This window comes from Phyllostomus discolor, chromosome 8, assembly GCF_004126475.2.
Source record: "Phyllostomus discolor isolate MPI-MPIP mPhyDis1 chromosome 8, mPhyDis1.pri.v3, whole genome shotgun sequence".
Classification (NCBI taxonomy): domain Eukaryota; kingdom Metazoa; phylum Chordata; class Mammalia; order Chiroptera; family Phyllostomidae; genus Phyllostomus; species Phyllostomus discolor.
In genome coordinates, this window is record NC_040910.2 from 47,847,181 (window position 1) to 48,118,407 (window position 271,227).

General features: G+C 53.6%; 19 protein-coding genes and 1 pseudogene across 46 annotated transcripts; 9 read left to right on the forward strand and 11 right to left on the reverse strand.

Annotated features, from left to right (window-relative positions):
• Positions 1–8,111: 8,111 nt before the first annotated feature.
• On the reverse strand, positions 8,112–30,338 carry HAUS8 (HAUS augmin like complex subunit 8). Of its 2 annotated transcripts, none has more exons than XM_036032516.1 (11): positions 30,253–30,338; positions 23,931–23,995; positions 21,864–21,919; positions 17,193–17,274; positions 14,599–14,694; positions 14,414–14,508; positions 13,747–13,812; positions 13,483–13,641; positions 12,057–12,198; positions 9,654–9,795; positions 8,112–8,532 (listed from the first exon to the last, which is right to left on the reverse strand). In XM_036032516.1, the coding sequence occupies exons 1-11, from the start codon at positions 30,321–30,323 to the stop codon at positions 8,355–8,357; spliced, it is 1,152 nt and encodes a 383-aa protein (XP_035888409.1). In that variant the 5' UTR covers positions 30,324–30,338; the 3' UTR covers positions 8,112–8,354. The 2 variants fall into 2 exon arrangements, with proteins under 2 accessions (XP_035888409.1, XP_028376569.1); XM_028520768.2 differs by lacking the exon at positions 30,253–30,338 and adding an exon at positions 28,489–28,670.
• Positions 28,917–111,100, forward strand: MYO9B (myosin IXB). Of its 12 annotated transcripts, none has more exons than XM_036032505.1 (42): positions 28,917–29,067; positions 41,819–42,714; positions 68,073–68,167; positions 72,801–72,863; positions 73,466–73,565; positions 73,825–73,925; positions 75,405–75,534; positions 76,687–76,776; positions 78,163–78,279; positions 78,566–78,700; positions 81,452–81,573; positions 83,303–83,444; positions 83,691–83,895; positions 84,448–84,529; positions 85,608–85,697; positions 87,039–87,152; positions 88,511–88,550; positions 89,500–89,622; positions 90,731–90,811; positions 92,440–92,550; positions 93,843–93,965; positions 95,226–95,375; positions 95,466–95,632; positions 96,532–97,395; positions 98,032–98,104; positions 98,240–98,364; positions 100,639–100,772; positions 101,014–101,207; positions 102,940–103,038; positions 103,157–103,330; positions 103,443–103,484; positions 103,628–103,739; positions 104,611–104,684; positions 105,086–105,278; positions 105,368–105,496; positions 105,968–106,073; positions 106,239–106,370; positions 107,433–107,556; positions 108,031–108,078; positions 108,427–108,566; positions 109,495–109,622; positions 109,742–111,100. In XM_036032505.1, the coding sequence occupies exons 2-42, from the start codon at positions 41,875–41,877 to the stop codon at positions 110,155–110,157; spliced, it is 6,528 nt and encodes a 2,175-aa protein (XP_035888398.1). In that variant the 5' UTR covers positions 28,917–29,067; positions 41,819–41,874; the 3' UTR covers positions 110,158–111,100. The 12 variants fall into 12 exon arrangements, with proteins under 12 accessions (XP_035888398.1, XP_035888400.1, XP_035888399.1 ...); XM_036032507.1 differs by having other exon boundaries at positions 101,017–101,207; XM_036032506.1 differs by having other exon boundaries at positions 84,451–84,529.
• A 1,215-nt stretch (positions 111,101–112,315) lies between these two features.
• On the forward strand, positions 112,316–115,120 carry USE1 (unconventional SNARE in the ER 1). The gene is made up of 8 exons (XM_028519740.2): positions 112,316–112,469; positions 112,758–112,807; positions 112,977–113,055; positions 113,158–113,310; positions 113,830–113,842; positions 114,211–114,238; positions 114,506–114,680; positions 114,921–115,120. Exons 1-8 carry the CDS (start codon positions 112,329–112,331, stop codon positions 115,101–115,103), a joined length of 822 nt encoding a protein of 273 aa, XP_028375541.1. The 5' UTR covers positions 112,316–112,328; the 3' UTR covers positions 115,104–115,120.
• A 2,735-nt stretch (positions 115,121–117,855) lies between these two features.
• On the forward strand, positions 117,856–120,057 carry OCEL1 (occludin/ELL domain containing 1). Of its 3 annotated transcripts, XM_028520577.2 has the most exons (6): positions 117,856–117,943; positions 118,293–118,472; positions 118,589–118,788; positions 119,015–119,180; positions 119,430–119,483; positions 119,660–120,057. In XM_028520577.2, the coding sequence occupies exons 2-6, from the start codon at positions 118,395–118,397 to the stop codon at positions 119,780–119,782; spliced, it is 621 nt and encodes a 206-aa protein (XP_028376378.1). In that variant the 5' UTR covers positions 117,856–117,943; positions 118,293–118,394; the 3' UTR covers positions 119,783–120,057. The 3 variants fall into 3 exon arrangements, with proteins under 3 accessions (XP_028376378.1, XP_035888412.1, XP_035888410.1); XM_036032519.1 differs by lacking the exons at positions 117,856–117,943; positions 118,293–118,472 and adding an exon at positions 117,981–118,270 and having other exon boundaries at positions 119,684–120,057; XM_036032517.1 differs by lacking the exons at positions 117,856–117,943; positions 118,293–118,472 and adding an exon at positions 117,987–118,270.
• A 2,103-nt stretch (positions 120,058–122,160) lies between these two features.
• On the reverse strand, positions 122,161–132,285 carry NR2F6 (nuclear receptor subfamily 2 group F member 6). The gene is made up of 4 exons (XM_028519664.2): positions 131,351–132,285; positions 127,396–127,490; positions 124,150–124,716; positions 122,161–122,913 (listed from the first exon to the last, which is right to left on the reverse strand). Exons 1-4 carry the CDS (start codon positions 131,632–131,634, stop codon positions 122,639–122,641), a joined length of 1,221 nt encoding a protein of 406 aa, XP_028375465.1. The 5' UTR covers positions 131,635–132,285; the 3' UTR covers positions 122,161–122,638.
• Positions 132,286–135,575: 3,290 nt separating this feature from the next.
• On the reverse strand, positions 135,576–143,648 carry USHBP1 (USH1 protein network component harmonin binding protein 1). Of its 4 annotated transcripts, none has more exons than XM_036032520.1 (12): positions 143,081–143,645; positions 142,841–142,989; positions 142,172–142,610; positions 139,967–140,092; positions 139,660–139,796; positions 139,349–139,489; positions 138,920–139,069; positions 138,108–138,357; positions 137,335–137,553; positions 136,517–136,620; positions 136,178–136,300; positions 135,576–135,938 (listed from the first exon to the last, which is right to left on the reverse strand). In XM_036032520.1, exons 1-12 carry the CDS (start codon positions 143,132–143,134, stop codon positions 135,749–135,751), a joined length of 2,082 nt encoding a protein of 693 aa, XP_035888413.1. In that variant the 5' UTR covers positions 143,135–143,645; the 3' UTR covers positions 135,576–135,748. The 4 variants fall into 4 exon arrangements, with proteins under 4 accessions (XP_035888413.1, XP_028376166.1, XP_035888414.1 ...); XM_028520365.2 differs by having other exon boundaries at positions 138,902–139,069; positions 143,081–143,644; XM_036032522.1 differs by having other exon boundaries at positions 135,843–135,938; positions 136,191–136,300; positions 138,902–139,069.
• Positions 143,649–145,432: 1,784 nt separating this feature from the next.
• On the reverse strand, positions 145,433–146,699 carry LOC114504265 (annotated as a pseudogene).
• A 2,084-nt stretch (positions 146,700–148,783) lies between these two features.
• On the forward strand, positions 148,784–155,545 carry BABAM1 (BRISC and BRCA1 A complex member 1). Of its 3 annotated transcripts, none has more exons than XM_028521169.2 (9): positions 148,784–148,892; positions 149,805–150,145; positions 150,891–150,949; positions 151,631–151,751; positions 151,858–151,936; positions 152,826–152,850; positions 153,976–154,105; positions 154,274–154,360; positions 155,074–155,545. In XM_028521169.2, exons 2-9 carry the CDS (start codon positions 149,855–149,857, stop codon positions 155,275–155,277), a joined length of 996 nt encoding a protein of 331 aa, XP_028376970.1. In that variant the 5' UTR covers positions 148,784–148,892; positions 149,805–149,854; the 3' UTR covers positions 155,278–155,545. The 3 variants fall into 3 exon arrangements, with proteins under 3 accessions (XP_028376970.1, XP_028376969.1, XP_035888419.1); XM_028521168.2 differs by having other exon boundaries at positions 148,790–148,892; positions 149,809–150,145; XM_036032526.1 differs by having other exon boundaries at positions 148,790–148,892; positions 149,842–150,145.
• Positions 155,546–155,654: 109 nt separating this feature from the next.
• On the forward strand, positions 155,655–162,021 carry ANKLE1 (ankyrin repeat and LEM domain containing 1). 3 transcript variants are annotated; one of them, XM_036032524.1, is made up of 10 exons: positions 155,655–157,317; positions 157,395–157,547; positions 157,956–158,061; positions 158,161–158,299; positions 158,543–158,980; positions 159,080–159,316; positions 159,461–159,632; positions 159,931–160,090; positions 160,197–160,326; positions 160,576–162,021. In XM_036032524.1, the coding sequence occupies exons 1-10, from the start codon at positions 157,256–157,258 to the stop codon at positions 160,746–160,748; spliced, it is 1,770 nt and encodes a 589-aa protein (XP_035888417.1). In that variant the 5' UTR covers positions 155,655–157,255; the 3' UTR covers positions 160,749–162,021. The 3 variants fall into 3 exon arrangements, with proteins under 3 accessions (XP_035888417.1, XP_035888416.1, XP_035888418.1); XM_036032523.1 differs by having other exon boundaries at positions 158,543–159,316; XM_036032525.1 differs by lacking the exon at positions 159,931–160,090 and having other exon boundaries at positions 158,543–159,316; positions 160,576–160,710.
• A 1,056-nt stretch (positions 162,022–163,077) lies between these two features.
• Positions 163,078–168,946, reverse strand: ABHD8 (abhydrolase domain containing 8). Its single transcript, XM_028521051.2, has 5 exons — positions 168,738–168,946; positions 166,825–167,572; positions 164,963–165,133; positions 164,620–164,836; positions 163,078–163,734 (listed from the first exon to the last, which is right to left on the reverse strand). Exons 2-5 carry the CDS (start codon positions 167,562–167,564, stop codon positions 163,564–163,566), a joined length of 1,299 nt encoding a protein of 432 aa, XP_028376852.1. The 5' UTR covers positions 167,565–167,572; positions 168,738–168,946; the 3' UTR covers positions 163,078–163,563.
• A 1,552-nt stretch (positions 168,947–170,498) lies between these two features.
• On the forward strand, positions 170,499–171,876 carry MRPL34 (mitochondrial ribosomal protein L34). The gene is made up of 2 exons (XM_028520834.2): positions 170,499–170,818; positions 171,036–171,876. The coding sequence occupies exons 1-2, from the start codon at positions 170,745–170,747 to the stop codon at positions 171,247–171,249; spliced, it is 288 nt and encodes a 95-aa protein (XP_028376635.1). The 5' UTR covers positions 170,499–170,744; the 3' UTR covers positions 171,250–171,876.
• Positions 171,877–172,683: 807 nt separating this feature from the next.
• DDA1 (DET1 and DDB1 associated 1) lies at positions 172,684–183,018 on the forward strand. Its single transcript, XM_028519148.2, has 5 exons — positions 172,684–172,832; positions 179,814–179,894; positions 180,113–180,164; positions 181,253–181,314; positions 182,327–183,018. The coding sequence occupies exons 1-5, from the start codon at positions 172,830–172,832 to the stop codon at positions 182,435–182,437; spliced, it is 309 nt and encodes a 102-aa protein (XP_028374949.1). The 5' UTR covers positions 172,684–172,829; the 3' UTR covers positions 182,438–183,018.
• A 1,966-nt stretch (positions 183,019–184,984) lies between these two features.
• ANO8 (anoctamin 8) lies at positions 184,985–194,536 on the reverse strand. 2 transcript variants are annotated; one of them, XM_028519147.2, is made up of 18 exons: positions 194,194–194,535; positions 193,345–193,455; positions 193,101–193,233; positions 192,782–192,920; positions 192,588–192,684; positions 191,816–191,932; positions 191,602–191,729; positions 191,343–191,504; positions 190,886–191,038; positions 190,646–190,772; positions 190,455–190,510; positions 190,300–190,374; positions 188,694–189,500; positions 188,285–188,476; positions 188,033–188,164; positions 187,835–187,945; positions 186,328–187,024; positions 184,985–185,505 (listed from the first exon to the last, which is right to left on the reverse strand). In XM_028519147.2, exons 1-18 carry the CDS (start codon positions 194,297–194,299, stop codon positions 185,168–185,170), a joined length of 3,681 nt encoding a protein of 1,226 aa, XP_028374948.1. In that variant the 5' UTR covers positions 194,300–194,535; the 3' UTR covers positions 184,985–185,167. The 2 variants fall into 2 exon arrangements, with proteins under 2 accessions (XP_028374948.1, XP_035888420.1); XM_036032527.1 differs by lacking the exon at positions 193,345–193,455 and having other exon boundaries at positions 193,101–193,344; positions 194,194–194,536.
• A 2,081-nt stretch (positions 194,537–196,617) lies between these two features.
• Positions 196,618–201,954, forward strand: GTPBP3 (GTP binding protein 3, mitochondrial). Of its 3 annotated transcripts, none has more exons than XM_036032528.1 (9): positions 196,618–196,755; positions 197,093–197,340; positions 197,447–197,533; positions 197,620–197,822; positions 198,004–198,076; positions 198,171–198,287; positions 198,477–198,642; positions 198,910–199,188; positions 199,380–201,954. In XM_036032528.1, exons 1-9 carry the CDS (start codon positions 196,703–196,705, stop codon positions 199,603–199,605), a joined length of 1,452 nt encoding a protein of 483 aa, XP_035888421.1. In that variant the 5' UTR covers positions 196,618–196,702; the 3' UTR covers positions 199,606–201,954. The 3 variants fall into 3 exon arrangements, with proteins under 3 accessions (XP_035888421.1, XP_028377462.1, XP_035888422.1); XM_028521661.2 differs by having other exon boundaries at positions 196,619–196,755; positions 198,171–198,314; XM_036032529.1 differs by lacking the exon at positions 197,620–197,822 and having other exon boundaries at positions 196,619–196,755; positions 197,447–197,508; positions 198,171–198,314.
• A 2,345-nt stretch (positions 201,955–204,299) lies between these two features.
• LOC114502927 (plasmalemma vesicle associated protein) lies at positions 204,300–214,736 on the reverse strand. The gene is made up of 6 exons (XM_028520199.2): positions 214,275–214,736; positions 211,514–211,610; positions 210,710–211,413; positions 208,773–208,830; positions 208,593–208,671; positions 204,300–204,958 (listed from the first exon to the last, which is right to left on the reverse strand). Exons 1-6 carry the CDS (start codon positions 214,641–214,643, stop codon positions 204,952–204,954), a joined length of 1,314 nt encoding a protein of 437 aa, XP_028376000.2. The 5' UTR covers positions 214,644–214,736; the 3' UTR covers positions 204,300–204,951.
• Positions 214,737–223,359: 8,623 nt separating this feature from the next.
• CCDC194 (coiled-coil domain containing 194) lies at positions 223,360–228,467 on the reverse strand. The gene is made up of 4 exons (XM_036032530.1): positions 227,558–228,467; positions 226,321–226,417; positions 225,822–225,954; positions 223,360–225,396 (listed from the first exon to the last, which is right to left on the reverse strand). The coding sequence occupies exons 1-4, from the start codon at positions 227,930–227,932 to the stop codon at positions 225,246–225,248; spliced, it is 756 nt and encodes a 251-aa protein (XP_035888423.1). The 5' UTR covers positions 227,933–228,467; the 3' UTR covers positions 223,360–225,245.
• Positions 228,468–230,786: 2,319 nt separating this feature from the next.
• Positions 230,787–233,357, reverse strand: BST2 (bone marrow stromal cell antigen 2). Of its 3 annotated transcripts, XM_036032531.1 has the most exons (6): positions 232,994–233,356; positions 232,109–232,184; positions 231,828–231,847; positions 231,703–231,785; positions 231,303–231,436; positions 230,787–231,096 (listed from the first exon to the last, which is right to left on the reverse strand). In XM_036032531.1, exons 1-5 carry the CDS (start codon positions 233,300–233,302, stop codon positions 231,322–231,324), a joined length of 603 nt encoding a protein of 200 aa, XP_035888424.1. In that variant the 5' UTR covers positions 233,303–233,356; the 3' UTR covers positions 230,787–231,096; positions 231,303–231,321. The 3 variants fall into 3 exon arrangements, with proteins under 3 accessions (XP_035888424.1, XP_028377160.1, XP_035888425.1); XM_028521359.2 differs by having other exon boundaries at positions 231,703–231,847; XM_036032532.1 differs by lacking the exons at positions 230,787–231,096; positions 231,303–231,436 and adding an exon at positions 231,482–231,536 and having other exon boundaries at positions 231,703–231,847; positions 232,994–233,357.
• Positions 233,358–248,456: 15,099 nt separating this feature from the next.
• Positions 248,457–252,091, forward strand: MVB12A (multivesicular body subunit 12A). The gene is made up of 9 exons (XM_028519935.2): positions 248,457–248,633; positions 248,723–248,821; positions 248,954–249,050; positions 250,059–250,185; positions 250,548–250,667; positions 250,742–250,848; positions 251,100–251,161; positions 251,493–251,549; positions 251,721–252,091. The coding sequence occupies exons 1-9, from the start codon at positions 248,550–248,552 to the stop codon at positions 251,781–251,783; spliced, it is 816 nt and encodes a 271-aa protein (XP_028375736.1). The 5' UTR covers positions 248,457–248,549; the 3' UTR covers positions 251,784–252,091.
• A 2,975-nt stretch (positions 252,092–255,066) lies between these two features.
• TMEM221 (transmembrane protein 221) lies at positions 255,067–261,732 on the reverse strand. 2 transcript variants are annotated; one of them, XM_036032533.1, is made up of 4 exons: positions 261,016–261,729; positions 259,874–259,959; positions 256,920–257,150; positions 255,067–256,264 (listed from the first exon to the last, which is right to left on the reverse strand). In XM_036032533.1, the coding sequence occupies exons 1-4, from the start codon at positions 261,333–261,335 to the stop codon at positions 256,203–256,205; spliced, it is 699 nt and encodes a 232-aa protein (XP_035888426.1). In that variant the 5' UTR covers positions 261,336–261,729; the 3' UTR covers positions 255,067–256,202. The 2 variants fall into 2 exon arrangements, with proteins under 2 accessions (XP_035888426.1, XP_028376748.1); XM_028520947.2 differs by having other exon boundaries at positions 255,067–257,150; positions 261,016–261,732.
• Positions 261,733–265,658: 3,926 nt separating this feature from the next.
• NXNL1 (nucleoredoxin like 1) lies at positions 265,659–269,693 on the reverse strand. The gene is made up of 2 exons (XM_028521363.2): positions 269,271–269,693; positions 265,659–266,865 (listed from the first exon to the last, which is right to left on the reverse strand). The coding sequence occupies exons 1-2, from the start codon at positions 269,594–269,596 to the stop codon at positions 266,535–266,537; spliced, it is 657 nt and encodes a 218-aa protein (XP_028377164.1). The 5' UTR covers positions 269,597–269,693; the 3' UTR covers positions 265,659–266,534.
• Positions 269,694–271,227: the final 1,534 nt, after the last annotated feature.

Genomic DNA, 271,227 nt, shown 5'->3' on the forward strand with positions numbered 1-271,227 from the left:
CGCCCTGATGCCAACCCGTGGGCGGTGTTGCTACCAGCCTCGTGCCCCATGCCCCTCGAGGCAGCTCTGGGAGGCTGGTGCGGACTGACGCAGCCATGTGACTGCACGAATCACTGGCCCCCCACCAGGTCAGCTCGGGGGCCGGGGGCCATAGGCTTCTAACTCTTAGGCGAGGAAAACGTGGTGCCGACAGGAAAATATGTGTTTGGTCTGTAAGTTGAGCTCACCCACTGCGGAAGTGTTTGAGGAGACAGTAAAATGGAAACCCACGTGGTCACGAGAGCTGATGGATGTGACCTGCAACCCTTCTGCCTTCTGAAATCATCAAGCATCTGCTGAGTGAGCTGTTTAGGAAAGGGTCCTGGGCCAAGGTCATGGGGGCAGTGGGGCGTGGAGTTGGGGGTGGATCAGGCCCTTTGCATCAAGAACATGCATGAGTCATTTTTAATCAATCGAGAAGGGGAGAGACCAAATGTGCTTAATGAACGCTCGCACACCACGCTGTGAGGAAACACTGTTAGAAGTTGGGCTGCGCCACAGTGAAGCCTTGTTGACACCAAGAAAATAAGTAACATCTGCACAATCAGATATCCAGCAACCAACAATAAAAGCAAAGGAACCATACATGCCAAAACGGAAAGATATATTAGATTGTGATATGAAAGAAACACACAAAAATAGCCAGTATTAGTTTCCTGTGGCTGCTGTAACAAACGACCACAAACCTGGTAGCTCCAAACAACACAGACTTATTCTCTCTCAGGTCTGGAGGCCAGAAACCTGACATCAGTGCCACAAGGCTAAAGTCGAGGTGTGAGCAGGGCTGGTTCCTCCTAGAGGCCCCAGGGGAAAATCTGTGTCCTTGCCTTTTCCAGCATCTGAGGCCGCCTGAGTTCCTTGGCTGGTGCCCCCTTCTTTCCTGCATCACTTGGGCCTCTTGCTTCCATTGCCGCATCTCCAACTGCTTCTCTCTCATAAGGACACTTGGAACTACATTTAGGACCCACCTGCACATGCAGAATAATCTTCCCATCATTTCAAGATCCTTGATGTAATCATGTCTGCAAAGTCCCTCTTCCCATACGCAGGACATTTGCAGGTTGACCTGATGACTGAGGCAGCTACTTAGTGACTCCAGCCAGGGAGCACATACAGTATGGAGGCGCCACACCAATGGACGATTCGCATCCCAGGCTGGGCGGAGCAGGATGCTGCAAGGTTTCATCATGCTACTCAGAACTGTATGCAATTGAAAACTTATTGTTTACTTTTCCCATTAATATTTTCAGATGACAGTTGATCAGGGAAAACTAAAACATTGGAAAGCAAAACTGTGGCGGGGGTGGGGGCAGGGTGGTGGAGGGAGGACTAGCCCTGGCAGGAAAACTAAAGGACTCTTGCCCAGAGGTTTCCCACCAGAACCCTGCAATTCAGCACTTGGTTGTGGGGCAGTGTAGGTGGGGGGAACCACAAAGGGAGGAAAGATGAAGGTCGGTCTGGGTCCCTTGGGGTGGGAGGACCAGGACACAGGTGTCTGCATGTGCAGGACGGACCCACCCTGCACCCATGGGAGGGGCGCCGGCCCGTGTCCCAGGCCCACAGTGGTCCCACTCACAGCACTGGCAGATGCTCTCAATTGTTCAGGGTCAGAGGGTCACTGAGCTCACCTTCAAACATCAGGGTCTCTGTGGTCACCAAGGAGGGACTTCCAGGAATGCCTGGAACCCAGTCAGTTCCAATTAGCTAAAAGGCAGGGCTGGGGCTGGGGCTGGGGGAGAGTTTTTCTGTGGGAGAGGGGGCCCAGCCTGGGCTGCCCCAGGACACAGGCCACTGGGGGTGGGGGGAACCCTGGCCTCGGGGTCAGTGGGGCCGCCAGGTGATCAGTAACACTCCCCTTCACAGCTAATTCCATCCATCAGAAGCTATGCTGCAGTAGTCCAGACAGAGAAAGGACAAACACTGCCCCATGCCACTTAGCTGGGGTCCTGGGAATAGGCAAATCCATAGAGGCAGAAAGTGGAATAGAGGTCACCATGGGCGGGGGGAGGGGGACTGGTGAGTTAGTGTTTAAAGAGCAGGGAGTTTATGATTAGGAGGATGAAAAATTGGGTACTTAGTGGTGATGGTCACACAGCACCGTGAGTGCACTAGTGCCCCCTGCTGTACGCTCAGCAATGGTGACGATGGCAAACGTGTGGGGTCTCACACTGCATTCTTCAATGGAAAAGAAAACAAAAACAAACTGGGCACTTGGGTATAGAAGCCAAGTGGTTGTCCCTGTCCCTGTTTGTAGGGGATGGATGTACAGTCCAGGCAGAGGGCGCGGTTTACCCCACAGCCCCCTGGAGCACAGCCTCTCGCTCTGCTGTCCCTCACCCCCACCCGCCTTCACAGTCACTCCTCAGGGGACGTGTCTATCCTGGTCCCCTGGTCCTGGCAGGTGCTCCAAAGGTGCCAGCACCTGAGTTTATGGGAGGTGACATGGTCTGGCTCCACATCATTCCTTCTACCTCGTTCCGATGGTGGACCGATCCCGCTTGGACCGTCCACATCAAGGCATTCTCTCGTGTAGGGTCCTTTCTTCCCCAGATCACCCTGGTACCTGCACGTGCTGGCACAGCTCCTGCCTGTAACTGAGGCAGCCTGGGAGGAGTTCGAAAGCCACTTCTCATCCAAACTCACTGAACAACCTTAGGCTTGCTCTGGCTGGTGTTGCTCGGTGGGTTGGGCATCGTGCAAATGGAAAGGTTGCTGGTTTGATTCCCTGTCAAGGGCACATGCTTGGGTTGCGGGACAGGTCCCCGTGTGGGAATGTACAACAGGCGGCCAATCAATGTTTCTCTCACATGTCGATGTTTCTCTCCTTCTTTCTTCCTCCCTTCCCCCTCCCTAAAAATAAATAAATAAATAAATTCTTTAAAATAAAAAAGAAATCTTAGGCCAAATGAACACCCCCGCCCACCATCCGTGCAGTGGGGGGTCAATCTAGCAATCAGGGGTGGTCCCTGGAACCAAAGCCACAGCAGCCTCTTTTTCCCGTGGAAGCCCCTCGTGTCTCTGACTGGGGCCTCTGAGTTTCCCAGGGCCACGGCCCAAAGCTTTTGTTGTTTTCAACAGCAGAAGCCTATTCCCTCCCAGCTCTGGGGGGTGGACGTCTGAAGTCAAGGTCAGGCAGGGCCGCGCTCCCTCTGGAGGCTCTAGGGGAGGGTCCTTCCTGCCTCTTCCAGCTTCTGGGAGCTCCCAGCCTTTCTGGACTTATGGCCACATCACCCCAATAATCCCTGCCGCTATCTTCACGTGGGCTTCTCTTCCCTTTCTCAAAATCTCCCCTTGCCTTTTTCTCACAAGGACATTTGTCATTGGATTTAGGACCCACCTGGACAACTCAGGGTGCACTCATCTCAAGGTCCTTCACTTACGTCTGCAAAGACCCTTTTCCAAATAAGGTCACAGTCACAGGTTCTGGGGGGTCCAAGTTCCATGTGGATGTACCTGGGGGGACCATGCACTTCCCTGCAGCCCTCAAGCACCTTCTCTTCGAAGGCCAGCTGAACCTTACCAGTCTCTAGGAAAACCTGTTTCTCTTTATCACCCATGCCCCAAAGAGACCCAGCCTTCTTATGATGCGGAATTCTCCTGGAGACCAACAGCCTCAGAACTATAGCCCCCACCATGGATAACCAACGCTCAAATGTCCCACACAACACAGCTGGGCAGTCTGGACAAGGCCAGGCGGCACTTGTGAGTGCTGGGCTGAGTGGCCCAGGAGAGAGCTGGGACTCGCCCCCACCCCCGACGATGCTGGTGCAGCACTGAACTACGAAACAGCGAGTGCTGCACCATTGGAAGCGATGGCCTTCTGGGATGCTTGACTCAAAAAGATGCCTACATACAGCAGATGAAAGCGAGTCAGGTCACAAATGTACAATTCCACTCCACTGTGTCTGAAACCCGATTAGAATTATGCCCCCAAATGCAAATCATGCTGCTCTCTCTCTGGGTAACCATTCTGGATGATCTGTAACCCTCCTGTGGTTATCTCAGGTTTCTAAAATGAGCTTGTCAAAAGAAGCGCGCTAAGATAAAATAAATACTAAAACACTCATTTAATCTGTGAGCAATGATACTTTATTTTTTTAAGTATTCAAATACATGAACAATTTCATCTGAACTGACCATGACGGACAGAATTGACCAGAGAGCTGAGACACCGGGACGCTGGTGAGCTGGCAGACTTGCTGCCCCCTACAGGCCTTGGGTGGGATCTCCAGCACCAGGACCAGAAGATGGAAGGAAGATGGACGGACTCCTTCAGGCCAGACAGAAGGGCTGGCTAAGACTCCTCTGTGCAGTGCCCCGATTTCTGCAATCCCCCTTCCTCATCTCCCACTGGAAGACCCGGCGATGGTCCTTCAGCAATGCTTTCCTCTTCCACCTGTGGACACTTTGGGCCCCTTGTTCACCTCTCAACTGACCTGAGTGCCCTCCCCTGGGCTGTCAGGTAGGTAAAGATCGAAAGGCAATGACAGACCCATGACGATGTGCCCACCACCCAGGTTAAGGAATCAGCTTCTCCTTGACCGAAATGTCCTTTCTGAAAGTAACCATAAATTCTCGAGTGACAATTGCCTTATTTCTCACCAGTTCCACCACCTGTATGGGGAGCCCTCACATTTTTATGATTTTGAAACACCTAAGTGGCACCCACATACAGCCTGGCCCCATGGTCCTCCAGCTCCCAACGTTGCTACTGAGAATCCGGACGCCACCGACGTCCGAGCCCGTTACTTTTCTCGGCAAGTCTGAAACTCTCTGATCCCTTGTGCCCTGAAATATACACCGACTCGTCCAGTGGGACAAGCAGCTGCTAGCGTGGAACTGATGGTTCCACTTCCTGTCCTTGCGTCACCCCTCTCCTGGAGGACCTTCCTTCTGAACAGAATGCGGCCACTGAGCAGGGATGTCCCTTTCGTGAACAGGGTCCTAGAGGGTCACTGCACCTTGCTATCTGACTCTGTCTCCTGCTGACTTTCATTAAACACACTTCAGTGTTGGAGACGTTTGCATGGAACTGAAGGTGACCTCCAGCAAGGGACATCATCGGCAGCAGCCAGCAAGAGACAGCGCCCCTTGGTGGAACAGCCAGCGCTCGACGAGGAGCTGGATCCCACCGACAAGAGGTTCGCTGAGCTGGGAAGCAGACGATTCCAGCCCAGCATTTGGGTGAGACCCTGGCTGGCACCTCAACTGCAGCCTCAGGGGACCATGAAGATAAGGACCCGGGCAGCTGCACCCAGATTCCTGACTCGGAGGATCTGCGACAGGTGTACACTGTTGTGATCTGCTGAGTTCGGGGGTAATTTGTTCCCCCATGTGGGCCTTTCCTTGTTCCCTGGGCTGTGCCCTCAGCGGCCCCTCTCACCAGGTGTCATTTTTTTTATATAACACTTCCTTCCTCTCTCGCCCTGTCACAGTTCCCGCCGGTCGGATATGGAACCCCCTGGATGGAATCTTAATTCTAAAAAACTCACTCCTATTTCCCATTTCTGTCCTTTTTATTCTGCTTTCTGGGAGACTTTTCATTTTATCTTCCAACCCTACTATTGGATTTTTTGTTTTGGTTGTTTTTTTCTTTTTCCATTGAAGAATGCAGTATGAGACCCTGCACATGATGTTTGTTGTCGTCACCATTGCTGAGCGTACAGCAGGGGGCGTTAGTGCACTCACGGTGCTGTGTGACCATCACCACTAAGTACCCAATTTTTTAAATGTTTTTCATTGCATTTCTTCCTCTTTTTTTAAGTTTTTTTTTTTATTTTTAGAGAGAGAAGGGGGAGAGAGAGACACAGAGAGAGAGAGAGAGAGACAGAGACAGAGAGAGAAACATCAATGTGTGCTTGCTGGGGGTTATGGCCTGCAACCCAGGAATGTACCCTGGCTGGGAATCGAACTTGCGACACTTTGGTTCGCAGCCTGCGCTCAATCCACTGAGCTACGCCAGCCAGGGCGTAAGTACCTAATTTTTCATCCTCCTAATCATAAACTCCCTGCTCTTTAAACACTAACTCACCAGTCCCCCTCCCCCCGCCCATGGTGACCTCTATTCCACTTTCTGCCTCTATGGGTTTGCCTATTCCCAGGACCCCAGCTAAGTGGCATGGGGCAGTGTTTGTCCTTTCTCTGTCTGGACTACTGCAGCATAGCTTCTGATGGATGGAATTAGCTGTGAAGGGGGGTGTTACTGATCACCTGGTGGCCCCACTGACCCCGAGGCCAGGGTTCCCCCCACCCCCAGTGGCCTGTGTCCTGGGGCAGCCCAGGCTGGGCCCCCTCTCCCACAGAAAAACTCTCCCCCAGCCCTGCCTTTTAGCTAACTGGAACTGACTGGGTTCCAGGCATTTCTGGAAGTCCCTCCTTGGTGACCACAGAGACCCTGATGTTTGAAGGTGAGCTCAGTGACCCTCTGACCCTGAACAATTGAGAGCATCTGCCAGTGCTGTGAGTGGGACCACTGTGGGCCTGGGACATGGGCCGGCACCCCTCCCATGGGTGCAGGGTGGATTTGTGAGCTGCAAAGAAGGGTCTGGCTGCAGAATGGACAGCATGGAGGCTAACACCGTGACTTAAATGTGAGCATGACAACTCAGAGTCCCTGCTTGCTCGGGTTCTGCTGGATGGATTTCTTAACGAAAACCTAACAGACACAGATGAAAGAATGTTTGACCAAAATGTTAAAGGAATGCAAAATGCAACAATAACAAGCAAGCATTCCACCACCTCAGGGTCCTCTGGCCCCCTCCCCCCAGAGTCATTTTTAGCTTTCCAGGTCTTTAGAAATTTTAACACAGATTGTTCCATACCCTGCACATTTTGACCTATTTTCATTTTTAAAAGTCATGGCAATCTTTCCACACGATTCATGTTCACAATGCCGAGTTGTTCCTTAAATAGTTTGCAGTTCCCAGTACAAGTGTATGCGACATACCATCTGCTCCCTCCGCAGCGCTCTGGAGCCCCCACCTCACCGAAGCATGCCAGGCACCGTGCCGGGACGGGGATGTAGCCGGGGTCTGAGTGTAGCCTGCGGCGGGGGGGGGGGGGGGGGGGGGGGGGGTCAGTGGGGCAGGAGCAAGGGGGACCAGTGCTGGTCCCTGAACACTCCAGGACCCCAAACAAGTCCTCCATTTTCACCCGTCTCAGGAAATTTTTAAAGCTAGAAGGCACTGATTACAGAGAACTGGCACTAATCTGGTTAATTAAGATGACTGACAAAAGGACCAAGGTCCCTGGGGTGTTCCCTTCTACAGACCCAAAGCTTTTTGCACACAAATGGGGTGGGGGGAGGAACAGGTCAGGAAGTGAATTTGCTGAGACACTAACCCAAGAGCTCCACAGGGATCCCCCACGAGGGCTTCAGTGGACTTGGAATCACGGATGGAAACTGCAAGGTTTAAGCCCCCTGATGGGAAGAGCCTGTGTCTCCTAGACCTGCATGATTTCTGGGAATGGCTATTGTGTCCGACTGGGGACTGCTTCCGCTACCTGCAACTGTAAATGCCCAACCTGCAGACACAGTGCCCAGGAAGCCCCCATCGGGAGTGTAAGGGTTGGTGGGATTACGGTGAAAGTGAGCCTGTTTGAACAGGCTTCAAAGGGAATATGTCTCTCTTCCCAGAGTGCATGCTGGGGGTGGGTCCTGCATCTCGGGTCGAGCATTCCCCCTCCCTGAGGTGGTGAGGCTGAAGGCCTGTCCATGTCCGTGGGACCAGGAGGGCTGCTGGAGCCCACGCAGCACACACAGGAGCTGAAGAGCAGGCCAGGCAGATGCCCTGCGGCACAGCCCAGCGTGGGGTGCAGACTGCGGCAATGGCGAAAGCCTGCAGGGACCTCCTTGCAACCACTACTGGGACGTTGGCCAAATGGAGAATTTCCATTTGAAGACCAACCCCTAACTTGCTGTCGGGTATTAGGCAAAACAGCCCTGTGGCCGAAGGGCAGGACTCATCCTAAAAGTGCAGTGCTCCTCAGGTCTGAGGTCCCGAGGCTCAGAACCAGCTGTCGGGAAGAACGCGACAACACATGCCTTCTGCTCTCCCCACACACTCCAAGGCTCCATTCCAAACGTTTTATTTTTTAAATATCAGATGAGATTCTCAGACAAAAATAGCTATACAGCTTAAGTGACTAAAGTGCTTAAGTCTCCTGAATGCCGCATTCGTGCCACTCTGGCACAGACGAGCCCTGGACAGGGGGTGCAGAACGTGCTTTCTTCCAGCAGTTTGCAGAAGGGCCCCACCTGGGCTGGGGACACAGCCTGCGAGTGGACCCACGGTGCGCACGGTGCACACGGCGCGTCAGCCCGAGAGGGGCGGGCTGCTGGCCTCTCCCTGAGTTTCCGCCTGGGGGCCCGGCTCAGTGAAATACCACCGGCAGAGGGCCGCGGGGCCCTGGGCCTCTTCCCAGACCTCCTGGTTGACTAAGGCTGCCTCTTTACTCGCTCCAGCGGAGAGTTCCAGCACCTGCGCAAAGCTCCTGTGGGAGGAACAAAAGGGTTGACACATTTCTGCCCTCTGCGTCCGAGGGCCAGACGAAGCCCAAGTGCCTCTGCCTTCTCCACGCTGGCAGGGTGGGGGCAGTGGGCTCAGGCTGGTTCCTCCCAGGTACTCGTGGGAAAGCACAAGTCAATGAGCTCGGTCTGAACAGAACCAAAGGAGGAGGCCCCTAAGAACAGGACCGGGAGGCATGAAAGAAAAGATGCTTTCGTTCAAGAAATGTGTAGGGAGCACCAGTGCGAGTCAGGATGAGGGACAGAGCCGTGAACGGGACAGCACCCCACCTGCCCACGAAGTATACGGCGGTAGGGAAACAGGCACTAACAGAGCATGTCTAACCACTCACACCTGTGACTCTGGCCACCTGGACCGCTGTGGTGTGTCCCGATTTCCTCCTGGGGCACACACAGACGATAACTCCGCAGTGGCAGCAGGTATTTTTCATGAGTGCCTTTCAAATATTCTAGGCATCTCAAGAAGTGTGTTCAGCATTGTAAAGGAGAAAACCAGATTCTTTTTGGAAGATGAGGAAGGAAGCCCCATGGTCAGAACCCCCCAGAGGACAGCGAGAGAAGGAAGCTGGGGTGGCTCTGGGGGGCTGGCCGGGGGCTGCAGTGGGCCTAGGGCTGGTTCCCCGAGGGTGCGAGTTGGTGAAACCCTCCGAGCTGTACCGCGGCAACCTGCGCTTCAGTATGGAGTCCCAAAAACACTGCCCCAAGCCCTTGCCCTGGAACACATTTAAAATACCAACAGACCAGCCCAAGGGCGCGTGAGGTGTTGTGTTGCTCTGAGGGAGTGAACGAGGGGTGATGCTATCACACCCCTTCTGTCTGGGCTGTTGGGGAACTCCCTCGGGGCCTCAGCCAGGCTGAAGGCTTTCTACCACCCCACCCCCGCTCTCCCTGCCTTGCGGACCTTCAAACGGCTGCAAATGCCAGAGCTGCCCGTTCCCTGCCCAGTGCAGCTGCCCACGGCCCGCTGCTGCCTGCCGGGACCTCTCTTTTCCTTTACTTCTTACCTATAAGAAACCCAGTTTATTTTTTTAAATAATGAATAGTCCTTCTCCCCACTATCTTTTTGTTCAAGTATTTTCTGAAATACCTTCGGAGCTCCAGATCCTTCTTTTGGGTCATTTCCTTGAGTTCACCCAGCAGGTCTAGCACCTTCCCGTTTTCTTCTGAACCGCAGACCCCAAGTTCCCCCAGCAGATGGCGTGTGGTCGTCAATTCCTGCTGCAAATCATCTGGGGGTGTGGGGAGGGGTCATCAGCCACTGCTTCAAGGTGCCCTAAGCAACCCATGCCTGAGCTAGTGGCTGACTAGATCTTCCTTATTTGGTGGGCATACTCTCATGTTATGAAGAGTTCAAAGGCACGAAGTCCTGAGGAGGACATCTGTGTGCTGATACCACTTCTGTGCCCCTTTGCTTGAGACCACAGTGGCCTGGGACCTGGGTCAGGCGTGTCCACCGACCAGGCAGTCATCAGAACACACCTGGAATGCCACTCCAGTGTCCCCAACAAAAACAAATGCAAAAGGCAGAGACAGCCTGTGCTGCAAGTAATTTAAAAAGAATCCCCTGGCTGCCCTGACTGGCACGGCTCAGCTTCTTGAATGTCGTCTTTGCAAGGTGCAAGGTCAAGGGTTCAATTCCCAGTCAGGGCACATGCCTGGGTTGTGGGCCCAGCCCCATTTGGGATGCATGTGAGAGACAACAGATTGATGTTTCTCTCCCTCTCTTTCTCCTCCCTTCCCCTCTCTCTAAAAATAAATAAAATCTTTAAAAAATAAAAAGAATCCCGTGGTTCCCTTCCTTCCAGTATCTCTGCACCTCCCATCCCAGTAGAGTGCCACCTACACCTGCGCTGCGTCCCACTCGCTCAAGGAAAACCAGCGTCTCACTCCTGGCTCATGTCCCGGCTGCCTGCTCCGCACGCACACACATCGCAATGACACATTAGAACATTTTGGGGACCTTATAAGGGTTCGTAAAAACACACATTCTCTTTCCCCCTGATGTGGTCTGAATTGTGCCCTCCTAAAAGACACGTTCAGGTCCTAATCACAATCACCCGTGACTATGGCCTTGCTGGAAACGAGGTCTTCACAGATGTAACTGAGTGAGAATGAGGTCACAGGGTGGGGCCCATTCCAGTAACGGGCGCCCTTCCACAGACAGCGAAGTTTAGATCCAGAGGAGCTCAAGGGGGCCAAGGCTGGGCACCCGCACGGGAGGCTGGGGGAGGAGCCTGGGCGGACTCTCCCTCGGGGCCTCCAGAAGGAACCAAACGTGCCCACACCTTAATTTTGGACTTCTGGCTCCTTGAGCTGGGAGGGAAAGAGTTTCTGTTTTTTAAGCTACTTAGTTTGTGGAACTTTGTTACAGCAGCCACAGAAAGCTCATACACTTTCTCCCTAATCCCAACTCCTGGCGACTGTCTAAGGGACTTCTCCGAGACGGGGCCAAGAGTTACAGATGTTCCAGAGGCCGCAGCAGCTACACACTGGAGACCCCGACACAGGTGTTCGTGCAGCAAGGCTTGCTGTCCAAGACTCCGTGACAGACACGCTATTTCTGAAAAGGCTTCATTTTAAGTTAAATCAGCTGTTGCTCAGAGATGAGCCTGAGATGGTGATGGGAAGTGACAGTCAATAGATACTGAGTTTCTTTTTGGGGAAACAAAAATGTCCTAAAACTAGATTGTAGTAATAGCTGCACATCCCTACGAATATACTAAAAACAACGAACTGTATGCTTTAAGTGGGCAAACTGCATAGCATCTGAATTACATCTCAATAAAGCCATTAAAATGTTTTTTTTTCAGTCTCTGTCTGAGACTAACACAGCAACGCCCTCTGTGACTCTGAACTCATCTTGCAAAGCTCTGGAGGTAATGTCCCCCCGATTTTAGGTGGCAAAGTTTTACTACATCAGCCTCAAGCAAAACATATTTAGAGACTCAAAAGAGTTCTGCTTAGAAATTACCAAACTGGGGCAGCTGAAAACTTGCTTTGGTAAGATCACTCTTCTAAAGAGAATTGTAGGATCAAGCACAGAACTTTTCACACGTGCCAATTTCTTCAAGGGAAGGATCAGGTGGGACCCCTGCAGGAAAGAGACCCCTCAGCTCTGTGCAGAAGGCAGCACAGGGTGGAGGTATGCAGCCCCACCACTGCCTAGCCAACAATGCACCATTGTAGAGCCCCCCACCAAGGCTGGGGGACTGCAGGCCACTCCCCAAGAATGCCCTTCAGCAGGGTGGGAAATCAACGGGAAACCAGACCCGGGTTCCAATCCCAGAACAGTCCTTACTTAGGACACCACCCTGGACAAACCGCAGTCTTGCCAGCACACTGCATCCTCTGCCATTTGGAGGGGAACGGGCCATCTACCTACAGGTTTGTGAGGATCACAGGAAGGGATAATGGTGCCAGCACGCAGGAAGTGCCAACACCCACTGGCGGTTCCTCCTGATCCTTGCCCAGCAGACGCCCTGTTTCCTACCTAAGAACTGCTTCTCATCTCCATCCAGGTGAACCGATCTCACAGGCAGTTTGTGCCTCGTGGTGTCCAGGGCCGTCGCGAATGTCTTGTACTGCTCCTTAAAGCGCTCAGCCACAGCCTTGTAGGGGCTGAGCATCTCGATCTGCAGGTGGTGGGGAAAGGGGCCTGTGAGATGAGACCCTCCATTGGCCGCCCGGAGGCCTCACGGTGGCACACGTGAGGTTAGGACACAGGCTGTTCTTTTGGGACCTCCTAGGGAACCCTCCAAGAGGTTCAGCGGGGGCAGTGGCTCTGCCCTTGCTCCTGGCCGCCCTCCTTGCCGTGAACACGCACGCATCCACCCTCCAGCACATTCCAGGGCCGGTCCTCAACTGGAATCAGTGGACCAAGGAGGCTGAGCACTACTGCTTTTGAGCTCTGGGCTGAAATGCCTGCCCCACCTCAAGGCCGTCCCCACCAACCCCCTTTTCCTCATTCACTGTATCTGGATTCTCACGGGGCATTATAAGGATTCGTTACTTGTCATTTTTTCTCCTTCCACACCACAAGGACAAGAGCCCTGTTCACAGCCCACAGCCTGGCCACATGCAAGGACGCAGGCACGCATGGAGCATCAAAGGCTGAACTGTGCCCCGCTAACCTCGTGATTCCTCCAAACCACCAGCAACTCAGAACGTGACCAGATCTGGACACGGGCTCTTTGCAGAGGGAGCTGAGTCAAGGGGAGGCCATTAGAGTGGGCCCCAACTGATACGCCAGGTGTCCCTACAAAAGCAGGGGTCTGGAGACGAGCATGCACTCAGGGAGAACACCAAGTGAAGAGACACAGGGAGAAGACAGCCATCTACAAGCCAAGGAGAAAGACCCAGGACACGTCGTTCCCTCACGGCCCCAGGAAAGAGCAAACTCTGCCAATGCCTTGATCTTGGACTCCTAGCCTCCAGGCTAAGATGAGTGTCAGCTGTGCAAGCCGCCCAGGCTGTGGGCCTTTGTTACAGCAGCCCACACACAGGAGGTGAGAAGGTACACCCCCTGATCAGCCTTTCTAGGTTCCAAGGAGTTGCTCCCTGACCTTCCTTGGCACGGATGACTATGCCCCATCACTGACTATGTGGCTCCAAGACTATGCCTCCACCTGCACCCTGGCCAGGCTGAAGCATGTCTCTATGTCACTGAGCACAAACTGTAGGCGCCTGACAAATGTGTGGGTGTATGCACCGAAGGGACAGGTCCTCTTGCTGGCTGGTACTTAACACCATAGGCTGATCCTCTTATAAACTGTCACCTACCAACACCCAGTGGTGTCGAAGGCTGAGCATGGACTCAGAGCCAGGTGAGGAGCGACAGCCTCTGTCAATGATCCCTCCAACAATTACCACGCAACCCCGCTGCGACACACAGCTCAGAGACTGTGGCCACAGCTGACCTGGGCATCGAGGACATCTGCCAGCTCCCGCTTCCTCTGACAGAGGAGAAGTTTGCGCTTCAGCTCATACGCCTTTTTCTGGAGCCTCTCCTTCTCCTGGCACATCGTTAACAAATCCCTTTCTGCCTTTTCTTCAAATGCGGCAACACTGTTCTCTATCTGTGAAGTTCAAAATGAGAGCTCAGGCTGGAGGGGACTCCATCTCTTGGCTGACAGGGGCGGCCCTTCCACCCATGTCACCCAGGATCACAGTTCCATGCTCACCTGTACACTCAGTAGAGTCAGGAGTAACGTCTGGGATTCCATCCTTTCCATCGACTCGGAGAGATCCTTAAGGGGAAGGGAAAGATACTTTGGGTTCCCCATGAACTGGTATAAATGCAGCTCTCCTGAGAGGGACAGAACCCCAACCCACACACACTTTCTTGATTCAGTTCGGTCATTTGATAATTCACTACTGATAACAACCTGCTGCTTCTAGCACCTTATTTAGTCTTTTGGGCACTCTGTGAGAAGGAAGAAGATGGGCTGGCCCCCTTCCAGGGGCTGGGCGGTCAAGGGCCCGCAGGAGGGCTCCCGCCCACTCAGTGCCATTCTGGAATCAGGACTTGAACCTCCCACCCCAGTAAGACCACAGCCCAGACATCTTCTTGCAGGGGACAGGGCTGGCCTGGCGCTTTCCCTAGCATGGCGCCGCAACAAGGTCCCAATCCCATCTCTCACGTGCTCCTGCACTTGTATCTATCTACTCCTGTACGTGTACTTGTCAGTGCAAGCTCTACAAATGACCTAAGAATGTGTGTTGGTTTTCTTTTACCCTAAAATGCACATTCTTGGAGCCCCAGGCTCCACATGGCAGCGGACACAGGGCAGGAGCTAAATCAGATTCATCCAACCCACGGGCAGCTCCCCTCTCATGTCAGATACTCACTGGGTTCTTTTTCTGCGAGGTGGAAAGTGACGTCGACTCGGTTTTCTTTGACAGTGTTTTTTCTAATTGTAGAGTCTTTCTGATCACACTCTTGTCTAAGATCAAGGAAAGCATTTTTAAGGTGAGCTTGCTGAGAGGCACTACAACCCCCCTGCTGGGAAAATGGGGTGCCATGAGGGATATACCGTTAATGGCGGAGAGATCCAGGTCCGGCGGGGCAGCGCCGTGCCCTTCCAGCAGCGTGGACTGCAGGTCGCCTTTGCCAAGGACGCCACTGCTCTCTGTGGGCCAACAAGAACCCCAGACGTCAACACAGTCCCTGCCACGCTCCGCTCCACCCCTAAGCCAGAAGCAGGCAACCTTTTTGGACAATAACATTTGCTTCTGAAACTAAGCTTCTTGCTAGGTAGTAGAGAAGGCAGAAAAACCTTTAGAAACTCCCAGACATCAACTTGAATATATCTTAAAAATTAGACAAGAGAGGCAGTCTTTATAACCCCAAGATGCAAGTAAGTCTTTCTACTTAGTTCAACAAAAGCTGCCGTGTTCATAATGTGAGTATAATACATGACACATACTCATTATGCCCTCGGCGCTTTTTCCGTCTTTCTCCAGTAGCTTCTGGACCGTTCACCCTCCCTGGTAGTTCCCTCCATCTTTTAGCCTCTACTTTAAAGTGTGAAAGTGTGCCTTACACCACGTAAGACAGGCGCTGCTGTACTGCATGCTCTGACTAAGCCAGGGCTCCAAAGGGCTGCAAACTGAGCAGCCGGTGTGTCAAGTGCACCATCACATTAGGGATGACACAGAAAACGAGCTCATGAGCGACTGCACAGCTGTGAAAACGAATGTATGGAAGTAAAAAGAGCAAAGTCACAATAATGTGTTGGGCATGGTGCCGTTGTGTTAAAACTTTTATATAATTCTAGGTAGACAAAAACCTATCAAGAGCAGCTACCTCCCGGGTGAGGAGCTGGGAACCTGAGGTGGGAGGTGGTCATTTTTTTTATTGCTAAGGCTTTTACACAGGTTAAGTGTAAACAGGTTAAGTTTTGTCATCTGCAAGTAAAGTATTTCCATGAAGAAATGTAATTTCCTGGCCCTAGCCAGGTAGCTCAGCTGGACAGAGCATCAACCCAATATGCCAAAGTTGCAGGTTCAATTCCCAGTCAGGGCACTTACAAGAATCAACCAATAAATGCATAAATAAATGAAACAACAAAGTAACGTTTTTCTCTCTCCCTTCCGCCTCCCCCTCTCTCTAAAATCAATACATTAAAAAAATGTAATTTCCTATAAAGCCACATGATGGAACTCAAAAAGCAGTCCTAAGTCATGGTTATACTTGGATTCTGGCTCCTCAGCCCCGGCACTACTGACGTCTGGGGCGGGATCATTCTTTGTGGTGAGCCGTCCTGTGCGCTCCAGGGTGTCGAACAGCACCCCTGGCTTCCACCCGTCACATGCAAGTAGAATATCTCTGTCCTCATTCAGGACAACCAAAAATGCCCCCAGACACTGCCCAGTGTCCCCTGAGGGTTAGCCTTGCCCCAGGTGAGAACCTGGCTATACAATGTGGCAGGCCCAGTGTCTGATCCCTCGGTCCATGCCAGTTTTCTCAGCTTTGTACACAGTACTCAACTAACTGCGTAGTGTTAGAAACACTAGAAGGTTGTGTCTGCTTCTCAATCATGCCTAGGTCAAGAACATGCAAATTCTGACAAACATCTAAACCAGTATCAGCATAATTACAGCTTGCAGGCCAAACCCAATCTACTTCCCATGTTCATTAATAAAGTTTTATTGGGACATAGACATGTCCATTTGAGTATGCTGTCTGTGGCTGCTTTCATGCTGCAAATGACAGAGTTGAGTCTTCGTGACACAGAGTGTCTGCCTTGCAAAGCTTAGTTAATATATTTACCATCTGGCTCAAAAAAGATTTGCTGACCCTTGATCTGAACAATAAAGTAAGAAATCTATATTGTAGGAGAACATATTTAATTTGTTTCTATGAGACTCAACCCCATCATCATTTTGAACAAAGGGGTGAGGGCCAGGAAACACTTCTGCTCTTTGTGAATTGCTCACATGCAAAAGAAGAGCTGCCCAATCCTGCTGCAGGGGCGGGCATGCGAGGTGCTGGACCAGCTGCTACAGAGCGCGGGGGCGGGGCCTCCCGGACGTGTAGAGGAACACACGGACTAGACCTGAACACCAAACCCGCTGATAGTGATGGTCTGAGTGGCAGATTGTGAGGGAGCTTCCCTTCCTGGTCTGCATTTCTCATTTTTTTATAATGAACACATGCCACATCTATAATCAGGAAAACCAAAAGCTTTTCGCATCACTTTGGTGACAACTTTTAGAAGAAAGATAGAGGCAGACCATTACAAGGAAGACCTGACCCAGACAGTGAGGGGCAGGAGGGTGAGGTCCTGCACCTTTTCTGGTCCTGGACCCGACGCTCTGGTGAGAAACAGTCACACGATCAAGGAACTGGTGCCACAATGAAGAGCCATGATGGCAACCTGGCTCTTCTCTGGGACCACCCCGGAAGGAAGTGACCTCCCCCGGCCCCTACCACCACCTTTCAGCTCCCCACACGCCTCAGATCTGTCTGTACCCTGAAACACTTGGGCCAGCTCTTGCTTCTGATGCTTCCCAGGAAGAAAAAAAGGGCTTTCTACTTCACGTACTTGAAGACGTAACTCACCACCAGGCTCCTCACTTCCTGAGCCCCACAGCTGTCTTACACCCTCCCTCCATCATTACACACCTTTGCTCTTCTGGAGTGGGTTGGGTTTCCTTCCGCCTTCAGGTTTCTTCCCGCTGGGCTTCAGGGCGCCTGCCACTGGAGCCTGTTAGGGAACACACAACACTCAAGGGGTCAGATGCCTCCCCTTTGTAAGATGGGGCTCCCTCGCCACCTAGAAGGTTTGCCCCTGCTCGTACTTTGAGGGAAGGCGCAGACTTAAGGAGTTCTGACATTTAGTGGCACATGTACAGGACAGACTAATTTCATCAGGATACCCTGATTTCAAAAGGATACCCTCATAGACCGTAGGCCACAGGAAACCACCCAAGTGTTTCCCAGTGATTACCTCTGCCATGACCGATGACGGATGACTGATTTCCTGTGTACTTTGTAGCATGTGGCAGTTTTATAGACAGACTGTATATTACTTTGGTCATCAGGAAAAACAAAGTTTCTGTACAGGTATTAATCTTCAAAATGTACAAAAAGGCAATCAACACACAGAGCTAGCAAGCCATTATAATATAATAATGTAAAAAAGGAAAAAGAAAGAAAGAAAGAAAACCCTGTTAAGAATGAGACCATTTCAAGCAAAGACACCACTCTATCGACCTTGTGCTGGGGGTCTAAATAAGCAATAAAAGGCAAACAGGTAGTAAAGAAAGAAATAAAATGCTCTTCTTTGAGACATGATTCTTTATGCAGAAAACTCTAAAACATGTTAAAATACTACTAAATTAATAAGTTTAGCAAGGTTTCAAAATAAGAGGGTCAATGTTTTTCAAAATCAACTATATTTCCAGTAATGAACAACTTTGAAAATTGAAATTAAAAGACAGTACCATGTATGGTAGAACTAAAAAAAAAAATACTTAGCTGTGACCCTGACTAAACACAGGAAGGTCTGTTTACCGGAAACCACAAACACTGTTGAAAGAAATCCAAGAAGACAAAATTAATGGAGGGGTACCTCATGTTCATGGATTCAAAGACCTGGTGTCTTTAAGATGTTGTCCTCCCTAATCTGACACATAGATTCAATACAATCAATCCCAGCTACAGATCTTGTGGAGAATGGCAAGCTAAGCCTAAAATTTACATGGAAAGGCAAAGGAATTTGGAGAGTCCGTTTTGGAAAAGAACAAAGCAGAATTCACACCACCAGCATTTCAAGACTTGCTACAAAGCTAAAGATAACCTCGGCAGCATAGAACTGGCCTCAGGACAGACAGGTAGAACGACGGAAAAGAACAGTCCGGAAGTGATGCACACGTATACGAGCAATCAGTTTCTGATGGAGGTGATGAGACGACACAATAGGAAAGGAAAGGCATTTCGACAAATGGTACTGGAACAAGAGAACATCCATACACTCCAACTCCATCACTGCGCCAGATATAAAAATTGATTAGAGAATGAATCATGGACCTTAACATAAAACCTAAAACTACAAAACTTCTAGAAGAAAATATGGGAGAAAATCTTTTCCATCTTGGGTTACGCAAATATTTCTTAGATAGGACACCAAAGGTACAATCCATAAAAGGAGAAATCGATAAACTGGTCTTCATCAAAATCAAGAATTTCTGTTCCTCCTGAGACACTTAAGAAAATGAAACTACAAAAGACAAGCCACACGGTGGGAGAAAATATTTGCAAATCACTATACAGGGTTGGTATCCAAAATATAGAAAGAGCTCTCAAAACTCCATGAGAAAATAAACAATCCAACTGAAAAATGGGCTGCCCTGACCATTGTGGCTCAGTTGGTTGGGCGTCATCCTGCAAACAGGCCGAAAGGTCACTGGTTCAGTTCCCAGTCAGGGCACATGCCTGGGTAGTAGGCCAGGTTCCCAACTGAAGATGCATGAAAGGCAAATGATCAATGTTTCTCTCCTAATTGAGGTTTTTCTCCCTCTCTTTCTCCTTCTCTTCTTTCTCTCTAAAATAAATAAATAAAATCTTTAAAGAAAACAGAAATTAAAAAATGGGCCAAATTTGAATGGACACATTACCGCAAATGTAAGACTGGACAATAAGAGCATGAAAAGATGCTCAATATCATGTTGTTATGGAAATGCAACTAAAACCACAATGAGATACCACTTCACACCCCCTGGAACGGCTTCACTCCTCAAAGTACTGACTGGGACTCCCTGGGGCTGGTAGGAAAGTAAAAAGGTGCAGTCACTTTGGGTAACAATTGGACCGTTTCTCAGAGCCACACACCTGCTTACATGATCACTCAGTAATCTCCCTCCTGGGAGACCTGGAGAAACGATACCGTGAGCACACGAATCCTGCACAGAGATGTTTAATGTGGCTTTATTCAAAATTGTTAAATACGGGAAACAAACCAAACGCCCTTCACCGACTGAGCACACTGCGTTCCACCACACAGGGGGAAACAACACTGACTGTGACGGCAATGACAGGGAGGGACCTCCAGTGCGCTCTTCACATGAAAGAAGGCAGATATAGAAGGCTGCATCCTGTGTGATACTTTTTAAAGACTGTACTTACTTATTTTTAGAAAGAGGAAGGGAAGGAGAAAGGAAGGGACAGAAACACTGTTGTGTGAGAGATACATCTACCTGTTGCCTCTCTCACACCCCCAAATGGGGACCTGGCCCGCAACCCAGGCATGTGTCCTGACTGGGAATCAAACCAGTGACCCTTTGGTTCACAGGCCGGCACTCAATCCACTGAGCCCCTCCAGCCAAGGCCTATGTGACACTTTTTAAATGACCTTCTGGGAAAGGCAAAGCTATACGGACAGAAAACAGATCAGGGTTGCCTGGAGAGGGGAGGGGCCAGCTCCATCAGGACAGCACCAGGAGATTTTAGAAGGTGACAGATCCTTCTGCATTTTGATTGTGGTGAGTCTGTGATTGGATGCATTTGCGAAAACCTGCGGAACTGGACGCTGCAAAGAGTATTGCTTACTTTATGCACATTATACAGCAGGTCCTCGGATAACACTGTTTCACATACAGTTGATAAGACATCATAGGAACTTTACTCTCGTTTACACCAGTCAGCCTCTGGTAAAACTGGTTTTGTTACCCACGGCTTCACCGCAGTTCCAAGAATCTACTGACAATGTGAAGTGAGGACTTGACCTTAATTTCAAAGATGCAAAAAAAGAAAACTGGGAAGTTCTTAAAGATCTAAAACACTATATACAGCATGTAGACACATGGGGGCGCTGTAACCAAGTTCTCAAGCCAACATTAAAATGATGAAGTATGTGGACTGTGATCCTTTGTTGAAAATCACTTCAATGCTGTAAAACACAGATTCCGGGTGGTGACGTGTCAACGTGGGCTCATCGATTATAAATACGTACCACTTTGGTGCAGGACATTGATAGTTGGGGGGCTATGCATGTGTGGGGGGGAGGAGAACGTGGGGAATTTCTGTACCTTCTGCTCAATGTTGCTGCTGTGAACCTAAAACTGCTCTAAAAAATAAAGTCCATTTAAAAAATTACTCCAGCCCTGGCTAGCGTAGCTCAGTGGATTGAGCACGGGCTGCGAACCGAAGTGTCGCAGGTTCGATTCCCAGCCAGGGTACATGCCTGGGTTGCAGACTATAACCCCCCGCAACCGTACATTGATGTTTCTCTCTCTCTCTCTATCTCCTTCCCTTACCTCTCTAAAAATAAATAAATAAAATCTTTAAAAAAAATTACTCCAAGAGGTATATCAAACAGCTTGTGCAAAGCTATCAAAGCTATTCTTTTTCTTCATGCTGGATCTTAAGTCAAATTTTTAAGAATCCACCATTCACTCTATCCAGAGTAAAAAAGATAGATAGTGGAAACAATTATTTATCTAAATTTTACCATAAACAATGGCTTGGAAAAAAGAGGGATAACACAACCTTCACCTCAACACATTCTCAGTACACACACACAGAATCAAAATATATAATTGGGCAACATAGCGACTGTTTTCATTACACATCACACAAAGTTCATTCTCATATTACTAAGTGTTTCGTGCCGTCATTTTCAATGACTTCATAATTTTCATGGTGTGACTACAGGCAGTTTACGAATCTCTTCATCTACTACTGGGTGATTCAAGTCCATCATTTTCCCCATAGTTGTGCTCTAAAACCCTGAAGGTTTTTTTTTTTTAAGATTTTATTTATTCATTTTGAGAGAGGGGAAGGGAGCAAGAAAGAGAGGGAGAGAAGCATCAGTGTGAGAGAGAAACATTGATTGGTTGCCTCTCGTATGTGCCCTGACTAAGCATGTGCTCTGACCAGGAATGAAACCAGGAATCGAACCAGTGAACTTTTGTTTTGCAGGACAACGCCCAACCCACTGAGCCACACACTGGACAGAGCCCTGCAGGTATTTTTTTAATACCAGACAATGCTAGGGACTGCGTGCTGGACACTCACCAGAACTGCTTCCAGAAAAGGAGTGGTGGGGTTGAGAAGCAGAACAATTTTAGGTTTCAATGAGATCATGGCTTTGCAAAAGCAATCCTCAAAGCAACTGGCTACTCACAGCAGAGACACAGGACTCAGCACGAAGGGTACAATGATCTCTAAGGCAACGAGGCAAAACCCCCAAAATACTGCCCTTGGAATCAGGCTGTGCCTTGCTCAAATGACTTGTCTCAGAATTCTAAGTTCATTGTAATTCCCTTCAGAACTGTTTTAAACATTATGTGTTACCTTTTTGGTGGTTTTCTTCTCATACTGCAGGTATCGTGATTCAACCACTTTTCCACCTGTGGGGACACAGTGTTGGTTTATAACAAAACAACAGCGGTGTGTGAAGACCCACTGTGTGCCGGGGACCCACACCACCTCCCCCAGAGCAGTGGCCCTCCCTTACACCTCTCAGATCCTGTCCTTCAGGACCCTTGAGTATGTATGGGACACCTGCTGTCTGTTAAGAACATTTATGGGATACCTACCATATATAAGTCCCTGGGCTTGGGGAAGAGCCACAGAGGTCACAGGAGCACGGGGGTGGGAGTGGGGGAGTCTCAGGGGTGAGACAGGGAAAGGAGGACAGACCTTCCATAGAGGGCCATCTGTTTGCAGCCTTGTCTCTCCCCAGCTCACTCCCATGGTCATGACCCCAACTGCTCCTTCCCACATGCATGGTACGGCCTTTAACACACCCCCACCCCACCTCTCCTAGCTTAGGAACACTCCTCTGGACATGCTCAGCACCAAGGCCCTTCTCAGACATAGCATTTCCCTTGTGACAGCACAGCTTCAGGTCACCTTCCATGCCTGTGCCTTGAACATGGATGGAGGAGATTCCACCTGTCTTCCTAGCCTCCAGGGGCTCTCGCTGTAGCCCCAGTTGATCATCCACAGCCCTCTGTTCTGTCCCCCAACCCCTCTCCGAAACCCTCCCTCATACTGTCCATCCCTCTGGTCAGCTGGGCACTGTCTCCTACTTTACTGGGAAGACAACAGTGGCCCCAGGACACCCTCCTTCCTTGGCAACCAGCCACCTCCCAACCTTAAGGCAGCGCACTGGCCCCACCATGTGGAAGTACCCACTGCTCCTGGGAGAAGAGAACTCCCACTCTTGTTAAGAGCCCTGGCCACTCCTCTCCTTCCCACCCCCAAACCACTCCTGCTCCTCTGGGGCTCACCCCACCTCCCTGATTCCCTTTATGAGGCTGGCTTCTCCTCTTCTCCTCCCTCTTCCTTTGAACCCACTCCCCACCCTGGCTCTCACACCCACCAGCCATAGAAGAAAACTCATTTCACCAAGACTACCAAGACCTCCCTGTTCCAAAGTCCATTAGTCACACTCGGTCCTCGTCCCAAGCCATCAGCAGCACCGGACACTGTGCTCGCTTGCATGACCCCCTCCCCTTGAAACATCCGGTGCCCTGCAGGCTGGCTGCCACTCTGGTGGCTGACAGTAGGTGATCTTGCAGGTCTACCAGCTGGGGAAGCCTGAGCACCTCCAGAAAACAGGTCCGGCACAACCAGGGCATCCCTCTGACCTAGTCACCTCCTTCACCTCCTCGCCTGCCTCACTCACTCTATTCCAGTGACCATGACCCCACCCCCACTGTTCTCCAACCAGCAGGCTGCTGCCACACCTGCCCCCTTCCCAGCTCTGCTCAGCCCAGCACCTCCCCTGGATTGAGAAGCTACCCCCATCCTGCTGTTCTATCCACAGCATCTGTCATCACCCTCCGCACCTGGGTCTGCTTACTTCTCCACTCGTTGTGCCACTTGCGGTACCACCTGTGTCCCAGACAGCCAGCTCCCTGAGGGCAGCGACTGTGTCTGTCTAGCTTGCTGCTCCATTCCACCACTCTGCAGGGAGTAGGTGCTCAATAATGTATCAAATGCATGATTCTGCACTTTTTCTAGATGTCTCTGGAGCTCAGGGTCTTCCTTTTTACTAAGGAGACTCAGGGGGACTGACATAGTCAACGTCACACAGCTCGACAGTTTGGTTGAGAAAGGCTGATTTCAACCATATCTTCACACCAGCATTTGCACACCCACAGCTAACAGAGAACCTGGTGCAGGGCATGCAGGCAGTGGTCACCATGAGCATGCATCAGGCCAGGAAGAACCATGCATACAGGGGAAGCGGGCTCAGAGAATCAGGGAGGGGCGTACCTAGGGTCAAGGCCAGGACCAGACAGTGTGAAAAAATCAACTGTGCTGGTTTTTTCCTCCCCCAAAGGCATTTACTGGAAAACAGAATCACTTTTCACTTCATGGGGTCATGAGGTAGATTCTAAGTTGACTCACCTTGTGTTCGTCTGCCTTTCGGTTTAGCACCAGCAGGAGTGCTGGGACCTCCCACAGAAGGCTTCCTAAAAGAGAGAGGGGCCTTTGTTAATATAGTTGACAAGAAGCTGAGGGAAGCCCAGGAGACGCCCAGGCTTCTGATCTCTGTGAAGCTGGGCACCTAGGCAGGAAGACAGACATGAAGCCCTGTCACCTGAGGTGACACACAGCAGCCCCACACCTGAACTAAGAAGGGCCCACAGCAAGAAGAGTGAGCATTTTTGCTCAGCCTCAAAGATCTCAATTTAAGCCACAGGTTCATTAACTCGGAGGGTGGTCAGGTGCCTGCCGTTTGCTGGGGATACCAGTAAGAGAGGGACGGGGCTCCTTCCAGAGAGAGAAGAGCAGCGTTTTCCTGTTGGACAAGTGTGAGGGCACCCTGGACAGGTAAAGGGGTGGGGAGAGGTGAGCAATAAAGCACCTTTGGCTCAGGCACACAGGGAAGGACATGCTAAGGCAGGGATCAGCAAGACCAAGGGCATGAGAGAGGGCAGAGGAGCGTGACATGGAAACAGGAACTGATCAGCCCTATGGCTTAGCTAGAGAACATGGGCGGGGTGTGGGATCCGGAGGCACACATGCCATGCCAGGCTGGCAGTCTGAGCGCCCAAGTTACAGGCTTGGACCTGGTCCTATATCCCAGGGGTTGTCAACCTTTCTCTGTAAAGGGCCAGACAGTAAATATTTTCAGCTCTGTGGGCCACGTGCTCACAGTCAAAACTGCTCAACCTTGCCATCAGAGCGTGAAGCAGTCATGGATGATGTAGAAAGAAAAGGATGTGGCTGTGTCCCAATAAAACTTTATACACAGCAACATTTGGATTTCATATAATTTTCATGTGTCCAAAACATACTTCTTCTATTGACGTTTTTTAACAACCATTTAAGAATGCACAAACCATTCTCAGCTCGCCAGCCATACAAAAAAGGGGGTCCACAGGTCCTAGGAAACGAACACAGTCAGAGCCGTGTTTCACGGAGACCACTGGCAGCCGGGCAGAAGACAGGCTCTACAGTCCTAGGCCAGGGGCCAGGCCTGCCCCTCACCGTGCTGCAGTGCCTGGGTATTCATCTGCTCAAGCTTCCATCATAAACTAAGGGACTGGGAGGCTTCAAGAGCAGGCATTTATTTCTCACAGTTCTGGAGGCTAGAGGTCTAAGATCAAGGTGCAGACAAAGTGGCCAATGGGAAAAGCAGAGAGAGAGGGAGGTAAGGAGGGAAAGGGAGAGAGTCAGAACATGAAAGCGAGCTCTCTGGTGTTTCTTCTTATAAGGACACCAGTCCTTGGGAATCAGGGCCCCACCCTTATCTCGCTGAACCTTAATCACTACCATAGAGGATACATCTGCAAATACAACCACATGGGGGCTTAGGGTTTCAACATACGGATTTGGGTGTGTGGGGGCACAGTCAGTCCACAGCAGTGTTAGTCATACCAAAAATTTAGGAATGCTCATTCAAGGGTAATTTCGCCCCCTATGAGACATTTGGCAATATTTGAAGACATCACTGACTGTCACAACAGAGGGGGATGCTATTGGCATAATGGGTCAGAGCTGCTGCTCAACACCCTGTAAGGCATAGTACAGCCGCCATCACAGATCCAGCCCTAGCTGTCTGCACTGTCATAGTTGAGAGTCCCTGGCATGATGATCAGGGGCATGAAACTGAAGACACAGAGAACCTGGAAGGCTGCTGCTGAACTCCTACCATAAACAACATGGCATCGCCCCACACCTGTTAGAATAGCTACTATGAAAAAGACAAGAAGTAATGAGAGCTGGTAGAGGATGTGGAGAAGTTGCAACCCTTGATGGAAAAGTAAATTGGTGCAGCCACTGCAGAAAACAGTATGAAGGTTCCTCAAAAAACTAAAAATAGAACTACCATATGATCCAGCGATCCAACTTTGGTTATTTATCCCAAAACAAATGAAAACACTAACTCTAAAGGATATCTGCACCCCATGTTCATTGCAGCATTATTTACAATAGCCAAGACATGGAAACAACCTAGGTGTCCTTCAATGGATGAAAGAATTAAAAATATAATTTTAGAGTCCTAGTTGGTGTGGCTCAGTGGATGGAGTGCTGGTCTTCGAACCAAAGAGTCCCTGGTTTGATTCCCAGTCAGGGTGCATGCCTGGGTTACGGGCCAGGTCCCCAGTAGGGGATGCTCAAGAGGCAACCACACATTGATGTTTCTCTCCCTCTCTTTCTCCCCTGACCCCTCTCTAAAAATAAAATAAATAAGATTAAATATATGTATATAGTTTTGTACAAGGCACTATGCTAAGGTAAGTCAAAATGAGAAAAACAAATACTGTATGACCTCACTTATATGTGGAATCTACAAAACAAAACATTGAACTCATAGATACAGAGAATAGAAGGGTAACCACCCTAATAGAGTAGATGGGGGGGCACAAAAGGAGTGAAGGGGGTCAAAAGGTACAAACTTCCAGTTATACATAAGTGTCGGAATGTGATGTAAAACATGGTGTCTGTATGTGATAATGTATTGCATATTTGAAAGTTGCCAAGAGAGCAGATTTTAACAGTTCTCATCTTAAGAATGTTATGGTGGCAGATGTTAACTGGACTTATACTGAAATATTAAATCATTGTGTTATACACCTAAAACTGATGCAACATTATATGTCAATTATATCTCAATTTTTTTTAAGATTTTATTTATTTATGTTTAGAGAGGGAAGGGAGGGAGATAGAGAGAGAGAGAGAGAGAGAGAGAGAGGAAGAGAGAGAGAGAAACATCAATGTGCGATTGCTGGGGGTCATGGCCTGCAACCCAGCCATGTACCCTGGCTGGGAATCGAACCTGCGACACTTTGGTTCACAGCCTGCGCTCAATCCACTGGGCTATGCCAGCCAGGTATATCTCAATTTTAAAAAAGGGGGAAAAATAACAAAGCCTGAATATTATTTGGCCCTAAAAAGGAGTGAAGTACTAATGCGGGCTAAAACAAGGAACCTCAAAACATGATACTGAGTGAAAGAAGCCAGACACAAGAGGCCACATGTCTGATTCCATTGATATGAAATGTCCCAAACAGGTAAACCCATAGACAGGAAGATGATTGGTGGTGGCCAGGAGCAGGCTGGGGTGGATGAAGAATGGGCGTGAACGCCAATGGGTACAGGGTTTCCTTCTGGGCTGAAGAAAATGTTCTAGAACAGGGGTGGTGGTTGCACCACACTGCGAATGTCTTCATGCCACGGAGTTGCCTGCTTTACAATGGTCAATTTTATGTCCTGTGCATTTGCACTGAATTTGAACAAAGAACGAACGAACGAAGCCTGATATAACAGGTGAGGGGACAGTGAGGTAGGAGCTCCTGACAAGTCAATCTGCGGGGTGTGGGAGTCTGGAATGCCCACCAGTTTCTAGTCTGGGCGAACGGGATGAGGAAGGGACGCCAGGAAGGGGAAAACAGCCATGCAGGAGGAGCAGGCTGAGGGGCCTGAGCACTTTGACTCCTGCCGGTCACAAGCTCCACTAGTCAACAGTAATGGTGGTCACCTCGCTCAGCTCACTGTAGCCACCTCCTGTGTAGCTGGCACAGAGGACCCCAAAGTGAGACCCAGGCCATGGTGGGTGCCACCTCTGACCTTACAAATACCTGTCTGTTAGCCTGCTTTATCCCTATTTTCCAGACAAGGACCTGAGACTTAAACAGGTCACCCCCAGTGAGTCTCAATGCTGGAAAGGGACAGAGCAAGGATGGAGCAGAACAAAATGAGCTCAGATCTAACCTACAGGGACCTAGGGCTGGAGTTGCGAGTCACTAAACCTGTGCCTCCTCAGGTACCACTTTCTACTGTACCTCTAGAAAAGCTAATATAATCTCACAGGGCGAAGGGCTGTAGAGGAAACACAAGTGACCTCAGGGGCCTATTTAATTTTCATTCTCATTGGTACAATAAACATTGGCCGAATGAACAAATAAGACAAAACACAGCCTTGTAATCACGCCTGGCACCGGGTAAGTGTCCGACGTCTTTCTAGTTCCTGCTGTGTGACTCTGGACCAATAACCTTCCTTTCCTAAGCGTTCAATCACCTTATCTGCAAATGAGGAGCAAATAAGAAGGCGGGTGGGAAAATTATAGGGCGTATTTTAGTAGCTCAGCACCTGTCCACCACAAAATGATTATTCTAACAGCGACAGATCACACTTCAGAGTCAGGCAGGTTTTAAGCGCTTTGAAGGGTGACGTGAGGCCTATAAGCTGAGCGGCGATGTCCTCAGCCTGGTTTCGCAGCAATGGAAGCGAGGCATAAAGTGGATCAAAGCAGCGAACCAGGGACTCGAACTGGCGGACCTCAGAGGTCGCACCCCAGGGCCTCCCAGAGCCAGCCCATCCTTGGTGGTACCTAGAGGGGTCAGGTCAGGACTCACTCCGAGGGCCCCCTGTTTCCCAACGTTGCTGCCCCCAGCCGTTGACCATTGCCTTCCCGCCAGCACCCACAAAATCCAGACCAGCGGAGTTCCAACTCACCCAGAGACGCGTCCCGAAGAATCCGCCATTTTCCCGCCTTCAACTCAAAGGCTGGCTCCTTGGGTTCTCTAGCCCCGGGCAGGGCCATATTGCGGTGCCGCAGGAGGGGTGGCCGCGGGCGGCAGGGAGAGTAGTGCAGACGGAGCGGGCGATCCCAGAGCGCGTGCCTCTCGAGTCTCCCCTCACACTTGGTTTCGCCCACCAGTGCCCGGGGTGGGGGGGTGGGGGGGCGGTGTCTGGGACCCAGTCTGGGGGCGGGGCTTCGTGGCGCTCCGGCCCTGTGGCGATCTGGAGCCACGCCCAGGCCCGCTCCCGGAAACAAGAGCGTGCGGGGGCGCGGCCGGTGGGGGGGCGGGGGTTTCATGGCGCCCCGCCCTGTGGGCGCGCTGGCGTCACGCCCAGGCCCCGCCCCCAGCAACCCGGAAGCGGGAGCGCGCAGGGCAGCGGCGCGAGCGGCGGGAGCGGCGGGAGCGGCGGGGCAGAGAGGCCCCGCGGAGCGGCCTGAGGATTGCTGGGCAGAGGGGTGGGTTGGCCGGGGACCCGGCCCGGGACCGGCGGCGCACAGCAGCCGAGGCCCAGGTGAGTGCTTACGACCGCGGGTGGGGGTTCGATCATCGGCGGATTGCCGTGTAAGGGGATGGAGCTGAGGGGTAATGGAGGTGTATGAAGGCAGGGGTCGAGGGGCGGGAAACGAGCTTGGGGGATCGTGGAGGGGTTGCAGGAGACGGCGTGCAAGAGTGGACGAAGCAAGAGAAAGTTGATGGGATAGGCCTTGTGAGGGAGTTTGCGGGCGGGCGGGGAGTAGGTCTTGTGGCTTTGAGCAGCTTCTCTGAAGAGGACGTGGCTAAGTGGTAGTTGAGGGGTCGCAGGAAACGGGTCTGGGAGGGGCAGAGACAAGGAGGCGATTTTGAGAGGCCCAGGCTAGGGGAGAGGGGCAAGGCCAGTGGGGGCGGGACAGCCTGGGTGCGATCCGGGGAAGGGGTGCAGGGACAGCCTGGGGGCGTTTGCCCACGGTTGAATCGCGGAGGAATGGTGCCTGAGGCAGGGCGGCGCCTGGGACTCAGTGAGTGTTCGTAAATGCGAGAGATTCTGAACCCACTGGTGTGGTGGCCCGCCGGACTGAGAAGGAGAAAATGGGGGATGTAAGGGGGCAAAGAGAGGGTAGAAAGCATGGCTAGAACTGAGGGCCTGCCCGGGGTGGACCTGAGGAGGAAGGGACGGAAGAAAGGTACTGTAGCAGCCCTATTCAGATGTTGGGATGCAGCTCACGGAGATTCGGGAGGTGGGGGTGGGGGCTGCCTTTCTTGATTCATCTTCCCGATTTCACCCCCAGCCACTGGTTGACCGTGGGTGGAATCCCAGCGCCCTCTGGGCCGGGATTCCAGAATTCCGGACTGGAAAACCACTCCACTCTCCTGCTAGGACCTGGGGGTCCCAAGGAGCAAGGAAGCAGGCTCTGGGCCCTCCTTGGGACCGGAACTGGGTTTCAGAGGGGAGGGAGTGTATGTTCAGGCACCGGCGTGTGCTAGGCTGTCACCACCTCCTCAAAGTTGCATCCTTGGACTTAAATGGGTAAAATGACACAGGAAATATGTCCTCCAGCGTCTGTGATCTCAGCCCCAGAGGCAGCCGGTGTGCTCTGCCTTCTCTACTGTGGGCCTGTAAGCCAAGGGTCTTTAAGGAAAAGCCTCTCCTGCACTCTTTGTCTGAGGTGGTAGTTGGTGGGGACATTGTGCCTTCCAGTTGGAGGGTCTGAGCTCCTACCTTGCTGAGTTATGTTCTGATCTAGCAGTCTCTAGGCTCTTAAGGTATCCAGGAGCAGTGGGAGGTGACATGGGCCGTTGGAAAGTTGTTCCACCATCTGATGGGCCAGGTTCTGGTGAGGTCCTTGCATGGAGCAGTTTTGATCAGCATTAATTTCTCTTCTTTTCCAACTGTGGGGAACCTTGTCTGGGATCTGCCAGAGGGCTGGGGAGCCTGGGTTTATAGCTCATACAGGAAATGAATCTGGTTACCTTGACTGTAAAGAGGACCACAGAGAGATAGCCACCCCCTTCACTTCCAGAATTTTCTGGCTCTAATAGAAGGTGGTTCCAGGACATTCAGTCAGATCCACAGTCATGCCTTCTGCAGACATTGAGTGTGGGCTTGCCAATAAGCAGGACCAGAATCTTCTGGCTGCATGGCCTGGCTGTTTTCTCCCCCCTGGCACCTGAAGTATGGCCAGGTAGGCTCTCTTAGAGGGGCCTGTGTTGGGGATTCTGACCTCCTTCAAGTCTCTTTGTCTGTTTTCACCTGCAAAATGAATGGATTGACCTCAATCAGCATTTTTCAACTTTGAAACACAACCCTTCTTGATAATCTCGGTGTCTCTAGCACACAGTCCCCTTGGATTTTATATAGCTCCCCAACTGGTGATCCCCTCCCTGCTGCAGTTTGGATTAGCTTTCCATTCTACAACATACATCCAAAAATGATTTTTTGCTGCACTTTCGTGTTCCAAATGGAAAGTTGTGGTGCATAATGTGCTTTGCACATCACATCTGTTCCCAAAGCTTTAGCTGCATCCTGTGGTTGGAAATTGCTGGGTGAGACCCTCCCTCAGGTTCAGGCCTATGACTCAAAGAAGCATATGGGACGTGGGAATCTCCCCTTTTGGTTTGGCTGTAGGATGCATTCACCGTCCCCAACAGGGGCTTTTTAACTTGATCCTTCCCTCTCATCTCCTTGAAGTTGTGTGTCTTGGGTGCGCCCAGTGTTCAGTTAAGCAAGAGCTGATTGTGCTGGGGGTTGGTTCCAGGGGATAGAGATGAACCCTCGTGGCCTGGAGGAGGGACATTCTAGTAACCCCACCCTCCAACACACACGAATAATGGAGTTGAGTTCGTAGTCAGTTCAGCAACAGAGCTGGTGCAAGAAATGGTGGGAACAGAATGAGGAATGACCAGTGCAAGCTTTAGGGCTCGAGGGTTCCTGCAGGCTTCCTCAGAAGACACAGCTGGGCTCCAGCCAAGCCTTGAAAGATACAGAGGTGTAAAACCAAGCCCTGAAGGGGGGTTTGCACAAGCAGATCCCTCTGTAGCTCTACCCCTTATTGAGCACCTTCTGTGATAGACACTTTTATACCCAACTCTTAATTCTGCCAACAGCAGCACAGAGATCCTGGTCCCTATTTTCCCAATATGGAAACTGAGGCTCAGGGAGATGATGACTTCAGAGATGGCTCCCTGGTTCTCTAGAAATTCGAAAGATAACCTCAGATGGGTGAGGACCAAATTCTAGAGCATAGTTACTCAACTGCAGCACTATTCACATTTGGTACTGGGCCATTCTTTGCTGGGAGGTTGGGGGGCGGGCAGCCCCATGTATTATAGAATGTTGAGTAACATCCCTGACCTCCACCCGCCAGATGCCAATAGCACCCACCCCCCAAACTGTGATAACCAAAAATGTCTCCAGACATGGCTATGTGTCCCTTGGGGGCAGAATCGCCACCAGTAACAACCTCTGCTCTGTAGTAAAATCTGGCTCCTGCCCACGGTTGCCTCAGTGGGTCTTTGGTGTAAGTTGAGCTCCTCATGAGCTGCTGCCAAAAGCAGGAGTTGGGGAAAGAGGCCAGCAACTGAATTCTGCCATCCGGTCAGTTCTTAATCTGGAATCTCGATAAAAAGGAGGCACCACTGGGAACCGACCAAGGGGGAGTTGGACAACGTGCCTCAGGAATGGACAGCAGAGGAGGAACAGGAGATGAGTGGGGGCTGTCTGCGTTTGCACAGACAGCAATGCCATTGTCTCGTTCTTCTTTGTCTTACCACTGACCTGGATTTCTGCAGGATCCGTCCTTGCTTGGCACAAATTGTTGCTTTCCTTCCGAGATTAGAGGTATTCGATTCTCTTCTCAAGAGCAGTTTTGGAGGTGGCCCCGGATCAGTGTGGTTCTTGAAGCCCCATTATCTTCTCCTGTTTGCCCTCTTGGCTAGAGATGCCAGTCCATCTTCAAGACAAAAAAAAAATATTAGACAGATTATCTAACTTTTGTGCCTTGTGCATGCTTCTCTGCTTGTTCCGCGATGGTGACATTGCGGCTGTAACTCCATGGGAGGGAGTGCACATTCTGGGGCCTTCTGATCCTTTGTGGGCACTGTCCCTCCCACCCTAGGTCCCCACCCACCAGCTCTTTGTGCGTCCCCAAGTCCCCAACTAACTGTGCCAGGCAGCCCCTGCTCGGCCTCCCCGCAGAGCAAGACAGGCCCTTCTCTCTGCCCTCCTCCTGGATGGAGGGCGTCACAGAACAAAGGGCTCTGTCCGAGCACTGCCAGGCCCCTGAAGAGCCAGCCTGCTGCCGGCCACTACGCAGAGCCCGTCCCTTCACCTCCCCAAGTTTTCATTTTGGCCCGGAAAGGACCTCAGAGATTGATTAGGCATGTCTCAGAAACCCAGGGATGAGTTTGGGTTCTACTCATTTCCTCATCAACGCTTTCTGAGCCGGATCCCGATGATAAATAAAGTAGTGATTCAGGCATTTGGCCCATGCATTAGTCGGAGTGATGAATAAGCTGACCTGGTCTGACTCATTCATTTATATCCCAGCTCTGCCCTGCTTCACAGCGCTGTGTGTTCAAGAATGGGCATTTCAGGGCTGTCTCCTGGGTGTGCGAGTTTCCTGGGGCTGCCATAAAAAAGCACCCCAGACCAGAGCTTAATCAACAGAAATTGCCTCACAGTTCTGGAAGCCAGAAGTCCACAATCAGGGTGTCAGCCGGGTTGCATTCTCCTGAGGCCTCCTTGGCTTGTATGTAGGTGGCCGTCTTCTTTCTGTGTCTCTCAATCGACCTCCCTCTGTGCGGGTTCGGGTCCAGATTTCCTCTTTTAAGGACACCAAGGGCCTGTTGGATCACGGTCCACCCTGATGACCTTCTTTTAACTGAATCACCTCTTTAAAGGCTCTGTCTCCAAATACGGTTAAATTCTGAGATCTTGGGGGCTAGGACTTCAACAGAATGAATTGGGGAGGGGGGTTGAAGACACACAATTTAGCCCATAAAGGGTAAGAGGCAAATTTTATTTTTATTTAGTAAAGGGATTTTGGACAAATAATGGGACCAATAGAGAGTGAGTTTATCTTGTTTTGCCTTACTCATTTAAGTAAACATTTTAGGGGTGGTGATCACATCAACTTTGAGAGCTCCCTGTTAGGGAATTTTCCAGATTTTGCACATGTCCTCCTTACACTCAGGGTGACTATAAAGAGGCAAGGACCCTGCTCAGGAAGGCGCAGATCTCCTGGGACTCTAAGGGGCACCTTAGCACCAGGCCTGGGTGGCTGTGTGTGTGCACACACACGCGCCTGCCAAGGGGCCCGGCTGAGGTTTACGATCGCAGCATTCTGAGGTCACTGTCTTGAGTATTGACAAACCTGGTGGCCAGCCTGCAGAATCACCTTTACCTCTGCCTCCATGACAGCGCATGGGTAGGCCAGGAAGGGAGCTCATTGATTGGTAGGTGAAATCAAAGATGTTATTGATAGGTCAAAACCCTGGGCCCTCAGCCAGCCAGGTGATGGAAGCTGTCATTGGGCCCGGAAGCAGGACCAGGTCCTTGTGGCAGAAACTGGGCAGGGAGTGTGTTCGTGGCCAGGAGGAGGCCTTGCCCATGTGAACACCATGAGGCCGGGGATCACAGCTGGAATGTAGGGGGCAACTCTGGGCAGAGAGTACCCACGCTGCTGGGGGTGGGCAAAGTCAGGAATGGGAAAAGGGATGGACCTGGGGGTTTTATGAGGCTGATGGGGCTGTGGATGGCTAAAGGGGTCAGGGTCTCGACAATGGTGGAAATGTTCCAAAATTGAGTCCAGCGAGGGCTTATTGAAGAAACTGGGATGGGGGCTCTTGGTAGGAGGCAACCAGTGGCTTTTGCTGATAAGAGCTCATCTGCTCAGAGCTCAAAAACAGCCAGTGTTAATAAGCAGCTGCTTCGTTCCAGGTTCCAGACATGAGATTAATAGCTCAGTGGTCGTTGTTGCCCAAATCCTGCATTGCAGCCAGTGAAGCAGGTGCCGCGCCCCTAGCAGGACGTCCCGCAGACCTGTGATGGGGGTTCCATGGGGACGTGCTGGGTGGCGGGGACTTCCTGTGGACCAGAGCAGCTGGCCCATGTTGAGCCACTGGGCTGGCACAGGAACACTCCCACTCGAGCCCCACCTGAAGCCCTTGCAGACGTGAGCTGCCTTAAAAGCAGAGTGGGGCTTCCTCACTCTCCAGGGGCTGCCCTGCTTGCGAGCCGTGGTTGCAAGCAGGGCTTTTGTGTGCTGTCACCGTAGCTCTGCCCACAGGAGGTTCTCAGGGAGGCCTTCCGCTTGAACACAACGACAGGGACTGTGATTTGGAGAGGGGAGTCCCAAAGGGCCCTCCTTTGCCCATCCAGACCCTCTTCCCCAGCAGCGTTCCATGTCTTCGTGCGTCCACCACTCACCCAGAAAAGACCCAGAGCCCAGCCTCCTGTGGGACCTCGAAGTTTTGTCATCCCCCATCCCCTGTAACCAGGACCCACCTGTGTCCTGTGGGCCTGGCTGAGCCACCAGCAGTTTCCCTGCCCCCGACTCCTGTAGGGGCCACCCAGTGGGGAGCCCCCTCATAGTCCACCTGTCACACACAGCCTGGCCAAGCCCTTCCCAGTGTCATTCATGTCCCGGTGCTCCCTGTGCCCCACTAGCCAGCCCTCCCCATGAGACCTTCGTGAAAAGTTCGACTCCACCCCACATTTGCCAGGCCTAATGGATAGGATCTGACCTCCTCGACCCTGCCCCCGCCCCCTCCCGCCTCATTCTGTTGGCCACACTGGTCCCCTTGTTCTGCAGACGCCCCTGCCCTTGGAGCTCACTACCCTCACTGGGCCGCCATCCCTGAGCACTCGGCCTGTCTGCCCCTTCTCACTGCATGGGCCTCAGCAACTGTTCACTCTAAGCTCTCCCTGCCTCCTGGTCCCGAATAACCACCCTGCCCTGGTCCGTTTTTGTTCTTACCAAAGCACCTCTGCTCTCTGGGGCTGGCTCATTCTCTGCTGTGGCAGGTGGGGGCAGCTCATACTGTGCCCTGTTGGGTGTTGAGCAGTATCCCTGGCCTCTACCCAGCAGATGCCAGTAACACCTCCCTCCCCACTGTGATGAGGACCAAAAATGTCTCCAGCCATCTCCTGGTGTCCACTGGAGTAGCCCCAGGTGTGACACACCGTCGCACCATGATTAGAAGTGCCTCTGCTCGTGGGTTGGTTTGTGGTCTTATTTCTTGAAGGCCAAGACACCTTGACATTCTCACTCCCTCCTGTACCCAACTGGCCTGGCCAAGGGTAGGGACTGGGGAAACATTTGTTGCCAGGACAGGTTAAAGGATGTAGCCACAACCCCTGCCAAAAAGGATGGGTCTTGAGAGCGGGCTGCACGAGCTTGGGGGAGGGGCTTTCTCCAGGGCTCAGACCTGTTGGGCCAGACTGAAAGGCCTCAGGGGCATATCTTAGGGAAGAAAGGGGGCACACTCAGGCAGCAGTGATAAGAGGGTGTGTATGCTTGGAGTATCCAGTACCTTCTGCGCTGGGCACCTGGATTTGTGTCCCAGGGCTGCTGTAAGCTGGTACTGCAAACCAAGTGGCTTAAACAATAGAAATTTATTCTCTCGCTGTGCTGGAGGCCACAAGTCCAAAATCAAAGCATTAGCAGGGCCATGACTCCCTCCATAGCCTCCAGGGGACCCTTCCTCGCCTCTTCCAGCTTTGGGGCTCCAGGCGTTCCCACAGCTGTGGCCGCATCACCCCAATGTAAACCCTGTGTTGTCTTCCAGCTCTGAGCTGCCTTGACTGAGGAACATGCTTGTTTTGTAGCCGTTTCTCAGAGCGTCCATCTTCCCAATAACTTCACGTGATTGTTTCTTCCTGAAAAACCCAGTGGGCTCAAGGGCACATGCATGGGAACGTGGAAACGTGCTGTGTTCTGAGTGGCGCCTCTTCCTTTCAGCTTGAGAATGATTTCATCCGATAAACATGTGGCTGCAAATTATGGCCTTATATAAACGAAGCGGCTACACTACACTTTCTGGAGGCCCCGTCCGCCTTGTTTTCCAGTAAATTCCAAATTGCTCGCCAAACCTATAGGCAGAACCTTGCTTTTTCATGCATAAGGCCTCGGCCAGGCCTTGAGAGGGGCTCATTCACGGTTGTCTGCTCATCCAGCCCTGGGGCTGCATGTGCGGTGGCTCCCCCTCGTCAATGCACCTCCTTTCTCCAAGAGCATGAGGGAGAGGCCCTGAATTCAGGTTCATGTCTTCTCAAAGTTCAGAAAGTATACCAGTGTGGCGTTAGCAAAGTCTTAATTTTTAACACTTCAGGTTTTACAGCGGGGATTTTTTTATTGCGGTAAAATGCACCTAACATAAAATTCACCATTGGTAACATTTAGCACATTCACAATGTTGTGTAATTGTTACCTGTATCCGGTTCCAAGACATTTTCATCACCCCTTAAGGTAACCCATCCCCATCAGCAGTCACTCCCCACCTCCGATCCCCCAGCCCCTGACAACCACTGATCTGCTTTCTGGCTCCGTATTTGCCTGCTCTGGATATTTGATATCAATGGGATCACCCACTCTGTGGCCCTCGGCATCTAGCCTCTTTCACTCAGTGAGTTTTCAAAATTGATCCATACTGCAGCGTGTATCAGCGCTCCATTCCTTCTTGCGGATGAGTAATATTTCCCTGTGTGGATGGGCCACCTTTTGTTTATCTTTCAATCTTTGGCGGGCATTTCATTTCCACCTTTTGGTTCTCTTAGCAAGAATTTTATAGTCTGTCAGCTTGACTTCCATTTGGCAACAAAGGTGTAGTTCTCCCCTGAGTCCTGGGGAGACAGACCCCATCAGTATGGGGATGTGTTGCTTCTGTTCACATTGTGTGCCCTTCTGCGAGCATTAATTGGAGGGTAGGTTGGGCATTTTAACCTCAGGACACTTGGTGAGATGGTTTGGATAAGGGACGGACACATGGGTGTTTAGGACCTGCTGCCCCTGCCACACGCTGCAGCTGAGCTGTGTCTACCCCCCCGCCCCCCTCCACCCTCAGAACTTGTCGCCCTCAGTTCCTCAGCCCCAGACCTGCTTCCTTTCATTCCAGCGCAGCCTGGGGATTCACAAGGCACAGGTTTCACATCCACTTGTGACAGGAACCTTAAGCCACAGCGTGACTGATTTCCAGGTGTCAGACTCCGTTAAGACTCAATGAGGAAGGCCTGCTTGGAAGCCCGAGAAAATGGCCGGGCCGCTCCAAGGGAGGGGCCATTGTTCCGTAACAGTTATTTATCGATAAATTATCATAGCTCTGCAGCTGTGATCGTCAGGACAGCATGGCTCCATGCAGGAATCAGCAGCCCAGAGGCAGACCCTCATGTGTCAGATAATGTAACATGCGATATTTACCAAACAGAGGGGGCTCCCGAGTCAGGGGAAGGATTCTTTAATACAAGGCATTAAAACAGTTACTTTGTTTTTTGGAGAAATCATCTGGGTCCCCATTTAACCTCCTATACTGTACTGGGCTGATTAGTGTCCCCCAGATTTATGTCCACCTAGAACCTCAGAATGTGACTTTGATTGTAAATAAGGTCTTTGCAGATATGATTAAAGATATCAAGATGAACTCATACTGAATCCACTAGTTGGTGTCTTTACAAGAAGCAAAGACACAGACAGAGGCGTGTACTCTGTGATGATGGAATTTCTGTTGTTTTAAGCCACCTGGCTTGTAGCACTTTGTTATATCAGCTCTAGGACACTCATACACCTTCTGAGATAATTTCCAGATGGATAGAGGCTTAAATGTAAAGGATAAATCTGGGAAGGGAAAGTATAGTCCTGTATTATTCAGATCTGGGAGAGGAATGAGCAGTAGACATATAAAAAAAAAAACAAAAACCCACAGATCGGACTGCCTGGAAAAGGTACCATTTGTCTCCAAAAAATGCCATGTGCAAAAGTGAACAGATATAAATTAGTTTCATCAAACATGGCAATGAATTAATAGCCTTCCCATACAAAGAGTTCCTCCAAAGCAGTAGTTGTGCTTCAGTGGGAAAAAAATGGGCAACAGACATAAACAACTTACAGAAACAAAAAGCTGTTCAGTAGACATAATTTTTTAAAAATCCAGCCTGACAGTTGAAGACATGTAAGTAATAAGATGCTCCTTTGCGCCCAGTGAGAATCTGATCCACAGTGTATTACAGATATAACGAGGCCGCCTGTGGAATGAGGGATTGCTGGGCCTGAGGGTCCATCCTGAGATTTTGCACCACAGACATTGTTGCCTGGGATCTGGCAGAGAGGCGTGAGGGACATTCCAGCCTGAGGTCAAGGATGGCACCACAAGGAGGCCACCTGAAATTTGGGTGTGAGAAGAGGCCGGCAGGGTCTGGGGGTAGGTGAGTGGGTGAACCTCATGCCCTCCCATGGGTCATGGGGCTCTGGGCTGCTTCTACATGGTTGAGCTGGAGAAACCTTGCAAGGTCAGACCTATGAGCCTGGCCTTGGGCTGGGTGGGGAGTGGCTGCAGTGCACCAGTCAGCCAGTGTGACGACAGAAGGGTGACCGTGCCGTATGGGGTCTGCCAACCTGGGGCCGATGAAAAGAGGCAGCAGTTCTGGGGACATGGTGACAGCAGACAGGATGTGGTCAGTGGGAGGAGCAGGGAACTAGCCTTTGGGATGTTCTAGGTGGGGCAGAGAGAGGTGACCGTGATGGGCTGGAGGTGGGGCAGATGTCCTTGGGCATGAGCACAGTCCCTGAGGGGCCACAGTGCAGTCGATGCCCTGCCCCAGGACCAGAGCCTGGGGGCCAGGCAGGAGGGGTCCCTCCACAATGCAGAGCAAGTGAGCAGGACCCGGAGAGGCTATTGGCAGCGGGTGTGACTAGTGGGAGTTTGGTGGTATCTTCTGGGGGAAGGGAGCAGGGGTTTCCGTGGCTTGGAGCTGGGAGCAGTGGGCTGAGGGGCAGGTAGGCACGGGAAAGGTTAGCTTCAGGCTGCATGGAAGTGAGGAAGTGACCGGGCTCTACCCTGGGCTAGAGAAGGATTTATTAGGGTCCCTGGCTTTCAGGCACATGAGCTACTAACAGGAGGGTCCTCCCCCCACAAACCCCTGGGAAAGTGGGGAAAGGGGGCAGTTCTGGGGAGGAGAGAGAGTAAGAGTCCCTGGGGAGAAGGTTTGGGTGAGGCCAGGCTAAGTAGGGAAGGGCCACACAGGTCTGGCAGAGGAGCTTTCCAGGATGCAGTCATGGTAGCCCAGGCGGGCTCTGACGATGGCTGGAGGGGCAGCTGCAGCAGGACAATCAGGTGGGCCTCTGGTGGACCAGGGCCACAGCTGGTTTGAGCCCCGCCCGTGGTCTTCTACTTTCCCCTCCCTGCAGGCCTCACTGTCGGCAGCCCTCTTGAGCAAGCCTTATCTACTTCCTCCTGGCCCGGGGTGGGGCGTGCATCAGCTGGTCCTGTAATGGCACCCCCAGTCTCTGAGCACAGGGTCTCCTGCTGTCCCCACCAAGGGACCCAGAGCTACAAATGTCCCCTGCCAACCTCTGTTCACAGTGGGGCCTCGAAAGGGCCTGATGAGGAGCTTTCCCTGGCGGATGTGGGGTGGCACTCAGCTTATCCAGTCTTTGCCCAGACTCTCATCGGGGCATGTGGTGGAGGCTGCAGGAACAGGATCATGTCACTCAGCTCTGATGGCTTCTCGCTTAGGTTGGTGTCTGCTGGGAGGACAAAGCAGGCTCGTTTGTGTGATCTTTTCACTGCCTGCATATAGGGAGCTTGGGCATGAGACAGTCCACAGCCCCCAGCCTGTGGGCCGGATCGGCCTCTGGAAGGTGTGCATGTCAGCCGTGTCTCCGCAGGTACAAGTCACAGAGGGGTTGTCTCTGCCCAAAGCCCTGGATGGTGTTGTGCACACATGTGCCCATGTTTCTGTGCTTGCATGTGTGGCATGTGTGTTCTCTGTTCGTGTGTGTAGGTGTGTCCACGTGAAACCATGCACGTGTGTGTACCTGTTTGTGTGTTTGCATGTGTGCACGAGTGTGAGGGTATTCCCATGCAAGTATGTTCATGCATGTGCATCTTCATGGTTTGTACTCCCTCACATTTGTTTGCGTGTCAGTTTCTCCCGTTGAACCAGACCTTTGAGCCAAGGTCTGGTTCATCTTTGTATCCTCAGCTGCACTTGGGCGGCACGCAGCGAGCTCGCACCCGACCCCCACACATTTATTCTTCTTGCTCCAGGACACGTTATTCACAGTTGCCAACACTGGCCACGTTTTCTCTTTTTTTTTGCAGTGTCTTTGGAAACAAATGTTTTTTGAGAATTAACTTTTTTGTTGGAGTTATAGTAGATTTACAAATCAGTGGTAAAGACAATACAGAGGGTTCCCTGTATCCCTCGCCTACCGTCCCCTGTGGCGACCCTCTCACATTGTGGGGCACATTTGTTTGTACAGCTAAGAAACTGACATTGGTGCACTGCTATGAGCCAGCCTCATGATCTTTTCTGATGTCACCGGTTCTTCCATGCATGTTCTCTCCACGGTCAATGACATTGTCCCGGGAACCCATTGAATTTAGTCATCATATCTCCTTTGTCTTTCCCTGCTGCTCATAACCTTGGCAGTCCTAGGAGGACTACCTGGGTGTCTCTCTGATGTTTTCCACAGGAGGCTGGGGGTGTGGGTTCTAGAAGCAAGTGTATTCTGAGCACTTTTCTCGAGTGATCTTTTGGGGGCGTTCTCCCTGACTTTGTCCCCCTCATTGCAGTTTGGGGTACATTCTTGTTTCGGGGTCCCTGAGTTTCAGGACAGGTTCATTCTTGCTTATCCCCCCATACCTCTGGCTGCCCCTGGTATATTGTGGGGGCATAACCAAGGCCCGCACAAGGCCAAGTCTTCAGGAGCTGGCAGGAGAGCTCGTCCAAGAGGAGAAGCCAGGAAGGACATGGGCTGGGAAAGGCTTAGCTGAGACGTGGCTGTGACCATGAGACTTGCAGGTGGAGAGGCTAACCCTGGGTGGGGAGGGCTGAGATAGAGTAAACTCCAGGGAGAGTTTGATCTTGAGGAGCAGGAGGTCTGGCGCGGTCACTCTGCAAGAGCCACAGAGGTCAGACTATCCCCACCCTTTGGTTTTTCAGGAGACCCCTGTCAGGAGCAGGGTATTGGGGCCTCAGGTCTGGGGCTGAGTGTTCACCTGGGGTGGGTGTCCGTGTTCCCTACCGCAACTCACCCGCCACTTTGACCATGCCACCCCCTCCCTTTCAGCTCCAGGACACGCGCCCCAAGCCCGGGAGGCATGCTGAAGCCAGGCAGCTGGCAGGATGAGTGTGAACGAGGCAGGCAGCTCCAGCTGCCGGAGGGAGGCGGCCTACCACCTGCACATCTACCCCCAGCTGGCCACCAGCGAGAGCCAGGCCTCATGCCGTGTGACAGCCACCAAGGACAGCACCACGTCCGATGTCATTCAGGACGCTATCTCCATCCTGCAGCTGGACGGAACCAAGCCCTACGTGCTGGTGGAGGTCAAGGAGACAGGCGGAGAGGAGTGGGTGCTGGACGCCAACGACTCGCCTGTGCACCGCGTGCTGCTGTGGCCCCGGCGGGCACAGGACGAGCATCCGCAGGAGGACGGTTATTACTTCCTGCTGCAGGAGCGTGACTCAGATGGGGCTATCAAGTACAAGCACATGCAGCTGGTGGCCCAGGCCACGGACACCCGGCGCCTAGTGGAGCGCGGCCTCCTGCCTCGGCAGCAGGCGGACTTTGACGACCTGTGCAACCTCCCCGAGCTGACCGAGGCCAACCTCCTGAAGAACCTCAAGCACCGCTTCTCGCTGCAGAAGATCTACACGTATGCGGGGAGCATCCTCGTGGCTGTCAACCCCTTCAAGTTCCTCCCCATCTACAACCCCAAGTACGTGAAGATGTACGAGAACCACCAGCTGGGCAAGCTAGAGCCGCACGTGTTCGCGCTGGCCGACGTGGCCTACTACGCCATGCTCCGGAAACGCGTCAACCAGTGCATTGTGATCTCGGGCGAGAGCGGCTCGGGCAAGACACAGACCACCAACTTCCTGATCCACTGCCTCACTGCCCTGAGTCAGAAGGGCTATGCCAGTGGCGTGGAGAGAACCATCCTGGGCGCCGGCCCCGTGCTAGAGGTGAGCAGGGCAGTCTTCTGAAGGGGCCCTCTGCCTTCACATCTGGGTTTTATTAGCACGAGAAGATAGTCTGTGATACTCATGGTTCCCTAGAAACAGGAGCTTCGCTAGAAACAGAAGGCTCAGCATGCTGTGCGGGGCCCTGTGAGGAGGCACCAGGGCTGGAGCAGCGACAGCAAGGGGAAACCTTGGGCGAGGGTCCCTGTTGCAGTTTTCATGGGAAGCAATGGGCGAGGCAGGGTACGCATTGGCTGGTTTGAATCATTTCAGGGCCCTTGGGTGTAGGGGCTGCCCGGGTTGTCTGGTACCTGCCCTGGGGTGATCGGGGCAGGTGGATAGTGGCCCCGAGTGTGAAAGCTGGATAAAGGAGGTGTGGGGGTTGGGGCTCTGGCTGGATCTGTCGGCATGCAGAAGGTGTGCTCACGGGAAGTCCTTTGCCCTCTCTAGGAATTGGCTAACCCTGGGAGGGGCAGTCCCTCCAGGGTCAACCAGGCCCCAGATGTCAAAGCATCAGAACATAGAGAACAAAAAGGCCTGATTATTACCCTGACGACGTCTGGGAGGTGGCCGTCTGTAGTCCAGGTCCCCAAAAGAAAAGGATGGCATGTCCTCACTGAGCCATTCGTGATGGAGCAGTCCAGTGGGGCTGTGGCGTGGAAGAAAGCCAGACAGGCGTAGTGCAGGCCCGGGGGCTGGGGGACAGTGAGGCAAGGGGAGGGGCCCCTGGCAGCACCATGCGGTCAGTGGGGGAAGAAGGACCCTCCGCCCTCGTCCAGCATCCCAGGGCCAAACACCAGGGAAGCCAAGGGTGTGTTGCTGTGGGTGAGCCTTCCGGGAGCGGGGCAGCGGACCTGACCACACACTGGTCCTCTCTCTCAGGCTGCTGAGGCAGGAGTCACCCACATTTCAGAACACAGCCCAACCGTCATCACCTTGTGAGGGCTGGGCCGTGTGTGGGCCCTGAGATCTTCACTCCTGGGTTTGGCAGCTAGGACTTTTTTTCTTAAATAAGATTTTGTCGTAGGTAATTATGTATAAATACTTTTAATCATAAGTATTTAATTTTATTCAATATAATATAAATTATTGTATTTCTTAGAGCCATTTCAGGTTCAGAGCAATATTGAGCAGATGGTACAAAGAGTCCCCACACACCCCCTCGCTCCCACACTGTCCCCGTCATTATTGTGCTGCATTTCTTCGGCAAGCCAGCATCAGCACGTTATCACTAACTCAGGTCCACGGTGTACCTCGGGTTCACTCTGCGCTGTACGTTCAGTGGGTTTGGACGAATGTGCAGTGTTACACGTCCACCTGTGGGCATCGTACAGAGTGCTTCCCTGCCCCAAAACCCCCCCGTGCTCCGTCCTTTCCTCCCTCTGTCTCCCAAACCCTGGCAACCACCAATCTTTTCGCTGTCTCCATCGTTTTGCCTCGTCCAGATTAGTTCACTCAGCGGTACGCATCCTCCTTGTCTTCTCGTGGCCCGAGACCTCATTTTCCAATGAACACTTCATTACCTGGATGTGCCATAGCCTGTCTGTCTGCAGGAACCCAGACCACCCTCTGCAGGGGTGCGGGGTCTCGCCTACCTTGAAGCACAGACCTTCAGCCTCTGCCAGTCCTCCAAGCGGAGGGCCTCATGCAGCTGCCTGGGAGGGCTGTTGCGCAAACTCACTGAAGTCACATCTAGGCTGCGCCTGCTCAGTACACTTCAGTTCCTCTTCTTCCCGGATGATCTCTGAGCCCATCAGTAAGAGATCCTCTGGGGCCGCAGCGCCTGGCCACGAGCCTGCATGCTGTCTAGTGTGCCTGTTTCTGTCTTCTCCTGTCCGTGTGATGTAAAGGTTGTCATTTTTTGTGTAAGTGTTTTAAAAACTATTGAGTAGCCCAGCCATAGGACAGACGCTTCCCTGTTGAATACTGTGGGCCCCAAGTGTATGTCCCTTCCATTCTGATCTCCCGTTCACTTTGTAAATATTCCGCCCATGTCTGCCAGGGGCCAGGCACTGTTCTAGGCACTGGGCTATACGGTGGCCACAGTGGACACTAGGGCCTGCCTGAGCAGAATTGCCTCCCAGTGATGAGAAGGCAGGCAGAGAAATAAATAATGGTCCTCGTGTCAGAGCTGGGAGACGATTAAGAAGAGCAGGCAGGCCCCAGGAAGGAGGGTTGAGGGGGCAGGAGGCGAGAAGCTGAGCTGGGCCTGGAAAGAGGGTGAGTCATGTGGAGGAGGCACGGCCTGTGAAAGGCCAGGAGGCTGGGCCAGGCCTGGTGTGGTGGAGGAAAGGAAGGGGTCCCAGGGGGCACAGGAAGGGGCCTGAGTGGAGTGAGTGGGAGGCAGTGGGGACAGAGAAGTGACAGGCAAGTCATTCATTGCCTTGTGGGCTGTGGGAAGGGCCCTGCATGACATGGGAGCCAAGGAGGGTGTCCCAGGTTCAATTTGGCTCCGTCACAGCTCTGAATCTCAGCTGCGGTGAAGCCAGTGGCCCCACTGTCCTCCCAGCAAGGACCAGGAGCCATGGCCGGTGCTCTAGGCCAGCACACTGGTGCCTAGCACCAGAGTTCTGAAGGAAATGGTGCAGGCGGTCTATGACATTAGAGATCGAGAATGAACAGGAGGGCAGACCCAGTGTTCACCAGGGGAGCATTCTGCCAGGTGGACATTTACCCTCATGGAACCGGGCAGGAAGGTGGGTGGGCCCATGCTTGGCGAGAGCACGGGCCCCGAGGTCTCAGCAGACGTGGCAGGGAGGCAGGGTTGGCACCGGGGCGTAGTTTCCTTTCCTCGCTCAGGACCATCCCCAGCACCTGGATGAGGTTCCTGTGGCTGCCACAACCAAGGCCACAGACAGGAGGCCTTCAAATGACAGGAGTTTACAGTTGTGCCTCAGCATCCACAGTGGACTGGTTCCAGGGCCCCTGTGGGTACCAGAATTCCCAGATGCTCAAGTTCCTTGTGAAGAGTGGCATTGCAAGTGGGGACGAGCTGCATTTGCACAGGCTGCGCCCAGAATGCCTGTGTGTCGCTTCACTCACGTGGGTTCAGCACAGTGCTTGGCGCCTGCCAGATTAAGGTTTTACCATTTTGGAACCTTCTGGAATTTTTTTCCCTAATGGTTTTTTTTTAAGATTTTATTTATTTATTTTTAGAGAGGGAAGGGAGGGAGATAGAGAGAGAGAGAGAAACATCAATGTGCGGTTGCTGGGGGTTATGGCCTGCAACCCAGGCATGTACCCTGGCTGGGAATCGAACCTGTGACACTTTGGTTCGAAGCCCGAGCTCAATCCACTGAGCTACACCAGCCAGGGCTTTAATGTTTTTGATCCTTGGTTGGTTGAATCCACAGACACAAACCCCATAGATTCAGGGGGCCAACTGTACTTTCTCAGCACTCTAAAGGCCAGAAGTCTGAAATCTCGGTGTTGGCAGGGCCACACGCCCTCGGAAGGCTCCAGGGAGGGACCCTTCCTTGTCTCCTCCAGCTCCTGGGAGCTCTGGGCGTCCTTGACTGGCGGCCATCACCCCAGTCTCTGCCTCTGCCGTCACATTGCCTTCTCGTCTTATATAGACACCAGTCGTTGGGTTTAGGGCCCACCCTCCCCCAGGATGACCTCATCCTAATTCCATCAGCAATGACCCCATTTCCAAATATGGCCGTGCTCAAGGTCTAAAGGACCAGGACGTGGGCATGTCTCTTCGGGGACTCGAGTCACCTCACAGCAGCCCCCACTAAGTGGCAGCTGTGGTCCCTGAGGGCCACTCTGGCTCAGCAGCCACCCAGGAGGCCCCAGTGTCGCCCTCCAGCCTCCTGGCTCCTCCCTGGCAGTTGCCTTAAGGGATCCTGACACATTCTTGGAGGGCCTTAGTCACCCTCCACAGCAGGCATCTGTGCCCTGTGAGTCAGACGCCTCTGACCTCGCCTGGCTGCCTCCCTGGAGCCTCGGCGAGCCAGCAAGGCCCAGTTTCCCCAGCGGTTAGGATGTGCTGGAGGGTGGTGCCCACACCAGCTTCCAAAACCAGCTTAAGCCAAATCCACACTGAGGCTGTAAACATGCTTCCTGGGGCAACCTTTTGGAACGGAAGAAGGTTGTTTTAACTTGGAGCTGGGCTCCCCAGTCGAGGCACCACTGGTATCTGGAAGCAGGTCACTCTCTGTTGGGACTGTCCTGTGCACTGGCAGGTGCTGAGCAATAATAGCCTTGGCCTCCACCCACCAAGTGCCAATAGCAGCTCCTCCCCCCTAGTTCTGACACCCAAAAATGTACCCAGACATCACCAAATGTCCCCTGGGGGCAGAATCTCCCCTGGGGGCAAACAGCTGTCTTAGAGTCACAGCTTGTGATCCCATGAGACCCAGCCACTGTTCCTTTCAGGTGCCAACAATTTACAAGTTGTCTGTGAGTCCCAGCCATTCGGAGCTAAGCCAAGGGACACTCTTTAATAACGAATAATTTGTTACTGGTCTTCAGACCCACCTGTGTGTCAGGCTTCAAGTACCACAGTGTCCACCTGTCATCTCTCTGAGCCCTCACAACAGCTCTGCTCATTTAAAGGCGAGGAGGCCAAGCCACGGAGAGGCACGCCAGGTGCAAGTGTCCTGGGGCTGCTGGCACTACAGGGATTTATCCTTGCAGTGCGGGGGCCCAGGAGCCCAAAATCAAGGCATGGGTAGGGGTTGGCTCCTTCTGGAGGCTTGGAGGAAGAGTGGGTCCCAGGCCTCTCTCCCGGCTTCTGGGAGTTTCCAGCAACCCTTCGGCATTGCTGGGTACGTGGCCATGTCATTTCAGCCTCTTCCTCCGACTCTGAGTCTCCTTCCCATCTGTCTCGGTGTCCTTTCTCTCTGAGGACACTGTCATTAGACTTAGGGCTCACCCTAAATCCAGAACGATCTCACCTTTAGATCCTTACCTTAATTATATCTGCAAAGACCCTATGTGCAAGTAAGAACCCACTCACAGGTTCCAGGGATGAGGACTTGGATGTGTTTGGTGGTTGGGGTGGAGTGGGGCAGCATGGTGGAGGGGGAGTAGACACAAGTCAACCCACTCCAGTGTGGGCACCCCAGGCCACCCTGCAGGCAGCCACAGCCGCACCAGGGTTGGAAGCTGGCTGGAGCACAAGCCCAAGTGCATGGCATTTCCCTGCATCTTCGTGAAAGCTTTCCTCTTGCCTCAGCTGAAGATCGGCACCACTGGCAGCGTCTGGGACTTTTTACATAGAGCTCCCCAAAAGGAGAAGTTGAGTTGTTTTGAGGTTTAGTGTCACCAGCCTTCACCTCCCCCTCTCCACTCCTGTCATCGTCATTGTCCCCCTCCACCCCCCCCCCCCCCCCCCCCCCCCCCCCCCGCCACCCCACGGGTTGCAGCCTCAGCCTCGTTGTGCAGTTCTGACCAGAAAACAGGAAGGGGGCACTGTGGAAAGCCAGTTGCAATCAGCTGATTCGTCGCCTGCTGCATTTAACTGCTACTGTCAGTTTCACACGATGTCACTTGGCTGTGCTCAGCATGCTGCAGACTCTGAAATGCCCCACCCCAGACACAGCATTATATGTGGAACTTGCCTGAGCTCAGAAACACTGAAGGTACAGATGGCAGGCTCCCCAGGGCAGTGAGTAGTCTGGGTCTTCCTGTGCACTGAGGTCTATTACCCACCCTAGGTTCCCACAGAGAACCTTGCCTCTGCAGATGCAGCAGCCCATGGCATTGGCCCCTGGGCTGGCCGCCAAATGCTCCCAGGACATGTGCCTCTTCCTCAGCCACAGACCTCAGCGTCGAGGCTGAGCATGGAGGCTTAAGGCCCAGCTTCTCTTTGTCTTTCCTGAACTATAACAAATGCCACCGGCATTTGCAAATGCACATGGGGTTTAATTTCGAAAGCAGAAATGAAATGAGGATCCTTGCTGGCTGGGCTGCTTTCCCAAGTGGCTAGAGGCTACCGTGTGCTGGGATTCAGGGTCCTCACATAGCCACCTTGCCCTGGCCCATGCAGAGAATGGAGGCCAAGAGGCAGTGACTCCCTGAGCTGCCCAGCGTACCCACAGGAGCGGGGGGAGCCGGGGCAGCAAGACATAGAACCCAGGGGGTCCTGGAGAGCTTGCCGCTGCCTCCAACCTGCCTCTGGGTGCCCCTAAGGAACCTGTCCTGGGACTGGAATCTGGGCCAACCCCAGTCCTCAGTGCCACACCCCCTTAGGGTCCCATAGACCCAGTCTCACATGACCCCAGACAGTCCCTGTGCTGCCCTTTACTTGCTGGGCTGCTGGGTCTGTTCCCACCACTCTGTCAACACCAGGGCACCAGCCTAGGCAGGTTACCCAGGACCACATGGCATCATCCACCTTGACCTACGCCCTCACAGACAGCTACCCTGTCTGTACCCTTTCCTCCTACAGAGCACTGAGAGGCCAGCCCAGTATTGGTGGCACGCAGGCGGAGCCACTCAGCCAGAATTACAGAGGTAGAAGGTCCTTCAATGAGGGGCATGCTTCTGCAGTTAGGGTTTCTACGTAAGAGCTTTTCTGAAATATAATCCACCCATTTCAAGTGAACAGTTCCGTGTTTGTTTTTTAGCATGTTTACTATGTTGTTCAACCACCAAGCACCTCTGTCTAGTTCCAGAACATTCTCATCTTCCCCAAAGGAAACCCCATTAGCAGCCACTTCCCATTTCCTTTCCCCCCCAACCCCTAGTAACCACCAATCTGCTTTTTAGAGTTATCAGAAGTCTCCCTTCACCCCCTGGCGAGTGGTCAAAGCTCTGGTTGGCCTGGGCCATCTCTAGAGGCTGGGTGGCTGGCTGGAAATTCAATGATATGGACATCGGGGTCACCCATTGACGTGGGAGGGAGAGGGAGAGCCCAGGCTGGGACTCCAGGCAAATAGACAGTATAGGGAGATGTGGCGATGCCGTGACAGCAGGGGCAGGTGCCGTGTGTCCTGAAGGCTGGGCTGTTGAGAGCCCACGAGGGAGATGGGCCCCACCTGGGTGGGTGCAGAGGACAAGGAACAGAATCTGACTGCATCTGGCCCGGCTGTGGCCTCCCCAGGGTGTTTGGGGAAGCAGTTTGGGGGCCTTGGGTTGACAGAGCAGCCCAAAGGAGGAAGGTGCTAAGGCCAGAGCCCCAGGGCAGGAAGAGGACAAGGGCAGGCAAATTGTGCAGAGAACTAGAGGGTGAATAAGGCCTGGAGTCCACTTAAGGCCTCACAGCAAACACAAAGGGACAAAGGCCGTTCTTCCACGCCACCAAAGTCTAGGCACCGATGGATCCTTTCTCTGGGGGGGCAGGGGGGGCTTCCTGTGCACTGTAAGGTACTGAGCAGCAGCCCTGGCCTCTACCTACCAGGTGCCAGTAGCACCTCCCTCTCCGGTTGTGACAACCAAAAGTGCCCCCAGACGTCACTGAGTGTCCCTAGAGGGCAGATCGCTCCACTTGAGAAAAAGTTTCAGGCCAACTGCATGCAAAGGCTGATTTCAGTTTAGCAGATGTTCTGTGTTCTATGCCTAAATAGTTTCAGATTTTTGGGGGGGGGGGTAACATTTTGCTGTTGTTACATATCAACACGTCTGTATGTAGTGCCATCCCCTGCACCCTGTGGCGGCTGGCAGGCCAGGGAGCAGGCCCCGCTAGTGTTCTACTCCACTCCCTGGAAGGGGTGACTGGCGTTGTTCTGTCCCACCCCCACCCCAGGCCAGCCACAGCCAAGAGAATGGTGAGGGCCCGCCCGAGACCAGAAACGCCCAGTGTCTTTGCCATCACCCGCGGAGCATGCCTGAGTGCAAAGGTCAGCTTTTCCATCCAAGTTTCGTCTCCCAAGAGAACTGAGGGACTTCTTAAAATATTTTTTGACACTTTCATTCATCCTTTAATACATAAATCAATACAAACATGTTTTTCCATTTAAAAAAGTGAAATGTGTCCTAACCAGTGTGGCTCAATTGGTTGGGTGTCATCCCATAGAGTGAGGGGTCACCAGTTCGACTCCCGGGCAGGCCACATGCCTGGGTTTCCAGTTCTATCCTAAGTCAGGACAAGTACAAGAGGGTAACTGATCCATGTTTCTCTCTCACATCAATGTTCTCTCCCTCCCCCCCCCCACTAAAAATAAATGAATAAAACTTTTTTAAAAAAATGAAATGTTACATATGTATAAATGGCTCGTTTAAATTTGTCTGATGTTACAACACTAACTTCTTGAGGCCACTGACTGAGCATTTGCTGTGCTCCACTGGGAGAGTTATTGATGTGAAGTGGGCAGGGAATCCTGAGAAAGAAAAGAATGACTTTTCCTTGCAAAAGAAACTTACTAACTCTGTAAATACAATAAGATGTGTGAACCTGACATGCAAGTGAATATTTTATTTAATTATTCATTCACATAAAAAATGTTTAGTCCTCACCTGAGGGTATGTGTATTGATTTGGAAGAGAGGAAAACAGAGAGGGATCAGCCAGTTGCCTCCTGTATGTGCCCTGACTGGGAATGAGCCCACACCCTGTTGGTTCACGGGACTGTGCTCCAACCAGCTGAGCCACCCTGACCAGGGCTGTGGGCAAATTTTTTTTAAGCTTTTATTTATTTATTCTCAAAGAAAGAGAGGGGGAGAAATAATGTGTGGTTGCCTCTCAAGCACCCCCAACTGGGGACCTAGCCTGTAACCCAGGCGCATGCCCTGACTGGGAATTGAACCAGCAACCCTTTGGTTTGCATGCTGATACTCAATCCATGGAACCACAGCAGCCAGGGCTGCAGGTGAATATTTTAAAAGGTCACTATTAAATTTCTTTTTAGTGTTCTCAATTAAATTCTTTAATCCAGCCCGCCCTAGATTTTCTTATTTAATAAGGCTTTGGAAATCAGTTTCAATAATCTAAAAGAAATTTCTAGGTATGAGACTAAGGCTTCAACTATTTTAAGAGCTGCTTATTAATACCCAAAAATACAGTGGCCGGTTTGAGGACCCTCAGAGCTGAAAAGTCACACGCTCCCTGTGGGTTTTCTAGCAGATAAATGTTAGAAAGCACTCTTAGTGGTTTTCTGGTGTAGTTAGCGCTGGAGTTGTCACCCCCCACCCATCCTCCTGGGGTGCCTTTCTGAACCGAGTGCGAACGCCAGGTGCCGTGCCAGGTGCCGCCTGTGTTCAGCTGCTCTCCTGTAGGCATCTCCCCAACAGGAAACGAACCCGGGCCTCTGTGATGGTTTTAGATGCTGTGGAGGAGCACACGTGGTTTTCCACTGCACTTTGGCAAAAGTGTGATGTGTTTTGTCATCACTTGTGGTTTCACCTGAGTGCTTTTTCCCTACTTTTCTCATGTGACGTTGCATTTGTTTTTAATGTCTTTTTGCTTGCTTCAGGTTTAATTTCTTTTTGTACATACCAGGAATTGGCAAATGACAACCCACAGGTTAAAGCTGCCTGTTTCTATCAATAAAGTTTTATTGGTACACAGACATACCCCTCATTTACATATCGTCCGGCCTGTTTCTATAAAGTCTTATTGCCCCACAGCCACACCCAGTCATTTACACTATCTGTGGCTGCTTTCGGGCCACAGCGGCAAAGCAGAGCAGTTGTGACAGACACCACGTGGCTGACAAAGCCGAAAATATTTACCACCTGGCCCTTTGCAGGAGAGATTTGCTGAGTCCTCATACCTGTGAGTACTCAGAACATTCCACAGTTAGTTTCTACAGTCATACTTCTCGCCTTCTGCTGAGCTCTCCCATCCGAAATGTCAGGAAACCAGGCTCCCATCCTCATTCCACATGACTTGTATCACCACCTCAAATCTCTCCGCATTTAGATTCCTGCCACGTGTAGGCACATACATCCCTAAACACCTATCAATGAGGGTCTGTGATACTGTGATTTATAATAGGAAATATCTGGGGGTTGTTCAGAGTCCTATTCCTGGCACAGAGCTTCTAAAACCCTCAACATTTCCTAAGAGCGTGAGAAAGGTGTTATTCGTTATGTTAATAGGTGGCTTTGGAAAGCACCTAAGAATGGGGGCTGGTTCTCAGGAGAACCAACCCTGAGATGAGAAGGTTGGAACCTTCAGCCCCACCCCCCACCTGTGGGGAAATCAGAGAGGCTAGAGATTGACTCAGTAGCCAATAGCCAATGATTTAAACAATCGTGCCTATATTATGAAGTCTCCATAAAATTCCAAAAGGAGGAAGTTCAGAGAGCTTCTGTATTGCTGAACACGTGGAGGGTGGGAAGGTGGCATGCCCCAGAGAGTGCACGGAAGCTCCTTGCCCCTTCCCCATACCTTGTCTTACGCATCTCTTCCATCTGGCTGTTTCTGAGTTGTATCTTTTTACAGTAAATCAGTGATCTATCAATAGTAAGTAAGCTGGTTTCCTGAGCTCTGTGAGCTGCTTCGGTAAATTAATAGAACCCAAGGAGGGGGTCATGGAAACCTCCGATTTATAGCTAGTGGTCAAAATCACAGGTTACAGCTTGGACACATGACTGGCATCTGAAGGGCATGTGGGAGAGAGGCAGTCTTGTGGAACGGAACCCTTAACCTGGGGGATCTGACATTGCCTCCAGGTAGATAGCACCAGAATCGAGTTGAATTGTAGGACACCCAGCTAGCGTCGGAGAACTGCTTGGTGTGGGGAAAATAGCCACCCGTTGGAACTGGCGTCAGGATCATGCGGTTGTACAGTGGTTTTGGACCGACTGGAAAGGAGGGCTGTGGTGTAGACGTCCCGTAAGATCCTCAGAAGGTGGGCACACTAGCCCGGAGTCCACAGGCAGCTAGGAAGGTTTTCTCAGCTTTGGCTGATGGTGGCAGGGGCTGTGAGGGGGCTCCTACCCATCACGCACCCTTGCAGAAGGCTCTCTGAGGGTTTCCGGCTGGGGCCCTGTGCCCTAGGGCCTACATCCTTATTGTGGGGTGACACAGTCTGCCAGGAGCATGGCAGGACGAGGACACCAAACCAGGCCCCAGGGCCTCTTTTATTCTCATCAGCCCTGGAGCCTCCCTGAGCTGCCGGGAGAGGCTAGGGCTGACAGGACCAGGCCAGACGTGCGCACCCAGAGTCATGGCACCCTCCAGGAAGCTGGCATTTGTGGTGTCGCATGTGTGGCCAGGAGGATGTTCTGGAGCTCACAGTTGGAGGGAGGAGGGGGGTAATTCGGCAAGAGGAAGGAGGAGGACAAGCTTCTCATGGCCCCGGTGGAGGTGGCAGCATTCCCAGCCCCAGTGCCTAATACTCACCAGTAACATGGGTATTTCAGTCTTACCGCAGAACAGCACAGGATGAAGGAAACCAAGGGAAGGAGGAGCTTTAGGAGCTCCCTGCATCAGAAGTAGCTGAGAAGTGGGGCCACACCAGAGTGGGGGGGGCGGTGCAGAGGACTGAGAGGGTGTCTGTTGGGGGGTTATGTAGAGGATTGGGGTGTTTAGGGGCCCCTGGGAGAACCAGGGAAGGGGTGGCTGTCCAAAAGGCAGGGCCACTAGCACATCCTGTCCATCCTGTGTCTGCAGAGCTTTGAGGCCACCTTTGTGGCCAGCTGCATGAAAGTGCAGAGCCCTGACTCTTTGCAGTGATCTGGGGCTATTTTAGACAAAGGGGGAAGTTATATTTTGGGGAATGCTGCATCTAAGACACGAATGAAATTATGGGGTATATTTTAGGCACCCAGAAAGACCTCCTTGGAATTTGCAGAAAGAGCTGATTAAAAGGCGAAGCATCGCTCAGCCCCAGGGCACCGCCCTTTCCAAATGTTCTGGGCACTTTGCTACACCAAGGCTGGGCAGTGGGTGGGGGTGTCCGTCCTGTCAACTACATCTGCCTCGCTGTTTGGGGCAGGAGCGTGTCTGGGCATCGAGCCGCCACAGGCTCTGGTGGCCTATCTGTTTTCCAGCTATTATCCAGGATGAGATGACTGCAGAGTCACTGGGGCTGCCTTCTGAAGTTTCCTTCCATGTCAGGTCAGCTGCCTGTCAAGACACTGGTTACCCGAAGCCTCCAGAGGTGGCTCATCTTTGGGAAAGGCTGAGGGGCCGAGTCTGAGGCTCACAGTCACCTGTCCAGCCCTGTGACCCTGACTTGTGGCTGTTGACTGGCTGCTCCCAGGTGGAGTGGAGAGTGGCCCCACCTGTCCATGGTCAGGTCTTTAGACCCAGAGCCCTGCATGGGGTGGGCTTCTGGGGAAAGACTAGATGTTATCATCACTCCTTTATGGCAGAGTGAGTCACAGCAACCTGTGAGAATTTAGAGTCCCATTTAGCACTTCCTGGCCACACGGGGATCTCCAGGGCAGCTGATTTTAACTGAGTCTAAAGCTCAGTTCCCAGCCAGGGGTGGTTCCGCCCCCATCGGTCATTTGGCACTATCTGGAGACTGGCATCTGGTGGGCAGAGGCCAGGGGCACTGCTCAGCGCCCTGAAGTACACAGGGCAGCCCCCTCTGCAAAGAATGATCCAGCCCCAGATGCCGGCAGTGACAAGGCTGAGAAACTAGCTCTGGTTCAGGTGCCTTTAGGATGTAGAGTAAAAACTCTGGCCTGGGACTCTGGACAGAATGCAGGCAGATGTGTAGATCCCGTAACCTGGACAGAACTCTGGGCTTTTCACTGGCAAATATTGGGGAGATTGTGGGGAGGGGAGAAAAGATGACAAGGACGCACAACCCCTAAGGGAAGATCGCCTATTCTGCCAAAGTGCCTGGGCTGGTTCTCAAACCTCAGCATGTGGCGGTGCAGCTCCCATCACAGTTGGCCCCAGCAGAACCTCGGGGCCAAGAGCTGCCCCTTGCCAGGAAGTCGGGAGTGGGACCAGGCAGCCAGACCCGCCGCCTGTGCTCTGTGTGACCTGCAGCAAGCTGACCTCTCCGCTCTGCCTCCAGACCTCTCCTGCTGGGGCCTATGTGTGTGAGCTAATAACCCTCAGTCTGAATACTCTTGCCATTGTCCTGTAGCTTAGTCCTGTCCTGAGGCCTGCTGGGAGAAATCTGGATTGTCTTGTGTCTAGCAGAGCCAGCATACAGTGTGGCTCCTGCCACTCTGTACCCTTAAGATCTGAAGGATCATTTGGCATCCTGGCCTGTTTGTTCCTTTCAGCAAGCCAGCCTAACTCAGCAGCCCTGGTGTCAGCTGCAGAACAGCAGGGTGTTAGTGAGTGCTAAAATGAGGTCACAGTGACACCAAGGGAGGGGGGACACCTGTTGGGAACCCCAGGGAAGTCCACCTGTGCATGGGCAGGCTTCCATGCCCATTCCAAAGCTGCTTCATAAGGAGAATGGTAGACACCAGGAAGGGGCCCTCCAAAGAGACAAAGGCTGTAAGCAGGCTCCTGATGGAAAGTCAGAGAGAGAAAAAAGCAGTGGCCAGAGGCACACAACCCCAACTGTTGGGGTGATCACAGGGCCTTTAGATCCAGGGGTCTTCCTGGGCTCAGGTCGGTACCAGCCTTGGCTCCCTGAACCCGAGGAAGATGGAGTGACCCACTAGGCAAACAGCCCATTGCTCTTACTGCCCCTTTTCAAAGCAGAGTGGATACAATGGAGATTACTCAGCCATAAAAAGGAGTGAAACACTGACACATGCTAAGTGTGGATGAAGCTCGAAAACATTATATTGAGTGATCCCTGGCTGGTGCGGCTCAGTGGATTGAGCACCAGCCTGATAACCAAAGGGTCTCCTGTTCGATTTCCAGTCAGGGCACATGCCTGGGTTGCAGGCCAGGTCCCCAGTAGGGAGCGCGTGAAAGGCACCACACATTGATGTTTCCCTCTCTTCCTTCTCCCTTTCCCCTCTCTAAAAATAAAAAAATAAAATCTTTTTTAAAAGCATACACACATTGAGCGAGAGAAGCCAGACAAAAAGGTCATGTATTCTGTGATCCCATCTGTATGAAATGTCCAGAGCAGGTAAATCTGTAGAGACAGGAAGCGTGTTAGTGGTTGCCAGGGGCTGGGGACAGAAGCACAAGGAGTGACTGGTCATGTGTACAGGATTTCCTTTTGTGGTGATGAAATGTTCTGAATCTAGATAGAGGTGACAGTTGCAAAACATAGTAAATGTACTAAATGTCACCAGCTTGTACATTAAAAAGGCTAAAATAGTGAATTTCATGTCAGGTGAACGTTAGAACAATGAAATCAAATGCAGAGTGGGCTTTGCAAGGCTGGAACACTCTCCATTGGGAACGCTCTCCGTTGGGACTCGCCACATCCAGCCTTCAGATTCCTTCCCAAAGAGCCTGCGCCTTGCTGCTAACAGTAGCCAGAGAAGAGAGGGTTATAAAGCATGCAAGTTTCAGTCAAATTCTGTCAGATGCTCCGTATTAGCACACAGGAGCCGAGCTTCCCTGGACCCTTTCCTGTCTGCCCGCCTCTGCTTCGGTGACCCTGAGGACCATCTCTCAGAGCCCAACCGGAGCTCCTGTTACAGCAGCGGGACACGGGACTAGCTTGGGGTCAGACCTAACCCCTGTCCCTAAGGCATAGACCGTAGATGGAATTTCTCCTGCAAGGGTGGCAAGTGTCTCCAAAATGTTTTATCCAACCATGTGTCTTAAAGATCACCATTTTCTTTCTTTCTTTCTTCCTTTCTTCCTTTCTTCCTTCCTTTCTTTTTTTTAAGGTTTTATTTATTTATTTTTAGAAAGAAGGGAAGGGAAGGAGAGAAACATCAATTGGTTGCCTCTCTCATGCCCTCAACTGAGGACTTAGCCCCCAAGCCAAGTATGTGCTCTGACTGGGAATCAAACCAGCAACTTGTCAGTTCGCAGGCTGACCCTCAATCCACTGAGCCACACCAGCCAGAACACATCACCATTTTCATCCACGGAAGCCCACTTCAGACATTTATTGTGGTCATTGATGAAACGCCTGAGATGGAGTGATAAAATTAGCTAGGGTGGTTTGCAGAGGTCCCTTTTGAGGTATGTATCCTGGATTAAGCAGTTTAAGTTGAATCCCTTATAAAGCAGCGTAGCCCAGGGATCTGCAAACTCTTTCTGTAAAGGGCTATGTAATTAGTATTTCCAGATTTTAGGGCCATGCGGTCTGTCTTACAGCAACTCAGCTGTCCATTCACTCAGCTCTGCTTTGTAAAGCAAAAAGCAGCCACAGACTGTATGCAGCGAACGGTTGAGGCCGCGTGCCAATAAAACTTCATTTGCAAAACAGTCCGTGGGAAGAAACAACAGACAGACCCAAATTGACAGACATCATCTGACCGTCCTCAAAACTGTCAAAGCAAGGACATTAGGGCAAAACTGAGAACATCCAAATAAATAAAATGTAGGCTTAGTCGATAATAACGTATCAGTTGATACTGGTTTATTGGTAGTGACAAATGTTGGGCCGTGGAGGTAATCACATGCGAAACCAAATGTCGAGTGTACAAAAATCACTATAATATTCTTACAATTTTTCTGGACATCTAAAAGTTTATTTTTTTTCAAAGGCATCAGGCCAGATTTGGTCAGCCCGTTTGTGGACCCCCAGCTTGGATAAGCTCCCACCACCCCGCTGTGGTGTGCAGAGTAGATCTCAGGCAGGTGAGGTCGTGGCAAACTGAACTTTGACCTGATGCATCTTCCCTTTCAACTGCTTCCCCAATTTAGGCAGCGGCAGCATTTCCAGTGGTCTTTGGTCTTTCCTTGCTGTCACCATGTCCTGTTGTTTCTTCCTCTGAAATGTTTCTCACCACTGTCTAAGCTCTGGCCACATGGCCCCACTGATATGTACAGGGCATCGTGTCCTGCAGCCGGGGTGGGGTCCCGAGTACCAATGTCCCGGCTGGGTCCTCATTAGGATGCAGTGCCGTCCCTCCTAGGGAAGGTGACTTAGGTCTCCAAGCTCGGTTTCCCTACCTGTCTAATGGGCAGGCAAGCCCTTGCTTCTCAGGGCTGTGAGGACACAAAGCCAGGAGGCAAGCCCTCCTCAGCAACGGTTTCTTCTCCTGTGCCTGTTTCTGCATCATCCCAGGGACCTGGTTTCTCCCCCTGGCAACCCTTCCCCTTAGTGTACTTGGCAGAACAGTGCCATCCCGTGGCAGACGGGGATTAGACCTACCTGGCATTGGGGTGCAGGTGGAGAGCAGCCGATCTTGGTGAGGCCCTGGAGTATGAAAGTTCCCATCTCAGGGCTAAGAATTAGGAAAGCATTCTGATTAAACTAAGTATACCGGGAACAAAGCTCTTAGTTCTGTCCGGCCCTGGACTATCCCAATCCTTGCTTCAGACATTCAAGAAAGAGCGAGTGATGTAAGTAGATATCTTGGTGCTTTATTTCTCCCCAAAGATACTTCTCCCCCTTCCAGGAAAGAGAAGAACCACCTCCATCTCTAATTTAAGACTTTAGGTTTCTTGACATTTCCAGAAATTTTTTGAGTCTGGGAGGGGACCCAGGACTGTGTCTTTAACAAGCCTCCACAACCCCTGCATGGATTTTCAGCCTTTTCTCTCCCTCACCCCAACCACCAGAACCGTACGGTGGTGGTGACTCACCTGGGGGGAAGGGCAAGATGACAGATTTGCCAGCCCCTGGAATAGAGGATAACTCCTCCTGAGGGTACAGAGAGAGACCTGCAGGGAGTGTGGGGGAATGCTCTGGAGACCATGCCCGTCCCTCCAGCCCACCCCAGGGAGCTTCCCTTTTCTCGTGAATGCAAATGCTTGGTTTTGCTGCACGGAATGTACCAGAAGGCCATGTTCTTCTCATTGTCAGTACTGGAGCCCTGCAGCATGAGAGTCATGTAGGGAAGCAGATGGCATCCTCAGAGAAGATTCCATGATGAGTCACCCGCTTACAGAACGAGCCCTTCACTCCCAGTCCTCTCTTGGCGTAGCCCGAACAGGGCTCATTCCGATGCATCCTCCAGAATCAGTGGGTCCTCTCTCCTGAATGCAGATCAGCTGCAAAGTGAGGGTGAAAGCCTTGTAAGAGGTGCTGTACTTTAAGTCATCGAAAATGGCCTAGAAAATTGCTCCAGCCTCCAGCCGCTCAGCCGCACTCACAGGTAGCAGGGACGGCAGAGAGCTAACGATGGAGGGAGCGAGTCCACGTGCTGCTGCGTGTACATGGGCGCAGTCCACCAATCAGAGGACATTCGGCTTGGCTCACAAAGCAAGGTTCGACTCTGCCGTATGAACAAGACACACCTAAGCCAAAATGGTTCCAGAAGCTACAAATAAAGGGATGGCACTGGTGGGACAAGCAGGTAGGAGCAGGAGAAGCAGAGCTATAATTTGAACATGGAGAAGGTAGAAACTGAGCCTCTGAGAAGGCTTGTCATAATGCCAAAGCCTCAATTATTATGCAAGGTGTAATAGTTACATATATATATATACATATATATATGCATCAAACAACATGGCCACTGCCTGTGCAAAATGGAAATTATAAAAGATTCCAGGAGAAATAGATACAAACATACAGGGTGTAGCCAAGGTTGGTTTACAGTTGTTCATATGGAAAATAACACGATAATAATACAAGAATAAGCTGTGTTTTATGTTTTCACAACTGTTAACGTACTTTTGCCCCACCCTGTATAGCACAGGTCAGCAGAGTGCACAGCGGAAGGGGAGGGTATGAGGCGGCCAAACCACGTGCTGAAGGCAGATCATGCAGCCGTAGGGCAAAGCCTCCACTTTGATATGAGAATAAACCTTCAGTGTTCGCGGAGCATTCACAAAATTCATTCCTTTTATAAGGTCACAGGGAAAGCATCTAGAACTCCCAAAAGTAGAACTATTACAAGCAATATTCTTAATAATATGATAAAACTAGAAGTTGATTTTTAAAGGCCCTTTCACATGGAAAATTTACATAAATGTAAACTTCTGTTAAACAATTCTGAAAGGGCATCTGCAAACCAAAATTACAGATTTTTAAAAGTCAGTGACAGACACAGTGTTACTAGAATCATTATTACAGGATATATTTAATACAGTAGTGAGAGAGCATTTCATAGCTATAATATCCATAAATATGAGTGAACGAAAGTGAATGTATTTCACAACTCAAAACCTGAGAAAAAGAACCAATCAAACCTCAAAGGGAATGATTTGGGTGCTAAATGGAGGAGCCCTCAGGGATCTTGATGCATTCCTCAAATATATGTGATGCAGTAAGAAGCAAGCAGGGCCCCCCTCAAAGCTCGATCTGTTTTATTATTCTGTGATATAACATGTGGTTTCATCATAATCTAAACCAAAATTCAGGAAAATATGAGATTGAATAACTTGTTTCATACGTGGTTTCTTTCTCCTCCTTCTGTCCCCTCCTCCCACCTCCTCCTCCTCCCCTCTTCCTCCTGCCACTCTCCTTCTCCTTTTCTTTGCCCCACCTCCCCCCGACCTCCACCTCTGGTATGGTTTGTCTTGAAACTTTGGCCTTTGGTGGGAATCTGTCTGTTTCAGAAGGCTCCATCCCTGACCCAGGAGCCCTTGCTGTGTTTTCAGCGTATCTGTGTGTGTGATCGTCAGCGTCACTCTCGATAAGAGCAACAGGGCCCGTTAGGAGGGGGGGAGGCACTAGGTGGCTGAGCATCATGCCCCACCATCCCTTGGCTTTCTGCACATGCTTGAAGCCCGTCCATCTGTCCATCCATCTGGCTGCTGGGTGCGCTAAACCCCATGGGCGACCAGAAGAGAACAGACCCAGGCCAGAGGCTGGGTGTCCGGCAGGCCCTGAAGAACCTCTGTTTCTCCCTCTGTGAGTCGGGGAGCCATGAGGTTTGGGGGAACTCCTCTACTTCCTGCCCTGTGTCTTTGTCCTCACCCAGCAGCTTCCCTTCCTGGAACAGGCCGCCCCCTCCTAAACCCAGTTCTCCCTCCATGCCAGCTCTGTGGAAAGCGAATTAGCTGTGTGTCTCACTTCCCCACCTTCTGCCCCTCCAGCTCCCAGCGAACAGCTTCTCTGTCTGTCTCTGGCTTCTTGTCGGCGTTCCAGCTGTGCCCCAGGGGAGACCAGTCAGCCTTTGTGACACTCACACCCTCTCACGCTCGCCCGTTGTGTCTGAGTGGCAGCGTCTTCTCCCAGCCCCAGCATGCGCTGGCCCCGTGGGAGAAGGGGGCGTTATTTTTCTGTAAACAGCCTGATTGAGGGTCAGTATCTGCAGCTCTGCCAGACCCATCTCCGATACCACAGCAACTCAGCTCTGCTGTTTAGTCAGATGCGGACGCAGACCACGTGTGAGCAGACGTGGCTGTGCGCCAGCAGAGCCTCACTTGTGGACACTGAAAGTTGAATTTCATATCATTCACACATGTTGAGAAGTATTCTTCTTTTGTTTGTTTGTTTTTCTCCAAGCATTTAAAAACGTCAAAACCATTCTTAGCTCACAGGCCATACAGAAACAATAGCTGGCCGTCGTGTCAACCCCTGTAGGAGACACCGTCCGAGACTGCCTCGCCCGCTGCATCAGGAGGGCGTCCTCCACGCGGCCACGGCCGCTCCGGTGTAGGTCACCTGCGCTGCTTCGCCCTCCCACAGCAGGGCTGAGCTGTTGCAGCAGAGCCCGAATGTTCGTTACTTGGCCCTTCACAGAACGAGCTTGCCAGCCCCTAATTCACACGGTCCTTTCTTCCTTAGCCCGGGGAGGCAGGGGTTTTCTCCCTAATTTTATAGGAAAGGAATCTGAAACCAATTAGCCCCAATTAACACAGCTGGCAGTAGCCGTATACCTCCCACCCTCCCGAGAAGGCCAGGGGTTATTTGTAGGCGATTCCACACAGGAAAGCCCCAGCCCTGACCCAATGTCCCAGGGCTGTTTGCTCACCAAAGGTGGGGCAGAGCCTCCAGGCACCTGGGACCACGGGCCACCTGAGTGGTGGCACTGCCCGTAGAGCCCTTTGCTCCAGGGCTGGCACAGCTGTGGGCCGCCTCTCAGGCCGCCTCCGGCAGTGTCTATTGTCCATGTCCCCAGATGGGCACCACCTATCAGTGGGCTTGGGCCAAGCGCTCTTTGACATGGAAAGGTACCCAGGAACATGGAGAATACTTGGGAGAAGAAGGACTTGGGTTCCAAGCAGTGGGGCCAGTGCGCCAGCACCAGCTCCAGTTCCTGTTGGGGGTCTTGTTCCCTTCCCCACCCGCCTGGAATGGGAGGCCCGAAAGTAGGGGACAGTCCCTCTCTTTGTCAGCCCCATCTTCACCCACCATCGAGGCCTAATGTCTGCCGGTGTTCTCTCACCAACCTCAGCCTCTCCTGGCAGCACCAGGCACTCCTCCAACTTGGCACCTGGCCCTGACCAGACAGGGGAGATCCTGAAGGTCTTTGTGGCTCGTGGTCTGAGGGGGAAACGGAGGCTTCACCCGGAGATGGCATTGCAGGGGTAGGGGTAACATCAAGGCCACGGGAGGTGGCAGACCACCCACCCGGCCCAGGCAGGGTAAGGGGCTCCCAGAGGCAGTGATATTCAATCTTGGCCAAAGTGGACTTGCAAGGCATACCCACCAGAGTCCCTTGGGGAAGGTGGAGTCTCTGAGGCTAGAATGGTGCCAGGCACACAGCAGCTGGTCAGTAGATTGTCATCTGAGTGACCAGATAACAACTGAGTGAATGAATGAGTGAGTGAATGAATGAAGAGACTGCACACAAACCATAAACACTCGGGAAGAGAGGTCACTGTGGCTAGAAGATCGGGAAAACAGAGAAGTTCAACCCCACAACCTATTCCAAGCCATGGGGATGACCTAGAACTGGCCTCTGAGAAAGGATGGACATAGGTAAACCTGGAAGCGATGATGTTATTCCAGGCCTGGCCACCTCGGCCTGGCTGGAGGGGTGATCACCCTGCACGGCGAGGTTGGGGAGCTTCTCTCCAGGGGATCCTGACCAGGGCTCACTGTGAATATGGTAGGTGGGCGAGGGCAGTGGCCTTTGAGCTCATTCCACAGGTCTTTGGGTTCTGACACCTGAAAGCAAAACGTTGTTTGCCTAATGCTCTTAGTCTCAAGGCTTGTTCAGTTTTTGTGCTGGACGTGCAGGAGGCCAGGTGCGAGGACTCAGAGGGTGTGGGCCAGGGCGGGCAGGCACCCGGAAAGTCCCAGGCCAGCGCGCCTGACTCCAGGCCTGGAGCGTGGGTCTGAGGAAGAAACCCAGGCTTCGGGATCCTGAGAGCCCCACAGGCAGGGTGTGGGCTGGGAGCGGAGGTGCTGGGTTCAAGCCCAGGGCCACACCCACCGCCTACTCTCAGACGTAGTAGAGGTCAGCTGACCTCTGTGCGCGCCTTCATTTGCTCAGCTCAGGTGGGGACAGCCCATATGTCCACCTGTCAGAGGAGTGTGAGCAGAAGGAAGAGTGGGAAGCCCACGGCGGGGCCAGCGTGGGGCCGGTACGTGCCACCCTCATCATAGCATGTCATCATCACCCTTCTGCCTAAAATACCTGCTGTGCACGCCAGGCGACAGAAGAATCATCCTGTTAACGTAGAATATGCACCTTCTAGAAATTTCTGGCTAAGTAGAAGCCTCAACCCTGGATATCTCCAATTAAAAACTTTTGGCTCAAAAGAACCCCCAAGACAAGGGCAAACGGCCAGACATCTCTCACCTTGGTCTCAGCATCCCTGGCAGGATGGGAGCCACCTGGTGGGTACACGGCACCCCCTGGGCCCGGGCCTGGCCTGCCCCTGGCAGGGGAAGGTGAATGCCGTGTCTTTGTTAGTTTTACCTAGAAACCGTGACTGGGGGCAGGGTTGGATTACAGGGTCATCCTCGTCATGGTTTTTTTCCTTCTGTTGAGCAAACTTTTAGTGTGGTTCTTTGTATTTTTTTTCCTAGATTGTACACTTATATTGGAAATGTGTATTTTATATTATAAAAGGGGAAAACGAATTTCTGAGAAAATAGATACTTTTCCCGCAAAGCATTTTGCCAGGGCCGTGGGTTCTCTGGCCTGGTGGGCAGATGGCATAAACATGTGGCCTCCCCAGAACCAAGGCCAGATCACATCGTGTCGTTGCTGGCACTCGGTTCCCACTTCCTCCCTGCTGTCCACCCGCCGCCTCACATGAGCCACCCGGCACACCAGCCAGCCGCCCTCGTGCGTGGAGGCCATGCCAGTCCCCGGCCAGCCCCGGGCGCAGCCACATAATACCTCCCCTCGAAGTCAGCGCTAGGCCAGCGTTTCCTCCTCAGATGCGTAACAGCACCAACCGGATATTTTTAGGTCAGCTCTGAAAAGTCACAGTGTGCTGAGACCGCATACCAGACGCGTGAGGTCACCGGGCCCCACACTGGTAATCGCAGAACCAGAGAGCAAGTGGGCCCCACATCCCTGAGATATTCTCTCTTGTCCCCAGGACGCCAGTGCTGGCTGTTTCCTTAGCAGTCACCACGATGACTTGTCAGAAGTTCAAAAAGGACCACTGTGGCTCTTTGGGATGCAAACGTGCACTTCTGGACTGCCTCCGGCAGGCCCTGGGCCTGGGTGCTGCGGGGACCCCCACACAGAGGGAGGCCCATCGCTCCAGGAAGGAGCCCACGCAGGGCTGGGCATCGCTTCACCATCTGCTCGTAGTTAGAACGGGCAGGACGTTGCAGGCTCACCCACAGGCGTTCACTGTAGCACAGAGCAGGCCTGTTCTCAGCTCCGACATCACCCGACGGCCCTGGGAAGCGTGGGATGGAAGGAGATGGATCTGCCTTCTGCGTTTCCAGGAGTGGTACCTCAGGGAACCACAGGCTTTGCCCCAAACAACAATGTTCTCAGACTGAACTTAGGGGAAACTAGAAATCAAACCTAGAAAGACAGTTCCCCAGAGGAGCCCTCAGCACCTATTGCTTATATGGGGGCCCCCATAACGGGAGGAAGAGTCCACTGAGGCTCAGATCGCCTGGCCCTGCAAACTCCTTGTTACCTGCATCTATACGTACCGGTGCTGCTCAGAATGGGTGATTCAGCCGTCTCTGGGGATGTATTTGGTCCTCCCACATGCACCGATACCTGACAGGTAGAGGTCAGGGATGCTGCTTGACATCCTGAAGTGCCCAGGGTGGCCCATCCCAGAGGACGGTCTGGAACTGAGTGTCAGCAGTGTCGAGGCCGGGAGCCCTGCACTGGGTCCCAGAGACTCCGGGAGAGAAGCGCAGGCCCAGCCCCCAGCGGCTGGGGTACAACCGCTGGGCCAGCAGCTTGGTCACGTGTGTCAGGGCCTGGTGACAAGCCCCAGTGTTTAATCAATCCCACCACCAAAGACTGTTTCGAAACCCAGCAGGTGATGAGTCCTGAAGAAGCATTTGTGAAGCAGAGGAGGGTTGGGCTGTGCAGCTGCTGTCTGGCTTGAGAAAGCGTGTTCTCAGGCTGGGTTGCACTTCCACAAGGCCACGTGAGGCCCCCTAAAGCACCTAGCTGACGCCCCCGCCCCGAGCGACCCTCCTTCATAGTATGGGGCTAGGTCTTCTCTCCGGGGGCTTCGCTTTCATTGTCACTCTCCCACTCGATGGCTTGGCAGTTGGCTCCAGTTTTATAGGGAGATCTGTTTCCAGGGGCCTGGAGCCCCTGGAACAGAGGGGCAGGGAGTCATTCGTCCCATGACTCCATCAGCCAGGAGCATGACCTGCTCATGGGCCCAAGTGGGGCCCCCACACCACTCTTGGCTGAATGGAGCCATCCTTTAAGGAAGTGCCCTGGGCATTCCCACAGATGCTTTTTATGGGGCTTCTACCTTCAAGCCGCCCCACCAGGAGCTCTGACCAGGGGTCCGCCTGAGAGCATCCCTTGCAGAGTGAGGCCCTCAAGGAAACCCAGTGTCTTCTCCATGTCAGCAAGTCTCTCCATTCCTGACTTCCCTTCAAGTTCTCTACTGATGTCCACCCTGCCCTTGACCCCCCTGCCCCACCAGCAGGCCTTGGCAGTGACCTTGCCACCTCCTTCCTGCTGCCCTTGCCCACAGGCAGCCTCTTCACACAGCTCAGCCTCCTCAAACGGGAATATTATCAGCCTGACACCCTTCTCACTGCCACCAAGCTTCCCCTTCCTCCTTTGACTCCAGAACATTACCCTCCATGTCACCCCTTCCCCAGACCTACTGCCCCCACCACCGCCAGCTCCTTCTCCCTGAAACAGGGAATCCCACTCCCAGGCACCTTCCCTCCTGCCCTGTGTTTCCCCAAGGCTCCATCATACCTTCTCCTTGTCTGTTCACCCCCAGGCACGGTGGGTGCCATGTGAGAACCTGGGTGATCTGGGAACCTGGACGGGGACCGAGAGTGTTCTCGCTATAATCTGGTGGCGGCCCCAGGGGGACCCAGCAGATGGCAGGCTCCGTGGGCCGTGCAGACTTCCCTCTTCGTATTGGGAATGCAGGTCCGACTCATACGGCAGCACAGGCGAACCCCAGCAACACTGCTGAGTGACAGCAGCCAGGCACAAAGGCCACATAGTATATGCCCCCACTTATGTGAAGTGTCCAGACCAGGCAAGTCCACAGGGACAGAACACAGATGGGTGGTTGCCAGGGACTGGCCAGCGGGATGGGCAGTGCCTGCTAGTGGGGGCGGGGTCTCCTTTTGGAGTGATGGAAATGTTCTGGAACTAGGTATAGGTGATGGTTGTATAACATCCTGTATGTATTAAATGCCACTGAATTTTTCACTTTAAAATGGTTAGTTTTATTAATAGTTTTGTTAGTTTTGTTTTGCCCCAATTTAAAAAAAAAAAAGAATGTGCTGTGAACTGTTTGTCATCTCACAAAATCGCAAGACCCCTCCAGGGTGGGGCCTGTCCCAGCATCTGCTCGCTCACGTCCAGCCTCGTGCCCTCCTGGAACCCAGAGCTCATTTCCTCCCAGGGCCTGGCAAACTCCTTCTGGAGGGAGCCAGATAATAAATATTTTTGGCTTTGCAGACCAGATGGTCTCTATCTCAGCCACTCTGCCTTCGCAGCTCAAAAGCAGCCGTGGACAATCCGTTCATGAACACGCCTGACTGGGTGCCAGGAAACCCTCATATGGACACTGAGACGTGAATAGAATTTTCACATGTCAGGAAATATTACTCTTCTTTGTTTTGGGGGGTATTTTTTTTAGCCATTTACAAATGTGAAAACCACTCCTGGCTTGCAGACAGTACAAAAACATGCAGCAGACTGGATTCAGCCCAGGGGCCAAGTATGCTGTACGAACAATTATGACTAGGAAAGAATTCTGATGATTGGCATTTTTAATGTCTGACTCTTAAAACTTGAGCCCTTCCCACAACCCAAACACAGAGATAAAGAGTGAGTACATTGGAGGGCGCTTGGACTGCACACTTTTGTGTTGTTGCCAGGCCACGGAGTGACTTCCGGCAGGACCAGAGGGAACACTGGGGCTCTGGGCAGAGGCCTGTAGAAATTTCATCCTCACTATCTGAAAACCTGTTTTTCTTTTCATTGCAGGCTTTTGGGAACGCCAAAACGGCCCACAACAACAATTCTAGCCGATTTGGAAAATTCATCCAGGTCAACTACCTGGAGAGTGGCATCGTGAGAGGGTGAGTGGGCAGCCGCCTGCACTGTGCACTCCAGCCTTAGTCTGGGGTCCTGGGCAGCCCTGCGGTGGGGCACCAGCCCAAGAGCAACGTTTGTGAGTTGCACAAGGAAGCTAGTGGGATTTTAAGTCTTTGATGTGAAGGTCTGAGCATTGGGTCAAGGTGGGAAGTGTAGGTGGGCAAGGGTGGCACCGTGGTAACTGACTCTACAGTCCCCAGGGCATTGCGGGTGGGTCTGGGCACCAGTGGAGTAACTACAGTGATCTGGAGATGCTAGTGTGATGGGTTCGCTAAGAACAGGAAGGACGGACCAACCTGCTCCCTGGTGTTGGTGAGGTTTCTAATTCAGTCGGTCTGGGATGTCCCAGGCAGAGTCGATGTGGACTCTGGCACTTGCCAAACATGTGTCTCTTTAGGCAGAAGGATATGTGATCCTGGGCAACAAAATGAGGCAGTTGTCCAGGGAAGTATTGAAGGGTGGGTGGGTGGGTGGAGGTGGGCAGATGGGTAGTTGGATGGAAGAATGGATGAATGGGTGGTTGAATGGACCAGGAATTGGATGGATGGACGGACGGACGGATTGGTGGGTGAGTGGGTAGGTAGTGAACTGGACTGGGAAATTAGTTGCCTGGTGGAAGTTAAAACAGACCAACATTTTGTGCCAGGAATGTCAGTCCCTTAGGTGGAGACGTGGTTACTTCAAATAAATGTAACGTTGAAATCATGTGTATTTGCACTCTAGGCAGTAGTTATGCTTATGAAACTATCTGGCAGATTTGTGCAGTGAACTAATGTTATAGGGAATTACCTATTTTCTTACAGTTTTTAAGCCATAGCATCATTTCTGAGTTCAATTCTATAGGATTTTTTTTCCTCTAAAAACATGTGGGTTCTGTGTAGTTTCAATTGTTAAAAAAAGTTAATTGTGATTTAATGTGTAATGTTTTGGGGTTGTTTTTATATGCAAAGGTCTTATGAGCCAATAAAACTATTTCAAAGTAAAAGAAAAAAGAGGCATTTCAGCACAGTCCATTGCCAGGACCCCACCCCTACCCGCAGCCACACAGTCCAGTGTGAGGGGCTGTGGCGGCAGTGGGGTCTATAAAGGCTTCCAGTGGGTGGTGCTCGGGGTAGCAGGGTGAGAGGCCCTGCATGTTAGATGTGGGGGCGACCTGAGCAGCTGGCCCCTGGAGGCCGAGAGAACGCCCCAGCATTGGAGAAAGAGAAAAGTCCTCAACATGACGGGCACTGGGGGTGATGCCAAACTGTCTAGCTCTCTTGTTCATCTTTCCTGTTTCCTGCTGCTCAAGCTCTGGCAGGCGGCGGTGTGGCTGAGAGGCTCTCAGTAATTGGGCTTCTCCGGCTCCTCCATCCTCAGGGGTGCTCGGAAGCTGGTGACTCTCCCAGGCCAGCCAGGGGTCCCGCCTGTAGCGCTGCTGGGCTCCCGCTTGGCGTCGTCATGGGCATCCCCACGCACACGCAGGGTATGTGCCCTGATTAATCAGAGACACCTGGAGCTGCCCACTTGTCCCACAGGCCTCGCCTGTCCTCCACAAAGACCCTCACTCCTTATTTAAAATGTTTTTCTTCCACAGGCCCAGCAGGATATGCCCAGAGCATCTGACTGGGCAGACAACCCAGAAACATACCAAGTCTGCATTCCAGGGGCTCCTTGGTGGGGAACAGAAATGCTGAGAGGCTGCCTTAGCTTTTCCTGGGTACTGGGCTGGCCCTACAGGCCTCAGGCTAGACACCAGTGCCTTTGCTCCCAGCAGGCACTGCTCTCCTCCCCCCCCCACCCCAGCCGCTCCCGGCTCTTCTCGTCTCCAGTCTCTGGTATAGCAAAGCACCACAAACCCAGTGGCTTAAACCAACGGGATTTTTTTTAAGATTTTTTATTTATTTATTTTAGAGAGAGGGGAAGATAGGGAGAAAGAAAGGGAGAGAAACATCCATGTGTGAGAGAAACATGAATCCGTTGCCTCTTTCACACACCCCAACTGGGGACCAGGCCTGCAACCCAGGCCTGTGCCCCGACTGAGAACATAACTGGCGACCTTTTGCCCAGCAAACTGAGCCGCTCTGGCCAGAGACTAACAGGAATGTCTTACCTCTCAGCTCTGGAGGCCAGAAGTGTGAAGTCAGGTGTTAGCAGGGCCCAGCTTGCTCTGGAGGCTCCAGGGGAGGGTCCTTCCTGCCTCTTCCAGCTTCTGGCGGCCCTAGGCGTCCTTGACGGCACCTGCATCAGTCCAGTCTCTGCTTCCGCCTTCACACAGCCTTCCCCTCCACGTCCCTCTGAGTCTCGTCTTTTATCTTTCAGGGCACTTGTCTTTCGATTTGGTACCTTTGTAGATAGTCCTGGTTAATCTTATCTCAGGATCCCTCACTTAATTACATCTGCAAAGACATCTTCCCAATGAGATTTCAGTCACAGATTGCAAGTGCACACACACACCTTCGGGGGTCACACCAGCAAGGAAAGATCGGCTATCAGTCAAGTGGTCCAGCCTGCCCCACCCACTACAGGCACCCATCAAGCTCAGGGCCAGTGTCACTGAGTAGCCGGATCTCATAGGCCAGCTTTTGAGAATCATATCTGTGGCCCTGAATTCAGGAAAGGAAGTCTCCTGCTCGCCCAGACCACAGCCTGCCCACACACCAAGGCGGGAGGTGCACTTCCCGTCCAGGAGCGGCTGCAGTCAGCTCTCAAGGATTGGGCCCAGGCCCTGTTCTGCTTTTGGGCAGGTGACACTTCTTGATGCCATTTCCTACTGAGGCCAAGGGTCAGGGGCAGTCCTTGCCTTCCCTCGGTTCCCCAATTTTCAAGGCTTAGTCTTCCTGTGGGTTCAAGGGCTCAGGGCTCGAGGACCTCTGGCCCCTACTGGCCCCCACAGGGGCCCGAACCCCCAAGACGTTCAGAAGAGGGAAGAGGCTGCTATCAGTGAAATCACTCTTCACACTGGTGGGGGCTTGCTGTTGCCCATGCTGACACAGTCCAGGGAGTCGGCCACAGGTGGAGTATGCGCCAGGAGTCTGATTCCAGAACCAGATGCAGCCTCCCTCCCCAGGAAGACGGACCACTGCTGACTGCAACAGTTCCCAGCTGGGGCAGAAGTAGAAGAAACATAGGTTTGAAAGTAGGGAGAATGCAGGCCAAGGCCCTGGAAACCCGCGTGTGCGTAGTGTGTGCGTGTGCCCCGTACGAGGCTGCAGACAGAAGACTGCCATCCTGGAGAGTCAGGCAGGCTGCGTCCAGCGAGTTCTGGCCCGGGAGCCCAGCCCTACCACCCCTCAGGCACCAGCTGCCTCTCTTGTAAAATCTGATGGGCTCAGATGGAGTTGCCCCACACACCCACCCCGCTCCCACCCTTGGTGATAGTGGATCCCGTGAGAGACGGGCCCCTCCGGTCGCAGGGGGTGTGGAGAGAGCAGGGCCCATGCCAGGCTCAGCTGCCTGCTGGGCCACCTTCCTCCTCTGTGGCCCCCAGCAGTGTGTGGCCTCTCTAATTTTGGTACCCTCATCCACCAACAAGAGCCACCGTGCCCACCCAGAGGGATGGGAGGGTTCAGGGTGTCACATCCTATGAAACGGCGCCTGGGACGTTTGCCGTCACCACTCTCAGTGTGGATAGGGTGGCTGCAGAGGGGCCCAGGCCCCATGTAGCCTCGTGGAGCCATGTCCAGCAGACGTCCGTCCACTGATGAACAGTTACACAACATGCCCTGTGTCCACATAGATAGAATATTGTTCAGCCATGAGGAGGAATGCGGGTCTGGTGCGTGAACACTGTGGCTCACACTCAGAGTCACTGGGCTGCGTGAAAGAGTCGGGCTCAGTATGCATACTGAAGGGTTATTTTTTTTAAATTCTGGAGAACCCAAACCAATCTGAAGCGGGGGTGAGGGGCGCCGGCCTGCGGGTTGGGGTTGGAGAGGAGTGATACAGGCACCAAGGAAGCTTTGCCAGGCGGGGGACGTATTCACCGTCTCGACTGAGGGGAGCAGTTCGTGGGGGGGGGTGTCTGTGTCGCAGCTCATCAGGCCACACACTTTAAGGTTATTGTACATCAGTTACCCCTAACAAAGCTATTTCTAAAAATGGTGTGGATTATGAAAGAGCCAGTCAAAACTCATCACATATTATTCAATGGAGCTGTAAAAAGAATGGGAAAATGAATTCGTTATCATATTTTCAGTTGGAGAAACATTTAATTGCTGGGGAGATGGTGGGCACAGGGGGAGACCTTCCTATAACATTCAGGACCACGTGGGTGCCATCACCCGAGTGCCCGCCTCCTGGGAGAGAGCCGCCACGTAACGCCCCGGGCTTCTGTGCTTCTGGTCTGGGGAGCAGAAGTGGCCAGTGCAGGTTCCTTATTTTTATAGACGGCAGTCCTAGGGTGAGGCAACGTTTAGGGTAATTGTGTTTACGACATTTAGGTTGATTGTATTTACGACATTTGAAGAGGTATTTATGACATTCAGGGTGATTATATCTATATACCAGTATGTGTTCTATGTTTAAGGAAGTTAATGGGCAGCTGGCCCGTTATCATGGTGACAAATTGCTCCAGTTTTTTAATGAAAAACAATACTAAAATGTGATGTTTTACTCTTTCTCTTCCTTTAATGACAGAGCTGTTGTTGAAAAATACCTGCTTGAAAAGTCTCGCCTGGTCTCTCAGGAGAAGGATGAGAGGTAGGAGGGGCCTCTTCCCTGAGCAGCTGTCTGTGTCCTCCTCCGTCCTCCTTCCTCCCTCCCCCCTCTTCCCTCCCTCTTCCTCCCTCCCCCCTCTTCCTTCCTCCTTCCTCCGTCCTCCATCCTCCCTCCTCCCTCTTCCCTCCTCTGTCCTCCGTCCTCCCTCCCTCCTCTTCCCTCCTTCTTCCTCCTTCCTCGGGCACCTGGAGACCAGGGCACTCTGCCCGGAAGCCGTGGCACAACTGCCTGGGGAGTGGGCCTGCTGTGTGGCCCCAGGCTTCATGTTCATGCATCCTAAGTCACCTTTGTGCTTCCCCAGGGCTGTTGCCCATGCGGTTAGGTTAGAGGCATCTCTGATTGTCCAGGGAATGCGATACACACCCACCCCCCACCCTCTCCTCAAAAAATTTCACTGGAGAAGCTCATGTTTTGGGAATGTTTTAAAGACATACTAAGAATTGACTTATTGTCTTAAACTGGGACACGATCTCAGTGCTCTTTCCTCCCTGGTGTGGTCTCTGAAGCAATGTTAGTAGTAGGTTGAAGAGGAACTGTTGCTTGGCCTCCAAAAATGACTTTTTTCCCCTAATTTTGATCTGCAGAAACTACCACGTGTTTTATTATTTGTTACTTGGCGTCAGCAAGGAAGAACAACAAGAATTTCAGCTCAAACAGCCTGAAGATTATTTCTACCTCAACCAGGTAAACACCGGGCCCTAGCCACAAATGCCACCTCTGTTCCCCACGGGCCGTTTTTGCGCCGCCAGGAGGTCAGAGGCCCTCTGCCTTGGCCCTCTCCGGCCCCCGGCTGGCTCCAAGAGGCCCAGAGGAGGCAGCATAAAGGAGCCCATTCATTCCCCATGTCCTGAGCCCTGCCCCATCTGCTCCAGCCAAAATCATTCCCACACGCCACCCTCGCTGACCCAGAAATACCCAGAGTTTCACTGACTTTGTTTTTTAGCATAACTTGAAGATTGAAGATGGCGAAGACCTAAAGCATGACTTTGAAAGACTCAAGCAGGCCATGGAGATGGTGGGCTTCCTCCCCGCCACCAAGAAACAGTAAGTGGGCTGGCCAGGCATCCTGCCATCTCCCACCTGGGCACCCCCAATCTTACTGGTCACTATCTGAGATCAGCTGACACCCCAGCAGGAGCTGCAGTGAGGAGGGTGGCCCGAGAACGATGAGCACATGAAGGGACTCTCATCGTGAGTCACTGGGAGATGCCAGTGCAAACCACAGGGGCTTTGCCCAGCAGTGTTAGCACACTAACAATGTGCAAGTGCACGCTTAACAATGGTTAAGATGGTAGATTTTATGTGATGTGTATTTTACACCGTTAAAATTTTTTTTAATTTTTGTAAACCACACAGGGTGCTTTCCACACTTGGCAGCATCCCAGCAGGAGCACACTGCTGGGGGCGCTCATCAGGCCAGCCACTCTGGAGAACCACCTGGCTGTTTTCTATGACCGCCATGTGTCTACAACGAAACACTTACATTTGCTCACCCCAAAACATGCACGTGCACACTTATATACACAGTAGCCTCCTCTCTAACAGCCCCAAAGCCTGGAACCCTCCCCCAAAATGCCCACCAACAGGAGATTAAATAAATAACCAAGTGTCTGTCTGTGCAGGGGTCAACAGGCTTTCCAGAGAGGGCCAAATAGTATTTTCATCTTCGTGAGCCACAGGTCCCTGTTACATGTTCTGCACTGCATTTCATTTCACTTTTTAATGACCCTTTAAAAACTGAACCATAAACTCAGCTCAGGGACCATACAAAAATGGGCCCAAGTTTGCCACCTCCTGGACTACTCCGCACACAGTAGCAGCTGTCACTGGAGACACCGATTCTGTCCTCGGGGGGGCCTTCTCTGGAGATATTTTTGGTCGTCACACTGCACATGTGTGGGATGCTGCTCAACATCACACAGTGCCCAGGGCACCCCCTCCCCCCACAGCAAACAGTAACCTGGCCCCAGGTTGTCAACAGCGCCACGACTGAGATACGCTGGTCAACAGAATTGAGTGAAGAAACCAAGACTGCCGTGACACACACCGCACCCCGCATGACAGTGTTTTCAGTGTCAGGCCAGATACAGGACACACAGTGATTTCATGGACACCAAGTTCATGGTTGATGCGAGATGTCAGGACAGCTGTTCCTCCATGAGGCCAGGTGGTTCCAGGGTGCAGAATGTTACATGCCTTGGTCTGAGCGCTAATTTAACGGCGATCTGTGCATTTTGTAACACTTCATCTCTACAGTTGGGAACTGTGTAGTTTTTTGCATGTGCATGTTATGCTTCCATAAAAATATTTTTAGCTCCCATTACAAAAAAAGAAATCAAGATATCTATCTACCAAGTCGCATTGTACAGGGGGTGTCCCCAGCAGAGGGACTTGACATTTTTCAGACTCCATGTGTTCTGACTAGAATTTGATGCTGTTTCACATCCTGCCCGGTTGCCGGGAGGTTTCTCTCATCTTGCAGTTGTCGAAAGTGCCGTAACCGAAGCTCCTTTTCTCTCCCAGGATTTTTTCTATCCTGTCAGCCATCCTGTACCTGGGCAATGTCACGTACAAGAAGAGAGCCACAGGCCGAGATGAAGGCCTGGAGGTCGGGCCCCCCGAGGTGCTGGACACTCTGTCACAGCTCCTAAAGGTACTGCTCCCTGTCCTCGGCCACCGTGGGGTATGTGGGGCCAGCTCCGGCCTGTGGCCTCGGAAGACCCAGAACTTCCTGCATGGGCTGTGCTTCTGTAAACCAGGGCCTGTGCCCGCTTCCTTGTTACCATCTCTGCCAACTCCCTTCCTCATTTCTGAAGGGACTCCCTGCTGGGCAGGGACACCTCAGCTCCTCATGCTTAGCTCACAGGAGGCTATTTATTTGTAAAAAATTTTACTTAGTTTTAGAGAGGGGAAGGGAGGGAGAAAGAAAGGAATAGAAACATCAGTATGTGGTTGCCTCTGATGCACCCCCTACTGGGGGCCTGGCCCACAACCCAGGCATGTGCCCTGGCTGGGAATTGAACTAGTGACTCTTTGGTTCACAGGCCAGTGCTCAATCCACTGAGCCACACCAGCTAGGGCTCACAGGAGGCTATTTAAAACCATAGTTTCATCAGCGAGGTCATTTTCTCATCAGTCCTGCCATCCCCTTATCCACTGGTTTTCAACCCCAGGGGCAGTGTCTGGAGGTGTTTTTGGTTGTCACAACTGGGGCAGGGGGGGATACTGACATCTAATGGGTGGAGACCACGGATGCTGCCAGCATCATATAATGCCCACAACGAAGAATGATACAGCCTCATGTGTCAGTGGTACCGAGGCTGAGAGGCCCCACCCTTAGTCTCTCTGTTTCCTGAGCGTGTGCTCCATCTGCGGCTCTGCCTGAAGGAGGACCCCGGCTTCTGCTGTGGTCATGGGGCTGAGTAAGCACGCCTGCTGAGGGCTCAGGGCTACTTCCCCTGTTCCTACTCTTAACTGCTGCGGGCTTGTGTAGGGGCTTGGCAGTCAGGGAGGGCCAAGCCCCTGGACGGCCTTGCCCACGGGCTGGAACAGCTATAAATGCAGGTCACCAGGCAGCACAGTGACACCCAGGCTATGCCACCATGCACCCAGGGTTGTCAGCCGTGGGTGTGATCATTCTGAACCATGCCGAGCATAGTGCACACCATGGGCTGCTCCCTGGCACAGCCCCTGGGGGTCCTCTGGCCTTCCTCAAGCTTCAGCCCCTGTCTCAATGATGTGAGAACCCACTGGGCAAGTCCTTAGCCACACTCCCTCTTTCTCTCCCTCCTCGACCCTGATACAGGTGAAGCGAGAGATCTTGGTGGAGGTTCTGACCAAAAGAAAAACGGTGACCGCCAATGACAAGCTCATCCTTCCCTACAGTCTCAGTGAGGTAAGTGCTGCTCTGGGCTTTCAAAGGGCACTGGGCCCCAAAACCCAAGTGAAGGGAAGTCCTTTGGAAACAGTCAGCGTGGGTGATGTTTTTCCTGTCGAAGTGACAAAGGAGAGTCCTTGGGGTGCTCTGGTTCTCATGCGAGCTTAGGTTCAGCACAAACAGCAAACTGCAGCCTGAGTATCAGAACTTGGGCCACGAGTGTCCATCTCTGTGTTTCCAGCTGCTTCTTGGGCATGCTGTTTCTTACCAGCAGAAGCACTGAGGCCTGCAGCCAAATCCAGCCTGCTACCTGCCTTTGTAAATAAAGTTTTACTGGCATGCAGCCATGCCCATTTGTTTACATGCTGCTTTCCTACTATAGCACAGAGCTAAGGGGTTGCAACAGAGACCCATGTGGCCTGAAAAGCAGAGAATATTGGTCCTTTGGCCCTTTGCAGAAAACCTTTGTCAAGCCCAGAGCTACAGCGTGACCTTTACAATCATTATGTGGGTCCCTAGATATTGATATGGTGCTTCTCTCTGGCCTTGCCCCAGCCTGGATGTTTATGGTGTGTTTTTCTTGGGTTTTTACATCTCAAGAGCAGTGTGACTGCAGCTGGCAGCTTGGACAGCAGCAGGAAAGTACCTAGCCATGGTGGGTGGGGGCAATTTTTAGCTGGTGGTTGAAGCTGCTTGGGCATCTCAGACTGGCACCACAGTCTGAGCCCCCAGGGACAAAGGCACCCTGCAGTGCGCAAGATCGCTGAGACCCCAGTGGCAGGGCTGCCTCTCAGAGGCACCAGGTGGAAGATGCCAGGCTGTATCTCTTGAGGATCTATTTCCATGGCTTCCCAGGAAAGGTAGAACTAGAGGGGTGTGTTCTAGATCTTGATTGCAACCACCTGTGTCTGTCACCATTTAGGTCTGAGCACACCAAAAGAAGGAATTTTTTGTGTGTAAGTTAGACTTCCATAAGGCCTTAGAAAAACTGTCAAAACCATTACTGCTTTTACGATGTTGTTCCCCATGATGCTCCTAGAACAGCAAGGGGCCTAGCCTGGCTTTGAACCCAGCGGGGCCTCCTGACTAGTTTTCCCATGGTGCAGGCCCAGTGCCCTCTCTGAGCCTGTGCTCCACCCTCATCAGACCCCAGTAGCTCTGAGAAGTGATTCAGCACTTGAGAAAGACTTAGCTGCACCCCAGGCTGCTGGGTCAAGGCTTTTGAGTTCATGGTTCATTGTGCCCGGGTGTTTGAGCTGACAGGGTGGCGTGCAAAGTGGGAAGGGGCGTGTCGGAGGAGTTGGCTATTTAAGTTATTGCCTATACTTCTCCTGTGTGCAAACCTTGGGGTGGTGCATGTGGGCCCCACCTTGCTGAGGTATGACGTCCCCTCTGTGCCCACAGGCCATCACTGCCCGAGATTCCATGGCCAAGTCTCTGTACAGTGCCCTGTTTGACTGGATTGTGCTGCGCATTAACCACGCCCTCCTCAATAAGAAAGACATGGAAGAGTCTGTCTCGGTGAGTCCTCCACCCCGACCCAACCGCCCTGCCAGTCTGGGCTGGGGGGGTGCGTGCCCTCACTGCCACACAGGTGCATGGCCTGTGATGTCAGGAGCTGAGGCAGCTGTAGCTATTGTCAGGCAAGGGGCCAGTTCCTAGCCCAGACAGGGTGCAGTTCTCAGGCCCCAGCGCAAAATGAAAACACAGCTCCTTATTCAAATATTATGGGTCCCAAGCACAGGGTCTTCACAAAACAGCAGAGTACAGAGGACCCAGCAGTAACAACTGTTCTCTCTCCCTTCAGTGCTTGTCCATTGGGGTCCTCGACATCTTTGGGTTTGAGGACTTCGAGAGGAACAGTTTTGAACAGTTCTGCATCAACTATGCCAATGAGCAGCTCCAGTACTACTTCAACCAGCACATTTTCAAACTAGAGCAGGTAAGGGAGTGCCACTGTCACCCCTCCAGCCCAGGGGAAGACAGGATGAGCTACCGCCGGGATCTCCCTAGGGGCCTGGTTGGTCATCAAACCTGCCCCAGAATTTTTCTCTGCAAAAAAGGAAAGTCTGGGGAAAATTCCACCCAGCCCCAGATGAGGCAAACTGTCGGGGATGTTTTCGGCCACAGGTCAATTTTGCACTTTCTCTCTGCTCAAATGTGCTCTGATGGGAGAGAAATGAGGTTGCCTTGTAAGGATTTGCTTTGGTCAGTGATATTGATAACCTATATTATGTGTCTTTTCAATAGTAAATACTCATCCATTTTACCCACATATTACCCTTCATGTTGATGATTCTGACAGCAAAAAAAAAAAAAATGATGGGGCTTTATATTGGTTTGGCCAAAAAGTTTGTTCCATTTTAAATGAAAATAAAAGACACATTTTTCATTTTTACCAATAATTTTATTGAACAACATGTTCACTGTTTTGTTCCACTACCTTTTGCCACCTTGCAGGCAACTTCATAATTTCATCTTCCCAAAATTTTTTAACTTTTTGAGCAGAGAAATGTTCCAGGTAGGTGCCTTTTGCGGTCTTCCAGGGAATTGATTTTTTTTTCCTTTAAGAGAATTTTGTAAAGATCAAAATAAATGGAAATCTGAAGATGCAATGTCTGGTGAATACAGCTGATGCATCGGAACCTCCCAGCCAAGCTCCAACAGTTTTCACCAGGCCATCAAAGAAACATGTGGTCCCTGCGTTATCCTGATGGAAGATTATGCGTTTTCAGTTGACTAATTCCAGACTCTTTCCCTCAAGTGCTGCTTTCAGTTGGTCTAACTGGGAGCAGTACCTGGAGTTAATCGTTTGGTTTTCCAGCAGGGACTCAGAATAGAGGCCTCCCTTCCGATCCCACCGCATACTCACAGCACCGTCTTTGGATGAAAACCGGCCTTTGCTGTGGTTGGTGGTGGTTCGTTTCGCTTGCCCCACGATCACTTCCATTCCACATTATTGTAAAGCATCCACTTTTTATCACCCATCACAATTTATTTTAAATACAGAACATTTTCATCACATTTCAGTGAAGAATCACATGTGAAAAAGGGTCAAGGTTTTTTTCACTTGACTTATTGCGGAACCTGAACATCAAAGTAATTAAAATAACCAAACCAGTGCAAATGATTTTCAGTTCTTGTTTGGATTTTTTTTAAGATTTTATTTATTTTTAGAGGGAGGGGAAGGGAGTGAGAAAGGGAGAGAGCAATCAATGTTTGGTTGCCTCTTACGCACTCCCTACTGGGGACCTGGCCCACAACCCAGGCATGTGCCCTGACTGGGAATCGAACTAGCAACTGTTTGGTTCTCAGGCTGACATTCAGTCCACTGAGCCACACCGGCCAGGGTATGATTTGGATATTTTGAGTATGTCGGCTACCTCCTGCAAGGTATAACATTGACAGTTATCAGTTAATGTCTCAGTTTGATCTCTATCAACTTCAGCCGGTCTGCCTGACCACAGAACATCATCCAGCAAGAAACTCAGGCACAAAACTTCGCAAACCACTTTTAACACATTCGATCAGTCACAGCACCTCCTCCATACACTGCACAAACCTTTTTTTGCATTTCAGTTGTGTTTTTACCTTTTTTGAAATAATAAAGCATAATATGCCATAAATGTTGCTTATTTTCTTCCATCTTTAATATTAAAATGGCTACACAACAATTCACCAATTTTGTTAATTTTTTTAAATGCATGCTGATATCACAGCTGTCATAGTCAGTCTAACAAAATTATTTCAAATGAAGTTAAAGACAGCTAAGTGCTACTGGAGCCATTGTATGGAAAAAAACGAACAAACCTTTTTGGCCAACCCACTATTTATTATGATTTTACTATTAGCTGATTTTAGTATTTTACTTTTTACTATTTTACTATTATGCTTTCTGGCTATTTGTTGGTCCAAATTGAGTTGTGCAGGAAGAGCAAAATACACAGTGAATTGCAAAGCTTTTGATATACAGGGTTAAATTAAGTATATTATTAAAGTTACCTTCACTTGTTTGTTTTTACATTTTAAAATGTGACAGATAAATTTGAAGTTATGTAAGTCACATTACATGACTGTTACAGATACTGCAGCTCTTGAGCAGAGAGGCCTAGGAGTCAAATCCAGCCCCACTGCCTATTTTTATAAGGAAAGCTTTATTGACACATGGACACAGCCATTTATTTACATATCATCCCTGGCTGCTTTCAAGCCATAGCAGCAAAATTGAGTGATCGTGACAGATACCAGCTAACTAGAATTTAGCATATTTACAGCCTGGCTCCCCACAGAGAGCCTCCTGGGAGGTTTTGAGTATGAGGCTGAGCACCTCACTGTGAGAAACGTTTGAGAACGTGCATTGTTTCATGTTGCTGATTATTAACTTATGTAATGGCCTTATATAATGCTTGATGCACTTCCATTGGTATAACATGTATTCTGTTACTTACACACCTATGTGTAGATATGTGCATGCATAAACACAGGTGTGGGCAAAGCATGTTTCCAGTTCTTGGTGTAGAAAAGCACATGCAGGTTATGACTGTTACGGTAGCCTCATTGAATCAGCGGCACAGTACTCTCACAGCTGGAAACCTGCTTTTGCCCACTGTGCATACATGTAATGCTCGCTGCACAAATGTTAACCAAGCTGTGAAGTAGTGAACTCACTGGATGCCCCGCCCAAACCCTGCAGGAAGAGTACCAGAGCGAAGGGATCTCGTGGCACAACATCGACTACACAGACAACGTCGGCTGCATCCATCTGATCAGCAAGAAGCCCACCGGCCTCTTCTATCTGCTGGACGAAGAGAGCAAGTGAGTGTCCATGTCCCAGTGCATCCACAAACCCAGGCACTTAACCCAGTTCTGCAGCCCCCAAAGCCTTACCCCATATCCACACGTCCCAAGAATGCCCACCCGGGAGTTCTTGGAAAGGACTGTGGGGCCTGAACCTAGAAGCTGGGAGCGGGGTTGGTGCGTTTTGCAAAGGGCAGTGTGTGGAATCAGGGCTCAGAAGCCCACTCTCTGCACAGCCTGGCACCTCTTGTCCCCATGATGTGCTGAAAACCAGAAGGGATATTTATAAGGTGTCTCACACTTGGTCACCCAGCTGCAGTCACTGAAATTCACTTACTGCGGCTGCTGTAATGGCCACAATGAGGCAGCTGAAAACAACAGAAATGTATTCCCTCACAGTTCTGGAGGCCAGAAGTCCAAAATCAGTATCAGGGGGCTGAAATCAGTATCAGTGGGGTGTTGGCAGGGCCACGCTCCCTCCAAAGGCTCTAGGGGCGAATCCTTCTTGCCTCTTTCAGCTTCTAGTGGCCCCAGATATCCTTGGCCTTTGGCCACATTGCCCCATTTTTGCCTCGGTGGTCTCATCACCATCCCTTCTGTCTGTCAGTGTCTTGTCTCCTCATCTTACAAAGAGCCCAGTCCTACTGGATTAGTGCCCACCCTCATGACCTCATTTTAACTCGACTACATCTACCAAGGCCCTATTTCCAAATCAGGTCACATTCGCAGCTTCCAGGTATCAGGATGTGTCTTTTTATTAACCCCTCTTTATTGGGCCTCCGAATGCTGCTAAGGTCCCTGTGGGGGTGGGACAATCAGGCTCACGTCCTGCCTCACGCCAGCTCCCCACCTGGGGCGGGGACAGACAGGTTCATTCAACCAGAATCCAAAGGGAAAACCCGCAGACGAGAGAACGGGCAGGGAAGGGCTAACTATACTGTCACTCCTAGGAAACTCCAGACCTGCGTGTGGGGGAGGTATGGTATGGGAGGCAGGCCCAGGCCCAGCAGGGTCAGGTCTGTCTGCGTTTAAAATCTGGTAAGTTTTATGTATTAGGGATTATTTTTTACATTGATTTGGATTTTCTAAAATAGGGCATTATTTATCCAGACAGCCACACGAGCAGGTCTCTCACTTTCCACACCCTTTCCACAGCCTTGGAAGTGGTGGGCTTAGTGGCTATAGGATCTTCCCCTTCGACGCCCGCCCCGTGCCCCCCACTAAACCACGGGTGTTGGGATTCAGAGGCGAGTTGTGTGCTGTGTCTGTGGCAAGGCCGGATGAGCACAAGCAGGACATGCCAAAGCCAGCTGCAGCATAGCCTTCCTGGAAGGCAGAAATAGGCACCATGGGTGCCTTATTCTGTCCCCACTCCCCTCCCTCTAACGGAGCTCAGGCAAGACCCCTTCCAAGACACTGTATCTGGGCATAGATGGATCCAAAGCCAGAGTCACCTTGTCCTGGGATTGCTCCTAGAAGCTGCCTGTGGTGGGTCCAAGTCCCACTCTTACCTCTCTGCCCCACCTTGAGCTCACTCCACAGCCCTGAGTGCGTCCTTTTGCTCTTGGCCCCTTCCTACCAGGTTGCAGGTGTCTAGGCCTCAGCCTTGACACCCAGCGCAGCCCAAGCACCGCCCACACGCCTGCCTGCCTGCCTGTCTGCCTCCGTGGCGGAGGACCCGCAGCCTGCCATGCAGAGTGGGTGATCGGCCACTGTTCTTGCAACTAACAGTTTCAAATCTTTCCAGCTTCCCCCACGCCACAAGCCAGACCCTGCTGGCCAAGTTCAAACAGCAGCATGAGGACAACAGGTACTTCCTCGGCACCCCCATCATGGAGCCAGCGTTCATCATTCAGCACTTCGCCGGGAAGGTGAAATACCAGATTAAGGTACAAGTCAGGCCCAGAAGGAGGGAAAAGGATCAGGTGGGTCATCTGGAGGCCCCCTCGCTCTGGTGCTTCTTAGTCCCCTTCAGATCGGTCGTGCTGGGCACGGTACCAGGGTGCTCCGACCTGACCCCGCATCCCCAGCTCCACAAGCAGAAACCACCTCTGTTGTGATGCTGGGTCTCAGCCCATCCCTAGCCCTTTCCGTCCTAGCACCAGTGAGTGACTGCCTGCCCCCTTCCCCACCAGGACTTCCGGGAGAAGAACATGGACTACATGCGGCCAGACATCGTGGCTCTTCTGCGGGGCAGTGACAGCTCCTATGTGCGGGAGCTCATCGGCATGGACCCGGTGGCAGTGTTCCGCTGGGCCATGCTCCGGGCCGCTATCCGGGCCATGGCCGTGCTCCGGGAGGCCGGACGCCTGCGGGCTGAGAGGGCCGAGAAGGCCGCAGGTATATGGGGGGGCCCAGTCGCCTTCAGGTGTCCAGAGGAAGAGAGAAACATCAACTTTTGTTCCAATTATTTATGCATTCATTGGTTGATCTTGTCTGTGCCCTGACTGGGGATTGAACCCAAAACCTTGGCTTACCAGGACAACATTCTACCCACCTGAGCTCCCCAGCCCGGACACGCGAGTGATTTAACATCATCACCCTCACAAAGCAGGGAGGCATATCCCTGTTTCTTTGTGACAACCTGGGGCCCAGGATTGTTAAGTGGTTACCTGAGGGCCACGGGGCTCCAGGCACCAGCCGTGGGACTCCATTCCGTCCAGGGCGTCGACGAAAAGGAGGACCAAAGGGTTCAGGCCTTTATGAGAAATAGGAATAAATGGTTGCTGTTTGGGGATCAGATACATCACGGTTCCCTGCTCTGCCCACATTGGAGTGTCAGGCTGTTCCTTTAAGACAGGCTCAAGTCAGGACTGCAGCCTCTAGAAAAGACAAAGGCTTCCACGCTCCAGGCGACCCTCAGACCCCAAGTCCATCTCATTGTGTCTCCAGCAGCACTGGGCAGCCCTGGCATCCGAAGTCACCCGGGAGAACTACAGAGAGCAGCCACCACCCCCTCGGAAAAGCTGTACCGGTGAGCAAGTCCTTGATTTGTCCCGGCCAAAACTGGTTGGCAGCAGTGTTGTTAAAAACAGTGCCAGAAACCCCACACCCTGAACCCGGGCTAGGGGTGACCATACCCAGCAGCTACTTGAACCAAAAAGACCCAGAAGCAGACAGCACCCACTTGCTGCCGGGTGCTGCCAGTTTTCTGCAACCAGGCCTTATTGCTTGATACGTCATCTGCTTTAGGAAGATTTGGGTGGCTCAGTTTATGCAGGATCCTTTTCGTAGTCGTGTTGGGGCAGTGGGGGTGGGGCCAAGGAACCAGCAGTCCCCCCCAAACAACAGGCTTGGTTTAGAAGCACTTCTTCCTTCAGCCTGGCCAGGACACCCCAGAAGCAGGTCTGCTAAGGCACTTCATTCACAGTCAGAAACACTGACGCCTTGTTGCACATGAGATACATGGGGTGTTTTGCAGCCACTTAGCAGTGACCGAGGGCCCTTCGCACACCCCAGTTTGTACTGAGTGTAAAAGTGATCAGGCCCGTGCTCCCAGGAAGGTGGGGTGAAAAAGGCCACACCAGACAGGTGACTAAGGTGGTGACAGAGCCAGAGGGGGCACCGTTTGAGCCAGAGGCAGGCAGTGCGGGCAGCACGTGCCAAGGCCCTGGGGCAGCTGAGTCCCTGGCTTTTTTCTCAAGACACAAATCCCCAAGGAGAAAGTCACCACATTTTTGGACATCAAAAAGTTATTTTGTTTCTGTGCCCTTTGCAATGACTTTAAGAGATACATAAGAGTATGGAGGTAGAACTAGCACCTGGGTAAGTGACTGGATGTTGTTTGTCTGAAAGCATAGTGTGCCTTTTCCCTGCTTTTCAAAAGGTGGTGTTTTTAAATTGGCATTTCCATCCAAAAGGGGATAAGGGAAAAACCATGTATTCCCCCTACTTGCGTACGGGTTATTTTGGTTTTTCTTCCTGCAAAGACTGAAAGGTAGCCCCCAACTGGCAGCTGCTGAAGCGGTGTCAGTCTCCCCAGGGCCTGGCCCCCCCGGGCTGTGGGTCCCACCCCTAAAGTGCATTTAGTTTATACAGATTCTCCCTTTCAGCGTCTCAATGCTAGATTTCTCAGTTGACGGCTCTGAGGAGTTCGATATTAACGCTTTTGAGGACATCTTTGCTTTCTATGAAAGCAAGAAGTAAGTAGAGCAAGGGCCTTCGAACCCAAGACCAGGGAGGCACAACAGAGGAGCTGGTCCCCAGGCTGTCAGTGCAGCGTCCAGGGCCAGGAGAGAGGGCTCGGGGAGCACCCGGGTGCCAGGTCCTGCAGAGGGCGCTCTCACTGTGTTTGGTCAAGTTAGGGGGTTACAGGTGGAAGCCACAGGCCTTGTCCAGAGCCCTGGCTGCTGCACTGACTGCCCAGGGCACAGAAGTAAATGTGACCGCTCTGTTGTCTTTGCCCTCTGTGCCTCCCTGGAGGGTGAGGGAGCAAAGGTAAGTGAGGCTGTCCAGCCGGGCATGGTGCATGGAACACACGGGGGCTGCCGGTCGGGGTCTTTCCAGGCCAACTGCCCAGAGCTTAAACATGCACTTGAAATAACTGGAATAAGGAATTTAAAACAAGGCCAGAACCTCCCGTCCTCATTCTGCAGTCATTGCTACTTCACTTCCGAAGGTCTGTCAAAGACATTTGTCAGCTAGACATCCTCCACAAATACCCTTTTTCAGAGCACTCGGTGTTTGCCTCTCAGTTATTCTCATTGTCACACACCGGTGCCAGCGTGCGGGCCTGGAACGTACTCTCAGATCTGCACCCAAGCCCACAGTCACTGAACAAACTGGAACTGGTAAGACTGAGCTCTTCCGGGGTCAAGGTCTCCTGCAGCCAGGGTTTCCCGCCCTGTGCTCTGTGCCAGTCACTCTGGGACAGGGGCCACGTCCTGTGCACTGTGGGGGGTTAAGCAGCATTGTTGGCCTCCATCCACCAGATGCCAGTGGTGTTTCCTGTGTCCCCCCACGTGACAACCAAGTGTCCCCAGACGGGAGGACACAGGGAACAACATCACCCTGGTTGAGAACCCCTGTGTGAATTTCAACTTACTCTTCCCAAGGCATTTTTTTAAGGTAACAAGGAGGCTGACATGTGGCCACAGAATTGAGAGAAACTAATCTTCTTCAGAGAAGTCCCTTCTGTTTTCAGCATCCCCTGATGCTCTTCACAGATTCCAAAGGGCTCTTCTACGAGAGGCCTTTTTCAATGATGTGAGCAACTGTGTTGCAATAGACACTGGGACTGAAGTGGCCCCGGCTCCCCCAGAGGAGCGGGATCCTCTTTCGGGTAGGGCCGCTCCTGCCTGAACTCCCCCCGCACCTGCTTGGTGCAAGAGGGAGAGACAGCAGTGAGCAGGCATCCCCAACTGCATGTTTTGGCTCCAGTGGCCTAGGGATAGTCCCGACCGTGCCAGGGACCCCGAGGTGGAGGGCCCGCTGCTCTAACTTGGTCTCCTTTCTATCACTGTACCCCTCCACCCCCCACTCAGCGATTTGCATGACCAAATCATCAAGACCATCAAAGGACTGCCCTGGCAGGGTGAGGACCCCCGTAGGCTTCTCCAGTCCCTCAGTCGGCTCCAGAAACCCCGCACCTTCATCCTGTGAGTCCTCCCAAGGCTGCGGGTGCTTCACCCCCACAAGTGCAACGACTGCCTCCCCTGCTCCCAGGACCCAAACGCTGAATCAGCCACTGCAAGTGCTACGCTCTGCCTCGTGGTTCTGTTCCCACACCAGCAGTTGCTCAGTTCAGTGGCCCTCGTAACACGCCCGCCCCAGGGTCTGTGTGGCCCAGATGCCCACCAGCTCCCTGGTGTCCCACACAGCTTCACAAGAATGTGCTTCGAACCGAGTGTCTAAGTCTAGATTTTCCCCAGACACGCAGGACAAGGCTTGCCTCTTTCCTCCCCCTTTGCCACTGAGCTCATGCAGAAGCTGTCGGAAGTAGGCCATGTGATTTTGTGGCCCTGCTTTGTGTGGACAGTGGTGTAATGTGGTAGAAAGGACCCAGAAGCCACATAGACTAGGTTTGGACCCAGACTCCCTCCTGCTCACTGCCTGGCCCAAGTGCCGCAAGCTTTCGGCCTCCGCCTGCAAAGCAGGGGTGCCGATGTTCGTGTACACAGCCCCGGGCGGACAACCGAGCGACCGACTGGGGCTGCCTGAGAGCGCAGCTTGTACCCACAAGGGAGCCCGTTTCCAAATGCCTTTTTATGGGGCCTCATCCCACCCCGCAGGGATCACAATGAAACCTGACACATTAGAGCCTCTCAGCCACGCACTGTGCAGACCTGAGGGGCCCGTCTCCCCAGCAGTTGCTAAAAACGAGCCAGGCTGCAATTTTTTTTGAACACTTTTTTTCTTCTGTTTCCATAAAGTGTTGGACAGTGTGGGGCCTTCCCTCCTTTCTCAGCCAAAAGATCGGCTTTCATTTTTCACTCGGATCTAGCGCAAGTCCAAGAGGCGCCCCTGCCCAGGCCCCATTTAGTGTTTTGCAGGATAGGGGGCCCAGCAGGGGTTCTGTGGGCCTACTTCAAGTTTGCCAGCATGTAGCAAATACAGCTGGGGCACCTGGTAGGCAACGAACCCTGCGGGGTCCCTCAAATCTCTACTCGGGGTGTAGAGATCCTCTCGTGAGACCCATCCGCTCCCCTGTAGCCAGCCCTGTGCAGATGCTTGTTCTGCCGTGTAGATTACCAGCCCGCCTCTCTGGCCCCCTGGACATCCGGGGCTCCAGACCAGATGCTCCTGTCGCCCCAGGAAGCCCAGGAGCACGAACCAGCGGAAGCACCGCCTGGTCCTCGGGAGAGGCCGCGCAGGGGCCTCGTTGCACTTGTGCTTCTCGACTCCTTCCTCTCTGCTCTCGCTCCTTCTAACCTGCCAGGCGTGGCTTGCTGAACTAACCCACACCCGGACCCCATGTTCCTTCTGTTCACAAAAGCATTTTTAATGTTTTTGACAGGAAAAGTAAAGGTACCAAACAAAAGCAGATCATTCCAAAGGTAAACGCCTGCGACGCCGTCTAACGCTGCCTTGCTTTCGTCTGTCTAGAGCACCTGGCTCAAGTCCTTTTCCGGAAAATGGGGGCGGGGACGGCTTTTAACTTCTCTGACTTCCTTCCTTCCTTCCTCTTCCCCTCATCTCCTTCTTCACCATCCCCCCAAAATTATCTCCTATTGAGATGATTTGGAGGTGGTATCGTTTGGGTTTCTTTGAAGTAGAATTGGTACAAGTGGTGTACAGAGGGGAACTCGCTGTCTGCCTGAGAGGGGCCAGGGAGGGGCTGAGCAAGGCGAGGGGGGCTCCGCCTTGTCCACGGGGAGCCCAGGGAGCACGAATGGCACCACAGAGTCTATGCTGCTCAGAGGCAACAGACCCTTTGGTCCTGCCCCACACCAGGGGTCTTTAGCTGCCAGCTACCTCCAGGAGACCCCACACCTCCTGGGTGTCCAGGGAGAGGAGGCCATTTGTCCAGGGTGGTCCCACCGGGCAGGGGCAGCCAAGACCCCGGCGCCTAGGTAATGTGCACCCAGGTGCCCTGTCTCATCTCCATGTGCAGCATGCAAATGGATTACGGAGTTGGTAGAAGAGTAAGAACAGCCTCTAGTCTGGTCAGCAGAGGGGACAGTGCGAGTCCTTCTCGTCAGCCAGTAGAAAGGGGTAGCTGGCAACCCTTGAGCTGCACAGAAGGAAGGCTGTGCTCCGTGGCTCTGGCTTTCCAGGCCCTCAGGCCTCAAAAGAGGCTGTAGTCAGCCTCCGACGCCAGTGCCGTTCAACAGACACAGCCCAGGGTCTGCCCGGCCAGGCCCGCCTGCCCCAATCTCTGGTAGCACAGTCATGAGACCAGCACTGAGAGCCGCCCCCAGGGGTGTTTTCCTCTCCAGAATCTATGCCTCCTGGCGCCTGTTGGGGCCTTGGGAGGGCAGGGCAGACCCTGTCTGTCTGTCCTAGAACCTGCTGGACTCCAAGTCCCTGAAGCTCATCATCAGCATGACCCTGCATGACCGTACCACCAAGTCCCTGCTGCACCTGCACAAGAAGAAGAAGCCACCGAGCATCAGTGCCCAGTTCCAGGTGGGTGGCCTATCGCTCACATGGCCCAGCCAAAAGAAACTCAACATGGGCCCTGGCGGGTGTGGCTCAGTGGATTGAGTATTGGGCCTGTGAACCAAAGGATGGCTGGTTCGACCATGCCTGGGTTGCAAGCCAGGTCCCCAGTAGGGAGTGCATGAAAGGCAATGGATCAATGTATCTCCCACACATCCATGTTTCTCTCCCTCTCTCCCTCTCTTCCTCTCTCTAAAAAAGTAAATAAGTAAATAAAATCTTTTTTAAAGAAAGAAAGAAAGAAACTCAACACGGACAGCTGATCATTGTCCCAGGATTCCTGCCCCTGGCAGTGCGAGACGGCCAGGGCCAGATCATTCTCCCCAGCAGGGGCCATCCTGTGCAGGATGCAATGTCGAGCAGTGTCACTGGCCTCCACCCTCCTGCTGCCAGCAGCATCCTCCAGCTGTGGCACAACCAGGAAGTCCCCAGTGCCCCAGGGGAGGCAGAATCGCCCCTGGTGGAGAACACCAAGTTTAAAAAAATCACGAGTCAGCATGTCCGTTAACGTAACCACTGAGCTGTGTGTCCTTCGCTCATGTCTTCCCTTTTGTCCCTGGCTGCCAAGAAACGTGGGGACACTTTTTGAGAGGAGTCTAGTGGCTGCTGACTCTTTCCATTAGGTTTTCTCATTCCTTCTCTCTCTTCTCAGTCCAAGTCTTCTCCTCCCACCATGGATTCCTTTGCAGGCATCTTGTGTTGGAGATCCCACAGCCCCTTTTGGAAACAGCAGGCCAGAGACAGAAATCACTATATACATGGTCCTTCTGAGCCTGACGCATGTTTTAAATCCCCTGAAGGAGTTTATCTGGTCCTCTCCCCACCTGCTACCTGAAGCAAAGAGAAGAACTGGGTGACCCTAGAAAGATGGTGGCCCTTAGTCACAGGGACCCCATAACTTCCTCAAGGGGCTCCCCAGGGTAGCGCAGCCTCCTGTCACAATGTCCAGCTCTAACCCCCATGTCCCTCATCGGCACAGACCCCCTCAGGTGATGCAGGCAGGTGACCAGATCCCCTGTCACCGAGAGGTGAGCACAGGGGCTCTCAGCTCAGCACCCTGTTTTTCTTTCCCCAGACGTCCCTCAACAAGCTCCTGGAGGCGCTGGGAAAGGCAGAGCCCTTCTTTATCCGCTGCGTCCGCTCCAACGCCGAGAAGGTGAGGGGCACCCCTGTCCTGGGGAGGTGAGGGCCAAGGTCTGTGGGCCAAGGGGGCCTGGACAGGAAAGACCTCAAGGAACCAAGTGTTCACATAGGTTCTGGGAACCATACACAGAGCTGGGCCAGCGGTAGGGAGTGGGGGTCGGCAGCAGGCAGCGAGGGCAACCACAGCAGGGCTGTCTTCCAGAGCACGGCGGGGCCCTGGAGAAGGTTTGCTCAAGGAGGAATGGGTCTGGTGCTCTTCAGACACATCTCAGAAGCGGCCAATGCACAGTGCACCCGAAGGGAGGGGCTGAGGCCGTGCTGCAGGGGCACAGAAGTTTCTTCAAAGGCAGAGGCCGTGGGGCTCTGGCGGCAGGCACAGCCCTCGATGCCAGCTCCCCTCACCCCAGGGGCTGTTGGGACTTTGCTGGGGGTGGTTTGGGATCTAGACTCCCTCTCTGGTACAAGTGACCCCTGGGCCAGGGACCCTTGTGTTTGTCTTCTCCCACACCCATGTCTCTACTCTTCCTGGTTCCCTGGCTCCCCCCTGTTCCTGGGGCACTCCACTAACATCAGAGCCCGGCTTCTCCCTGCCGGGTGCCATGGCTTCCGTCCTCTGCTCCTCTCCCTTCCTGCCTTCCAGTTTCCCCAGTGTGTCTCAGGGAAGGTCTTTGCCCTCGTTCTTCTGGCAACAGAATCTGACCCTTCTTCTATCAGGGATTCTAACTTCACCTTTGGGAAACCTGGAAAATGCTCCATCATCACTAGCTCTGAGCAGGGGCCGTGCCAGCAGATGGTTCTTTGGGGTGGGGGCTGTCCTATGCATTATAGGGTATTAAGCAGCATCCCTAGCTTCCAAGAGCCCACCAGGTACTGGGAAAAGCACCCCCCATTCCACCCGTCTGTGACAACACCGTCCCCATGCCATTCCCTCCCCTCTGTCTACTTAAAATAACACCCATGGGCATGGAGGCCATGTCCCTGAGCTCCGGGTCTGAAGCCCCTGAGCCAGCATTGTTCCCGGACCCTGCTTCCCCTTGCCCCTGTAGCAGCAGGCAGATGCCTATACCCTTGTCAGCCCCTCAGCCGCCCCCTCCTTCTCTGGGCCTTTACCTAGCTTTCCCCAGCAGTCAGCCCAGGGTCCCCTCTCCTGTGACACCTCTCACAGGGGCCCCAGCAGCATCTACCTGCTTCACATGTGTGCCTGGCTCCGCACTGCACCCCCAGACTGTCCTCCTCTCTGTGGAATCCCCAGTACTCACACTGGTACTTGGCACAGAGCACAGGTACAGCACAGGTCTGGGTCAGGGCCCTGAGGAAAGAACTCTTTGCAGCACACGAGCCTGAATTAGGGCAGTAAGGAGTGACATCTGTCTCATGCACAACAGGGATTAGAACAGATCGGATACCAGGTTTTCTAGAAAAGATGACTGCCCAAGCCCTGCTGCTAACCGGCCTCTTCTTTATTCCACAACGTGTGTCTGGAGCAAGGAAAGGTGGATGCCAGGGCCCGCACGTGTTCCAGACCATGTCCCCATCTGGAATCCTGCGGGATCTTGTCCAACAGCTCCCCGGCCCCAGCCACCTACAGGCTTGGGCGTCTGCCTCTGGGCACCTGCCCTGATGACTTGCATCCTGTTTCAGAAAGAGCTGTGCTTCGATGACGAGCTGGTGCTGCAGCAGCTGCGCTACACAGGCATGCTGGAGACTGTGCGGATCCGAAGGTCCGGCTACAGTGCCAAGTATACATTCCAGGTAGGCTGACCAGGTGCGGCCGTATACAACGCAGTGGAGGGCCGAGGGCTGGCCCCTTCCGCTTCCAGAGAGAATGCTGCCCTTTAGTGTGAACCTGTCAGGTTACTTTACACCAGGGCTTCTCCTTTGTACCAGATCATTCTCTGTCATAGGAGGGCAGGTTTCCTCAGAAGAGGTGGCTGGGCCCAAGCCAAGCCTTAAAGGATACAGAGGCATGAACCCGAGCTGGGAAGAGGGATTTGCACAAGCAGACCCCTGTGCATCTCTGCCCTTTGCTGAGCACCTTCTGTGATGGACGCTGTTATTCTGCCAACCAGCAGCAACAGGGCCCTGGTTCCTGTTTTCCTGATACTGAAGCCAAGGCCCAGGGAAATGGTGGCCTCAGAGATGGCCCCCTGGGCATTCTCGAAACACAAAGGGTCGTTAGTAACTTCACATAGTTGAAGACCAAGTTGTAGAGCAGTTTCTCAGCCATGGCGCCATTGACCCGCAGGGCTGCGGCATTTTCTGTGACACAGTCATCCTGTGCACTGTGAGGTGTGGAACAGCATCTCCGGCCTCCACACACTGGATGCCAGTAGCACACTCACCCTCTGCCCCCAAGCTATGACCACTCAAGATGTCTCCAGACATTGCCAAATGTCCCCATGGGTCAGCATGGCCTGGGTTGAGACCCCTGACTCCATAACACAACTGGTACCAGTTGTGTGGTGCTGGAGTGAGCGCCGGCCCCGGAAGCCAGAGCTGGTGACCTGTTTAGGCTTCCCCTGTATGGCCTTGGGGGCGTGGCTTCACCACGGCGTGCCTTTCTTTTCTTGCCCACAGAATAGAAATGCTGTCTTTTTGACTCTATGTAAATAGGAAAGGCAAAATTATAGAAAAGGGGGAAAATAAATGTTAGTGTGTTTTACTAATGACTAGCTCTTCAAATTTAACATAATTGTTTTCTTAAAAGGCACATACCTCCCATTATGATCCAGACCTCTAATGAGCTATAGACTGTGAGCCCCCCAAGGACGGCCCCGCCCTCTGCCTGGGCACCCTCCCCAACAATGTCAGCACCTGTGGGCCCTCGGTGGCCACTCACCAGCTGACTGGAAGATCCAGTGCCCTGTGTCTGCAACGGTTTTCCCTGAGTTTCAGATAATTTTAGGAAGTCCAAGGTTTTAGCTTCATCAATATTGTTTACATCAAACCAAGTTTCAGCCTCAGAAACTCAGCCTAACGAGGGAGCTGCCATCCTTCCTGGTGGCACTTACTCAGATTCTCTCCTCTTGACCGAACTCACCCAGGATTTCACTGAGCAGTTCCAGGTGCTGCTGCCCAAGAACACCAGGCCCTGCAGGGAGGTCATCTCCGCCCTGCTGGAGAAGATGAACGTCGACAAGAGGAACTATCAGATTGGAAAGACCAAGGTCAGCATCGCCCCCACTAGGGGCGGCCGCAGACCGCACCCGCCTTCCGTCATGCCCAGGGTCCTCCCGCAGTGCTGGGCCAGCCACTGAAAAATCAGGGCCTCTGCTGGGACAGTGTGTTTCATGGCACCCAGCACGTTACTTCTTATTGGAAGGCAGTGGGCGCACCTTTGCGGCAGGGGTTCAGGCATCTGGCCTGCCTCCGGCTTCCACACATGTAGGTTGCAGACGGCGACATCATTCCACGGGGTGTTTGGGTCCAGGCCACGACCACTGTGGTGTTGGGCAGGTTCCTTCATCCTCCCTCCAGAAACCGCCTCCCACCTCAGGATGTATGCTGGCTGCCTCTTGTCCAGCAGGTCCTGACATGAGCTCCCTGTGATAACTTCATGTGATGTGAAAAACCCCTTCATGGTTCCCCAACACATGTGACCCAGCCATTCCTCTCCTAGATATTGACCCAAAAAAAAACAAAAACAGGTATTCAAACTAATTCTGGTACACACGTGTTCGTAGCGGCATTAGTCACCGTCACCAAAAGGAAGAAACAACCCAAGTTTCAATGAGCGGATGAATGTGTGAACAAAACGTGGTCTGTCCACACAGTGGGATGTCCCTCAGCCCTGATTCAAGGGTGAACCTTGAAAGCATTACAGAGTGAAAGAAGGCGGACACAAAAGGCCACATAGTTTGTGTTCTGTTTAGGTGAAACATCTAGAATAAGGAAATCCATGAAGATAGAAAGCAGATTAGCAGTTGCCAGGGTCAGAGAAGGAGGCGGGGGAGCGACTGCTCACTGGGACAGGGTCTCCTTTGGGGGTGACAAAATGTTCCAGACTAGATAGAGGTGATGGCTGCACAACACCGAATGCTCTACATGCCGCTGAGTTGTTTAAGTGGTTGATTTTATGTTACGTGATTTGCATCTCAATACATTTCAAAAAACACTCTCCTGACTGGTGTGGTACATCATCCTGCAGACTGAAAAGGTCACTGGTTCGATTCCCAGTCAAGGCACATGCCTGGGTTGCAGGCCAAGTCCCTGGTTGGGGGCATGTGAGAGGCAACCAGTCGGTGTTTCTCTCCCTCTCTCCCTCCCTTCCCTTGTCTCTAAGAAAACCTTTTAAAATAAGTAAACAAATAAAAAAACACCCTCCTTGGTCAGATCAGTCAGCACTCACTCCCAAGGTAACTGCGCAAGCCTCCTGGACTCCAGGATTCCGGGGGCCTCACTGAGCCCTCCTCTGCCCATAACCCCAGGTCTTCCTGAAGGAGACGGAGCGGCAGGCCCTGCAGGCAACGCTGCACCAGGAGGTGGTACGGAAGATCCTGCTCCTGCAGAGCTGGTTCCGGATGGTGCTGGAACGCCGGCACTTTCTACAGATGAGGCGGGCGGCCATCACCATCCAGGTATTGAATGGGCCCAAGGGCCCAGGTGTGGGGGCAGCCATGGTGATGCACGTCTGGCCCCATGGTGATGAACGTCTGCTGTGCCCTCAGTCCTGCTGGCGGTCCTACCGAGTTCGACGGGCTCTAGAGAGGACACAGGCAGCCATGTACCTTCAGGCCACGTGGAGGGGCTACCGGCATCGGGTGGCCTACCAGCGCCAGAGACAGGGCATCATCCGCCTTCAGAGCCTCTGCAGGGGCTACCTGCAGCGCAAGAGGTGAGTAGAGTAAGGCCCTGCCCCCCCCACAAGAACGTTCCAAAAGTTTACTTGCCCATCAGCTGCCTGAGATGCAGGTGGAGCTATCGTTCTGGATGCAGGGAGGCTGGCAAGGGCCTGGTGCGAATCCAGCTGTCAGGGCACACAAGTCCCAGAGGGACATTCCAGGGCTGGTGGGTGGTGCTTACAGCAAAGCCTCAGGTCTCCATCAGCTGCGTTTGGTCACCGCCAGGGACGCCTGCACCTCCCCACTACAGGCCTGTCAGCCGAGCACTGGGATTCAGAGGGGGAGGGTTCAGGCCACTCTGGGCCAGCCCTCGGCGGGCTTCCCTTCCACCACACTCATGTGGAGCTTGGGGGTCTGCCAGGCCAGGGGCCCCAAAGGGATTCAGGGGTTTCTTTCCTTTTTTAAAGATTTTATTTATTAATTTTAGAGAGGTGTGGGGAGAAAGAGAGGGAGAGAAACATCAATGTGTTTGCTTCTCACATGTCCCCTTACTGGGTACCTGGCCCACAACCCAGGCATGTGCCCTGACTGGGAATCAAACCAGCAACCCTTTGGTTCACAGGCCAGTACTCAATCCACTGAGCCACACCAGCTGGGGCTTAGAATTCAGGGGTTTCTTAACAGGTCTCTCGCACAACAGGCCTAACGGAGGTATCCCTGAACTAGCCAGGCAAACCCAGGGCAGAGATTGCCATGAAAATAGGGCCACTCCCTTAGGTCCCCCTTTCTTAGCCGAGAAAGCCAGAGACCATGCCTGAGTCCCCCAACCTAGCCCACAAGTAGCACAGGGGTCTTACCAGAGCAGCATGGCTCAGAGGCCCCTGACAACCTGGGTGGATTCTGGGAGCTACATTTGTTCCTGAACCCACCCCCTTTACTCTCCTCGCACCAGCTTCCGCCAAATGGTCACAGAGAAGCAGAAGGAGGAAGAGAAGGCGAGGGAAGCCCAGCAAGCCTCCGGGGAAGAAACCACAGCGAGTGGGCCATGTCCAGAACCACCAGAGGACAGGGGGCACTCGACACTGGAGCCCGGGGTGAGGCCGAGCCTCGAGCCCCCGGCAGAGAGCCCCCACCCTGAGACGGAGGGCCCCGGCCCAGAGAAGGTTCCCTCAGCCCAGAAAACCACCACTGAAGGTCCTGAGAAAGTGCCCAGCAGCCGGGAGAAGCGCGAGTCTCGGCGGCAGAGAGGACTGGAGCACGTGGAGCTCCAGCATAAACACATCCAGTCTTGTAAAGATGAGAACACCCTCAGAGAACCTTTGGGAAGGGTTTCCCCAGAGCAGGAGTGCCTCCCCCAAGACAGAAGGGAGAGCAGAGAAGACGAAGCCCCCTCAGACATAGGGACAGATACGGAGAACTCTGCTCCTGAAAGTCAGCCTGAGGGACCACCACACGCCACGCCAGCGTGCCTTGTGCCCAGAGAAACCCCACAGGCTCCCCGGGACTTCACGGAAAGGCCCAACAGCCTGGCTCTGGACACCAGGGTCAGCACACCGGCCCCCGGCACCACCCCCGAGACCCCCCAGGATAAGAGCAAGTCAGGTGGTGGTCCAAGGGCACAGGACAGGCCTGACAGCCCTGGAGGCTCCACCCACATTCAGCGGTACCGGGACCTGGCCTCCGAGCGGCTGGCCAATGCTGTGGAGCTGTGGCGGGGCAAGAACTTGACCTCTACCAGCCCCAGCACTATGCTGAGCCAGTCCTTGGACCTTAGCGATCGACACCGGGCCGCAGGGTCCTCCCTCACACCCACAGAGTAAGTCCCACGCCTCCTTCGTCCAAGCACGGTGGGCAGGCAGGGCAGGGAACTCACCATCAAAGCCTGGCAGCAAGACCGGCCTCACACAACAGCACCTGGGGCTGCCTTATTCCCTGGGTGGGGCCGCCCTATGCACTGTAGGGTGCAGGTGTTCCCAAAACACGTGAGCAGCTCCTTGTCCAGGTGCTGACACCAGATGGGTGGGGCCCTGAGGAAGGAGGGAGAGGTCCGGCAGAGGTGAGGCACTTGCTAAGGCCTGGGGTCCCCCGCTGAAACCAGCCATGTTCACTCAGCAAGCACCTGGCCTCGTTGGGGGGGTGGGTTACACTCATTCAGCTGGAGGAACAGCTCCCAGCTCTCAACTTGCCCTGCCTGACCCTAATTGAGCAAAATATCAGTGACTCCAAGTACCAGATGCTTGTCCCAGAGGCCCACTTGGTGAAGGAAAGCAGAGTGGAGGTGGACACACACTTGTGGGGCCAACACCTGGGGCCCGTTCCCTCTCTGCGTGTCCTGCACCCTCCCTAGTCTCCACCCGTGAGGTGCCAATAGAATTACCCTCCAGTTACAAAAGCCAAAAATACATCTGAACGCGTTCTTTTCGATAACGGGCACATTTCTGTGATCTCGCAGGGAGAGGCGCATTTCACTATCCACCAGTGATGTCTCCAAGCTGCTCCCCGCCCTGGCCCAGGCCAAGGCTCAGGTAACACTTCAGGCTGCAGCTCTCCCTCAGGAAGAAGGGGAGTCGGTGGACAGAGCACTACAGTGACACGGGAACCCCTCACTTCCCTCCAGCAAGGCTTCCTGCCGTTGCTCACCCTGCCCCCTTCCCTCACAGCCTCTGTCAGAAAGCGTGGATGGTGAGACCAGCACGAAGAAACCAGCCATCCAGAAGAAGAAGTCAGGCGACGCATCTGCTGGCACAGACCTGGGGCTGCCCCCAGGCCCCCAGGCTGACTCTAAGTGAGTGTGGGATCGGGGGGGCACTCCGGCCTCCAGTGGTGGAGCGGTCTGGGCTCCTGAACTGACAGCATTCACAGAGCTGAGTCGGGCAGGGGCTTGCTCAGTAGCAGTTCTGTGGCTACAGGCACTCGTGGAGCCCATCTGTCTTACCTCCCCTGGGTCCAGGCAGATGGGCTTCATTTAGCTTTCTGTGGAATCAGAACCAGCTGCCCTGTCCCCACCTCAGTGCCTCCTGGGTCCTCAGGTAGGAAATCTAGGCCACGGCTCTGTCCCCAGGAGCTCCTACGCAGATGCTATGGGGGGTTCTGTCCCAGGGCGGAGAATGGGCCGAGGAACAGGGGAGCTGATCCAGAGTGGCAGAGGAAGGTGAAGTAGAGGCTACAGTGGGAAGCAGCATCCCCCACTGTGGGGAGCCGCCCTCCCCCCCCCACCAAGACAAAGAACCACCAATAGGGTGGCTTCCAGCAACAGAAACTTAGCTTCTCACAGTCCTGGAGGCCAGAAGTCCAAAATCCAGGTGTCACAGGGGCCCACTCCCTCTGGAGGCTCCGGGCAGCCTCCTTCCTGCCTGTCCGGCGTCTAGAGGCTCCAGGCGTCCTTGGCTTGTGGACGCATCGGTTCCTCTTCTGCCCCCGTCCTCACGTGGCCTTCTCTCTCCTGTGTCATCTCTTTTCTTGTCTCTTACAAGGATACTTATCATTGGATGTAGGGCCATCTGGGAAACCCAGATGATCTCCTCTTGAGATCTTCCCCTTAGTGTTTAGTCCATTCAGGTCTCTGTAATAAAATACCACAGACTGTGCAGCTTGAACAACAGGCATTTAGCTCTCACTGTTCTGGAGGCTGGAAGTCTAAGATCAAGGGTGTCAAGCAGATTTGGTGTTTGGCGAGAACCTGCCTCCTGGTCCATAGACAGCATGTCCTCTCTGTGTCCTCACGCGGCAGAAGGGACCTGGGTGTGCTCTGGGGCCTCTTCTGAGGGCACTAGTCTCATTCATGATGGCTCCACCCCCACGATCTGATCACCTCCCAGAGGCCTTACCTCCTGATACCATCACATGCGGGGGTTAGGTTTCAGCATGAATATTTTTTGTCCATAATCTAAACTTTACTGAGCCCTGGCTTGTGTGGTTCAGTGGACTGAGTGCTGGCCTGTGAACCAAATGATCACCAGTTTGGTACCCAGTCAGGGCACATGCCTGGGTTGCAGGCCCGGTCCCCAGTTGGGGGAGTGCAAGAGGCAACCTCACATTGATGTTTCTCTCCCTTTCTCCATCCCTTCACGTCTGTCTAAAAAATAAATTAAAAAATCTTTAGAAACAGCTTTAAGAAAAAAACTTTATTGAAAAACTGACAGCAAAATAGGATATCACTGCTGTATACTTACAAAATTAAACGTAATTGCATCATCCCAGTAGATTAATTGTGAGGCTTTCTGTGACATGACAACAAATGCAGGGAGTTGTGTGCATCGTGAGCGTTGCTTCTGTCCAGAGCCGCCCTTCGGTGGGCCAGCCTCCCCTCGGACGCTGGCGCATCACTGCCGCGCAGCCCACACAGAGAGCCACCAACGAAGCGCGGCTGGAAACCATGGTAACCTTGTAGCAGCCTGACATTCTACATCCATAAAATAAAAATTTGGACTTTGAACTAGCCATTTCTTTTTATGTCCTCTCATTTCCTCTTCCAAGGACAGATGTAGTAAAACTCTAGCCAAGGGCACGTTGATCCTTTCACGAGCCCAGCCCCTCGCAGTCTCCAAGGCGACACCAGGGCCAGCCGCGCTCAGTCAGCCTGTGGCATCGACTGCAGCACATGAATTCAGGCAGACATGCACGTTCAGTCTATGGCATCCAGTCACATCTGCAGAGACCCCTGTCCCCGATCAGGTCACGCCATGGGCCCTGCAGGTCAGCACCTGGACACAGCGCTTGGGGGCCGCTGCTCACCTCACCACGTACCTGGCAGCCACAGCGCATGATTCAGTGCTTATTTTTTGTCATTTTTTCCTAACCTTGTGCTGTAAAAACACATGAGAAGGACAGGGCGTGGTTTTATTTATATTTTATGTGAAAATGGGGTCAGCATCTGCTCAACATCTTGCTTTTTCACCTGACTCCTCCATCAGCTCACGATTGACAACAAAGCATCCGGTTCCATTGGTAACAAATGAAAGGGTTCTTGATCTCTTTGTGGTAAGACAACCCTTTCTTTGGCCTCACATCTGCTTTCATTCCCTGAGGCTTACACAGAACCCCGTACTTTCTCCTTCAGGTCCACGTTTAAGAGACTTTTCCAGCATAAGAACAAGGAGAAGAAGTATAGCCTGGAGGGCGTGGAGGAGACGGAGAGCTTGGGCCCCGGGCAGGTGGTGCTGGAAGCTGCCACCGTGAAAAAGAATCCAGAAGGTTGGTGGCCCACAGTCTCATGGAGGGACAGCAGAGCCACTGGGGCCCCTGAGGAAGTCCGTTCCAGGGGGCCCAGGGCAAACCGCCTTGAGGCCAATCCCTACCCCTGGAGGCGCTTTCCAGTTGCAGGCCCGTTTGCAGCGGTGACGAGTCGTGGCTCTCTGTGTGGTTGTGACCGTGCCCCGAGAGGCTGAGCCGAGTTCTCCCCCAGAACCCGCCCTCACCAGCCTCTCCTCCCCAGGGGCCCCATCCAGCCACCAGCACCGCCACACCACAGGTGAGAAGCACGCCAAGGAGCCGGGAGGCAAAGGGAAGAAAAACCGAAACTTGAAGATTGGCAGAATCACCGTGTCAGAGAAGTGGCGGGAGTCCGTGTTCCGCAAGATCACCAACGCCAACGAGCTCAAGTACCTGGATGAGTTCCTGCTCAACAAGGTGGGCCAACAAGGGGCCAGGCTGGGGGCTAGGGACCGGAACACACATGGGGGGGGGGGGGGCGGTGTGCACAGACTCAGGTCGGGGCCTCCCTAGAAGGACCGTCCCCGCCCAGCAAAGTGTTCTGAGCCGTCCTGGAGGCCAGAAACTGCAGGTCCAGGCACACAGCTCCACACACAGGAAGTGGCGCTCGCTCCTCAGTTCGGCAGCAGCCTGTTTTCTGGGAACCTGGCCCGGGCTCGGGGAGGACCACTAGTCACTTACATTCCTCTCGATGAGCACGGAACAGTTGTCGCTTAGTGTCCAGAGGGAATTGGTTCCAGAATCCCTGTAAAGACCAAAACCTGCCCTGGCTGGTGTGGCTCAGTGGACTGAGTGCCAGCCTAGGAGCCAAAAGGTCGTCAGTTCGATTCCCAGTCAGGGCACACGCCTGGGTTGCGGGCCAGGTCCCCAGTTGGGGATGTGAGAGAGGCAGCCATACACGGATGTTTTCTCCCTCTCTTTCCCTCTCCCTTCCCCTCACTCTAAAAACTAAATATATTTTCTAAACCAAAATCTGTGGGTGCTCAAGTCCCTTATATTTGCACATAGGCTGCCATGAGGTGTGCCTGCCCATCACTTCACTCCTGTGAATTCAGTGTAGTGCTCAGCACATGGCAGATTCAAGTTTTGCTTTTTGGGACTTTGTGGGACTTTTTTTTAATTGCTTAAAACTACAGATGCAAAACCCACAGATATGGAGGACCAACTGTATTTAAGTTTTGCTGCAAAATGTCTGTGGGTCTTACCAGGGGGCTGATTAGGGGGCTGGACAAGACCTGTGGAGCCATGTTATAATCCTAAGCTCCTGACTGTGGGATGAGCCTGTCCAGAGGCCACGGTGAGGGGCTGCAGCCCCGGCTGCGGTTGTCTTCCACGTGCACGTGCACAGACGTGGCGTGAGCATTGGGTACCCAGCAGGCACATTTTAACGTGTGGTTTCTGCCCAGGGCATTTGAAGTCTGCAGTTAGAAGACACTTCATCTGTTGTACTACAGTGACCCTGGGGGGTGGTCACCCCATGTGTTCATGCACAGAAGGAAACAGAAATGTGGAGATCCAGAATAACCTTCCGGGCAGCTATACACCTATATCCTCTAAATCCAGCAGCCTCACTGTGGCCCCGCCGTGGCTATAAACTCATTTTATTTAGAATAAGCTTTTTCAAAGCTCTGAGTCTTGTAGCTGATACGGAGTAAGCACACACTTGTGCAGCTGAGGCAGATAAGCCATGGCCTCAGGTGCTCACGGCTCCAGCTACAGACAGTCCCACAACACACAGAGCAGAGCAGGGTTCTCAGAGGGCAGCAAGCTGACGGGGACCCTGCAGAGGGTGGATGCAGCGTGAAATGATCGAGCCATTCGAGGCATCCCAGTCTGGCCGGGGAGCAAGTGCTTGTGTGGCGATCCTGCCCCCGGGAGACATTTTGCAACATCTGCAGGTGTTTTCAGTTGTCACAACTGAGGGGTGCTATTGGCACCACAGTGAGTGATCCAGCCTCAAATGTCAACAGTGTGAATCTGGGCTCAAGGGACCAGAGAGGCCAGGGTTGGCCAGAGGGCCCAGGTGCTATCCTACAGGCCCCAGGGAGCCAGGGGAGGGCTTGGGGCGGGGCAGAGTGTCAGTCGCTCAGATGCCCAGCCTGAGGAGACACAGGGACACTGGGCCTCCCTACCCTCTCTCCCTCTACAGGTAAATGACCTGCGTTCCCAGAAGACACCCATCGAGAGCTTATTCATTGAGGCCACAGAGAAGTTCAGGAGCAACCTCAAGACCATGTACTCTGTCCCTGTATGTGTAGCCCCCTAGTCCCAGGGGGGCCCTGGCAATCGCCCAGCCTTCCCCAGGATGCACCTTGCCCCATCGCCCCATCAGTGTGTCCAGGGGTTCACACCTTCCACCCCCACAGAACGGGAAGATCCACGTTGGCTATAAGGACCTAATGGAGAACTACCAGATTGTGGTGAGCAACCTGGCAGCCGAGCGCGGTGAGAAGGACCCCAACCTGGTCCTCAACCTCTTCCAGTCACTGCTGGACGAATTCACCCGCGGGCACACCAAGAATGACTTTGAGCTGCCCAAGGTGGGTCGTGCCGCTCTGAGTGCGGACAGGGTGCCAGTGAGGCATGGGGGGCCAGCTGGGGAAGGGGGCGCCCCAGGAGCCTGCACTGACCTGCCTTTGTGCTCCCTTGCAGACGAGCAAAGCTCAGAAGAAGAAGCGGAAGCAGGAACGTGCTGTGAGTATAAGTGTGCCCGTGCAAGGGTGTGACTGTGTGCGGGTGAGCATGTATTTTCCCACCCAGCGCTGAAGACACCTAGTAGTGAAGGAACAGCCCCCGGCCCTGAGGCGCCGCTCAGCGCCCTCCCCCTCGGTCCGCAGGTGCAGCAGCACAACGGGCACGTGTTCGCCAGCTACCAGGTGAGCATCCCGCAGTCATGCGAGCAGTGCCTCTCCTACATCTGGCTCATGGACAAGGCCCTGATCTGCAGTGGTGAGTGTCACACGGTGTCCCCCCAGAACTCTGCCCTGGCCACATCTCCCCCACTCAAACCCCCACCAGAGCAGGGCCCCCTGTGTGCCACCTCTGGGTATTTGTACACGCTGCCTGAGCTGCGGGCCCCTCCCACATGTTCCAGGGGAGTCCAGTCAGTCCCCACCAGCAGACCCTGAGAGATGGGCACAGCCCAGGGTGGCCCTGCAGGCCCTCAGTTGGATGGACAGGAGGCAGCCAAGGCAAGACTGGGGACTAGCTGGCCCTCGGAGGCCTGGGGGGTCTAGCAGGCCTCTAGCACTTGTGTTTTCCTGCCAGGACCATCCAGGCCTGGCTTCCTTTTCAGCACAGGGTCTCATCCTCCCCCTCTGGGCCACATGTGAGGACAGCCCTCCATCCCACATCTGCCATGCATACCTCCGCAGTGGCACAGTGGTCCCTAAGCTTGGATGAGGGTGCACCCAGGTGCCACCTCCTATTTATCGCAGCTGATTCCTTCTTTCCATGCACGACGCCTGCAACCTGGGGCTTGGTGCAGCTGGGAGAAACAAAAGCAACACCACTCATCCCACTGTCACAGGCTGAGTCCCCAGGGCTGCCTCCTGGCCAAACTGAGGTGTAAGCCCCTAAACCCTTGTTCCTGACTCACTAGCCAGGCTGGCTCTGAGGCTGCTGACGATAACCAGCTGTCGATCGCCAGGGGGGTGGCCCACATAGCCCCCCACCTGGGAATCAGGGCAGAGATGTGTGTGATGCAAGTTCAGAATTCAGTTGTAGGGGTTCCCCCACCCCCGCCATCGGGACAGGGAGCCACGAAAGCCTGGGTCCCTGGTGACCACCCTGCCCCCCCCACCCCACCATGACCTCCCAGTGTGCAAGATGACCTGCCACAAGAAGTGCATGCACAAGATCCAGACCTACTGCTCCTACCCGTGTGGGAAGAAGGTGAGCACACCGAGGCCGGGAGCTTTCCAGAGTAACACTAGGTTCAGGCCCAGGTGCACGCAACCAAGCGTACCTAGTTCTGCCTGAGCCCCCTGAGGCAGGGCCGGGCTTGCGTTGCATCTCAGATTCTAGCCCCGCTCCTCCCTTCTCTGGGCAGTGGAGGGAATCCCCACCCTAACTGTGCCTACAAAGAAGATGGGGTCCCGAGCTCTGGGCCGGCAGCAGGAGCCTCTCACAGGAGCCCCTGCCCGGCAGCCACCGAGCTGACATCTGCAGCCCAGTGCACCCAGCAGCCTGCAGTCGGGGATGAGGGACGGAGGGACGGAGCCCACGGAGGAGGCCTGAGGGGTGGACAGGGAGGACATCTAACCCAGGCTTCACCTCCACCCCTGGCACTGCAGAGCGAGCCAGGTGCTGAGCCGGGCCACTTTGGCGTGTGCGTGGACAGCCTGACCAGCGACAAGGCCTCAGTGCCCATCGTACTGGAGAAGCTTCTGGAACATGTGGAGATGCACGGCCTCTACACCGAGGGCCTCTACCGCAAGTCAGGCGCCGCCAACCGCACGCGGGAGCTCCGGCAGGCACTGCAGACAGGTGGGTACTTCGGCAGGTGGGCGGCAGGCAGGCACACACAGGGCTCCAGCCTGAGCTGTGCTCACTGGCCCCGCCCACCCTCCCCGCAGACCCCTCAGCCGTCAAGCTGGAGAACTTTCCCATCCACGCCATCACCGGGGTGCTGAAGCAGTGGTTGAGGGAGCTGCCTGAGCCCCTCATGACCTTTGCCCAGTATGGCGATTTCCTCCGAGCCGTGGGTGAGTCCCATGATGGTGGCAGGGGCAGGCAGGCTGTTGGTGTCAGGGGTCTCAGCCACAAACAACCTGTGGCTAGTCAGGGAGGCAGGACCACCTAGTCACAGCTGAGAAACCAAGGCCTGGGCCCTGATGGTGTGGCTCAGCGGGTTGCACGTCACCCCCGCAAACCGAAAGGTCACCAGTTTGACTCCTCATCAGGGCACATGCCTGGGTTGTGGGCCAGGACCCCAGGTGGGAGCATGTGCTAGAGAAAACCGCTCAATGTTTTTCTCCCTCTCTCTCTCCCTGCCCCTCTGTCTAAAAAATAATAAATGAAATATTTTTTTAAAGAAAAAGGTGGGGGTTTGAGTGAGTGAGATGTGGCCAGGACCCCTCTCTGGCACTGCACTGCCCCCCGTGGCAGGAGGCTTTCCTGTCCCCACGGTGTGTTGGGGTGGGGTCCATGGGCAGCTGACACCTTGGCCTTCCTAGAGCTGCCAGAGAAGCAGGAGCAACTGGCCGCCATCTACGCCGTCCTGGAGCACCTGCCGGAAGCCAATCACAACTCCTTGGAGCGGCTCATCTTCCACCTGGTCAAGCAAGTGCCCGAGCTGCTCTCTGTGGGACTGGGGTCCCTGTCAGGAGCCCCCACCACCCACTCCCGGGCGGGTGTCCTCTGCTGGTTCTGCACCAGCCCATGGGCCCACGGTAAGGGGTCTGGGAGGATTCCCCAGCCATCCCCTAACTGCCGCGCGCTGTGCAGGGTGGCCCTGCTCGAGGACGTGAACCGCATGTCACCCAGTGCACTGGCCATCATCTTCGCGCCCTGCCTCCTGCGCTGCCCTGACAACTCAGACCCATTGACCAGCATGAAGGATGTCCTCAAGATCACCACGTGAGTGCCAGGCCAGCCCCACCCCGCGCGCTCTGGGTGGCCCTGCCAGTGACCCCTCCCAGTTCTTCTGAGGCTGAAGAAGTGGAAAGGAGGGCAGGCACTCAGCCCTCTCACAGGGCAGCAGCCGACACGGGGCCAGCGTTCCCAGCAGCTGGCAGCAAACAGAAGTGCTGGTCTGCAGGTTTCTTCTGTCCCTGAGCCGTCTGAAAAAGTTCCTCAGAAAACCTCAGGTTGGCAGACATCAATCACTAAGAGGACATTGTTTAGGTGACGAGAAAACAAGAACCTGTCTCTACAGGTGGTTTTCACGAAGCAGAACACACTGAGATGGCCTGGCGGTACAGCCCCCAGGCCACACTTGTCACAGTTAATGGACAGTGACAGTTAGGCAGCCAGGAGAGGAGCCTGGCCTGGCCTGACAGACTTGCTTCCAGCCTCTTCCAGCAGACCCTTTGCTTCTTGCTTTCTTAAGTGCTGGTGGTGATGGGGAGATTGAGATGTGACTGCTTCTCCATCCCGGCTGAGTTCTCCCATGCTGAATTCTCCGGGTGGAGTCCCTCCCGTACTGACCTCTCCAGGCTAAGCGCCCCCCGCCCCCAGTACTGACCGCTCAGGCTGGCCCTGACTCCTGAGCAGATGAGCTGCTGGTTAGAGTGCACGTTCTAGAGCCCTTGGGTCCAGCTGCCTGCAGCCCTTAGGACAAGTTGCCCAGCCTCCCTGCACTTCATACTCCTTTGTGAAATGAGATAGTCCCTGCCCTGCAAGGTGGCTGAGGAGTGAGTTACTCCAACCACCTACATACTTTCTCCTTCAAATAAGGAGGCTTGTTGAGATGGGAACTCAGGCTCAGAGAGGTGGAGTGAGTTATCCAAGGTCACACAGTGAGTGAGCTGGGGTCAAGATGGGAGCTACAGCCACGTCACTGGCTCTGCCTGGTCTCTGGATGGGTCTCTGCCTTGGCCACAGTGCCATCTCCAGCCAGCACCTCCCTGGATACCAGGTCCCCTGGCCGGCCATCTCTGGAGTCCCTAAGTGAGTCACCCTCTCGATGGGCCTTCACAGGTGTGTGGAGATGCTGATCAAGGAACAGATGCGGAAGTATAAGGTGAAGATGGAGGAGATCAGCCAGCTGGAGGCCGCTGAGAGCATTGCCTTCCGCAGGCTCTCGCTCCTGAGACAGAACACTGTGAGCGCACGTTGCAGGGTGGGGCTGGAAGACACCTGGGTGGGAGCCGCCCTGTGAGCGGGGCTTGAGTGACAGGGCTTGGGTGTCAGGACAGGGTCTTATTTCCCTTACCAGGCATAACCCCAGCCACAGGCAGCCTGGTAAGGGGCCAATTCCTGCCTCAACCAAATGACCGCTGCCCTCTCTGTCTCATGCCGACTGCCTCTCTCAGGGCAATGGGAAACCTGTCACCCACACGGTGGTGTTTCATTCTCTAGCCCCGGTCCTTGCTGACTTGGACCCTGCCCATGGGGGACCGATCCCACAGAAGTGGCCCAGAGTGGGGGTTAAGGGAGACTTAAGAGGGTGGGTCCTGGGCTCCCATGGGAGGGCCACGTGCTTGTCCCCATGGTCAGATGTAGCTCAGTACCCATGACACAACCAGTGTCTTAGTCATGGTCCCATGTGGTCACCCTCTCTTCATCTCTCCCTCAGCCATGGCCTCTCAAACTGGGGTTTTCATCTCCCTTTGAGGGGGTTCTGGTATGTACGCCATCAGAGGGCCCACCCTGCATGTCTTCAGTGCAGTGCATGCTGGGGTTTCCCTCTGCCCCCAGGGCCCTAGTAGGATAGGCCCAGCATGTCCTAACCTCTGGAAGTGCATGCTGAGGGAGGCCTGTTTCCTGCTGACTACCTGTGCTGAGGACAACTAACCAGCTGTGCCTGGGCCACTGGGTCCCCGAGTTGTCCCTGAAGAAGCCTCACTAAGCCCAGCTGTCCACAGCAGAACTAACCACCCCCAGCGCTGTGCATGCCACCTTCTCTCCACCCACCAGCACTGACTCCATCCGCCTGAAGGGGCCAGCCAGACCTGCCACTTCTCTGTTGCAGAACAAGAGCCCCATGGCCCGGGGAAGCAGCGGCGGTCCAGAGGAGCTGGGGGTGCTGCCAGAGGAGGAGACAGCCAGCCAAGATGAGGACCGAGAAAAGGAGATTCTCATCGAGCGGATCCAGTCCATCAAGGAAGAGAAGCAAGTGTTCCTCCATCCCCTGGCCTCGTCTGCACCACCCAGCCCCCATCCACTAGTCCCTCCACTGTGAATAGGGAACCTAGCCACTGGGGGCCAGTGGGCAAGGCTCAGTTCCGCTATCCAGCGCCCATTGTATGGAGGGCTGCTGTTCTAAACCACAGCCAGTCTGGGGCTCTGTTTAAACCTCATGCTTGACCACAGGGAACCGTGGTGACCCACAGAGGTGATGTTCAAACTTTGTGTTGAAGGTGGCCTTAGCTAGGGTGACTGACTAATTTGTGCCCATTCGAGATGTAAGTATGAAAGAGGCTATTACTTCAAAATTACACCAGGCCCTGGCTGGTATGGCGTAGTGGATTGAGTGCTGGCCTGCGAACCAAAAGGCTGCCGGTTCAATTCCCAGTCCGGGTACATGCCTGGGAGATGGGCCAGGTCCCCATTTGGGGGGCATGCAAGAGGCAACTAATGAATGTGTCTTGTGCACATCGGTGGTTTTCTCCCTCTCTTCCTCCCCCTCTCTCTAAAAAAAAAATAAAATCTTTAAAAATAAAAAAAATAAAATAAAAGTAAAATTATGCCAGGAGAACAGATGTGGCCCAGGGCTCCTGGCCACCCTAGTCCTACAGAGAAGGGTGCTCCAGGCAGCAGGAACAGCACACACATGCAGAGGTCCTGAGGCAGGAGCTCCCTACTTCCTCAGTACCAGGCCAGATGCCGGGCTTTGCCCAGCAGCCTGACACCTTACTGTGAGCTTTGCAGGGTCAAGGGCATTTTGGGCCGGGAATGCTCTGGGGGATATGTGATTCTGGGTACAGGGAGTCCCACCCAGGACCCAGATGGCCTGCTCTGTCCCCCAGCATCTTGGCACTTTACATAGGGTCTTTCTCCATGGGAATAGCTTTGGACATGTGACCTCTTTCACCTGCAGGGAAGACATCACCTACCGGCTGCCAGAGCTGGACCCTCGGGGCTCTGACGAGGAGAACCCGGACTCAGAGACGTCAGCCAGCACCGAGAGCCTGCTGGAAGAGCGGGCTGGGCGGGGGACCTCGGAAGGTCAGTATTAAGGTAGCGTCTGCTTTTTTCCTCCCATGTCCACCCCCGGCAGGCCCCTGGGTGAGGGTCTGTCTGCTGGCCCTGAAGCTTCAGTAACTCTGCCATCTGTCTTTCAAAAGGACCCCCTGCACCTGCTCTCCCTTGCCCCAGTGTGCCCACCCCAAGCCCCCTCCCCGAGGTGGCCACCCCTCCGAGACGAAGGCCGTCGTCCTTCGTGACGGTCAGAGTGAAGACCCCCCGGCGGACCCCCATCATGCCCACAGCCAACATCAAGCTCCCACCTGGCCTGCCCTCCTACCTCCCTGGCCGGGCACCAGGTGACCAGGAGGCTGTTGTCCCAGTGAGGCGCCGAGAGCCACCTGCCCGCCGCCCGGACCAGGTACACTCTGTGTATATGACACTGGGTGCACATGTGCCCATGCAGGGCGCTCCAGAGCCCCTGGACAAGGATGACCGGCCCCCGGGGGCTAAGCGGAGATACTCAGACCCCCCAACCTACCGCCTGCCCCCCACCTCGGGCCAGGCCAATGGCTGAGATGTCCCGCAATACCAGAGTCCAAATATCTGGGATGGCCCTGTGCCAGAGCTCCAGACCAGCACTCAGCTGTTCGAGAAGGATCTGGAATGAAAAGCTCCAAGAGTAATGTGAGGTGGGCACCGGCTCTGTGCAGAGCCCAGACAGGGAGAGGCCGGCCAGGGCTGAGCCCCAGTGCTGCACAGATGTGCCGCCCAGAGCCCCACATCCTGGCAGGCAGCCTGGCCTCTCCCCCTCCCTTTTGTACGGTTTTACAGTTAACTGTTACTTTGTGCCTGGTTTACATAACTTTGAACTGTAACAGCGTTAACAGAAGACCAAATTGTTTTTTATATGTATATGTACAAACTTTTATATTAACACCCTGCCTCGCCTTTATAACCTGGACACAGACTTCAGAGTGAAGCCCTGGCCACCTCACCTCAGAGGCTCAGGCCGCACTGAGGATGGCTTGGACCAGGGATTTGGACACTTGGGGCACCTGACTGCCCCCAGTCTGTCTGGGACTCATCCTCAGGCCTGGCCAGCAGCCACCTGGCCCACATGATGCAGAGGAGCGGTGGAGCCTTCCATGACGATCCAGGCTGTTGGCTGGAGTAAGGACAGGAGGTGGGGGGCAGCCTCCACCTGGGACACCACAGACCTCACATCCAGGGAGACTCAAATGTGGCCATCACTCTCTCCACTGTTCCCTGAATGGAGGAGACCGCCCTTGGCACTGCCTGCCCCATGTGGCAGAACAGGAACTCAGGACTGTTGATGGGCTAGGAGGGCAAGGCCAGGGTTTGCACGTCCCCACAGTGACAGCCTGGGGAATCTCCAAAGTGGGGCTTCCCTCTCTCAGGCTCCACTCACTCTCTGGACACCTGGACAGATGGCCCCTGGTCTGGGACTAGAGGCGTCCTACAAACTATGTGAAATAAAGAAAAAGTGCCTGAGAGGTGTTTGCCTGTGATACCTGCTCTGGGTTGGAGGAGCATGTCGCCACCTCTGGGAGGACCTGCTTGGATCCTCCAGCAAACACTGTGGTTGGAATGTCACACGTATTCTTCACCAAAGGGAGTTGGGCCTGGTGGAGGCACACACATACCAATCCAGAAACCAGAGGTAGCAGGGAGTTCTTGGAGCTGCATTCAGTGAGGAGAGCCTGCTGTCCTGAGAGCTGCCTCTTGTCATCCTGTTTTAGCACCCAGCCTCCCCTGGGGGGGGTAGGGGGGGCCTCAAAGGGCCAGGAGCAACCTCCCCATCCACAAGCTCCCAGGCTACAAACTAGTCCCAAACTGGGAACTGGCTGGCAGGAGGGGCCCATGAGGGTGGGCAACCAGTTGGAACTTGCCAGCAGGTGGGGAACAGTACAGACTACACCTGCAGGAGACTTAGGGGGCCTTGTTCAAGGTCACATGGAATGTGTGACTTTGGTGTGACTGGGATTCAAAACCTGCTGGGTCTGCCTCTAGATCCTCCCTTTACCCATCCTGGGTTTAGTCTCATCCATTGTGCCCTGTGAGGGCAGCTGGCCCACTGGCGGGGTTGGCATGCAGATGACCTGAGGGCTGGGAAGATCAAAGGGTTGCATTGCAGGATCATCCCTGGGAGTTCAGTGGGTTCTTTCCATTGGGTCCTGGGCCTTGGGTGCGGTGCAGCCCCATCTCTTGCTCCAAGGGCTAACCTAGAGGCAGACACTTGCTCCGCCCATTTCCCTAGGGAGAAAACGCAAAGGAAAGGCGGGAGGGTTGAGTCAAAGTCAGGGCTAGGGCCCAGAGGCTCATAACCACGTAAGTTTGAATGGTACCCCAGGCCATGAATTCCGAAGTCCACGATTATGAGCTCTCCAGCCCCGTCCCTGCCCCAAGGAAATTAGGGAAGGCTGCCTGGGTGTGGGATAGCTCATATGGAAAGCACCCTGCCAGGAGTGAGTGTGTTGGAAGAATTTTGAATAGGGTACACGTTGCACCTGGGCCTGACACCGAAGGACGTGGTCCTCTCAACCCTTCTTGAAGGGTTAAAGTGCTCACGAGAAAAAGAGGCAATTAGGCCCTAAGTAAACATGGACAGGATAGCCTCTCCTTGAACCGAGACTTGACTCCCGCCCTACAGCCGGGAGAGCGAAAGAAAGGAGTACGCCCCCCCCGGAAGGAGGTCAAATGGAAGCACTTCCGCCCTCCCTTAAGATGGCGCCGGCGGAAGGGGTGGGGTATCGCTGGTTAATGATGGCCGCGTCGAGGCTCGAGTTGAATCTGGTGCGGCTACTGTGCCGCTGCGAGGCGATGGCAGCAGAGAAGCGGGACCCGGATGAGTGGCGTCTGGAGAAGGTGAGAGAATCTGCATTGCTGCGTAGACCTCGACTTCCGTGAGGCGGTGCCCGGGGCTAGCAGCCGGTTTTCCCAGCCCCACCATCCGCCCTGGCCACGTCCCTTCGGTGGGCTCCGCCACGTCCGCCCTAGTACCCGGGGCTCAACTGGCCGTGCCTCCTGGACTTTGGCCCCTCCCGTTTCCATCCCCCTCTGCCCCAGCCCCAACCCCTCTTTTGGTTCTTACCTTCTTCGTGCATGATGCAGGGGGAATGGGATACCCGGCTGACGCCCACTTTTCCTCCCCAGTACGTGGGAGCCCTCGAGGACATGCTGCAGGCCCTGAAAGCCCACGCGAGGTGAGTGCAGGCGACCAGAGGAGTTTCAAATCCTGGGCGGAGTGTGGGGGCAGTATACAGGCCAAGGGGTAGGTTCTGTGCGGGACCCCTAGGCTCTGGTCCCTGCTGCGACCCTTCCCTGAACCAAAGACAGCAGGCAGGTTTTCTTTTTCTACGTTTCGCCATCTAGCAAGCCGGTCCCTGAAGTGATCAATGAATATTCCCGCAAGGTTGACTTTCTGAAGGGGATGCTACAGGCAGAGAAGCTGGTGAGCACCGGAGCCTCTTTCTTCAGCTTCTTCAGCCCCCATCAGGCTCTCCTGAGTCCCCAGGACTGGACCCTATGGTGGTGACCCCTCTTCCTTCTGCAGACCTCGTCCTCGGAGAAGGCACTAGCCAACCAGTTGCTGGCCCCTGGCCGTGTGCCCACCACAGCAAGGGAGCGGGTGCCTGCCACCAAGACGGTCCATCTGCAGTCCAGGGCGAGATACACCAGCGAGATGCGGAGTGAGCTGCTAGGCACGGTAGGGCTCCCTCCTTGGTCCTTGGGATCCCCTCAGTTGGGACAGGAGTTCAGTGCCTGGGGGTAGCCAAAAACAACAAATACTATCAGGAGCAGGGACCCTAGGGGACCTCTGCCCTTGGCTATAAAAACAAGGCTTCCCAACAGATGGGGCATTCTGGCCGGGACTTTGCTATAGGAACAAGAGTTTGTTTCAAAAGTGGCACCTGTCCAGTTAAGCCACAGAGTTAGCCCAGTGCCAAGTTTGGCTCCTGGCTTTCCACTTGCTACAGATAGACAAGATTTTTTCATCTATAAAATAGGATGACAGGTGCCTTTCTCAGCACTTTACATAGATCAGCTAAACCATTCAAAACAGGAGCTGTTGACACTGCCAGTTTATAGCTGAGGAAACTGAGGCTCAAAGGTTTCAGGACTAGCCCAGGGCCCTGACTAAGGGTGCAGGGGTTCTGAGAGCAAAAAGGACAGTTTTGGGGGCATGACAAGGTGGATGATTTCCTGCCTGTCCTTTTCCTTACAGGATTCTGCAGGAGGTGAGTCGCCCTGAGCAGAACCTGACTCAAGTCCCAACTGCCTGGGACGTGACATGTGTCCTTGCTGCTCCCCTTCCCTTGTGCCTCCTCTGGGTCCATCACCACCAAGTCATGTCTGGAGGGGTCAGTTGGGACAGAGGATGTGGTCCTCAGAAGAAACTGGAAGGAGGAAACTGGGGCCAGAGGAAACCCAGACCAGGATAAGGAAAACATCCCAGACGAGAGGGCTTTGGAGCTACAGCTTTGAGGCATGATCAGCTGGGAAAGGACCTATGAGTGGCAGACCCATCCCAGGTAATTAATGGTCAAGAATCTGGAACACAAAATCAATCCTTCCCTCCTTTCTGCTTGGTCTGTTCCTCTTCCAGAGCCGAAGCTGGATCTGAGGAAGAGAACGTGAGTATCTTCAGCCCTTGGGCAGCACTGGGGGGAATGAGGGCTGGATAAACCTTGGACCACTGAGGAGCCCCCACGAGTGTCTAAATCACCCATCAGACACCACTTCTGGGAATGCTTTACCCAAAAGCCAGAGCAAATAAGGGGAGACTTAGCCCCAAGTACGGCAGTGGTTGCAGTGCGGCTCTGGGTTCCCTGGGAAATGTTTGTCTCGTCCCCTCCCCCACCCTGTCTGATGTCCACCTGTCCACTTATGTGTGAGGTCAGTGGGGTGGCAGGGCCCAGGCCAGGGGATGAGAAGCAGTCGGCCGCTGAGCTAGACCTCGTCCTGCAACAACAACAGAACATCCAGGAGAAGCTGGCAGAAGAAATGCTAGGCCTTGCCCGGAGCCTTAAGACCAACACACTGGCTGCCCAGACTGTCATCAAGAAAGACAACCAGGTACGGGGACTATGGGAGCTCTGTAGCTTCTGTCCTGGGGCATCAGAGAAGGTTGCCCAGTAGAGGGGCGTCAGGGCTGGGACTTGGCTGGATAAATAGTTTAGTGGAAGGCAAAACTGGCATGTCCAGCAGAGGAAACAGCACCAGCAAGGGCCAAGAGGTGCTGAGTTGCCCCAGGGTGGCAGGATAGAGGCCACACTGGATGCCAATCCTGTCAGTACTCACCCACCTCACCCCTAGACCCTGTCACACTCACTCAAGATGGCCGACCAGAACCTGGAGAAGCTAAAGACAGAATCAGAGCGACTGGAGCAGCATGCACAAAAATCAGTCAACTGGCTGCTTTGGGCCATGCTTATCATTGTCTGCTTCATTTTCATCAGCATGATCCTCTTCATCCGTATCATGCCCAAACTCAAATAAAGACCTGTCCCAGCCCACCACATCTGTCCTCTATCTGCCCTTCACCCCTACCCAGAGGTACCTTTTGGGGTGGACAAGATGGCAAGGCCCTTGGAGGCCCCAGGGAGCCACAAAAACTGAATGTGCAGGGGAGGAAGATCAAACTGGGGGCAGGAGTGGTGACTCCACAAAGTGCCCCCCCCCACCCCACTTTCCTTTGGTACCTGCCTCATACCAGACAAGGCAGGGCCTCTAGAAGCCCCGGGAGACCCCAGTCTGCTAGAGTCAGAGCCAAACACAGTGCCTCAGCCCTGTGGAGTCAGGGTGAGTGAGGCCGGGGGCGGGATGGGGCCTTGCCTGACGGTCAGCCTGGAGAAGGGGCATCGGTGCTGGGCCTTCCTTGTCGTTGGAGGTGGTGATTTAGTGGCAGTGCACAGCACAGCCTAAGCTCTCAGGACATTGCAGATGCTTCACATAGTCACTCAGCAAACCTGGGAGTTTTTGGTGGAATCCCTGCCCTGCTCAGGCCATAGTCTGATCATTCCAGACGAGAACTAGAGGGCACTGGTGATGGGACCCTGGAAGGGGTCATGAGTGGGAGTCCTGGGTAACAGTGGATCCTGGCATCTGCCCGCCCTCACTTCAGACTTTGGGGGCAAAGCCTGGGCGGGTGGTAACCAGGGCAGCTCAGTGAGGGAGGGGGGACAGGTGCATAGGAAATGTTTGTTTCAGACCCTGGGAGCAGGAGCAGGCATTGTGGGACACGCATGAAGGTGCCCATATGATCTGCACCAACGCGGGTACAAAACCACCAGGTAGAGCTTTTTAGCTCTAGTGACAATTTTGTAAAAATAGATCATAGACCCTGGCTGGCATGGCTCAGTGGATTGAGCGCGGGCTGGGAACCAAAGTGTCCCAGGTTCGATTCCCAGCCAGGGTACATTCCTGGGTTGCAGGCCATAACCCCCAGCAACTGCACATTGATGTTTCTCTCTCTCTCTATCTCCCTCCCTTCCCTCTCTAAAAAATAAATAAATAAAATATTTTTTTTTTTAGTTTAAAAAAATAGATCATAGAAAGGAGGCTCATGCCTGTGACCCAGGAGTGGTTCAGTGTTAAAGGAGTCTGTTAATAGCCACATGAATGCATCAGGAAAAAAAACCATAGAGTACACAGGGTGAAATGGTACTTTGTACTGTTGCTGAATAGTTTACAAAGATCTGTTACTCAAACACTTAACACTAAATGAGGAAGAGATGGGGTTTTTTCCCTCATTTAACTGAAAAACCTCAAGCCAAAGGCAGCAGTGAGGTTAATGGACAAATACTGAAAGTTCTACCATCAACATGAGGAGGTGGGGCACCCCGTGGCCCACCCACCTCCCCCAGTGATTTCACATTGTCTGGAGGTGTTGGCCAGTGCAGTTGGACAAGTAGATACATGAGACTGAAAATATATTTGCAGGTGATAGGACTGTATGAAAGACTCAAACAAACTAAAAAGCTATTTTCTTTATTTTGAATTTACTTTTTATTGAGTTTATTGGGGTGACATTGCTTAATAAAATTGTATAGGTTTCAGGGGCACAATTCTATAGTACATCATCTGTATATTGTAGTGTGTGTTCACCATCCCAAGCCAGAGTCTCTATCACCATCTTAAAAAGTTACTTTGCCCTGGCCAGCATGGCTGTCGGCTGGGTGTCTTCCCACAGAAAGAGAGGTCACTGGTTTGATTCCTGGTCAGGGCACATGCCTGGGTTGCAGGCCTGGTCCCCAGCTGGGGCATGTGCAAGAGGCAACTGATCCATCTCACATCAGTGTTTCTCTTCCTCTTCCTCCCTCCCCCTTTCTAAAAAATAAATATTTTTAAATATACATAAAAATCTATTTTAATGAGAGAATTCAATAAACTAGCAAGGGACTTAATATTTAAATTAGTTTCCTATATGCAAAATAATTTGAAATACATTGAAAGATTTCATGTATAATAATAAAGTAGATACACTACCTGGTTAAACTAACTGCCTGGATACAGGAAGAGCTGCTAAAAATCAAGAAGAGAGAAGATTTGCAGGAAATAAACAGGAAAGGAAGTACAAGTGGTTTCTAAATTTTTTCACTCAGCAGGTTAAACAAGATCTAAAACAGAAAATGCATTTGTGGAAAATCGGGGTTGCTGAGGTTTTGGGAAAACCAGTGTTTCACTGCTGAACGGATCAGCAGCAGCACAGCCTCACCAAAGAGCAACTGAACAGTGTGTTTCCATATTTAAATGCATAGATGAGTCCCTTTGCTGGGGCAGTTCCACTTCTAGGGGGTTATCCCATAGATAATCCTCACATGTGTGACCAAAGAAATTTGCACGTGGATAGTTTTTCAGTATTGTCTGTAGTGAGGAAAATATATTTGTCATTGAAATAGGATCTCTCCAGAAGGAGACATAATTAAATGCTGCTTCTGGAGACAAGGGAGCATGAGAAATTCATTTTTTCTCTAGGCATCTTTCTATTGTTTGAACTTGATAAACATACATCTGGTTATTTAGAGGAATTTTCTTGTAAATAGATAAGTGCAAGTTCTCCAAAACCACCGGTTTTCCAACAAATAAAGTGAGGCTCAGAGAGGGCGAATCATCAGCCCCAGACAGCAAGTCGGGGTCTTGGTTGGATTCGAACCTTGGTGTCATGGATGTGAGTCCACTTCCCCCGTAGGCAGGCCCCGCCCTGCTCCTCCCCTCAGCTCCGCCCCCGCCTTCTCGAACCACCCCACCGGATGGGTCCAGCCCGCTGTTAAGGTACAACTAGGACTCGAGCTACGCTGAGAGTAGACCCAGGCTCGGAGCCCCGGACCCTGGGACAGGTGACCCCGGGCGCGAGCGGTCCGTGCGGCGCGTAGCCCCGGAGGGGATCCCCGGGGACCTCTCAGGGGTGGTATTCTGTGGACTCATCGAGCCTCAGCGGGCGAGGTTGTGTCTGCGCGGGGGTTAACTCGAGCCAGGCCCGAGAAGCCAGCCGGCGTCACGGTCATTTGCATAGGCCTTTCCGGGTTAGGCAGCAGAGTGCTTTAAGGACCAATCGCGTGTGTCTGTACAAAATGAGCGGGGCTGTGGAACGCGCCGTGACTGCAGGCTCGAACCTGTTACCAGGTTCGCCACTCCGCGCGTCCACCCGCGGTGCCCTCCTTCAGGTACGTACTTCCGTGTCCACAGGCCGCCCGCCGACCACCCCCGCCACGCGCGGGCCACGACGACGGTCCCCGCAGGATCCGCCGGTCGGCCCCGGGACGCCCGAGTGGCTCCTCCCCAAGGTCGATGCCCACCCGGGTCCCCCACCATACCCATGGCTCCCGGGGGCACCTACAGATCCGCCCTCCTGGTCCAGGGCCCCCGGTGAGTGTGAACGGGAGGAGAGCCTAGGCAGAGGATTCATTCCCCGCGGTTTAAAAGATCCCGGCTGCTTCCCGACACCCTCATTAACTCCAAATTGACTCCTGCGGTGTCTGCAGCATCTGGTGCCTCGAGGCCTTGAAACCAGCGGCCCCAGCTCCGTGTGCCAACCGCAGCCAGGAGCTCACAGGGCAAGGCCCAAGAAGATTGTATTTGAAGATGAACTGCCCTCCCAGGCCCTCCTGGGCACCAAGAAGCCTTTTGGATCCATCCCTGAGGGGCATATGTCTAGGCCCTACCCAGTGCCTGACTATGTGCTGTAAGTGTCCCCCATGTGGTTGCTAAGGCCTGGGGACAGGAAAGGGGCACTGAGTCTGGGGCTTTGACAAGTGAATAAGAGTTTACCAATTGGTAAGAAAAAAAGGGCATTTTGAGCAGGGTGCCCAGCATGAGTTAAGAAAAATAAATTGCAGCTATTGGGGGAAAGGCAGGGGTTCCTCACACTCACACTCTGTTCTGCTCTCAACACCACCCCCTCCCCACAGTAAGTACCCAGCAGTGACCAGTGAGAGGGAGCGGAGCTGCTACGCTGCTGTGTTTCAGGACCAGTATGCAGAGTTCTTGGAACTCCGGGAGCAGCTGGGCTCTGCACAGAAAAAGCTCCAGCAGCTGAAGGCCCTGCTGACCTCACTGCCCCCTCCCCGAAGCCAGGTCAGCAACCAGCTGGAAACCCCTGCCCCACAGCCCTTCCAGGTGGCCATACCCTGACCTCCAGTACGCCCACTGGGTCCCCATCTCCAAACTCTTCCTCCTCCAGACTAGGTGGGCACCACCACACATGAGCCAACATCAGCCCTTAAGGTCCTCCCTAGATGGATCACTGTGTCTCTCAAGCCTCAGTTTCCCCATTTCTCCTTGGGTCCAGCACTCCCTGAGTCCCTCCTTCTTCTTCCCTTGTAGAAGGAGGCTCAAGTAGCTGCCAATGTCTGGAGGGAATTTGAGAAGAAGCGGACGGTGAGTCATGGTCTTCTGACTCTCACAGCCTGGCCTTTGCACCCCTGACACTCCCATAAGTGCCCAGTTTCACAGAAGGAAAACTGAGGCTCAGAGAGGAAAAACCAAGGGTCAGGCAGCTTGAGGGCCATAGGCCAGACTGCCACAAGGACTTCCCTGGCTCTCACCCTGCCCAGGACCCCATCTTTCTGGACAAACAGGCTCGCTGCCTCTACCTGAAGGACAAACTAAGGCACCTCAAGGCGCAGATCCAGAAATTCGACAACCGAGGAGACAGTGAGGGCTCTGTGTACTTCTGAGCTACCTGGCAGACAGGCGGAGGGACACCCTGGGGTGGGGGGTCCCACTTCACCCTCGCTTCTCTTTCTACCTCCTAGCCTTAGCTCTTGCTCTTTCGCCCACATAGGGTAGCTTTCCCTGATTGCAAATGCCTCAGCCTTTGAGGCTTAGCTCTGACGACCCCTACTCAAGAAATTCTTCCCAGGACCTTCTCCCAGACTCCCAACCCTGACCCCTGGAAGCAGGTGCTGCTTTCCAATCCCAGTGGAATAAACATTTCTTAAATATATTCTATGTAGAGCTACTTAACACTTGGTTGTCACTGAAAAATTGTTCTTCCATTTTCCAGAGGGGAAAAAAGTCAAGGTTCCAAGACACAGTTTTGTCCAGGGTCTCGGGGCAAGTATGAATCCTAGTCTGTCCGAGGCGCTCCCTCTCTTCCTCAAGTGGCCCTTTCTGTGGGAAGGTGAGGGGCCAAGTGTTCCCAGAGGTTCAGTAAAGGAGACAAAGGACCGCAGAGTCTTGCCAGGGTAAGCCTCCTGGAAAATTCACGTGATGCGATGCTGGGGGCCACCTGAAGGGGGCAGGCGCAGCTCGCCTAAAGAATGCCCTGACACCAGCCAGTTAAATGGGTCCCTGTGATTTTCCACTTCTGGGCATTGCAAGCTGAACCGTGATTTGCACCGGGCACTGTGTGGGCACAGTTCACACACCTGGCCCGGGGCTCAGGTGGGTGGGACACTGGTTGTGCCAGGCTCCCCATGGGGCCATGTGCTGGTGCCCTCTTTGAGTCTTGGCCTTTCAGGGGAGCCACAAGGGACAGGGACAATCAGGGAAGCAGACTGTGGGCACAGAGGCCTCAGTCCCTGGGCCTGCCCTCACGGAGCCCCTGCTCTCAGGGAAGGTGGCCCTGGGCCCAGCGTGACAGCAATAATGGGGGGACTGACAGCAGTCTTAACAGCCAGGAAGGCTCGAGATGACTTCTTGCAGGAAGGACCATATGGGTGGGGTTTTGTGGTTCAGCAGTCAGGCCTGGGCAGACATCAAAGCCTGGGGACTGGAAACAAAGCAGATGCAGCAGTCTTGCCAGGTCCTCAGATGTCCTGTGAATCTGAGAAATTGGGCACTGTTGTCCATTCCAACTGAGTGGACATCCACTTACCCACAGGACATTTCAGAAGATGCTGACCCAGTTCAGCCTCAATGGGTTCCCAGTAGCCAGGGCACAAGACCCTCACTCAGTTCCACAGAGAATGGCCTCACACACACACACCCATCTTTCAGGCCTCTGAGATGGACATGGGGCAGGCTGGGGTGCAAATGGGGAGGGCTAAGCACTAGCTGGGTGAGATCCAAACTCTTCCCTCACTGCTTTCAAAGAGGCGTCTTTGATGGAGGGCTTGTCTCTTGCCTGATAAGGCCTCAGTCAGGGCCAAGGTGCCACCCCCACCTCCATCCAGGGCCCCCTAGAGCCACAGTCCTGGCAATAACTCCCTTAGGTGCCTTTACACTGCAGGGTGCAAACTTAAGGCTAGGACGGCCACTTCCCTGATGACCTCCACCATCCCATATCAACTTAAGTCCACATTTCAAAGTCTGGGAGAGGGAGAAAGAGAGAAAGACCAATCAGCTGCATCTCACGGGGACCTGGCCTGCAACTCAGGCTGCAATCAGGGTCATATGCAACCCAGACATGTGCCCTGATGGGGAATCAAACCAGCGACCTCTTGGTTCATAGGCTGACGCTCAATCCACTGAGCCACACCATCCAGAGCTACAAGTTCTTTAGTTACACATAGATTCAAATTGGCTTGGTCACAGAAGGGGAAGTCTGGGCTCATGGGACTAAAACAACCAAGGATTTCCAGGTATGGCTGGATCCAGGGCCTCCTGTGGCGTCCTAGGAAATTGATCCTCTTTTGGCTCTGCTTTGATTATATCCTCCTAGTTCCAAACCCTGCCATCCAACCCACTGGCCAGCTCTAGGCCACGTGCCCTCCCAGGACCGATCGCTGTAGCCAGGGGAATGGGGGGCTCTGCCTGGGCTATCATGTGACAGAATTAGCCCCAGGAGTTTTTTCTGAGGACACTGGGGCCCAGATGTCATGATTAAGGGCTGATCAAAGAAAACAATGAGGTGTTTGGTCCAGGGCAGGTGTGAATCTGTGAAGCTCACTCCCTGAAGCCAGAGCCTGAATCTGAACTTGAGCCATGCTCTAGGCTTAACTCCTACAGACTCACTGGCTGACCTGAACCCCGACTCTCCCCCAGCCTCAGTTTGCCCACAACACTGTCCAACAAAACCAGCAAGAGAGGATGTTGTTAGTTGTGGGGTTTCCAGGTGGCGGGAGTAGTCCCCATGGTAGGCTGCCCTCCCCTCAAAAGATGACCGAGGCTGTGCAGGTAGGAAATACCTTTATTAATTGGCCTTAATTCATTAACCATGTAGTGTCCAACATGGATCACGTGTCCAGAGGAAGCCACCTGATGCACACGACCCCTGCCTTGCTGTGGCCACCGCCCCCGTCCAGACGCCAGGTCTCTGTCCATCACACCAGGGCAGCCAACCCCACCATCCCACAAGTTCATGCCTGAGGTGCTGAGGGACAAGACTGTCCCAGGATTGGAACCTCAGTTCCTCCCCCATCTTGGCCAGGGGGTTCTTGGGAGGACGAGGCCGGAGCCTGGACCATCAGTCACTTTTTGGTTTCATGATCATTTAAAAAACAGAAAAGACAAACATTTCACAGTCTTTAAAAAATAGGAGTCTGAGGAGAGAGGCTGGGGTCCTCTGTCTGGGGATGCCCCCTGAGGCTCAAGCAGCCATACCCCTTGAGGTCTGCAGACCAGGCCACGGAGCCCTGGGTCCTGTCCAGTCACTGGCCGGAGCCATAGGGCCAGTTGAAGGTGCTCCCGGACAGCAGCATGTCTCGGATCAGCGTCTCGATGGGTGTCTTGCCCACCAGGCGCATGAAGAACAGCTGGGAGATGAGGGAGGCAGGGACTGCGCGCAGGGCCGGGAGCCTCAGCAGCAGGCGCCCAAAGCGCTGGGGCTGGGACGGATACTGAGCCCGAACATACTCGGTGAGGGCCACCTGCGCCTTCTCCTGCAGACTCTCCACGTGTGCTGGGTCCGAGAGGCCACAGGCATCTGGGAGGACAAGGGGAAGATCGGACGGGTAGGACATGGCAGAAGGACACAGGGTCCCAAGGAGTTACTGGAAGCACTGCTGGGGCTAAGGATGTGGAGGGAAGGGGGCATGCCAGAGGCGTGGGGCCTGGGGCACAAATGGGGATATCTAAGCAGAGGTCCTCAAGAGATGGAGGCGGCCTCATCTGAGGATGGTAACAAGGGCACAGGCAGTGATACCTCAAGCAGGGAATGGGACCCCGGGGCCTTGACAGGGAGAAAAGTTCTAATCAACATCGAGAAAAACGGGGCTGGGGAGGGGACTGCGAGAGAAAGGCAAGGCCCAGAGGGGCCTGGGGTGGGAGTGAACATGACAGTGTCTAGATGGGGCCCTTTGAAGGTGGCGACAGAGGAGCCTTCTGGGGAAAGAACGAAGGCAAGGCCCTATTTCTCACATGAAAGCCACCTCCCAGAATGGCCTGGGTCTGGTCCTCCATCCCTGGCCCCAAGAAGGCACCTAGTGGGGTCTGGAACCTCCCAGAGTACAGAGGCAGCTGTGCCACCAAACCCTAGAATTAGGTAGGGCTTTAGCAGCTGGGTGATTACAAGTGGCAAGGAGGGTATTAGGACAGCCCAGCCCCTCCTCAACAGGAAGGACCTCAAAGCCACACCCCTTCTCAACCCAGTGCAGCTCTGGTGGCCTGGAGGCTGCCCCTAGGGGCAGGCTGGGGGCTCTGGGTCAGAGGTCTGGGGTCACAGAAATCAGAGAGTGGGGTCCCAGAACTAGGTGCCAGAGCACCCCTGCCTGTTTCTAAGCAAACCTTCATAAATGCCAAGGGGGAAGCACCCTGATCTGGGGGGACCAAGGGGCCCAAACCAGGTGTCAGAGACCTCCCCTCCCATGCCCCCTGCCCTCTGAAGGCAGTGCTAAGGACAAGGAAAACTTTGATGAGGGGATGGAGAGTGGGGGATCTCAGCCCCAGAATCAGGCAGAGGCTGTGGGGACCTGAGTCACCAATCCAGACCCAGCCTGGGGCCTGGTCACCAGAGTCACAGTTCTTAGGGAGACCTGGGACCTGGGGTGGGGGCACCAAGGTGACATACCTCCTATATCACCTCCTCCCCTTCCCCCAGTTAGCACTCACAGCAGGTGCAGCACCACAGGTCTGGCAGGCAGGGGGTCAGGGAGTGGAGGGTTCTGGGGTTACTCCCCCCACCTCCAGAGTCCCCATGTTCCCCCTTTGGAGCACATCTTACCAGGTGTGAACAGCGCGATGGCCTTGAGGCAGCCGTATTCTGCGGAGTCGACCTGCAGGCGGCCCAGCTTGTCCACCTGCTCCTGGAAGGCACGCACCTGATCCATGAAGGCCACTGCGCGCTCAGCGGCCATGGGCGCGGCGTGCAGACCAGCTGCGGCCAGCAGCGGCGCCGTGTGCAGGGGCAGCGCAGCCTGTGCAGCGTTCAGCACGAACAGCTCGCTCCAGCTCAAGCGCAGCAGCGCCACCTGGTCGGCCACCGGCAGGTCAGGGAAGAAGGGAGCGTGGCGAGCCCACTCCACTGTACTGAACAGCAGCCGCGCAGCCAGCTCACACACGTTGTCGATTCCCAGCACTGCGCCCGATGAACCACTGCCCGCGCCAAAGCGCCCGGCCGCCGCGGGGTAGGGCTCGGCGCGCAGCAGCTGCGCGATCAGCTCCGACACAGGCTGCCCCGGGAAGAGGTCCCCGCCTGCTACCGCTGCAGCCAGCACAGAACCCGGGGGGCTGCCCGAGGAGGCAGTCACAGCGCCCGGCAGTGAATGCGGGATGCGGCCACGCTGGACCGCTGTGGGGGGTGGGTAGAGATGGGCAGGAAAGAGGAGAAGGAGGGAGAGGGAAGAAGAGGAACAGCAGATGGGGGAGGAATGAAGAAAATGGGTAAGCGGATGGAAGAGCATGGGGGAGGGCCATGAGAGGTCGCCGGAGGAGGGAGGAGGAACGGAATAGGGGGAAAATGGATATCCAGAGAATCGTGGGGGGCAGATAGGGAGGAACAGGGAGGGAAAGACAAAAGTCATCAAAGAGTCATTCAGCCCCTTCCCTCTAAAACCCACCACAGCCAGCCTTTCCCTGAAACCCCCAACCCCACCCCATAGGCACATAGCTTGTTGGGAGGCCAGAGCGCAGGGGCCTGCAGGCCCCTCCCTGCTCTTCTCTGTGCCTGCAGCCTGAGCCCTTGTCCAGCCAGCCCCAACCCCACCCCTAGAAAGAAGGACCATGGTAGGGAGGACCTTCCTGGGTGGGAATAGGACCACTGGATGAGGGCAAATTTCATGCATGCCTGGCCCCCTCCCACTGGACTGCATGAGCTCCGTTCAGCAGCCCGGAAGGCTTGACCTGTCAACCATGCCCCTATCTGTCAATCATGAGTCCCAGAGCTGAAAATGGGGCCAGGGAAGGGGAACTTTCCTAGAACTTGGGGTCCCTGGCCAGCCTGTCCCTAAAGCAAGTCATCTCTCCTATGGAGATGGGATCATTACTCTAACAGCCCCCCTGCCCCCCCCCCCCCCCGCCAGATCATGGTCCCCAAGAGGATCTGTCTGTCTGGGTCCCTGCAGGAAGGAGCCCCAGTGCTGAGAATGGAGTCCTGGACAGTAGCAGGTGCTCAGTAAACATCAGCCACCCTCAGCAGCCTTGACTATGAGGAGGGAGACAACTCGCTGCTTGCCTCAGCCAGTGTCCCCAGTGACCAGGTAGGTGAGAAGAGGGGCAGACTAGGCAGGGTGCCAGCAGAGACTAATTAATGAGCTTTAATGAGTGGGCAGGCCCTGTCTCGCCACCTCCATGAACTCCTGGTCAACCCACCATGGAGCAAATATGGAAGGAGCTGTGAGTGGGAGCCAGGCGCAGAAGCAGGGGCTTGGGTGGAGCCTGGCTCTCAGGGGATGGGGGCCCTTCCTCTTCGCCCTTTGCTCACTCAGTTCCAAACCCCACCCCCATTATTTCTCTATCCCCGGCCATGTTCCCACCTCAGGGCCTCTGTACTTGCTGTTCCCACTTCCTGAGCATCCCCTCCCCAGTCTTCCTCCTCATTCAGCCCAGAATGCATGGGTTCGAGCCCCAACCACAACTCTATTGCTCTCATACCCTGGCAAAATGGCCTCACCACTCTACTCTGAGCTGTTTCCCCATCTGTAAGATTTAGGAGATAATAATAAAGATCATGACACCAGTCACTGAATGTCATGAGACTCTATCTGACCTGCTTAGGACAGCACTTGGCACACGGGGAGGGCAAAATGGATAGCAATTCAAGCCAAGAAACATTTACTGAGCACCTGCTGTGTTGCAGGACCTGGTTTATAGGCGCTGGGGTTATGTCAGAAAACAAGACAGAAGTCCCCGTCCTCAGAGGGTAGACATTCTGATGAGGGAGCAAAGCAAGATGAAGGGAGCGAAATCGAGGAGGATGACGCAGGGCCATCAGGAGGGCTTCTATGAGGAGACACTGTTTGAGCAAACCTTAAAAGAAGTGAGGGAGGAAGCCATGCAAGCGTCTGGGGGAAGAGCGTGCCAGGCAGGAGGAGCGGCCCTGAGGGAGGACTGTGCTTGGGACATGAGCTGCAATTACGATGGTATCCACCCCTGAGGCAGGAGATCTGACGCCCCGATTTGAAGTACATAAGGATTTTAGGTCCACTGGACAAGCGGAGGCAAATCCAGGTTGGGGAAGCGGGACAGGAGAGTCACCTCAAACTTAAAAGGACCAAAGGGAGTGACTACTTTAAGAGACAGAGTCTGAGCAACCGTTCCTAGCTTCTTTTTAAGGCCCAGTAGAGAAGAAACCAACTTCCAACCAGAGAGACTCAACTGAAATGTAGGGAGAACTGCCAGCCTAGACCCGTGAGTCTCAGCAGAGACCTGACGCCCAGCACAGAAGCCAGCTTCTGCCCTGGTGCCCCCGACTCCTGGTGGAAATCTGTGAGTTCCACTTCCATTTTAAGTGTAGAGTTCTAGGCCCGGTTGCCAGCACATGTCCACCCAAGTCCCTAGGGCAGAGACGAGAGTCTGGGCCTCTCTCTGGCTCCCAGGGCCAAGGGTCAGGTAGAAGGACAGGCTGCCCTTTGACTTAATTGAGCAAATTCCTGCCTTGGGCAAACATAAGGCAGGGGTGGAGCAGGGAAGGAAAGCAAGTCAAATGAAAAAAATATGTCCTTGTTCAGAAAGTGGTGGCTAGACTAGGGGGCAGGGGTGGGGTCACTGAGGTGTCAGAGCCAGGGCACCTGCCTCTGAGGGAGGGGGGCAGGAAAATAGTCCTAACATGAGCCCAAGTCAGTGCATTCCTTGCAGCCCCAGCTCCAGCACAGCCACCAGGCAGCCACGGATAATTGGATTCCTCCAGCCCTGGGCCAGACCGAGGCCCATAGGATCTCAGATTGGTAGTAATGACGTTAGCGGGCACCAGACCTCGAGAGTGAGAATGAAGGACAGGCCATTTGTCTACCCCACCCCAGGGGAGACTCACCCTCCTTCCTCATGCCCACCCGGAAGCACTTCTTGAGGCGGCAGTATTGGCACTGGTTACGGTGATGCTGGTCGATCTGGCAATCACGATTGGACCTATGGCCATGCAGAGGTCACCACATGGGTCACCATGACAGCCACATCTTGCTCCCCAAGCCACCCTGCGAGTCACCTCTGAAGGCTGCACCTGGAAAACACCAGGGCCCACCCACCCCACACTGGGCACGTGGCCCCAAAGGGGTGCAAAGTCTAAGCCTGCAAGTCTACAATGAGGAATGGACAATTGGGAATGGGTGGTGACGGATGAATAGGAGTCTGTCACAAAGGAGATTAGCATATGAGAGAGGATACATTGGAACTGGGTTTTGAAGACAGAATAGTTCCTTAGGTAAATGGAAAAACAATTACAAGCAGAGAACGCAAGGAGAGCAAAAGGTTGGAAATGTGAAAATATGGAGGTCTGAACAGTTCCATTTTATGTGGTCATTGTCAAGCTAAGGGGTGAGGTCTTGGTCCCAAGGCAACATGAGAGCCAAGAAGGGACGTAGTCAGGGAGCTGGGATTTCTGAGTGATTAAGAAAGTAGAGGCTAGGCCAGGCCAGGGCCAGTCTATAGGGTCAGCAGTGTGGGGTCCCCACATTATCACCCTGTACAAGACTACCATGAATGAATGAATGAATGAATGAATGAATAAATGAACGAACGAACGAATGAACTCCTGTCCCCACTTTAAGACTCTACACTCACCTCCCTTCTGGGAAGACCTTCCAACTCCTAACTGAGCCTAAGAAGCTTCCTCCTGGTGGCCCTCAGGGATCGTTGTTGCCTCTCCCAGGGATGGGTCAGGTGGCCCGGCCCTGTACAGCAATGAGCTCCCTGTCCAGAGTCAACCCCAAGCAGGAGGGTTCAAGTCCTTGTTCTTCAAATGTCCCTGGCACCTCTTTCCCTTGGCCCCTGCCCTCCACAACTCCCTCCACCCTGGGCTCAGGGCTCTCTGAGGCCCAGACCTGGGGCAGACACCCTTGGGCTTCCAGCTGAGCACCAAGAAGTTCACCCAGAAACAATCAGAGTAAAACACTCAATAAAGTTAAAAATCAAACAACTCCCAGCTGGACACGCAGCCCAGACCCTCCAGAGGCAACTTCTCCACCAAGCCTCAGTTTCCTCATTTGCAAATGGGAGGCCAGAGGCCAACTCCTTATGGAATGCACTGGGGAAAAGAGGGGGTGGTGATCTGAGGGGCTCTGGGGTGGGTGTCAGGCCCCAGGTCCCAGCAGGGAGTGCCAATGTCAGCTTTAGGGGAGCTGAGGCTCTGAGGAGCCTCCAAGTTCCTGGATCCTGCAAGTGGAAGCCTCTGAGCCCAGGCCTCAGCCCCTGAACCGCCCCAACCCCCAGGAGGGGGCCCTGCGAGGGTAGAGGGAGCTCAGGCAGAACCAGAACAAAGCCCAGCAAGCAGGCAGTGGGAGGGTCCTGGGCAGCAGGCTGTGGGCAGCCAGCTGGAAACAGCCAGACCTGGGGTGGGTGGGCGGGTAGACAGACAGGGGCCCAGCTCAGGGCCCCCTGACCTCAGGGGAGGCCCAGAACCTTCTGCTTCAACCCCCCCAGTTCTGGAGTTGGGACAGCCCTCCTGGCCCTCCAGATGGGGAAACCCAGAAGTTCTGACTATTACCCACCCTAAAAAGCACATGCCTGGCCCAACTAAGGTTCCTCCTGAGTTTCTGGCTTCCAGTTCAATTAGATCAGAGCCCTCCCTTGTTCAAATGCCCTCCATGGCTCCCTGTGGCCCTCAGTCCAACATTACAGGCCCACTCAGCTCTAACTTCTCCCATGCCTAAGTGGTCTCATCTTAGAACACTGCACCCCCAACCTGCCACTGGGCATCTACCTGAACCAAACCCCTCATGTTTTAAGGCCCACCTCCCGTTGTCCTCCTCTAGGCAGTCCTCCCTGACCCTCGGCCAGAGCCCCTTGCTCCCTGCTAGGACCCCGGACCTATCCCTCTCTCCAACCCAGCCCAGACCCCACAGGCTGGGAGCATCTGCATCTTAGTGTGTCCCCACCAGACTTAGAGAGGGTTGGACTTGCGGTCAGTCTCTCTGGAGGGAAGGGGGGGGGGGGGGTATTACATTGCCCAGGATGAGCCCTGAGGGAACTTGGCTGAATCAATCTGAGGCTCAGAGAGGGGCAGTGACTCCATCTGGTGATACAGCACTAAGTTTCTGATAAACCTGCCGGCCCCCAACAATGCCTCCTCTTCCCCGCCTTGGTGCTCCTGCCTTCAGGTAGCCTCTGGGACCCCAAACTGCCTGAGCCCCTCTACTGTCCTCCCCAAAGGCCCAGCCAGAAAGCAGGCAGTTATTCCAGCAGCAAGAATGAGGCCAGTCTGGTGGCCCAGTTAGCACTGGAGGAGGGAGGAAGACAGCTCCCTCTCCCTCTCCCTCTCCCTCTCCCTCTCTTTCTCTCTCTCTCTCTCTCTCTCTCTCTCTCACACACACACACACACACACACACACACGGCCACCCCAGACAGGCCCTGACCCCAGACCTGGGGCCAAACCCCAGATGCCCAGGGACCCACCCAGTAGCCTCACCAACAAGCACTCCTTGGGAAGGGCTCCAACCCCAACTTCACTGCCCCCCTCTTTTTTTTATTTATTGATTTTGGAGAGAGGAAGGGAGAGGGAGAGAGAGAATGAAACAAAAACATCGATTTGTTGTTCCCCTAATATATGCATTCATTGGTTGATTCTTGTATATGCCCTGACCAAGGATCAAACATGCAACCTTGGCCTAACCCAACGAAGCTATAACCAGCTTAGCTACCCAGCCAGGGCCTGTCCCACCCACCTTCCCAGCCCCAAGATTCCCTTGCTAAACCCCAACTGGGGCAGGATCTCTCCCTGGGTGACCCAGAACAGACACCAGGACCTCTCTGGGCCTGTTTTGCACATACAGAAAGTGGGGCTCTCCACATTGGCTCTGCAGAGCCCTGGCATGTTCCTGGGGGACTCAGAGTAGAGGCTTGTCAATGGAGTGAAAGGATGCTCACTCAAGAGTGGTAGGAAGGGGCCCCCGGCTGGACACCCAAACCCGGTTCCAAACAGAGAAGGTAGCAAGGGCCGCCCTGTGTCAATGGGGACTCCAACCCAGGGCAGCCCAGGCCTTCTTGGAAACACTCACCCCACCCGAAGTGGAGCCACCTAAGTTTCAGGGATTTTCCAGGAGCCTCAGGTCTCACCCCTCTCACGGCTGCGGGGGTGGAGCAGCAGAGGTGCAGTGAAATCCAGCCAGCCTCCCCATCCTCCCCGCCCTCCAGAGGCAGTTTCCGGTGACCCAAAGCCCAGGCTGAGCCCAGGGGGTATGCACGGTAATGGGCAGGCCCAGCCATCCCCTACAACAAGGTCCCTCAAGCGAAGGAGGCCGCCCTGTGCCACCCCTGCCTAGCTTTCTCCAACGCCTCCGTGGCAAGAGCGACTTTGGAAGTGATATTTGACCCCTAGGGCGCGCCGTATTGATCCCCGCGGCCGCAGACAATGGCCCCTGGACGCTGTAAGCTGCATAGTCCAAGTTCCACGTTCGATTCCCGCGAGGCGCCGTATGACGATGTTCCCAAAAAAAGGGGTGCCCCAAGGTTAGGGTCCTAGCCCTGTCAGCACCCCACTCTTTCTTCACGCAGAGATGACCCCTCTCCGGAGAAAAGCGAGAGAGTAGGAGCGAGGAACCGGGGCGGAAGGCTCAAAGGGACCACCTGACGGGGGAACTGCATCCATACAGCGCCGACTGTATACACAATCCCAGGAATGGAATGGAGAGGGGAACAGGGAGCTGTGCCCATATCTCAGAGGGGGAGTGGAGGACCAAAAAGGTCAGCGCCAGGCCCAAGGTGACCGAGCAGGTCAGGGCCCGGGCCAGGCCGGGCCCGGTGCAAGCTGCGGGGCGCGGATGGGAGGGCTCACCGGCAGGTGTAGCTGAGGTTACGGCGGATGCTCCGCTTGAAGAAGCTCTTGCAGCCCTCGCAGGTGAAGACGCCGTAGTGTTTGCCGCTCGACTTGTCCCCGCACACCACGCAGTCCACCTGCAGCCCCGGCCGCTCCTCGTCGCCCGGCTCCGCGTCGCTGGCGGCGCCGGGGGGTGAGGCCGAGTCTTCCTCGGCCGCGCGCGGGTAGCCTCCTGCCTTGTCCACACCGTTCGTGTCCCCGCCGCCCCCGGGGCCGCCCCAGCCGCCGGTCACCATGGCCATAGCCCCAGGGCAGCGGGGCCGGGGCGCCCCCTCCGCGCACCTCCCACCGGGCACCCCTATCGGCCCGGGGGACTCTACCCGGTGCGCATCCGACCCTGGCGCGCGGGGGACACCGGCTACACCCCCCAAAAAAGTTTTGCAGCAACTTCCTGCGACCAGTCCGCGCGCCCAGGCGGAACTGGTCGGGCCGGTTCCAAGCCAACTTTCCCACGCGTGCGCGGGGCCGGGCCCGGGGTCGGGGGGGGCGCGCTAGAGGCGCGGGCCGGGGGCCCCGGGGACTCGCGCCCTGCCGCCCTGGGGCCCCGGCGGGGGCGCACGGGCCATGGCCCGGCCCGGGCTGCGCAGGGGGCGCCCTCTGGCCTGGCCGCCGCTTGGCCGGGTGCTACGGCCAACTTAGCGGGCCGCCATTCGGGTGCGGGAGGCCGGGGTGAAAGTTTAGCCGCAAGTTGTGCGGCTGCCCGCGGCGAGGGGGAGGGGCAGCGGGCGCGCCGCCGGGGCCAGTCGCCGCGCCCCCTGGGTCCCCGAAGCCCCCCGGCGGCCGTTCGGGGCCTGCAGGGCCGCTGGCCTGGGCTTCCCGAGCTGCCGTCCCCGCTGCGGCCGCGCACGCCAGGCCTGGGCCTGAGCCTGGGCCCGAGCCTCGCTCTCGCTGCCGCCGCCGCCGCTGCCGACCCCGTGCGCCGGCCTCGCGCTGCGGCCGGTTTGACACACAACGTTCCATTCGCGGGGCGGGAGGGGGGCGGGGGCGGGGGCAGGGGCGCGCGCCGCGGACTGGGGGCGGGCGCTTGTTGCCCCGGCGACAGCCGCCCTTATAAGGGCATGGGTGGCCGTAAGCTGCGCCCGGCGCCTGGGCCGGAGGGAGGGGCGAGGGCGGGTCGCGGGACCGTTTGGCCTGACCCTCCCCCTCCTCATCCCCGCCCCCGTCCTCTTCTGCTCCATTCTTAACCCCTGCTGGGCCGCGGCGGGAACCGGGGCGGCAGCTGCCCTCTGCCCTTCTGCACTCTCCAAGATGCCTCTTCAGGGCCCTCCCCTCCACCTCCTTCCTTGGACGTAGCGTCGCTCCACCGCCCTCAAGACGCCACTTGGAGCACCCCATTCCCGGCAGAAGCAATAATGGGGGGTCCAGTTGCATCCTTGGGGCTTGCCCATGTGCAATACACACGCGCACGCACGCCCGCACACCCTAGGGCATTGCACAGTTGCAAGATGGATTGTGTTTGCTTCCTCTTCCAGTAAGTCGCCGCGTCCGACCCCCCACCCACCCGGCCTTTGCTTGGGCAAACACCTGGTGCTCGAAATATCTAGGGGGAAGGGATATGGTGGTCGGCGGCTGGCGGGGGCTGAAGATCAGGGAGGGGGTCCCTTGCCAGAAATTCAAGACTCTGGAAGCAGGTCGCCCACCCTCCGGGCGAGGTTGGAGGCGACAGGAATGCCCACCATCCGTGCAGGGGCCTGCCCCTTCCCCTTTTCCCCTTCAATTCCTTTTTTTTTTTTTCCTGTGCTTTATAGAAAGGGCTTGGCCAGGCGGCCGGCTGGACTGCAGATGTCTCTTCCAGGCTCCCGGAGCTTTCCCAGCTACCTCCAGCCTGCAAAGCCTCCCCACCCCCGCAACCCCACCCAGACCCTGGGCTGGGGCCAACCAGCATATATTAAGCACCTTTTGAATGCTCCAGGCCGCATTGGCGAGAGTAGCGAGAGCCCCTGGCTTAGGGCTTGTTAACGTTTAACCGGCTGGAAAAACCCTTCCTTTCACCTTTCACCTTGTAGTCCTGCAAATCCTGTTGCCCAGCCTTATCTTCTGCCCTGCCCTGCACTGCCCTGCCCTGCCCAGGCCAGAGCCAGACACGAGGCCACGGGGCTGGGCCTCTGAAGGCTGTAAGGGCCGGAGAGCTGTGCCCTCTGCCCTTAAGGCTCCAATGCCCTCCTTTCTCAGGAAGGGGCCTTAGAAAAAGGCACCCCATCTCCAGATGATATCTGAAGAAGCACCCTGGGCTTGGGGTGGAATGCTGAGAAATTATGCAATGTCTAACAGGAAACCAAGGTCCTGGAAAAGCCAGCACAGCCCCCCACAGCTCTAGGACTCTGGGCCTCCCAGGGAGGGTCTGGCTTGATGGAAGGTGGGGAAGGTTTTATCAGGTACAGAGAGCAAAAAGGACTAGGATTAGACATGAGCAAGGACTTCCATGTGCCTGACTAGAGTGGACTTCTGCCCTGTAAGCCTTGGTGGGGGAAGGGCACCAGGGCGGTTGGACAGGATCCTTTGGTTCTGGGGCTGCCTGGGAATGTAGGGACGCTGGCTGGTTACTTGGGGTGAGGACAAGGGTCCTAGGTCCATTGCCTGTATCCTTGGTGGGCGACGGGGGGGCTCTCAGAAAGGGAGAGAAGGTTCTGGAAGGAAACCAGAGTGGGGCTGGGCACTGAGGTTTGAGAGACGCACAGTCTGGGGCAAGGAGGCAGCGTTGGAGATTAGGGTAAGTCTACTGCATATCCTAGACCCTTGAGTAGGTCCAACTCCTGGAAGCAGCCCTGCCCCCCTCCCAGTAGCTCGGCTGACCCTGCACCTCCTGGGGCCCCACCTGCGCCTGTGAGAGGGATGGGAGTAGAGGTCCAGATCCAACCCCCTGACCCCTGCCCGTAGCCCGAGGTGACATTTGACCTTGAGGCGGCTGAGGACTGGGGACAAAGAGGCCTGGGCCCATCTGCTGAGGGGGCACCCGTGGGAACTGCTAGACCCTGCTCTGGGAAGCCTGGGAACCAGACCCTGCCCCCTCCTCCAGCTTGAACTCCTTGCCCACCCTCCAACAGGTGATCTTGTCTCCTTTTTCCCCTTCTTCCCGTTGGCAACCTGGTGGGACTGGGGCCTAAGGTCATTCTTAGACTCTTGGGAGGAGGGGAGAGGGGCAAGAGAGGAAAGGTTGGCTCCTCTGCGACATTGCCTGCCTCAGTTTCCCTGCTAGCTTCCAAGCTTGCCTCAGTCCAGAGAGAGTACTCAGGGTCCAAAAGTCACCAGCCACAGCACACTCCTGAGGCATCTGTGAGTCAGGAGGACCCAATTGAGGCCAGGTTCCTGATTGATGCTGACCTCAGGCTGGTCTTGCCCTTCCCAGCCAGGAGCAGCCACCCCGCACACACCTGCACAGGTTCAGCCTAGGAAACGCCCCACTGCCAGACTGGGAAGAAAACCCTGCTAATCCTCAGTTTGGATTTCAGCTACCGCCCAGGAGGGGACTGCTGCCCACTAATCCTGGCCGCCTGGGTCTCTTTAGAGACTCCACAGGGGGGTGTCAGGAGTGTGGCCTATGCAAATACATGCTAATCAGATGCCTGTTATTAATCTGACACTAAAACCTCCCTAGCCTGATGCTGAAAGGCAGAACTTAGCCCTGCCAGAGGCCATCCAGGACCTCTAGGGCCCAGTGGGCCTCACGCTCACCATCAGCACACACACTGAGTTCCCCAGTGCCTGCAGTCTAGGCCCCGGAACTTCTGCTGGCAGGTGTTTAAGCCCTTTACCTTAGCTCCACATGCTTCCCATGCAAGTGCGAAAGCCACTTCTGATCACTCCTCCCAGGACCTGCACCCAGACCACCGTGCCTTTCCAGCAAAAATTCCACCCTAAACCCCGGGGACCTCAGTCTTCAGGGATCGGGGCATCTTCCTCTGGGGAACATCTGCCAGGCCAAACCCAGCATATTGAAAAGGGGTGGGCAGGGAAAGGTGTGCCCTGCCTGCCCCCACCCCCCAACCATGGACCCCTCCCTGGGCTTCTGGAGACAGGTAAGAACTGGAATTTCAGCTCCAGCTATGTCACCTCATTGACCCATGAATCCCCCCCAGCCAGGGTGTCCCCTGGACACCCTGCCCCCACAGCCCAGGTCACTTCTGGCATGACCCTACTGACCCTATTCACATGCCACGTGGTACCAGACAAAAGACACCAAATCTTTCTCAAATGGCACCAACAACCCATCAGGCCCCAGGGACCAAAGTATATTAGTTCCATCACACCAATCCAAGCATGCCTCAACGTGCACAATCGCACCACATGACAGCTCCAGGACAGTTGATGACATGGCCTACTGCCACTGGTACATTTAGACACGGCCAGGCACAGGACCTACAGAAAGGTCTCCCCTGGCCGGGGGTGTGGGTGGGGTGGCCTGGGCCTCCCCAGGACTCTTATGCTGGCTTCTAGCACAGCCAGCTCCTCTGTCTGTCTGGCCTGCATTAGTGCCGCTTGCTGCTCCAGCTTCCGCCGTTGCTCTTCCTGCTTCCGCTGGGCTCCTCTAAAGGCCAGGACCAGGGCTCTGGAGGGGTGAGAGGGCTGAGCCAGGAAGTAGCCCCCCCACCCCACCCAAGACAGGGGCTGTGTACTCCCTGACTGGGTCTTCCTGGGATCCCAGTGTCACTCAGCAGGGGCTGACACACATCAGGCACCAGAGGAAATGTGGGATGGATTGAACTTGCAGCCCACCTTATAGGAGAGAAGCTGAAGTTCAGAGGGAGCCAAGAATGCTACTGAGGTTACCGGGGGAGAGGGACCCACCTGTGAGCCTTACATAAATCACTGTTCAGCTTGGCACTCTGAGCACGTCTGGCTCGCCCCTTCTGAGCCACCTGTTCCAGCTCCTCCCGCAGAAACTGCAGCTGCTGCCACAGGCCCAGGGCCCTGGTGCAGGATGGGGGGAGAAGGGCTCAGAGCCACAGCCAATCTTGTCTTCCCTCTACCCACCCCCCTGCCCTCGCTGTTTCTCAGGGAACACATCTATACACAGGTACACACTTGGCCAGCAGCTGATGCACACACTCCCCACACAGGCTCTCACATTTGCACTGCCACAACCCTCAGGCTGAATATCCCCCAACCCAGGACCCAGGCACTCACCGGGTGAGTGAGGCCGACAGCTCTTGAGCTAGCTCCTCCGGATCCTGCACTTTGCCCACCTGGCCTCCATCAGTGCCCCTGCTGCCACCAGGGAGAGCAGAGCCCTAGAGGAAGGGAGGTGACATTGGCCTAGTGTGCTCAGCTCAAAATGGATGTCAATGTCCAGACTGTGGCAGCCAAAGTCCTTGCCCTCGCAGAGCCTGCAGTCTCATGAGATACCCCAATGAGGATAAAATTATTTCCTAACAAGGGAATAAATAACAAGTGACCTCATCCAAAGGCAATTCGGGAGGGCTTCCTGAAGGAGGTGAAGTCTGAGCTCAGACCTGTGGGGAATCCAGGACTTAACTAGACCAAGAAGGAAACGTCCCGCGTTCCTAGCTGGGGCACAGCAGTTACAAAGACTTGAACGTGGGAGACATGATTCAAAGGATTCTGTAAACCACTGAAGGCTTTAAGCAGAGGCAGACATGATTAGACAGCATGGGGCAAAGAGGAAGGACTCTGAGGAAGCTTGAACCAAAATTCAGGAAGAGGTGAAGCATGGGCTGGAGCTACTGGGGTGAAGAGGGAGGAGTATGCACAGGCCTGAGGGATGGGAAGGAGGAGGTTCCAGTTTGAGTGGAAGCCACTAAATCCTTTGGGGTTTATTGGGCTCAATACCCTCAAAGAAAGAAATCCAAAATTACAAAGTATGAATTTTAACCTACAGCTTACCATTTAACTCATTTCTTTGAGAAGAAATGGAAACTGAGTCTTGGCCAGAGACACCTGGCCAGTAGTATACTGCTATCCCTATGCAGTCCAGGCATCCTCACCTGGGACCACGCCTCCTCATCTCCGCTGCTCCCGCCACTACTGTCGCCACCACTGCTGTTGGCCCCGCAAGTCTGGAGCTGTGCCCGCTCCCACTGCAGCTGCTCCAGCAGGAGCACGTGGACTGGGCCCTGGGCTCTGAGGGCAGCCTCCTGCAGCTCCAGACCCCGCTTCTCCCGCCGCACCAGCTGTAGCCTCAGCATCAGGTCCTCCAGTGTCTCCTGAGAAACCAAGGAGAGGGCAAAGAATTTGTGCCTTCAGGGTAAACGTCTGGGAAACTGAGGCCTCAGGAGGCACCAACTGAGGACTGGTCAAGCAAGAACTCCAACCCTCACCATGATCTTTTGTGGTGAGGAACATCACCCTCCCATAAAAAACTACAGCTGTGGATATGGCAGCTCAGAGAGGGCAGGTATTTCTGCCGAGGTCAAGTAGCAACTCAGGGGAATGGTCTGGAGTTTCTCCAAGTCCAGAACCTTAGGTTCTTCAAGACAGGCTACAAAGCTTGGATTGTGTCCCCTGCCCTATTTCTTTTCCACAGGTAGGGCATTTTGGAAAGTCCCACTCAAAGTCTTATGAGAAACAGAATTCCAAAGGACAAGCTCCTATTCATCCCTGAAAACCCCAGCCCCAATTCTCCTCCCTCCAGGAAGTTTACCCCTAGACCAGCAGAACTTTCCCTTGCTGCCTGGTCACCCAATCACACCCCTCTCAACTCCACCAAACGGTTTTGTCCCAGCAGGAAGGACCAGCCAAGACTACTGCTCATGTGTACCCGCGTGGTCTCCAGGTCCTGCTGGATCTGCATCTTCTCCAGCCAGGGCAGGGCAGGGCTGGGTTGAGTCCCCACAATGGCCTGCACCAGGGCTTCTGCATGGGGTACAGTGGGCATGGGTGCCAAGGTGGAGCTTGGCTTTGGGGGAATCTTCACCAGAGCACGACATTCCTGGAGACGCTGGACACAGCCTTGGAGCTGGGCAGCCACCTCCTGTGGTGTGGGCTTGTCCACACTGCTGCCCTTGGGGCTACAGAAAATGGAAGAGGGTCCTGTGTCAACCCCGGCAGGCATGGCTGTGCTAACTTCATGCCCACCGTGCTGGGCTCTATCATCTCCCATCATACTCTCCATGATGGATCCTGTGACATCTCTGGTGGGTGCTGTCCTACCAGCATTGTGGGCACCATAATGTAACCCCCAATGGGCACAATTATCCATCAAGACAACACAGCACCATCACACCAATGGCACTGTTCCTCATGCCCACAAGGTGAACACCATCACACCAACACAATGGGTATCATCTCTCAGCCAGCCAGCCTGTTCAGCAGCATTGTACCAACCTTATTAAGCACTGTTAATGGCAGTTATAATCAATGGGCACCATCATCTATCTCTTGCCAACCCTGGTGGGTCCTATACCAACCCCAGTGGCTGTCAACAATCGTGACAAATCTGTTGAGTAGCAACCAGCCAACTCCAGTCAGGTCTCCACAGGGTCAACTCCCCACTCTCCAGCCAGGACCCCATTTGCGGGCCCGCCCAGCTCCAGGGTTTCTCTGGGGGGGTACCTTGGCTGAGAGTCCCACTGTGTCCCTCCATCCGTGGCAGCCTCCTCTTGGGCTAGCAGCCTCTGAGCCTCCTTCTCAGCTGCCTCCAGATCACTCTTGGGGACTTCTGCTCCTGAGTCTGCCTCCCGGAGAGCGAGCAGGACCTCGAACACTTCCTCACAGCGCTCACTGTGGGACAGGGGTTCTGAGCGCTCCAGGGCACGCAGCTCCACCTTTCTGTCTAGGCACCATTTCAGCTGGCTCCAGATTCCCTCACTTCTCCCCCGCCCCTTCCCTCGGAGGGCATGCAGACCCCTTTGGCGTCCTGGACTAAAATCGTCTTAAATTCATTTCCATGGTGGAAATGCTTTCCTGCAGGGACCCTGCCTCTATTTGTGGATCAGGGCCATCCTCTGAGCACACTCATTCTCTTCCCAGCTGGTGACATTGTAGGCGGGTTGCACCAACCTGTACTGCAAGGCCAGGCGTAGTGCTGTGGCCTCGGCCTCCCATCGGTCCAGCTGCATGCTGAGGCCCTCACACTGGCCCTTGTACCCCTGGAGCACAGCCGACAGCAGACGGTTAAAGCATTTGAGCTTCTCAATGCTCCTGCCTCCAAAGGTGGGGAAAAGCAACAGTGAGAGGCCTCACAGAGCAGTTGCCTGACAGATTTCCACTCTTCTCCCCTTCCCTCATGCCCACTTCAGCTACAGATTCGGGTTTACATCTAGCTGAGGGGGTTTCAGTGCTCTGATGGGCTCAGCATTTGCGTCTCTTACCCCCGGAGCTGCTCCATCTGAGCTTCCACCACGTGCATCTCAGGGGCAAGGGGCTGGCTGGGGAGAGCCCCAAGGATCTGGGCACTGGAATCACTCTGGAGGCGTCGGAGCAGAGGGTGAGCCAGGGAGAAGGGATCCTGCCAGCAAAAGGGAACTTAATTCACCCAGATTGTCATCAAGAGCCCAGTACCACAGGTTTAGGCTCTTCCAGCCCCAGAAACTGTTGGATCACATGGCCAAGATTTGGGTCTCACTGCCCTGAACCCTAAGGACCTCAGATTAGTAGTTTGGAGCTTCCCACACTCACCTGAGTGGCCCAGGGCTCCCCGGCAGCTTCAGAGCGCCTTGAAGCACTGCCTGGGCCACCAACTTGGCTGTGAGAGGGAAGCGGAAAGGGCTCCAGCCTCAGCAGGGAATCCTGAAGCTCCTGGACCTGGGAGGTATGAGGCATGTCAGGCCTGGGAGCTCCAAATACCCAGCAGACCTCCCCAACACCTGCTCTCGGAGCAGTGGCAAATGCCCCTGCTGGAAGGCAGGATTCCCAAATACGCACCTCACCAAATCAGCAACTCAAGACTTTTCTCTCTTTTTTTAATATTGTATTTATTTATTTTTAGAGAGTGGGGGGAGGGAGGGAGAGAGAAACATCGATATGTGAGAGATACATTTATCGGTTGCCTTTCATATGCTCCCAACTAGGGACCTGGCCCACAACGCAGGCATGTGCCCTGACTAGGAATCGAACCAGCAACCTTTCAGTTTGCAGGCTGACACTTGATCCACAGAGCCACACCAGTCAGGGCTCTTTCTTTAGATATACAGATGGCCAACAGGTACATGAACAGGTGCCCAACATCAGAGAAATGCACATCAAATCCACAACGAGATATCTCCCCACACCTGTTAGGATGTCTGCTCTCAGACAGACAAGCTAAGCAATAACAAGTGTCAGTGAGGGTGTGGAGAAAAGTGAGCCCTCGTGCACTGCTGGGATCCTCAATAGTATGGAGGTTCCTCAAAAAATTAAGAATTGAACTACCATAGGATCCAGCAATTCTAGTTCCATCAGTTCCACTCCTGGGTATTTACCCAAAGGAAAAAAATACCACTAATTCAAAAAGATATATGCACCCTAATGTTCATTGCAGCATTATTTATAATAGGCAAGACATGGAGGCAAACTCTGTGTCCATCAATAGGTGAATGGATTAAGAATATATGGTACATGTGTATAATGAAATATATCTCAGTCTTAAAAAGGAACGAAATCCCGCCACTTGCAACAGTGTGGGTGGACCTTACGCTAAGTGAGATGCACCAGACAAAGACAACTACAGTATGAGCTCGCTTATGCGAATGAGTATGTGGAGACTAAAAACAAAACAGAAGACTGAACTCATGGATACAGAGAACAGATTGGAGGTTGTAGAGGTGGGGGATGGAGGTGAAATTAAAAATAAACAGATAAGCCCTTGCTGGTGTGACTCAGTGGGTCGGGCACTGGCCTGAAAGCCAAAAGGTTGCCAGCTAATGCCTGGTGGGGCATGTGCCCGGGTTGCGGGCAAGGTCCCTCGTTGGGGGCATGCAAGAGGCAACCTGTCAATGTTTCCTTGCACATGGATGTTTCTCTCCCTTGTTCCCCCTCCCTTCCCTTCTCTCTGAAAAATAAATACATTCTTAACAAAGTAAATAAACAGATAAACTTCTCTCTCCCAGCTGGGAAATGGGTCCCACTCTGTAGGAAAATGGACCCTGTGGCTTGTTCTGGACCCCGCAGCCCTGGTCTTGCCACCTGTAAATGAGCCTGTACCCCGAGTCAGTTACGTGACTTCAATCCACACGCCCAGGAAACCTCTAGCCTTTACGCCCACACCTGCCAGCTCCACCTTCAACATCACCCAAATTTGCCCACTTCTTGCCACCCACACAGCTTCCACCCCCTCGTGTCTGGACCAGCCCCTCCTCCCGAATCTCCAGGATTCCACTCTCACCCCCACACACTGTTCCTCCTACTGCTGCCGAGGGGGCACCCATGAACACCTGCGTTAGCTGCCTACTCTCCCCAGCTCAGGACCTTCCATGGCTCCTATTTCACTCCCAGCAAAAGCTCAAGTCCTTCCTACAGCCCCCCCACCCACAGGGCTCTGCAGGGACTGCCCTGTCACCCCTGTATTCACCCCCACGCTGGCCTCCTCAAGGTTCTTCAAACCTGCCAATCACACCCCCACCTCAGGGCCTTTGTGTATGCCACCTCCTCGGCTTGGAATGGCCTTCCACCAAATCTTTGTATGGCTCTTCCCTCACCTCCATGTGGTCCTTATTCAAGTGTCACCTCCTCCACGGGCCTCCCTGATCACCTTAATTAAGACTGCAAGAGCCCTATGTCTTTTGGGGCTCAGCAGTCAATGATGCACAAAAATTTTTCAGATGAACAAGTGACTGAACATCGCCTGGGCCAGGCTGCCTGCTCCCTCGGACAGCAAGTCCTGGGAGGCGGGGATGCCCCACTCACCTCTCTCTGCAGTGTCTCCTTCTCTGCCTGGACGGCCTCCAGAGAGGCCTGCAAGTGGGTTAGCTCATTCTCACGGCTGCCCAGGGCCAAACGCAGCCAGGCGTTCCTCTCTGCCAGGTGGGCTGCCTCCCGCTGGAAGCCCCCCGCCCCCTCCTGCTCCAGGAAGAGCCTTGGTTCCCCCTCGATTCTGCCCTCCACCTCCATTGGCCCTGGACAGCTCAGGGGCTGGCAGCGCCAGGCAGCAGCCGCAGCCTCCAGTGAGCTCAGAACGTGCTGGAGAGTCTGAAACACATCGGGAGCCGCAGGTCCAGAGGGGACAGTCTCCTGTTCCTGTGAGGCTGCTGCTGGAGCCTGGTGGGCTTCTCCTGCAGGTTCATGGGGCCCCTCGAGGGCTGGGGCCAGTCCCCTGCTAGAGTCCTCATCAGCCTCTTTGTCAGTTCTGTGAAGAAGTAAGCAATGGAAGGTTCTGGAAATGGGGACTCCTGAGGTGGCTGGCACACAGGGGCCATGTGTCAAGGCTGGGGCTGCATCATGCAGGGCTTTAAAAATCAGGCTGAGGCAGGCATGAGGAGCTGTGGCGTGTATGTGAGCAGGGGTGGTGGTGGGTGACACAGGCCGAGCTATGCGTGGGAAAGCTGGAGTAGGGGACATAGACCAAGAGGGCCTTACCTGCTACCCAGGTTGTGCCCACTCTCTTCTGCCTCAGGACCCAGCAGCTCAGGCTTGCAGCTTTCCTGGGATGGCACAGGGCCCAGCTCAGAGCTTCCGCTGGCCGCCTCAGCCTCCTCTGAGCTCTCTGCCACAGGGTCCAGCTCGCCCTGTACATGACCACCAGGGCCGAGCTCTGAGCAAAGCTCTGAGCCCCGGGGTCCTGCTGAGCTGGCGGTGGCAGGGAAGGGGGACACTTACAGGCGAAGCGTGCCTCCCTCGCCGGCTCCGAGGCCGTGTGGCCCGCCCACTCATTGCTGTCCAGAAATCAGTGTGCCCTGAATCCCTCCTTTGTCCCCTCTAAAACCACAGCCTGATCTCAGCTCTTGCCTTTGTTGTCCTGGCAAATGATAGACTCAGTTTCCTCTTCTGTGAAGTGGGCATTGATTTCCCCTCCTCCAGAAGGGGTCTTGAGTCATCAGTGTTGATTTGGCACAGTTAAATCCCTCCGTTGACAGACAGCTCACTACCTGTCAAGGTGGCCCTGACCTTCCTCTTCTGCCTCCTTTATCTGTCACTGCCTTGGTGCTCCCCACCCTCCCCTATCTGAGCCTAGGATGAAGACTTCAGGAGTCCTCTCTCCTTCCCAGTGCCCTCCTTAACGAAAGGACCCGTTACTGGGGTTGGGTTCCCTCAGCCCACTCTACTTCTCTGTTCCTCCGGGAGCACCTTGGTCAGAGGCCCGAGTCCCTGGATACGCTTGGGGTCACTCGCACCACTGCCGGCTCAGGCCTGGGCTGGCCCAGGCTGGCCTGGGAGGGGCCAGGAAACAGGAAGCCCCCTCCCCTGGTCACATGACTTGTTATTGTGCAGTTTCCTTCTCAAGGACAGCGCCTTCCTCCAGTTCCAGCAGGGAACATGTGTCTAGCTCCTGAGATGTCCGTCCTTCCTCATCTCAGCCTCTGAGGTGATGGCCCTTCCACCTTGAGCCTCAATATCCTTATCTGTGAAATGGGGGATAAATATAGCATTTACCTATAGTGCCATGGAGTTTTAACAAGCATTTGCACGTGGCCAGGCACCATCGAGGAAATGAATCAGAGTCACAACTGGCACTCTTCGTTCTCTATTACCTCACCTTGTTCTCCACTGCCAGAGCCATCTCTGCTTCCTCTGCCAGCTGCTGTTTTTCCTACATAAATGCTGAATTCCTCAGAGCCTACATGGTCCTCACATTCTGCCCATTATTCCTGCACCCTCCTCTAATGGACTTTCTTGTCTTCACCCATAGTCACAATCCAACCCTCTCTCGGCCCACCAGCACCCCCAATGGGGTTTCTCAGCATCCCCATTCCTGCCCACTCCCTTCCCCACCCGGGCCCAAAGACAGATCATATTTTTCACTTTCCTTATTCACATACCTTCCATGGCTCCCCATTGCCCTTGGGAAAGATTTCAAGCTCTTCTTTTTTTTTTTAATTGATCTGAGAGAGAGAGAGAGACATCAATTTTCTCTTCCACTTATTTATTCTTTCATTGGTTAATACTTGTATATGCCCTGACCAGGGCTCGAACCTGCAACCTCGGCACATTAGGATGACGCTCTAAACAACTGAGCTACCTGGCCAGGGAACATTTCAAGCTCTTCAACCTGGCCAAAGCCCTTAAAAATTGCACCTGAAACTTGCACCCATATGTACTCCATGCTACAGCCATGATGGCCCCCTCCATGAAGAGCTGGCGATTCTCAGTTCTCTCACACCCCTCATGGCCGTGCTGTGACCTCTGCTCCAAACACCCTGTCCTGCCTACTGCACTTGGGCTAGCTGTGCAGACACAACAGTAGCCTGAGTCTTCCCGGCCCAACTGACAGACCCTAGGAGGATGAATCCTTCTGCTTATGGAGGGAGAGAAATTGTACATCTCTGGCTTGGGGGTATCTAAAGGCATCAAATCCTCATGCTTAAGCCTTGCTCCAGCCATATTAAACTGGGAGAGGCTCTGCCACTCCAAGGCTCTTCCAAGCCTGCAGACCTTTGTCCGGGCAGTTTCTTCTGCCTGGAATGCTTTCTCCACTCTTGTTTTCCCAGCATATTCTCCATCCTTCAAGGCTCAGCCTACAAAGTTGCCCTGGCTGTCATTAAACCAGAGCCTGGCTAATGTGGGTGGGCTTAACTGACTCTTAAAAATAAAGAAACTGAGGCTTAGAATGTTTTTTTCCCCATTATACTTTGTTTTAAGGATTCTCAAAATTCTGTGACAGGGTTTTGGCCAAGTCGTTTCCATTAAAAAGTAATGATTTTAAAAACTAGTAACTTAAAAATTGCCACACAAAAGGACATATATGATCCACAAAACATTTTCCTTTCCTTCTGAAGGTTTTATGATGCATTGCAACCATTAACTAGTCTTTATTATTAAACTTAAACCACCACTTGAGACAAAGAGTTCTGGCACCATCCCTTCACTAGTGATAAAGACCAGGGTGGCAGGCATTGGGGGCAATATTCATTTAGCCTTCTGAGCTTCCTGGAAAGATCTGGTGACTTTGCCAGATGTGGCTGCCTTTTTGTCCACTGCTTCAATGACTCTCACGAGAGCAACTGTCTCCTGTCACGAACAGCAAAGCGGCCCAGACAAGGTCAGGCAGAGAGCTCTGTACACACATGGCTCGCCAGGACCCATACCAATGATGGCAGCATCACAGATTTCAAAAACTTTAGGCCACCTTCCAGCTTTTTCCCAGAGCAACGATTAAATTCCTTCAGCTCATCAAATTTCCAAGCAATGTGGCCTGTGTGACAATCCAGTACAGGTGCATATCCAGTGCTGATTTGGCTGGATGGTTCAGGATGATCACCAGAGCTGTGAAGCCAGCTGCTTCTACTGGTGGGTCATTTTTGCAGTTATCAGCCACAATACCACGATGAACATCTTTGACAGACATGTTCTTGACACTGAAGCCCACAGTGTCCCCAGGGAGAGGTTCACCCAATGCTTCATGGTGCATTTCAACAGCCTTTACTTCAGTTGTAACGTTGACTGGAGCAAAGGTGATCACTAGGCCGGGTTTGAGAACACTAGTCTCTACTTGACCCATAGGGACAGCACCAATTTTGTAGACATCTTGGAGGGGCAAGTGCAAGGGCTTGTCAGCGGGACAAGCTGGTGGCAGGATGCGCTCCAGAGCTTCAAGCATGATTCCACCAGCACTGCCATCTCTACAGGTGACTTTCCATCCTTGAACCAAGGCATGTTAGTGCTTGGCTGCAGCATGTTGCCACCATTCCAACCAGGAAGTGGCACAAATGCTGTGGTATCAGGGTTGTAACCCATTTTCTTAATGTAGGTGCTGACTTCATTTACAATTGCCTCATATCTCTTCTGGCTGTAGGATGGCTCAGTGGAATCAACAGTCAGCTGTTTCACACCCAGTGTGAAACCAGAAGGGCATCCTCATGGGTTTGTCCACTGTGGAGACACCTACTTCAAACTCACCAACACCAACAGCAATGATCAGGACAGCACAGTCAGCCCAGATGTGCCTGTCATCATGTTTTTTATAAAGTCTCTGTCCTGGGGCATCAATGATGGTCACATAATGCTCGCTGGTCTCAAATTTCCAGAGAAGTATCAACGGTGATACCATGCTCATGTTTGGCTTTCAGTTTATGCAAGACCCAGGCATGCTTAAAGGAGCTTTATCCCATATCAGTAGCCTCCTCAAATTGTTGGGTGTTTCACTTGTCGATCCCACTACATTTGTAGATCAGGTGACCTGTGGTAGTAGACTTGTCGGGATCTAATGACGGCAATGTTTGACATGAGTCTTCCTTTTACAGTTTGGCTTAGATTTAGCACTGTTTTTCATGACGCCTGTGTTCTGTGGCAAATCCTTTGGAAAAAAAAAGAATAGTTTTGAAATAGTTATGGGGCTAAGGGGGAAGCGTACATGAAAAAGGTAGGGTGGTTTGAAATAGTTCTGGCTTAGTATTTTTTTAAAATTTTTATTTAATTTATTGCAGTGACATTGGTTAATAAAATTATATAGGTTTCAGGTGTACAATTCTGTGATACATCATCTGTATATTGTATGGTGTGTTCACCACCTCAAGTCAAGTCTTTTGGCTTAGTGTTCTTTTTAAAGATTTTATTTATCTACTTTTAGAGAGTGGGGAAGGGAGGAAGAAAGAGACAGAGAGAAACATCCATGTGAGAGAGAAACATCAATCAGTTGCCCCTCATTCATGCCTGATGAAGGTTTGAGAAGGATGTCCCCATCTCAAATAACCCAGAGACCTGCAGCCAGAAGTGAGCATCCCCAAGCCAGAGAGCAGACCAAACCATGAAGATCTGTTCAGAGTCAGGCATCCCTGAGTCCAAGAGCAGACCAAACCCAGCAGTGAGGCAGTCGGAGGCATGCCTCACAGCCAAAACCCTGGGAAAGTGATACACCTGGCACCAGGGTTTATGAAAACAAGAAGAGGGGTTAAACTATCACTTTCAACAAAGTGAATGTTTTCGTTCTGAGATTCAGGGACTTAGCAATTGCTGGCCAAAGGAGGGGGATGGAGAGGGAGCTGTCTGCAGAGTCTGGAGAGACAAAAAAGAATTAGAACTCTCTTTTCAAACCTCGAAGGTTGGGGGCAAGCCTGGATCAAGCTTCTACTGCCCGCTACTCCCCTAGTTGAAGGTCTCATGAGGTGGAGGAGAGAGAGAAATAGAGAATGTACCCATATGAACCACCGACATGTTAGGGTGGTAGGTGATGCAGGCTGCGAAAGAATTCACAAAGAAGAGAAAATGCAGACAGCAAAGTTTTCATTCACTTTCCAAGAGTGGAAAGGGGCATGATGTGGAGAGAGATACACCAGCACTGAGGGGTGGGGGCTTTTAGCTTTTATTGGATTATGATTAGATTATAAATTCAATGGTGTGGCCCCTGGGCTGTCGGGGGCCTTGCAACACGGGAGGTTTTGGGTGGTTTTGCATAAGCTACAGTTTGCTCCAATGTTATTTTTTGCCTGTGGCTGTGGGAGGCAGTTAGCCACGGTTTGCTCTTGCTTTTCCACTAGTGCTCCAGTCCTGGGGACATAAGCTCAGAAGAGTAAAATGGCAGACATGTTTGACAACATCATAAGACCTGCTTGGCCAATAGTGCCACTATAGCAAATGAGTCTGGTTTTGTCCTTTCAATAAAATTACAATTCTATAATACATCACCTGTATATTATATCATTTGTTCACCACCTGAAGTCAAGTCTTCTGGCTTAGTGTGTTTTTTTGAAGATTTAATTTATTTATTTTTAGAGAGGTGGGAAGGGAGGTAGAAAGAAAAGGAGAGAAACAGTGAGAGAGAAACATCAGTTATCTCTGTTAGTGCCTGACCCTGACCCTGCACAAACCCGACTGGGGTGGAACCTGCAACCAAGGCATGTGTCCTGACCAGGAATTAAACCAGCAACCTTCCACTTTGCTGGACGACGCCCAACCAACTGAGCCAAAGTGGTCAGGGCCTGGTTTAGTACTTTGATTTTTGCAAATATATGTAAAATAAGAATTAAGTAGTTGGGTGTGGCCTTGGGCCTGGACCACGCCCACCTCATTCCGCAAAATCCGCCTTTCACCTATCACCCGCGCCTCTCTTAAATCCCGCCCAATCCCGTCCCACCTAGCCTTTCACGCGGCAAACTAGGTTTTCTCCATCCCTTTAAACCTAGGCCATCCAAAACTCCCTGGGCCTCATTCCAGCCTATCATGGTAGAAGCACTGACCCGCCCAATCTGATTCCTCTAGAAACGAAAACTCCGCCTCATCTTGCTTTTAGCCAATCACACCCCAGATCCCTCCCCACTCAGCCCTACGCGTGTCCATCATCTTCTAAACCAAATCCTCCTAGCAGAGTCCAACCTATCAGCTTCCAAGGCTGTTTAGCCTCCACCAGTTCGTCGTTCCGGCCGACCTACGACCTGCTGAACTACATTTCCCAAGAGGTGTTGCGGCTGTGCCGCACGACGTCCGGCTGCGAAGATGGCGGTTTTGTAGCGCGAGTCGGAGGGAGGCTTAGGCTACGGTGAGCAAAAGTTGGGTGTTGGAAGCGGACGGGGTTCGTCCCTCGAGGCCTAGCTACTGTAGCCCTAGAGATCCAGCCCTTCGCCTCCCGTGAAGCCTCCATCTCCAGCCCTGGTTTCCCCTGCAGTCTAGCCTCCATCTCTCTTGCTACAGCTAAGGCTTTGTTTTCCTTAGAGGTTGCGGGGTTTGCAAGGTTCTCAGAGACCATCCCCGGCATCCCACATCCATTGCTCAAATAGGCAGGCTGTTCCATTGCCGTCCTATCTTTTCTTAAAGAGACCTGTAACACCCAAATTCGCGCCCCTCCCTTGTGCAGACACCCCCTAGGCAGCCAGCCCAGCGCCCACTGTGGAGAATCCCAGAGGTGGTTATTCCTCTATTCACCAAAACCTTTTCAGTTCCAGGTAACGGAAAACTCAACTCAGTCTATCTTAAAAGGGGACAAGAAAGGGGACTCAGTGGCTTGTAGGCTGGTTCCAGGTGTAGTTGGATGCAGGTGTGCAGAAGCGAGTCTGCTGTTCTCTGGAGGAGTATAATCCAGTCAGGCTCTTCCCCCTCTCAGAGTGTAAAGAAGCTTCTAGTAACTCTTGACTTGTTTTCTCCCAGATAGGCAACTGTGAGGAGCCCCTTTCCCCAATGGACTTCTAGAAATAGCTGCCCCTCACTGACCTGTATTGGGTCATGTCCCCATCTCTGAGCCATTCACAGTGGCCTGTTGTGCTCACTGGCTGGGGGTGGAGGTAGCCCTACAGAGGAACATAGAAGGCTATTACCTTAACTCAGAGTGGATGCTTAGCTGATAAGAGTAAAAGCACCCGTTCTACAGATGAAGAAACTGAGGCTGTGAGAGGAATGAGCTGCTGCATAGTCACTAAGCAGCTGAGGGTAACCAAATGTTTCTGAAACCCCTAAGACAGGATTCTGGCTTTCCCCATCCCTGCTTCGTCCAGCCACTCAGGAGCCATGGAGGTGGCAGAACCCAGCAGCCCCACGGAGGAAGAAGAGGAGGAGGAGGAAGAGGAGCAGTCAGTGGAACCAAGGCCCCGAACTCGCTCCAACCCTGAGGGGGCTGAGGACCGGGCACTGGGGGCTCAGGCCAGTGTGGGCAGCCGCAGTGAGGGTGAGGGTGAGGCAGCCAGTGCTGATGATGGGACATCCAACCCTCTGGGAGCTGGCCCCAAGCCTTGGCAGGTGCCCCCACCAGCCCCTGAGGTCCAGGTGCGAACACCAAGGGTCAACTGTCCAGAGAAGGTGGTAAGTGGGAATTTGGCCATTAGCTCTGAGGCTTCAAGAAACTTGGGTTAACATTCTTGTTTTTTGGGATTTGCTCTGCAAACAGCCCTTTTGTATGAGTTTCCAGGGACTGTCACAACAAATTACTGCAAACTGGGTGGTTTTAAAAAGCTGAAATTTATTCAGTCCTAGAAACCAGGAGTCTGAAGTCAAGGTGTTGGCAGGACCCCCTTCCCTCCCGAGGCCACAGGGGAGGAGCCTCCCTTACTCTTTTAGGTTTGGGTGGCTCCAGGCATCCTTGGCTTGTGGCTGCATCACTCCAGTCTCTGTCTCCATCTTCACACAGCCTTCCCCTCTCTGTCTCTGTCTCTCTTCTGCCTGTCGTAAGGGCACTTGTCACTGCAGCAGATGATCTTATCTCAGTTTCTTTAATTACATCATTAAGGACCCTAATTCCAAATAAAGTCACATCTGAGATTCTAGGCTAACATATCCTCTGATGGCCACAATTCAACCCACTATACCTTTGTTTCTTCATTCCTGTGTCACGTAGTCTCATGCATTAACTTGGACTCATAGTCCAGTGCTCTTTCCCCTGAGCCACCACCTTCCAAAGTGGATGGCTTGGCTGGGAATTGAAGGTCATCTTACCCCTTTTTTAGACATGTCTGCTTAAAGAGGGCCAAGCCTGTGGGGGCTGGTGTCAACATCCAGGTCCAGGTGCTGCCAGTCACAGTGCCCTCACCATCCCCCAACTTCATTGCAGATCATCTGCCTGGACCTGTCGGAGGAAATGTCACTGCCAAAACTGGAGTCGTTCAACGGGTGAGAGGGACAGTTTAGGGCTTGAATATATAACCACAGCTGGGAGGGGCCCAGCCTGAAAAACACAGGGCTGTCTCTCTGAGACTTACACCATTGTGGTCTGGCTCAGGGCCTGGTGGTATCCGAGTGTAGCAGCAGGAACTGGTAATGATACAGTGGTGGCCCATCAAGCTCTGTTCCAAGCATGTGAGAGCTGTCATGTGCCACATGTGTCACAGTAATGACTTGGAAACTCAGAGAAGCAAAGTGACTTGCCTAAGACCCACAGAATATAGGAATTCGAGCTAACCCCAAAAGCTAATTCAGAATTCAAGCTAACCCCAAAGCCCTTGCCCTCAGCAGGTGGGTCTCTGTGGGGTCAAGCAGTAGGGCCTGAAGAGGGCCTGACAGGGTCTGGGAGATGCTGAACACAAGCCTGTCTTGCCCTTGCCACCATGGCTGAGCAGAGGTCTGGGGGGGTTCTCCCAAGGATCAGATGTGAGACGCAGGCTGGCCAGAAGGATACATTTGGAGAGGGTCAGAGTTGAAGAGGGCAGGTCAGCTGGGTTAGGTTTTCAGCTGAGCCCTACCACGCCCCCTGCTGTATGGCCTGGGCAGGGGCCTCATTGTGGGGCTGGTAGAGAGTTCCCCAGGATGGGGGCTTACCCTTAACCAACCCTCTCACTCTCTGCCCCTCCCCAGCTCTAAAACCAACGCTCTCAATGTCTCCCAGAAGATGATTGAGATGTTTGTGCGGACAAAACACAAGATTGACAAAAGCCATGAGTTTGCACTGGTGGTGGTGAATGATGACACTGCCTGGGTGAGGCTGGGGCACCCAGGGATCCCCTGGGGACAGGGACAAGGCCGGGTGTCCTGGGGTCCTATGGGGCAGGGAGCACCTTGCTGAAGCCTGTGCTTCTCCACAGTTGTCTGGCCTGACCTCTGACCCCCGTGAGCTCTGCAGCTGCCTCTACGACCTGGAGACAGCCTCCTGCTCCACCTTCAGTATCCTTCCAGGCAGGAGTGCCCCATGAAGCAGGTCGGGGTGTGGGGGACTTGCCTGTCCTGTCATCCCCAGAACCCAGGAAGCCTGAGCCATGGAGGGGGCCAACTCAGACTGGCTCAGGTCCACACCCCAGCTCTGCCACAGCAGGCTGAGGCCAGTCACCTCTCTTGCTCTCAGTTTCCTTCCCCTCGCCTCCCTTCTTTTTCTTTTTCTTTTTCTTTGAATTTTTATAAGACTTTATTTGATCCAAACCGATGACATTGCCAGGAGGCACGATCTCAGATGCTCCCCAGGCTCTCAGTTTCTTCATCTGTAAAATGGGAAGCAGAGAACATCCTACCCCATGGGTTGCTGTAGGGGTAAAGTCATAACAGAATCAAAACCAACTGATGAGGACTCCAGATGTCAAAACCACACCCACAGGGCGAGCACTCCATGCAGGGCTGGTTATACATTTGGTGCTCCATAAATGGCATCATGTGGCCAAAAGGTCACAGTCACTACTGTGACTTACGCTAATTTGAATATGAAAGGCCCACATGCAACTCAAAACTTAGAGTACAATCCCTGTGAGTTAGAAAATTGGGGATCTTTGGAAGGAGGGTAACAGGGACACCCACGGCTCTTTGCTTGTAAGGAGAGTGGCCCCGGCCCTGAGGGAGAGGGGAGTTTTGAGTAACCAATGGTCTTCGGGACATCTGAGGCCAACCCCTAGTCTGTGATCTGTGCTAAGGGAAACAGGCTCAGAGAGGCGACTAGGCTAGAGTCACACAGGTTTCTGGCACAGTGACACTAGGTTTGGAGGCATCTGGGGTCTCTCGGCTTCTGGATGAAGTACACTGTCCACCCGTGCCCTGCCACCAGCGTTCTCCTTAGCATCCTTGCCAGACATGGAAGGTCTCTTCAGTCTCATGTAAGTCCTCCCTTCCCTGTGTCCTGCCCTTTGCTTTAGTCTTACAGTGGCCTCGTGGTCCTCTGTGCCATTGTTTTAACCCAGGGGGGCTAGGTAATAAATGTTTTTGGCTTTACAGACCATATGGTCTCTGTCATGGCCACTAGACTCTGCTGTCGTAAGTCAAAAGCAGTTACAGACCCTATGGACACAGTGGGCATGGCCCTGTGCCAATAAAACTTTATTGATGAGCACTGAAATTGGAGTTTCCTACCATTTCTGCATGTCATGAAATATTCTTTTTGTTTTTTTCCTCAAGTTATTTAAAAATATAAAACCTATTCTTACCTTAGCATGTGGACCCTAATATCCCAATCCCCGTTTTCAACCAGCCCCTGGTGCCGGGCACAGAGTTGCCTTTACCATCATAACTAACTTGTTACAAACATCTCAGCACATCTTGCAAGTGAACCAATGGGGTGAATTTGCAATGGAGGACTCGCTGGGTTAAGGGGCAGGGAGGGGGTGTTTACTAGACATTGCCAAAGCACTGTCCCAGCAGTTAACCCGTTTTGCCTCGCCTGCCACTGTGATAATCTTTTCTTTGGGCCTTTCCTCATTCAATTTAAAGCCATTTGATATTCCCTTGGTGATTTATCTATTCTGTCTCCTGTACCTGTTTTTCTATGAGGAGGTTGGCTTTTTTCTTGTAGATGATCAGATTTGCTTTTTACATAGGAAGGGCCTTAGCTCTCTGCCTAGTGCCCTCTGCCCAACATGAGATCCAGTTATGGCCGAGGAGGGAAATGTGTTGTGACCAAGCATGTAAGATTAGACCCCTGCCCGAGAGTTTCCTGACCTGGTGGGGCAGGGCTGACTCCAGGTGATGGGGGCCACCCAGGGTGGCTAGAGCAGGCTCCTGCTTTGTGTTTAGCAAAGCCTTCCTCCTGGAGCAGGAGAGGTCAAGCAGAAGGTGAGGCTAGGGAGGCATTCTGGGCAGAGGGAACTGTGTGGGAAGGCTCAGAGGCAGCAGTGGGCTGGGGAGGGGTCAGTGGGGCTTTGCATGCCCAGCAAGGAGCAGGGCTCTCCAAAATGATGATAGGGGCCCCCCGAGACTGTCCTCTGACCTGTCCCCTCACTGTGCAGCCAACAGAAGACCGAGCTGCCAGTCACGGAGAATGTGCAGACCATCCCACCCCCATATGTGATCCGTACCATCCTTGTGTACAGCCGCCCGCCCTGCCAGCCCCAGTTCTCCCTGACAGAGCCCATGAAGGTAACTGAGGCTGGGAGAGGGCGGTGAGACACTGGGAGGGACTTCCTGAGCACAGAAGCTGGGGTACCTGTTGGCAGGTCCCCCAAGTCTAAGACAGAAGCTGGGGAATTGTGGTCATGCAGGCACAGGGTGACCTGGACCCCAAGGGCTGGTGTTCTTCCCCTGCAGAAAATGTTCCAGTGCCCATATTTCTTCTTCGATGTTGTTTACATCCACAATGGCACCGACGAGAAGGAGGAGGAGATGAGCTGGAAGGTGAGGCCATGGCAGGTGTGGGTGGCAGGTGGGTGTAGATGGGGTATCTCAGAGCCCACCTGCCCTGACCTTCGGAGATCCCACCTGGATCCTGGTCATTCAACAGCCATTTCCATACACCTGCTGGGAACTCAGAGGGGCAGCTGGGATGGTGGGTCAGGGAGCAAGTAGTGTTCCGCACACTTCATCCTCCAATTTCCTGCTTCTCTCTCTTCCTGCCTTTGCCCTGGCTGAGCCCTCTGCGTGGAGCACCCTTCCCTCACTGCCTCCCCAGGCTCTCCTGCTCATTCATGTCCCAGCCCTGAACTAGCTATAGGACCTTGAGTGGGCCCCTTACCTCTCTGAGCTTCAGTTGACCCAGCAGTGAACAGGGGAGTTGAGACCAGCTCCTACTCAGACATCAATATTTAAACCAGAATCCCTATTATGGAAAAGCTTTCCCTGCTCCTCAAGGAAGATTGGCGTGGCGGCTGGCAGGTAGTCTGCATCCAGCCGTCTGCAGACTGGGGGTTCCAGGACTGAGACCTCAGTGTCCCTGTGCTGAGTTGGTAGCAGGGAGTGTTTGTTGAATGCAGGAATGTTGTCTGCCTGGCAAACTCCTCTTCACCCTTCAGGACCCACCCCTGGGGCCCCCTCCTCTGGGGTACTCTCCAGGGGCAAGGAAGGCCTGTCAGGGGAACTCTTGCCTGAAGACCCCCTTCCTGGCCCCACAGGACATGTTTGCCTTCATGGGCAGCCTGGATACCAAGGGCACCAGCTACAAGTATGAGGTGGCACTGGCTGGGCCCGCCCTCGAACTGCACAACTGTATGGCCAAGCTGTTGGCTCACCCACTGCAGCGGCCCTGCCAGAGCCATGCCTCCTACAGCCTGCTGGAGGAGGAGGAGGAAGCCACTGAGGTGGAGGCCACCGTCTGAACTGTCCTTGTGTATCTGGCCTGTGCCAGGAGACCTGGGGCCAGGAGTTCTTAAACCCCGTTCCATGGGGCCCTGGGGAACTTCTGGGAGGCACTCAGGGTACTGGGGAGCCCTGAAAGGAAACCCAGGATTCCAGGGAGTATCCCAGGGTCTGCGGGCACCCATCCCCCATGTTTCCCAGCCTGCATCTTTCCCCAGTTTGTCAGTTATAACTTGTTCTTCCCTGTGTGATTCTTGTCATCAGAATAAAAATCTGAGAAGTCTCTAACCCTGGTCCACACTAGCCACCTGGTGTTAATTGGGATCTTCTTGGTTACAAGTCACAGAAAACCCACCCACTGAACAGAAAGAGGAATGGCTTGGTTCTTGTGGATGAGAAACCAAGATGCAGCTTCAGGCTTGACTGTACCCAGCTGCTCAGACAACACTGCCGTCGGGGTGGGCTGAAACACTGTGTGGTGGGTGTCCAGTGTGCCCTGCTTTCCCCCCAACCTGTGGAAAGGGGTGAGATAGTTGTGTCGACCCCAGGAAAGAAAGTACCTACCAAGAGGGTCTCCTGGTCACTAATTGGTCTCAAACTAAAAAACAAAAGAGCTCAGGAGCCATTGCTGAACATGGGCCTCTCGTGCAAGCCAGGCTTCAGGTAAGAACACTGTCTACTTTCTGTTCTGAAATGCCTGGCTGCGTGCACTGTGTGCCTGCTGGGGGAGCCAGCACTTTTGAAGGAGTTCCTGGAATCTTTGTCAACCATCAGGATTGAGGTACTTCCGTAATCCAACTGCAGCTGCACAGCCATAACCTCAGTAGCATCTTTGACCATCAGAATGGCTCCATTCCCACCAGTCAGGGCAGTGCTTTTGGGGCCAAATGAACGGAGGTTTCGAAGTACTCACTTGCACTAGAACGGCCATGAGTGGGGTTTCTCTATATAAGTTCCCTTCAGGCTGGAGACTACTTCCTTTTCCACCAAAGACTGATTTTCATTGGCTGAAGCTGAAGCCAGTTGCTGGAGAGGGCTGTGGTGGTCTGTGTTGAGGTGTTTGCCGTGAGTCTCCTCTTCCACTGTACTCCAAATTAGGGATTCCTGTTAGCATTGAATTGGCACCATGGCCATTGGTTGACAGTTGTGACCATGACCCAAGCCCCAGCGCAGGTCAAATGAGGGCTCCCGGCACCCCTTTATGGCTGAGTCATGGGCCAGAGCTCGGGCATGTTCTGATTGTTCAGGCTTGGGTCAGTCCTCTCCTGACAAAGGATTACTGCTCCCAGGAAATAGTGTGGGTGCTCACCAGAAGAAGAGAGATCAGGCAAGCTCGGCAGGTCCACGTTTCAACTATATCTGGATAATGAACAATTGTCAAAAACGGTTACAGGAGAGATTCTCAGTTCCATATAAAAGTAAAATTGCTTCCTTGAGCAACAGCTTTCTTTCCCACAGCATTCATTGGGCACCCATGTACCAGGCCCCTATGATGAGATGCTCATTCCACATTACACCAGCCTAGAAGGGATTCTTCTATTTGCAGATGGGAAAACTAAGGCCTCAGGGGGCCAGTACCTCAAAGTCACAGACTCCTGGCTCTAGAAAAGGAGCGACACTGAGCTGGAGGCAGGAACCGTTAATTGAATTTTCGCGCTAATGGAGGCCTCTTGGGTGACGGGTCACCGGTTCATAGCTCCACCCCCTCGGGTTGTGTCAGCATTTCCCCGTTTTAACACCGAACAATGGCACCCCCGGCGGCCTTCACCTGTCCAGTCCCTGCCTGAGCACCACTGGAGGTTGCGGGCCTGGGTGGGTACTGCAACTCTCGAATGCTAATGGCCGTGCTGGTGCAGCGTGAGATAGCCTGGCTGGGGACCCTGCGATGAATGCGGGTGTGGAGACCAGAGCCAAGCAGTGGGGTGGCGCATGCGCACAAGGGCACCGCGGGAAGTTTGAAACTGACACCAAGCTGAAGGACTGGGGCACCGGGTAAGCATGGACTCCGCGGTGGACCTGGCGCAGCGGCTGCGGGCAGCACTGCAGGAGGAGGAGCCGTGGTAAGAATGGGGCCCGGGGCGGACGGGGCTGCATGAGGGGCTAGGGTTGCGGTCCACTCTGACCCCCTAATCTGCAGGGCTGTGGAAGATCTGCTACGCCGGGGTGCTGACCCCAACCTAGTGCTCAGGGATGGCGCAGCAGCCATCCATCTGGCAGCGGGAGCCCGGCACAGGCGCGCTCTACGATGCCTCAAGGCTTTGCTGCATGGAGGAGGGGACCCCAATGCTAGGTGAGGCGGATCCTGGACCCGAGGTGGATCGTTTTGCACAGGGGAGGGGTCTCCTGCGTCCAAGGGCGAGGCCTGGGAGTCCCTGACAGGGCATCCCACTTTCCAAGGGTGGGACCCGGTGCCACACAGCGGAGCTTGAGGAACTAGGGCAAAGGTCCAAGGGCAGAGGCTACAGTCCCGGGCCAAGGGTGGGGGATGGGGTTGAGCCGGGGCCAAAGTGGGGATCAAATGTTCGGGTTTGGGGGTAGATTCCTAGGATCAGAGAGCAGAGAGATCCAGGCTGAGGGCACACGATCTAGATTATGAGGGTGTCTCAGGCGAGAGGGTGGAGATGGGGTGGAGAGGACGAGGGCCAAGCTCTGGTGCTCAGTGGCAGAAATCGAGCTCCCTCCTCCTCTCCTGCCCCAGATCAGCTGAGGAGCTGACGCCGCTGCACGTGGCTGCTGCCTGGGGCTGTCGCCGTGGCCTGGAACTGCTGCTGAGCCAAGGAGCAGACCCTGGGCTGCGTGACCAGGTGAGGGGCCCTATAGGAAGAGTCGAAACGCAGAAGGAAAGAGAGAAAGGGAGGGAGGGAAAGGGCTTCGGGCGCCCCCTGTTGATTGCGCTGCCGCAGGATGGACTCCGGCCACTGGACCTGGCAGAACAGCAAGGGCACCAGGACTGTGTGCGCGTCCTGAGGGAGCTTCTGACGCTGACCAGGACCCCTACCCAGACCCAGGCAGAGACCCAGGAGCTGGAGCCTGAGCCCAGTGGTGAGTGAGGCCTGTGTGGACCCAGGGGCTGGGACTATGGCCCAGCTTATAGTGTCTCTGTCACTGATTTCCACTGTCTCTCTGGTTCTGTCTCACATCCAGTGTCTCCAGTCAGCTTTGTCTCCCTTCACTCTTCCTCCTCCCCTTGACTCCAGCCACCTGTTTCTGTCCAATCCAGCTCTCATTCTATCTCTGGCTTCCCCTCCGCTGCTCTCTGACCCAAACTCTCATCTTCTGCTCCAGGCACAGGCCTCCAGGGGGAGAGGCTGGACATCAGTCCCTCTGGACCTCCCAATGTGATGCCAGACCCCACAGCGCTGGGCAGAAGTGACAGCAGGGACACGGATCTGGAGACTGGCCCTGGGCCCCCCAGCCTCCTTGCCTACTCTGAGGTTGCTGTCAGGAATGGCCGCTTAGAGTCCCCTGCAGGGTGCTGGGACTGCAGCTCAGATGCCTCCTTTTTCACGGTAGCTGAGGCCTCTGGAGCCAAGGACCCAGCCCCCCATACATCCCTCTGGGCTGAGTCATTGCCCCAGACCAGGCAGCAACTTCCACCTGGTATCCAACCACCCTGGAGGGCAGTAATGTCTCTGAGCACCCCTCAGCTGACACGTGGAGCCATCATGACGGGCAAGGAAGCCGAATTAAAAGCCCATCTACAGGCCCTGACTCTGGCTTTGCCAGAAGCCTCCCCCTCCCACACGTCTCTCCCAGGTGGGGTCCCAGCCCACAGTCCCCCTCGGGAACCACTGGCTGGACCCCTTGACTTCCACTTCCTAACAGATGATCAGCCGTCCCTTGACAGTGAGGTGGCTGCCCTCTGGCTGACAGAGGATGAGGAGAGCTCCACAGGTGGCAGGGACACAGTCCGCTCATGCCAGTGCCTGCCAGTCCCGGCCATGTCTGACCTAGAGCTGCTGCAAAGGCTCCGGGCACTTGGTGAGAGCCCAGGGCCCATCACGCCCTTCACCCGACCGCGCTACCTCCGAAGACTACAAGAAGCTCAGGCTGCTCTTGGTTAGTGCCTTCTGGGCATCCAGAGTTCAAGGAGACTCCAGGAGTTCCCAGAGACTCCCGGTACTCAGTCCTACTTCTCTCTTCATCTCTGGGAACTGCCCCTTCCTCTCTCTCCCTTGACTCAGTTTCCCCTCCCACACCCAGACTTTTCAGGTCACAGCCCAGAGCTGACTGAGGCCCTGAGGACAGGCCGAATCCCAGATGCCCAGGCAGACGAGGATGCACTTGCCCAGCAATTTGAGCAGCCAGCTCCTGGCAGAAGGTGGCGGGAGGGGGTAGTGAAGTCCAGTTTCACATATCTGCTGCTAGACCCCAGGTACTCAGGAGTGGGAGCTGGAAAATTCTGGAATTGGCCCTTATATGCTGTGTGTCCTCAGGAAGGGAACGGGTCCTCTCTGGTCATAAGCATTATCTGTAAAAGGCCTGTGGGGGTCGGGGGGAAAGCACTTGGACCTAATTTGAGCAGCTGAGTGTCTTTGGGGAACAGCCACCATTCTGTGTCCTATAAAATGTGGGTCAGTGGATGTGGGCTCATTGTGCCCTGTGACCTTAGAGATTTTCTCTAGGGATACTCTTGTCACTTTTTCCTCTCTGAGCTAACCCTTTTCATCCAGGGAGACTCAGGATTTGCCAGCCCGAGCCTTCTCACTAACCCCAGCTGAATGCCTTCGGACTTTTGTCCATGCCATCTTCTATGTGGGCAAGGGGACACGGGCCCGGCCAAATGCCCACCTCTTGGAGGCCCTTGGCTATCGTGGACAGCCAGGAAAACAGGTGTGAGGATAAGGACCAGGGTCAGGGCAGGGACAGCCAGACTGTGGGCAGGTAGAGGATGGAGAGAATTGAGGGGCAGACCCCTGACCCTGCCCTGGTCCCCCAGGCCTGTCCCAAGGTGTGCCAGATCTTGGATATTTGGGCCAGTGGTCATGGTGTTGTGTCCCTGCATTGCTTCCAGCATGTGGTCGCTGTGGAGGCTTACACTCGAGAGGCATGTCTTGTGGATGCTCTAGGTGGGTGCCTGGCTCATGGGGTGCGGTTCACAGGAAGGGCACTTGATGTACCACTCCCCTCACCTCTTCCCTCTAAGGGCTGTTTGTTCAATGAGTAATTATTGAGTACCAACTATGTACCTTCCCATGCACTTATTTTGCTCCATGGGTTTATACTTCCTTGAGGAGAATACACAGTGGGTTCACTGTCACATACTTCTACCAGGAGTTCACTGAGGCTGTCCCTGTGATCTCACCCTCAATCTCTAGGGATTCAGACGCTGACCAACCAGAAACAAGGACACTGCTATGGAGCGGTGGCAAGCTGGCCACCTGCCCGCCGCCGCCGCCTGGGGGTGCATCTGCTGCACCGTGCCCTCCTTGTCTTCCTGGCTGAGGGTGAACGAGAGTTGAGACCCCAAGACATCCAGGCCCGTGGCTGAGTGCTGGAGAACTGCCCATCTAGCCTGGATAGAGATCGGCGTGTTCGGATGGACCAGCTGACCTGTGCTGGCAGCAGCCCTTCATCTCCAGTTCTAGAAGGCAGAGGGTGAGCAGCAGGGCAGGTCTTCCCCTCGGGCTGAGGGAAGACTTCGTTACATATGGAACTGCTGGATAGGCAGTGAGTTCTCTGTCACGGGAGGAGAACAAGTTGGCCAGAAGGTTCTTTGGAACATTGGGTGCTTTGAAACTTGCCATTGCTTTGGCAGTTTGGTCCTCTCTGTGTGGATAAAGTCCATTTTTATCTCCCAGACACAGGGGACCCATTCTGTGGGCTGGGGTCTCCCTCAGCCATATGAAGGGAATCTACCCAGTTTGAGAGCTGGGCTCTGCTTGCCAGATGTGGTACCTCAGATCAGTGACTTGTCTGTCTGAGCCTCAGTTTCTTTAGGAGTATAAGAGGGACAGTGAGGTTTTACCTCAGGGGTCATTGTGGGGATTGGAGGGTGCAGCTCAGAGCCCTGCACTGACCTGGAGATGGCCCAGGTCGAAGGTCTCCTGGGGAAGAGAAGTGTCCTGACGCTCTTGAGGTGCTGACTATGTGCGGTGACAGGAGGCCAGGGCCAGGGAGCTTGTGGGCTGTGAGTGGAAGACACCAGCCCTTGAGGTCTCTGTGAAGCCAGCCCTTCCTGGCATTGGTTCTCCGAACCTGTCTCTTCCACCATAAAATGGGATCAATGACCCAAACCTCTGGTGATGCTTTACAATTTCAGACAATTCACATTACAAAGTTTCAGCAAAATGCCAGGCTGCGGTGCTGGTGAGGTGTTGATGGGATCATTTAAGTTTTCCAGAAGTTGTTTCTTCAAGGCATCCAGTGGGTTTAGGGATGAGGGGAGATCTGCTGCCTGGTTGAGCTCACCACCTGCCTCTCACTGTGACTCAGCTAACTAGGTCCTGCAGGGGGCGGGCGGGGGCACTGTAACCTGGGCAGAGTTTCACAGCTTAGGCGCCTCCACTGACTCTACTGCCCAGCCCCCGTTCCCCTGCAAGAATGGCTGGTTTTGTGCTTAGAGGCCCAGCTCCTGGACGGGGCCTGGGCTCTCCCATTTTAACCTAACTGAAGAAACCTCTGTGTGAGCTGAGCGGCTTCCCAAACACCAAGTCTCCTGATAAAGGGACAGCAACTAAAACTGTGCTGGGAGGGAATTCAGAGATCCCCAGAGTCCCTAAAGAGATGAGTTTGTCTAACAGAGTTTCCTAACCTCGATTCTACTGACACTTGTGGCTGAATTATTTTGGTGATGGGGACTGTCCTGTGCATTGCAGGATGTCAAGGGGCATCCCTGGGCTCCACCCACTAGATGCTGCTATTGCCCTCCCTCTCCCTGGTGTGACAAAACTGTCCCCAGGATTTCTCAAGGGACAGCCATGCCCCTGGTGAGAACCCCTGGACTAAAGGAAAGGTGGGCTCATAAACCAGTGGGCAAAGGACTTGAGAAGCAGCAACTGAGGGGACAGTTGTCTCCTCCCACCATTGCCAAACCACCAGTGTACACAGATAAACATATATTAGGGTAAATAGAGAGGAGCAAGAGCATGGCTGTGGGGCAGGGAAACCCTTCTAGCAGACAGGAAAAGAGATTTGGAGGCTTCAAAATAAAAATCTTGCCCTGGCTGATGTGGCTCAGTGGATTGAGTGCCGGCCTGTGAACCCAAAGGTTGCTGGTTCAGTTCCCAGTCAGGGCACATGCCTGGGTTGTGGGCCGGGTCCCCAGTGGGTGCATGCAAGACACAACCACACATTGATGTTTCTCTCCCTCTCTTTCTCCATCCCTTCCCCTCTCTCTAAAAGTAAGTAAATAAAATCTTTAAAAAAATAAAAAATAAATTAAAATCTTCATGACAAGAGCCGCCCTAAACCAAGCTGAGAGATAAGATGGGATAGCAAGAGGCACTGACTTGCTGTGTGACCTGGGGTGAAGGGGAGTCAGTGGACCAATGGATGTCAGGCATTCAGCATTGTACACAGTTGGCACACAATTATTGGTGCTCTAATCCCATGCAATATCCAGTGATCCTCACCTCAACCTCTGTATGGATCTCAGTTGAACCACTTCCTCCTCTCCTTGGACAGGGAGCTTACCCACTAACTATTTGCCCTCTAGGAATACTGCCCAAGCACCCTTGTGTTCACAGGAGGGAGGGGAAATTTGTGGAGCAATCCTGGAAGGCCCCGAGGGGGAGGCACCTGCATCAGCCCAATCTGTAGATGGGGAAACTGAGGCTCAGGGGAACATCTGCCCTGTGGTCACCCAGCACAGGTCCGTAGGCTTGGATTGTCACTTTTTATTGAGTTACAAGTTGAGATGTGCAGGTTCTGTGGCATCAGCCCCCCCATCCCTCCCGCCTTGGGCAACAAAAGCTACCAGTGCCAGGGAATGGGGGTGGGGGGTCTTGGGCAATGGGGCAGGGCCCCAAGGGTCCCTGGATCAAGCACAGCTGACATGTAAGACAGAATGGGGTGGGTGCCACCTTGGCCATGGCCATGGCTTTGGGAGGGGGCTTCTGTACAAGGTCATCCTTGGCAGAGGTCTCTGCTATAGCTATATGGGCCCTGGAGGACACAAGCAGAGTTGGGGGGTGTCCACCTGGCTCCCTCGAATGTCACGCCCAGCCCAGCCAGCCTGGGGCTTCTCCCCGGCCTGACCCCGCCCACCAGAGCAACTGCCTGCCCAGGTGGTCCTGGCTGCAGACCCCGTCACGTCACGGGCTCCCAGCCTCCTGCTCATCTGTGATGCTCTGCTGGCCCAGTGGCTACTTCTTCTCCTCCAGGGGTATAGGCAGGGGCGCTGGCAGGGCGTTGGGCGGGGGCTCGGGCTCCCAAAGCAGAAATTCATGTAGCAACGTGTTGACCGTCTCAGGGCACTCCAGCATCACCATGTGGCTTCCTTCATCTATGAGCTTCAGGAAGGCCAGGAGCAAGATCTGCGGGGGACATAGGCTCAGTGCATGTGCGACAGGTTGCCCTGTGACTCCCCACCAGCTACCTATGCCATGTAGCATCAGGCCGCAGTCTACCCTTCATAGTTCCACTTCCACCCAAGGGGGAGCTGGAGGACGGCCTGTCACCCTGCTGGAGCCCAACTTGGTATTCATCACAGTTATTTATGTTTCTACAATATGTCCAGAGCAGGGTTTCTCAACACCAGCACTACTGACATTTGGGGCCAATCCTTCTTTCCTGTGGGGCTGTCCTGTTCATTGCAGAGTGTTGAGCACATCCCTGGCCTCTACCACCAGATGCTGGTAGCACACTCCCTTTCCCACTAAGCCTCAACAACCAAAAAGTCTGCAGACATTTCCAAGCTCCCCTTGGCAGAGGTGCAGAATCATCTCTGGTTAAGAACTGCTGGTCCAGAGCTATCCCAAGTGTTAATGATCCTACGCCTCTTTTTGGCAATCTCTGATCTAAAGAGCCCCCTGGTCTGCTCTCCCAGAATTCTATAGCCTGCCCACTCATTGGTCACTTATACAAATCCCAGCTATGAAGAGTGCCTTTTGTTGAGTTACAAGTTGAGATGAGCAGGTTCTGTGGCACCAGCCCCCCCATCCCTCCCACCTTGGGCAACAAAATCCACCAGCGCTTGGGAATGGGGGGTGGAGGGTCTTGGACAATGGTGGGAGTCCCAAGGGTCCCTAGACCCAGCACAGCTGACAGTGCACAAGACTAATAGCTGGCCAGGACAGCCCTACTTTCTGGATTGCTTGATCTAAACTCTCATGTCCCTGAGGCTGACGAACATGGTCAAGTTCCCCTGGGCTATAGGAGGGGGATTTAGGAAGCCAATGGCTGGGGTGCTGAGCTCCTACCTCAGCCATGCGCTGGTCTTCCTCCACTGGCACAAACTTGTCGTGCATGCCATGGACAAGAAGGACAGGCACGGTAAGCTCAGCATGGTAGACCTCGTCGCCCTCGGGCCAGTACTGGCCACTCATCATGGCCCGCAGCACAAAGGACGACACATTGAACGCATTGCCCTCCTTCAGTAGCTGCTTCTCTTTGGCCCCTTGGCGGGCAAAACCAGCCCTGGTGGGAGGGAAACACCGCTGGAGCCCTCATGCCATTTGGCCCACCCAGGGCACCTCCATGGCAGCCTCCCCTCCCACACAACTTGGGGAGCTGCTGGGGTCAGCCAGAGCTGAGTTCACTCACTTGAGGAAGCTCCAAGCCAGGCAGGGCGACAGGCAGTGCAGGACACACGTGGGCATGTTGAAGATGGAGCAGAAGCTGGGCTCCAGGGCCGTGGGGCCCCCGCCGTTGATCATGATCACTTTGTGCACCAGGTCTGGGTATTCGTGCGCCAGGAACGTGCAGAAAGAGACACTGCCCAGTGGGTGGGTAGGGTTGAAGGGGGACAGTCAGCAGAGTACAGGCAGTGAGGGGGTTAATGTACACACTTTACCCCAGAGGCAGGTCCTTGAAGGCCAAGGTCCTTCCCCTAGGGTCTGTGGGCATTGGGAGAGGGTGAGGGATGGGTGGAGCATTTTGAATGTTCTGACATGGTGAGATTGTGTGTGTGTGTGTTGAGAGCAGATTTTTTTTTTTTTTGAGGATCTGAATCTAGAACTGTTATCAGATCCTCAAAGTCACCATGACCTCCAAAGGGATAAGAATTACTTGTTGCCAACTGTTGGGAAAGCCATCAGATTAAACAAACACTTTGGCTGCCCAGAGAAGGTCACTGTTTTCTGTGTATCCCTTCCCTTTAAGGATCTTCTCGTACTGACCCCTGGTGTGCCACATCTGCCTGCCTTATGCAAAGTGGAAGGGTGCAGCCTGAGCAGCCCCCCAGTCCAGCTCCTCATTCTCTCTAAAGCTGGCTGCTTATTTCTGTAAATGAAGTTTACAATTTTGTAAATCTGTAAAATATTTTATAAATAAAGATTTATTGAAACACAGCCACTCTCCTTTTTACAATAATGGCTGCTTTCCTGCTATGGCATGAGAGTGGTGAAATTCCAACAGAGACTGACATATGACTCAGAAACCTAAAATATTTACTGTCTAGCCCTTTGAGAAAAAGTTGGCCAATCTCTGCCATAAAGAAGGACAATGGGACAGGCAGGAGTTGGTGGACCTGACTCACTGAGTATCCTTGGGTAGACTGCTTAACCTCTCTGAGTTTCCATCTCCACACTGATGAAAGAGGAACTGTGCTGACCACATGGCATTGTTATGGGTCATAGGAACTATCACAGATGAGTGCTTATTTAATTGGAGGAATCATTTAGCATAAGCATCCACCTTGGGGGTTGTTATCACATAAAAAAAATAAGTTACCTCCCAGCCTTGCTTCCTTTCTTTCAGAAGGTTATGTAACACTTTTTTCTTGTGTAATTGCATGGGCTACAACCACTAAAACAATGATTCTCAATGTGGCTGGCTGTTTGGGTTCTGCCTTTCCTCCTGAGTAAAGGAGGGAGTGGTACCAAATAATGCTGATCAGGTGGCACCCAGGTCCAGAGTCTTCCATAGAGAAGGCTCTCATGTAAATGTGAGATGATATTGTCTATCACCTCTTTAAGGGAGAGTGAATTAAAGCAAACTGTGCCTTGTAAATAGAGTTTATGGAATTCCAATTAGTCCTTCCTTGGAGCCCTTGGGATCTCCAGGGCAAGCAATTTTTGAACTTAGTTGAAAACAGTGGTTTTTAGCCAGTAATAATTCTGTCCACTAGGGAAACTTGGCAGCATCTGAAGACATTTTTTATTGTCACAGTTACCACTAGACCATTCTGCTAGTGTTGTCTAGTGGGTAGAGGTCAGGGATGCAGCTAAACATCCTACAGGGCACATGAAAGCCCCTCACAGAAATGAATTACTGGACCAAAAATGTCAATAGTGAGAAATTCTGCTTTAAAACAATGTTAAACAATAGCAGTATTACTTAGAATCCCTGTCTCGTTGCAGATGTCAATGCGATTTTTTAATGGGGAAATCAGTTTTGTGATGGGGGTGTCCAGTCTCTGTCTGCCCCCACCACTTATCCCTACCCCTACCCCAGCATTGGCTCACCCGTAGGAATGCCCAATGAGCACATTTCGCTTCTTGGCATATCGCTTGAAGATGGCGCGCATGTCCTCCGCCAGCGCATAGAATGTATAGGCTGCAGCCACCTGGGGCGCTGAGCTGGCCCCATGGCCGGCCAGATCCGGTGCCACCACCTCATAGCCCAAGCGCACAAAAAAGTCCAGCTGCTCCTTCCAGATGGCCAGGGAGCCACCAACACCGTGGATGAAAAAGAGCACCACATCTGCCTGTGTGCCCTTGCAGCTGGTGATGCGCTTCTCACAGTCAATGTGGATGGTCCGCTTGGGGCGCCGGGCTCGCCGCCGTCGCCCGCTACTGCCACTCCCGGTGCTGACAGGGCCGGAGCGGCCATCGCTGCCCGCTGGGTCCGCCAGCTCCACCTCTAGAGAGGCTGGCGGCTCCCCAGAGCCATTCTGCCCGTGCAGGAGGTCAGCTCGCGGTGCCCGGCCCAGGTTCTCCACTAGTAAACGCCCGTTGCGGTACACAGTGATTCGGCGCTGACAGCGGACCAAGCCAGACTTGTCCCCCTGGGCTTCCTCAGGCAATGGTGGAGGTGGGGTGGGGGCCGGAGCGGGTCCAGCGTGCTTTACCCGCAGCACGCGGCCAGGCTTGACCTCCACGAAAGTGTAGCCATCGCTGGACTCAACGCTCTCCAGTGGCCCCACTGCATTGGGTGGAGCACCCAGCAGGCAGCAGAAGATCCCGTCGGTCACCCCGGTCAGCATGATGTGTCCTGTGAATGGGGGAGACAGCTAACTCTGGGACCCTCGAGGCTGGGAGCCCTCCACCCCCCACACCACCCAGTTCCCACACCTGTATCAAGTGAGTCACCCTGGGAGGCACATTCTAGGTGCCAGTTTATGGAGGACCAGAGCCAGCCAAGTACCAAGATATTCTGTCTGGTCAGTGCCTGAGTGGTGGTTGACCACGCTAGAGAGGACCTGGCTATGGCTGACCCCAAGAGGCCTCCGTAGGGAAGGTGGTGTAGTCAAGGGGGCCTTCCAGGAGGGGGGGGGAACATTGTGGCAAATGTGGCCCAGCCCTGAGGACCTCCCCTAGCTCAGTTTTATAGCAGTTATGGTTTCCTAAGCTTGCTCACTGATTCATTGATTCATGAATTCATTCACATATGCTCTCTTTGATTAACTCACTGTCACTAAACTAGCATGTTCTGCGAGCCTCTGAAAGCATCTAAAAATGCTCCAATCCCAAGACTCTAAGCCTGGCTCATGAAAGGTGAGGAGGCCCTAGGAGACAGAGTTTGGGACTGAGCACTAGAGGTTTTGTCCGTATCTCTCCAAGACCATGGGACGCGCTGGGTTTGTTTAACAGACTGACAAGCTGAGGCTAAAACACTGGATTCTGGGGGGCTGCCCAACCTCTAATGATGGAGATGAGGGTGGAGAAGGCAGTGCTCTGCCTGGGGGCCTCCAGGTCTCCATCCCACTCCCTGGGCCACCCCTCCCATGTCCATGGCAACCACAGGCAGTTACATAACTCAAGGGGGATACCCGCGCAGCACACCCCCATTGTTTAGGGCCTGGAGATGAGACCAACCCTTTCCTCTCCCCATCCTTGGCGCTCCGGGGATAACGCACGCCGCCGAAGGCCTTGGGTGGCCTATACTTGCTGACGGAGGGAGAGCAGGCCGCACCCCTCACCTCCCGCAGGGTCCCAAGCCGGGATTGCAGAGGGTAACACCGATGCGCCACGCCAGCCCGCCTCCCTAGCGCCAGGCCCCTGCCTCTGAAGTACCCACCAGTACTGTGGCGGGATCAAGGCCACTGGGGCCCCACGACTTCCAAACAGCCCGAGCACCGGCTTTGTGGACACTCCCCTCCGAACTCGAAGCCCTGGAGGCCTCGATGTCCCCTTACCAGGGCCCACTGCCCGCTCACCTCATCGAGGGCCCCGGGCCCGGGGCAGGGCAGAGGGGTCCCAGGGAAAGAAGCCAGCGTCCGCCTGCGGGCGTCGTTTACATGGTGGCGCGGGGTCGGACCCGGCGCTTCTACGCGGGACCGCGCGGGCCAGAGACGGTCAGCGAGGGGGCATCCCACAGCAGCTGAACAAACCGGCCCTTTAAGTCTCTCCCCGGGGGGGCGGAGCCGCGGGCCGACGGACGGGCATCTCGACCAATCGCAGCTGCAGACTGCCCTGCCCTAGTTAGAACTATCAATCAGAAGCGTCATCTCGGGATGGGGGCGGGCTCTGCGAGCAAAGGCCTAGCCCACTTCAGGGACATATAGAGGTAGAGGGATGTATTGGGCCTGCCTGGCCCACGGCCGAGAAGGGGTCACGTGTTGGGGTTTGCCGAGCTCAAGGGGACGGCGCCCAGATCTCCCTCGCGAATAGGATCCCTTCTGCCTCCGAACATCCCTATCCCCTCCAAATGAAGCCCCTGTGCCCTTCTCTCTGTGCTGACCTTTCCATTTAGAGACTCCTAGATAGTTTCAATTTCAGGTGGGGAAACTGATGCTCATGAAAGGCACAAGGTCATAAGGGAAGTGGAGTGGGGGGGGGTGGGCAGAGATGGACTTTGGAACCACGGTTGTTTGACTCCAACTCCTGTAAATTTATTCGTTAAAGCTTTAAACAGAAGTCTTAGCGCTATGGGTAATTAGGGAATTGGAGTTTTCCAGATGGGTCAATTTAACCGGTGACTCTGTGGTCCCAGCTGGAGTCAGAGAGCCCAGATTTCAAATCCAGCCTCTGCCCTTTGCAGATATGTGACCTTGGGCAAGTTGCTTTCCTGAGACGCCATTCATTTTTCTCTATGAAATTAATCCCCTCATGAGCTCTCTATGCAGGTGAAACAGCACTGTAAGCGTTCGATACTTTATTGGCACTATTGTACTGGTGTATAGTCCTGTAGTGGTTTGCTAAATGATGGTGCGGATAGGATGGGCTTCAGAGGACGAAGGGTTAACCATTCCTTGCCCACTGCCAACTCCTAAAATTTTCTGCCAGAGCTGTTAGGTCCAGCCACCCACTCCTGCCCACTCAAGTGCTCCAGGGAGACTATTGCAGCAAACACTCTCCACTCTCCAAGCTGGGAAATGCTGGAGTTCCTGCAGGGACTCAGCCCCAAGACAGGTCTTTGAGAGGCCCCGGGTCTTCCTGGAGAATGTGAGGAGAGCCATGTGGGGGCAGCGTTTAGGGAGAGAATATCAGAAAAGGGATTTAAAAAAGGCGAATAGGAGAATACCAGACATGAGGGTGTGGCCAAATTCATGGTTTGTGTGTGTGGCTTCACAAGCCTGCCCGAAGAGCTGGATATTTTCCCTGGGACAATGTGTGTGTGAGAAGGAAATGGGCTTAGATCTGAGTATTTGAAAAATCCTTCTAGAGTCCTAACTGGGGCACTGCCAACGGCAAGATTGCAAGCTTACAGACAGCAACTGGATCCCGGAGAGGAGCAGGGATTACCCTACGGACATCCAGCCAACTCAAGCTCAGGCCTCCTGGGCTCTCTGCCAGAGGAAAGCTGCCAGCCAGCTGTGTGCCATCTGCCTGGCTCCCGATAGAGGCAGGAGGATCAACTAGCCATTTCCTGCAGCTGCCACCAGCCGCGCCACCGCCACCCCAAGGCACCCTCTGCCAGGCAACGGAAGAAGGAACTACAACTCCCAGCAGACCTCGGGACACAATGCTTGTACGCATGCGCAAGACGAAGGCAAGCCGTTCTACTGTTACTGGTCCACAGGAGAAACTACACTATCCTGTGGGTACCGCCAGTCACGTCTTCGGCGCGCAAGAAGTAGAACTACAACTCCGGGAGACTCCCGCAGCAATGAAGGCTTCGCTGTAGAAGAAACTACATTTCCCAGAAGTCTCTGTTCCGCAGCTGCGGAGCCTGTGAGTTTCGGAATAGCTGGCGCGGGTGTCAACGTGCTCAGTTGCTAGACATGGCTCTCTTGGGCATGCCCGTGAGTCGCCTGTTGTGTCCTGTCAGTAGGTCGGCGGGGATACTGGGTGTCAGGTGAGTCCTTAGGGGAATTATCTCGGTATCGGGGGCTAGGCCCAGCTGTTTGCCTCCCAAACAACTTGCTACTGCCTTACGCACTTACTGAGCGCCTTTTGCAGCCAGGCTCGGTCCCGGCTCGGATCCGGAAATTCAGGCTTGGAGAGGTTGAGCGCATAACCGAAGTCACTTAGCGACCCCTCTGACCCTTCTCGCTGTCTCTCTACCCCTGCAGGTGGCTCCAGCCCCAGACCTTGTTGGGACTATCTGAAGGCTGGGGACTCCCCGGCACGCAGCCAAGCCGGGGCAAGGCGCGCGGGAATGAGTATCAGCCGAGCAACATCAAACGCAAGCACAAGCACGGCTGGATCAAGCGCTTGAGCACGCCAGCCGGCGTCCAGGTCATCCTTCGCCGCATGCTCAAGGGTCGCAAATCGTTGAGTCATTGAGCGCGACGCTGCCGATGGGAGCCCCCATCCCCATTAAAACATTTTCCTCCCTGCTGCTGTTTTTTGTGGGGAGTTTGGATGACTTAGACATGAGTGCTCCTCCAATTGTGGGGTTGGACTGGAAGGGCGAGTGGGAAATCAGACCTTGCCAAGTCCCTTTTTATGCTTTTGAAACAGGAAGAGTTTCTAACATACTGCAACAGTCCATGGAATAGTACAGTGAACCTCGTGTACTCACCCATTTCTGACCACCAATTACCTACAACCAGCCCTGCCCCTTCCTGTGTTGTTGTGGTGGTGGGGTTTTTTTGTTTGTTTGTTTTTGGAGCAAATCTGAGGCATCCGGTTATTCTGTAAATGTTTAAGAGTGCATCTCTCCAAGATAAGGGGCCTTTAGAACGTAATCACAAGACTTTTCACACCTAGACAAAGTCAGTAATTCCTTAATATCATTAAATGTCTAAATTTCCACTTGTCATATATAACTTTCACAGGTCTGGGAAGGCTTGTGAGGAGGCGGAAGGGATTTGAAACCTCACTTGTGCCTTGGCGATTTGATGTATAACTTTGAGCAAGACCTTAGCCTTCTGAGGCTCATTTGTTTCCTATAAAATAAGGTGTTAATTCTTTGCTGTGTTCCTGTTGGGGTAATAATATTTAGCTTTCACTTAGTAACCTATTCTGTACTTCCTCCTACTGAATCCTTGTCCTCACCCGTCTGTCACTTGAGGATTGGGGGGTAGGGGCTTGATTGGTACGCAGGCAAAGTGAACACAGCGGAGACAGGGCTATGGGAACCTAGAGAAGGCTCCTGACTTGGCTTTGGGAGAAATGCATTCAGAAAGATTCCTAGAGGAGGTCGCAAGGTTTAGGATGCCCAAAGGGAGAAGGGATTTCACAGGGGTCAAGATAAAAGGTGGACGAGGGCGACTGGTGGGGTCCAAAGTTTGGAGCCGAGGAGGTGGGGCTGGATTTTGGGGGGACTAGGGAACCACAGGAGGTATTTGAACAAGAGTGATTTGTCAGTTCAAAGACAAATGACTTTTAAAGAACTAGTGCGGGAGCTGTTTAGGTAAGCCGGAACCTAAGGTTGGGGCCCGGGGGAAGCTGGGAGTGGTGCGGTGGGCCCCTGTCTTCCGGGGCTGCGGTGGGAACCCGAAGAGACACCATATGAAAAAGCGTAACAAATAAACTACAGATCTGCTCAACCCCCGGAGTTGCAAACTACAAATCCCAAGAAGCTTCCGGGGCGCGGCCTCCGCCCACTTCCGGATTTTGCCGCCCTATCTCTTCCAAGTCCCGGGCGGGGTTTTGCTCTCTCAACCGAACTTGACCACGAAGAAGGAGGCGTGGCAACCAATGGGAACGTGACTTATGGTAAGTGGCCAGTGGGAGCGGGCAGAGACCGCATATTTTAGGGCGGGGCTAAAGGACGGGCCAATGACGGAAGGGCAAGGGCGCCATCCGGGTGGGCTGTGCCGTGGCTGGAAGTTACTGTGCGGCGGCGGCTAAGAAGGCGGCTGTGGTGGCGGTGGTGGCGGCTGAGGCGGTAGCTGAGGTGGCGACGGAGGAAGCAGAAGATGGTAAGAGCGGCCGCCAGGCCCGAGCTCCCCATTCGCGCGACAAAATGGCGCCGCGATCCGCCCACCTCCAGTAATCCCCGAATCCCCTACTTCTCTGCCCCGCTCCACAGGCCCGACCCCGCCCCTCTCTCTGACCTATAACCTTCGACCCCTGGGCCCCTCTGTGAGCTTCCTGCTGACCCCGCCCCGGTTTCTCCGACCCTTGACCCCACCTGGGTGTGTAGGCCCTCACACCTCATTCATTTCCGGGTCGTGGCTCCTCTGGAAGTCGCCTACGGTGAGGATGGGGGGTGTCTCCTGAGACCCTCAGCTCTAGCCTCTTTCTCGGCGCGCCGGGCCACGGCCTCCTGTTCGGGAGGGTTTGGGAGGCCGGTCTGGGCGTCGGGACGGGGGAGGGGGCTTGACTTCGTGACATGCGTTCTTTGTCGCCAAAGGAAGTGCGACATCGCAGACTGTCTGGATCCCCCAGAGCCCTAGCCCCACCCCACTATTCAGGGCGCCAACCTGCCCTTTAGAGGGAGCAACTTCATCTTTTTTCGTATCCAGACCTCATAGGGTTGTGACAATTTAGGGAATGACGCTGTAAAGGGTTTAAGACAGTGAAGTTAACAGATAAGCTGGGTGACTCCGGGCCTGTGACATCCTTTCCCTGGCCTCCTCATCTTGAATCGGGGATAATGCCATCTGCTAGTTGGGACTTTAAAATCCCCTTTGGGCCACTCGCTCATCCTGGGTTCTGGGTGTGGTGGTTCTTTGGGGTTCAGCTTCCCAGCCTGTAAAAGTGAAATGGTGACCCAGCCTCGGAGTTGGGCTGAAGCCCCACCCCTGCCACCTGCCACTATTTGGCATCCGCAGGGCTGACAGGGGTGATGGAAACTTGTCTGGACAAGTCAAAACCCCAGGGTTTCAACCCACAAATCACAGTCCTTGGGATGAGCAAAAGAAGACTGCTGGTCAGGAAGGAGATGGAAAAGTGGGTTCCTAGAATTAGGGTACCCCAGCCTGGGTGGTGTTCTGGATTCGTCACTGCAAGCTCTCTGCCCACACCCAGCCTGTAAGAGGGCTCTGTTGGCGCTGCCTCCAGGACACGACCTCAGTCTTTCCACGGCTCCCCACCCCAGCCCAGGCTCTGCCGTCTCCTGTCTGGATGTCTGCGCCAGGCTTCTCCCTGGTCTCCTTGTCTCCATCTACCCCACTGGCAGTTTGTAATTTGCCTGAAACCATATTATAACTCTTTATAACTTATAAAATGCTCCAGAAGCTTCCTGTTGTAACCCAGATGAAGTCCCAGTACCCAAGACCCCTGCCCACTTCTATGACCTCAACTCTAGTCTCTGCACTCCTCCCGCCCAGAGCTCCAGCCACACTGGCTTTGTTTTCATGTCCTCACCCTTCAGGTCCCTGCCACCCCCATGCTGTTTCACATGCTGCTCCTGTTTGGAATGCTCTGCCTCCTGTGAGCAGCACCTCCTCAGAGGGCCCCTTGGTGACTTCAGCCTCAGCGTCTCTCTTTTAGCACAACACTTCTTTTCCTCACCTTGCATGGGTTGGGTCACTGTGGGCTGTCCAGAGGGGGACTGACACACAGATGTTCAGTAAGTGTTTCCCAAGGCAGTGGACAGCATCTGGGCTGAGCTGTGGCTAGGATTTGTCTGGCTGAGGTGAGGATTTCTCTCTGTGTCTGAGGACTTGTTTCCCTGCCTACCTGACCGGAAGTACAGGCAGAATCCTATCTTTGTACATTTATTCAACACAAACGCAGTGATGCTAACATCTTCATTCTGGAGAGTTCTGTGCGAAGCTCTTTCCCTGTGTCTTACTGAGACTCAGAACAAGCCTTGCAGGAAGCCCTGTTGTGACCCCTGCCTGGTTCACTGGACAAGATGCTGGGCTGGGAGGTCATGTAGCCAGGGAGGAGCCCAGACTGGATTGAGTGCAGGTCTGAGGCCCCTGACCCTTTTGACGCTCCGCTGCTTGCCCCATGTGAGCCCCATCAGGGTGAAATCAGCCCTTCCTTGCCCTCTGCCCTTACGGAGGCGCCAGTCTAGCAAGGGAGGTGAGCATGTAAACAGATGCCTTCCTCAGGGTCTGAGTGCAGCTCTGGCAGAGGCCCCTGAGGTGTGTGGAGAAGGAAGGGGCAGGGGACTGTTGTTGAGCTGGGCAGAGAGGTTGGCAGGTGTTTCCCACATGGAAAAAAGAGGAACATTCCTGGAGGGTGGCCCAGTGTGGGCTAAATGTGTTTGTGGCAGGAGGCAAGTGAGGACCAAGCTCAGCCAAAGCTGTGAAGGGCTTTGAGCCAAGATAAGGACCCCGTCCTCATGCTTCAAGTCTCAGCACTTGTGTCATTGCTGCTCTGCAACCTTCCCTGACCCTTCCTCCCCTCCCCTCCAGACCAGCAGACTTTCCCCTCACTGCCTTGGGTGTGACACAGCATCTCAGGGTACCCTCTTCTCGGGCCCATTTTACATTCACTGTGCAGTCCCTTGATCCATCCCTCTGTGCCTTGCATGGGGTGCTCCTGGGGTCAAGAGCAGGTCTGCTGTGCCCTCCCAATGCCCTGGTGCCTGGCTTGGGTCTGCTACATAGGAGGGTTCCCAGAAAGCCTGGCTGGCTGAATGAAGCTGGCCCCATAGTCTTGGGTTGAGCTGGGGCAGGAGAGGCAGGGGCGAGTGGCTTTGAGCTGTCTTTGGAGCAGTAGGTCACCCAAATGGGAGAGCCACCTCCTGGGTGGGAGCAGGATGCTTGTCCACACTGGGGCTCGCACTGGGGGTGCCCCAGAGGTGAGGATACCTGTTCCTGCCTGCCTCAGAGGGTGGTGGCAGATCACCTGAACAGTGGCTTTCCCAAGGATGCAGCACCTAGGCTCAGGCATGGGGATGGATGGGGATGGACCCCCAAGGCCTTGAATTTCAGACAGGGAAACTGAGCCACTGGAATGTCACATAACAAGAGCTTGGCCTCTGAGGGCAAATCTGGATTCAAATTGTCTTCCTCATTTTCTTGTTGGGGTTGGATCATCTCAGATGAGTGTCATGACCTTTCTGCCTCAGTTTCCTTATTTTTTAAAATATTTTATTTATTTTTAGAGAGGGGAGGGAGAGAGGGAGAGACAGAGACAGAGAGACAGACATCAATGTGTGGTTGCTGGGGGCCATGGCCTGCAACCCAGGCATGTGCCCTGACTGGGAATCGAACCTGCAATGCTTTGGTTCGCAGCCCGTCCTCAATCCACTGAGCTACACCAGCCAGGGCAGTTTCCTTATTCTTATGACAGAGTGATTCCAGACCAGAAAGCCCCTGGTCGGGGGCAGGCCATGTGGGAAACCCCTCCTTGGCTGTCCCATTCCAGGCAAGATGAGAGTGTTACACTGTTGCTCTACTGAGAAGTCACTCTCTGCCCACAGCTCCTGGCCTTTATCCTTCCCCTTCACCCCCATGCTTTTGTGCTTGAGTTTCCTGAGGTAGACACTGCTCCCACTGGCTTTTATTTGTCCATCTTGTGGCTGAGTCTTGTCCCCCCTCCCCTCTCCCCACCAGAGTCAGGGTCCTTCTGCTCCAGAGCCCTCGCCCTTGCTTGCCCAGTGTCAGCTAACAAGCTGACCCCAGAGTCCCAGGGGTAAAGGACTTTTCAAGAGTCGGTCCATGAAAGAATTCTGTTGCTGGCTCTCTAGCACTTTGTGGGCCTGAGATCTCTGGGGCTGCCCCAGGCAAAAGGTGGCAGGGAGGAGCATCCTGCTCCCTCTCGTCTCGGGCATTTACCCTGGGAGGCCTCCCCTTCATGGGGCAGCCTTTGGGTGTGGGAACCCTAGGGGCAGCCCCTAAGCTGACCCTGGACCCACACAGTGCTTTAGAAAAAGTTCAGCCAACCCTAAAAGCCTGATGCTATACCACTGAAGTTGGATTTCCGGGTTTTCTTGGAACTTGGGAGCCAGTCAGTCCTGGGCTCCCAGTTCTTGTCTCAGCCACCCTGCCCCCTTCACCCAGGCTTCTGGTCATCACTCCCATTTATTGCCATGGTGGCACGTGGGGTTTTTTATGGTGGACAAGACATTCTCCATCTGGGTATCTATTAAAGATGGAGAAACGGAGACAAGACTGGGAGTTTATTCTTTTATTTTTTTGAAGTATATTTTATTAACCTGGCTGGTGTGACTCAGTGGATTGAGTGCCTGCCTGAAAACCAAAGGGTTGCAGATCTGATTCCCAGTCAGGACACATGCCTGGGTTGCTGGCCAGATCCCCAGTAGGGGGTGCATGAGAGGCAACCACACATTGGTGTTTGTTGCCTCTCATTCTCCCTCCCTTCCCCTCTAAAAATAAGTAAAGATAATCTTTTTTAAAAATTTGAAGTATGTTTTACTGATTATTACAGTTGTCCCAATTTTTCCCTCTGTCTGTCCCATACCCCTCTTCCCTCCAGCAATCCTTCCTGCCTTAGTTCATGGCCATGGGCCATATTGATAAGTTCTTTGGCTTCTCCATTTTATATACTATTCTTAACATCCCCCTATCTATTTTGTGCCTACTGTTTGTGCTTTTAGTCCCTGCATCTTTTCCTTCATTCTCCCCTCTCCCCCTCCCTGCTGATAACTCTCTGTGTGATCTCCATACTTATGATTCTGTTCCTGTTTTGGTTGTTTGCTTACTTTGTGTATTTATTTTTTTAGATTCAGTTGATCATTGTGAATTTGTTGCCTTTTTTTTTAAGATTTTAATTATTTATCTTTAGACAGAAGGGAAGGGAGGGAGAAAGAGAGAGGGAGATGCATCAATGTGTGGTTGCCTCTCACATGCCCCCTAATGGGGACCTGGCCCACAACCCAGGCATGTGCCCTGACTGGGAATCAAACCTATAACCCTCTGGTTTGTATGGGGGCATTCAATCCACTGAGCCACACCAGACAGCAATTTGTTGCATTTTTAATGTTCATAGTTCTGGTCTTTTTCTTATGTAATTCTCTTTAATGTCTCATATAATAAGGGCTTGGTGATGATGAACTCTTTTTAGCTTTATCTTGTCTAGAAAGCACTTTATCTACCCTTCCATTCTAAACGATAGCTTTGCTGGATAGAGCAATCTAGGTTGTAGGTCCTTGCCCTTCATAACTTTGAATACTTCTTGCCAGTTCCATCTAGGCTTCAAAGTTTCTTTTGAGAAGTCAGCTGGTAGTCTTATGGGAACTCCTTTGTAGGTAACTCTTTGCTTTTCTCTTGCTGCTTTAAGAGTCTCTTTTTATCTTTAACCTTTGGCATTTTGATTAATATGTGCCTTGGTGTGTTCCTCTTTGGATCCAGCTTGTTTGGGACTCTGTGTGCTTCCTGGATTTGCATGTGTCGATTCCTTTGCCAAATTAGGGAAGTTTCTTTCATTATTTTTTCAACTAAGTTTTTGATTTCTTACTCTTCCTCTTCTCCTTCTGGCATCCCTATGATTTGGATGTTGGCATGTTTGGCAATGTACCAGAGACACCTTATACTGTCCGCTTTTTTTTTTGGAATCTTGTTTCTTCATTCTATTCTGGTTGAATGTTTAGCTCTTCTTTTTGTTCCAAATCATTAATATAAATCCCAGCTTCCTTCCCTTCTCTGTTGGTTCCCTGTAGATTTTTCTTTATGTCACTTACTGTAGCCTTCATTTCTTCCTTTATGTTGTTGCCATACTCAATGAGTTCTTTGAGCATCCAGATCACCAGTGTTTTGAACTCTGCATCTGATAGGTTGGCTGTCTCTCCATTTCATTTAGTTCTTTTTCTGGGGTTTGGTTTTGTTCTTTCATTTGGGCCTTAATTGCCTCCTCAATTTGGCAGCCTCCCTGTGTTTGTTTTTGTGTATTATGTAGAGCTGCTTTGATTCCCTGTCTTAGTAGTATGGCCTGTTGTTGAGAAGGCACCTGTAAATTGTGTGGGGCAGAGTCTTAGGTAATCACCAGGCGGGGCAAGCTGCTTCACCCCTTTGTGACTCTGCATGGGGGGAGGGCTCGGAGAGGGGACTGTGCTGCTGCCTGGCTTCTGGAGGTTTGCCTGGCACTCACTCTTTTTCCAGTCACTTCACCCACTTCCTATATGTGACTGGTGCCCTTCCAGCTGTTGCCCTGGGGTTGAATCCCAGAGTGGGCGGGTTTATGTAGGTTTTAAGACTGTGCAGGTCCTTTAAGCAGAGTTTCCTGAAAATATGGCAGTTTCTTCTGCCACCCCAATCCCCACTGGTTTCTATAGCCAGAAGGAATTTCTCTTACTGGTGCTGGAACCCTGGGCTATGTGGTCTGGCCTGGGACTGAGATCTCTGGCTCCAAAGGTATCCCCCACACCAAGTTTTATCCACCACAGGAGAATATGGGACTGCCCATGTCTCTTCTGCCGTCACCACCTCTCTGCGCCACTGTGCCTCTCTGCCTGTCTTTGCGTCTCCGCCCCTGCTACCCATCTTGGATGAATGTGGCTTATTTAAATCCTTGGTTGTCAGACATCTATACAGCTTGATTTTCTGACAGTTCTGGGTGTTATTTGTTATGAGGTTTAGTTGTGCTTCTTTATGTGATTGCACAAGCAGGTGAAGAGTGTCTACTTCTACCTCCATCTTGACCGGAAGTCCAAGACCAGGAGTTTAATATTCAGCCAGGCACAGAGGATAGATCTGCAGTTGGACACGCCTGGTCCATCTTCTCACTCTGCTGCTTATTTGTGGTGTGACTTAAAAAAATGGACTTGTGCTCTCTGAGCCTAAGTTTCCCCACCTCTTGCCAGGTTACAGGGCTGTTGTGAGGACCTGAGGTAGAACGTGCACTTCCTTTGGGCTTGGTTACTTTTCTCTGGTCATACAGTGTACACATTAGGTGGCCAGCTCAAGCATGTGTTCCCAGAAACTTACAACACAACAGAAAGAAGGACACTGCAAGTCACCTGGAAGCCTGACCTCCCACCGCAGGTGTTCCAGGGCTGGCCCTTGCGGGGTTTCTCACTTACCGTCTTCCCTGTCTTTTAGGCAGATTTTTTGAAAGGACTGCCCGTCTACAACAAAAGCAATTTTAGTCGATTTCATGCTGACTCTGTGTGTAAAGCCTCGGTGAGTACAGGTTCAGGGAGCTATGGGTGTGGCGGGGGGGTGATGTGCACTTCCCCATCAGCATCTTGCTGGGAGCAGAGGCCGATCTTTAAGCCCATCTCCACCTAAGATCTTTACACATTTTCTGATCTGCATTGGAGGGTGGGTTCCGAATCAACGGGTTAGGGGACTCTCATCACCCCATACTTCTAATCCACCTCTTCCGGACCCTCCCACAGAATCGACGCCCCTCAGTCTACCTGCCCACGAGGGAGTACCCATCCGAACAGAGTAAGTGGCCCGTCACTCTGTCTTGTGCAGGCTGCTGAGGGGAAAGGTTGGAGGGTAGTGCAGGAGGTGGCTCATGGGATGCTGGTCAGCTCCTAGCCCTTGGGAACAGCAGGAAGCATGGCTTGCTGCAGGACCCGCCTCATCTCTGCACTCTGACATCCACATCCAGCCCCTTGGGGGCCTCAGTTGGCCCTCGTCTATCACTCACTGACCCTCTCCCCATCACCTGACAGGTGTCCCCTATCAGCTTCACGACACAGACCCCAAAACAATTACTGTGGGGCAGAGACCTGGTCCAGCCTGGGTGGACAGCATGGGCAGGGCTTATCCAGATGGAAGGGCCTGCAGGGAAAGGCCTGGAGCCTGCAGAGCGGGAAGCAGTTTATCATGGTCATCATGTTTTTTATTTTCATTTTTTCTTTTTAAAGATTTTATTTTATTTTTAGAGAGAGGGGAAAGGGAGGGAGGAAGAGGGAGAGAAATATCAATATGTGATTGCCTCTCACAAGCCCCTACTGGGGACCTGGCCCACAACCCAGGCATGTGCCCTGACTGGGAATTGAACTGGAGACCTTTTGATTCGAGGGCCGGCACTCGGTCCACCAAGCCACACCAGCCAGGGCCACAGTGTTTTATTTTAGCCACGGAAGAGCATGCACAGGGACCCTGATGGTTGGCTTCCGTGGTCACTGGGGTGCAGTTGTGTAGATCTGTGCTGCTGGTTGGCCTGGGGAAACACATGCATGAGCCTGCGGGCAGGAGCCCCTCCTGAGACTCAGTGTGGAGACCTGAATGCAGTAGTGGACTCCACCTTTCTGAGAAGCAGGGATCCCAGAGCAACTGGCTTGAGCCCTTGGTAGTCACTGTGGGCTCAGGAGGGAAAATGCTTGGCTTCCTGAAAACTTCCAGGTTGGGGTATTGACCTGAGTCCCAGAGAAGCCACTCAGGGCAGAGACGGCTCTGGAGGCCAAGGAGGGATGAGCACCATCCTGGGAAAGGCAGTGCTGGCCAGGATGGAGGCTGGACCATCTGCAGCTGTCTACTGGTAGCCTCTTCCTACAACTTTATCTTTCCTCTTTCTTCCTTAGTCATTGTGACAGAAAAAACGAACATCCTTTTGCGCTATCTACATCAGCAATGGGACAAAAAGGTGAGGCTCGTGGGATTTGGGTGCTGGGACTTGGGGAACACAGTGACCAGCACAGGGCCTCTGAGTGGGGGAGGGACATGGGTCTGGGAGATCAAGGGTTCGAATGAAATCTTGAGGGCTGAATAGGAGTTTGATAGGCAGTCCAGGAGAGGGAAGAATGTTCCAGAAGAGGGAATGGCAGTGCAGAGGCCACAGAGCTCTGATGCTTGGACGGGCAGGGGCTTGGCCAGCTGTACCAAGGCTCAGGCACCTCCAAAACCCAGCCTCTGCGGCTTGTAGCCAGCACAGCCCTGGTGGCAGCTGGACGCTAGTGTTATTATCTGGAGTCTTTCTTCAGTGGCAAAACATGCACATGATTAAAATCCAGGTGGTACATGAGTGTGTGGCTGATGTGGAAAGTCATCTCTCCTCCCCTCCCCTCCCCTGGAGAGGCTTCCTTTTTAACATGCCGGATGTTTTTTCTTTCTTTATTGAAAATCTCCACATACTGCTTCGTAACAAGATCAGTTTGTTTTTTCACCTAACATTGAACATGTGACAGCAACCTGCTCTGGGCGGGATGGAAGAAGGACCCCATGGTGAAGTGACTGCTTAGAAAATGAGCTCCTGGCCTACGCTAGCCCCTCCTCAGCCCCACAGGCCTTGGTTCCCACCAGTAGGGAAAGGTTTTCCCAAACTGGGGCCACCTTCCTCTCCTGCGGCAGTGCATGGGCTTCCCCAGGGCTCACGAGGGCCCTCTGTCCTTCAGCAGGGTGCATAACTTCTCGGGACATTTTGGGCCGTATGTGGGTCCTTGTGAGCCATGGTGACTCTTTGCAGCGCTCATTACAGGCCCACAACCCCTAGGGACTGTGGCTTAGTGGGGCAGGTCCGGTGGTACAAGGGGCTGCCCAACCAGGGGCCTTGGGTTGACTTCGTCCCTCTAGACCCAGCTCTTGTGACCCCTGCAGCAGGATTTGGGGAGGTTAGCCAAGTGAAGTCTCAATGGCCCTCTCCTTCCCTTGTCCCCCAGAATGCTGCCAAGAAGAGAGACCAGGAGCAAGTGGACCTTGAGGGTGAGAGCTCGGCTCCCCCCCGAAAAGTCGCACGGACCGACAGCCCAGACATGCACGAGGACACTTAAGACTCACACTCCCCGATAGGTGCCTCCTGTCTTGTCTGCTCCTCACCCGCCTGCCGTGTGTAAGCACCCTGTCCGCCCGCCCCGCCGGCCTGCCCGCCCACACCCTGCCATGCACACCACTTCCAACCTCATAGGAGCCGATGTATTTATTTTCCTTGAGTCTTTATTTATGCTGTAAAATGTACCGAGCGATGGTTAAAGGGTCAGACCCCGTAGTGTGATGTTGGTAGATGCTTCTTAAAAAACAACATTGTTACTCACTGTCCCACCCCACCCCAGACCTCCTCCTCCTGCTCCCCAGTCTTCTGGAGAACCAGAGTCTGTCTGTGAGTGTCTAGAGATGAGCCCTGCTGCAGCTGGGTGACTGGGGTGGGGCCCTTCTCCCCACTTCCGTCCACTGGTCTGGCCTTAAAGACTCGGCCTTGACTCTAGTTCCACCGGGACCTATTCTATGCCCGGACCCTGCTCTGAGAGCTCGCCACAGGGAGAAGTCAGCTCTTCCGGATCTTTCTCTTAAGTCATTTTATCATGGACTGGTGCGTGCTCCGTGTCCACCCCAATAAAAGGATCTTTCCTACTTGCTCTTGCGTCTTTGCTCCACGTGCCTCGGCCCCAGAGGACCAAGCCACTGAGAGTTGTCTCATCATCACCAAGAGGAGCCAAGAGGGGCCTCCATTAGCTGGGTCCCCAGGACCAGCTGGACTCTCCTGCAGGCCTGCTGCAGCCGTCTTGCCCAAAGCCATGCCCTCCCTGGACCCACCCTTCTGCTTCACCTGTCAAGTGTTCCTGATGATCAGGACACCCCCAAGAGACCGTCCGCACCACCAAAGACAGAGCAGTGGTGGACCCCACACCCAGGACATTGACAAGCAGGGTGGCATGCCCACCAGCCACTGTGGAGACAGTCCCTGGTTCCAGAAGAAGATACATGGAGTGCAGCGGAGCGAAGGGGGCTTTCAGGCTCCAGGCAGAAGGTTTGAGGCCCTGAGCACTAGGCCCAGAGTAGGGGGGTGGGGCGGGGGAGGCTGCTGCTTCCCCCACCAGCCCTGGATGGGGACTGCAGTATTAGGGGGTGGTGAGGAGTTGGGTCATGGAGCTAGAAGGGGTGCCTGCTCCAGGTTTTCCTCATGGAGGGTCCTTCCTGAGACAGACTGCTTGGGTCTGGGCTGCCTAGTACCACCCTGGGTGGCAGATACCAGCGTAGGCCACCCAGTTGTGTTGTGAGGGCAAGGGGTTATACTTCCCAGCTCTGGGCAGTTTCTGCACCAGGGCCTCCGTGTTGGGTCCCTGTGGTCACAAGGCAAGGGCTTGGGCAGTGCAAGCTTGCCAGTGGTTGTGCAGATGTGGCCAAGTCCCAGAGGCTCTTTGGCCCACTAGGAATCCCATTCCCAGGGGCTGGGCCGACCCTGGGCCGGCACACGGAGTTGCTGATTGTTAATGTCTGAGAAGCCATGGGGCAGAGCAGAAGCAGGTGACACCTGCACCCTTGCCTTCCTGGCCCTGGTTCCCCTTTGCATCATGCCAGTGCCATTTGTGGCGGGGGGGGGCCACAGCCATGCCCCACCCAGACATTTCTGTGGTTTCTCGGGTGTAGGCCCCTCAGCTGGCCTCTGCCCACTCCTCCTGCCTTTAGGGCCCCCATTACTCTGCTCCCCAAACACCAAACTCTGCCTTCCCACACCTCTGTGCCTTTGCACAGGCTGCTCTCCTGCCTCCAGTGAACCCCGATTTCTCTTTCAGGGCCCTCCACAGTTCCCCTTCACGCTGGCTCCCCAAGTCCTGGGGTGGGGCCTGTTCAGGCTCCAAGACTTTGGGTGTGGATGAGGTGTGGAGAGAGGCCCCATCTGTCCCTGATCACATGGGGAAACCCCAGCTACTTGGGTAGGACAGCAGTCCCACAGTGGGGCATCCTAGCCACCCCCCACTCCACCCTGTCCAGGGATCTCTGAAATGCAGCACCCCCTCAACATTTCAACTTGGGCGCAAGGTGCCTTCTGGCTTTCATCCCCTAAGTCCTCCCCACTGCCCCGGCTCCTCAGATGGCAGTTTGGGTGGCGGGTGTGCCAGGAAGCTCAGCTGAGAGGGGTCAGTGTCACTCGTCACCCTGCAGGGCTGAAGCTAACTCAGGACCCAGGCCCGGCACCCAAACTCCTGAGTCCTTTCAATACTTTGAGATTTCTTCCTTTGTTTAGGAAGCTGAAGACACAGCGGGCTTGAGGCTCAGTAGCTCCTCCCAGGGCCTTGGGCTTGGAGTCGGCCCCCCAATCTGGGCTGTTTCCGAGGTGGTACAGTCTGGAGTTTCCCGTGTGGCCTCCAGACCCAGTTCTTAGGAGGCACCAAGGCTGCAAGGAGGACACCCACCTCAGGCTCACCAGGCCCCAAGAGCCAGTGTCAACCTCAAGTTACCGGGCCCCTGAACCGTTTCCATTGCTCTGTCCTCGGGCACTGTTGAAATATTCTTTTTATTGCATTTCTGCCGTTTTACAAAAATATGACAAAATAAATTAAAAACAAATAAATAACTGCCTGTTCTGTCTTTTGTTTTTTGGGGGAGGTTCATATCCCCCATCCTAGCCAAAAGGAAAACGGCAGATAGGGGGGCTGGGCCCTCACCCCAGGAAGGGGAGACCAATACTGGGGGCCCAGGGCCCAAAGCGTGTGTTTCTGGGTGGTGGCCACCATCGGTGACTGCTGCTGCATGAGAACAGGAAGGCGGGGCACATGGCAGAGCTAGTGCCAGCCACTGGGCCAGCACACAGCCTGGGGGCTGGGGCTGGGAGAGGCCGCAGGGAACTCAGAGGATGTTGGCAGAGGCAGAGGCGCAAGGCTGTAGAAGCTGGCATCCCCTGGCAGGGGCTGGGGGGCAGGCAGGGGCCCAGCCAGGGCACAGGGTTGGCACTCTGTGTTGGTGGCAGGGGCCTGGCGGGGGGTGGTGCCTTCACCCCCACAGCCCCAAGGCCCATCCCACTGCCAGCAGCTGGCGGGTGGTGTTGGGGGCCCGGGCAGCGGCGTTGGCGTTGATGGTGCGGGGCTCCGGCTGCCGCGGGTGCGGAGGGCCAGCGCTGTCCCTGCGGAGGTGAGAGGGGCCGTTCCGGAGGATGCCGCCCTGCCACCAGACCCGACTGGGGGCCCAGCCTGCACTCCCTCCCCAGCTTCTAGGCACATCAGGGCCTTATTGCTTCTGATCAGTTTTGGGGTGCACCCCCGCCCCCCACCTGCAGCACTATATTTTTCCCCCACCGGGGAGAGGCCAGTCTGAAAAACTGCCTCTGACTTCAGACCTAAATCCCTGGTCCTGCAACTTCTACCTCTTGAGCTCCCTGGTAATGGGCTGCCGGACCCCTGGCTGGGGGTGGTACAAGTTAGGTGGGAGAGGCCAGGGGTGAGGCCTGTGGGTGCAGCCTGTGGCCAAGCTGGCCGAGCTCCCTGATTGGGCAGCCCCAGCTCCCCTTCCAGGAAGTCTTCCTCAAACACTGGGCTTCAGTTTGGGAACTTGCATAGAGGGTTGGGGGGGTCCAGTCCCCCCCAGAGTAAGCTGGGTGTGGAGTCTCATGGGATAAGGAGAGGCTGGGCCAGGTGGTGAAGGGGCCTCCCTCACTTCTGGCCTGGAGCTTGGTGGGCCAGGTGCCCTGGGAGGGCAACGGGATGGGGGACTTTGGCATCCCTCCCTGGGGTGAGGAGGGTCAGGCACAGGGCTCCAGGTACTCAAGGGTCCCAGAGAGACTGAGCAGGCTTTGAGAGGTTTCAGGTAACATGGATCCAGGTCCACGACCAGTATCAGTGACCAAGCCTCCTCTGTCCCCTTTCAGCCCCTCTCCCCAGACCTAGCTAGCCTGCCATACACCCAAATCCCAGCCCAGAGTCCCCACCCCCGAGTTAAAGCTTGTGACCTGAGCCTTCCTCTTCAGGCCGGAGGGCGTCTGGCTCCTCAGCAGCAGCCTCGTCCACCTGCCCACTGCGCTGGGCCCGGCCGCCGCTGCCGCTGCCGCCACTGCCACTGCCACCGCCAGGGGTCCCGTCCAGTCGGATCTGCCCGCCCACCCCATTGGCCCCAGCCTCAGCCCGGGCCCCGCCACCAAAGGGGAAGAGCTTGCCCGCATGGAAGGCCTTGGGTGGTGAGTGGCTACGCTCAGGATCCCGCCGGGCCTCGGGTGACTTGAGGAACTTGAAGCTGAGGAAGGCCGGCAGGCGGGTATCACTGCCTGTGGGTGACTGGGCAGGGGTTGGCCGTGCGGTGGGGCTGGGCCCTGTGCCTGCCATTGAGGAGGATGTGGCCCCTGATGACAAAAACTTGCCCTGCAGCGGGATGATCTGCTTCAGCTTCATGACGTTGTTGGGTGCCAGCAGGGACCCTGGGCGCTTGGGTCGCTCTGAACCATGGCTGCCCACCCCACTGCCCTTGGCCTTGGCTGAGGCCTTCTCAGGGGCAGCAGGGTCCAGCCCCGCACCCTCAGCCCGGGCTTCCTCCCGGCCACTGGTGTCACGCTCTCGCCGGGCGTGGTGCTCTGCGTGGCGCTGGCGCTCCTCCTCCTCCCGCCGCCGCCGCTGCTGCTGCTGGAAGTGGTGCTGAGCCTGGCGCTCGTGTCTCTGTGGGTGGAGCAAGCCATTAGGGGACTGGGAAGGGAGGGTGTTTGAACTCTCTGAGAAGTGGGGAAAGATCCAAACACTTCCTAGGGGCTCACTCCATCTCCTGACCCACCCTGGGGCTCTGTGGAGGTGAGGAGAGATCTAAACACTTACTGGGCACCAAACACATCCCTAGACTCACACCAATACTTTCTGAAAATTGACAAGAGAACATTTACTGGCCACTAACTGTCTGTCCCCAGCCATGTGCCAGATACCATCTTAGGAACTAGGGGAGTATAAACAGATAATGGGCCTCGGTGGCTCTCTGCTTTCTGGAAAAGCGGCAAGTGACAGAGCCATGGCTGGCACAGACCAGAGTACACACCGGCCAGTCCAGTTGCCACATGTGGCTCTGTCAATGCCAACGCAAGTGTGTGTGGCCCCTGCTGTGCAGGGCCACATGAGCAGCACGGACAGAGGACATCGCCATCACCATGGCGAGCACCAGGGACTGGTGCCGGAGAGCTCATGAACCCCCTCTGAGGCTTTCTGGGGAACGTAGCAGAGGCTGGGCTTCTAGGAAGCATCAGCTATGTCCCTGACCCTGAATGGGACACCGCTGGACAAGCTGGTGGTGATGGAATGTTCAGACTGCCAGCCTGGTACAGGGTACACCCATGATTCCATAAGGGACCAGGTCTGTTTAGAGCACCAATTATACCACGCTTTGCACACCTGCCCTCCTGCTAAGGCCATGGCTGCAAGCCAGGCGAAGAGATGGTCCACTGAGCGGAACAGGTGAACAGAGCCCAGCCCCATCCTGAGTACCTTGAAGGCCTCCCGGCGCTGGTACTCAAGCTTGGCCATCTCCTCAGCCACCCACCCTGGGATGTCAGGGATGGCCACGTGGATGAGGTACTTGAGAAGCAGAGCGAAGTGCTGAGGTGACAAAGGAGGAGGTTGGAGGCTGAAGGCTTGGGGAAGCCCACCAGACACCCAGCTCCCTGGCCTGGCCACCAGCCCCACCTCAAGCACCACCACGGACACGATGGCTGCCTCGGGGCTGAGCCAGGGGAAGAGGCGCTGCAGCTGCCCACACTGGCCGATGAGATAGCAGTTGACGACAATTGCCAGGACACCCATGGCCTCCATCACCTTCTGCAGGGGGACACGGTGGGGCTCAGGCGGTGTCAGCCCTCCTCTACAGGCCTTGTGTTCCTTCCTGGTACACCCCGTCTCCCTGTGCACCTCGGTTTGGAGCCCCTGGCCCTCCCACACCTGCCACTGGCCGATGCTCTCCACCCGCTGTCCAAAGGGCCGCTGCAGCCCCGTGCACAGCTTGAGGGCGTCACTGCGGATCTCGATGAGGTTGTTGACCAGGGCGCACAGTGCAGCCAGGGGGAAGGCAGAGGAGAAGAGCACGACGTAGCCAAACTGCACGAACATCTCCTGGTAGTCCTGGAACGTGTCCTGCGGGTGGGCACCTGCTTAGACCAGGACACCTCCTCCCTTAGACCACCTTTCTCTGCCAAGCCCGCCTCCCATAGACGATCCCATATGGACTCCGAGCCTCCCCTTCGGCAGGCTCCTGACTACACCAAGGGCCCTGTTATTTTCCAGCACCTCTACCACCAGTGTGCACCCGCCCTTCTCGGGCCCTGCCTCCACCCTCAGGCGCCTGCCTTACCTCGTACTTCTTCATACAGCTCTCAAGCTCAGCCTGGGTGAGCTGGGGCGAGTGCTCCTCCTCAGGCGGGTCGATCCAAGAGGACCGATTCTGCTGCCGCTGCCTCCGGGCCAAGTCACCTGAGCCGGTGTCTGGCTCTGGGCCCCCATCTGGCCCCTGGTCACGGCCCTCGCCCCCAGCCCGGCGGAGCAGGACAGCTGGGGGCTCCCGCTCAGGGCTACCAGGAGCCCCCTCTGCCTCATCATCCTCCTCAACTAGTGTGAACACACCTGGCTCCAGCCCCTTCTCCACCATTGTGGGGCTCCCCTCCTCCAGGAGGGCCTCTGGGCTTGGGCCGGGCCGATGTCTTCCGACTGCCCGCTCAGCAAAGCTGACCTTCTTTAGACGGAGCCCACAGTCCAGGAGGCTGCCCTCCTCACCCTCTTCTTCGTCCTCCTCCTCCTCGTCCTCCTCCTCCTCATCTTCCTCCTCCTCCTTATCCCCTCTGGACCCATTCCCCACCTCCCCACCTTCCCCCATGGGTCGCCGTTCCACTGTGGCCTCTTCCTCTTCCTCAGGTGCCCCACAGCCCCCGCTGAGACACCTGCGGCCCCCTCCGCCCCCACTGCCACCACCCTCTTCAGCCTGGGGTTGGAGATGGTAGGGTGCAGGGCGCCGAAGGCTGAGCAGGCCAAGCAGGGCCCGGGCCAGCTCCCAGGCGGCCCGCAGGCTGAGTTCGCCTTGGCCCAGCCGCCGGTACAGGTGCGGCTGCAGGACTTCACGCACATTCTGGAGAAACTGGCGGGTGATCAGCAGAGTGGCCAGCATCTGGGGGCAGGAAGAGGGAGAAGAGGGGCCACATGGGGAATAGGCAGGGCCCTGGGAACCAGGACAGGCTAGTGGGATGGGGCCCCCGCCCTCTCAGAACACATTTCCAGACACTCTCTGAGCCCAGTTCCTAACTCCACCCTTTCGGATGACCCTGGACACCAAGTCCCCAGCCTTTGCAGCTTCCAGCATTGTTCACCTGCCACCAGCCACAGCCCAACCAGCCACAGCGCTCCTAGTCAACCTTGCTGGAAGCCCGAGGCCACCCTGTTTACAGAGCCACCTGGGAGCTCAGCCAGTGCCCAGGGCCTTTGGGGGCCCCTGCCATCTGCTCCCCACCAGTGGAGCCCCAGCCCCTCATAGCATGCACCCTTAGCTTGTCATGAGACCCCCAGCACAGCCACACTGCCCGCCCCAGCGAGGCCCCTTGGGCTCGCCATTTGCCCATACTTTGGCCCGGGCCAGGCACAGGAGGCCCCGGAGGGAGAGGAGGAGCAGGTGGAACCGCAGGGCCACGAGCGGGGCCAGCACCGCCCGCAGCTGCCGCTCGAGGCTCTGGGACAGGGACAGGACGAGCAGGAGCTGTGAAGGGACCGAGGACAGGTGGACAGACAGATGGGGGTGACAGGCAGAGAGAGGACATGTGGATGGACATACGGACAGAGAGGAGAAAAGGATGGAGGAGAGGGGAAGGGCTGGAAAGCCTGTGGACCCCTTGGGCCAGGCCCGGCCCCCTCACCCCCGATCCCTGCTGGCCACCACGGGAAGGCGGGGCCACTGCCTTGGGCCATGGTCTCACCTCTTTTAGGCGCTCCATGTCCTTGAGGTAGAAGCCAATGTAGAAGAGGCTCAGGTAGGAATTGACAAACTGGAACTGTGGGAAGCAGGCGGGTGGTCACCCTGCCGCCCCATCTTCAGGAGTCCTGCTGTGCCCACCTGCTGGCTGCTACTCACCAGAACCACCTTGATGATGAGGTGCTTCTCATAGGCACTCTCCAGCCGGTAATTCTCTGGGGGCCAAGCGGGTGAGTGAGGGTGGCGGCCTGGACTCCCCACAAGGGGCTGGGCCTTCCCCCAAGGGGCTGGGGCATTAGGGACCACCCCCCAGGGGCTGGGCAGCAGGGACCCCCCTTCAAAGGGCATACCCATGTCATTGAGCCATATGGCGAGCTTCTTGTAGCCCTCAGCACTTATGCTAACCAGCAGGGCCAGCACAACCTTGGGCAGGAACCGAGCAAGGCGAGGCAGCCCCTTCACACTCAGCACCAGCTCCTACAGAGGCAGGAGGTTCACGGGTCACCCTGGCTGCTGGGCTCAGCTCAGGCTGGACCTGGGCAGATGGTCACCAGGTCCAGGGCGGGGCCAGGCTGGGGACCAGAGATCACCTGCAGCTGGAAGCAGCCGAGCATGAGCAGGAACACGCAGGCCAGGCAGGTGAGACACAAGGGAACACTCACGAAGAGCTGGAAGAGCAGCCGCTTCCAGGGTGGATAGTAGAACTCCTCGGCCCGTGTCACTGGGCTGATGCGTCGCACGCCCTGGGGGAGGGCAGGGGCTAGGCCCAGCCTGAGGCAGAGGGGCTACCCGTGCCCCCCGACCCCCATTAATCTTCTGAAGTCAGTTTCCCCATGACTGTTTTCCCATTGCCCCCACCAGGTACACCCTTCCCTGTCTCTCGATTCCAACTGCCCACCCTCTGCCTCTGAGCACACAGGGCCTCCACACTTGGCACAGACTTTTTGATGCTACAGCTGGGTCTCACGCCTCTTGTCTGCTCCTCCAGTGCTCCCTGCCTCCAACCCCCATTCCTGGAGTCCTTGGACTCAGCAGCCTCTGACTGACCCTGAACTGGGGCCGTGGCTCCTCCATGGCTTCCCCTGGTGAGTCCAGTGTCCCCCACTTGTAGGCCAGCTCTGCCCCCCTCCGCTTCCACTCCTCCAAGAACAGCGTTGACCAGACCACATTGAACAGGGCGAAGACCACGCATGACACATCTTGGCTTGTCTGGGGGTGGCAGAGGGAGGTTCAGCTATTGTACAGACCAGCCCAGGGGCGAGGGTGACTAAGGTGCCCCAGCCCACACCCAGCCCACGCCCGGCACCTGATCGGTCTCTGTGAATGTGTACAGGACAGAGCCAAAGACGGCCGGGTACACCATCGCTGACGTGTAGAAGCCCAACCAGGCAAAGTACATGGCAATCTTCACACCAAAATAATCGCAGATCTCGTCTGCAGGGGTGGGTGGTGGGAAGGGGTTCCTGGTCAGCCCTGCCCTCCTCCTGGGACCCCTGCACAGCCCCTGGCCCAGGCCACACCTAGAGGCTGGTTTTCACACACGGCCTGTACCCATGACTTCATGAGGCGGTTCAGGATGCGCTGCTCGTGGATTGGAAACACTTGCTGGATGATCCCACGGGCTGCCAGCTCAGGAACTGTTGGGGGACAACAATGGGTGACCCTGGCCCCTCTGCCTCTTCCTGGCCTGACCACACCTCCTTGGCTGAAACCCAAGCCACAACTTTTTGCCTGCTTTTAAACCTGCAGAGGCTCTTCCCAGGAGAGGAGTTCTGGGTGGGTGGAATATCTGGTTCTCCTTCAGAATTTGGGAGGTGCAGGCACAGGCACAGGTGGGAAAGAGTGCAGGAAACCTAGAAGGGTGGGGTCCCAGTGGGCAACCACGTTCTTAAATAAAGCCACTGGGCTCGGTTCACTGCTCTGAATATTTGAGGAATGGTGCAAAGTTGGCATCAGAAAGTGAACTTGCAGCAGCTGGTTTCCAGGAGGGGAAACTGAGGCCCAGGGCCGCACAGCACAGTATACAAGAATGCTGTCCATGGTCCTGCCCTCTCCTTATCTGAGACTCAGAAAAAGTTCTCGTAGACCTGCCTCCTGGGGGATAAGCACACCCTTTGCTAAGGCCAACGCCCCTCCCCTCCAGCTCATTGTTTTAATCTAGCTCCAGGCTCTACCCAATTCTTCATTAGCTCAATTGTTGTATCTAGGTCCCGCCCTCCTGCCCTGATAGGCTTTCCTCTAAGAAACCCACCCAACTCCCCACACGTGCAGGGATGGCCCCGCCTCACTCACTGATTGGCTGGTCCTCCAAGAACCGCACGTTATGCAGCGCCTCACCCTGCTTGGCACGCAGGTTCTGAAGCCAGAAGCGGATGATGCTCTGGCGCTCCTACAGGAGACAGGGTGTGAGCACAGCGAGTAACGCCTGCAGACTAGGGAAGGGCTAGGTATGCGCGGGATGTGCGCTGGGGGCAGAGACTGAGCACCTGGGAGGTGAAGAAGTGCAGCTCACTCTCCACATTCTCGTAGATAAAGTCCTCCTCGCAGGAGAAGCTGCGGGTACCCCCACCAAACTCGGCCTTCACGGCTTTACGCAGACCCAGCTCGTCAGCCCCTCGGAGTAGGCTGTGGGAGGGGAGGGGAGGTGGATTATGGGAAGGCCCTGGCTCTCCATCCTAGAGCTAGGGATGGTGCACCTGCTGGTCACCTGAGTCAAACACAGAGTGGCTGGACCTTGTAGCTGGTGTTTGGAAGGGCGGGGAGCTGGGTGGCAGGGTCAGCGAGAGGCCAGGGACAGGGACTCGCCTCTCATACGTGGCGGTGACAAAGAAGGCGTAGGCACGCGTATGGCGGTGGTGGCGGACTTGCACTATGAGTTCGGGGATCCCCACACGGATGTGGTTCAGCAGCCACAGCAGTGTGTGGTCATCCGTCGTATCTGCCAAGGGGTGCAGGGACTGATGACTCTCGCCAGGAAGGGTCCGAGTCCCCTTACAGACTCCCACTCTGGGGATCCCCATCTGGGCACTGGGCAGGTGGGCACAGGTACCTGGGAAGGTCATCAGCACATCGCAGTTCTCCGTGGGCACAGTCTTCATCCACGCCTTGTGGGACACCAGGTATCGACCTGCTTGCAGGAGCCGCTTCCCAAAAAGCTTATCTGGGGGCAGGCCGGCCATCAGGCCACTACAGGACCAGGAGCCTGGCTTCCAGCCCTTGCCCCGGCTCACACACTCGCCAGGGCTCCTGGGCACTCAGCCTGGCTTTCAAGGCCCTTGGAGCTCTGGCCTTGGCTCATTTCCTTGCCTTCAAGTCCTTGCACTAGCGGGCCCTCCTCCAGGAATGCCATTCCCCCAGACCCTGCCTTACAAATCTTACTCATTCTTGAGGCCCAGCTCCGCCTCCAAAACCACAATCGATAGGGCGCTCACTCGCAGCCCTGTGCGCTTCACCATGTTATGTCAGCGAGTTTTCATAGCTGGGTGTGGTTCTTATCCCCATTTCACAGGTGGGGAAACTGAGGTCCAAAGTATTTAAGTCACGCGGCCAAGGTCACACAGCAGAGCTGGGATTCGAACCCAGAACTGTATGATTCTACACTCTTTGGGGAGAGGAACTCTCAAGCGCATCCCTGCCCAGCAGCGATCCGGTAGTTCAAGGCATAACGGGGCTCAGCCTCGAGTCTGGAGGGGCGTGTCCGTATCTCATCGTTAGGACCCCCTCCCGCTACAACGTCCTGGCCGCGCCCGCCTGGCCGCAGCCGCAGTGCCAGGAGGAGACAGGCTCCTCGACTGGACTCCAGGTCGGAGGCAGATGACCCCAATTCCCCTCCCTGTGCAGCCGCCGCGCGCACCCCAGTCACCTGCAACCCTGACTGATCCAGCCGCCGCACACCTACCCAGAACTCCGGACGCCGGGGCTGCAGGCTCGCCCTCTGGTGGGGGCCTCTTGCCGCGCTCGCCCTCTAGGGACGTGCCCCCAGAGCCGGAGGTAGCTTCGGCCATGACGAGGTCAGGGTAGGGCAAATTAGGGGCTTCGAGCGGCTGGGGCGCCGGGGGGCCGCGGGCGCATGGGGCCGGTGCAGCCGCGGAGCGCGCCAGAGGAGGAGACAAAGGCCGCGCCCGCCCGCGCCGGCTGCCGTCCCCTTGTGCCCAAGCGTTGCTTCTCGTCCCCGCCCGCGCCGAACCTTGAGTCTCCGGCTCCGGCCCCGCGCACGTCGCTTTCGGGTTCTCGACTCCGCCCTAGTTGTTTTTTGGGTTTCTTTCTCGCCCTCCCACTTCACTCTGTGGTGCTCGTCTCCGCCCGCACTGAAGGTGTACGGCCTTCCTTGTCCCCACCCACGCCAGATTCTGGGTCTCGTCTCCGCCTGCTCCGGATTCTCCGCCTGAGTTTCCCCATCTGAAAAGGCTCCTTTGGAATCTGAGATGGGCGTGATTTGACTGCAACAAGACGTTGAACGAGGGAGGCCTGGTCTGGGGAGATTCCGGGTAACAATAACTTCAACTACCACAGCAGGAATGTGAGTAATTACAGCAGACCCTGTCTCAGAGCCTTAGCCCTTGCCCTAGGACCCTGCCCAAAACACCCTTCACACTCTGCCTGCGTCCTACATCCATCAGGATACAACCTCAGAGAGGACCGGATAGAGTTGCCCGTTTAGCATACAGAAATACAGTCCTCCCTGTATTAGATATGTTAACCTAAAACATAAGGCCTTTCAAAGTGAGAAACTGAGCATTTATTTGAGATCAATGAGAACAGCTATTTGGGCTGGAGTGATTAGAGCAGAAGCCCAGATCGTGTTCTGATGAGGAGACGAAGGCAATGGGGATTTGAGAAAGGGGAACAGTGACATCGACGGCAAGAAGACATTTCTGTTGGCGCAGACGACATAACATAGTGATGCTAACTCTAAACCAGGTTTTAAAATTTCAGACTATTATTCATAATATCCTTCTTGTTGTCTTTGCAAACAGTTCTTTGAAAACGAGTCTGCTTAGACCCTGTCCAAAGGTTGTTTTGCCCTGTTTTAACATTCCAAAGGTTTGAGGCATTAGACACGCCAGGCAGTTCTCTGGGGTGACAGTTTCTAATCCATTTTATTTTATTTTTTTCTGTTGTTGTTTGTTGGTTTTAGCTTTAATTTTTATTTATTTTTGTTTTGTTTTTCTGTTTTCCACTCTATTTTAATGTGACTCAGTTTATATTACTTTCTACAAATGTGAATTTCAGATAAACGAATAAGTTTTTCGTGTATCCCAAATATTACATGGGACACAATGTTATTTATTGTTTATCTGAAATTCACATTTAGCTGGGTTCTGTATTTTGTTTGGCACCCATACTCCCCATCCTAAATTGCCTCCTCCCTTCGAGCCCAAGGAGGGCAGGCGCCCGATCTGATTCTCAGAATGCACATAGTGGGCGCTTGATATATACTTGTGATAGATGGAGCAACTCGGAGACAGCGAATATCATTGTTCGTCACTCCTTTACAATTTTAAAAATCGAGTAGGGCTGGACGTGGGAATAACGAGAACTCTAGCGTGTCCGATTGACTCTTCCTGAAATGCAGGTGCTCTGCCCGCCCGCTCCGTCCAAGAAACAGAGAATTGGCCATTCGGGAGATCCCCGAGACCCCGCCCATCCAGTGCCAGGAATTCCACCATAAACTCTTTATTCATCCACGCTCCAGCGCTGTCCTGGATTAACCTGAAAGTAATTGCGAGACTCCCGTTTCTGGCTTTTGGGGATCCAGAGACAGACAACATACAGCTCTGTAGGCGCATGCCTGGGCCAGGGGAGAGAGAGGGCTGTGCTGGGGGTTTCAGGAGTCCACCTTGGAATTAGGCTCCGAGAATGAATTTGTCAAATGAGGCTGGGTATTCGGGGCGAGGGAACAGCGGAAGGAAAGCTGGGGAGGAGTGAAAACTTGGCGAGTTTCGGGAAAACAAGTAGGCACCTTCCCAGAAGTTTGGACAAGATTTGCCCAGAGCCAGTGTGTCGGTTCCCCGGAACTCATCTCCCCGGCCATTTGCCTAGCCTAAGGCGACGCAGTGGACTAATAGGAAATATGGGACTCTTAACTCTGGCCTCTCTGTAATTTCTACCCCCTTGTGCCTGCATTCCTCCCACCTCATTTCCGGTATCTGGGATCCTAAAAATGTGGTCTAGTGTTGCCATGGGGAACGCCATTTCGCTGCACCTCTGCTTGCTGCCCCTGCCTCTTTTCCTGGCAGCAGCCAATAAGAACGTGGATCTTCAGTGGGTGGATAGTACGTCTTTAAAGGCGCCCAATGGTAGTCGAGAACCCTTAAGCACTTTACACAAGACGTGGAGCGGGCGGGGCCCGTCCGAACTCGAATTCTTCAGGTTGGGCTGACAGGCGGTTTGCTGGCTGAGAATCCATGTGGCGGGGGCTCTGGAGCCTGGTAGCCCGGGCGGCACGTGGGCCTTGCAGGTGGGATGACCAGGATAAGGGGTGTGACAGTGTGGGGGGCTGCTTTGGCCCAAATGCTTTCTCTGGGGCTTGGGGGCTCGGTTGCCGGCGGCAGAGCCACCTTTCGAGTCCTCCCAAGCCCCAATCTATTCATCCCCCTGCCGCAGAGCCCACATCTAGGCCACTTGGCCTTGAAGTCTTTAATCAGGTCATTCTCTGACCTCAGGCCTTCCAGTCTCCATCCCCTAACCGCAGAGACTGGCTCCACTTGGGGCATTTCTCGACCTTCCAACCCTGGATCCGCCCACCTACTCTGAAGCAGAGCCTCCAAGAAGCACTCTCTCCTCTTCTTTCCCAGACCGTGCACACGTCAGGGCAGCGGTGCCCCGGCTCCCGGATCCGGGGCCACCATTTTTGCTCTGAGCTCTGGCCAAGGCCGCTGTGGCATTGCTGTGATCCGGACCAGTGGCCCCGCCAGCGGGCACGCCCTCCGGAGTTTAACAGCGCCCCGGGACTTACCTCCTGCGCGCAGGGCCTGCCTGCGCTTGCTCACCGACCCCCGCTCTGAGGAGCCCCTGGACCGCGCCTTAGTGCTCTGGTTTCCAGGTGAGGGTCTCCAGATCCCGAACCTCCTCCTGTAGCTCTCTTGACCCAGTTGACTCCCTTCAGGCGGTTGCCCAGGTGGTGCCCTGCTTCCCCCTTGCCACATTAGGACCCCAAAGTTTCACGGGTGAGGACTGTGCGGAGTTCCACGTGCATGGAGGTCCAGCAGTGGTGAGTGGCGTCCTGCAGGCCCTGGGTGAGTGCAGCCTTGGGTTCGAGGTCTGGCCCTGTCAGTGGGCCTGGGTGGGAGCCAGGGTCTCAGTACTCAGGACCATCCCACAGGCAGGGTGCCAGGGCTGCGGCCTGCGGAGGCGGGTGAGTTCACCAGGCGGGCCTTTGCCCACGGGAAGCTGAGCCTGACTGAGGTGGAGGGGCTGGCAGATCTGATCCATGCGGAAACCGAGGCACAGCGGAGGCAGGCCCTGCGGCAGCTGGATGGAGAGCTAGGTCACCTCTGCCGTGGCTGGGCGGAGACCCTCACTAAGGCAAGTCCCCATTTCCACCAATTGCCATTTTCTGCCTCAGAGACCCCACCTCCATCCTCTGTGTGAGAGCTTTTGGTCTACAAACTTCCAATCTGGTCCCTCAGGTTGGGCTGGACCTGGGCAAATTGGGGTTTGGGGATGGATTCCTGGGTGACCATACTACATACCTCCTCTCCCTCAGGCTCTGGCCCATGTGGAGGCCTATATCGACTTCGGAGAGGATGACAACCTGGAAGAGGGTGTCTTGGAGCGAGGTGTGGCCGCCTGGGGGTCAGGTGTGGGGATACCTGGAGTGTCAGCCCCCAGAAACCCCCTTACTCCCTCCTCTCTGCTTTTCTCCATCCACAGCTGACAGCCAAGTGCAGGAGCTGGAAGTGGCACTGAACGCACATCTTCGAGATGCCAGGCGAGGGCAGAGGCTCCGCTCAGGGGCTCATGTGGTGGTCACAGGACCCCCCAACGCGGGCAAGAGCAGCTTAGTGAATTTGCTCAGTGCGTGGGAGAGGGGGCAGGGTGTGGGCCTGAGCTGTTCAGTTGTGGGGAAGAGGGCAGGGAGGATGGAAGAGCTCTGTCCAGTCAGGGGCTGGAGCTTGGGAGAGGGGATCACTCCTTTACTGACCTCCCCCCATTCTCTGACCCTCTTCCCCTTCCCAGGCCGGAAGCCTGTGTCCATCGTGTCCCCAGAACCAGGGACCACCCGTGATGTGCTAGAGACGCCCGTGGACCTGGCTGGGTTCCCAGTGCTCCTGAGCGACACGGCAGGATTGCGGGAGGGCGAGGGGCCTGTGGAGCAGGAGGGTGTGCGGCGTGCCCGTGAGAGGTGGGCAGACAGAGTGGTAGGAGAGGGAAACAGGGCCCTTCCTCCTCCTGTTCTATTTATTTTTCCTTTTTCCTGAATCAGAAAATTAACTGGGGACTCTGTGATTTGGGGAGGGCAGCTCTTAGAGTTTGGCCTCTGCCCACATGTTCTACCTTGCCCCCCATGCTCTGCTCCCCGCCTAGTGCTCTGCACCTTTCCACCCCACCCAATGCCCATGATTGCTCTGCTCTGGGGTCACTCTTCTGTTGGTTCTCCCTGCTCCCCCAGGCTGGAGCAGGCTGACCTCATTTTGGCTGTGCTGGACGCCTCTGACCTGGCCTCTCCGTCTAGCTGCAACTTCCTGGACACGGTTGTCACCTCCGCGATAGCTCAGAGCCATAATGGGAATAGCCAGCGCCTCTTGCTGGTGCTGAATAAGTCGGACCTGCTACTCGCTGGAGACCTAGACCTCAGTCCTGAACTGCCCCCCCACCTGCTGCTGTCCTGCCTGACTGGGGAGGGACTGGACGGCCTCCTGGAGGCACTGAGGAAAGAGCTGACTGCAGTGTGAGCCCCACCTTCTTGCCCTGCACCACTCCACAGCTTCCACCCAAGTTCAAGTGGGGGGTTAGCAACAGCTCTGGGCACATACCCACCTGCAGGCTCAGTTTCTATATTTGCAGAATGGGTTTGACCATCCCCCCTCTTTGAGTGGTGGTTGCAAAGTTAAGAGAGACCATGTTCTCTGTCTCTTGCAGGTGTGGGGACCCGTCTGCAGGTCCACCACTTCTGACAAGGGCAAGGCACCAGCATCACCTCCAAGGCTGCCTGGAAGCCCTCGGCCACTATAAGCAAGCTAAAGATGTTGCCCTGGCGGCCGAGGCACTGCGGATCGCCCGGGGGCACCTGGCCTGCCTCACCAGTGGAGGGGGCACTGAAGAGATCCTAGACATCATCTTCCGGGACTTCTGCGTGGGCAAGTGAGGGGACCAGTCTGGATGGATGCCCAGAAGTCTTGAGACATCTGGGAATAGCTTAGGCTAAGTGAGATTCTCATTTCCTAGGGAAGAACTTGACTGTAAAATAGTGAGTGAACTCCCCGTTGCTGGTGGTGACCAAGCTCTAGCTGGCCATGTTCCCTCACAGGGACTTGCTGGGGGTTCAGGCCCTGGAGTGGGGCTGAACAAAGGTCTCTTTGGGCACCCGATGCTGGAGGAGTAGCCATGGAAGGTTGAGGGAGTGGGTATCAGGGTCTCAGGGGTCTTTGTTTTATAGTTTTTAATTTATTTTTTAAATACAAAAGGAAAAAATTTCAGGTGGTCCAGAAATGTTTAAATATGGAAATCCTCCTCCTCCTGCCCCTCACTGCCACTGGTGTCACAGCATAACTTGTGTCCTTCTAGAACTTTCTCTGTTTGCACACTTGCGGATGCACCTGTTTTGTCTTGTATTTCTTACGTATGTTGAGTTATTTATTGCTCTGCAGCTTGTCATTCCTTTTGTAGTGTCGGCCTTGAAACTTTGTCTCTTGTATCTTAAAAGTGACTGACAAAATCCTGGGGGCCCTACTCCCTTTCCCAGCTGAGTCTTCACTGATGCACTCATTCATTCGTTTACTAACTTAGTGCATATTTATTGAGCACCTGCCACCGTCTAGAATGGTACACACCAGTTCACTGGATCTTCATACCAGCGCAACGTGGCGGGCAGTTCTAAAGGTGAGGGAACACTCTCAGAGTAGTAGTAGCTGGTCGCCGGAGGTCCCCAGCTTTCATCCTTGCACATGGGTCTTTGACCTCTGACATGAGTCTGCTGTGGGTCTTCTGTGCAGCGGGCTGAGTACAGGGTGCTGGGAACATGGGCGGAAACATGCAGGCATCACCTCTCCCCTTGTTAGAGACGTAGCTCCTCCAGTGAGGTCTTATGGCTGCTATGTGAACTTACCATGAGGGGACCTGACCTGGTTAGGGACATGTGGACCAGGTGCCCTGCAGAGCAGAGGTGGCCTAGGCACAGACATCTGAATGGTGAAAAGTAAGCCAGAGGGAGGAAGCTTGTGAGAGTGTCCCAGGCAAAGGGCACAGCATGTGCAAAGGTCCTGAGGTGGAACATCACCATGTGTTCAAGGAACAGTGAGGTGGCAGGTGTGGCTGGAGCAGAGTGAGTGAGAGGGGGAAGAGGGGAGAGGTGATTCCAGTGAGGCCTTTGATTCTGAGATGGGGGACTGCTATGGTGATGACGAACCAGCAGAGGGCGCCTTGCTCTAACAAAGCAGGTGCAGAGCCGCAGCCCCTTAAGGTTGTAAGAATGGGGGCTGCCATACCCGCCTGATGGCTTAAGAGTAGTCAGCTCCCCTTTCCAGAGGCGGAAACTGAGTCTCAAATAGAGTCAGGATCAGCCTCCAGTGGTTGAAGATACAAGCTCTTAGATTCCAGGGGACATGTGAGCAGAGGCTGGGAGGTGTCCAGGGCCCACAAAGGGTATAAGAGGGTCTTCAGGAGGCTCCCGCCATCCAGCTAAAGGGGACACCCTGACCCCATGTCTCCATAGACTTCATTGCAGTGTGTCACTATCTGTTGATTTCTTTGGTTATTCAGCAGCTGGGATTGCCCCCGAAAGGAGGGCTCCTGGACGGAAAGGGTTACTCAGGGAGCTGGTGAATTCTGCAGAAGAGAATTGATGCCCAGAGGAGAAAAGCAATAATAGTGGGGGTGGGTGTCCGTGTGTCATGGCATGGGGCTTCTGGAGGGCTCCCGGGAAGGGTAAGCAGCGTCCAGGTGGGGAGGGAGATGCTCGTGGGACAGGATGCCGGGGGGCCCCCCGCCTGCCTTCCCCTAGGCACTGGCACATAGCTGGACCGAGATCCTTGGCTACAGTCCTTTTTTTCCAAGAAGGGTGAGGCGATTTGTGGGAAGCAGCCATGGGGGTTATTTATAGAGGTCACAGGAAATCCCCAAAGAGTCAGAACGTCACCCGGCAGCTGGACCACAGGGTCACAGAGGGGATCTGCCAATTGCTCCTAACTGGTACTCAGTCCCTGCCTTCTCCCTGGAAAGCCACCAGGCCTGGGTGAACCAGAGCTATAGGATCAGGACCAGAAAGAGTGAGGGATGGGGGGATGGGATTGGGGAGACCCCAAGACAGTCAGGGCTACACTTGGGGCATCCATGAGGGCTGCCTGAAGGTGGGATCTCTGGGACTAGACCTTGGAGGAAAAAGAATTTGTCAGGTAAGAAAAGGCATTCTAGTCTGAGGGCACAGCACAAATTACAGCTAAGAGTCTGTCTAGCCCTGGCTGGTGTGGCTCGGTGGATTGAGTGCCAGCCTGCAAACTATAGAGTCACTGGTTTGATTCCCAGTCAGGGCACATGCCTGGGTTGTGGGCCAGGTCCCCAGTTGGGGGTGTGTGAGAGGCAACCGATCGATGTATCTCCTGTACATTGACGTTTTTCTCCCTCTCTTTCTCCTTACCTTCTCCTCTTTCTAAAAGTAAATAAATACCGTCTTTTTTAAAAATCATCCCTGGCTGGTGTGGCTCAGTGGATTAAATGCCAGCCCATGAACCAAAAGTTTGCTGGTTCAATTCCCAGTCAGGGCACATGCCTGGGTTGCGGGCCAAGTCTCCAGTCAGGAGTGTGCAAGAGGCCACCAATCAATGTACCTCTTGTACATCAATGTTTTTCTCCTTCTCTTTCCATCTCTCTAAAAATAAATAAGTAAAATGAAAATAATCATTAAAAAAGTCAATAAACATAACCTTGGGTGAGGATTTTAAAAAGTCAGTAACTCTAGTCAGAGAATTAAACATCCAGGACAGCTGGAGCTGGGGTTCATTGTTCATGGGGGGAGGGGGGTACAACAGAGATGAGGAACTGGACTTTGTTCCCAGGGTAGTGGGGAGCTGTGTCAGCAGAGGGCTGAGGTCAGATCCCGTGGTAGAAAGTCCCTCTGGACCAGCATGGGGACCACAGTGGAGGCAGAGGCTGAGGGCTGGGTGTTGGAGGGCTGGGTGTGGGGGCTGGCTGGAGGGAGGACATTCTGGGATGCTCTGGATGGGAGAGACCAACCAAGGGTGAGAGACCTGCGCCCGCGTGTCCAGCGAGTTCAGAGTGATTATGTCACACTCATTTCTCAGATGAGAAAATGGAGGTTGTGATGGACTGAGTTAAGATCTGAATCCAGGATGTCTGGCTCCAGACCCAAACTCCGGCGTCATTTTGCTGGGGCCGGCCCGCGTCAGCAGGCCAGGACTTCATGCTGCCCAGGCACTGGGCTCAGGGTCACAGGGATGTCCCCACTTCCTTGGGGCCTCCAGACTGGTCTGTCTGGGCGCCTGCACTGGCTAACCCCCCTGCCCTGACTTGGCGGGGCCCCAGCCAACGTTTCCTGCAGCAGCTGTCTCTCACCCGCACTTCCGCATCCAGGAAGTATCGCTCCTTTGTCCCTCCAGTCCGGCCTGCCTCGTGTGAGCTGCCAGCCCCAGCGCCTCCTGACTCATCCCCCGCCCTGCCCCAAGTCCCAGGGGACGGACTGGGAGGGAATCAAGGTCAGTTGGGGTGGGGGTGGGGGTACAAGCTGAGATTCTAGATTACAATTTTTAGGTTGTTTATTCCATTGGTGGCCATTTGCTTTTTTTTTTTTTCTGGAGTTTTTATGTTTCAGGGATGAGGCACCAGGAATGGGGTGACTGGGTCAAAGGGTTGGTGCATCTTTACTTTGTTTTTTAATCCTCACCTGAGGACATTTTCATTACTTTGAGAGAAAGAGGAAGGGAGAGAGAGAAATATTGGGAGAGAGAAGCATTGATGAGTTGCCTTCCGTATGGGCCTGGACTGGGCATCAAACCCACAACCTAGATATGTGCCCTGATAGGGAATTGAACCCGCAACTCTTTGGTTACAGGCCGACATTCCAACCAACTGAGCCACACTGGCCAGGGTGGTAGATGTTTACTTTTACTACATATTGCCAAACTAATTTCCAGAAGAGCTATGACAAGATTTTCATTTACGCCAGTCCTGTAGGAAGATGCCCCCTCCCTCCGCCCCCCCGCTTTTTTTTTTTTTTACATCTTTACCAGCAGTAGATATTAGGGACTTTAAGCTTTTTTTTTTTCCAGTCTGCTGGGTACACTGCGATTTTCCTGTGTTCCTCTGCTGTGCTTTTCCCCGGCTACCTGATCATGGAGTTGAAGCACTCCCAAAGTAGACTGGTGAACTTTCTGACATCCCATCTTGCCACAAACAACAAAACAAAACAAATGGCCTGAGACTTTTGTGATATTGTTCCTGGAATAATTTTGGCAAGGAGGAGTTCCTGCAATTCACGACAGGCTGTGGTAACCTCAACAAACGTTGTCAAGACTTGGGGGAATCTTTGCAAATCTAGACGAATGAAAGCTGCAAAAGGATACTCTGCTCAGTAAGAATCTGCTTTGTGAATATCTGCTGTCTTAAAGAAACACAGAATCGACCACAGTGCTGCGTCTTCCCACACGCAGCTGCCCAGGCCGCGGGGGACATGGGTGCCCCCCACAGTTGCTCTGGGTCTTCTGGCCTCAGGACGCTGGGGCAGCGTGGGCAGGGGCCCTCCAGCTTGCGTCTCCTTTCTAGTCTTTCTCTTGCTCAAGGCCAGGTGGTGTCATTTCAAAGCATAAACCATGACTTTGGAGTCTTTGAAGGGATTGATAACATTTATTTAGTGCCACTAATATTTCCTAGGGACCACAGGCAAGGTGTGGGGGGAGAGGGAGTGAAGGAGGTGTGCTCTTGCCGGCCATGACGGGGCCAGCGGGCTAATTCACCCTTGGACCAGATGCTCCCTGGCGTGCAAGGAGGGTCTGGAAATTCTCCCGGGGATGGAGGTGAATGTCTTCCTGTTCTCACTTCGCCAGGCCTGAAGGGCTGCGGGTGAGGAAGTCGGGAGATAAGGAGGTTGAGGGGGGAGGGCTGCGTGTGTGCAGGGCTGAGTGTGTGTGCAGGGCTGTGTGTGTGTGCAGGGCTGTGTGTGTGCAGGGCTGAGACACTGGGCAAGGGTTTGACAGATGTGTGTGTCATGTCACATGTCTGTGTGACATCATTACCGTGTCTCCATGGGCTGTCATCGTGGCACCTGTGGGTGAGGGACCGTGTGGTGCAGGGGTGGGCTATGAGAGTACTGGGACCTGGGTGGGGAGGTGAGTGTGGCCAAGGGCGCCCACTACGGTGTGTGTGCATGGAGGTCGCCTGACTGCAGCCCTTGCTGTGTCCCGCGCCGTGGGCGTCTCGCTGCAACAGGTCTGCAGAGCGGCGAGCCTGGGCCACCCCTCGGTCCTCGGGGCCTGGAGCCTGCTCAGCCACTGGGGCAGAGAGGAAACAGGAATGCAGCAGTCAGAAGGACGAACCTCGCCCGGGCCTGCCTCCTCCTACCCAGCCCCTCGACGCTGCCTTCTGACTCTTCGGCTCCTTCGGGTTTCGACCCCCCGATGGACCCCTACTTGTTGCAGGTCTCTAGGATGGCGACCCGAGACGCGTGCCTCTTCGTTGCACAGAAGAGAAGGCGGAGGTTCAGTGGGGCCCCTCCTGTGCCCCCGACCTCTGCTGCAGTCTGTTGGACCGTCATCTTTGCTCCCTAAGGCTCTGGGGGTCCTGGGAGTTTGTCCTGCCCACACCCATGCCCATATATTCATTCCCAGGAGGGTTTTTCTAAGGAGCAGCCCCTAGTCGCCTGCTCTCCAGCCGCCCCCCCATGCCCTCGGGACAGAGCCACCTCTGATCTGGACTTCAGGGCTCCATCCACTCTTCCCCACCAGGCCTCCTCTCTGGGACTTAACCCCCGCCACAGTTCCCCCAAATGCCAGAACTGTTATCCCGCTTCCACTCCACCCCCTTTGCAGGAGCCATCCTGCTGCTGTCGGGAATGCCCTTCCCCCTGGCCTGGCAAAGGTTCTCCTGAGGGGTCAGGGGTTGGCGCAGAGGCTGTTTCCTGGTGGGGGAGGAGGGGGCCACAGCCAAGTCTGCTTCCGCTGGCCCCCTCCCTTCCTTCCCTGGTTCTCCCCTGGGGCCCTAGCCTCACGTTCCTTCTCTGGCTCCAGTCCACCCTCCCCAGCTCAGCCTCTGTCTGACGCCCGTGCTTCACTCACTTGTGCGGGCCAGACTACGGGGGAGGGCCGCCCTGGCCGTTTTCCACAGACCGAGGCTCCTGGACTCCCATGCCAACCTGGACCAGTGCAGTGGGTTGGCTTCACGCTGATCTCTGGCTCCCACCTTCTCTCCCCACCAGACCAGAGGGTGCTGACCCCTGAATCGGGTCACAGCCTCCTCTGCTGACAGCAGTATCCTCACCACAGAGCCCTGCCTAAACCGTCCTCTTGTCACCTCCTTGATCTCACTCTGCCCCCTTGGTCACTCAGCTCCAGTCACATCAGCCTCCTCGCTCACACTCACCAGATGTGGCTCTGCCTTAGGGCCTTTGCACAGGCTGTGCTCTGGGCCTGGTGTACTCTTCCCAGGAACGCTCTCCCCGCCAGTGGCTCCTCCCTCACCTCCTTTACTTCTCTGCTCAAAAGTCACCTCCTCAGGGAAGCCTGCCATGCTGACCCCCACCCCACTCCCTGTGGAAAATCCTAACTCTCTCATCCCTGTTCTATCTCACCCATCACCACAGGGCCTTATAATGACTCATTTGTCTGGTTTATTATCTGTCCTCCCATGAGAATGTGAGCCCCATGAGGGCGTGAGTTTCTGCACTTGATTCCTGCCTGTGTCAGGCGCCTAGCAGCGGTTCAAGAAATGAGTGCTGAGTGAACAAACAACGAACTCGAGCAGCGCTCGCTGCGTGCCCGGCTTGGAACCAGGGCTGCGCTCCCATCCTCCACCTTCCGCAGCGAGGCTCTCCCACCTCCAGCCATGCGGCCCCGGAACCAGTGTTTTCTTCACATCTCTTCCTCTCAGCTGTGTTTTCTTTGAATTCGTGAGATTGACCTCCACTGGACACCCCGTCTTACCAAGCATAGGAAAGGTCACACACTCGCCATTGATGGAAAATGGCCCCAAAATGTGCAATTAAGAAGCAGGGCCTTGTGCTCAAGCCCTACAGATGCTGGGCCCTGGGCCTGCCCTTGGTTTGTGGACACGAGAGCCGGGCACGCGGGTCGGAGGCCGCGGGTGGGGGGAATTGGCCCCGGCGGAGATTTTCTCCAGGTGCAGAGGAACACGGCTGATCAGGAAATCAGCTCCTACATCGTGGGATGGGTGAGTCGATGCTGGACCTCAAGCCTGGCCCCTGATTGGGTACACCTAAAATTTGGATGTTGTGGCTCTCCGGCCAGTGATTGCCTGCGGTTACCCGCTGAGTGGCTGGCCAGGTCAGGACTTGGACCCAGAGTGGAGGGCCCTGGCCCGCTGTCCCCGGCCCCTTTCTCAACGGAAGGAGCTCAGGGAGCCAGAGGCCTTTCCTGAGACCCTGCAGAGATAAGCAGGAGGGGCCCAGGCTGAAGAGGGCATTGTTTCCTTAGCAGGGGGACAGCATTTGAGGTAAACAATGTCAAGAGCTTCCCCGGTCTCAGCTGGGATCTGGACAGGCCTGGCTCCGGCCCTGGCTTGCTGACGCATGACGCCTGGGCTGATCCCTTCCCTGGGGCCTTAGTACCCTCTCTGCGAAATGGGGACAAGAATAGAACCTCCTTCCTTGCCACGGTGGCTTCAAGCCAAGATGGAGAAAGGAAACCTGTCTGCTCCCAGCAGGGGTTTCTCCCTACCCTCTTGCTTCCCTCTCTGCAGGCCACCTGAGGCTGTGGGGCTTCGCCCAGGCAGAGCCTTTGGAGCGAGGAGACCTCCTCACTCCTCAGCGGGGTGAACTCCAGGCCGAGGGGGTGCGTAGTGGAGAAGGGGGCACCTGTGGTGAACCTCAGGCTGTTGAGGACGGACGTCTGGACCCCAGGCCGCACTGAGCGCCCTGAAGTTGAAACAGACCCAGGTGGACCATAGTCTGGTGATGAAACCACTGGCTTAGGGGGCCGAGGGGTCTGACTTAAAATCTCAGTGCCTCCCTCCAACCTCAGCAAATGGGACTGAGGATCCCCAGGTCCTGGGCCAGCGGTGTGTTTCTGAGAGGGGGTGTGGCCTCTGCCTAGTGGGGAGCACCGGTAGTCCCCAGGGCAGAGGCCGGAGTTTCCTTCCCTGTGATGTTCAGGGCATCGGCCCTGGGAGGCTTGGAACCCTGACCTGAGCCTGGGCCAGCTGCCCTTGAGGCCCCCAGACCCTCGCCCTAGCCACTGCTGGGCAGCAGTTTACTGTGGGCAAAGCGTCTCCGTGCCCTGGATTTCAGAGGCCCCCATTTTTGTAGAAGTAGAAAGTGAGGGGTGAAGTGAGAGGCCCAAGGTCACTCCCACATATTGCTCCCCCTCCTTCCCTCCCTCCACTGCAGCTGCCCTCCCCCACCCGGGGCCAGGCCACTGGACCTTCTCCCCAGCTATTCATGCCGCCTGGAGAGCCGTTCACCTGCCCTCCCCAGGCCTGCTCCAGTTCAGGGGTCCTCTGCTCACCGAGGCCCCCCCTGGCCTATCTGGAGTCTGATCACCTGGGCTCACATCCCAGCTTGCTCCTCCCTCGCTGGGCTCCCTGGAGCATGATGCACAGCCCCTCTGTGCCTCACTCTTCACCCAGAAAGTGGGAGTAACAGTAGCTCACCCACTGATAGGCTGAATGAGTTAATAGTGCAGAGTGCTAGAACTGTGCCAGGCTCACACTAAGCACCTAATAATTGTAGGCACTCGGTCATGCTTCTTACCACGGCTCCATCACTGTGTCTCTGGCCCCTTACTTGGATGCTCATGAGTGGAGTCATGAGTGGAGCCGCATGCATCTTGGTCACTCCTGTGTCCTCAGGGCCCAGCATATGGCCTGGTACACAGCGGGCACTCAATTAGGGAAGCAGCAAGTCCTGAGACCAAAGCACTGAGCCTGAACATTGCAACCTGTGCAGCGCCTCACCTGGATGGGGCTGCATTGCCTGCAGAGAGCTGCTGGGACTCCAGGATCCTCTTCTTGAATTCCTCCAGGCCAGCTGGGTCTGCCGAGAGAGGGGGTTAGGCTCAACCTATTGCCTTAGGGGCACCTTCCCCTGGGCTAGGGATAGGCAGCAGCCCCCTTCCCGGCTCTGCCCTCACTCACCGATGGGCGGGGGGTTGGGGACAGGTCCAATAGGTCTCGGCACAGGCCCCATCTGTGACTGTGAGAAGAAGGTAGAGGGAGGTTGGTAGATGCTGAGACCCCTGAACCAGAGTGCCAGGGAGATTCCTGCCCCTCCTTGCCCTTGGAGACTGGCTCTGAGGTCTTCCCAAGGCGGAGAAATGGACAGGTGCGCATGGGGGGGCGCAGGTGCTGAGGGATGCATAATCATCACTGTGCCTACTTGCCCTCCAATGACTGGGGACTCCAGGGACTGGCTTCGCTTGGCAGCTCCCCAGAGACCCCACTCTGCAGGGCCGGCCCCCACTGAGTCCATCTACCCAACCCAGTGCCCCTGCAGACTGCAGTCGCCCACTCTGTAAACCCCTGGACCCCGAGTCTTACTGCCATGCCTCAAACACCCTGGAGCCAAGCCCCCCCAAACCTGAAATCCAAAACCAGATCTGAACCCAAATTTCTTAAAATCTGATCCCAACATGAAAATGGAGATTTCATTAGAACCAAACCCTGGCCTACACACAATCCCAATGACAAGCCCGATTTGATACAACTTTAGACCTAACTCTGACCTTAACCCTTCGCCTAGACCCAGCCACTATGAAAAATCCGCCCCCAATGCCATTGCCCCAGCCCCAACCCTGGGACCCCCGGGGTCACCCACAAACACATTCCCAAGGTCACAGCCAATCCCAGCTCAATTTAGGCATCCCAGCCTCTACCTGAAACAGGGCCCCCCCGCCTCCCCAAGATCAGCATCCACACAGCTTCTACTCTAGATCCAGCCCTGAGCTTCACCACCCCGCCAGTGTACCCCCATCCTAAGCCAGGGCCACCTACTTCCTCACCTCAAACACATGCCAGTGCCAGCCCAAGTCAGCGCGCAACCAGCCATCCGAACCCGCCCCCACTCCAGCTCCTAGCTCATGGTCAGCATCGGTCCCTGCTTCTCCTCATGCCCCTGAGATCCTAAATCCACTTTTGGCCCCAAACTTCTAACCATCTCTAGACCCCTCAGCCACCTGCACCCACCGGAGCCTCAACTCCGGCTGCAGTGCTTCGGCCCAATCCCGGTGCCACTGACATCCTAGATTCACGCCCCCAACCCTAGACCCAGCCTTCCCCTGCATGCGACCCCAACCCAATTTTTAACCTTTCCTGTAACCCAAACTCCAAACTCAACCCCAATTCTAAGACTAGTGAGATGGAACCTAATCCTAACCCAAACCAATTCTAGACATGGCAGCCACCCAGAACTCGCCTTGACCCAATGCTGAACACAAACTCAACATCCCATCAAGCCTTGCTCCAGACCTGCCCGAGCCCTCGCGGTAACCCCCACGCCACTCGCAGCCCTGACCCATTGCCCAGACCCTCCCACTCGACTCGAACAATTCCGGGCCCTGACGCCAGCCCTTAGTGAATCCCTAATCTTCACCCTAAACCAACGTTGAGGCCCATCCGGCTGCTCTGAACTCCACCCTGATCCTTAACCCTTTCTCAGTGTCATTCGCAATTTCAAACTCCACCTCAATCTTAATGCCAATACGTGGATATATAACTATAATCCTTAAACCAACTGTACGCTCAATAGCCACCGATGTGCGACCTTAGCCTAAATTCTAAGTCCACCCTCAATGCCTCAACGCAGCCCGACCACAAAGCAACCAATACTCTAGGTTCGCCCCTCCCTCGGCCCTGGACTGACACCCGCCCTACCTCCGACTCCAGTCTTAACCCCGCCCTCTCACCTGGCGTTGATCCCGTGTCACGCTTGGCCCCTGTCCTAACATCCACGAAACTCTGCAGTGAGTCCTAAGTAACCCAAACGCAAACCAACCTCAAACCCGAGTTAGATGTCACCACCAGTTTGGCCGCTAGGCCCAACCCCAATGTCACCCGAATCCAGGGCTGAGGCCTACCTTGGCCTTTATGCAGGTGTCCAGGGCCGAGTTTTTGACATCAAGCTGCATCTTCAGGTGCATGATCTCCTGCTTCCTCTCCTCCAGCTCCTTGGCCAGGCTGTCTCGCTCCTTTCGCAGTGCCGCCTTGTCCTCCAGCGCCAGCTGGGTCTGCTTGGCGCACTCGGCCTGGAGCTTGGCCTCCCGGGCCTGGGCTTCCCTTTCTGCCTTCTCCTTGGCCCCCTGACTGGCCCGCAGGCTCTGCTCGACCTCCAGCTTCTGGCGCTGGAGGTCTGAGTTCTCACGGGCCACACGCTCGATGCCACCTCGCAGGCTCCGCGCCAGCTCGTCCACTTTAGTGCTCATGAGGCCAGGCAAGTGATCGCAGGTTCTCCGTATGGTGGTCAAATCCAAGCCAAGGGAATGGTAGCCCAGCCCCTCGAGGGAGCGCGGGATAACAGAGTCCTTCCAGAGGTTGCGCAGGTCCGTCTCAAACCTGTCCTTTTCCAGTGGGAGACAGAGGGCCTGCACCTTCTGCAGTTGATCCACGGCCAGCTGTCGCTCCTGCCGCAGCTGCTCCTGGGCCTTGCTGCACTCGGCCAGCTGCTCCTCCACCAGCCGCTTGCTCAGCCCCAAGCCTTCCTTGTCTTTGGTGTACAGAGCTTTCTCCTTGGCCAGCTCCATCTCTAGCATCTTGGCCTTCTGGTTCAGCAGGAGGAGCGAGGCTACAGGTGTAGGATGATAAGACTCAGGAAAGTTGGGGGGCTGCCAAGGAATTGGATAGGGAGGCCACCACCCTGTCCCCCCACTGCCCAGACCACTCACTGTTGTAGCTCTTGCTAGCCTCCTTGAGCTGTTCTTGGCATTGCTTCTCATTCAGGATAATGGCAGCCATGTACCTCTGGTTGTTCACGTAGACCACCTGCCCGGACGGGACACAGGACAGAGCTCAGAGGGGCCTGTGGGCCCTTGACCCTGGGCTGCCCAGATCCTCGGGGCTGGAGCCCGGAATCCAGCAGCCAGACGACCTAGTTTTGCCCAGTTCCTAAGGGAGTGGCTCCTGTGGAGGGAAAGCTGGTCTGACCTTCAGGTGTTGTTCAATTAATACGATTTGGCAATGAAAAGGAAGGAGGCAGCGGGCCAAGCTAGAGTGTGGACGAACCTTGAAAACATGATGCTGAGTGAAAAAAGTCAGTCACAAAAGGCCACACAGTGTCAATTCTATTTAGATAAAGTGTTTAGAATAAGCAAATCTGTGAGACGGAAAGCAGATGAAAGGTCACCAGAGGCTGCGGGGAGGGAGGAATGTGGAGTGTCTGCTAATGGGGACAGGGTCTCCCTCTGGGGCGATGAAAACCAGTCTGCAGTTGTTTGTGGTGACGGGCGCACAGCTCTGCGAGTGCACTAAAGATCACTGAGCTGGACGCTTTAAGTGGATCAGTTATATGGCGCGTGAATTAAGCTTTTTACGATTTAGCGAAGGCCATGCCTTCTGAACTTTGGAACAGAACCCTGAGAAGAAATACAGCAAGTAAATATATGAAGAGTACAGGGGCTTGTCTTTCTGTCACTCCTTGTCCCGAGGAAGCTGGGCCTGTGCTGGTGCCCTGGGGTGGGGGGACAGAGGAACAACTGGGAAGATTCGGTCACCTTTGCTTCCACAAGCCTGAGCCAGGGAAGGGGGAGGGGGCTGCAGGGGGAGCTGGCGTGAGATGGAGCCGAACACAAAGTGAGAAAGAGGCCATCATCCGGTTAGAACAAGTGACCCACATCCTGGGTCCTGGCACCTTGACACAGGTGGCAGTGGGCAGACCTTAAAAAAAAAAAATCACTGAGTCCAAGTCTCCTTTCTCTCCCAGGATCTCAGGGCTGGAAATGCAGCTGTACTTGCACACGGTTTAAGAAAAAGCATGTTTCTCAGCACTGACAGAACTGGGGAAAGACCAGGGTTCACATCTGCTACCATCAGACACTGGGGCCGTGGGAGAGCAGCTGGGGCAGGTCCGGGGCTGCCCCACAGCACCCAGCGCCCTCCCTCTAGGGGTGGGGGCATGGGATCCAGGGTTGCTCAAGAGAAAACCCTGAGGGGTTCCAGCCCAGAGGAATTTGTTAACTCTAAGTGAATAAAAGCCTGTTTTTCAAAATTTGAAGCTGTGAAGATCCGGATTCTGAGATCCCTGACCTTCTGGGACGGAGTCCGAGTTCCGGAGCACTTGCGCGTCTAACCCTTCAGGACCCTGATTCCCTCCTCCTGCCTCCTTGGCTGGACCACTGGACGTGACGTAGCGTGTGTCCTAGATGATCCAGATTCCCAGGGAGTGAGACAACTGAGGGGCCGCCCCACCTGGGTGTGGGCTTGAGGAAGTGCACAGCCCTGCCCTTGGTGTCTGAGGGGGCATGTGACCCAGGCTGGAGGTCTGAGGGAGGACTCACCCCATCTGGGGGTCTGATGGGAGATTCCCCATACTTCCCAAGGGGCCTGAGGGGGAATTCTCCCCATTTTGCCTTGCTATGGCATCTGAAGGAAGCCTCATCCCGTCTGAGGGCCTGATGGGGAGCTGTCCTTCCCTGGGGGTCTGAGGGGAGACCTGCCCTGCTCTGGAGTCTAAGAGGGACTCTCCCCATTCTGGGCATCGCAGGGGCACCTCAACCCATTTGGGAGTCTGCGGGAGACACGCCCTGCCCTGGGGTCTGAGACGGGGAGACATGACCCTTCCTGGGGCACTTCTGAGGAGGCCTCTCTGTCCAGTGAGGAGGGCTGTGTGGTGTGAGGATCCATTAGAGGCTTATCCTCCCCCAGCCCGACTGCCACCTCCCACACCAGCCAGCCAGGACTCCTCCTGTGGGAAAATTCTAGGCTATCTCCACCCAGCCTTCCTCCCATCCCAGCCAGGGCCTGAGGGGAGAGCCCCCTGCTCAGTGTCTCTGGCACCAAAGCCTCTACAGACAAAGTGTGTGTGTGGCACATGTGAGCGTGAGCACGGGCGACTGCCCTGTGAGTCTGACATGAGTGCGAGGGGGCGAGAGTCTCCGTGAGACTCCTCTATGTGCTGCTGTGACTTTTTCCTGGGGGCTGCCTGCTTCTAACCCTCAGGGATAGCTGCCCCCTTCTCAAGCTTTCATTTCCCCATCTGCAAAAGGGCTTAGAGTTTCTCCCTACCTCTTGGGCTTCGGCGATGAGACAATATTTCTAGAGCGGACACTAGCATAAGACAAATATAGGCAATTCATACTTATTACTAAGAAAGAACCGAAAGTTCTGAGTTTTGACTTGGCCTGTTCTTGGGTGCAGTGTTTTTGCCACTGGCACATTCTGGGTACTTTTTGATATTAAGTCGTGGGCTCAGGGCTGACACCCAGTTACACTTGAATTCCAGATAGATAGTGCATAGTTTGTTTTTTCAGCATGTCCCAGCCATTGCATGGGATATACTTGTACAAACAAAATATGCATTGCTGATCTAGGGCTCCTTAGGCAAAATGTAGGGTCTGGGCCTCCCCATCTTGTGGATGTGGAAACTGAGCTCAGAGAGGTGAGGTGACTTTCCTGGGGTCACCAGGGCCAGTGTGGGGCCCTTGGCCTTACCCGATCAGCCTGGCACTGGCGGAAGCTGGCATTGATCCGGTCCAGGTCCCGGCGGGCGCTCAGCAGCATCTGCATGATGGCATCCTTGGCGCGGGTGGTGAGGTTGAGCTCCTTGGACAGGTTGGCCTGGATGGCCGTGAGCCCCACGACCTGGCTGTACAGGCCGTCAGTCCGGCGCTCGGCGTCCTGCAGGTTGGACTCGGTGCTCACGTGCACGTTGCCATAGACCATGAAGAGGACCAGGCCCAGGATGATGAGGAACTGGATGAGTGAGACGAAGAGGAAGAAGTAGCGCAAGTAATACCAGCAGCCGTGAGAGCTGGTCCCAGCCCGAGAGTAGGGCCCCCCGTGCTCTGCGGCCAGGCCCATCTCTTCCCTGGGCTGCTGCCTGGCACACTGGCGCTGCTCAGCTGCCTGCTGTGCTCTGGGTAGTGGCTGTGCCCCTTCTGGACCCTGCCGCCCACAGGGGGGAGTGTTTATATTACTTGTCTTAATACTTCCTCTGCCTGGCTCCTTCCTGGCCAAGGAGGAAACAGGGGGCAGTGGGTTATCTCAACACTCCCACCCAGGCTGTGAAGGGAGGGGGGGGCACGGGGTGGGGGGGGACACCAAGGCCTGCCAGCCTCTCTGATTAATACTGGGTGGGGCACCAGCCGGGGTGGACTTGGCTTCCTCACCTCTCTGAGCCTTAGTTCTTCACTGGCCCCTGCCTGTGTCCCGGCGCTGTTTCCAGTGCCCGCAGCAGATGCAGTCCCGTCAGCATCCCCACTGTGCAGAGGAGGAAAACTGAGGTGCAGGGAGGAGAAGGGACCACCTCTGGGTCTTAAGCTGTTCCTTCTCCGTGTTTGCTTCCCTCCCAGCGGGCTGACTGCGGATGTGTGCCCACCTCACAGGGTTGTGCCAGTTAAGTGGGCTGAACCGAGCAGAGCCCTTAGCTCATGGAGGGCTGGTCCGAGGATGGTGTGGCGTGGATCCCCCAAGCTGTCGTCCCACCCAATCCCAGCTCACACAGGTGCTTTAATAAGAACACTGGGAGCAGCAGCATGACAGTGATGAACTTGGAGCCAGGGAGAGCTGGTCTGGCTTGTGTGAGCTCATGGGAGGGGCTTCTTCTGTCTGTGCCCCAGCTTCCCCGTCTATAATATGGGGTACACATGATGCCCAGTCACAGGGCTCTGGGAGGGGCTGGAAGCATTATTCTGGGGCTCCGTGAGATGGTGAGCAGGAAGTGTCAGATAGCCGAGCCTCACTGGGGGTTCCCCCAGGTGGGCATGGAGAGAGAGTTTGGAACCAAGGAGCAAAGAGTTCTGGGTGCACCCTCCTGCTTGTCACCCCAAAACCAGGAAGTTTCAGAGAAACCCCCCATGTTGAGTGATGTCAGGCCCTTCCACGAGGCAGCAGCCCCAGCCACAGCCGGGAGTGGGGTGGGGTCCTCAGGCTTGGGGAGACAGAGTTGGACACAGCCCATAGCCCCCTGGGTTCTCGGGAGACAGGAAGGAGGGATGGGCCGAGGAGAAAGGGACAAAGAGGAGGCAAGGAGGCTGAACCCTTGCTGGGTGACAGCTGCTGCAGGGGGGCCCATCCCCCATTAGCTGGTGTGATGGAGTGGGGGGTGCTGACAGCGGGGAGCGGGGGCTCCAGGGTGGTGTCCATCAAGGAGGCAGGAGTTGTGTCGGGAAGGAGGAAGTTCCCAGGGGTAGGCAGGAAACCCCTGTCTGACCTTTGGTCCTCAGAGCTACCCGGTGATTCCTGATTCCCAGACCCTTCCCATCTGGTTAGTGAAGGGAGGAGGGTTGGGGGCTGCAAGTGGTGCCCAACCAGTTGTTCTTCGAGGTTGGCCGGGGCCACACAGAGTTCCCCCCAATCCCAGCAGGTGGGAGAAGGTCGTCTTCCATCCTCCTTAATGGGGCCATCGTAGGCAGAGTGAATTCACAGTTACAATGCAGGGCTGTGGAGTTAAGTTCTGGCTGTGCCACTTACCATTGTGTGACCTCTGGCCAGTGACCTCCTCCTCCTCCTTCTGAGCCCCGATTTTCTCCTCTCTAAAACGGAGGCAAGCCCTGGCCGAGTGCTCCGTTGGTTGGAGTGTCATCCTGAAACACCAAGGTTGTAGGTTTGATCCCCGGTCAGGGCATATACCTAGCTTGCAGGTTTAATCCCCAGTTCAGGTGTATACAGGAGGCAACTGATTGATGTTTCTCTCTCACTCTCTCAAAGCAATAAAAACATCCATGGGTGAGGATTAAAAAAATGTTTAGCCCTGGCTGGTGTGGCTCAGTGGATTGAGCGCTGACCTGTGAACTGAAAGGTTGCTGGTTCGATTCCCAGTGGCACATGCCTGGGTTGCAGGCCAGGTCCCCAGTTGGGGGCATATGAAAGGCAACCTATCGATGTATCTCTTGCACATTGGTGTTTCTCTCCCTCTTTTTCTCCCTTCCTTCCCCTCTGCCTAAAAATAAATAAATAAATAAAATCTTTAAAAAATAATAAATTCTTTTTTTTTCTCTCTCTTTTTTTATTTGACAGGGTTTTTTTATTTTATTTTTTTTATATATTTTATTGATTATGCTATTACAGTTGTCCATTTCCCCCCTTCTCTCCCCTCCACCCTGTACCCCCCTCCCACCCACATTTCCTCCTTTAGTTCATGTCCATGTGTCATACTTATGAGTTCTTTAGCTTCTACATTTCCTGTACTATTCTTGCCCTCCCCCTATCTATTTTCAACCTACATTCTATGCTACTTATTCTCTATACCTTTTCCCCCTCTCTCCTCCTCCCATCCCCCTGCTGCTAACCCTCCATGTGCCCTCCATTTCTGTGGTTCTGTTCCTGTTCTAATTGTTTTACTTAGTTTCTTTTGGTTTTGCTTTAGGTGTGGTTGTTAATATTTGTGAGTTTGCTGTCCTTTTACTATACATGTCTTTTCTTTATCTTCTTTTCTTAGATAAGTCCCTTTAGCATTTCATAAAATAAGGGCTTGGTGATGATGAACTCCTTTAACTTGACCTTATCTGAGAAGCACTTTATCTGCCCTTCCATTCTAAATGAGAGCTTTGCTGGATAGAGCAATCTGGGATGTAGGTCCTTGTCTTTCATGACTTGGAATATTTCTTCCAGCCCCTTCTTGCCTGTAAGGTCTCTTTGGAGAAATCAGCTGACAGTCTGATGGGAACTCCTTTGTAGGTGACTGTCCCCTTGCCTCTTGCTGCTTCTAGGATTCTCTCCTTCGTTTTTACCTTGGCTAATGTAATTATGATGTGCCTTGGTGTGTTTCTTCTTGGGTCCAACTTCTTTGGGGCTCTCTGAGCTTCTTGGATTTCTTGGAAGACTGTTCCCTTTGCCAGATTGGGGAAGTTCTCCTTTATTATTTGTTCAAATACATGCTCAATCTGTTGCTTTTCCCCTTCTGATTCTGGTACCCCTATAATTCGGATATTGGAACGTTTAAAGGTGTCTTGGATGCTCTTAATCTTTTCCTCAATTTTTTGAATTCTTATTTCATCATGCTTTCCTGCTTGGTTGATTCTATCTTCCTTCTGGTCCACTGTATTGTTTTGAGACTCATATTCCTTCCTTTCACAATTGGCTCTCCTCCGCGTGTCTTCCTGCATCTGTTTTATGGTAATCTGCATTCTTTCATCTAAATTTCGTCCAAAATCCACCAGTTCCGTGAGCTTTCTGATCACCAGTGTTTTGAACTGCGCATCTGATAGATTGGCTAATTCTTGGTCGCTCAAAAGGATGAGTCCTGGGGGACTGATCTGCTCTGTTGAAAACATATTAACATATTTTTTTTTCCCCCTGTCTCTCCTTTTTTTTTTTTTTTTCCCGGTCTGGTTGCTCTTGTTACGGTGGGGGGGAGGAGCCTTAAAAATAATAAATTCTTAATAAAAAAGAATAAGGGTATTAAAAATACACACTAATGTCTTTGTATAAAGATAAAAAATAATATTCAATTTCTTTTTGGAAATTTGGTCTCACATCCTTTATTTGTAATGCTCCTTTTTCAAACAACTTGTTTTAATAAATTAAAAAATTTAATTGATTTTTTAGAGAGAGAGAGGAAGGGACAGAGAGGGGGAGAAAGAGAGAGAGTGAGAGAGAAAAAGAGCGAAGAACATCGATTATGTCGTTCCACTTATTCATGTATCTGTTGGTCCCTGCAGCCTGGCGTGTCATCACAATACTCGGAAAACTGAGCTACCTGGCAATAGCTAGATTTTTTTTAAAGGTACTCAAATATACCTCAAATTTTAATCAGATCCTCTATACACACATTTACTTGCTACTAAAAATTGAAATAGCACGTCAAAAAATGTACAATTCAAAATTTTGAAAACCAGAGCATCTAGTTAACACACCTCGCGTTAATTATGTTCTGGCCAAACCACCCAGTGTTCTCTCTCTTCCTTTCTTTCTTTCTTCCTTTCTTCCTTTCTTTCTTTTACATTCCTTCCACACAAATTACTGGCTTCTAATTCTTGATGTTGAATTTCATGCTTCTTAAACACACCAGCAATACTTAATACTTATTAGTGTTTCTATTGGTCAAATAAAAAAGTGGATCTGAAGTAGACTGAAGTCATTGAAATACAAACTGCATAGATTCCTTATAAGTTTCTGGTATCAAGGAAGACAAAAAAGAGATGCAAAAAAAAACCCCACATTACAGATCTTATATTGTAGGTTATCATAATATCAGTGTATGGTCTGTCCTAGCATACAGTAGCTTCCCACGCTGCTGCACAATGATCCTCAAATTACTAGCAAGAAAAAAAAAAACAGTACAAGAATAAGGGCTATGACTAAATTGACCCCACGTCACAATTATTCTCCATGCTAATGTTATCAGAAGGATCTCCATGATACAGGCAATAATGGCGGCTACATCTAAATCTTCTGAATCTTGATTCAATCTCAATACCCTGCTCCTGTGGGTCTTTTCAGAGCAGAGACAGGGGGTGGTATCTAGTAACCTGTAACACCCGTTGCATCCTTTCTTTCTGAGCAGTTGCCAATGTCCTTACTCCATGCTTCTTCCTGCAGAGTGGGCTCCGACCCAGCCCCAGTCCCAGCCCCTGTAAGTTCCTCTCTGTCCTGCTGTTGGGGTGAATATTCTGGTAGAAGGGAAGGGGATTTGGTACTGGGGTTGAGTCAAGTTACTGAGGTTCTTTGCTAGACCTTCTGAAACAGGTTGAGAGGTAGTTGAATCTTCTTCCCTGGGCATCTGAGAAGGCTCTGTAGTTGAGTTGGGTTAAGCTTCATTGTTGAGTCCATTGGAAGTCTAGACACTCCTCCTAGATTCTCCAAAGTTTCAAACAGAAGATGATGCTTAAAACTCTCAAACTGCATCCTGGCTGGTGTGGCTCAGTGGACTGAGTGCTGGCCTGTGGATTGAGGGGTTGCTGGTTCAATCCCCAGTCAGGGCACATGCCTAGGTAGCAGGCCTGGGTTGCAGGCCAGGTCTCCAGATAGGAGCACACAAGAGGCAACCACGTATTGATATTTCTCTCCCTTTCTTTCTCTCTCCCTTCCCCTCTCTCTGGAGATAAATAAATAAAATATTTAAGCCTTGGCTGGTATACCTCAGTGGATTGAGCACAGGCTTTGAACCAAAGGGTCACCAGTTTGATTCCCAGTCAGGGCACATGCCTGGGCTGCAGGTCAGGTTCCCGGTGGGGGTGTGTAAGAGGCAACCACACATTGATATTTTCTCCCTCTCATTCTCCCTCCCTCCCCCTCTCTCTAAAAATAAAGAAATAAAATCTTTTTTAAAAACCTCTCAAATTACTACAATGTAACTTGGAAAGACCCATATAGCCCAGAAATAGTGAGAAAAACCCAAATTCCAACACAATGTAGTGAAATATAAAACTAATCTCAGCTAGATTTTCTTTTTTAAAAAAAGATTTTGTTTATTTATTTTTAGAGAGGGGGAAGGGAGGGAGAAACATCAATGTGTGGTTGCCTCTCACGAGCACCCTACTGGGGACCTGACCTGCAACACAGGCATGTGCCCTGACTGGGAATGGAACTGGTGACCCTTTGATTTGCAGGCTGGCACTCAATCCACTGAGCCACACCAGCCAGGGCTAGATTTTCTTTTCATGGAAAAACTAATGATGTAAATTTCTCTATTTGCTCAACATTATGTCTTTGGGATCTGTTTATTCCTTTTGCCTCCTATTCAGGTTTTCACTACATACAATACTATAATAATTACCAATAAACATTTAGACCATTTCTATTTTTTCCTAAATTTTTGTTCCAATAAACAGAATAAGATTCAATAGCAAAACCCCACAAATTAAATCACTGGTTCCCAAAGCAGTCACATTTTGCATTTTGACAGCTGTCACCAATTTGTCTTCCAACAAAGTGTTTTCCATTGTCACCCTTGCCAGCAGTGTCTAAAATCTCTAAGAGCAGACTTTCTGAACACATTCTGCCCGTGTCCCTGGCCAGAAAACCCCAGAGGCGGGAGGTGTCCTTGGATTCACACGTGGTCAAATGCACCGGCCCTGATAAGCATTCAGTTTTTTTTCCTGAAAACAATTTGTTATGTTCACAGGAAATTTTGTGCATGAACCTATCATCTGAATTCCCTCAGTTCATCCCAGAGTTAGGCTTCAATTTTAAAGTTTTGAAAAGTGAAAAACAATTTGGTTTCGTTTGTTTGGGCAGAGAAGGGAACACTGTCACGAGGAAGTCAGCTCTGTCACTACCTGAAAACAGACACTGAAGTCCTCCTGGTGACATGAGGGGTTCGTGTGTGTGTGTGTGTGTGTGTGTTTAAACTTCTGGAAAGTCTTTGAGGAAGTGATATTTCTGGTGAAGAAAAATATCAACAAAGTTCAGAAAACCCTCCACATTTATGCCAGTGTGTTTGGGTTCGGTTAAATTCAAGCAAGATTAAGTTTTGTGCTTTTGAAGGTGGTGGAGAAGGCAAGGAGAGCCCTTTGGAGAGGAACAGCCTACTTTCTCTGGGCCTCCATGTTCCTGGCTGAGAAAAAGGCGACCCACTTTCTTACCTGGAACTGGAGGGCTAGTGAGGTCAGCTGCTGCTGCCCCAGGTGCTCTCCACCCACAGCTGCACCGAGGCTTCTTATTTCAGTCCCCCCATTCCTTTCTCTAGCCAGGAGGGAGGCTCCAGGGTTACTAAGAATAGGCGGCCAGGGTAGGGATGTGAAAGGCGTGCTGGGGACAGGGTTGGAGATGCAGAGATAAAGAGACTCAGACACAGAGAGACTTTGAGTGGTAATTAGACAGGTGGAGAGACAGGGCAGAACAGAGCAAGGTCAGACCAGGGGCTGGCCTGGACGGGTGGGATGCAGGTGGGGTCCGGGAGGTAGGACCCACCAAGGAGTGCTGTTTGCTCCCTTGGGTGGCTGGGGAGCCTGGTGCAGACAGGGCATGGGACTGTTCTCCCTAGATCACCCCCAACCCTATGGGCATCCCCAAAGGTTTAGAGTCCCCTCTGCCCGCTCTCCCTCCCTAACTCTCCTTTTGACACCAGATCTGCCTGTGCCTTTCCTGCTCACACACCTGCCATGGCTCCCCACTTCCTTCCACCCTCGGAACTGAGTTTCAGGTGTTCCGCAGGTATGGTCAAGATGGAACCAGAAGAATAACTGAATAATAATGATAATATTTTAGGTCCCAGGTTCAGCCCTGAGCCCCGCCCTTTACGTGGATCAGCTCTTGGACCTCTACACAGTGAGGGGATCTTAATTAGACAAAGGCCAGTCTCCTGGCCTCCAGCTCCTGCCGCCTCCAGAGGGAGGAGCCATTTCCTGCTCACTTCTGGATTTTCGCCAGGGTTGGGGGCTTCTCAGACCCACCCTTAGCCTCAAGCTCAGTACCCTTACTAGGAGGTAGATGGGAAGAAGGCTGGGGCGTCCCCTGGTGGCCAACAGTAGAACACAGAGGCCAGACCCTCTTACTCCTCCCTTCAGCCTTGCTTCCTCCTGCAGGGCACGACCCACCTGTTCCCCATCCAGGTGGCCCCTCTCGGGTAAAGGGCCTGATCAGGCACCACCAAGTCCGAGGTGGGTGGGGGCATAAGGAGTATGATTGGCTGAGGAAGGATCAATGTTCGAAGGGCTCCCACTCCTCTCCACACACCAGCCTCTTAAGAATTTTTCAAAACAAAATTTAATTTTTTAAAGGTAATAATACATGTGCATGATTTTTAAAATGCAAATATTACAAAGAGATATATAGAGAAACATGAGGCTGCCTCCCTCACCAGTGCCTAGGCCCCCGGTTCCCAGCCCAGAGACCACAGCTGCAACCAGTGTTTCCTAGAAATATTTGGATAAAAGTCCCCCTCGGGTTATTGCTTTCCTGCTTTTTACATTATGTGTCTTGCAGAAGATCTGCTTTGGCCTTTTTAATAGTTGTACAGTATTCTACCATGTGAATGGGTGGACACTCACTTAAAGTCCCCAGTTGGCTGACATTGAGGTTGTTTCCAATTTTATGGCAATTACCAAGAATCTGGCAATAATGTCCTCTTCCTCCCTCTCCTTTTAAAAAGTACATTCTAGCCCTGGATGGTGTGGCTCCATGGATTGAGTGCTGGCCGGCAAACCAAATGGTCACTGATTTGATTCCCACTCAGGACACATGCCTGGGTTGAGGGCCAGGTCCCCAGTAGGGGGTGTGCAAGAGGCAAGCACACATTGATGTTTCTCTACCTCTCTTTCTCCCTCCCTTCCCCTCTCTAAAAATAAAAATAAATAAAATCTTTAAAAGTATGTTTTAAATTTTGAAATAACTTTAGATTTACAGGAAAATTTAAGAGACAATACAGAGAGTCCCTGAACAGCCCTCACCAAGCTTCATCCATTGTTAATATCTTATAGACCACGATTCCTTTGTTAAGACTGACAGAGTAACCTTAGTATGTTAGTATTAACTAAACTCTGGACTTTGATTCACCCGTTAAGTGTTTTTCTGTTCCAGGATCCAACCTAGGATTCTGCATTGCATTTAACCTATCACTTTGCACCCATGTAAGTATAGTTGTAGAAAATTGCTAGAAGGGGAATTGATGGGTCAAATGGTATTTGCACCTTAATTTTGAGAGATTCTAGAAAACTGCCCTTTCAAGTAGTTGTGCCAATGAGCAGTTCCACCTGTGCTGTGTGGGATTGCTTGTGTTTCCACAGCAGTGCCAACACAGTGCATTTGCAAAGTTTTAATTTGTGTTTGTTTTTATTTTTGCTAAACTAACTGGTGGAAAGTGTACCACATTTTTGCTTCAATTTACATTTCTTTTCTAGGAGTGAAGTTGGGCATCTTTTTTGGTATGTTTCTGTGAACTTTGTACACTTTCCTATGAGTTGTTTTTTTAAAAAATTATTTTTATAAGAGCTCCTTATATAATATGGAAATTAGTTTATTCCTGGGTATAAAAAACTATCTGAAATGAATCTTCTTTTTTCTTTCAAATAATTTTCTAGCTAGTTGTTTAAATATAGAAAAGTTTCAGTATGTTCTTTTAGTTTTCTATATATAATTGTACCACCAGAAGTAATATTGTTAGGTTAAATTGTTTCTGATGTTTTCCTGCCAAAAATGCCAACCTGAAATTATAAGGAAACACCACCCAAACCCAAACTTGGACTCCACAAAATGACTGGCCCAGGCTTTTAAAAATTCCAAAATTATGAAAGGCAAAGACAAACTGAGGGGCATTCCAGATGCGAGGAGATGAGAGAGATGTGACAAATACAGTATGTGAGCCAAAAGAATCTTTCGTTATAAAGGACATTACCGGAACAGTTGGCGAAATCTGTTTAAGGTCTGCAGACTAGATAACAGCACGTTCTCAATGTCCATTTCCTAATTTTCATAAGTGTATCATGATTATATGAGAGAATGTCCTTGTTTTTAGGAAATGTAAATTTAAGTATTTATGGGCAAGGAGACATCATTTCTGCAACTTTTTAATAAAAGTAGAGAGGGGGAGAGAGAACACAAGCGAGAGTGCATGCAAAGGTGGTAAAAGTTAACATCTGTGGAATCCAGGTGAGGGGTGCACAGGAGTTCTTTGTACTCATCTTCCAATTTTTCTATAAGTCTGAAGTTATGTGAAATATAAATATAAAACACAAAAACAACATGAAATTGTGCCACATAAACTTGTTATTTCAATAACATTTGATCTGTATAAACAGTGTTTTCTTGTCAACCTATAAATTCCCTCCTTCTTTTATAATAATTGTGTCTTATTTCTTTTTCTTGTCTAAATGCATTGGCTAGCACCTCCAAAACCATAGTAAATACTTGATAGTGGTTTTCCTCACCTTGTCCCTGAATTTGATGACTTTTTTTCCAGAACTTTTTTCTCATTTGATCCATTACTATGGTGAATCTTATTAACAAACTTCTGAATACTGAACCATCCCTGCATCTCAGGCATAAGCCACCTTTTTTGTGGTATATTTTACTCAGTTCTCTTTGCTAAAATTCCAGTGGGAGTTTCGTACCATTCTTACAGGAAGAGTGGTCTGTTCTCTTACTGTGCTCTTTTGTCAGTTTTTGGTGTCAAGGAGAAGCCAGCTCTCTAAATGTGATTCCAATCACTCATTTTACAAAACTGAGGCCCAACGAGAACTGACCTCTTCAGGTCACTCCCAAGCCAGGGCTGGACCCTGAATCCCCATGTTTGTAGGATGAGGGCCACGCTATCCTTAGAGGGGACTTAAGTCCCCACATCAGCATGATCTCACTGGGTGACTAAATGGGCCTGTTTCTTGTCTGTAGAATGCAAGCACAAGATGGTCGGTGAGAGAGCATCGAGTCTCCTTTTCGTCTTTGTTCAGAGCAGCTGGTTTAAAGCTGAGCATTGATGGATATCGACCGGGCACCTCATCCAGCGCGAGCACCCCTATACATGTGCGCCCCGGGGCTGTACAGTGTCTGTCCTGGCCTCGAGCTCACATCCTGCGGGAGGCTGACTCACCCTCGAGTGCGCCGGCAGCCCCCAGAGGGTCTGGGGCGAGAGCGAGAGCGAGAGCGTGAGCGGGCGCTGGGCCGGGGTTGGGCCCCAGAGCGGGCCCCAGGGTGCGGCACTCTGCGCTGGGGGTCCATCTCGGCTTCCAGGGCTTTACTGCTGGGAAGGAGGGGCCGGTCAGTTCCCAGACACTCGACCCCCCCACCCCAGACCTCCCAGCACTCTTCCTCCTTTTCTGGGAACCCCATCCCCAGGATCGCAATGCTTTCTTCACCCCTGGCCATTCCGAGGACCTTTCCCCAAGGCCTGCTGGCCCTTTCTCCGGAAGCTCTGCTCCAGATCCCGGGCCCCTCCCACGATATTTCTTTTTCTTTGCACCCTTCCACCACTCTTCCAGAACCCCCAAAATGCGTCCGAACCTAAAACCCATGCCTGCAGAGTGCTGGCCCCAACTTGGGGATTCCCTCTCCCAGAGTGCCCACCCCGTTCATCACCCCTAGGTGCCAACTCCAGGACCGTCACTGGGATCCTCCCCTCAGTCTTCTCCCCAAGGCCCCGCCCCTGACCCTCCCCTCACTCACACTCGCTCGCGCAGCACCGCCTCCCGGTCCGCGCAGGCTCCGCCCTCGGCCTCGGCCGCGCGTGCGCGCCGCTGTTCCTCTTCCAACAGCCGAGTCGACTCATTGGCCACCGCCTCCCAGCGCGCCAGGGCTTCTGCGGGCGCAGCGTGTGCGGTGAGGTTGGAGACCGCGCGCGCGCGCGCGGGCGTCGGAGCTTATTGTCTGCCTACTGCTTGCGTGCTGTGCCTTATTTGAATTACATTTGTGTGCTGTTTACATGGCTCTTACGTGTCATTTGCATAGCATTTCGTAAGTTTGCATTGCTTTTGGAAGTCGTTTACACGGCGTTTGCCTGTTCTGTTGCTTTTGCGTTTTTATGACCTTTGCATGTATGTGCATTTCTTTCGTACGTTTTCGCGTTTATTTGCATGTCGTTTGCATTATTTTTGCGTAGCTAGGAACTTTCTAGGCTCCTCCCACCTCTAGCCCTGCCCAGCAGCACCCTTGCTCCCCAACACACCTGTCAATGCCCCGTTCTTGGCCCCCATCTGAGTCCCCTCTGCCTTGGCCTCGTCCATCTCAATCTTCAGTATCATCAGCTGGGTCTGCAGCTGGCTCTGCGGAGTGGAGGGGAAGTGAGAGGGCATCCTGGGTGGGCAGGACTGAATTTGCCCATTCTGGGTGGGCACGACTGAATTTGCCCCGCCCTTTCTAGGGGAGATTGAGATAACACTGGTGCTCCCTCGGCTTTGTTGGAATGTCCTTTGGGGTCCTGTAGTTGTAAAACATAGAAATGGCCGCTGAAGTTGGGTATGGCGTGTTGACAGCTGCCTGCCAGGAAAGAGGTCTCTGTCTAGGTACACTGCCCTCCAACCCCAAGACTTGGGGATGCGGAAAGGGTTTAGCTCTGCAGTCAGACTGGGGTTCCAATCCCAGCTACATCTAGACTCACCCACTCGGGTTTCAAACCAACACAAGCCCATTTGGTGTTTGACAGTGATTGGATTGGACATCGCCTTTGAGATATTCTGTAAAGCAGCTAGTCTGACCTCAGAGCATCTTCCATTTAGAGGCAAAATCAGAATCTGAACCAAGGGCAGGCTTCTCTTAACTTTGGCTGTCCCAGGCCCTTTCCTTAGACAGGCAGGAAGGGGGTAAGAGGTCTGTTTTTATTTCTAAAATTCACACGCTGCCCAAGCTCTGCTGGGCCCGGTACACAGAGGTGCACAGTAGTTAATGAATTTAAATGGTTGGGACTTTGAGGATGGTTCTTCTGCGAGGCCTAGGAGTGGGAAGGGTTAAGAAAGTATTTGAAGGAAATGGCCAGAGGAAAAGGGAGGACCAGGCTGGTACCTCCTCCAAGAAACCAAGTTTAGCCTCCTAATTACAGGTGACATGAATGTCCTTTTCCAGAAATAGGGCTGGGACACTGGCTGGGCGGTGGGGAGAATTGAGTGGGCACCTGGGGGAGAAGATAAAACAGGGCCTCCCCAGGTGGGCTCAGGGGTCTGGGGCTTCTCTAGCCACTAGTTTATCTGGCAAATAGCAGAGAACAGTGGGGCCTTCTAGATCAGAAGGTGAACTCAAGGGTGAACCGGCCTTGTAGGAGTTGGACTTATGGTATTATCCTCATTCACATTGAAGAACTGGGGAAACCCAGGCATCCCTGGGACATCCCAGGGGGCATCCCTGGGGGTGTGTGCAGGCCCTCTGTCCCCACATTCTAGATGCCCCAGCCCACCACACTGCCTACTTACCTGGCGGCCCTCACAGGCCCTTAAAGCCTCCTCCAGCTCCTGATGGACACTCTCAGCCTGGTCCAGCTGCCTGGCCAGAGCCTTCTCTCGTTGGGCAGCCTCCGCCAGCTTTCGCTGAAGCTCCTGGACTTCTGGCATCGGGTCCCTGGGGGGCACTGTGGCATTGACCCCTGGCTCCAGCTCTGGGCAGTGAGACCCTCTGGAGGCCGCTGCGGCCAGATTCCAAGCCAGTAGGGCTGCCCCAGCCGCAGCCGCCACCAGGAACACAGCAGCCCCACACAGGGCGAGTACCCGCCAAGCACGCCCTGGCTCTGGCTCTGGCCCTGGCTCGGCCATGCTGTTATCCACAGCTCCAGCCCAGACAGCCACGAGCATTTAATTGGCATCTTGGAACACCAGGGATACCCAAAGTTCCGCCCAGCCAGGGCGTGTTTCCCAAGTCCTTTGGGAGGAGCTGGGTTAGGCCAGATCAGGCCACCGGAGCCTAGGACAGGACTGGGGTCCTGAGTTCCGGTTCTGCCTCTGCCTTCTGCATGCTATCCTCTGAGCCTCAGTTTGCCCTCTGTGAAGTGGGGATGGCAGTAGGTCCTTAGGGCTTAGTGACGAACACATCAGCACATCCAGGCAAAGCACCCATCAGCATAGGGGGCACTTGGTGAGGGACTAGGGGCATATTGTTGCCATTCTGTTCATGGAGAAATCGAGACTGGAAGACTAAAGGCCTGGGTCAGGCTGTCACACTTTCTGCAACCAACTCAGACACCTCTAGACGGTAGACCCAAGGGTGGATCCACCCCATCTCCCTGCTTGTTCTCCAGTGGGTCACCAGGGGGCGATCTTACAACGTGAATTAGATTCAGGCCAGTTGACAACCTCCCTGAATCAAATCTTCTGTCACTAGCTTCATCTCCTGGCCTTCTTCCATTTGTATCTCCTTTTCCTCCTCCTCCCTACTTCCCCCTCTTTCTTCTCCTCCCCAGTTTGTCTCACCCTCTATCCTTCTCTCCTTTCTAGTCCATCACCCTCGTCCCCCTCCTCTTTCTCCTTCTCCTGCAAGGCCTCTAGTGTCTTTAATGTCCTTTCCTTCTCCTAGGCACCCTTCAGCCCTCCTCTGTGCTCTTCTGGCAAGCGCCGTCCCACCCCAGGGCCTTTCATTGGCTGTTCCCTCTGCCAGGGCGCCCCCATCACCCTCTGTGACCAACTACCTCTATTCATTCATTAGTGTCTTCTCCAGAACCCTCCCCTCCCCCACTACCTTAGGCCCCTTTTGATGAGCTCTCCCAGCCCTGCTGTAATTTTACGTAGTGTTTAACTGATTCCCAGCGGCCTCCCCTGTCAGACTGGGTGAATCCCCTAAAAAGCAAAGCCCACATCTGCCTGGTTCCCACTGCCCAGCTGGTCCTGACACACAGTTATTTGTGCAGGACACATGATCTGAGTAAACACTGTGAACTAGAATCTCAATGTCCCAACCCCCTCACCCTGCTACCCCATCCTTCTTATTCCACATGAAGAAATCAGAGCCCAGAGAGGCCAAGTCTCAGGCCAGGGACACACAGCAGCTACTGATCACTGCCAGATTCCTGCTGGATTGGAATCCCTATAGACCCACAGGACCTGAGTCCTGACTTCTCAGCCCCTGGCTGGCTGGGCCACAGCCAGCAAGGGAAGTGAGATATTTTTAGGAAGAGGAGTTTATAACTGGGCCATTGTGTGGGGGCTTAGGGGGAGAATTGAGCAGGTCAAATCCATTTTACTTAGCAAACCTAACCCCCTTCATCAGTGAAATACAGCCCAGGCGTGGGGGCCAGCCTGCCCCCCTCCCACACACACTGTTTTGGAACATCTGTTAGGTCAAGCTGGGAGTGGGAATGGAGGACTGTGGGGGAGGGGTAAGGACTGAGGTTACCTGGTCACATACAATGGGTTTGCTTCTTGGAAGCCAAGGGAGGCCAGGGGTTCAGTCGCCTGAGCAGCTAAGAACCCTGAGAAAGCCCGAAACCTTCTCTGGACCTGCTTCCTCATTTTTTAGAGGGGGCTATTGGTGGGGAGTGAAATGACTCGGTCATAGTAAAGGGACCTCACGAGCTCCTACTGAGCCCCCATGCAAACCTGCAAACTGGGGATGCCCCGAGCCTCACTCTCTGGAGCAGAAGTTCTCACTGGATATGATCAGATCCCCAGGAGACAATTGGTATTTTCTGAAGGTGCTTTTTGTTGTCACAACCAGGGGTAGGAGGCAACAGCACCTAACGGGTGGAGGCCAGGCAAACTGCACGACATCCTACTCATCCAGCACAGCCCCCGCCACAGAGAACATTCCAGCCCAAACGTGGGCAGTGCCAGTCTGCCCGCCCTCAAATGTCACAGTGCGTCAGGAAAGAGACTGACAAGGTCCACACACAGAAAAATGGTCGGGGAGGCTGGAGAGTGGTGACTAAGGGGAAGGGGGGGGACAAAAGGGTCAGGGGACAGAGATGGTGTTTGGGGGGGTCCCTGGGGGACCAGCAGGAGCCACAGATGGGGAGCCTGTTGACCACCTGGTCTGGAGACCGCAGGACCTGAGGGCAGTGCAGAATTCTGGGCAGACACAAGGATCCTGGCCCCAGGACCAAATGACAGGAAGTTGCCTGGACAATAGTTGGGATTCCAGGAAAACTTGGAGGAAGGAAGATAACAAAGAAGGAAGGAATTATGAGATGTGGACCCCAGAGAGTGGGTGAAGGGCCATCAGGACCGTGGCCCTCCATTCCGGAGAAGCAGAGAGACTCTGGAGGCAGGATTCTGCAGGATGAATAGGAGTTTGGAGGGGAAAACAAGTTGGGAATATGGAGGAGGGAGGTACATTGTGACAAATGCTTGGCTTGGGCGTGTCTGCAGATCCAGGTTTGAATCCCAGGTCTGCACTTTCTGGGGGTGGAGGGGGGCAGATTGGGAATTGGACAAGGTGTCCCCGTAGTCATGGCCTGTGTTTCCTCATGGCACCGTGAGCATGCGGAGACTGATGTGGAGATGACAGTAGAGTGCTGAGCATTCAGCGAGCACTGATGGGGGTGTATGGTCCTTTAAGATGATCCCAGTGGAGAATAGGGCTGGGTAGGCAGTGGAGTGGTACCTGCCCAAACCCCATGGGTTTCTGGGAACATTCTGGAGCAAGGAAGGCTGGGTGTAGACATCAACAGTTCGCAGATGCTTGGGAGTGATCAGTGACACACCAGGAACTTCAGAGTAAGGTCACTCCCCCAAAAAGGAATGTTTACTTTTTGGTACCCAAAGACCCCAGAACAAAGTGACATTCCAGAACCCTGAACAACAAAAAGCAGATGCCCCCCACTCCACGACCCACCAATTTTCGAGGGGCAGCTGTGGGCCAACTCAGATGCTTCTCTACCCCCAAGGCTACCCCATGAACCACCTCTTGCCATACGAGCCCCCTCCACTCCCCCCAACTGTCCCCTGTTCCCCAACCATGCAGTCGTGTGGCCCCTCAAAACTTTCCAGGTCAGGGAAGCAGAACTGGAACCAGTCCAGGTTGTGACCTAAGAGATGTAATAAGGGAGACTCAGGGCAGAACTGTGGACAGAACACGGGCTCTGGCCCCTCCATATGCCTCCTCACTGAGGTCCCCACATCCCTCCCAAAGACCCTTCTCCTCTGCGCCCAGCCTTCCACCCTGCAGGCAGGCCACCTCCCCAGGCCCTGACTCTGTGACTCCCTCCCACCCCTTTCAGCTCCCCCTCCTTACCTGCCAGCTTCCTGGGACCTCAGGCCAACAGATCCAGGAGGCTCAGGGTCAGGAGAATAGTGACCACAGAGAGGCTGAGGGTGTTCCCGGAGTTGGTGGAGCCATAGTCCCTGCCGAAGCTTTCATGGTCTTTTCTGAGGTGGAGATGGGGGCAATTCAGGCAGGCGCCAGGGCTTGCTGCTCCAGTGCTGGGCTCATCGCCCCTCAGAATCTGCCCTCTTTCCCACCGAGTCCCTAGGGAGGAGAGTGGGCAGCTGCCACTCATGACTGGGTAATCCAGGGACAAGGCTGGAATTCAAACTTTGTCCCCAAAGCAATGGGATTTATGGAGTCAAGAAGATCCCAGGTCTTGGGATGGGACTAGAAGGTTAAGGGGGGCATGGCTGGGGAGTGTCCCCACCTTAGTTCATTCAGCTCTGCAGTTGTGTCCTGCAGCTTCTGGGTTGTGTCCTGCAGCTTCTGGGTTGTGTCCTGCAGCTTCTGGGTTGTGTCCTGCAACTTCTGGGTTGTGTTCTGCAGCTTCTGCTTCAATGTCCTAATCTCCTCTAGTATGGGACGGGGGCATGTCTGCACCATAGCCACACCCCTCAACTGGCTCCAACTTGGAATAGGACCCCACTTTGAGCCCCACCTTCACCTGAATGCACGTTGGAAACCTGGCACGCCCCCTGCCCACCTCCACTGGATTCTGGTCCCATCCCTCTCTCCTGACCCCAACCCTGGGACCTTCCCTCTCCCTCCTCTTTAATACCTTCCCTGCTCCTCCAAGCCCCGCTAGTAGAACCCGGGCCTTGTATTTTTCTCACCTTGAAGCTCTTGTACTTGCTCCTGTAGCTTTTGGCCCTGAGCCTGCTGCATCTTCAGGGAAGCCATCAGGGTCACCTGGAATGTGGTGGAAGGGTGGGGGTGTCAGACTCTGGGGTTCTGTCCCTGGTGGGGTGGGCTGCTGTCTTGGGACCTGAACCCCTCCCCAGGTCTTGGGGTCAGATCCAAATACCTTTCAAGGTTCCCTCCAACCTTCTCTGTACCTGTCTCCCTCTGTGAAGATTGACTACAACCTCCCACCCTCCCAGGGACACTGCTAAGAGTGAAATCCTCGAAACGGGAGTTTTAAGCCCCCCCTAGGAATTTGGAGGCTCCCCAGGCTCAAACCCTAGGAGAAGTTTCCAGATCCCCTGGGCTATTGCCCAAGATTTAGAGGTCTATTCAAACCCAGAACACGGGATTTCTGAACCCAAGCAAGATGTCCAGTGGGAGTTTCCAGGCCCCTCATATCAAGACCCAAGTGAAAGTTTCAGCCCCTTAGGCATGCAGTAGAAGTATCAAGAGCCCCTGCCTTCTTCAGGGTCTGGTGAGTTCCCATCCCAACCCCCAAAGGGAATTTCTACTCCCCCAAGACTCTGCCCAATGGGAGCTTCTAGCTCCCCCAGACCAATGCCCTGGAGTTTGGAGATTCATCCATATCCTAGTTAGAATACCGAGGCCCCTTATTTGGGTGCTGTGGGGAATTTAAGCCTCCAGTCTACACTGGCACCCCAAAGAGAATTTAGAGATCCCCAGAGCCTGAAGGGGAAATTCAGGTTCCTGATATAAGGGCCCTGGGGCAGTCTCAAGGTCTATCTGGATCTCCACCTAGACCCTGGGTGGATCCCCCAAGCAGAGGGCCCTCTTTAGGGCTGGTGGTGGCTTACCGCAGTCTGGTTGTAAGTGGCAGCCTGGGCCTTAGTCTTCAGTAAGATTTCCTGGGCCTGGGTCCACTGGCGCTCCAGGAAGTGGGTGAGGTTTCGACACTCCTGCTCTGCTCTGCGGCCATCCTTGCAAGCCGGGCTGTGGACCTGGACACTGAGGATGATCGTGGCCACAAACAGACCCACCGCAAACAGGGCCAGCAGGACCAGCAGGATCCCTAGCCACCTTGGGAGCTTGTAGTGCCCCAGCATTAGCTCCCTTGAGTTTTCAACCATGGGCAAAGGGATGTAGTGGTAAAAAGTGGATGTCATAGGGATCTGCCCTGGGTTGTAGGGAGTCAGAAAGGAAGCTGAAACTTTCTAAGAGGCTGGATCTGCCTCCTTATTAGCATAGGGGCCATTTTGACCAATGAAAAGTCCTAAAACAATCCCCTGACCTAGGGATTTTTGAATGGATCATCTGAAAGAACAGTTTAACTTTCAGTTTTGGTTTCCAGGAAAGAGGTATGTTGTCACTGCCAAATTATAGCCTTGGCCCTTCTGGGCCAGGTGCTAGCACATGAGCTGCTGCAGAAGGGGCACTGCCCGGGAGACCTCATCGCAAGTCCCTGCCCTTCTCCTGTGCTCCCAAGGGCCACACCTGCAGTTGCTGAATGCCTAGGGCACCCCAGCCGCGTGTTCCTGTGTGCTGGGACCTGAGAAGCCACAAGCTGTCATGTCCAGTCCCCAGCTGGGGAAGCTGAGGCTGAGGGGTGAGTGGTGGACTGGGGGCAGGCAGGACCAGGGTGTGACCCAAGAGGCTGGGTTTTGTGTTCAGGGGTCTCCATAGTGACCCAGCAGGCGTTCAGTTAGCATCCCTGCCATGGTGTCTGAAGGGACCAGTAAGGAGCCATGGAGGGTGTCAGAGGAGGGACATTTCTCTACCTAGACTGCTTAAAGACAGTCAACAGCCAAATGACAAGGGATGGGGAACAGTCTTGCTGGACAGGCCCAGGGGAACTTGTGTTTCCCACGAGCAGGAGCCTCCCTCCCAGACCAGGACCCCCAGCGCAGAGACACAATCTTGGCTGAAGCTGACTTATTTGGGCCGCACTCTGCTGGCCTTCAAACTTGAGGGTCAGCTTGGGACCACAGCTGGGGGTGAGAAGCTGAGGCTGTGTGTGAACAGCCCTTCCTTCACGTGGGACTCCGGACAGGCCACTTCCCCTCAGCCTCAGTTTCCATAGCTGTAAGATGGGGATGACAACAGAACATCCACATGCTCCCCCACCTAAATTTTGCAACCCAGGTGGGTGCCTTGCTCACCTCACTGCAGTCCCAGATCTGCAAACAGAAGGTTTGTGGTTTTCACCTCTGGAATAGTGATGCCACCATTCTTCTGGGTTTCACTTGGGTTAAGGCCCATGCACTTGTGACAAAACCAGATAGGGAGGCTAGGAGGTATCCTGCCTGGGAAAATGATGAGAATGGGGAAGAGGGCGTCATGCCCGTCGATGAAGAAGCAGAGGATGCACGCATGCCACTGGACTCCTCAACGCCAAGAAAAGCAAAAGCACAGTGAGGGGGTGTAAAAATGCATTTTCTTTCCACCTTTCTAAATTCTTCTGGCTAGACTAATAGTCAAATTAACATGAGACAGATTAATAGGAGAAAACAACCAACTTGGTTATATATGACAACTTTTTACCTATTTATATTGTGCCGTAAGAATATGACTGGTATAGCTCAGCGGGATGGACATTGTACTGCAAACAGAAAGGTCACAGGTTCAATTCCCTGTCAGGGCACATGGCCAGGTCCTCCCTGGGGGGGGGGGGGTGTGAGACGCAGCCTACTGATGTTTCTTTGGCACATGGATGTTTCTCTCCCTCTCTCTCTCCCTCCCTTCCCCTCTCCCTAAAAATAAATACATAGACCTGGCTGGTGTGGCTCAGGGAGTTGAATGCCTGCCTGAGAACCAAAAGGTGGCCATTTGATTCCCAGTCAGGGCACATGCAGGGGTTTCGGGCTGGGTCCCAGTTTGGGGGGCGGTGTGAGAGGCAACCAGTTGGTGCTTCTCTCACCCCTTTTTCTCCCCTTTTCCTCTCTCTAAAAATAAAACAAATTAAAAAAATAAATAAAATCATTAAAAAAAAAAGAATATGGGACCTTAGGACAGATTGAGCATTTGAGGCTTAGATGTCTCTGGAGCTAAGGAGAAGGGGGGTTGTGATTTGGGGCTTCAAAGGGGAGGAAGGCAGTTCACGCAGACGTGGGAGAGCAACAGTGTAGTAAAGGAATGTGCGGTGGGCTGCCTTCAGCAAAGGGCTTCCATCAGAGGTCGTGCCAGGCCCCTCTCTGCCCACCGGCTAGTTCGAGTTAAACCACTGTGCCCTGTGATGGCTCACCTCCTAGAGCAGGTCCTCTTCTAAATTCCCTTCAGGTAGTTAGGCGGAAGGACAAAGCTTCTTCCTGAGTCTTTTGTTTCTTGAAAATAGCCAGCCTGGAATAGTCCATATCTCCAAAGGCATATTTTGGGGTGGTGAACTTTGCTCCCCTCACCAGCAACAACAACCCCAACCCCCCAGTTCAGGAAGTGGGCATGATAGAATATGCTCCCATCGAGGTTATTGATATAGCAACTAGCTTCCAGCAAAAAGCCAGGCGAGTATACAAGTATGGGTAGCACAGCTCCGGGATATGCGGGGAATGGCTTTTCTCTGACCTGCAGGATGCAGAGGAAATGAGTTGTGTCACCATACACCCCTCTGGCAGCACCTGCATGGTGCTCAGGGGGTTTAAGGCTCTTGGTGTGAGACGGGATAGTAAGAAGCCAGGAAAATTCCTTGGCAGGTGGAATGGGGAAACTGAGGCAGAGAGCCAAACACATGGCCAAACAATTTACAAGCAGGTGCAGATGGTCAACAGAGCCAAAGACCCTGAGTGCCTGGCAGTGGACAAAACTGGGAAACTAAGGATGTCGCCCCCGTCCTGACCAGCATAATCCAGTTGGTTGGGTGTCATTCTACAAAGCAAAAGATTGCTAGTTCGATTCCTGGTCAGGGCACATGCCTGGGTTGCAGGCCAGGTCCCTGGTTGGGGCTGGGCATGTTCAAGAGGCAATCGATCTGTGTTCCTCTCACACATGGATGTTTCTGTCCTTCTTTTTCTCCCTCTCTTCCCCTCTCTCTAAAAGTAAATAAGTAAAATCAATTAAAAAAAAACCCTGCCACCCAGGGTAACCTTTCCTCCATGGAAAGCAGCAAAAACAGGTGGGCAATGCCAGAACCAACTACAGTGACTGAAGACCCTTGCCCTGTCACTGACCAATCAGCGGAAACGACGACCCTAAACCCCTAAACGGGTGCATCTGGAGAACTGATGAATATTTTGCTGAAAACCTACCCAGCAAGAGAGAGATAAAAGCCTCAAGACAAAGGCCACATCTCTTCTGTCTCCTTCCTCCACTCCTCCCCTCACAGGCACTCCCCACCCCTAGGCAGAAGGCTCAGGGCCAGGTAGCAACTCCCTTCTAGGTGGGACTATTTAAATCAAAGGTAGGCTTAGCCCAATGAGTGGGGCCTCCCTGACACGGTGGAGCGTGCTGACTCTATCTTATTTCTAGCTTGCACGTCTCTCACGGTCTCAGGTAAACAGCTCCCACTATAGACAGGCTGACTCTTAGAGGAATTCTGTTCCTCTTGAACTTTTGGCAAAGATTTGCAGGAGCCTCAAGACCAAATTATATCAGGAAGGGTCAATGGAGACTCGGGGAGTGAAGAGATTGAGAGATTTCTGTGTTCTCTGGTCGCCCTTGGAGCCGAGGCATCACACCCCTCTTGCCTCTTCTTCTCTCTCTTAATATAAAAAAAGCCTGAATTCTGGGCTCTCTTAAGATGGATTTGCAGGAGCTTTAAGGTTCCCCATCTTCTCAAGCTGCCATCTTCTGCATCAATAAACCTTTCCTTATCCTAAATTCTGGTTGATGTTGATTATTGGCCTTTGAGGGGTCAGTAAAAGGCCCTTCCTCCTCCCATAACTGAGGGCTGCTCAGAGGGCGACTGGTCAGAGGGCTGCTGGCCAGAAGGAATGTGTGTTGTTTTGAAATGGATTGTAACTTTCAGACTCAGGAGGGTGTGGTCTGCCTCTTGCTGACCCACCACTGTCAGTGCTGTCCGCAGTAATGTGTGTAATAAATCACATGTCCACATCTGCTAGTCCACAGGAAGTTTGTTTGTTTGTTTGTTTGTTTGTTTGTTTGTTTTCAGAATACCACAAGCATTTAAGCAGCTTCCCAGTTTGGGGCTCCTGCACTACAGCTTTTTTTGAAGCATTGGGCACAGGAACCTTGGATCAGTAACAATGGACCTTGGAAATTTATAGGGGGGAACAATAAATTCTTAGGTAGCTGTGAATGATACCGGCCGTCTACGCCCCTGTTTTTGAGGCCCCTGATTGGGTCACATTCACTGCAAGAATGAAAACCAAGATATTTCAGCCTGCCTTCAGCACCCGGTACCGGACAGGGATACCCACTCTGAGCCCACTCATAGGACAAAACGTTTGGACAATCCATTGTTGACCTGGGGGAAACTGACAAGCCCTGGGAGCAGACACAGGCAAACCCTGAGACAGAGAGGGAGCTTCGGAAGCCAAAGTCTAGCTCAATCAGCTGTCAAGTGTTAGGTAAAACCAAACGTGGTTTGAACTCCTTATTGCTTGTGGTGAGCAAGGGAACTTCCCCAAAAAGAGTCATTCACACACATTTGTGTTTATCTGTGAGGTTGGACAGACAGCAAACAAAGGCAGGGAGGAGGAGGGTGATGTGTCTCCCCCACTGACTCAGCAGTCCTGAGCCTGGTCAATAACACGGCCAGGTGTTCCAACATCACAGGAAACACCAGGCTAACACGGGAGAGGGGGAGCCCTTGCAATTCTGTGTATCGTTTCCAATATTGGGAAAAGAAAGCCTTGCACTGTGCTTCCACCTCAAGGCCTGAAAGAGGGGAGAGGGTCCGCAGTGCCCAAAGGAAGGAGGCCATAAAACAACTTCTGTTTATTGTCTACCTCTGGTCACTGTCTGTTTTACAGGGAGTCCCTCATGCTTACTGGAAGAGTCCATAAGTAACTTTGGGTAACTGCTCCAACTTTAATTAACTGCCTCCTGTCATGTATCTGCTTTACAACAAGATGAACAAATGGAGTCTGGAGCAAGATAAGGATTCAGGCTCACCAACCCCCACACATACCTTTGTTTGGGCAGTCCCGTGCCCCTGGGGAAAACTGGCACCACCTTTACCTTTCAACCAACTAGTAACTTCTTCAGCCCGATGCCAACTGTGTAAGTCCTCAGAACAAAGGACTCTCTCTGGGCTCTTAGGCCACCCTTCCTTCTGCCTGTACCCTGTGCCCTTCACACAGCCTCCTCGCCCCCACCGCCCCCACCTCAGCTACGCCATTCTCTTCCATGAGAATGGATCACCAATAAACCCTGCTGGCACACTAACAGATTCCCTGATCTGTAATTTTTCTACTGTGTCTGCGAGAAGAACTGAAGTTTCTGGGAGTTTCTCCTGTAACATTTCCGCAATGCCAGATTCATTAGGGGAGACCTCTCAAAAAAGCCAGCAGGGTTACACAGAAGCGGGGAGCTGCCCTGGCTGGAGTGGCCTCAGCCTGTTGGCGCATTGTCCCATAACCAAAAGGTCTGAGCCCGTGTCCAGCTCATGCAAAAGGCAGCCAATCAGTGCTTCTCTCTCACATGGATGTTTCTCTCTCTCCCTTCCTCTCTCTCTCAAAGCAATGGAAAATGTCTTCGGGTGAGGATTAAAAATAATAATAAAATAAATAAGAAAGGGACAGCAAGCAGAGCAGACGTCTGGGGTGAAGTCCAGGTCACTGGCGGAGTCTGCAGATGGAGCAGCGGGCAATGGTCACAGACCAGGCGGCTGCGGTGGCACCACTCCTCCGGTGGAGTGGACCTTTGCGCTCGGAGTGGGACCCGCGGGACTGCAAAGCTCCAGCATCAACGGCCTGGGCTCTGAGTTCTTACAGCCCACAATGGGCGCTGCCCCACTCATGTCGGTGCCTGGGTGGGGTCCTTATCCCAGGGTCCTGACTTGTGGTTCTGGGTGTTCCAGGGCCCCCCCCAAGGGCATCCCTGTTACACCCCACTACTTTGGTCCTGGGCATATTGTCACTAGACATCACTGGCACAGCTGACAGTGAGTGACTCCATGTCGGATTGTCAAAAGGTGTCCCAAAGGTCCTCGCTGCTCCTGCTCTGTGCACGGCGGGGACCGCACCTGAAAAGATACGCTGACACCTCACCGCGGTGTTGGTCAGCCTGTGGGAAGCCATAAAGCCTAAACGCGCGTGCCCCACCTTCCTCCCTGATGCCCCACCTGCTCCCGTCCGATTCAGGATCAGCGCGGGTGCCTCCTGGGTACAGGATGCCAGCCGAGGCTGCGTCCAGGTGAGGGCCGTTTGAAGCGAATGTGTCACCGGTGTGTGGGGTTCTTGGCAACTCCTGATGTGGAAGCCAAGAGAGTTCGTCACGCAGAAGAGTGCTCAGGCTGGAGGCTTGACATAGCTCCTGCATGCGAAGGAAACAGCATTCATTGGGGGAAAGAATTCTGCTCCATGAGCCAAAGCGGAGAGTGGCATTAAAGAAGTTGAGGTGGGAAAGATGACGTCTAAGCGTCTAGAGGCCGAACTCCTGCGCCTGCGCAGTACAACTGCATGTTTGTTTATGCATTGCATGCCCCATGAGCATCTTAAATCTCTACCCAAGGGCAGCTTTTTGCAATTATGATGAAGGTAGTCACACATCCTTTAGGGGTGAGAAAGTCTCCTTGCCCGAGGTAAAAGTGTACCTTGCTGTTGCTGGCGCTGCTCTGTCTGGCTGCTGGCTGGGTGCAGGGTGATGGATGGGAATTCCGAACTTATCAGGGGAGGCTCAGCCTGTCCAAATAGAGCTCATTATTTGCTAGTCCCCAGAAATAAACAAAGATGCAGCTCTGGTGGACACAGGGGCCAAGTGTATGCTAATACATGGTGACCCTCAGAAGTTTTCTGGCCCCTTCAGCATCACTGATTACAGAGGGCTAGTGGTTACGGCAGGGAGGTCCCTTTGATGCGGCAAATTGGGCATTCTCCACCCTGAGAGTGAAGTTTTTTCCCTGTCTCCCACCTCTCCCCTTTGGCAACCATCAGGTTGTTCTCTAATCTGTGGTTCTATTTCTGTTTTGTTTTATGTATTCCGCATATAAGTGAAACCATATGGTATTTGTCTTTCTCTCTCTGACTTATTTCACTCAGCATAATGTTGTCCAGGTCCATCCATGTTGTCACAAATGGCAAGATTTCATTTTTTATGACTAATATTTCATTGTATATATATATACCATATTTTATCCATTCATCTATTGATAAGCACATGGGTTGCTTCTTTATCTTGACTATTGTAAGCAATACTGCAATAAGCATAAGGATGCCTTAGATAGCTTTTCAAATTAGTGTTTTTTTTCCTTTGGATAAATACCCAGAAGTGGGATTGCTGGATCATGTGGCAGCTCTATTTCTTAAAAAAAAGATCTTCCTTATTTATTTATTTTTAGAGGGAGAGGAAGGGAGGAAGGAAGAGAGGGAGAGAAACATTAATGTGTGGTTGCCTCTTGTGAACCGCTACTGGGGACTGGCCAGCAACCCTCGCATGTGCCCTTGAGGCAGGGGACAGTGTAGGAAGGACTCTGAGACTGTACTGCTGTTAGTGGCCAGCGTCTAGCATCCTGGTTGCCAGGAAATGCCTTTATCACTTAGGTAGAATGAATAGCAAACCGAGGCAGGGAGCAGGAGGGAGACAAGCCTCACACGCTAACTCAGCATGTAATAATATTGACAGCTGTTCCGACATCACAGGAAATACTGTGTTAGCAAGAAAGAAAGGAAGTCCTTGAAATTCTATGTAGCATTTCCACTATCTGAGAAAGAAGGCCTTGAAACTGTGCTTTCATCCCAGGGCCTGGAATGCAGGAGAGGGTCAGCGGTGCCTGAAGAAGAAGCCCATAAAACGACTTTAGTTAATTGCCAACCTCTGGTCACTATCTGTTCTACGAGGGAGTCCCTAATGTTTACAGAAAGAGCCCATAAATAACTTTAGAAAGTGCCCCAATTTTAATCAACTGCCTCCCGTCACGCATTTGTTTTACAACAAGATGACCAAATGGGGTCTGGAGCAAGATAAGGATTTGGGCTAACAGACCCCCACACATACCTGAGTTTGGCTAGTCACATTCCCCAGGAAAGCTGGCACCACATTTGCCCACTCATCAACATGTAACTTTTTTCTCCTATCCCACCGACTATGTAAGTTCTCAGAACAAAAGACCTGCTCTCTCTTTCTCTCTCTCTCACTCTCTCTCACTCTCTCTTGCTCTTGGGGTCTTGGGGAGCTCTTGACACTCTTGGCTCTCTGGCCACTAGGCCCCTGGCTGCCCAGCCTCAGTCCACCAGGGTCTTGCTACCCTGGTCTTCAGCTACTCTTACTTTTGGACCCTGCATTGCCCTGAAACTTTGCCTTCCAACCCCATTCTAGCTAGTCCTGTTCTCTTCCATGGGAATGGATCACTAATAAACTGATTGCACACTAATGGATTTGCTGATCTGAAATTCTTTACATGTGTCAGCAAGAAGAACCAGGTCTCTCCCTGACAGGGAATAGAACCCACAACCCTTTGGTTCACAAGCTAGCACTCAATCCACTGAACCACAGCTCTATTTTTAACTTTTTGAGCAACCTCCATACCATTTTCCACAGTGGCCATACCACGAATATGAGGTTTTGCAGCTCTAGCTCAGTCACTAGTACGGGTGCCTTTCCCCACCCTCTTGGGTGCCCCCCCACCGGCCCCTGCACACCACAGCTCCCTCTCTCTGAAGCTCATTGGAGCCTTTCCCCCCTTCCCCCCCAGGCACATACACCCTTGCACTATTTCTTCTATATTTCAAGGGCCCTTCTTTTGTCTCCGTAACTTGTTTCCTGAGCCCTGACAGCACAGCTGGCTCACTTCAATGACCTCTGTAACTTTCTAAACACACTTTTGTTTGTATTTGAACAACAAAAAAGAATATGAGGCTTTTATCTCTCCCACACCACCAAACATATGGGGCAGTGATACGCTACAAGGTCAAATTCTGCAAGACTGTTCAGCCGCCCCATTGGAGACTTCTGCCTCCGGGTCAGAGCGATCAACCAGTGCTGAGGGGAAACGAAACTGGGAACCAGTAAGTCTACCACCTTTGTGAAGAGTGGCATCTACAAAACAATATAGTCTAGGGCAGAGGGCATAAGGACATGGGAGAGACTATCTCAGAGTTGTTCAAGTGGGCAGCGTAAGCGCTGCCCATCCTGCTGTGAAGAGCCTGGTATGGCTTGTAAACACGCCAGCTGGCTCATGGCAGGGGACTGTGGACTCCCAAGAATGGCAAAGGTGTTGGCCCCTATCCACAGGCTGTGCCCAACATTGCCACCATCTCAGATACCTTGGCCATGATCCTGGGAGGGTACCAGGCCGTACTGGACTTAGCAGATGCTGTTTCCAGCCTATCCCTGGCTGCCAAGTCACAACATAAATTTGCCTTCATGTGGGAGAAACAATAGTAGACCTTTCCAGTGCTTCTCCACAGCTACCTGCATGGCCCCACAGCGTCACGAGGTGGCAGCCTGAGACCTGTCCCTGTCCTCCCCTACCTCAGGAAAACGGGCCTGTCACACTGACCATGTGGACACGTGAAGGTGTGCCTTTGGTGCTTGGTGCTCTGCGTACTTGGCTGGGACATCTGTGAGTGAGAGGGTGGGCAGCAAACCCACAGCAAACTCAAGGCCCAGGCACTGCCATAAGTTTTCTGGGAGTTGCCCAGTTGGGTAAGATGCTCATTGTCCCAGAGGCTGTGACTGGCAAGGCGCAGGCTTATCTAACACCCAAGAACATGTAATAGGTGCGAGTTTCTGTAGGAATTTGGGAGTTTCAGAAGACTTTTATTTTCCCTTATGCTGCCTGGTAAAGAAAGGGCAGGTGTGAGCCCTGGCTGGGTGGCTCAGCTACTTGGAACGTTGTCTCATACACCGAAAGATCGTGGGTTTGATCCCTGGTCAGGGTGCATATGGGAAACAACCAACCAATGTTTCCCTCTTTGTTCCCTCTCTTCCTCTCAAAAGTCAATAAACATAATCTCTGATGAGGATTAAGATAGAAAAAAAGGAAAAGGAAAAAGAAAGGACATTGTGAGACTGGGGAGAGCAGAACAGCAAGCTACCTTTGAGAAGAAAAAACACTAATGAAGCGGATGGAAACTCTGGGTATCTCCCAAGCAAGGCTGTCATTTGAGTTCATGTGTCTGCGACTCCAGAAGACATGAGTTGGGTGCTGTGGTGAGACAACAGGAGAGAGTGCCCCTAGCATTTTGTTGCCAACTTTGGAAGGGTGCAGAAACCAGCTACACCCCACAGAGCAACAGCTCCCAGCAGTGCACCCAGAACTCCGGCAGGTGGAGCCTCTCACAAAGGAACGGCATGTTGTGGTGAGAAGTTCCCCAGCTGTGAGGGTGGGTTGAAAATGTCTGGTTTTTCCTGGGCCCGAGGGAGAGTCTGCCCTGTGGTTGTAAAAGTTACTGATCTCTCTCTCCTCAAGGCCGGGCAGGCATGTTCTGTTCTCCACCGGGACTGAGACAGATTAGTGAAACTAGGAAAATTCCCTGGCAAGTGAAATTAGGAAATTGAGACAAATAGCTGAACAAACGGCTGAGCAATGAGCAGCCAGCTAATGGACCACAGGACCCTACGCTCCCTAACCAAAGACATCTAGGGGCAGATGGTTTAAACCTCTCTTCCCCAGCCAAAGCCACCCAAGAGCAATGGCTTAAATCACCATGGTCAGGGGAACAGACTAAGAAACAACAACAACAGATTAATCCAATGTTAGAAATGTGAGAGAAATAGAGGTGGGAGGAACTGGATGATCTGATCCCAGTGCCTTTATCTGATGCTGCCCTCGCAAGCAAGCGCAAGTGGGCTGAGTTGGGATCCACTTCAGCACCTGGGGGGGGGGAGGGGGGAGGCAAGAATGATTTTTTTTTTTAAGAAAAAGCAGGGGGTTTGTGAGGGGATAGGGGAGGTGTCAGTCTCTTGTTCTTCCAGGTGAGTGCCTCAGGGCCCCAGGCCAGTGGGGATAACTGGGTCTTGGGTAGTCCAGTGAGCTGGGAAACTGGCCTGACCCTTTTGTCCAAGATAGGGGTGAAACCGGCCAAGCCCGTTTTGAGGCACCAGCATGCTCAAGGACACACCTGGAAAGCTAACGAATATTCTGTTGAGATCTTCCCATGGGAGCTCCCCTAAAATTTCTGCCTATAGAAAAATAGATAAAACCCTTAGCGCTAGATTGTTCCCTCTCACAGGCTTGTGTATGCCTGCGCCCCATCCCTCGGGAGCATGCTTTTGCTTTCTTTATCCTGAGCTCCAAGGCTTCCGATGAGATGACACTTCCCACCAGGGGAGCTGTGGGCAGTGGCAGCTGGTCCCAGGCTTACCCCCGATCCTGTCTCTAAGGTCTCTCCATTTGCCTCACTGACCTAAGCTTGAATAAATTTCTCTCACTTGACTCATGTCTTGAAATTTTTCCTGCATGAGTCAAGAACCTGCACATCCCACTGTTCCATTCCGGGGCAGACCCGTCTCAGCTCCGTCCAGTTGCAGGGACAGTGTGATCATCTGGCTGCCATCTTTGTTCCCTCCATCGCCCGGAAAACAGCACAGCACACAGGGAAGCACACGCCCAGCAAGCCTGAAATGAGAGCTGACCAGGCTTGTCTTTACTGAGCACTGAACTGCCTCTAACTGAAACTGGAGGGCAACTGAGTCTGGGGCTCCTGCCACCTTGTCACCCACTGCTCAGCCAAAAAGCAGAGACAAGGATTGGATTATAAATGCACTTTTATTATTATCGAAGGCCAGCAGTTTAAGAAGGTGGCAGGTAAAACCCCTAACATCCACCTACCCTTGAACTTTCAGAAGCAAGTTTATATAGGGAAAATGTAGGAATTCGGGAGGGAAAAATACCTAGGGGGAGTGCAGACGTGCAGTTTCTCCTGGGAGGAGGAGCTGAAAGAGAAGTCGGCAGCCTCTTCCCAGGCTGGCTCCTTTGTTCCAGTGTTATCTCTGTTTGCTTTAGAAATCCTCTTCCTCTCTTCCCAAGAGATTAGGGTTTATGGCCAGGGAGGTTAGTATCCTCTGGTTAGGGAAGATAAGGTTAGAGAAGATAAGATTCTTTAATTGGCTGTGAATTGCTCAGCTGTTTGGTTTTGTTTATTTTTTAAAAGATTTTATCTATTTATTTTTAGACAGAGTGGAAGGGAGGGAGAAAGAGAGGCAGAGAAACATCAATGTGTGGTTGCCTCTTGCGCTTCCCCCACTGGGGACCTGGCCCACATCCCAGGTATGTGATCTGATTGGGAATTGAACTGGTGGCCCTTTGGTTTGCAGGCCCAGGCTCAATATACTGAGCCTCACCAGCCAGGTTTAATTTTCTTGTCTCAGTTTGCCCATTCCACTTGCCTAGGAATTTTCCTAGCTTCTTACTATCCTGTCTCATAACGAGAAAAGCTGTCCTCCAAAATAGAATGGACTTGAACATTATTACTGCCTCAAAGGAGGCACCGGTGTCATTATGGGAGCAGAATATTGTGTGTTCATATCTGATGAGTCTGCTTATGTATAACTTTTATTAAATCACATGAGGACACAAGTGAACAAAAGCCCCTGAATGATCTGATCCCCAGCCTACAGGACTTAATGAATCAGTGGTTCATATCATGAGGCTCTTAGTGGAAGAAATTGCTACTTATTGGTGGAATCATTATCTTAATCTATGTGTTCTCTTGCAGGTGCCTGTATTGTTGCTATGTTATCTGCCCCCAGTGCAGCAACATGGCCGATAAGTGAGCCCTTGCTGACCACTCAGGGCACACTGCAGAAAATGAGGAACACAGAGATTCTAAGAGATGGTCACACAGGGTGGAATGTTGGAGGAAGTCATCAAGAGGATGTGATTGCCAGTTGACCTTTGAAGTGGAACAGGGTAATGGGAGGCTCACCACCCCTCCTGTCCTTGGGATGTACACTCTGCCCACTTTTTTCACACTAGGAGCCACTTCAATGTGTAATGGGGTACAGGGTAAGGGGTGCCCCCAGGAATATTGGAGAAAGGCCCCATAGCCCTTGGTTGGGAGGGAGGGGAATGTGGATGATAGGCTTAGGGCTATTTTCATAACAAAGACTAGTTTAATAGCTGTGCTACCAGCTTGGGGCAAGTTGGGCATGGCTTTTGGACGATATACTAGCCAGGGGAGGCAGAGGCCCCTGGATCACTGAGTCACACTTGCCCTGACTGGGGATGGCGGCAGAACAAATGTTAACTATACAGAAGACTGGCAAATGTAGCTCATTATAGGAGTTGGAGACAAGGTCACTCAGGAGGCTTTGGTTCAGGCGTTAAACGAAGGGTGGGCAGCCGTGAGGGGTTTTCGACCATGTGGTTTAGAAGGGACTAGAAGGGCCATGAAGGAGAAATAATGTAGCAGCAACGTGAGAGGGAGAAGGAAGCAAGCGTGTAGTCAGTAGTCAGGATCCAGCCACGCAGCTGGGTGCGGTAAGGAAGGAGACATGCTGCTGCTCTGATCCCGCCCTCGCGCCCGCTCCGGCTGACTCCAAAGACTCTCCCTTGCAAGACACTGACCTGTTGCCTTGCAAACCCGGACTCTACCTGGACTCTCAGGACCCATATCTTTCCTGAAGTTCACCATGATCCGGTGCACCACGGCACATGCTTTCCTGGACAATTACCCGGGGGCTGGTGACACCGCACCCCAGATCCTGAAGGAGAGAGCTGCTGCTTTACTGGTGGCGCAGACAGTTGAAATTCAGATAAGGAGATGGGGAACTTTTGTGGCTTTTGGCTGGTAGTGTAGTGGGAGCAAGGGAAGTGCTGGGTCTTGTGGGAAAGGAGGGCTCTGAGCGTAAGTGCTCTGAGCTCCTCTAAGATTGGAAAACTGTAAATAAAAACCTCCTCCTCCATTAATTGTTGGTCATTCACCAAGGTGCAACGTGGATGGGCTCTTGTCTGCTCGCTTACAAATGCACAAACTTAAGAGAGTAATGTGTTGTTGAGACCGTCCAGATTGTATACATGACTGAACCCAGATCAGGTTTCTATATAAACTTTTAAGATCCTGGCAGGCAGTGTGGAGATCTACTCATCTCACAGTGGCCAAGTTCCCTGACTGACTCCTAACAATCTGGAGTGGATCCATCTCTACTTTACCTCTGTGTACAGCGGCCAGTTTCAGATTTCAGCTGGGAAGCTCCTGAGGTTTGGGACCAATGTTTTTCCTAAGCAGTGAGACTACGGGGTACTTCAAGGGGAACCCATGGTTTGTTCACTTCTGTATCTCATTCTTGCGTCATCTTTTCCAGGATGTTTCCTATGGGCATTGACTTTTGAATTTCATATAGTTTTCACATGTCACTAAATATTCTTTTTCTTTTTAAAAGTATTGATTTCGGGGAGAGAGGTATGGGGGAGAGAGGGAGAAAGAGAGATTGATTTGTAGTTCCATTTAATTGCGTTCATTAGTTGTTTTTTGTATGTGACCTGATGGGGGATGGAATCCACAACCTTGGCATTTCAGGACAACGTTCTAACCAACAGAGCTAATCCGGCCAGGGCTATGCTTTTGATTTCCCATCCCAATCATTTGTAAATATAAAAACCATTCTTACCTCACAGGTCATACAAACAAACAAACAAAACAAAAACAAAAACAAAAACAAAAACAGGCAGTGGGCCAACCCATAATATAAAAAACGGAAATATAGAAGAATAAATCATATTATATCACATGATATTCCTTAATTTTCCATATTTTCCCCGGGAGGTGAAAAAGCATGTTTCCATGTTAAACGCGTTTATATCTCATTTTAAACAACTAATTGTATTTCTGAATACGCCCTCAAGTTTTCATGGCTTATGGTGGTCCGTATTTCTCGTTAATTAAACTAATTGCTGCATAACCCATTAATTTTTCCTTTGATGTGACTTCCCAGAACTAGAATTGTGGGTTTCCCATATTTCTTCCTTAAATTTCCCTGGACACCCAGACCCTGTCTCTATAAATGCTGATGACGCAAGGGCTTCTGGGGAACGTAGTTCTGGCTTGTACCTAGCGAGTCCGCTGGCGCTGAGCCGAAACATTTCCAGCGGAAGTTGGAGGGCGTGAGAAGGAAGGCAGACGGTTTTCCGCAAACGTCTCAGCTCTAGGGTGCACCTGGACGACGCATGGGGGCTGTGACTCTGCGTCCCCGTGCGATTGGCCAGAGGCTCTCCGGGCACGCGCACAAGGCGCTTCATGAGCCACGCCCCTGACGGCTGTCTGGGAGTTGTAGTTCCGCCTCCTACCTTAACTCACCCGTCGAGCGGCAGCTTGGAAGCCTGAGGCATTCCACCGTCTTCGGTGCTTGGTTTCGAAGATGGATCCCGGGCCCGACGGGGCGCCGCTGGCTGGCCTGGCCTGGTCCTCGGCCTCGGCGCCCCCGCCACGGGGGTTCAGTGCGGTGAGCGGCACTGGGGGTCAAGGGTTGAACAGGGTCACTGGCGTCTGCGGAAAGGCAGGAGCCAGGCGCTGACCCACGTTCCACCGTAGATATCCTGCACAGTAGAGGGGGCGCCCGCCAGCTTCGGCAAGAGTTTCGCGCAGAAATCTGGCTACTTCCTGTGCCTCAGTACCTTGGGCAGCCTGGAGGTAAGGGGCGCCCACCTCAGGGAACCCTGGGATCCGCCACTCCTGTCCACTCGCGGGGTCCTACGCCAGGCCAGGCGCTCCGTCCCCGCCCCCTGGGTGACTCTTGCTGTGTTCTCCCCACCCAACCCCCAGAATCCGCAGGAGAACGTGGTGACCGATATCCAAGTCCTGGTGGACAAGAGCCCCCTCCCGCCGGGCTTCTCCCCGGTCTGCGACCCCCTGGACGCCAGTGAGCCCCGCGTCGGAAGCTGGGGGTGGGGAGAGCGTGCGCGTCCCTGCGGGGGGGGATCAGGGAGAGAGATGGAGGGGTGACAGGCACAAGATCTCTGAGCCTGGGCCACCCCCTCGATGCAATGTGTACTGACAGGGTTAGCTGAGGACTCGGAGCCGGAGCCGTGTTTCAGGGCGGGATGACAGGCCCTGCCCTGCGTAGAAATGTGCAATTGGCGGTCTCTGGCCTAGAGAAACAACAGCGACCTGTTTTATTGCTATTAGTGCTACACGTCTTCTTACACCGTAGCCAAGCTCTGAACCACGAGCAGTTCTCTCTCTCTCTTTTTTTTTGTTTCCAGGCTTTTGCACACTCCAATTCGTGTCCCACCCCCTCTTAGCTAATACTTGGCTCTCCCCACCCCTCCGTTTTGGTTCTTATAGCCTGGGAGCTGCCCTTCCAGCCCTGACCACCCTGCTTTCTAACCATCTGGCTCTCCCTACCTCCCACTGTGTCTTGTCACTTATATTTGATTCTCAGAGTATATCTATTGATACTGGAGTTAGCAAACTTTCTCTGTAAAGGGCCACACAGTAAATATTTTAGGCTTTGCAGGTCAGGTCTGTGGCAAATGTCTGTGGCATATTCTGTTTTGCTCCCACAACCCTTTGAAACTGTAAAACCGTAAAAAACCATCTGTAGGCCTCATGAACCCTACAAAAGCAGATGTTGGAGGCTGGGGGTGGAGGCTTGGCAGTTGAGTGAGGTGTGGCTCATAGGCACTCAGTTCTGTCTGATTCCACAGCTACTCTCCTCACTGTGGTGCACACGGATGAGCCCGCCTCAATGGCTCCTAAAGGTTGCATGGAGTTGCCTCCTGTGGCCGTATCATTCATGCTTTAACCATTGCCCTAGCACCGTGCAGGAGCCTGCCTTAAATAGTGCCCTGGTAGCCATCATCTTGGAGCCATCTTTGGGTCCCTTCCTTGCTTTTCCCTCTTCTCACTCTGCTCCGCCCACTCCCAGAGGCCTCTGTTTCCAAGAAGAAACGCATGTGTGTGAAGTTGGTGCCCCTGGGGGCCGCGGACACAGCTGTGTTTGACATCCGGCTGAGTGGGAAGACCAAGACAGTGCCTGGATACCTTCGAGTAGGGTAGGGCTTCCCCCAAGCCTCTGGCCTCTTCCCTTGCCCTCCAACTCCCATACATACGCTTTTGACCATCAGGGACGGCCCTGAGGCCTCCCGTCTCTTCTGCCACCCCTCTGTGCCTCAATTTCCACATGTCAGAATGAGGATAGCTGTACTAGTCTTGTAGGGCCGTCCTGAGGGATAAGTTGGCATGTCTGAAGAACACAGTGCAGTGATGGGACTTGGCAGTTGCTTCAGATGCAGGCTGAGATGCTGAAAGGAAAATTCCCCAAATGGCAGGGGTTCCTCCTTTCTTCTGGCAGCTGTTCTCAGCCCTTGCTGCACCTTGTGTCAGAATTCCCTCCCCCCTTTTGCCCCCCATCTAGGGACATGGGTGGCTTTGCCATCTGGTGCAAGAAGGCAAAGGCCCCTCGGCCAGTGCCCAAGCCCCGAGGTCTCAGCCGGGACATGCAGGGTCTCTCCCTGGACCCACCAGCCCAGCCCAGGTGAGTCCTTGGGCTTAGGGATGCGGGTGGTAATGGGGTATCAGGCCTGACCTGGGCTGGCCCTTTGCTACCAGCAAGGGACGCTTCCCGGAGGGGACCTTGTCAAGACTGGGCTCACGGGCCTCAACTCTGCGGAGGAGTGACTCCATCTATGAGGCCTCCAACCTCTACGGCATCTCAGGTGAGTGCAGGGTAGGAAACTGAGGCCTGAGGGTGGGGTGTGATTGGCCAAAGGTTTATATAGCCCAGAAGTGGTGGGGCCAAGGTTGGAACCATAGCTGGCTCCATCCCATTCTGTAAAGACTGGGCGGGGGGTAAGGGAGAGGGCTGGGTGTGCCTCTGGGGTGGGGTGGGCAGCACCCAGGCCCCAAGCACCCTGCTCCTCAGCTACTTACCTCCACCACCCACCACCCCACCTTGTGCTTTCCTCAGCCATGGATGGGGTTCCCTTCACACTGCACCCCCGATTTGAGGGCAAAGGCTGCGGCCCTCTGGTGAGTCTGCCCCAGGGAAGACTGGGCCATCTATCCCTGCCCCTCGCCTTTCTAGCTCGGGAACACAGGGACCATCAGCCATGCACCCAGCCCCCCAGCCCTGAGGCCACGTTCCTGGGTTGAGGGAGGCTGGAGAAAAAGGGGTGGGGGCTGGAGGGCCTCTCTCTGGAGTAGGGAGTCAGGAAGGACAGCTGGGTGCTGGTTGCTAGAGGCTGTGTCAGGAAAAGAGAGGGGATGTTCAGGCAGGTTGAGGGGGGCCCTCCTTGAAGATGAAGAAATGGGGGTTTCAGGTGGGGGCCGGGGCCCAAGATTGACCTGCCCTACCCACCAGGCCTTTTCTGCCTTTGCTGATCTTACCATCAAGTCACTGGCGGACATTGAAGAGGAGGTAGGTATGGGGCAGGTAGGAAGGGCGGGGGGTGCTGGGACCAGGCCCCCCAGCAGACCACCTCAGTTTTCCCTAACCACACCCCACCTCTCCAGGGCTGCAGGCTCTGTCCTCCGTTTCTCATGGCTCCCTCCACAGCCCCTCCCTCACTTTGTGCTCTCCCTCCCCCAGTACAACTACGGCTTCGTGGTGGAGAAGACAGCCGCTGCACGTCTGCCCCCCAGCGTGTCGTAGCCCCTTCACCATTCCAGGGAAGAGACCGCTGCCCCACGCCCCCCGGACTGGTGGCTCACCACTCTAGCCCATGTTGGGGACCTTGGCAGCACAGGGCACTCTGGACCCTCAGCCACGTGGGGAGCTGCCACCCTGGAGGAGGTTGACCTGGCTGCTTGGTGATGGGCCTCCTGCCCCAGTCCCTGTAGGGCAGGGGTGGGGCCTAGGTGGAAACCAGTGCCTTCAAGTCATTTGTGTCAAAACTCTGGTGCCCGGAGGCCACACAGCCGTCCCCTTGGCAATAAACACTGTGCTGTCTGTCATCTGGAGTCCTGACCCTGGCCCTGGGTGTGGCTTGTGGCCTTCGCCTTGTTCAAGCCGGGGCAGCCAGGCACCCAAAAGACAGGTGTAATCTTGGAGGGAAGGTTGTGCTGTTGCTACCGTCATTCCACAGAGTGGGAAACTGAGGCTCAGTGAGGGCCTGACCCAGGATTCTAGACCATAAAGAAGACCCTGCCCTACTCCCCTGTCCTTGCAAAACAGTAACAGTAGTAACAGCTACCGCTTATCCTAGGGACCATGTCCCCTGCAGTTGAGACAAGGTATCTCACTGAACCCTCCCACAGCCTGGTGGGAAGCCCCTGTTTGGTCATCACTTTACAGGTAGGGAAACTGAGGCAGAAGACTGCTAAGATCACAGCTGGGATTAGAACCCAGAGCCTGCTCTCAACCAGAAAGCTGTTCTATGCATCCCTCTCCCTCCACTGTGCTGTGGGTACAAATGGTCGACCCTAATTATCTGCACTAGTTCTGTTTCACAAAGTTGCGGCAAAAAATGGCATTAAGGAATACTGGATTCCTTGGGGAGACAGGTGGGTTTCTATGAGTTTTTGGTCACGTTTTTGTCGAGTGACCGATACATGACCTTGTTTTGTGTGTGTTTCAAGATGCCTTGTTTGTTGTATATGTACTGCTGCTTTATCAGCATTGACCTCACCCCCACAGCAGGTTAACTGACACCTGGACAAAGCTTATCCGACAGGTGTTTTCTCTGGAGGGCACATGGCAGCCTTCTGGAGCTTAGGGGCACCAGACAGAACCTCAGCACTAAGCTTTGGGGCCTTTTTTAAAGAGCGAAATGCCAAGGAAAAGCACAAAAATGTGAAACCCAGACTGTGGCAAGATTCGTTTACAGTCCGGGCGTGGAACAAGAAGGCAGACACCTTGTTCCACCTCCGCTGGGGACATGAGCCTCCTGGGACTCAGACTTCTCCCTGCTCCGTGCCTGTCCTCTGGTGACCATAAGATAAGCACCAGGGGCATGTGGATTTTTGGGTCACAAGTAAATTTTAACCGGTAAGAGATTTAGCAAATAGGAACCTGCAAATAATGAGGGTCAACTGCATGTGTGAAGTTAACTGCCCCAGGCTGGCTTTCTGCCACCTCTGTGCTTCTCTCGTCTGCTCTCGTCCATATCCCTGTAGCTCAGAAAGGCGAGGGCTTATTTCTTATCCATAACATCCCTGTGGCAGTGAGGCCGCAGACTCTGCTGGTTGGAGTTGTACAGAAATCCCCCTGAAGAGGCAGCCACCCTCTTGCCCTCACAGCAGGGACAGGCTCAGAAAAGTCTTACGTCGTTCAATGCCCTGGCTAGGAACGACCTTGTTCAAGTTTTGCTCACAGCTCATTGGCCAAAGTGGGCCCCACGGGGCCTGAAGGAACAAACCACCTGTCATGGCCTTGTGTCCAGCGGCACTGGCCCAGGAGTCTAAGGTGGGGGCACTGCCCTGCACGAGGGTCTGTGGGAAGGGGGTTCCCTGCTCTGTGGTCTGAGGAGAGGCGAAATTCTACTCTAGGGGTTTTGGGGGAGGCACACTTCTGCTCTGGAGTCTGAGGTGGGGACCAAGCATTGTTTTGGGGTCTGAAGCTCTGTAGTCTGAGGAAGAAGGCAGAGCCCTGCCCGGGGAGTCTAATGGGGGAGACTGCTCTCCTGGAGGAGGCGGGGAGAAGACCATGCAAAGGGTGCCCCTCCCCCACGCACTCCCCTGCCTTGAGAAAACTAGGCCTCGGGTGCTAAGATATCTCCCGCATCTCCCACTCCGGACTCTGCCAGCCCCTGCCAGGCCCCACCTGGGCTGCTCTGGCGCCGGCCTGGGAATTCAATCTGGTTGGAAAGCAAAGGCTGTTTGTTTGCCCTGGTCACCTTCTCAGCTACCTTGAAACCAGCCCTGGATCACTTTCCAGGGCAACCATGTATGACCGGGGCCCTTGGGTCCCCTGTGCTGGCCTCTGGTCTAACTGGGCCAGTTGTCATGTGATGCTGCAAAATGCCCACCATCTGAGCTCTGCGGGGCCTGGAACTTCACAGCATCCGAGAGGGCCCAGGGCCACCTCAACCCAAACCACCCCAGGCTGAGCTGACATAATTTCCGGTACAGAGGGAGCAAAGCCTCACTTTTCCTGCCTTGGGCTCGCCCTGGGTGCTGAGAGCCAGGCATCGCAGGAACCTGGGTACCGAGAGGGATGTTTCTGGGGAGACATGGTCACAGCTCCACTGCCAACTGGTGACCCTGAGCAGTGACTTAATCTTTATACTTCTAGAACATTTCATCACCCCAAAGGGAAACCCCATTAGCAGTCACTCCCCCAGCCCCTAGCAGCCACCAGTCTGCTTTCTGTCTCTGTGGAGTTGCCTGCTCTGGACGTGTCACCTAGAATCACAAGTATGCGGCCTCTTGTGTCTGGCTCTTTGCTCAGTGTGATGTCTCCAAGGTTCATCCACGTTGTAGCCTGTGTCAGCGCTTCATCACTTTTCATGGCTGAGCAATCTCCGTTCCACACTTCATCCATCCTATCAGCTCATGGGACAGTTTTGGTGATTGCAACCAGTGCTGCTGTGAGCATGCACATTGAAGGCTTTGTTTGAACACCTGTTTTCAATTCTTTCAGGCCTCCTTACATTTTGTACTCCCACCCAATCCTGGCCCTGGGGATGAAGCCGAGGGGTCCAGCCTCTAGTTCCCCTGACCAGTCCAGGAGACCCCTCGCCCCCGCGCTGGCAGCCAGCCGGGTCCTTCCTTCCCTCTTTCTTCTCTCCATCCTGCATCCCCAAGGCCTGCCCTGTTACAGGGGGTTCTCAGAAACTGGGGTCTCCAGTATTCCTCAGGCACCTACTCTGTCCCGGATCCCTATGTGATGGGGTTCTAGCCATTGCTACTATGTGGCCTCACCTCTTGGGCCTCAGTTTCCCCATCCACAAGTGGGGTTGTCCTGAAGAATAACTGGAGACAGGAAAGCACCTGGCCCCTGCCTCCAATATCCAGCATGCAATAAAGACGTGACACTTATGCTTATTTTATCCTCTTTGTTGATAGTCATCACGTGTGCTGAGAGTGCGTGCTCACTGGCACCCGTTATCAGGTGCCCCGTGGATGCTCACTTGGCCACATTCCACTGGTGAGGAGGAAGTCTGCAGCTTCCTGGGAACCCAGGGAAACAGCCAAGGCTGGTGGGACACCCAGGCCTGTGATCAGTGGGGTCTCTTCCTGGGGTCCGGCTTGAGAACAAGGCCTCCCTGCCGGGTGTTGTCCCTTCTCTGCCCATTGGGAAGGGTCCTGAGGAGCTTCCTTTGCTGTGGTTGAGCCTCCTCTGCTCCTTGGGCCCTAGAGTCCCCATGTGACTCAGGAAGGGTCAGGCTGGAAGACTTCTGGGGACATCCATACATTTGGGGTAGGGGCCAGGTACGAGGCTGTCCCCACACCCAGTGAAACTTACATGCACGAAGATTTGTGGGAGATGGTTCCCAGGAGGGTCTACAAGGGGCAAATCCCATCTCTCATTCCCACCTCCCCACCTTCACTGTTGCCACTCTGCCCCTTACCCCAAACCTGGGCTTGGCCACAAAGCACATTCGGGTGTGGCTCAAGTGACGTGGAGACAGTGAGGGTCAGAGTTTACTTCCTGGTCCTGGAAGAGAAGACGGGAGTGGAGCCAGGGCCTCTGGAGACTCCTAGGGCTCCGAGTCATCCATTCCAGGCACTGTCAGTTCCATGTCAGAGTCCCAGAAACTGGCCATCAACCCATCTTTCCCAACGACCGAGTGCCTCGACTGAGAGCATCACAGGCTGACACACACAGATGACCTACTGTGCTCAGACCTCTGGAATGGATTGTACAGAGTCTCATGGGAGCCCTAGGCAGAGGGACTGATTCTGGCCCCATTTTACAGACAAGGAAACTGAGACACAGAATGGTAAAGCCCTCCGCCACAGACCCACAGCCAGGAGCTGGGCGCAGTCCTTTAGGGGTGTTGTAGACCTGGGCTGCTCTGAGCTCTGCACACAGAGGTTTCAAAGGCTCACAGACCGGAAGGAGTTGCAGAGACTTGCACTGTCAGCAGCATTGGGGTTACAGGACCCAGGTTCGAATCCTGGCTGATGCTCAGTACTGGCCGGGGGACCCCTGGTGAGTCACTGCCCCTCTCTGGGCCTCGGTTTCCTCATCTGTAAAATGGATGAGGACATTTAGAGAGCCACTGCCTAAGCCCCACCCTGGCTTCCTTCCTATCACAGAACCTCATCTCTCTACTCAGCTACATTTCTCAGCCTCCCCTGTAGTAAGATGTGGCCATGTGACTGTTCTGGTCAGTGAGGTATAAGCAGAAAGGACCCAAGGCCTCCCAGGAAGACTTCCAAAAGATGCTGAGCCAGCCTTGGCTTCTATCTTTCTGAGTAAGAACATGAGGCTGGAGCCTGGAAGCTGTATTGTGCCATGAGGCAAACTTGAGGACAAAAGCCAGGGATGCTGTGAACTGAAAGATAAATCAAGTTGTACTGCTACTGTGGCTGATCCTGGATATATCTCTACAGAGTGCTCTTTCTGCTGCCTGACACCAGCTCTCTATCCCTGATCCCTGATTTCATACCAGTGTGGAGTCTTTCCCCGAACCCCCTGGCTTGTGGCCCAGCATGCTGCGCATCTCATGGGTGACCCCTTCCCAGTGTCCTCCACCAGCCAACAGTGTCCGGTGCATGCGGGATACAGGCAGGCTGCTCTCCCAGCCCCCACCCACAGCTGCAGGTGCTGAGGCAGTGACTGAGGGTCTGAGGGGGTCCCCAGGTTCTGGGCAGAATGAGTAGGGAGTTTGATGGTGGGTACCCTGCTGGGGTGGAGCCCCGGGTCTGGCCTTGGAGACTTCAGCAGAGCGGACAGGGTCGTCTTCAAAATGCGGTGGGGACAACTCATGGAGGCCACGGCGGGTGGCCCGGGCGGCCCGGAGCAGAGTGTGGGTCAGCATGGCCACCAAGGCCAGGGCACCCAAGCCGAGGATGGAGGCGGCTGCTGCTCCTGCCTCGATCTCGAAGAGCAGCAGGACGTAGATGGACAGTGCTGGGAAAGGAAATGTTTCCATTTATTCAGTCAATAAATATTTGCTCTCTGAGCCATGGAGAGCAAATATTTGCTTTCTGAAGAGAGGGGCAGTCACTCAAAACTGACCAACAGGGTAGACACATGGATGAACTCATCTGGTCCTCTCTCAACTCATGCCAGACTTCCCGAATCCCTGTGACTGGCCTTGAGGGAATCAGAGCTGCTACTCCCCTGTTTGCTGGTCTGAACAAGGCAGTTGGTGACCCAACCTTGAGGACCTGTAGTGGCTCCCTGTCACCCTGTCCAGCATCCGTTGGCACGATTCTTTATTGTGAGGACTATTCCATGCACTGTAGGACATTTACCAGGGTCTACCTCCTCCCACCCTGTTGTGACAACCAAAAATGTCTCCAGGTATTGCCAAATATTCCCCGGGATGTAGAATCAGCCCCCATTGAGAACTGCCAGTCCAGTGTCTCCCCTTAACCCAGAGGGGCTGGTCTAGGAACTCTGACCCACCCCTATGGCATCAGTGAGGTGTTTAGTCCTGGGCTTGACCAATCAGAACATTGCTTCTCTAGTTTCAGTGATTGGTGCAAGACTTTCACGTGACCCCAAGCTCAGCCAATTAGAGTCAGTAATAAGACTTTCTCTTGGGTCAGGAGGACCCAGAAATTTCTTACTGCAGCGCCCCCCCCCCCCCGCCCCCCCCTCGGGGAAACTTGTAAGAGAGAAGCCCAGGGCTGATAGAGGACTTCTTGGCACTTTGTGGGGTGTTTCTGTGACTTCTCTGGCTCTTCACTTTTGCTTTTGAAGATATCATATTGCATCCTATATGGCATATTAAAGTGAGGCCAAGGAATTTTTGCTGTAAACATTTTTTTTCAAATTATAAGAGAAAATTTATATAGAAAGTCAGAGTTAGAAAAGGTGAGCCAGCTGGGCTGTGTGGGTTCAGGAAATAAGTTAGAGACAAAACAAGGGAACTTAGAGCTTAGAAAAAAGAAAGCCAGAGCCCTGGCTGGTGTAGCTCAGTGTATTATTGAGTGCTGGCCTGTGACCAATAAGTTGACAGTTCAATTCCCGGTCAGGGCACATGCCTGGGTAGGAGGCCAGGTCCCCAGTTGGGGTGCAAGTTAGAGGCAACTGATTGATGTTTCTCTCCCTTTCCTTCTCCCTCCCTACCCCTCTCTCTAAAAAATAAATGAATAAAAAAACCACAAAAACGCAGAGCGAATGTGCCTGGGGAAGGAGAGAGGGGAAGGCCCAAGTGTGCTCGAGAGAAAGAAAGAGGGCACCACTCTAAACATTTCTGAAAAGGTCTTTATAATTATTCTTTTGTCTGTGGTTAGCAACAAGATTGGCTGGACATGCTGGGGAATTCTTGCCAAGTGAGTTCACCTAACCTCAAAAAGAATCTAAATGGGAGCTGAATGAATTCTTAATTTAATGCCTAATGAAACTGACATAGTTACCTTTTTTCCCCTTTGTGAGTCTTCTAGAATTTTAGAATGAGGATACTGGATTCTCTAAGTCTCCAACATTTTTGTTGGCTCATGAAAAGACTGGAGGCTGTAGGCATTTTGTCAAAAGCACTTAGGGATACAGGCATCTTTCTCAGGGGCAGCAGGTGAAGAGGTGAAGCAAGAGGCATTTCCAATGGCCTCATTTGACCACCTGGATTCAGTCACATCCAAGACCAACAAAGCCTGATCTTTTCAGATACAGGAGTCACCCCATCCACTTAAAAAAAAAAAAACCCAACCCCACATCTGGAGCATTTTATTAAGTCAAAAATTACTCAGAGTTCCCTGTACTTTATATACAAATTCCCACAATGAGCCCTAAGCTCACATCTCATAAATACATGTTTTAAATATATCTTGTAAACTTCTGTTTCCCTATTGTGGGACCAAGAAAAAAAATCCCCTGGGGATTTGATGGCAAATCCCGTTTTTCATTCAGCTGAATATTTTTTCCCAGTAGAACAGCAGGTCTGTGTGTAACTCCGCATGGAGTCTGCAGACCGTCAACATATTTTTCAACATTGCAACAAAATATAAGATGTCAGGAATCTCTTTAAAGAAGCTTGATGATTTTATGCCTTTACCAGCAGGTGTGGGTGAGAAAACATTGATCTAAGAAAAGTTACTACAAGTCAGGGAAGAGAAGAGAGGGCGGTGTGTCCTTGGGCGCCCAGCTGATTATTTTTACTCAGCTTCTTGGTTGGGGATTTAAAATTGCATTTCTGGTTTATAAAGCATGCTCCCCCGCCCCCCACCAGCCTTTAAGTCATTCTTGAGCTGGAAGTTCTGATTATTTGTAACTAAAACAATTTTTGCAACCTCTGAAACACTATCTCCAGAAATCACCAAGGACACAGAAAATTTTGTTCAAACCAAACGTAGAACACTGACGAATCAGAAGTGTTCTGAAGACAAGGACCATTTACAAATCCCCCTGCCCCCACTGGAGCCAGATGCTATCTTCAGGCTTTACCGAGATTAACTCAAAATCCCCTTAGCAATTCCCTAAACTAATGAATTGCTATCATCCAATTGTACTGATGAGGAAACTGAGGCACAGAAGAATTTTCTCAAGGTCCCAGAGCGAGAAAGTATCAGAACCAAGAGCCAAACACAGGCAGGGTGGCTCCGAAGTAGACCCCAGTTATGGGACCATTACCCCTGGCCACCCCAACTCAAGACCCTACACCCCATGTCCTATCCCCCAGTACGCACCTGCTAAGTAGACGGAGACCCCACAGCAGAAGAGGCCAAGGGTGATATGTCTGAAAAGGCGGCCTTCGTAGAAATAACTGTCAGACCTGGGAGGGAGGGAGGGCGGCAGGAAGAAAGGGCTCAGGAGGTGGAGCTGGTTGGGGAAGGCCGGGGAGGGAGGGATGGCCGGCTTTGGGGGAAACGAGATCTGTGTGAGGATCCATCCATCCATCTGTCCATCCTTCCAAGTGAATATTCACTACCATTTACTGTCTGTTCATCCCCATTGATTATTCAACCACCTGGCTATCCGCTCATGTAACCATGCCTTATGAGTCCATCCATCCATTAATCCATGCCATTCATCATCCATCCACCATCCATCACCCACCAACCCTAACCCTAACCCATCCGTCCATCCACCCTGCATCTCCCATTCACCATCCATGGATCCACCGAACCATCTGTCTGTCCATTCGTCCATCCCTCACTCACCACCCATCCATCCATCACCCACCCCCTTCCTCCATAACCCATCCGTATACATCATCCATTCAAACACTGAACACTCACTCACAAAGCAGCTATTATCTACCTGCACTTGTTAGCCACCTAACTTCCATTACTTTACAAACCAAGAGTTTATTTGGGAGATGAAGAAACTGAAGTTAACTTGCTACCAATGGTGATAGGAACAAACTCCCAAAAGCTGGCACTGCGGACCTACTTTTGAGACCAGCACCAGGCTCTGTGAGTCTGCAGTGGGCAGTCTCTGAAAGCCGCCATCATCACTCATCTCCCACCGGTACAATGGAAGTGGCCTCCTCTCTGGTCTTCCTGCACTTAGGGCTTAATGTTCCCTAAACGACAAGCACTTTCAACACTAGAGCTAGCTGACCCTGGGCCCTATCTACCCCTCAGTTGCCACATATGTAAAATGGGTGGTTGGGGGTTCGCAGCAGTAGTTGGCAGCTGCTGTAAACTTTCAACTAATATAGAATGGAGGAAGGGAGGCGGGAATGGAAAAAAGGCAGGAGGCAGGGAGAGATGATAAAGGAATGGGGTAAGGGAGGGAAACTCTCCCCCAACCTGAGGCCCAGAGTGGCAGTGGCTCTCTTGGGCTTGCCCAGCCCGGGGCCGGGTGGAGGGGCCAGTCCTCCTACCTGCCGGGGCCGGGCCCCCTGGCCAGCTCCGCACCCAGGTGGCCGCAGAGCGCAGCAAGCAGCAGGCAGGTGAGGCCCAGCACCAAGGTGAGCGCGGCGAGCGCGGCGGCCAGCGGCAGCAGCGCCCCGGCTGCGTCCTCAGGCAGCCCCGGGCCCTCGCCCAGCTCCGGACCCAGCCCATCCGCGCGCAGCCCCCGCAGCTCCGCGCGGCCCGCCTGCAGCTGGAACAGCAGTTGCGCGCCCAGCACCGCCAAGACAGCCGCCGCGACGCCCAGCAGGCACATTGCGACCAGCACCCGGCCGCCGTATGAGCGGGCCATGGCCGGGGTCCTGCGAGCCTGGGGGCAGTCGAGGAGTCAGAGGTTTTCCCGGGCAGTGGAGCTGGGAGTAGCGGGGATCCAGGAGGGGGCGGGGTCGCAGAGGTGTCTGAAAGTTGGAGGGGCTTCAGGGGCTTCGGGGTACTCGTCGCAATCCGGACACAGAAGCTCCGCGTAAACTTCGGACGCTCTTTCCTCCTCCCTCCGAGGACCCTGCGGGCGCCCCCTCCCGGCCTCAGGTGCTGGTGGGGAAGGGCCGGCGAGGGGCCGGGCCAAGAAGGGCGGGGCGGCCCCAGGAGGGGCAAAGGGCGCTATGGTCCCACCCAGGGACCCCTAAAGGTCCCTAAACTCATTAAGTACCGCCCCCTCCCCCGCCGCGTGCACCGGCCTGAGCACCTGTTTTATTGTTTCTGTTTTTTAAAGAAACTTTAACAAATTTTTAAATAATTCACCTTGATACTTAGTCTCTACCTGCGGATCTCTAGCAGCAATTATTTGTGATTTCCTGTTTGCTCACTTTCTTTCAAGGCTTTGCAAAAGGGTCTCCTCCTTGGCCTGGCCCTCCTGGATCCTCCCCTCCAACGGGCGCCCCAGCCCTTTGCTACTAGGTTTAGTTCCAACCACGGCACTTCTTCTTTTTTAAAAAAAAATATTTCATTTATTTATTTTTAGAGAGAGGAGAAGGGAGGGAGAAAGAACGGCAGAGAAACATCAATGTGTGGTTGCCTCTCGCACGCCCCCTACTGGGGACCTGGCCCACAACCCAGGCATGCGTCCTGACTGGGACTGGAACAGCAATCCTTTGCTTTGCATCCCAGGTGCTCAATCCACTGAGCCACACCAGCCAGGGCACTGCACTAATTTTGCTACTTAAAAAAATTTTTTAAATGGAGGTGAAATTTACCTGACATAAAATTCCCCTTTGTAAAGCAAACAATTCAACAGCATATGGTGCAAGCATCAACCCTCTTTTTTTTTGAGCCAATTGGTATAAAGACAAGGAGGCTAACTTGAAATAGGGTTGTTATTATTTTTTTGCTCCATGCTTATCATTTTCCTATAAGATAAATCTGTAACTGTAAAGTATTTAGGTTGGTTACACAAACCACATGGGGCAAAGTAGGGAATTTTGATCTTATTTATTTACTTTTAGAGAACAGGGAAGGGAGGGAGGAAGAGAGGAAGAGAAACACTGATGTGAGAGACACATCTATGGGTTGCCTCTCACCCACCCCCCACTGGGGACCTGGTCTGCAGCCCAGGCATGCGGCCTGACTGGGAATCAAACTGGTGAACTCTTGGTTCACAGGCCAGCACTCAATCAACTGAGCCACACCAGCCAGGGCCCATCACCTCTATCTTGTTCCAGAATATTCTCATCACCCCAAAAGAAGACCCCATCCCCACAAGCATACACTCTCCATCTTGTCCCCCAGCTCCTGGCAGCCACTAGTCTGCTTTCTCTCTGCATTTATTGCTTGTTCCGGGCGTTTCATATCAATGGAATCACCCCCAACATGGCCTTTTCCGTCTGGCTTCCTTCACTCAGCAGAGGTTTTGAGGTTCATCCACGTTGTAGCTTGTGTCAGTGCTTCATTCATTTTTACAGCTGACACTGCTTCATTGTATGGATGGACCACACGGTACTTACACATTCACCCTCTGAAGGACACTTGGGTTGTTATCACCTTTTGGCGATTGTGACCCGTGCTGCTATGAACAAATGTGAACAGTGATTTGAGCCCCCGTTTTCATCTATTTTTGGTATGTACCAGGAGTGGAGTGGCTGGGTGAGACTCACTCTATATTTAACTCGCTGAGGAGCTGGCAGACTGCCTTCCACAGTGGCTGCGCGATTTTACATTCCCACTAGCAGTGCACAGGCGCTCCAATTTCCTTCATTTCCCTGCCAATGCTTGTTATTTTGTTTTTTGATCATGGTCATCCTCTTGCTGTGAGGTGGTAGCTCACAGCAGTTTGATTTGCATTCCCCTGGAGGCTTCTAATGGTGAGCATCTCTTCATGGGCTTGTTGGCCATTTAGGTATCTTTTTTTGAGAGATGTCTGTTCATATTCTTTGCTTATTTTTGAATCTGATTGTTTGTCTTGTTTCCCCAAGCACTTTGCATCCTGCAGTTAGTTCCCCAATGTCGGTGACCTCCTGTTGGGGCAGTGCAGCAGGACAGCGGGATGTCTGCCCAGGTGTCCACCAATGTGTTTTCTTAGTGTCTCAGACTGCACCTGGCACACCACAAACCCTCAATAAATGCTTGCTGCACCCATGAATGAATGAATGGCCTGGTACTCCTGCTCTGGAATTCTTGCAAAGTGTGAAATATCATATCCAGAAATGGTTTCACAGGTAACACATACCTGACAGATCCAGAATAGCATGAATGAGTCAGCCTGGCCTGCAAGCAGGGCCTCGCCTTAGTGCATTCGGGCCTGAAAGACGGCATAGTCAGCACCTGGGCTTTGCAGGTGAGGAAGCGTAGGCACAGAGAGGTGTACTGACTCCCTAGGTCACACAGCTTAACACGGGCAGGGTGGTATTTGAACCCAGTGGCATGGCTCTGATGCATTGCTCTCTACAATTTATTTATTTATTTATTTATTTATTTCTCTATACAGTTTTAGAGACACACTAGTTTTGAATTTCCAGGTTTCTTTTCTGATTTTGGGGATCTTCTGGGAAGAGTGTAAGGGTCCTGAGCCCTCAGCCTAGTGTCTTATAGATAAAATGACCTTGGGGGAAACTAAGGGGTGACCCTACAGCTCCAAGTGGCCTCCTCCTTTGCTGTGTGACTTTAGGCAAGCCCCCTAGCTTCCCTGGGCTTCCTCGCTTGTAACAAAAATCAGTTCATTCATTCATTCATTCATTCATCTACTAGGCTTCAGCCCAACACACCCAGCCTCTTTCATTAGCAAAGGTAAGAAAACATCCCAAATTGAGGTGGCTGCGGCTCAGTGACTCATTTGGAACAAAGCCCCAGCTCTGTTCCTGGTGTTGGAGAGACACAGATGTAAGATAGTTACACTATTCACCTGACAGACATTGAGGGGAAGCCCACATGGTACTGGTTCTAGGCTCTGGAGACCCAGTGGTAACTAAGGCAGTCTCAGCTTGCCCTTCTGGGGCTCATGGCCTGGTGGCGAAGTAGAAACACAAGCTCAACCAGACAAGTAAAGAGACAAGTACCACACTGTCTTAGATTTCACCATTGTTTATTAGGGACTGGGGGGAGGGATGTTCACAGATGCCAAGACTCTGCCCTTCCCTTTGTGTGGGGGTGACTTTCTAGTTGGTGTGTCTGGCTTCAATTTGGAAAGTTAACCCTGCAGGTGGAGACACTCCATGAGTGACACTCGGGGAGATTTCGTCTGCTTGGCCAGGTGCCAGCTGTGCCTTCCTCACCACAGCCAGGACAGGTAGAGGTGGGGATGGGGGGTCACAACTCCTGTTTACTGAGAAGGATGAGACTCAGGGAGGGTCAGTGATTTGTCCACATCACACAGCCCCTGTCTCACTGCCCAGGTGGGGAAGGCTGGCCACTGCGTGTGGTGGGAATAATAGTAAAGATATTAATGGGTCACATGTCCTGCGGTTTACCCAGGGAGGATATTTTAAAACTTTTTCTTCCCAACAACTTGTTAGGTATTACTGAAGAGCCATTATCACGCAGGGTCTAATGCACAGGTGGGCTTACTGAGGTCCACAAATTAAAAACTGGCTGGAACCTGAGTCAGGTGGTATTACTGACTGATTCTCAATGCCCCCACCTGGAGACTGGGGATTGGGGGTGAGCATCAAATGAGGCGCTGGCCAGCCAGGCATCAGGCCTGGAGCAGCATCTCCTCACCTCTTCCAGAGATCGGTGTAGTGGGGTCCGACCTGCGGCATGTGGCCAGGACAGCGATGAATGCGGCCCAATACAAAATAGTAAATTTACTTAAAACCTTTTTTTTTCTGCATCAGTTTTAATTAGTGTTTGTGTGTTTAGTGTGTGGCCCAGAGAACCAAAAGGTGGCACACCCCTGGTTGGCTCCGCTCCCTAGACCACGCCTCACCATCCCGCCTTTAGGCGGCGCCAGAGGCAAAGGGAAGAGGTTCCTGGCGCGGAGACAGCTCCGGCTCAGGCTTCTGGGCTGCCCCGCCAGAGAGCACCTGGCCTTAGAGTCACTTCCCAGAAGAAAGAAAAGGAGGCTTAGAAAGGGGAGGTGACTGTCCTCCGTCACACAGCCAGGAAGTGGTTCCAAGGCTGGAGTTCGTTTTGTTTTGTTTTATTTTGTTTTGTCTTAATCGATTTTAGAGAAAGAGAGAGAGGAAGAGGAACATCATTTGCTAATCCACTTATTCATGCATTCGTTGTTTGGAGTTTTGATTTTTGATCTCTCTATTCTGCCACCTCTTCGGGAATACACAGGATTCACCAGGGATGAGGCAATTCCTGGCCTTGGGTGGCGGTCCTTGACCCCAGCATCCACGGCTCTAAGTTTTGAAACACATCCCGTATAAACTCTGAAGGATCGTTGTAATCTTGTGCATGAAATGTATGGAAAGCTCTTTATTGTAAGAGGGGCTGATCATTCACAGCACGGTTATTCGATTTTATTTGCATTTTCCCAGTTTGGAACCAGTTACCATTCCACCTCACCCAGGTCTTAAAAATATTTCTGGAGGCCCTGGCCAGAAGGCTCAGACGCGCGCCTGGAGGACCAGGGCAGGCCCTGGGTCCGCCCCCTATTGGGTGAGGGCATCTCACTGAGGGACCCCTGCTGCACCCTAGGCCCCACCCTTCACCTGCGGGGCGAGGCCTGGGGGGTTAGAACAGATTTCTCCAGTTCCCGCCCCTGTTCTCCCAGGAGTTTCATCAAAACCCCGTCCCATCCAGGGGTTGGGCCTCAGACCCTTCCCACTCCTGGCCGTTCGCCGTTTCCCGCATCCGGGGAAACTCGAAACAGCTCTTCCACTGCCCCGCCCCACCCGCCTCCTCGCTCTGGCGGGAACTCCGAGTGGTCGGTCCCCTCGCTGCCCCTCCCCTGCAACCCCGGGGTGGGGGGCTCATCTTTGATTCACTTGCGCCTGCCAGCCCTCCGTCTTGTGGGGCTCAGAATGGCCCCCGCCCCGGCCGGCCACCAAGTGGGAAAGGGCGCAACCATAGACCCGCCCCCCCCAGTCCAGCTGTTCTCTCCCACCCGGGGTCAGAACAGTTCCCCTGCCCCGCCTGCCGCTTCGACCTCCGCCCGGGGCTCCACCCCTCCACCCCGGCCTGGTGCGCCCCGCGCCGCGCGTTCCACGCGGTACTTGCGGCGGCGCAGCGGCTCGGTGAGGCTGCGCGGCGCTGGGTCGTCCAGGTCCTCGGGCTGCAGGAAGCTGCGGTCCAGCACCTCGGCCGCCTCCTGCCAGTTGGCGAAGCAGGCGGGGCCCAGGCGCCGGATCTCGTCGGCCCCGTCGAGCGTGAGCACGTCCCCGCTCGGCTTGAGCACGACGACGGCCGGGAGCCGCTCTACGGAGAACTGGCGTCCGAGGTCCCTGCGGGGCAGGCAGGCCGGCCAGTGACTCCGAGCAGGGGAGCCCCACATCCCTTTATCTAGTACTTACCGGGGGCTGGGCGATGGCGAAACCCAGGCACCGGGGCTGCCTGGGCCACACCGGACTCGCTCCCGTCTCAGGGCCTTTACACAGGTCTGCGCCCTCTACCCAGGCACTCTCCCCAGACCTCTGTCCATGGAGGCCCAACCTCAGAAAGCAACACCTCCCTCTCCCTCTGCTGTCTGGTGCCTCTCATCATCCAACACGTTACATAGTTTATTTCTCCCATTTCTACCGCAATAGAATCACGAGGGCATGCATTTTTGTTTTCATTCATTAGTGTTCCCAGTGTCTGAAACAGTGTTGGACACAGAGCAGGCGCTCTGGAAATGTGTGGGATGAATGAATGAATGTTGAGAATGCCATCAGGAAATCTGGGTAAGGGGCTGGTGGTTAGGGAGGGCCTCGCTGAGAAGGTGACCTTTGACCTGAGATCTGCAGGAGGAGGAGGGGCAAACGGGGGAAGGGTGTCTCAGGCAGAGGGCCTGGCCGACGCTAAGGCTCTGAGGTGGGAGAGACTGGTGTGCTGATTTGATCCCAAAGGCCCCCCTGGGGGCGCAGCGGAGGAGAGTTTAAATGTTCTTCACAGTATGAGGAGGGAGCCAGTGAGAAGCCCCAGGAGACCCAGGACCAAGCTCCCTGTCTAGGCCAGAATCCCTCACAGTCATCACAGAGTAAAGGGAGCTGCCGGACTGGGCCAACCACCCACGGTTCTTCATTTCCACCCACTTGTTCCTGGGTGGCCCTTTGTCACACAGAGAGCACATGATGCTTGCAAAACCCCACTGGAGTGGGTTTCCAAGCTCAGCAGATAAAAATACAGGACATCAAAAAAACAAAACAAAACAGGACATCCAGTTAAATTTGAATCTCATATAAACAAATACATTTTAGTATAAATATGCCCCATGTAATGTGTGGGGCAAACTCATACTAAAACATTATTCATAGTTTGTGTGAAATTTGTATTCTACTGGACATCCTTTATTTTATCTGGCAGTCCTGTGGGTAGGTGCGGGTGGAAGGCGGGTACTGGGTCACTTTCTTCAGATACCAGCTGGGTGAGTGTGTTGCTGAGAGAATGGTGCCCTGGCATCTCTGCCTTCGGAGGGCAATGTTGCCAGTTCTGGGCACAGAACTCCCTCAGCTGCAGAGGGCAGTGTGGGGGAGGAGCCAGTGTCCAGGCTTTGATAATCCTGGGTGGGAATGAAGGTCTCCATGACCAGCTGCCATTGTGTAGCAAAATAAATGAAGTCAGAAAAATGTTGTGAAGCCTGCAACTCACTTTCAGACAGTTCAAGACAAACCCCTCACACGTGCAGATAAAGAAAACAGGGCAAAATGTTAACAATGGCCATGGATTTCCTTGTGTGCTTCTTCCAACTTTGATATCTTTGAAGTTTTTCATAATAAAAAGTTGGGGTTTAAAAAGAATGAAAGGCTTACTGCAGAAAAGGGAGAAGTTCTAAAATAGCCACAAACTAAAACACCGTTTTTTGGGCTGCTCCTTGTAAAACTTGATTCCAACCACCTCTCAGCTCCAGCACCCTCCACAGCTGCCAGCTATGCTGGGGATCACGTCCGCATTCATTAAGGTGGCATTTGGGACCTGCTGACATGGCACCTGCTGACCTCGCACACCTGGAATTACTTACAGTTCCCAAAATTGGTTGTCCTTCTATCCTTTGTGCTGTGCCATACCCTCTGCCTAGAAACTCTCCTCTTTCCTCATGCTTCATCCTCCCATTCCCAATCCTTAGGGGTCTCTCTTTAAAGTCATTTCCTTCACCCTGGCTGGTGTGGCTCGGTAGTTTGAATGTTGGTCTGGGAACCCAAAGGCCGCTGGTTTGATTCCCAGTCAGGGCACATCCCTGGGTTGCAGGCTAGGTCCCAATTGATGTATCTCTCACACATCAATGTATCAGCGTTTCTCTCCTCTTTCTCCCTCCCTTCCCCTCTCTCTAAAAAGAAATAAAACATTTTAAAAAAGCCATTTCCTCCGATGAGCACCTCCTGGGCCCCCAAATCTCAGCAAGTTTCCCCTTTTACATCTCTGCATGGCACCCCCCTTGGTCCTCCAGAACAGTACTGCAGTTTACTATTGTATATTTGCATCTTTGTTTCATGTCTGTCCCCCTCTTAGGTTTTAAGCTCCCTGGGGGCTGGATGGACACAAACAGGCACATGCACTCCCCTATGTTCTCCTCAGTTCTCAGTATGTGGACTGGCATATAGGGGCTGCTCAACTCCAGATGGACCAGATGTGTCCATAAACTGATACTTCACTCTCAGCAGCAAGAGCCCCTCCTCCAGGAAATCCTCCCTGACCTCCCCTCCCACCTCACCTCCTCAGGTCATCCTCAAAGGGCAGGAAGAGCCACTTCTTGGGCATATCCCTGAGAAACAGATCCTGTTGTTCCTCCGTGGTGTCCTGAGACACATACACCAGGGCCAGCTGGGCTGCCCGCAGCACGTAGAACTCATCCGTGAGCTGAATGAAGAAGTCCCTCAGGACAGGTGCAAAGGCCTGGCACTGGGGGCATGACCCAGCACCGAAGAATAGCAGCACCAGTCGGTTGTCCAGCCTGCGGCTGAGCTCTGCCTCCGTATCCAGCTCGTCCTGGTCACTGTTGTTTCGGATCAGGACTCGACCAGAGAACAGGGAGGCCATGGCAGCCCTGGCTAGGGGCTGGGGAAGAGGTGGAGGGACCTAATGTGGCCCTGGGCTTGCTGGCTGGCTGCTGCACCACGATTAGGAATCTTTAGGAGGTCAGTTTAGGGCCTTACTAATCTGCCTAAAGCACAGCCCGATGCTGACCTAATTCTGCAGAGCCTCCCAGGGCAGCTGGCAGCTTCCTGTGGGCCCCTTCTTCAGAGACGGTTGCAAATGCATTAAAAAATCTGCATAGGATTGCAAAGGAAACCCATCAGACTGAGACACAGGTGCAAAAACTTTTTATTATGTGATTTAAAAATCCCTGCTTTTTCATGAACACATTAAGTGATCCCAGTTCACGAGGGCTCTGCTAAGTACCACAGTTTCCAAGTCGAGGTGAGCACAGTGGTATTTGGAAACGTCTGCCGTGACCAGGATGTGATATGAATTGCCTTCGATTTTCACGGGTGAAAGAGTCACAAGACCGGCCTATGCCTGCTTTGACAGGACATAAGAGGACATGCTAAGTTACAGTGAGAAGTTAATGAAAATAAAGATGAATTCTGTCCAGACAGCCCACCTTAAGGTCCCTCGGTATGCAAAGTGGAAAATCACTGCCACAGTATCTTGTAGCCCCCTCCCATCAGGAGATGGAAACTAGTTTCCTTCTCCCTGATTTGCCCTGACCCACAGGTTGTGGCAGAATGCAGGATAAGCCTTACCTTGCCTCCCACCACCTGTGTCTTGGAATACTTGGTCCAGATGCCCCAACTGTTAGAGAGGATAAGGGTCTCAGGGTCTGGGAGTTCTAAATATTACTAAATGTTATCATTAAAAAATTTTTAAAGATTTTATTTATTTTTAGAGGGAGGAAAAGGAAGGGAGATAGAGAAGGAGAGAAACATCCATGTATCGGAGAAACATCAGTCAGTTGCCTCTCACATGCCCCCAACCTAGGACCTGGCCTGCAACCCAGGCATGTGCCCTGACCAGGAATGGAATGGGCGATCCTTGCTTTTCTGGATGACGCCCCAACCCACTGAGCAACACCAGTCAGGGCTTCATTTCTTTCTTTCTTTCTTTCTTTTTTAAAGATTTTATTTATTTTTAGAGAGAGGGGAAGGGAGGGAGAAAGAGAACGAGAGAAACATTGATGTAAGAGAGAAACATCCATCTGTTGCCTCTTGTAGGCTCCCTTTTGGGGGACAGAACCCTCACAGGCCAGGCCTGTGCTCTGACTGGGAACTGAACTGGTGACCTTTCACTTAACAGAACCACGCCCAACCAACTGAGCCACACTGGTTGATTCCGTTTTTGTTTGTTTGTTTTTTACTTTTAGAGAGAAGGGAAGGGAGGAAGAAAGAGAGGGAGAGAAACATGCCCCAACTGGGGCCTGGCCAACATGCTAACCAACTGAGCTGCTCAGCCAGGGCACTAAATGTTACTCTTGCTAAATGTTAACATGTAGCACAGTATTTTGTAGACCAGCTGGGAACAGGATGAACTTGACAGGAACCCAATGAGATAAATGTAGCCAACTGCAAAGGAAAAAGAAAATGTATAATTAACCAAATAGTATATATAAACAATGGCTAAGGTCTTTTGGGGAAACAGAGCTTCGGATTTGAATAGCCTGCTGCTTTCCT

Excerpts from the sequence above, each read along its gene's own strand:
- HAUS8 (XM_036032516.1), bottom strand. The coding sequence starts at position 30,323 with ATGTCACCTCCCACTGCTCCTGGATACCTTAAGAGCCTAGAGACTGCT. Across the intron at positions 21,920-23,930 it reads GAAAGGCAGACGAACACAAG|GTGGAAAAGTGGTTGAATCA; the intron begins GTGAGTCAACTT and ends GTGTCCCCACAG. Across the intron at positions 12,199-13,482 it reads CAGATGTCCTCGATGCCCAG|ATCGAGATGCTCAGCCCCTA; the intron begins GTCAGCTGTGGC and ends CACCACCTGCAG.
- MYO9B (XM_036032505.1), top strand. The coding sequence starts at position 41,875 with ATGAGTGTGAACGAGGCAGGCAGCTCCAGCTGCCGGAGGGAGGCGGCC. Across the intron at positions 97,396-98,031 it reads TCCTCCCTCACACCCACAGA|GGAGAGGCGCATTTCACTAT; the intron begins GTAAGTCCCACG and ends GTGATCTCGCAG. Across the intron at positions 103,039-103,156 it reads AGACCATGTACTCTGTCCCT|AACGGGAAGATCCACGTTGG; the intron begins GTATGTGTAGCC and ends CCACCCCCACAG.
- USE1 (XM_028519740.2), top strand. The coding sequence starts at position 112,329 with ATGGCGCCGGCGGAAGGGGTGGGGTATCGCTGGTTAATGATGGCCGCG. Across the intron at positions 114,239-114,505 it reads CTGGATCTGAGGAAGAGAAC|TGGGGTGGCAGGGCCCAGGC; the intron begins GTGAGTATCTTC and ends GTGTGAGGTCAG. Across the intron at positions 114,681-114,920 it reads TCATCAAGAAAGACAACCAG|ACCCTGTCACACTCACTCAA; the intron begins GTACGGGGACTA and ends CCTCACCCCTAG.
- OCEL1 (XM_036032517.1), top strand. The coding sequence starts at position 118,178 with ATGAGCGGGGCTGTGGAACGCGCCGTGACTGCAGGCTCGAACCTGTTA. Across the intron at positions 118,789-119,014 it reads CCAGTGCCTGACTATGTGCT|TAAGTACCCAGCAGTGACCA; the intron begins GTAAGTGTCCCC and ends CCCTCCCCACAG. Across the intron at positions 119,484-119,659 it reads AATTTGAGAAGAAGCGGACG|GACCCCATCTTTCTGGACAA; the intron begins GTGAGTCATGGT and ends CACCCTGCCCAG.
- NR2F6 (XM_028519664.2), bottom strand. The coding sequence starts at position 131,634 with ATGGCCATGGTGACCGGCGGCTGGGGCGGCCCCGGGGGCGGCGGGGAC. Across the intron at positions 127,491-131,350 it reads AACCTCAGCTACACCTGCCG|GTCCAATCGTGATTGCCAGA; the intron begins GTGAGCCCTCCC and ends GCATGGCCATAG. Across the intron at positions 122,914-124,149 it reads CATCGCGCTGTTCACACCTG|ATGCCTGTGGCCTCTCGGAC; the intron begins GTAAGATGTGCT and ends TTGTCCTCCCAG.
- USHBP1 (XM_028520365.2), bottom strand. The coding sequence starts at position 143,134 with ATGAGTGGGCGGGCCACACGGCCTCGGAGCCGGCGAGGGAGGCACGCT. Across the intron at positions 142,611-142,840 it reads GGGCACAACCTGGGTAGCAG|AACTGACAAAGAGGCTGATG; the intron begins GTAAGGCCCTCT and ends ACTTCTTCACAG. Across the intron at positions 136,301-136,516 it reads CTGTCGGCCTCACTCACCCG|GGCCCTGGGCCTGTGGCAGC; the intron begins GTGAGTGCCTGG and ends ATCCTGCACCAG.
- BABAM1 (XM_028521169.2), top strand. The coding sequence starts at position 149,855 with ATGGAGGTGGCAGAACCCAGCAGCCCCACGGAGGAAGAAGAGGAGGAG. Across the intron at positions 152,851-153,975 it reads GAAGGTCTCTTCAGTCTCAT|CCAACAGAAGACCGAGCTGC; the intron begins GTAAGTCCTCCC and ends CTCACTGTGCAG. Across the intron at positions 154,361-155,073 it reads AGGAGGAGATGAGCTGGAAG|GACATGTTTGCCTTCATGGG; the intron begins GTGAGGCCATGG and ends CTGGCCCCACAG.
- ANKLE1 (XM_036032523.1), top strand. The coding sequence starts at position 157,256 with ATGGACTCCGCGGTGGACCTGGCGCAGCGGCTGCGGGCAGCACTGCAG. Across the intron at positions 157,548-157,955 it reads GGAGGGGACCCCAATGCTAG|ATCAGCTGAGGAGCTGACGC; the intron begins GTGAGGCGGATC and ends CTCCTGCCCCAG. Across the intron at positions 158,062-158,160 it reads ACCCTGGGCTGCGTGACCAG|GATGGACTCCGGCCACTGGA; the intron begins GTGAGGGGCCCT and ends GCGCTGCCGCAG.
- ABHD8 (XM_028521051.2), bottom strand. The coding sequence starts at position 167,564 with ATGCTGACCGGGGTGACCGACGGGATCTTCTGCTGCCTGCTGGGTGCT. Across the intron at positions 165,134-166,824 it reads CTCATTGGGCATTCCTACGG|TGTCTCTTTCTGCACGTTCC; the intron begins GTGAGCCAATGC and ends CCCACTGGGCAG. Across the intron at positions 163,735-164,619 it reads AAGACCAGCGCATGGCTGAG|ATCTTGCTCCTGGCCTTCCT; the intron begins GTAGGAGCTCAG and ends TGTCCCCCGCAG.
- MRPL34 (XM_028520834.2), top strand. The coding sequence starts at position 170,745 with ATGGCTCTCTTGGGCATGCCCGTGAGTCGCCTGTTGTGTCCTGTCAGT. Across the intron at positions 170,819-171,035 it reads GCGGGGATACTGGGTGTCAG|GTGGCTCCAGCCCCAGACCT; the intron begins GTGAGTCCTTAG and ends CTACCCCTGCAG.
- DDA1 (XM_028519148.2), top strand. Across the intron at positions 179,895-180,112 it reads ACTCTGTGTGTAAAGCCTCG|AATCGACGCCCCTCAGTCTA; the intron begins GTGAGTACAGGT and ends ACCCTCCCACAG. Across the intron at positions 180,165-181,252 it reads GGAGTACCCATCCGAACAGA|TCATTGTGACAGAAAAAACG; the intron begins GTAAGTGGCCCG and ends TTTCTTCCTTAG.
- ANO8 (XM_036032527.1), bottom strand. The coding sequence starts at position 194,299 with ATGGCCGAAGCTACCTCCGGCTCTGGGGGCACGTCCCTAGAGGGCGAG. Across the intron at positions 191,730-191,815 it reads GTGTGAAAACCAGCCTCTAG|ACGAGATCTGCGATTATTTT; the intron begins GTGTGGCCTGGG and ends CCACCCCTGCAG. Across the intron at positions 187,946-188,032 it reads TGTCCGTGGTGGTGCTTGAG|CACTTCGCTCTGCTTCTCAA; the intron begins GTGGGGCTGGTG and ends TTGTCACCTCAG.
- GTPBP3 (XM_028521661.2), top strand. The coding sequence starts at position 196,703 with ATGTGGCGGGGGCTCTGGAGCCTGGTAGCCCGGGCGGCACGTGGGCCT. Across the intron at positions 198,077-198,170 it reads AGAGGGTGTCTTGGAGCGAG|CTGACAGCCAAGTGCAGGAG; the intron begins GTGTGGCCGCCT and ends CTCCATCCACAG. Across the intron at positions 199,189-199,379 it reads AGGAAAGAGCTGACTGCAGT|GTGTGGGGACCCGTCTGCAG; the intron begins GTGAGCCCCACC and ends TGTCTCTTGCAG.
- LOC114502927 (XM_028520199.2), bottom strand. The coding sequence starts at position 214,643 with ATGGGCCTGGCCGCAGAGCACGGGGGGCCCTACTCTCGGGCTGGGACC. Across the intron at positions 211,414-211,513 it reads GGCTAGCAAGAGCTACAACA|CCTCGCTCCTCCTGCTGAAC; the intron begins GTGAGTGGTCTG and ends CTACACCTGTAG. Across the intron at positions 208,672-208,772 it reads CCCCAACCCCCCGCCCATCG|ACCCAGCTGGCCTGGAGGAA; the intron begins GTGAGTGAGGGC and ends CTCTCTCGGCAG.
- CCDC194 (XM_036032530.1), bottom strand. The coding sequence starts at position 227,932 with ATGCTCGTGGCTGTCTGGGCTGGAGCTGTGGATAACAGCATGGCCGAG. Across the intron at positions 226,418-227,557 it reads GGGCCTGTGAGGGCCGCCAG|AGCCAGCTGCAGACCCAGCT; the intron begins GTAAGTAGGCAG and ends TCCACTCCGCAG. Across the intron at positions 225,397-225,821 it reads GCGGTGCTGCGCGAGCGAGT|TAAAGCCCTGGAAGCCGAGA; the intron begins GTGAGTGAGGGG and ends CCTTCCCAGCAG.
- BST2 (XM_028521359.2), bottom strand. The coding sequence starts at position 233,302 with ATGACATCCACTTTTTACCACTACATCCCTTTGCCCATGGTTGAAAAC. Across the intron at positions 232,185-232,993 it reads CCACTTACAACCAGACTGCG|GTGACCCTGATGGCTTCCCT; the intron begins GTAAGCCACCAC and ends ACCACATTCCAG. Across the intron at positions 231,437-231,702 it reads GCAGAGCTGAATGAACTAAG|AAAAGACCATGAAAGCTTCG; the intron begins GTGGGGACACTC and ends TCTCCACCTCAG.
- MVB12A (XM_028519935.2), top strand. The coding sequence starts at position 248,550 with ATGGATCCCGGGCCCGACGGGGCGCCGCTGGCTGGCCTGGCCTGGTCC. Across the intron at positions 248,822-248,953 it reads GTACCTTGGGCAGCCTGGAG|AATCCGCAGGAGAACGTGGT; the intron begins GTAAGGGGCGCC and ends CCCAACCCCCAG. Across the intron at positions 251,162-251,492 it reads GCAAAGGCTGCGGCCCTCTG|GCCTTTTCTGCCTTTGCTGA; the intron begins GTGAGTCTGCCC and ends CCTACCCACCAG.
- TMEM221 (XM_028520947.2), bottom strand. The coding sequence starts at position 261,335 with ATGGCCCGCTCATACGGCGGCCGGGTGCTGGTCGCAATGTGCCTGCTG. Across the intron at positions 259,960-261,015 it reads AGGGGGCCCGGCCCCGGCAG|GTCTGACAGTTATTTCTACG; the intron begins GTAGGAGGACTG and ends CCTCCCTCCCAG. Across the intron at positions 257,151-259,873 it reads GGTCTCCGTCTACTTAGCAG|CACTGTCCATCTACGTCCTG; the intron begins GTGCGTACTGGG and ends TTCCTTTCCCAG.
- NXNL1 (XM_028521363.2), bottom strand. The coding sequence starts at position 269,596 with ATGGCCTCCCTGTTCTCTGGTCGAGTCCTGATCCGAAACAACAGTGAC. Across the intron at positions 266,866-269,270 it reads TTTGAGGATGACCTGAGGAG|GGACCTCGGACGCCAGTTCT; the intron begins GTGAGGTGGGAG and ends CCTGCCCCGCAG.